Source organism: Archocentrus centrarchus, chromosome 5 (genome assembly GCF_007364275.1).
Source record: "Archocentrus centrarchus isolate MPI-CPG fArcCen1 chromosome 5, fArcCen1, whole genome shotgun sequence".
NCBI classification, from domain to species: Eukaryota; Metazoa; Chordata; class Actinopteri; order Cichliformes; family Cichlidae; genus Archocentrus; species Archocentrus centrarchus.
The window spans coordinates 3,657,097-3,937,812 of NC_044350.1; the positions used below are offsets into that span (position 1 = coordinate 3,657,097).

At 41.3% G+C, this 280,716-nt stretch overlaps 1 protein-coding gene across 1 annotated transcript; it reads right to left on the reverse strand.

Annotated features, from left to right (window-relative positions):
* Window positions 1–12,255: 12,255 nt before the first annotated feature.
* epha8 (eph receptor A8) lies at window positions 12,256–158,735 on the reverse strand. The gene is made up of 20 exons (XM_030728472.1): window positions 158,629–158,735; window positions 129,396–129,460; window positions 98,571–98,624; window positions 96,653–96,796; window positions 94,806–94,955; window positions 91,826–92,141; window positions 54,972–55,127; window positions 54,329–54,757; window positions 44,632–44,756; window positions 41,186–41,348; window positions 37,235–37,331; window positions 32,337–32,404; window positions 31,892–32,017; window positions 31,158–31,343; window positions 25,550–25,611; window positions 23,909–24,118; window positions 17,974–18,123; window positions 17,674–17,864; window positions 16,639–16,797; window positions 12,256–12,711 (listed from the first exon to the last, which is right to left on the reverse strand). The coding sequence occupies exons 1-20, from the start codon at window positions 158,714–158,716 to the stop codon at window positions 12,597–12,599; spliced, it is 3,054 nt and encodes a 1,017-aa protein (XP_030584332.1). The 5' UTR covers window positions 158,717–158,735; the 3' UTR covers window positions 12,256–12,596.
* Between the last annotated feature and the right edge of the window lie 121,981 nt (window positions 158,736–280,716).

The following is a 280,716-nucleotide window of genomic DNA, read 5'->3' on the forward strand; positions in this document are numbered from 1 at the left end:
CCGCCTGCCTCGCCCTGCTGACAAGCCTGAGCCCCGGCCAGTCCTCTGTTGTCACTGCATCTTTAAACATTGCGTGAATAAAAACTTTGGAAACTTTTACTTCCAGTGACTGTGTTTGAGTCCTTTCACCCTCTGGAGCATAATAGAAACAGTCAAGGATGGGCAGGTGATTTCAGAGAAAATGGTTGTGATGCTGCTCCCTTTAAAGGAAAGCAGCAGGGTCCAATTAAAACCTTTATGATTTAATGTGATTCATTATGAGCAAACACATGAATAATTGGACGTGTGCCCCTTTAAATCTGTTACTGTGTGGCAAACATTTACACAGTGATTAGAATTAATTTGTCAGCATACATTCCTTATTTGGTAAACACTCAGGCACTCAGAGCTTTCAGCCCAATGCAGCGACACACAAAGCTCAGGCAACATTTATGGAACAACTGGTTTGTCCTCACAAAAGATACATGTAAAAGAAAATGATATGAAATATTTTGATAACTCATCAAAGTTATGTCTTTAAGTTAGGGGCTGTGCCTGTGCTGACACAGGAAGGTGGAACCAATCTGTGTCAGCTACAGTAGGCCTCTCAGGCTGATTGAAGTCACTGGCCTGGACCTCTCTGCCTGGTTTATGCTGTTTGTGCCTTTTGGAGCATTCGCTGAAAAAAAATAAAAAAATAAAAAAGACTTGCTGTGTGTTACCGACCATCTGAGTACTTGCTGCATGCACACTCACAGTTCCTGGATGCAGCAGGACTCTATCCTCTAACCTACGGTCACTACTTCTGGCTCCAAAAACAAAGTTCAAAATGTGGCTTTCAGAAATCACTGTGTAACACCACAGCCCATCATTACATACAATCTGTATTAAAGAAAAAGTGCATAAGCACACTGCAGGCAACATAGCATTTATAAATTACAGTCCACTTGGAAATGTGTGCACATTTGTATGCTCACATTCAGTTTTCTGAGGTCTAAATGACTTAGGGCTCATTGGTGACCCCTAGCACCTAGCTCCAAGTCAAGACTCACTGATGCTGACTTCACAGGGTTAAACAAGTGCAATCAATGCAAAGCACATCATGTATGCTTTTGAGCAGAAATCTGCTTGCTGATCAGTGCTCCTTCCATTCGTACAGTCCTGTAGTAGTGCCAGTACATCCACTGTGTACATGAGTGTTACTGCAATGTTTATATTTATTGATAGATATGATTGTTTCAAAACTTGCCAAAATGATTGCAATGACCAGTAATGTCACAGTGGTGGCATAGTATATGCACAGTGTTTGTACTAAAAAATATTAACACTCTGTTAATGTTCTGCTCCAGACTTCTTAAACCAGTGATGATCATTTCAGTTAGACTCAAAATCCTCTGAAGTCCAGGCAATGGGGTTGTGAGACATCCCTAATCTATAAGCTATCGAGCTATAATTACAGTAACATGCAACACGATATGCAAAACTGATTTATGAGTACAGGCATCATTATAACGATTCCTCAGTTTTCATTTTTATAGCTTGGCCTCAGTTCACACCAGGTCTCAGGTGTCCCCAATATCCACACATATGAGTCAGAGTTTCTGAAGCTACAGTACCAGTCTGAAGTTTGGACACCCTCAGGTGAGTGTGTCCAGACTTTTGACTGGTACTGTATAGCATGTTCTAATGTCAAGTTTGGGATTGTAGAGCCCACAAATTGCATGAAAAGTGATGTAAACTCCTTTCAGTTATATAACTGAGGCCACTGAGGCTTTTCAGCACAAGGAAGATTCAACAAATTCCTTCCTCTTTTCTGTATTAACACCATGACCTGATCACATGCACAACTGACACAGAATCCAGAGGACTCGGCACTATGTGGAGTGCTACATTTACTTACCTGTATTTCATTTGAATTTATATATGTATATTTATTTTGTTAGTCTGTGTGTACTTTATGCATAATATGTGGCCTGTTTACAGAGTGGCACAATTAAATCATGAATATATGCATATTAAATAATGTTTGGGGAAAACGGTGCGTGGAAAACATATTGTCAAACTCACTGTCTGCTCTGACAATCACTGGGAAATCAACTTCTCATGTTGCTCAGGAGTTGTGACACCAGACAAATTGCATTCATATTTATCATTGGGCAGACTATATTCTTATTAATATTATTCACTATCCACTCTGACACAGTAATTTTTGCTTAATTTATCATTAACACAAATTTATCTGAATTTATTTGCTATATTTCTTCCTTGCTTTTAATTTCAGGTGGCAGCCTGAGCTCTGTAACAAGGGTGCTCAAAACATGAATGGCTTTGAATTTTACAAACAGCTCAATGCTGAACAGTGGAAACAAGCTAATTTTTGCCTTGTAACACAAATCTAATTAGAAACCTGGATATACCTGCTACGCTATTCCTTCCATAGACTGTACATAAAAGATGGATGTAGGCCCTTTGGTGTCATTCATTGGTTAGTGACGTCTCAGTGCAAACCTTTTGAGCTGAGATTTTTCCTGGTGCCGTCTTAGGGTTTTGAAACTAAACTAAGGTCCAGTGTCCATCCATCCATCCATCCATCCATCCATCCATTTTCTTCCGCTTATCCGGGGCCGGGTCGCGGGGGCAGAAGCCTAAGCAGAGAAGCCCAAGCTTCCCTCTCCCCAGCCACCTCCTCCAGCTCATCCGGAGGGACCCCAAGGCGTTCCCAGGCCAGCCGAGATACATAATCTCTCCAGCGTGTCCTGGGTCTACCACGGGGCCTCTTCCCGGTGGGACATGCCCGGAACACCTCACCCAGGAGGCGGCCAGGAGGCATCCTAATCAGATGCCCGAGCCACCTCAACTGGCTCCTTTCGATGTGGAGGAGCAGCGGCTCTACTCTGAGCCCCTCCCGGATGGCCGCACTCCTCACCCTATCTCTAAGGGAGAGGCCAGCCACCCTTCGAAGGAAACTCATTTCTGCCGCTTGTATTCGCGGTGCAATGTGTGTCGGGCGGTGGCCGAGGGCGGAGGCCCTGGCGGACCGATCCCCGGCTATCGAAATGTCCAGTGTCCAGAGCTGAAAAATGAGGCCAAAGCCGAAGTGGCAAAAATTGCAGCTCCTCTCACTGCCACTTGAACCTTGTTCCAAAAAGAGGTCAGTCCCCATAAATGGCCAACTTTACAGGATTAAAAAGCATTCTTGTCTACTTAACATTTACATTTACAATAATGGACTACACAGAAGTGGGTAATCAGTTTCATTACAGTAGATGTCTTTCTCAAAGCGCTGTAACTAAGTTTAAGGGTATAATTCCTCCACTGTTATCTTCTTCAATGCCATGTGCCAACACTATGCTGAGCAGCTACCTAAACTTTACTCCCACAGGGGCCGATTATCTAGTTAATAGTGTTACATCCTTCACTGTATACGACTGTCTGTGTGGAGTTTGCATGTTCTCCCTGTGTCTGTGTGGGTTTTCTGTGGGTACTCCAGTTTCCTCCCACAGTCCAAAGACATGCAGTTAGTGGGGTTAGGTTAACTGGTGATTCTAAATTGCCCATAGGTGTGATTGTGAGTGTGAATGGTTGTCTGTCTCTCTGTGTGACCTGCACAGGGTGTACAGTACCCTGCCTCTTGCCTTATGACAGCTGGGATAGGCTCCAGGAGTGGAGTCATTTTGCCATTGTCTTAAGATAATGGCCTATATAATTTTTTAACGACAACTTTATTTTTGTCCAAACCATCATATTTTCAATATTTGGTTCAGTTTTTTTTTTTGTGCCTTCTGAAAAACCTGAAGAAAAAATTACTTAGGCCATTATTTTAGGAGGATGATATGTAGGACTGCTTTCTTGCATTTACGCAATATCTTTAAGAAACATCATGTCTCATGCTGATGCTGAAAAACTAATTCATTTATTTAGGCTGGACTATTGTAATTCATTACTATCAGGCTGCCCTAAAAGCTCCCTGAAAAGCCTTTAGTTGATCCAGAATGCTGCAGCTAGAGTACTGACAGGGGCTAGAAGGAGAGAGCAGATTTCTCCCACACTGGCTTCTCTTCATTGGCTCCCTGTTAAATTCAGAATTAAATTCAAAATTCTTCTCCTCACATACAAGGTCTTGAATAGTCAGGCTCCATCTTATCTTAAAAATCTCATATTATAATATCACCCCAATAGAGCACTTCGCTCTCAGACTGCTGGCTTACTTGTGGTTCCTAGGTTATTTAAGAGTAGAATGGGAGGCAGAGCCTTCAGCTTTCAGGCGCCTCTTCTGTGGAACCAGCTCCCAGTTTGGATTCAGGAGACAGACACCCTCTCTATTTTTAAGATTAGGCTTAAAACTTTCCTTTATGATAAAGAATGGAGTTAGGGCTGGATCAAGTGACCCTGAACCCTCCCTTTGTTATGCTGCAATAGACCTAGGCTGCTGGGGGCTTTCCATGATGCACTGGGTGTTTCTTCTTCACTCACCTGTTTTCATTCTCTGTGTTTCTACACCACTCTGCATTTTATCATTAGGGCAGCCAACCAGTTGTGGCAGATGGCTGCCCTTCCCCAGGCCTGGTTCAGCTGAAGCTTTCTTCCTGTTAAAAGGAACTTTTTCCTCCCCACTGTCGTCGGGTGCTTGCTCGTGGGGGGGTGTCATCTGATTGTTAGGATTTTCTCTGTAAAATTGCAGGACTTTTACCTTATAATATAAAGCACCTTGAGACAACTGATGTTGTGATTTGACGCTATATATGTAAACAAATATCTATGTAAACTGGATCTGTCCATGATGTGTGTGCTGCTGGAGCCTACTAGAGGATTTTTAATGGACCATCTTGCCAGTATTATGGCTTACTGTGTGGTACAGACCATCCCAGAAGTTTGTGTTTCTGTTTTGGTGAATGAAATTCTAGTATTTTATCAGTCTGTTACTAACGCTGAAGCATGTATGAACCCAAAACCACTGTATGATATCATGGTGGCTACGTTCACCTTTTACACTGTCTATGGATGTGACAAGTGAGGGATAGAGCTCACCTGACAGTAAGTGGATGTGCCCTAAAGCATATCCTGCTTTATTACCCTTTTTGAAAATGAACATCATGTTGTAACAAATAAGACTTATGACTGCTTCCATAAACTCTCAAGGAAAGCACTTGCTAATGTTATAGAGCAAGGGTCATTTTGCCATAGCTTGCTGCACTCACCTGTCAGGTACAACAGTTAAGTACACTGCACATAAACACAAATCACATAGCAACAACTTATTGCATTTAGGCATGTAGACATAGTCAAAAAAACTGCTGAGGTTGAAATTGAGCATCAGAATTGGGAAGAAAGGTAATTTGAGTGACTTTGAACACGGCATGGTTATTGTTGCCAGACACGCTAGTCTGAGCATTTCAGAAACAGCTGATCTACCAGGATTTTCCTGTACATCCAGGACTGAGAACGGTACTTTCCCCAGATGAAATCATGTGGCTCCAATTGGAGCAGAAAGCAAGATGTTAAAAAACAAACTTAAAGGGCCAAATTGTAATATATTTTTGACCTCAATTCATGGGCCGGAAATAGGGGGTGGGACCGGAAGTGTCTCGTGGGCCGGGAGTTTGAGACCCCTGGTTTAGAGGAAAGGGGGGTACACAGCGGAGCAGAAGAACTAAACCATCTATAAAGTGAACTGCTGAGGCTGTCTCCAGTGAGGGCTTCTTTCACTGTTTGCCTGATGAAATATATAGAGGGAATTACAGCAGTGAGTTATACACATGCATTGTTCCAAGGTTGTTCACAAAGACTTCATTATGACTGTGCAGAGATGTACACAGATTTGAGAGTGTGCTAATGAATTTTTATTGTTGAACTTCTTTAACGACAATAAACGCTTAAATCCGTGTGTATTGTGTGCTCCTTCACAGCGTGGACCTGCTGCCAGGCGATAAGAAACGGCAAAACCACTCGCTGTCTTGATCGGCTTTGGGCTGCGATCACAGTCGGCATGACGGGGGACATGTGGACACAAGTGATCTGAGTGTTTGGGACTATAGCAGCTATAACAGCTGCTCAAGAAAAGTCAACAAGGGGACAACGTAGATGGTCGTTAGTGATATGAGGGACTAAGCGTCATCACGGGGACAAGTCAGCAGCTGATAATTGGGCATGGGACTCAATGGCAACAAAGCAACATGGCCTTAGTAATGAGATTAATGATGTTGTGTTAGGTCTCGTTTCACTAAGGAGAGGATTATCTCCTAGCAGCCCTCCTAAGGTGAAGGAAAGGACAATTACTCAGAAACAGATTCAGCAAACCATTCCCTGTTCAGGCTGTGCAGGAAATAATGTTTCAGACCTGGGTCAGGCCTCATTCCCACAGAAAAAAGCTATTTACTCAAAAGCTTCTTCAGTCAGTGTATTAGGGAAGACAGTAGTTTTCAGCTTGAGTGTTGCGGGGTAATCATTATGGCTCTGCCAAGTTCAGATGAGCTCCTGGTCAAGCATCTCGTGGTGATTATAAATATGCTCCTTGTATATGACCAAGCAGAGCACAGAGTAATGATGGCTTACTTTAACAGAGGTGAGTTCTAAATTAATTTTCTTGAGCACTGCCACTGCCGAACTACCAAATGCCATTTGTGTTAGTGAAGATGGAATAAGTGAAAGACGTTTGAATTTAGCACCCAAACTGTTCTCTTCAAATTGCAAATGTGATGATCTTCAGGCCCCTACAGCTTGATCACTTAAGGTGAGTCAAAGAAAGGGCTGAGATCATTTCAATAAATCAATCAGCTGTGGCACTCAAGTATGAATGACCTGGAGATCATAGCAAATGACTAATAACTGACTTCCACAGCTGATTTGTGGAACTACTTTTTAATTTTTTAGTGTTAAGAAATTTTAAGAAACTGTATTGTAGTGTCCTGATCCTTCATTCATCTGCAGCTTGTTATTCCAGGTAATTCTACATATAGTACACTGTATGATCACCCCTCTTATTTTTTTTTCTAGCTTTAAACCCCTAATGAGGAAATGGATTTGTTAAGAAATTTCAACCTTCTACCTGTCATTGTGACCCACTTCCCTCTCCTGTGAGAATCCTGTTTGCCCTCTCTTTCCCTCCTTTAATAACCAACATTATACACTTTCCCCTAATCTCTGGCTTTGTTCCTTTACCTGTAAAAACAGCTGTGATAATTCCAGTTCTTAAGAACCTGAAATAATTATCATCCAATTGTTAATTTACCTTTTCTTTCCAAAGAGTGAATATTTAATTCAGATAAAATTAGCCGTATGTTGTAGATAAGGTAGAAAACCATTCCTTCATATCCGACCTATTAGTCCTTTCCATGTTACAGCAATAACTCTAAAGATTTCTCTCTTGTACGTATCACCACTCCTTCCCATACTCAGAGATCCTCCTCCTCTATTACTCTCATTAGACCACCTGCTCACGGCTTTCAGCCGAGTGGAGCTCTTTGGAGCTCTCTCTCAGCACCACATTTGCAATATTGACTCTCTTCCTATCTTTAAAATCAGCCTTAAAACACTGCTTTTTTTAAGTTTACCTATTCTGTTTGATTTTGTATTGGTGACTTTTAAATTCAGTAATGTATCGACTTTTAATTCTGTGGTGTTTCCTAATTGTCATTTTATGCATACTGTGATTTTGATATGTAATTGCTTGTAGGGTGTCCTTGAGTGCCTTGAAAGGTGTCTGTGACTGAAACAAATCATGTCCATGAGTTTCCATGGCCAAGCAGCTCTTTTTTTGGTGTAATGTGTAGGTGGCTCAGTACTTTTGCCCATATATTGTATGTATTGTGTTACAGTAGCTGCCATGTGTGCAACTTCCGCTAAACAAACAAGTTTGAAGAAAAAAACAAACCAAAACACTTAGCTGAAAGAGGCTAAATGACTGCTAACTGCAAACTAAAGGGTAGAGCTAGAGTAGTTCAGCTATGTGGGCCGCTTTGCTGTGACCGGTTATTATACTGCCAGCAGTATGTGACACATGTAGGCAGAAAGACGGTGAAGAGACTTGAAAACAGCGTCAGTGGTTAAATGAAAATGGTCCAATAAAGAAAGCAAAAATATTTTATCATGCTTGCTTCCTCTACAGCTTCCTCTCCGTAGAGGAAGAGGAGGGTGACTGTTGTTGTGAATTAGCGCTATTGAATTAAACTGAATTGACCATTTTCAAATATATACTCATTTCTTTTAAATTTAATATATTTCACAGTTCTGACTACAAAAATAAAGAGCTAATGAGATGGTGTGTATTAGTGACATGTAGCTGTTTCAGTGTGCAAACTGGCTGCTTGCCCTTTAATCATCTCTTGGCTGAGATGGTGTCATGTTGACACATCTACAAATAATTTCTTTTAGGTTTCTCTGGAAACCTGCTTAAAACCAGTCAGGTTTTCACGTGGGATTGTTAAATAATTATTCAGAGGTTTTTAATACTAACAAAGCAGGTAGAAATTCAACTAGCAACTTTGCTAATCTACAAGATCCCAGATCAGCTGCTCTGTTCAATGCCCAGAGTGTCATCAGTTGCCTGACAGTGATATAACCAATCACAGCTGCATAACAAAACAGCCAATCCCAGCAGGTCTAAGTTGTGCAGACATCCAGAGCTAAGACTAGTGCAGTGACAATTAAAAACAATTAAAAGCAGTCGCAAAATCACAGTTGCAGTCACACACAAACGTTCCTTTATTGTGTATTTATGGACAGTTTTGCACATTAATGATTTATCATTAGCAACAAGGATGATTCATCAACTGTAATAAAACCTCTCTGATTTGTATTATTCGGAAAACAAATGAGCATGAATAAATAATGAAATGTGAATAAATCCGGTTGTTATTATTTTTTCTTCCTTCCAGTGACTGAACTTACTGTATACATTATAAATCAAGTCATCTAGCAAAAACATATCCTAACTTTATAAAATATGGGTTTTCAGTTCAAGTCCAGTGTCTTCAAAAGCATCCTAAAGAAAAAAAGAAACTGAAACCAGTAGTGAAATGCCACTATAATACATATTCATGAAATATCATGAGGTTCTTCTAATAAAAACTGACATCAACCATCTAGAGGAAAAATCCTATCGAGGTGCTCAAGAAAAGACATTCTCTTGATGGCACGGGGGAGGGGGGGTAAGTAGGACCGATTATGTACTTTTTCATAGTGTTTAGAAACAAACATTCTACTTACATGTTGTTTTTAAGCTTTCCCTCAACCACCGAGGTAAACAGTGTAATCACATTTGATCAGAAGTAACACTTTATTTTACAGTCTGCGTAGCTTATGTGTATTATATCCCATCATTCAAACAAAAAACTGTAATCAGATAAGCACTGTGGGGTACAGAGTTATTGCACTGAACTGTATTAGTGCTGACGTCGATCCCAGTAGCAAGTTCCACTGAATTAAACAGGCTTCTGGACAGTTTTGTTCATAAACTGCCACGAGAGTACGAGGGCTTCCAGTTGTAACACACCCATCCCAGGAAAATATTATTGAAAAGATGCTGAAACTGCAATTTCCACCCTAATGTATTTTTAATTTTGATTGCAAGCTACAGTTCCTTATTACTGGATTAATATTTATGGGACTCAAAGTCTTGTTAGTTAAGGGACTGTTTAAGTGTATAATATTAAAATGTATAGTACATTCATTCATTGGCTACTTTGGGATGGATGAATGTGATCAGGATTACAAAGATTTGTTGTGTGTAAAGATGGTCACAGCATGGGCCAGAGTGAGCCAACACTGGGTGCTGCATGGGCCACTGGCAGCCATATTGTAAGCCTTGATGGTCACTGCAAACAGGCAGGACAGAACTTGGCAAATATATGAAATTTGTGCTGCACTGATATATATATATATATATATATTTTTTTTTTACAAATACATGTAACATATTTTGTATTTAGATCTTTTTTAGTTGCAGCAGCAGCTAACAAATAAATATCTGCTTAGCTTTTAAACGCATCTTAAACAATGAGCATAAACTAGTGTTAGCATGTAGTTGAACATTAGCTCATTTATTCAAATTAGCCTGCTGCTCATTACGTAGCTAGCATTAAAACACAAATTTATTTCAAAAGCATAAAAGAAACAGTGGCTCCATGGTGTAGTGCTTTATACATTTGCCTAACAAACAAAAGACCCCCAGTTTGATCCTGGGGGGTTATATCAGAATGGGTTAAAAACATCTGCTGAATAAGGGAGTAACCTAAAATAGCTTTAGCGTGTAGGATTTTATGGTGAGGTAGCAGATTGAAACTGACTTCCTGGCTGAAATGATGGTGGCTGCACTTTAATAGAAAAAAAAAAAAAAACAACAAAAAAATAGTGCTTGGTTTGTCCATTCATGGCCCTGTGGCTTTACAGGCTCTGTGGAAGACAACCCTGCCCCCTGTGTACGAAGAGTCCATCCTAAACTGACAAAAACACAATGCTACTTAATTATAAAGGCAAGCAGCAACCTCTGGGGATTAAAAACGAAGTCACTGTGGAGTTCAAAAAACTGCAGTCCCTCTAATGGCCACTTGAGGCTGGCTCAGAAAGGGCATCAAACCTCATAGACTCTCATGTTAAAATTCAGAAATTTAGGACAATTAAAGCACGTTTACAGGCTTGTAAAAACAAATGTTTGTGGATAGCTTCTACCATCAAAACATCTGTATCTGGATACTGCAGTTAGGGGTGTAGCCACTTTGTTTTACAGAGATCCTGTGAGTACACCTGTAAGTCCTCACCTGTGTCACTGAACTGGACCTCTTGGCCATGTTTGTGCGGTCAGTGTTCTTTGTAGAATTTTAACAGAATTATTTGACAAATAATACGGCCTAATACGGGCTACATCCTGTCCAAGAAGTATGTGCTCCAGTTTTTAAGAGAGAACTTTAGCATTTTGTTAGTCTGTTACTAATTAGCAGATGCTTGTGTCTGCACATTGCACCCTTAGAGTTTATGAATGCAACTTGCTCATCAAGCTTGCTAATCTTGGCCAACAGCACTCACCCCTTTTATGTAAACTTGGCAATCTGTGGTTACAAAAAAAACAAAAAAACATGGCAGTTGCTAAAATGCTAACTTTGAGAAATCAATTGATGCCATCTGTCATTTAATATACAAGCTGTGGTCACAGGCAACTAATAAAAACAGGTTTAAAAACTCTATTTCACATCAACCCCAATAAAGCTAACACACCGATCCAATTAAGCAACATGAAATGTGGTTCTGTCTCAGGAATTAATTCAGGTATCTGCTCTGATATGTTGGAGGAAAAGTCCAATGAGATGAAAACCAGCAGTATGGAAACAGTTTGACAAAGTAATCTTTACTCAAGGTCTGCTTACAAACTTTATCTCACGTTCCTCCCCAGCAAACTTAAAAAGTAAGATCAATTTGTCAAACTGCTGTTCTCAAGGTCAGAAAAAATAAACTGCCTTTATTTTGCATCACATTTACACCTGATATGAAATGCAGTTTAAATGACAGTGCACTTGGAATAAATGTTCCCAAATATACTTAAAATACATCAGCTGCGTTTACCACAATAAAAAAAAAGGGCCAGCATTGTTGAATATTATGCATATGGAATCACATAGTGCATGATATTTAAATATATTTTCTTTCAAGGTTACCGACACAGTAAAGAAAATGTTTGATATAAATCTCATAAGCAATGTAATTACTGTATAACCCCAATGAATGTTAGTTTACCTCCTGGGTTTAATAATATTTTTCTTAATTATTTCATTATTTCCATAATATTTTTAAAACAGCTAACTGACATTGCGGCTCAAGTTGTGGCTGCAAGGAGATCCGTGACACAACTGCAAGACCTCTACAACAAAGACAGATTGTAGAATAAAGTGCACCGTAACTGAATCACACACGTCTTCCAAGTACAGTAGTTGTGCGCCGTGCAGCTTCGGACTGGGCAGAGGGCTCTTGGGCTCTCCTGGGGTCATTCATCAAGGTTGGATGGTGGAGAAATGTGCCTGTTGTTGGTATTAATAGCCCGGGGTGAAATAGGTCCTCTCCGCTGCGGAGACGATCTGGCAACTCGGGTGAGCCCTATCTCGCTTTTCTCCACTTTTTTTCTGGCTCAGGCCTCATTCTGGACCTCATTCTTCTCAAGTTGTTACCGCAAGAGAGGCAGCGAGTATCATCACAACATTTAAAACCCCCTGCTCCCCCACTTACTACACCCCCCCCATCTGCTCTTGCCCTGTTCAGCAAATCATATTTCTCTGATAAATTCATGATTGATAAATTATCTTCTCTTTGTATACAATACAATTAAAATCATTTGTGCTAATTAAGGCAGTCTTTTCATTTACAAACAAGACATTTAAACTCAGAGAATGTAGTTGGGGTGGGGAAAAAAAAAAAGAAAAAAAGAAAGGTTGGACTTGTCCCAAAGAAGTCATGTTTACTTGCTCTGTAAGTAAAACCTTTCACATTTTGTTCTTTAATCTCGTGAAGAAAAGTCTTGGAAAGTTCCCACACGTCTCCCCATTTTTCTGATCCTTCTAATTCCAGTGGAGTCCCTCATGACCTTATGGAAGCTGGGGTTTCTAGATTTCAACAGAGAAACCATGGCACTGGAGTTATACGTGCACTGACGGCACACTCTTGTTGAGGACTTGCGCCCTCATCAGCTGGACGCTGGTCATGATCTTCTTCTGGTGGCCCATCAGTGTCACCCCAAGCCTCTGGATATCCCTACATGACACACACACAAAAACAAATCAGATTTGGTGATCTACAAGGGTTGGATTCTTTTTTCAGACTCATCTTACGCTGTGCCATTATTTGTTTAACAGAAGTGTATAAGTAGTGTGTGAAGAACTAAGCACCCTCTTACTGCTTCCATAGGAATTTAGAGGATAAGTAGCAGTGAGACGCTGCTACTCAAATGCACTTGATTAATTGTCAGCAAGTGTGAGCACCTCTATAAACACAGAGGGTTAGCAGTTTGCAGGTCTGGAGCATTCAGGTGTGTGTAACACAATGCCAAGGAGGAAAGCCATCAGCAGTGATTGTAAAGAAGGAATTGTTGCTGTCCATCAATCTCGGAAGCTTTACAATTTAAAAAAAAAGTCCATCATTTTATGGTGAGAATGATTATTCATGAGTGGAAAACATTCAAGACTTCAATCTTCCCAGGAGTGGACATCCCAGCAAACTCCCGAAGGTCAGATCGTGCAATGCTCAGAGAAACTGGAAAAACCCAAACACCACATCTGAGACTCTACAGGCCTCAGTTAGCATGTTAAATGTTAAAGTTCATGACAGTACAATCAGAAAAAGACTGAACACATATGACGTGGTTGGAAGTGTTGTCAGGAGAAACCCTCTTGTCTCTAAGAAGAACATGACAGCACAGCCTCAGTTTGCAAAGTTGTATCTGAACAAACTACAAGAATCCTGGAACAAAGTGGAGATGTTTGGCCATAATTCACAGCACCATATTTGGTGAAAACCAAACACAGCATATTAGCGCAAACATACCAACTGTCAAGTACAGTAATGGAGGGGTGATGATTTGGCTTATTGTGCAGCAACAGGACCTGGATGCAGTCATTGAGTCGACCACAAACTCCTCTGTATAACAATGTGAGGCCATCTTCACAAAAATTGGTCATACAGCAGGACAATGACTCCCAGCACACCAAAAAAAAATCTACAACAGAATGGATGAAAAAAAGAAGAGAATCAAGGTGTTGCAATGGTCTGAACCTCAATCCGACTGAAACACTGTGGCAGGACCTTAAGAGAGCCGTGCATAAATGAATTCCCACAAACATCAACGCTCTGGAACGCTGTAAAGAAGAGTGAGTCAAAATTCCTCCACAGCAATGTGACAGCCTGATAAAGTCACACAGAAAACAATTACTTGACATCACTGCTGCCAAAGCTGGTGTACGTAGTTTTTACACGCTGCATTTATTTATTTTTTGTTAAATAAAAAAAATGACACTGCAAAACATGTTATGTTTTGTAGTTCATATGAAACTGCATTTACCTACATACATACATACATACCATGCACACACACACACATATATATATATACGTACATACATACACACACACTCACACTACACCTCACAGAACAAACATAAAAACAATAGAGACAAAACAAACTGACTGTTTAATTGAATTGGTAAGTGTGAGGAGCTTACTTCTGACATACAGTAGCTTTCCCTTGTTGGAATTTGAAAACAGCAACAATCAAATTGTTATTGAGCACAGAATCAGTTGAGTTTCAGCAGCAAAGTTTGCAGATGTTAGCTAAATATTTAGCTCTGTGATTTACTGCTGGCTCCATTATATTTATAGCTGTGTGCTCTGTACTGCGCAACAGGTCTAACAAACCCAGGACGTTCTTTCCTAACCTTCTTATCTTACCCTAACACATCATGCTAAGTGGTCACCAGTGTTGGGTCATTACTCAAAAAGAGTGATGTATTACACATTACTTCTTAAAAGTAATGCAGGGGCGCATTGTGTAGGTACTTGTCAGAGAAAATAACTTGTTACTTTCGTGTTACTTTTGTAACATGATGTGAAATGTCACATAGACAGTTGCAAAGGGTTGATGTCATGTTAGGAGTAGTTTATAATGCAGTAGTGTTTTTCTCTGTCCTTGATGCAGTTTCCACTTTACTGTCACTATCTTGTTTTTTCATGCACTAAAAATAAAATGTCCATATCTCCACTGTCCAAAAGTTGTAGACCACTTCTCCTACACATGAACCTGAATCAGTTGTTGTCGCACAAGTTTGCAGGAAGAAAAATGCACGTTTGTAAGAAACGACATAATTGTAACTGTAATGCGATTACTGAATTTAGTACAATAATCTGTTACATTACTGTTACTAAAAAAAATCGAATGTGATTACATTAATGCATTACACTCAACACTGGTGGTCATACAAAAGCACTTATTAACTCAATAAGTCAACCCAGCAATTCCCAATCTAGCACATTCACATAAAAGAACGTGTGATGGCAGCTCAGGGGCAAGTTGACTGGTAGATAATAAATGGTTACAGCAAAGCAATTGCTGCAGCCACAGTAGAGGTTTATGTGTGTGTGTGTGTGTGTGTGTCTGTATGATAGGAAAAGTGTTGAACAGTGTATGGTATTTAACAAAATGCTGTGTGAATATGTGAATGTGGTGTGAAGTACATTAAGTGTTCTGTAATGTGGAAAAGGGCCATAGAAATGGGTCTATTTACAGAGAGGAAGGAAAGAAAATGCTGTGCCAATAAATATCTCACTGGTATCACTGTGCCATTATTAGGATCTGAGCATAATTACAACTGTTCCATTAATTTAATAGTTTAAATGCAGGTATCATTGTAAAAAATGTTTCCCTATCCTTTCAGCTGCATGTGAAATAGTGTGAGAGTAAGCTGGTAAGGAGGCTGACTTGCACATTTTATATATGTTAACAAGTAGAAAGCCTAGGTGTCCTGTTTTAGGAATATATTCCTATATTAGTGGTTATGAAACAATAACATTTCTTTGCTTGCAGGCCAATGGAGCAAAGAAAGCAAACACGTTTCTCCACTGATCTTATTGATGCTTGTTGGTGAAAGACAAAGGCTTTAGAAAAAAAAAAAAAACTGCAGACCTCCTTAATCTTTTTTTAGCAGCATCAATTTATTTAATAACAATTTGTCCCCATTTTCATTTAAAGCTAATATTTCATGTAAATCTTATCGTGGTATCAAGCTGGAATTCTCTGAGCTCCGTGTTTGTAGAAGCAGTCTGCATGCCTAGGTGCTTGGTTTATACACCTGTGGAAGTGTTGGGACACCTGGATTCAGTGATTTATGGGTGAGTGAATACTTTTGGAAATATATTGTAGACTGGAAATAAGAGGACAAAGAAAGGCTTATAGCATTCAAAAAGACATCTCTAAACTGAGGGGGGCTAGGCTTATATTCTTTATATCCTAACAAGATTGCTATTAAACACTTTTCTATCCGAACTCTTCCAATGGTTTGGAGGGTTTTCTCTAACAAGCAATTTAACCTGTTAACATCCATCAGGCCACCATTAGTTAGTGTTATTTTTTGTTTTAGCCACATGCTATAAAGTCAAATATTCAGAAACTGGAAGATGTTACCTTTCAAATTAAATCTCATACACTTGTTTTGGCATCGCAGCTTTTCTGTTAAAAGCTTTTCCAGTCAGGTGTTCAAAAGTGGCAAAAAAAAAAAGAAGAAGACAAAATTGCTGTGAGACAGTGAAAGTGATTTAGTTTTATATTATAGGAGATATGTGGTAATGTGATGATAGCTGAAGGACAGGCTTGAAGGCTGGGTGAAATAAGTTCCTGACCCCCGGCTCAGATTTGAAAAATACTGTGGGAGGTTTTATTGTGTGTACAACTGAGCTCAGAGGCTCCTGGGTCAGAAGAATGGAGACGATAATTAATAAAGAAAACACTTTTCTCTGAAGTTTGCTGAGGCAAACTTTATGTTGTCAAGCAGTTTAAGGCCTGTGCGTGGTGATTTCTCACAGCGCTGAATCCCATATACATCAGCTGGTAGCGCTTGGCAGCTGCAGTACTACTTCTAACAGCTCACTACCACCTCTGAGCTGCTGTGACTCTCCATCTCAGTAAGTGCTTACCCTTGATTCATGCTTATGACATGTCCCAGAGTGTGGTACCCCCCAGCTGCAAAATGTTCCTTGTAGCGGCCCATCTTTATGGTGTCCAGCCACTCATCTACTGAGTTACAGCTGCTGAAGTCGGGGATAGCTCTCTCCATCGGTGTAGGACTGTTTAAACTGCAGCAAATAGAGACAGATGGCAGTAGATCAGCAGCGAAAGAGAAAGGAAGATGTATCGGAAGGCAAAAAGATTAGTTGAAGAGTGCCTGAAAACGAGAGGAGTCAGAAAGGGAGCAAGAGGGAGAATCCTGAGGGAAAAGGGGGGCTTTGAAATGCACGAGTATGGGAGACAGGAAATCAATAGCAGTTAAAATGATTGAGAAGAGGTGGTGGCTGTGGTTGTGGGATGGCTGCTTCGGGTAGATTAATACAGGGAGAAATGCTTAACACTCCTCTGGCTTCTCTGCCTTTTACTCTTCCTACTGTTTCTCTCACCTCACAGTGCCATGCACCATCGACTCCATAGGACCTGAGATCTGAACTGAGCAATTTACACAGGTCTAACTTCAGCCCGGGTGTCCTCTCAAACCTGCTCCCAGATTCACTATGGATCAATGTCAATATCACAGCGAGGCTTTTACTTAATGCACAGCGCGTCTATCAGAGATGAGCTTATTGGAAAACGAACATGACTGCTCGCTTCATCTGCCAGACAACTTTGAGGGAAACTTTAGGCTGCAACTTTATCCCACCGCGCCCATGCTTGATAGCAGCGGGATGAGATTGGATTTACTCTGCTTCCCACACCAGGATAGTTACTTAGTATCTCAACAGTCAGTCACCATATATTGTCCAGAAGATCATCTTCTCAGGCCCTCGCAGGTGGTGTCTTGCTTTGATTTGCAGCTTAATCCGTTAATCACATGAACCAATATTTGATTAAATTTTGGCGAGCTGTCTGGCCAAATTAAATCAAAAAGACTCCTCGGCATGTCACATAATGCACTCATGTTGCGTCGCTGCAAATATGGATTTATTCAGTTGCCCACCCACCTGCAGAGTGTGTCCATAGATTTCAGGTTCTCTGGGTTGCGGATTAGCTTGTCAAGAACAGTGACTATCTGGCAAAAGCGAGGCCTCTCATTGCGATCCTTCTGCCAGCAGTCCAGCATGAGTGTGTGTAGAGCAGCAGGACAGCCCATAGGAGCAGGCAGCCTGTAGCCCTCCTCAACAGATTTGATCACCTGTACACATCCGGTAAAATAGGCATGAGGCCACAGTGTGTAGCATAAAAATAAATAACAGGTTACCTCTGGTCAGTAAATGGTATTTAACTCAGCAAACACCACTCACATCTCTGTTAGTGAGGTTCCAGTATGGTCGCTCTCCATAGGACATCACCTCCCACATGACCACACCGTAGCTCCAAACATCACTGGAGGAGGAGAACTTCCTGTATGCGATGGCTTCTGGGGCTGTCCAGCGGATTGGGATTTTTCCACCCTGTCGGGAATACAGAGAAATTCAAGCATGATACAGATGCACTTTGGAAAAAAAATAGAAGAAAGCTTGAACCAATGTTGTTTTAAACTATTAAAATATATCACTGAGACACACCAGCTGACTTGGTGTGATGGTCCGTCTTTAAGATAAACGTTTTAGTTTATTTTGTGTTACTCTCATATACCCTGAACCATCCTGCTGCTGGAAGTACTTGATAAGCAGGGATTCCCAGCACCAAGTAAAAGTAACCGATGGCCTAAACTAGTTAATGGAGCCTATCTCAGCTGTCATAGGGTGAGGGTACACCCTGGACCGGTCGCCAGCATGTCGCAGTGCTAACAAAGAGAGAGACAACTATTCACACCTATAAGCTGCCACCCCTCTTTTCCTTATATTTTGCTAGGAAGATGGAAAATAGTTGCAGCAATCTTTTTTAAACATGTCCAAACATAAAAACTCACCGAAATACAGAATTTAAAACAAGGACAGAGTTTCTACATTTCTATGGAGCTTGAAAATCAATATTTAGAATAACCACCTTTATTCTTCAACATAGCCTGAATTTTCATTGGCAAGATTTCTTGTAATTTTTTAAAGCAATCATCCAGAATAGTTCTCCAGGCTTCTTTCTTTTCAAAGTTCTTCTTTAAGTGTTGGCTGCCTTTTGTTCCATTCTCTGTCTGGATCCCACACTGCTTTAATATTATTGAGGTCCAGGCTCTGGGGAGGCCAATCCATGACTAAAAGTGTGTTTTTCTATCCACGTATGCTTTTACTGCATTGGCTGTGTGTTTTCATCATTGTCATGGTGAAAAATAAAGCTATTTTTCAATAAAGCTACAATGCTTTCCAGATGGCACTGCATAGTAATAGTAATGCCATCAATTTTGACAAGCTCCCCAGCAACTGACTGAAATGCAGCCCAAAAACTGAGTCTCCCATGTTTTAGATACTCATGTTGTACAGTACTTCTCTCCTGATCTCCTCCAACATATTGACGATGATTTGAACCAAAAATTTTGAACTTGGATTCACTCCATAAGGCCTATTGCCACTGATTTTCAGTCCAGATCTTGTTAATTCGACATACTTCAACCTTTTCCTGTTTCCCTTCCTTAAGAATGGCTTCTTAACAGCCAGCATTTCTGACCAACTGAAGGGCCAGATGCATCTCTCAGCTTGTCAGGTCTTTGCTGGATTTCTTTCTATTGTCTTTCAGATACTGTTCATCTGCTGTAAATAGTTTTCTTTAGGCCTTTAGGACACACTGCCCACCATCCTGAGAGATGACAGCTCGTTCAGAATCACCTTGTTGGTACAAAAATAGATTTGACTAAAGAAGTGAGAACTAAATGTGTGGTTTTGGGACAGGGTGCTAGTAACAAAATGTCTTCTTCATACACAAAAGTTAGTCACAGATTCCACAGGGTTTTGTGCTGGGATCAATACCTTTTTACATTATACATGCTTCCCTTAGGGAGTATTATTAGAAAATACTGTATTTATTTTCATTGCTATGCAGATGAGACCCAGCTTTATTTATCCAAGAAGCCAGAGGGTACAAATCAACTACAAATTACAGGCATGTCTGAAAGACATAAAGACCTGGATGACCTCTAATTTCCTGCTTCTAAATTCAGACAAAACTGAATTTACTGTACTTGACCCTCAACAAACTTAGAAACACAGTGTCTAACCAGATACTCTGGATGGCGTTACCTTGGCCTGCAGTAACACTGTGAGGAATCTTTAGTCATTGTTGATCTGGATATGTCCTTCAGGGTACACATTAAACAAATATGTAGGACTGCCTTGATTCATTTGCACAATGTTGCTAAAATTAGAAAAATCCTGTCTCAGAGCGATGCTGAAAAGCTAGTTCATTCATTTATTATTTCTCAGCTGGACTACTGTAATTCATTATTATCAGGTTGCTCCGAAAGCTCCTTGAAAAGCCTTCAGTTGATACTGAATGCTACAGCAAGAGTACTGACGGGGCCTAGAAAGAGAGAGCAGATTTCTCCAACATTAGCTTCTCTTCATTGGCTCCCTATTAAACCCAGAATTTAATTTAAAATCCTTCTCCTCATATACAAAATGTTGAATAATTAGGCTCTCTCATACCTTAAAGACCTCATAATACCTTATTATTCTAACAGAGCACTTTGCTCTCTGACTGCAGGCTTACTTGGGGTTCCTAGAGGTTTCAGAAGTAGAATGGGAGGCAGAGCCTTCAGCTTTCAGGCCCCTCGACTAAAGAACCAGTTCCCAGTTAGGATTCCAGAGACAGACACCTTCTCTACATGTTATTTATTTATTTTTTATAGTTAGGGCTGGATCAGGTGAATCTGAGCCTTCCCTTAGTTATGCTGCAATAGGCCTAGGCTGCTGGCGGGCTTCCTGTGATGCATCTCTTTTGACTTTCTGTGTTCTTATGCAACACTGGTCGTGGTGGATGACTGCCCGTCCCTGTGCCTGGTTCTGCTGGAAGTTTCTTCCTGTTAAAAGGGAGGTTTTCCCCCTCCCTTACAATATAAAGAGCCTTGTTGTTGTGAATTGTTGCAATATAAATTAAACTGAATTAAGTCTGACTCCTTGGAAGTAAAATAGAAAGAAATGAGGGGTGGCTCAAGAGTTTTGCACAGTTTGGGTTTAAATGGTTAATTAAAAGTAACAGATAAAGTGTATAAATGTCTTGCATGAATTGATAAAATACATCAGAATTTAGTTTTAATTGGTAGATAAATGGATAAATAAATAGATAAATTGGTTACTAACGAATAAATTATTAAATGGGTTAGCTAATAGTAATTTAAAAAGCTCGCAGTGGTTGCTAAATCGTAGCTAAAATTTTATAATGGATAAATTGCTGAAATATAGTTAATTTGATAGATAAGTAGCTAATTATGCCATTAATGGATAAATTATTAGCTTGGTTAGCTAAAATTAACAGATAAATGGTTTAATGTCTTGCAGTAATTGCTGCATTTTTGAAAATAGTTACTAAGCAGACTTATTTAAATAGTTTGCAGTAATTAATTATTTGTTGACACAGAAAATAGATGAAACAGTTGCAATCACAGGCTTATTTCAATGGAAAAGTGGCTGAAAATGAAAGCTTCTGCAGCAACCACAACAGCAAAGCAACTCAAGCCTCAAGACTGAACATCTCTCCCATTCACATCATGTCATTGCAAGTTAAATAATGTTCATTTTAAAATTAAACTAGATTTGTAGGGTTGTATACGCTGGTGGTTTTTATCTGACGAGGCTTTGGGGGTTTTGTCTGAGAAAAAGATTAGAACTGCTGCCCTAGACCATCAATAATGTATATTAAAACACACATGAAAGTTAGTTGGGAGAGCAGTAATGACTTTTGTGACCACGTTGGAGGAAAAAGTGCTGATGATTAGAGATTTTTCAACTGTGGGCTTACAATATATTTTAGAACAAAAAACAAAAAACACACATCCTTTGGGCAAAAGTGGTAATTCTATAACAGATGCTTTAAAATTGAATGAATAATTTATAGGCTTTTATTTAATGTATATATTGCATATTTGCTATTTATCATGACTGATCCTTTAATGGCAGAACAGCATTTAAATGTTAAAGTTGGTCAAAGGGCTTTATTTTAATGATGAATAGTAATGATAGCACTAAAATAAATTCAGCAAAATAAAAAGAGCAAAACATTTTTGTCCCTGAACGAAAACACAAATGAAATGAAATTATGACTAAAGTACATCAGATGTGTAAATGTGTTTGGTGCCTGCTACGTGTTCATGAGAGCAGAAAATAACAACACACACTAAAAGACAACAACGTGTATGTGTTCAGGACAAGAATAGACTTGCAAGTGTTAGCAAGTAAGTGAACTACTTGCATTATACTTGATATTAAACTAGCACTTAATTAAGTTGACAAATGGATACATCACTTCCTAAACAAACAAAGCACTCCCTGCGGGTAATTTTAAGCCTCTGAAGGTTACTCACCAAATATAGCCAATTACAGACACTTGATGTTCTGCTAAACATTTAAAACAGGCCAAACACCCTCAAGTCACGGTCTCAGTACTTTCAGTTCCTTCAAAGTGACTTTGCCGTCACCTGTGAGTCCATATAAGCGCTTTATACTTTTCCACAATTTCCAGGCAGTAATGTTATTAATCTTCAGTCACAATCAATCATTAATTTGATGCATGCAGTAATGATGCTGTAATGTACGTATATCACGATCTGCAATCAGGTTCTCCTTCACATTGGGTGATACTGTACATAATCACCTCGCTCTCTCTAATCTGATTGCTGTGCTTTTAAGGACTAATAGACAAATGTGTCGACACAGATTTGCCCCTGATAGCATCGGAATCTAAAACGTCCTTTACTGTTTTAGTTAACACTCATTATATTTGTTCCCAACAGGTTTAATATGAGATTACGCTTAAATGGAGCACTTTATGTAAGCTTAAATTGCATTTGCACTGCCATGTAAAAGTGTTTTTGCTCCCAAACTTTATTTGTCCTGATTCTTCTTGTTCTTGTGATGATTTTACAAGATATGTGGGTTTTTTTAAAGTTCAAAATTCAAACACAGTCTGGTCAAGTGTTTAATAAAGTGGTCTATGCTGAGGACAAATTTAAAGGACCAATAAAGTTCAAATTACTTGTTATGAGGAGCACTTTGTCAAGCACACATCAATCGGATGAGCTGGATACATACTTAAAAGAATAACTTTCTACATGAGCCTCAAAGCAAAGCAACATTAACATTATTGTATGTTTAGCAATGCTTGATTTAAAGAGCGATTAGCGAGTATGCACCTCTGGTTTGAAGAACAATTACAGGACGAGTTAAAGATATGATGATGGATGATGTGGTTTGCCACAGCTGTGGCATAGACAAAGAACGGACACGCTGTGACACTAATCTCAGAAGCCCAATGTGTTCATAAAAGTGTAGCACAAATATTTATCATTAGATAGTTAAAGGTCAGAATATGGTTATATTTAACTGAAGTTGATGCCTTGAGCAACACAATTAAAGGCTCTCCGTTGATTTAGTCGTGCACTTACAAAAAACCGGGGCCTCAAAGGAATCAGCAGGAACCAAGATATACTAACTTTTGCTGTGCTTCTAGTGTGCACCACACTTCAAAATCTGCAGGATCTTACTCTCATATAATGCAAAACAGTGGCATTTCTGAATAACAGCAAGACAAACTGTATTTATAAACCACAGATATAGTCCCATGTGGTTAAATCTTTAAATATGCAATAAGGTGAATAGAATGATTGAGGTACCAGAACCAGCTGTGCACCGAATTTCACTGCAGTCTCTAAGCTAAATAAACTTTATTAAATTAAATTTAAAAAATGAAATGACACTAGTTACCTGTCATTAGTAATATTATAAATTGTTATGTCATTTATGTGTCATAATTTTTTGCATTTTATGTTGTTTTGTGTGTCATAACAAAGATAATAGGAGATGATGATATCTTAGACAGATAATCTGCATTATCATGTTATACCATGATAATGCAGATAACTATAATTGGATTTATTACGGAAAATGTAGCATGTGCCAGTTTAGAGTTTCACCCCTCAACGAGCTCTAGGTCACGATGTCCTGCTTTAGTTTTTATCATTTGTACTGTTTGTGCATATTTTTTTTCTATGTTCTCAGTCCCATCATGTGATGTCTGACCCTTTATGAAGAGTTGTGTGTGTGTGTGTGTGTGTGTCGCTGCATTAATGCTTGCCTCAATGTGAAAACTCACACTGGTGGTGTATGCAGCGTCGGGGTCATCCTCCAGTACTCTGGATAGCCCGAAGTCAGACACCTTACACACCAGGTTGCTGTTGACTAGGATGTTGCGTGCAGCCAGGTCACGGTGGATGTATCCCAGGTCAGACAGGTAGGTCATACCGGCCGCGATGCCGCGTAACAACCCGACCAGCTGGATGATGGTAAACTGGCCGTCGTGTCTCTGCAAGAAGCGGGAACAGAAAAGGGAAAGATCAGGAAGGGAGTGGCAGGGAGGTAGAGTATTAAGGGTAGATCAAAAAAATAATGTGATGGCATAGCAGCTGAGAAGATAAGCAGAGTGATAATAGAAGAGATTTTAATCAAGATAGAGCAAAGAGTAAAGATAAGAGAATAAAACATGACAGGGATTTGCTTTTAAGTAATAATCTGCGGTATTATCATATGAGCAAATACAGGAGCTGTTTGACATTGTCGATGTAATACAATGTTAAATCAACCTATACATGATGTTAAAGAAAACTTTCACATTTGCTTCTCTACACCATTCTCTGCTCCTGGCAGCAGCTCTCCAACACACAGTAATGTCACTGTACTGTAAAAAAACAAACACACAAAAAAAAATAATAATTAAAAAAAACAAAAAACACTGAACATCTACAAGGTGGGAAATTTTTTACATACGAAGAATCAAATTCTTCTCAAAGTCTCTGGAGATCTATTGTTGTGTCAGTGCTTTTCTTCAAAGATGCTAATAGGTTCACAATAGGTCCACCAGGTTACCAGTCACCTGGTAATGAGTTAGTGCTAGGCTTCCACCTACCCTACGTATGAAATGTTCACCTATATGACACAAATGGAAATCTTATCACAGAGGTGTAAGGCCAAAATGCATATAAGAGAGCTGATTTGAAAGGCCACATGCAGTAGTTTGTCTAAAATACAATCTAACCCTGACCTACAGGTGGTGGTTCTCAGGTAGGTTAGGGAAAATGAAATTGACAAAACATCAGAAAATTAATAGAAGCTGTTTTATTTGTTATGCTTCACAACTAAGTTTCTGCTTGAAGCCTTATTCTAATTTTTAATTTCTGTGAGTTACACTTCTGGTTCTGCCATCAGGCAGTTTACAGCCAGCCACAGACCCATCTGCACACCCACATTGTATGTTAATGGAGACAAGGACAACCTCTCCATTAACACATTAACAGACAATTACTCTGTTTATACCCCACTCTGCATTTAATCATTAGTTATTATTAATCTCTGGCTCTCTTCCACAGCATGTCTTTTGTCCTGTCTTCCTCCCCTCACCCCCAACTGGTCGCAGCAGACGACTGCCCCTCCCTCAGCCTGGTTTTTCTGGAGGCTTCTTCCTGTTAAAAGGGAGTTTTTTCTTCCCACTGTTGCAAAGAGTTTTCTCACAGGGGGTCGTTTTGACTGTTGGGTTTTCTCTGTAATTATTGTAGGGTTCTTACCTTATAATATAAAGCACCTTGAGACGACTGTTGTGATTTGGTGCTATATAAATAAATTCAATTGAATTGAATCACAGGAAGGAAGACATTACATAAAGCTGCACCAAAAGACTTGAAATGAGAGAACATTAAAGGAAAAAGGAACAGAGCTCCTAACTGAGAGCTTAAATACCAACCCGGAGAAAGGAGTCCAGAGAACCGTTCTCCATGTACTCTGTGATGATCATCACCGGTTTGCCTGGAGACACAAACCAAGACCTTTAGAACTGCTTATTCACAGGATCTAAAAACCTTGCACACACTGTAAGTGTTACATGTTACAAATACAATGTCTTAGTTCTAATATTTCATGTGTTTTCACCTCTTTTTCATCACCCAAATTACAAATAAACCATACAGTGTTTTCTCCTCCTCTCTTACCCGTCATGGTGTCTAACCATGCAGGTGGTTTCTTGTCTTTAATGACACTGAATACTAATTCTAATCAAGTTGTGAGTATGTAGTGCATCGACACTAGACAAATGCAATTAGACTCAGAAAGTCTGTATGCAACACTTCACTGGTAGCTGCTCACTGTAGCAAGCTGTTCAAATGAATTGTGAAATGATGCTGACAGTTCCATATACAACTTGGAAAATAAGCAAAAAATGCACACCTTCTTTATAAAGTCAGTGATTGTCTAGAAAATTTAATAATAGTGTTTCAATGACGCACAATGTATGACTTTTTTTCCACAAAGCAGAAAAGTATATTTTATTAACTGCGAATCCTCTACACTTCCAATGGCATACACTATCCAATTATATGTGTTTTAAATGGTATGTGTGTAGTATGGAATTCAAACAATGTGAATCTTCTGCACCCAAAAACATCACAAGTCAAGTAAGCATGTAAATCTCAACAAAAGCATATAAATATCAGAATTAGTATTATCTAATCCACAGATTTCCCACACATGCAGTTTCCATTAAAGGGGCACTATTACACTTCTCTTTATGTCATACACACTGCCTGGCCAAAAAAAAAGTCACCACGTGGATTTAACTAAGCAAATAGATAAGAGCCTTGTATTGAATAATTACTGCAGTGATTAATATGATTCAACGGGTTTTTTAATCCTAACTGATGCAGTGAGAAGCTTCTCATTTCTTAACTCACGGTTGTAAATGGACTGGTAATTATTTTCTACTCAAAGCATTTGTTGCTACAAGCCTCATTCATCCAATCACACACAGATTCGTGCAAACGCTTTTTTTGATGCCTAAGCGCCTTGTCTATCATTTATGCACACATTCACACTCCGATGGATGCATCGGGGGCAATTCAGGGTTCAGTATCTTGCCCAAGGATACTTCGACGTGCAGACTGGAGCAGCCGGGGGAATCAGTCCACCGGCCTTCTGATTGGTAGATGACCTGCTCTACCTCCTGAGCCACAGCCTGTGGAAAAGATGGCACTCTGTTTCAGAAGATTAAAATTACTGGCCTGCATCAAGCAAAGAAAACTAAGGGAGATGGCTGAAGCTATTAAAATTAAGAACTATTCAACACATTATTAAAAACTGGAAGGGTAGTGGTGAACCATCATCTTTGAGGAAGAAAAGAAGAAAAATCTCAAATGATCGGGACGAAGATCACCGAAACATTTGGTGAAATCAAATTGTAAAAAAAATCAGCAATGTTTAATAGTGAAAGTAAGAACACATCCACATGAACAATATTACGAGGACTCCAGGATCTGGGACTGAACAGCTGTGTAGCTTTAAGAAAACCACTTATCAGTGAGGCTAATTTGGAAAAAGGCTTCAATTTGCAAGGGAGCACAAAGATTGGACTCTGGAGCAGTGGAAAAAGGTTATGTGGTCTTATAAGTCCAGATTTGTGCTGTTCCAGAGCGATGAGCGCATCGTGGTATGAAAAGAGGCAGGTTTTTCCATCAGTGGATTTTTTTTCTTCTTTGACGGCATGAGCATATTCCAAGATGACAATGCCAGGGTTCAGTGGGCTCAGATTCTGAAAGAATGGTTCAGGGAGCATGATTGGCAACCACAGAGTTGAGACTTTAACCCTCCTGAGAAACTTTGGGAGTTGCTGGAGAAGAATTTATGCAGAGTTCCAACTCTCCCATCATTAATAGATGATCTTGGCAAACAACTAATGCAACTCTGGACAGAAATAAACGTTGTGAGACTGCATAAGCTCATGCCACAGCGGATGTGTGCTGTCATCACGGCTAAAGGCGATCCAGCGAAATGGTAGAGTATGTGACTTTTCATTTGGCTGGGCAGTGTATATACACTGTTACAAGGGTGGATGCTCATATTAAAAATGAGAAGTTGAAATAACGAGGACACTGTATTTACAAGTAATTCCCTGTGAGCCAAAAGCTCAGGCTTTAAACTGCCCCAAACTGTTTTTCTCTGTATAATGCCAGTGACATAGGATATCCCTAATATGATCAAATCAGGTACACATTCACTGGGTGTGCGCACAGAAGGCCCACCCAAACCTTTTGCTTGGTTTAAAGCATCACCAAACTTTTGCTTAACTTTACCTTATACAGTACTGTGCAAAAGTCTCAGGCCACCCCTCATTTCTTTATATTTTTCTTCCAAGGAGCCAAACTTTCTTATAAATCTTATAAATTTTAAAGTGGTCTTGAGCAGTAATTTTCCAGGCATTCTAAAGCTCTGAAGTTTTACTGGCTGCCAAGAAGCCATTTTTAAGCAGAAAATGCTGAGGTATGCCAAATTACACAAGAACTGAACTGAAAATCAGGTGTTAAAGTTCTTATGGAGTAACTAATTCATATTTGAAATTTCTACTTCAAGTCATCTTCAGTAAGTACAGAGGCGATAAGGAAGGAAGTACAACAGTCAGTGCCTGCAATCATCTATAAAACAAGGTGGAGGCTCTGTCGTGTTTGGGGCTGCGTTTCAGCCAGTACTGCTGGGAATCTTGTCAAACTTGATGGAATTTTGAATGCAGCAAAATACCATCAGATTTTGATCCACCATACAAAGCCATTTGGAAAGCATCGGATTGGCAACGGCTTTATTTTTCAGTGTAACAGTGCAGTGTGTGTCTGGGATCATTTTCTAACCAGGTAGAAAAACACATAACTTCAGTCACAGATTGGCTTCCCCAGAGCCTAGAGCTCAACATTACCCAAACAGTGTGGGATCATCTTGACAGAAAATGGAACAAAAGACAGTCAACGTCCAAAGAAGAGCTTTGGAATGTCCTTCAAGACTGGCCAAAAGCAAGGATGTCTTTCTAATGTTGTTTAAATGATTTTTACTGTCTCTGCCACTGCACTAAAAGCTAGTTGACACAGTAACCATTTAACCTCCTACACACAGACAAAAGTCAGACTAGATGAAGATTGTTTACAGGCTTTTGACTACATATTAAAAATAAATTCCAAATATCTTGTTATATCCTTTAATTACCTCGCAGCATGGATGCAACTACGGATTTAATTCATAGTTTACTCTGCACTTGATACAGTATATCACCAAAAGTATTCATTCACCCATCCAAATAATCAAATTCAAGTGTTCCAATCACTTCCATGGCCACAGGTATATAAAACCAAGCACTGAGGCATTCAGACTGCTTCTAAAGAATGGGTCGCTCTCAGGAGCTCAGTGACTTCCAGCATGGTACCGTGATAGGATGCCACCTGTGCAACAAGTCCAGTCATGAAATTTCCTGGCTGCTAAATACTGCACAGTAAACAGCTGTTGGTACTATAACAACGTGGAATCAGTTAGGAACGACAGCAACTCAGCCAGAGGTCACCAACTTTCTGCAAAGTCAATTGCTAGAGACCTCCAAACTTCCTGCAGCCTTCAGATTAGCTCAAGAACAGTGTGTAGAGAGCTTCATGGAATGGGTTTCCAAGGCCAAGCAGCTCCATCAAAGCCTTACATCACCAAGTGCAATGCAGAGCGTCGGATGCGGTGGTGTCAATCACGCAGCCACTGGACTCTGGAACAGTGGAGACGTGTTCTCTGGAGTGAAGAATCGCGCTTATCCATCTGGCAATCTGATGGATGAGTCTGGGTTCGGTGGTTTCCAGGAGAACGGTACTTGTCTGACTGCACTGTGCCAAGTGTAAAGTTTGGTGGAGGGGGGGATTATGGTGTGGGGTTGTTTTTAAGGAGTTGGGCTCGGCCCCTTAGATCCAGCGAAAGGAACTCTTGATGCTTCAGCATACCAAGACATTTTGGACAATTTCATGCTCCCAACTTTGTGGGAACAGTTTGGGGATGGCCCCTTCCTGTTCCGACATGACTGCACACCAGTGTACAAAGCAGTTCCATAAAGACATGGATGAGAGAGTTTGGTGTGGACGAACTTGACTGGCCTGCACGGAGTCCTGACCTCAACCTGATAGAACACCTTTGGGATGAATTAGAGCGGAGACTGTGAGCCAGGCCTTCTCGCCCAACATCAGTATCTGACCTCACAAATGTGCTTCTGGAAGAATGGCCAAAAATTCCTATAAACACTCCTAAACCTTGTGGAAAGCCTTCCCAGAAGAGTTGAAGCTGCAAAGGGTGAGCCAACATCATATTAAACCCTATGGATTAAGAATGGGATGTCACTCAAGTTCATGTACATGCGAAGGCAGATGAGTGAATACTTTTGCCACTATAGTGTATAACAGTCTCAGCATTTACTGTTGAGAATGAAAACATTTAACAGTTTCTGATTCATGATTTTAAACAGAAAAATGTAAATAAGAGCTGTACACTCTGAACTACAGGATAATCCAAGGCCAAATGTACTCACAGTCAGCTTAAGTCTATCATTAACCCTCCAGAATCTCTGCTGTCATAAACATGCCTATTAAAAATGCATAAGCTCTTATACATATTTAAATTATATTATACTTTCTAATTATTTATATAGCACACATATTCATCTGTTAATACTGAAAAAAATTACATTATTTTTGTTATTGTTTACTTTGGTATTGAAATAATTAAAATATTTAAATAGTATAAAATTTGAGGTACTGGAAATAAAATGAAAATGTTAACCAGAAGTGCAGTTTCAGCCACGCTGCCGTTATCTCTGGAAACTCAGTTTTAACAAACTTTATTAAAACTATCACTGGTCAACACTGACTTTGTGCACATCTGTGTGATCAGACAAGCTGCAGAGTCTTCATCAAACACTTCAGAGGTGTGGCCAGTCTGATATCATTACTTAACCCTTTAATTGCCTGCCTACCATTTGCCAGAGGGATAAATGTTAAAAACAATGTGAGTAAAATGTAAGTTACTGCAAGGTTTTTTTTTTTTTTTTAAACTGATGGTGGTTATTATGGAGCCAATGAGTAAGAAATGCAAAAAAAAAAAAGAAAACATCTTGGTGAAATGGTTAAAAGTAACTATGTTTACATTGCATATTACTAACAAGCAGACCTATCACTTGGTATAGCATAGCTACAAGGTGAAGTTACATTTTTGGAAAAATATGCATCAAGCTAGGAAATAGCCTAGGGTACAGAGATTTAATGCAGTACTGTAAATCAAACATTAGTGTGAGCTAACATATTGCTTTTAATAGTTTATGCCCAGCCGGAAGGGTAACCCAGCCCAGCTAGCATGCTATAGCTGATACTGTAGACAACACGTGTGCTGCCAAGGCTTTCCAGGCAGACCTCCCTCTCTAGAATTTATATATATAGTTATACCTGTCTCTGAAAGCAAATAGTCCTGAACATTATTAATTTTTGTCACACTGATATATAGTATTAGATGCAGCATACTGTGAGTTACCACCCCCTCTAGGCGGATGACATTGGGGTGGTCAAACTGGGCCATTATTGAAGCCTCTGCCAGGAAGTCTCTCTTCTGCTTCTCTGTGTATCCTGCCTTCAGGGTCTTTAGAGCCACTGGGATGTCTCGTTTGCCCGGGAGCCTCATACGTCCGTAGCACACCTCCCCAAACTCCCCTGAACACACGGGAGAGGAACAGCAGCATTTCAAACACTTTCAGCCTTTAAATTGGTTCCACCATAGTAAATATGCACTGTGCTCAGCGGCACCATTTGTGTAAATGAGAAAGTGTCAGTCAATTTGCCAGGTTAGATAAGAGAAAACAATCCACTTACAAACTATCTCTCCACATATATGTGCAAAAGCTGCAGTTAGCCAATTATCCATTCATTCTTATCTTTAGCTCAATAGAACTTTAAATTGGTGGGTGCACTGTTTTAATCTCACTGTGTCATACAATTTATATTTGTCTCTCTGGCTGCAGCAGTCATATGTAGCACGGTGTATTGTGAGGCTGACTAGTGTTAGTATTCTCTTCCTGTCTGAGGAGCTTTGATTGACAGCCCCACGCAACGCTCTGATTCCACTCTGCTATCCTTCTCTCTGCTGCACACCACAGCCTTTACACCGGCCAATGATTTTAAGTTAGCTTAGCCAATGATTCTTACCATGTGTGTGTGTGTTTTCTCTGTGTGTGTGAGCGCACACAAGTTCATGGTTTTACCTGAGCCAATGATTTTCTCTATTTTGATCCTGGAAGCTTCAATTTCTCTGGCAAACTCGTGGACCGCCTGGCAGGGGTCCTCGTACGTGTGTGGGTCGATATAGAACCTCGCATCGGGGAATGACACTAAGATAAACAACATTAGCATTTGGTCACATATCGGAGAATGAGAGCAACATCACATCTGAGCCCCGTCACCAGTGTGTGCCGGGAAAACCTGATGAAAGAGGAAAGAAATGACACGGGGAAAAGAGCAGGCAGAGGGAGTGGAAGAATACACAGCATGCAGGGGAGAAGGAGTTTATTCTCCTGTAATCACTCAGAGCCCGATGAAAATTGTTTGCTCTGAGGATGAACTTTATTACACGCGGATGAAAATGCGACTTCGTCAAAGAATGCCATCTAATCTGTTATTGGTAATAATTGAGAAATGGGCCAAACATACCGTGACCGTTCTGGTAATGCATCTTCTCCTCGTCTGAGTCCTGGAAGGCTTTGCTGTAGCCACAGTGTCTGTACAAACCACACACACACACACACACACAGACACACACGCAAACACACACACATGCCCACAAATAAACATACAGAGGAATGAATACAGGACAATTGCAGAAAACACTTTCAAACTATAAGCATAACTCATAATTAATAAATCACCATTTGCTCATCATTACTAATAACTTCAACAAAGCTATTCGTCACTCTCTGATATTTAGTCATTTATTAGCAACAAGCAGTAAGACTTATCATCCACCAAGTTACTAGCAACCAGTCTAGGGGTAGGATTGGGGTTGGGCTTTGTTTTAGCTGCAGGATAAAAAGGCCCACATTCAGGAAAGAAGAAGATGCTACTTTTCTTGCAATCTCACACGTTCATTTTTTTCTGTTACAAGCTTTTCCACCTGAGGTTCCAATTAGGCAAAAATGAGATGAGAGTGGGTGGATGTTAACCTAACTGAACTTTAGATCGGTTGTTGGTGACCTGGTGGATGTTAAGAGGTTAAAGAGTCGGTCCAGCTAGATAGCAAAGTTCAGCCCAATCCTCTGAGTTAGTTTGGCCATGATGCATTCTTTTTATAACAGTAAATCTATTCTATAGGCATGTTTATATATTTCAAAATAGCAAAAATCAATATTCATTTTGACAGTGCAGAGTAAAAACATCCCTGGAGACATCACATTTAAAAGAGAAAGGGAAAATGACTTATTCACACATAGAGATCTGAATGTTGCCACCTGTAGCTTTAAGGCACGTGTTTTTTGATGTTGCTACTACACTGATGCACTGCAGGGTAGTTCATTTCCTGCTGGTTTTTAAACTTCCGTGCAACAAAGATCCTAGTTTACCAGTTTGATAAAAATGTATAATAAATCAGTGAGTGACAAGCAAGTGTAACAGAGTGCAACAAAGTGCTTATAGCCTCTGTTATTAGCATAGACTGTATATAAAAGATGTAGCCATTGGTACCCATTTTCCAGCATACACTCCCCTCCAAACATATTGGAACAGTGAGGCCAATCCGTTTACGTTTGTTGTAGACTGAAAACATTTGGGTTTGACATCACAGTATCAATCAGTTTGGTTGCACTGACAGACAAAATGTTTCTGTAGACTTCTGAGTGCATTGTACTGCTACCATCATGTGTGACATCATCAGTGCAGATTAATGAGCCCGTCCTAGTAGAAGCCATGCAAGCCCAAGCCATGACATTACCTCCACTGGGTTTCACAGATGTTAGATGTTAGATTCAACTCATTGTCATTGTGCGCACAAGGAACACAATGAAACGATCGTTCCGGATCACTCATCCAGAGATGAGCATCTGCGGTCATGCAGCCAGAGACCGGCGCTACCGATGAGCTCATATGTTTGGGATCATGAGCAGATCCTTTCTTTCTCCAAACTTTTGCCTTTTTTAGCAAGTTCTTCTTTGTCTCATCAGTCCATAAAACTGTGTCTCAGAAAGAGGCTTGTGTCTGTACTTCTTGGCAAATTCCAGCCTGGCCTTCCTGTTCTTGCTAATTAGTAGTTTGCATCTTCTGGTGAAGGCTCTGTACTTTTGTTCACGAAGTCTTCATGAAGAAAAGTAGATTGTGATATCTTCACTGCTTCCCTCTCGAGGTTGTGGCTGATGTCACTAACAGTTGTTTTAGAGTCTTTCTTTACAGCACTTACAATGTTTCTGTCCTCAGCTGTTTTCCTTGGTCTGCCACATCTGTTACTTAAAACACCAGCAACAACTTTCTTCTTTAGGACAAGGGTTGTACTGGCTATGGCCAATATTTGTGCAATGGCTCTGATTGATTTTCCATCTTCTCTCAACTTCACAATTCCTTTTTACCCATAGACAGCTCTCTGGTTTTCATGTTGGTTACTCCTCTAACTATAAATACACAGTCTGCACACGCAAAACCCTAATGTAAAACTGAGCGTATACATCCAGCATTATTTATTGTTTGAATAATCAGTGTAACAAGACACACCTGGACAACAAAACACACCTGTCAGTCACATGTTCTAATACGTTTGCTCACGAGAAAAATGGGTGGGTTCAGACAAAAGGTGCTATCTTGTGAACTGTGTATCAGATCCAGATATAAATACCTGGAAATAAAAGCTGAGATGCTGATCTTTTGTCTCATATTCATTGTTTAATTTCAATCACAAATGTTTTCAGTCTACAGCAAAAATAAAGGGACTGGCCTCACTGCTCCAATACTTTTGGAGAGGAGTGCACATATGCACTCTGATACATGGTTAGGTCTGCCTTGTATGCAGTGTTAGTGAAGTCCCATTTTGGATCCTCGAGCTGAGTTTTCCCTGTCGTCACCTTGGTGTTGTGAAATGGGATGGTAGATCAAATGGTGAAACGGAGAAACACTGCACCTATTTTGAAAGCAAACCCTGGTTTATTCTCCTTTCTGACACAAATGGGGACCATAATTTACAAAATGTTGTATTCAATAGTATGCCAATAGTTATTGAACCCATAAAGGCATCAGGAAAGTGTCGCAGAACAAGAGGGCCTTTTACCTTTGACTTCTCTAGAAGTCTTTTTGAAACCACTGGACTCACCCCATGCTAGCCATTAGAAAAAAAAAAATACAGGTTTTAGGGCCTTAAGCATTGGTTATAGTTTTAAAGCTGCTTCCATCTTTTGTATATGTTTTCTGATTGTGGGGTATGGGTAGTTCTTTTAATGTAGTTAACCTGCAGCAACCTTACATCTTTGTTAAAACTAGCAAGATAGACGACAATCAATTAAGAAAGCAGCTTCATCTAAGTTTATAATTAATTTATTGGTGTGAAATGCAGACAGAGAAAACAAAAATAAAAAAACAAAGCCACTTAGTTTCAGCTTGTTTGAAAGAATCAAAGTGGGCACTACTGGCACATGTCCATGATACTTACTGAGTCTCTGGCAGCTGACAGTAATACACCAGGAATGGGACAATAACTGGCCTGAAGCCACATGAACATATATCCTACATGTCCTTGAAGGTTTCTAAATTCTGAATAAGTTTGTGTGTGTGTGTGTGTGTGTGTGTGTGTGTGTGTGTGTGTATATATATAAAATTGGTTGTTTTGAATTATTTTCTGCTCTATACCTTTCCTACTGTATATAAAATTTTGTCAGTAATATGTTTTTATGATAACCCCAATAAAGGTAACAAGTCGAAATGAGCGCATCAAGCAGTGGATTTTGACCTTGTCAAGCATTCTCATCTTTTCCATGTATCTTGGAAGTAGATGTTGTTTGTTGCTAGAAACCTCTACTCTTCTTCTGCAAAGCACTTTGACCACTTTATTGTAGCAGTTGACTATAGTCTGCCCCAATTACACACAATCATTACTGTTAAAAAATTAAGCTATACATCCCTTCTCAAATTAGTAAGAATTTAAATAAAAATTCCATGAAAGAAGTATGATTACATTATTTATATGTTTAGTGTATGGGGAAGTAACGAAGTTAGTGGGCTGAACTAGCAGAAGTCTCACTGTCTGAAGAAGAACCAGTATGCATTTATGGGTCCACAACAGATAGTTTTGGGGCATTTGCACCCAGGGAAAATATTTTAAAGAAGTAATTGTGCCACCACTTGTGATTTATCTTTAATATTTATATTCAACAGAGAGGTTCAAACCCCCAATGTCTGCACAGAGGTTACTTCTACTTAGGCATCTTTAAACTCTTTGGACTTGGCTCATTGTGACAACGGTCATTGTGTAATTTTTTTTTTCTCATTATCAATGTTCTGTCATTGAAAGGAAAAAAGTGAAGTTCATTTTTAAAAAGGACAATTTTTAGTTCTCTGTATAGTTACTTGACAGCCAAAGGCAGTCCTTATCTCTTTTACACAAAATTATTCCCAGCTATCAGAGACCAGTGTCAGAAATGGTGGTAACAATAAAGTAAAAATTTAAAGGGTGTGTACAGGGAAAGAGACCAGCAGCAATGTGGTGATCGGAAACCATGAAAGGTCAATACATTTCAGCGACTTGGTGTTATACTTGAAATAACTTACGTAACGTTTGAGGCAAACAACTGAAGCAATTCCCAATGACCAAGGATACGTTTGATTGACACTGTTGTAAATACGTGAGAAAGACTTTTACCTAAAGATCTGGAACCTGGAACGTCCACTAGAGACTAACATCAGTTCCAAAGTGCGATTAGCAATGAGCGACATGCATGTTAGCATTAGCTAGAGTGCTGCATTTTATTTCCTTACCTATATAATGTAATAAAATATTGTTTAATCAGTATAGTAAAACCATTTGAGGTGCTCAACAATTAACCATTTATTATTTTTCAAAAGTGTTTAGTGCAGTTTACTTTCTTTGTAAAAACTAAAACTTTCTCTTGTGGTTTATATCAGTTTTTGATATTTTTAATTAGTAAATTGGCCATCTCCTTAAACTCTGACACCAATGAACCCTTTTTCCCCTTTTTCTTCTGTCTTAGTGGAATATTCTGTAAACTCTGCAGTCATGACAACAGGCTCTTGTCTTGAGTCCTCCAACCTATTTTTTTCTACTTTTTCTCTACATATTATCCTTAAGTTTGAAAGAATAGTATGCAGACTACTTGTGTATCCAATATGACAAACATTTCAAAATGATAAGGAGTACTACTGGTATTTCTCAAACACAGGCTTGAACAGGATCCTTTCCCACACTTTTAGGTGACAACAGCTGAGAGAAATACAGTGCACACAGGGGATTTGATCACAAAAAACATTCCTGCTTAGACAAAGAGAGGCATGGTAGTAAGAGTAGTGTAAGAAAGTGTTCCACACACAGCAGAGATGGGTAGTGTGGTAAAGTGTAGCCTTGCCGTTTCCTGCAGATGATGATGGCCAAAAATGTGACCAGACCAGACACCAGGGCCATGCAGATCCAGATGATGGTCATGGTGTTGTAGCGCAAAGGAGCTGCAGAGACACACAAACACAGTGTGTTAGCTAAGGGAACACACAGTTTATCCAAACACACACACTGGCAAACACAGGCGGCAGGTAGAGTGTCATTGATTAAACAAGATAAACAGGAATTTGGAGCTTCATTAAATAACCTCACCATTATATAATCACCTCCTGTTTGTCCGTCACATTATAGATAGGAAATATCCAGCTAATGTGGTCAAATACTTTGAAAGACTGAATGTTGTCATTACAGATTATATCTATATCTTTGAGTACACTGTAATACACAAATACATGCATGTCTAAGGTGCACTGTATAACAAAAATAAATGTTTTGGTTGATTGAACATGGAAGCACACGGTAAGTGTTGGACATGTGTACCTACAGTTAGATGAGCCTAATGGCAGTGCACGTGGGGGCTATAAAGATGGAGGTTTCATAGACTGGCAAAAATTCCAACTAAAACAAAGTTTGACTCTAATGACCAACAGAGTCACCCAGGCGACAACTGCAGATATCTGCAGTATAAAGATCCTTTTGACAGAACACAGCACATTTGGTGTAATTTCACACAGGTGATTTTTGAGAGAAAGAGAGAGAGAGAGAGAGAGAGAGAGAGAGAGAGAGAGAGAGAGAAAGAGAGAGAGAGATAGAGATAATAAACCAGATGTTTTCCACTGAACCATCCAAGTTGTACTCTCAGTGGCAGGGGAATAATATGAGAACCACACTCCCACCTAGACTAGATTGATTACAAGAAAGCCTGACTTGATGCCACACACATGGATCCTGGACTACGGATACCAACTGCGACATGGAGCAAGCATCAGCCACCTCCTCTACATGGACAACATCAAGCTGTATGCCAGGAGTGAACAAGACATCAGTTATCCGATCCACACCACTAGCATCTACAGCAATGACATCGGAATGTCATTCGGACTGAAGAAGTGTAGTCGGATGGTAACAAAGAGAGGGAAGGTAATATTCTCCACTTGTGAATAATCTTTCTCAGTGTGGAATGATGACTTCAGATTGTTTGGAAATGGTCTTGTAACCATTCCCAGACAAATGGGCAGCAACAATTGCATCTCTAAGATCACTGGTGATATGGTTCCTCCTTGACACCAGGTTAACACACACCTGAATGCTCCAGACCACCAAACTTCTAAAACGTCTGCTTTTACAGAGTTACTCACACTTGCTGATAATCAGTTAATCAAGAGCACCGGGCTGCTACTTTCCATTTTACTTCCTGTGGAAGCACTAAGATTTGTACTTAGTCTTTCTCACACTGGTTCTGTATTTTGGCTTAGTTTTTGTTAAATAAATAATGACTTGGTGTAATATGTGTTGTTTTATAGATCACCTGAGGTTATATTTAGCCTAGCTAATTTTAATAGCCACCCAGATTTTTTATTTAGTCCTGATACGTAAAACTTTAGAGTATAAAGAGGGTGTGCTTTTTACCATTACAGTGACTCACCATGAAAGAAGTTATTGGATCATGTACATTGTTTAAACTATGTGCAGTTCTTTACATTGTTATTATATTATGTATTCCACTCCAACAGTAACTGCTGCTATTTATTTTTGGTGTCTACAAAGTCTGATAACAAAACATGTTAATGTTCATTCTGTGCATCTTTAAAATAATTCAGTCATGTAAATTCAAAGCGACACTGGAAGGTGTCCAAATTGAGTCTGAAACTAATTTAGGCATGTCTCCAAAAGGTCTGCTTGAAAATTTTGATGATGGTAGAATTAATTATAGCTTTGTGTGAGAAAATTATTGGCAATTTTCTGTAATTATGTGATATTGACAGCTGACCTAACATTTGAATTCTCACCCATTTCACCCATATCTTTGAGCGGCCACTGGTAGTTGTTTTCTCTGTTTGACAAACAACAGAAAATCAGAGCCTTGTACTTGTCAGGATTAAGAATAGGGATGTCACAATCCTGTGCCAGAGTCAGAATTGATTTCAAACAAGAATGGCAAGACATGTGGATGAAATGAATGCACTGGGCTGTTGTAAGTCAGTTACTAGAAACAGCAATCCTTACTCTCACCCCATGACACACATATGTTAAACTAATTGGTATGAACTAATGTCACAGCCTGTAAGGATGTGTCAGCCACTGCTGATTAGATCAAAAATAACCTCCACTATAAGACACAGAATTTCCAAACTAGATGTTAAAAAAAGCTGAACGGTGTAATAAGAGTAGCAACAGTAGTGGCCTTGTGTAACTGTACTTATAGATGTGTTTTCTAGATAATTGTTAAAATGCTGTTGCTTTGGAGGTAAATTGTTACTAGTACATAATATTAAGTACATTTGAGGCTCACGGCAATGTTTCTTTCAAGTTTATCGGTATTTGGCAGAGGGAACTGCCATGACTCAAGGCTAATGACGGCTAATGAGGGACTGATCTGTGTTTCCAATTAACAAGAAAGCATTGCTCTGCAGGTGAGGGGGCAGTGTGGAAGGTAACACTTTACATAACTAATTTGGAAGATCCTGGCTCTGAAAAAGACAGCACGGTGCCAGCCATACGCTGCAACTGGTCATCAAACTGGTTCCATTACAAACTTATTGGATCTATCATTATATATATACTGTACAATACAGAATTCTGCCAAAAACTCACTTATTAGACAGGTTAAATATTTGACCTGATGTTGAAACTAAATCAATAGAAATGAAGCCATCAAAGCCTGTAAGCATGATCCTAAGTGAAATATGACCAAATTTAAGGCAGTCCACTCTATAATTGTCAAAAAAGTTATCGGACATAAACTCCACACAATATCAGGAGATTCAGGTTGAGACATGACTTTTGCCTATGTAGCACACAAAAAGGAAAAAGTTCAGGGTGAAAACAGCTAAAGACATTGCTTTAAAAAAATGTCAGCTTCAAGGTGGTGAATATTGAGAAGTTAGGGCATCAGCAAAATAAGAATCCTCTGGGAACCATGAATGTGTCCATTGTTCATTAGAATCCGCCCAGTAGTTGTTCACATATTTCAGTGTGGACCAAAGCAGTGCGCTGACCAAGCCACCTAGTCTTAATGTTAAGCCTCACAGACTTGGGCACAATTCAGTTCTTAGAATTTGCATAGCTTGCAGTTGGGCAACACACACAACTCCGGAAAAAGGCAACTCTATCTGTTTATCATAAACTTTGGAACGTGTTGATTACTCAGCATGTTGGCTCGTGGAATGTGTACAGCCCTCTTGCTCGGTCAGGGAGAGTTTGAGTCCAGTGAATAGCCGAATGAAAGGAGGCTATTACTCAGTGAAACAGCACTGGGACTCCAACCGGGCAGGTGGTTGAGCTTTGCAGACCGAGAGCCTTATCTGGACATAATCTGCCAAATCCCCTATTAGGAAAGAATAATATTCGAATAAAAGTTTTCTTTAACAGTCTGTGTTGTTCTTGCTTCAGGTGAAAGACGTGAAACTTCTACCCCACAGCAGCACAGTGCATACTGTAGCTGTTTGAAGCCCGGGTAGGCTGCACTTTTGCTGACACGGGTGACCCTCTAACAAAGCACAGATCAATGGAACAGAGGGGTGGACTTGGGCAGTTATCACCCTCGCTGACACCCAAACCTCTTCAGCCCAGGACCATGCTGTGCTGTTTGGCTAGACTTTGAGATGCTAGTCTTTTAACTGAACAATCTGCTGCTACTGGACTTTTTCCATTTTATCAAAGAACACAGAACTACTGAAGCTTTCCAGTGACTCATGGCGGGCTGGCAGGAGGTTTTACCAAATAATTTAGTGACACACCATTTCCTCTTTCATTTTCTTTTCTTCCTTACAGACAAGTGTACACACACACATACACACACCTGCTTTCCCAGTCTGAATCTCTATGTTCTGGCTGAAGCGTCCGCAGCCTGCTGAGGTTCTGGCTCTGACCTGGAAGATATACTTGGTACCAGGCTTCAGCCCTGATACCCGGGCGCTGGTGTTTTTAGACTTCAGAGTGGAGTAACTGTGCTCTTCGTTATCCTGCAAGTGCGACAAATACATTTAAAGATTAGGGTTGGAAGATTGGTGTGCTGAGTTTATAAACTGTGAACAAGAATTCTAAAAATGAACTAAATCGGCCGGTCGTCATTCTTGGGGTGCCAAATAATGTCACTTTGTTAAACAAGTTATGCTCAAGTTGTCATTTGGCAGTGGCGCGTGACTCATTAAATTATGGTAATAGTCAGACAGATCTGTCACTCACAGACTGTCATTTCTCTCATCTTTCATCTAAACCTAACCAAGAGCCTAAACGGAGCTGTGCTGGTTTTGTGGCTAAATCTAATCAGTGAGTGAAAACCAAAGAGAAGAGTGAGCGAAAATGAAAAAAATCAAGTGGAAAAAAAATTTGAAGAACGTGCAAAACACAAAGTTACAAACCACAGTCTCCTTCCTGACAAACCCTCAATATTTAGGTCACTGTGTTATCTCTCAGCAGCAAATATTACTGCATCTAGTGTTTAGAGGGCCGCCACCAAAAATGTAACAATGAGACACATCTAAAAAACATAGCAATATGTGACTAAATACACCTAATGTACCCAGAGAAAACTCGGTTATTTACTTTAACACACAAGAGTATGAGTGGTTATTTTATTATATTATATTGTTATTATATTAATGAGCATGACTGCTTTATAGCAATACAGGATTTTCCAACAATGGCATTAAATGCAATATTTCACAGAATGTTTAACCTTGTGGATTAGGCAAAAACAGAGTTTCCTGTCTGTTTTTAAAAAAAAAAAAAATAACACAACCCCCCAAAAAGTCGAGACACTGTGAAAATCTAAATAAAACCAGATTGCAATGATTTTCAGATCTCATAAACCCACATTTTATTCACAACGGAACACAGAAAACATATCAAATGTTTAAACTGAGCAATGTACCATTTTAAGAAAAAAATATTAGCTCAGTTTGAATTTGCTGGCAGCAACACATCTCAATCACAGACAGTGATTTGTGGAAGTGTTCCTGAGCCCGTGCAATGATTTCCATAACAGAATCATGCCTCTTTTTAAAGCAGTGCCACTTGAGGGCCTCAAGATCACAGGCATCCGGGACCGATTTTTGCCTTGTCCCTTGTGCACAGATTTCATAGATTCTCAGAATCTTTTGATGATATTATACATTGTAGATGATGAGATATTCAAAGTCTGCACAATTTTAAGTTAGGAAACATCATTCTGAAATTGTTATATAAATTGTAGATGTACTTTGTGCAGATTGGTGAACCTCTGCTCATCTTTACCTCTGAGAACTTTCTTGAAAAACACACTTTTTAAAACACACAGTTACAAAGTGCTTCACAGTTTGGACAAAAATCACATATTAAAGGTAAGTGTACATGTCCCAGTATAAAAACACACCAATCAAACATATAAGTTTTGTAAGCAGCTAAAAATCTTTTTTCTGTGTATTCCATTTTTAACAACAAAAATAAGGAAAAAAAAAACTTAAGCAACAGGCTGATGATATTCTTTAAGCCAGTAACTGAATCTACATTTATCACATGAATGCATGCACACTATAGTTTATTTGACTCCGTACACTATTATTCTTCCATGAAAACTCACTAGAGCACCAAATGTGTATTGATCCATGGCTGAAAACAGACCTCAACAAAATGCACCATTTCCACTCGTTGAGTAATATTTAATAAAAGCGACAGTGCTCCCATTGTTTTAGAAAATAACTGAGCCTTTTTTGGAAATGACACTTTATATTTGAGACCCATTTCTTAAGATGAATGTCTTCGGGTGCAGGCAGAGGATCTGGGGCTGAGTCTTTACAGACACGGGGGAGAAGTTGTAAAGAATTATTAGTTTTTTTTTTTTTTTATGGGATTTGTTGACAATAAGGAATGTGCAGCCCAGTCTTATCCTGTAAGAGACTTTAAAGGCAGTAGAAAAAAATGGAAGATCACACTAAATCTATTCACAAAGAGCTTTCACAACACTGCCTTTATTTCTTACAATCTTCTTTAAACTAGCAGGCTCATTAAAGCCCATGCTGTACATAAATGAGTCTAACCTGATCTGTCAGTCAGACGCTGCTGGCATGTAACTGCTTCAGAAAATCTCTTGATCTGCTTCTGTCAGCCAGAAAAATGACAGGTACTTTGAATAGTGTTTGTCTTATTTTCATGTTTCTTTTCTGATAACAGATTCATTTACGATGCATCATTTGAGTAAAAGTAAACTGTCAAGCTTAATAAGCCAACCCTGCATTATAAAATGTATCTGTTTCATGTGCATATTCATCAGAAAGGTGATGTGCTTTTTCTTTTGAAGGATCATATTCCTTGTTTGAAGTGTTGCTTAACAATAAAGTTCATCATTATCATATCATTATCATTATTTTAGAGATATTTTATATGTGTGTGTGTGTGGGGGGGGGGGATCAGCATAACAATAAAAAGAGTTACACCAAACAGCAGAGTGAGTGAATCATTTGGGTGTCCCAGGGAAGGAAAAACAGCCTAATTATAAAGTGTTCGCTGCAGAAATAAGAGTCTTTTTCGTCTTCATCATCCTCAGCCGCAGCAGCCGCCATCCGCGCTGTGACTCACTGTTGTTCAGTACAGAACTATAAAAACCTTAAGAAAGCACATTGCTGACTTGTCCACTTGAAAATCCCCCACAGGCGTCTCACCCCTCTGAGCTAGGCCAGATTAAGACACCAGCGCAAGAGACGAGCTAATCCTTCAGAACTCCCCGCACTATCCTGCTTGTTTGGCTATGAGACCGCCTGCTCCCAGGCTGCTCCCTCTGCAATTAGCTGATTTCTATCACAGAAACACACACACTCACCAAAACACACACACTGCACATGCACATTCAGGAACACACTCGGGGCAATTAGCTTGTCGAGAGGCCGCGCCCGCCATCCTCTTGCTGTCACTGTCCCTTTTGCTAAGTTGGAATCTAAACCGTCTCATCCTCCTTCTTGCTCTCACTCTCTCAACCCCCATTTCCTTTCAATTAGCTCAACTGCCAGGAGGATCTTTTTCTTGGATTAAGTTATCCAGTCTATCCAACCGTCACTCCTCTGTATTCACAATATTGTGGCTCAGCTTAGTCGCGGCCCTTTGAAGGCAGTGCGCTTACAGGTACAGTTTTTTTGCCTCTCATGAGCTGCCTGATTCATGTAAGTTCTTTTTGGAAAATCAACACAATAGGCTGGCATAAGCCTCAAACAAATGACTACAGCACTGCTTTTTAAGGCTCGACTGGTGCAGAGGCAGCAGTTAGCCGAGTACCTTCTCGTAGTATTTGATGTCATACTCCAGGATTACCCCGTTGGGCTGGTCGGGTTCGTGCCAGAGCAGAGTCACGCTGTTCTGGCTGGTGTTCTCCTGGCGGATCGCTAACACTTCAGACGGGGCTGCACAAGAAACAGGAGAGATAGCGTCAGCTCAAGATGTATTTCTATGGTAACAACACAGTGTAAGGCGATGAGTAAAGACCTACTCGCACAGCAGCTTTTTGTTTGTTTGTTTTAAAATAAAATAGAACAACAATACGACCCCTTTCTGTTTTTACCCCATTATTTGTCAGAGCTTTCCTAAAGAGCTTGACTTTATTATATTTATTATTATTTAAAAAAAAAAAAAAGATTAAAAGAGTCTTGTTTAAATTTAACCTCGGAACCTCGATTCGGTTTAATTCTCTTGCACCAAAAATATTGTAGCGATTCTCTTAGTTAGAGAGCGTGTTGATGTTGTGGGATTTTGGACTGTTCGGGAGGTTCGTGAAGGCAGCATGGAGAGAGAAAAAAGACCGAGAGCTTGCCTGTGTGTGTGTTGCTGTTCCGCTGTTGTAGTTGTGGTTGGCGTGGCTGTGGCCTACAGCAGCCGTTTTTCTGTTAATAAAGACGACCTTTGTTGTGAATATCGCCGACTTTGGAAGTGTGTTTACAACGTTACATTGGTGTCAGAAGTCAAACTGCCAACCGTCGGCTAGCCCTGCTTCGGCTACCTCAGTTGACAGCCTGCGCTAACTATGGCAGCGCAGCGAGATGTGGCCGGGGCCCGCCCGAAGATCAAGAGAGAGGCTATGGACAGTGACTTTGGGGGCACGCTGGGTCCTGAGGGAGCGGACAGTGCCGGAGAGCGTTTAGCCCGCCTCAGACGGACTGCCAGAGGCCTGGCAGCTGACGCTGGCTTTAGCCCGTCGACTGCAGGAATATACACGGGCGCGGAGACGCCCGCCCCGAACAGCACGGGGCCCGTGCTTGGCGATAGTGGCGCCCGGCCCTGCCAGGCAAATGTGAAAACCCCCAAGTACTCCGGTAAGGCTGACTGGGAGGCCTTCCATGCTCAATTTGAACTGTTGGCGCATGCTGCGGCCTGGTCCGAAGACACTAAAGCACTCCAGCTAGCCTTGTGCCTCACTGACGACGCTTTGGCATGCCTGCTGCTGCTTAGCCCAGCTGAGAGGGGTGACTACAGGGCTCTGGTTGGTGCTCTGCAGCGGCGGTTTGGGCAGTGTGGCCAGCCTGCTGTCCTGCGGTCCGAACTGACGAGTAGACGGAGACAACCGCGCGAGCCGCTTCGCGCTTTGGCTAATGACATTGAGATGCTAGCGAAGAAAGCATATGCCCACATGCCCATCGGCGTGCAGAACGAGCTGGCCAGAGACCAGTTCATCCGCGCCATTATCCCTGGTGAGCTGCGCATCCAGACTCAACTTTCCCACCCCCGCAATCTGCACAAGGCCCTGGAGATGGCCTTGGAGAGGGAGGCCGTGGTGGCTTCTGCGGGGTGCGACCATAGCGAGTATGACCCGGTGGTGAGGGCTGCGGTGCCGGAGGCCCCGGGCCAGGGGGTGCCAGCTTGGGCGGCCGAATTGACCGAACTGGTTCGAGGCGTGTCTCTACAATCTTCACGCCGCGGTGCTCGTCCTCGCCGAGACCCTCCTGTTTGCTGGACGTGCGGACAGCTGGGCCACATCAGCGTGCGATGCCCGGACCGTGCTCAGGGAAACGCCTCAGGGCCTGCGTAGGCGGGACGGCGCAGGCCCCCTCTTCTGTGTCCCAATCCGCCGGGGCGCTGGTGGACAGAGCCCAACGGTACAGCCGGGGGTGCGGGGCTCAGCTCCCCCCAGAAGCAGACGACAGCACAGAGTCCGCGAGGGTGGTGGGCTGGACGCGTGCAGGGGATTTTTGTCACATCCCCATCACCCTGGCAGGGGCTCCGTACACAGCTCTGGTCGACACTGGCTCCACTGCGACCTTGATGAGACCTGACGTGGTGCCGGTAGGAACCCAGTTGGAACCAACTACAGTAAAACTGCGTACAGTGACTGGTGAGTTAGCGCCGATGTTGGGAAAAGGGCTGGTCCCTATTCAGGTGGGGGGCCTGGGAGTGAACTTGGAGGTGTGGGTGGCAGCGGTGCAGGATGTTTGCATATTAGGCCTGGACTTTCTGCGGGCCTCACAGAGTGTCTTAGACCTGGGGAATAACACGCTGACCTTTCCAGGGGGCCCCATGGTTGACCTGGTGCGCCCCGCACAGGCCCCGAACCTGCACCCGCCAAAGTCGAGAGCAGCGGGGGTGCACCATGAGGCACACCTTCCGCCCCCGATCTACCCCCCTGCACCCCTGTCCCCTGACCCCGATTTAGCCACCGTAGTGGGTTCTCCTGCCTCAGACCAGCACACTGTAATGGGGGAGGGGGATAGACTGGCAGTAGTGAGGGACATATGGACACATAGCTGCCAAGATTTAGATCATCCACAGCGGGAGGAGCTGTGGCAGGTGCTGCTGGAGTTCAAGGACATTTTTGCTCTGTCAGAAGATGAGGTAGGCTTGACTCACCTCCTGCAGCACGACATTGACACGGGAGATGCACGGCCTGTGAAGTCACGCCCTCGCCGCCTCCCCCTGGCGCATCAGGCTGCGGCTGATAGTGCGATCGGGGAGATGCTCAGGGCTGGCGTCATTGAACCCTCCGACAGCCCCTGGGCCTCGGGGGTTGTGATGGTTAAAAAGAAGAAGAGCCCCAAAATGAGATTCTGTGTCGATTTTAGGCCATTGAACAGTGTGACTAAGAAAGACTCATACCCGCTGCCCCGCATCGATGAGTGCCTGGATTTGGTTTCCGGCTCTTCCTGGTTCTCCTCGCTGGACCTGCGTAGCGGGTATTGGCAAGTGCCCCTCAGCCCCGCAGCCAGACCAAAGACTGCTTTCAGCACAGGCAGGGGGCTGTGGCAATTCCGTGTTCTCTGCTTCGGCCTATGCAATGCGCCGGCCACGTTTGAAAGGTTGATGGAAAAGGTGCTGGCCGATATCCCCCGACAGGAATGTTTGGTCTACTTGGACAACATCCTGGTCCACGGAAGTTCCTTCGAGGCAGCTCTGGCATCCCTGCGGCAGATTCTACAGCGGATAGCGGCAGCGGGCCTGAAACTCCACCCTGATAAGTGCTGCTTTATGAGGAAAGAGCTGGAGTTCCTGGGACACAAAATCGGGGGTGAGGGTATCAGTACGCTGGAGGAGAAAGTGCAGGCGGTGAAGGACTGGCCAACCCCCACAAACTTGAAGGACTTAAAGAGCTTCCTTGGTCTGGCGTCCTACTACAGGCGGTTTGTAAGGGGGTTCTCCTGTATTGCTGCGCCCCTGTTCCGCCTGCAGAAAAAGGATAGTGACTTTGACTGGTCAGCAGGATGTGAACAGGCTTTTGAGCGGCTGAAAAACGCCCGAACAGAATCTCCCACCCTCGCCACCCCGGACCCCAGTCTGCCGTTTATTCTAGACACAGATGCCAGCGATGGCGGAATGGGGGCAGTGTTGAGCCAGGGGGGGCCAGCGGGGGAGAGAGTGGTGGCGTACTTCAGCAGAACCTTTAATAAGGCTGAACGACGCTATTGTGTGACGCGAAGGGAGCTCCTGGCCATAGTACGGGCAATAAGTCACTTCAGGTACTACCTTTGTGGCCTGCCCTTCACTGTCCGGTCAGACCATTCAGCCTTGCAGTGGCTAATGGCGTTTAAGGAGCCAGAGGGGCAGATTGCACGCTGGCTGGAGGAATTAGCGCCATACGTCTTCGAAGTGAAGTACCGAGCGGGGGCTCACCACGCCAACGCAGATGCCATGTCCCGCCGCCCCTGTGCTCCAGCTGGTTGCCGGTACTGCGAAAAGCGGGAAGCCCGGGAGGAGGAGCTCCGGGCTGGGGGAGAGCATGATTCCGGGTGTAGCGGAGGTGAGCTGGCCTGCAGAGTGGCACAGGTGATTGACCCGCTCGAGTGGAGAGCGCAACAGGAGCAGGATGTTGACCTCCGGCCAGTGCTACAATGGGTGGAGTCTGGTCAAAGACCGCAGTGGAGCGGAGTGGCTGGATACTCACCTGCAACTAAAGGACTGTTTGTGAAATTTTCAGCTCTCCGAGTAAAGGATGGAGTGCTGCAGAGAGCCTGGAAGGAGCCAGCTACGGGGGAGGAGAGGTGGCAGGTGGTGGTCCCCAGGGCCCTGAGGGAGGCAGTTTTGAACGGAACCGCCGGGGTGGGGCATTTTGGAGTTTCCAAAACCCTTCGGCGGCTCCGGCAGAGTTTCTACTGGGGGCAGCTCAGGAGGGATGTTGAGGACTTTTGCCGCCGGTGTGACCTCTGTGCAGCGCACAAGGGTCCCTCAGACCAGTCCCGGGCCCAGCTACAGCAGTTAGCAGTGGGAGCCCCGATGGAGAGAGTAGCAGTGGACGTGATGGGGCCTTTTCCACGCACAGACAGAGGAAATCGTTATGTCTTAGTTGCCATGGACTACTTCACAAAATGGCCGGAGGCATATGCCATACCCGACCAGGAGGCGGAGACGGTGGTCGACAGGCTGGTGGAGGGCATGTTTGCCAGGTTCGGGATGGCAGAAACCATTCACAGTGACCAGGGAAGGAACTTTGAGTCGGCTGTTTTCTCTGTCATGTGTGAGCGCTTAGGGATGCGAAAGACCCGGACGACACCGTTACACCCGCAGAGTGATGGGCTCGTCGAGCGCTTCAACAGGACCCTGGCGAAACAGCTGGCCATCCTCACTGCAGAGCACCAGCGTGATTGGGACATGCATTTCCCCCATGTTTTGTTGGCGTATAGGTCCGCTGTGCAGGATTCCACCTTGTGTACGCCTGCCCTGCTCATGCTGGGGCGAGAGCTACGGACGCCAGCGGAGATGGCACTGGGGAGGCCTCCGGACGCTCCGGTAGTCGTACCGGGTCCGGAATACGCCAGGAGACTGCAGGACCGGCTGGAGTCGGCCCATGCTTTTGCCCGTGATCAGCTGGAGAAAGCGGGAATGAGACAGAAAAGGAATTATGACTTGAGGGTAAAAGGGAAAGACTTAAGGGCCGGTGACCTTGTGTGGGTGTACAGCCCGAGGAGGAAGAAAGGCCGGTGCCCTAAGCTGGACTGCCACTGGGTGGGGCCTTGTGTAGTGGTAGAGAAGCTGGGGGAAGTGGTGTACAGGGTTCAGCTGCCGACTAGGGGGAGACGAGTGGCCCTTCATAGAGACAGGCTGGCTCCATATAAGGGTGATGTGCGCCCAGTCCAGTCAACCCCCCTGAGAAATGAAACAGCCACAGCCCCAGACTCACTGACTGTGCCCCCTTCTACTGCCCTACAGCTTCCTCCACTTTTGCACCCCATCCCAGATCAAAAGCAGGGTGCTGCAGGACAGCAGACACAGCCCCAAGTGTCGTCTACAAGGGGGCTGCAGAGGCAGAGAAGACCCCCAGGTCACCTCAGAGACTTTGTACGGGATCCCTCGGGGCGAGGGATTTAGTGAGGGGGGGCAATGTAGCGATTCTCTTAGTTAGAGAGCGTGTTGATGTTGTGGGATTTCGGACTGTTCGGGAGGTTCGTGAAGGCAGCATGGAGAGAGAAAAAAGACCGAGAGCTTGCCTGTGTGTGTGTTGCTGTTCCGCTGTTGTAGTTGTGGTTGGCGTGGCTGTGGCCTACAGCAGCCGTTTTTCTGTTAATAAAGACGACCTTTGTTGTGAATATCGCCGACTTTGGAAGTGGGTTTACAACGTTACAATATTTTAAATTTCTCTTATTAACATCAATGACATTGGTATGACTATTCTTCCACTTGTGAGGTGTACTTCCATTTGGCCTTAAAATTAATTCAAAGTTATATTAAAAATGTCTTAAAAAGTAAAAAAATCTTTATCCTCATGTACACTGTAACCTCCTGTCATTTGTACTAGAGGTTCTTTTGGAAACACAAGTCAGGCCCTTGGAAACCGATGAACTTAAGTGACACTAACAGTTACTGATAACCAGACAGCCGGAGGGTTAATGCAACTAGTAATTGTCACATTAATCAAAACGGAAATGGGCAGTCACATTTGCTCTGTTTATAATGTCAGTATGGAGCATAGAAGTGTCAGGGTTAGCCACAAGCACTGTTTGCTGACAGTAGCAGCTATTCCAACCCGTCCTTACAGAAACAAAGTGCACGTTGCACAACCTGTTCTTCATTATCAGCACAAAATGTCACTGAGATAGCACTTTCTTTTTAAATATTGTTATTTTGGCACTTCTGCACATTTGACAGCGAGAGAGACCACAAAGAGAGAGGAGAGGTATGTCTGATGAAGGGCCAAGGCTGGATTCAAACTCTTAATGATATGACTGCAAGTGAGTCACCAGCAACCCAAGGAGAAGTATCTGCTTGATTTTTAAACATTTATTTGCACGACATTTCTCTTCTTTTGGCTTCAGATTATTATATAGTTCTCACATTGACTGATTTAAGGTTAGAGCGGGGCACAGGATAGTGCAGCTACATGTATGAACATGTACACTGATGAAATCGTATCTGATGCTACTTACCACAATATAAACTCTAGTAAGCCTGTTTTCCATGCTCTTCTGTGGATCTGTAAGGCCTTTGTGCTAGGTTCTGTCATGCATTTCCACTATGCTTTACATGTATAGATTTTTATTTATTCATTTATTTTCAAGGGACCATATAAACAAAAGGTAATAGTGTTGCAATCATGAAGTCATGGGAAACTAGTAGGTAACTACTAAGAGCAACTTATGTATGTTGGCCTCTACAAAATAATCATTTACCTTATCCTGAGTATCCCTTCTTTGAGACTTTGCGCCCTTTAAGCCAACTTTCTTATGATTGGCTCTGGCTCATAAACAGTAGGTTTGAAAGAAGGGGGGTGGAGCTTCTGTGCCTACAGATACAGCTATGGGCCTGAGATGACCATATTCATGATGTCATAAAGATCTGAGAGTGGAAGATCTGTGATCACTTGAATGTTCACCGACCTCATTATTTAAAACTTTGTCCATTATAGGGATCACAATTATCAACATTTTCCAGAGCTTATAAACCATAGGACAGGGGGAAGGGGGTAAACACCCAACGTACGCTTTTAGTCAGAAAATGTCAGTCGGTCTATGTAATTTGAGTACTGCCGCCTGACAGCTAAAGGCTTAGGCATCTACTCTCGTTCACTTGTACACCACTTCATCATTCAATTCAATTCAATTTTATTTGTATAGCGCCAATTCACAACAGTCACCTCAAGGCGCTTTGTATTGTGGTTAAAGACCCTACAATAATACAAAGAAAACCCAACAGTCAAACAACCCCCTATTAGCAAGCACTTGGCGACAGTGGGAAGGAAAAACTCCCTTTTAACAGGCAGAAACCTCCAGCAGAACCAGGCTCAGGGAGGCGCAGTCATCTGCTGCGACCGGTTGGGCCGTGGTCTGCAGTGATATGGCCTCTGGTCGGGCGGATCAATTCAAAGGCCTCATTGAATTCTCTAAATAGACCATCATTGATTCACAAAGTGACTCTACTGACGATATTTGACAAGAACAGCAGGTGTGGAAAGCAGCCAAAGCCAGCAGAGATAAATTCAACAAGGAAGTGGAAGCTTTGTTCCAAAAATGGAAACGTACGCAGTAAACGACAGAAAACAATGATGGATTTTATTCAGAAGGTATGTGCATTAATTCTGTATAAACAAAAAGGCCCTTCCGAGTCAAAGCTACATGTCCCAAATGTCACACAGGCATTTTTATTAACATTCAGCTGTAAATGTACATGAGAAATTGCTCAAAAATAAACTATTGGCATATTTAAATAATAATGCTCCCCAAATAAATTAATACTGTGCTATTAAAATGTAAACAAAAAAGATACAGAGCAAAATAGCAAAAGGCTGACTTATTCTTTAAAAAGCCAGTCTGGTGGAGTCTACTTCACTGGAAAGTGCTTCCTCCTGTGTGTACTCCTGTACATCTAGTACTCTGTGCAAATAAAAAAACATATAAACAGACTGAATGAACAAAATTCCATCCTTCAGTCAGCAGGTTTCTAGCCAGCTCAGTAAATCCATAGACATATGCGCTGACGTATCACAGCAACAAGCCCACCCGCTCAAGGCGGCATCTGCAAGCACACAAAAAAGACCCACTTCCACCATTAGGGTCACGTGAATTATGGTACAAACCAACTTCTGCTATGGAGTTGCGGTATGGCAGCACCCTCTTGCCTGCAGCCAGGGACTCTTGGTGGTCCGGGCGACGCCAAAATGTATGAATGGCAGTACAAAGATTGTATGTATACAAAACATGGCGACAGCGGAGGGTTTCAGGTTTCCAAAACTCTCCAAAAGTCATTGACGTCACAGGAAAAAGTCGCTAAATTTGTCGCTAGTCATTTTTTGGAAAAAAAAGTTACCAGGGGGGTCTGAAAAGCCACTAAATTCAGCAACAAATTCGCTAAGTTGGCAACACTGCCATGCTGTCACTTCCTTCATGATTTACGGGTGAAGCGGTGAGGGAGAGAGGCGGGTCACTGTGAAGTTATCCAGAAACAAACTGGGAGAGAAGAGAACAGTGAACTGGTGGATCTACAAGTATGATTGTAACATGAAATAGACTATATTGATATAAACTATATTGTCTCATCTTATATTGCTTATGAAAATATATCGATATTTCTTAAAAACTTGATATATCGCCCAGCCCTAGGAAAGAGTATATTTGATACCAAGATATACAGAATTTTTCAACACCAGGATGTGCTTAATAAATACCAAACAATTAAAATACCAAAGAACCAGGTGAAATTAAGTGTCATGAAAAAGATCATTTTCTTTGTACGCTTTTGGGGAGGGGGTCTGAAAAAGAGTACTCTTTGTACGCTTTGGAAAATGTTGATAATTGTGAATGACCCCTTAATAAGAAATTAGACTACTGTAACGGAATATAAAAGACAAAAAACAAAGAATCAAGTCACTTTAATGTAGGTTGTATTTACAGACTATTTAAATGTTTACCAACATTCACCAAAAGATTCACTAAAATATCTCCTGGTGAATTCTCTAGTAACTAATCATTATCTACAGTCATTATTTTTGCAGTTTCTGTTTAGTCACTTCCTGTTTTATTTTGAAATCTCTGTAACACACTCCAGTTGATTTAGTTTTTGGTTAGTCACTTCTTTTTAATTGCCAGCAAAAAAGAAAAAGGGGGGGGGGGGTGACTCCTTTGGTTACAAAAAGACTTTGGTAATACAGAAGTCTGTGGGACTGTAGCTGTCAGCATACTAATCACTGAGCTTGAGGCTTCATGCTGGGACTTCGCTTAGCAAGGGGTGGTGTCACAGTAGCTACATCTATCTTCCGGTCTGTGCGAGTTTCTTTGTTTTTCCAGTGAGTTCTCCTTGTGTATTACCTTTGCCTGTTGGGGGATTTTTACCCTTTACAGATACTTTTGTGGATGGTTTGACTTGTGCCTGGATTAAAGATTTGGATTTTGAAATTCTGCTCTAGCTCCTCTGTCATGCACTTGGGATCTTCCCTCTCTGAAACAGTTACATTATATTTTTTATGGATATACATGAACGTTACGTTGTGAGTAACTAAGTTGGAAGAAAGGGCCAGACCTTAAATTCCTCATAATGAGTTCCAATACGTCACCGTTCTGAACCCTACCTGCCTGGTTCGTTGTGATGTTGACCACAGCATACAGTGTTGGCTCATTGCTTAGGTGTGACACTGCATTCATGGCCAAGATGCGAAAGGAGTAGTTGGTGTGGGCCACCAGGTTGAGCACTGTCACCCAAGATTCCTTCAAACCAGTCTGGCGAGGGACGAATCGAACCGCAGCCGTGCCCAAACGCTCCACCATCCCTCCTCCCCCTGCCCCTACACTTCCCCCTCCACCTGCCTTCCCTCCACCGGTGGTGCCTCCAGGGGAGGATGCACAGTCTTCACAGGGCCCTCCTTCGCCTGAGCATTTCAGACACGACACACTGTACTGCAGGTCGCTGCGACCCCCGGTATCCAGAGGGCGGTCCCACTCTAAATTCACAGAGGTCCCATTGACTGAGGAGATGACATTTACTGGAGCAGATGGAGGGCCTGGAGAAAAGAAAGATTTGAGTTCATTCAGAGGTTTGATCATGTCTGAAGAAGAAAATTAGATTTTTGAGGCAAAGATAAGTTCAGGACATCATTTCATGGTTACCGTGTGCTGTTTGAGTGTGTTTATGTGCATGTCTTGGCACTTTTTGGAGGCAATCCCACACCTTGCGTGTGGGATTGGGCTTCCTGGTGCACTGTGTGCTGTACTTACGGGAGCATGGAGCTGCTGGTGGGTCATCTGTTGCCCGATAATAGTTGGTGTCGCAGGGGCAGGAGAGGGCGGCTCTGGTCTCTGAGTGGCTGTGTTGAGGACATTTACCACACAGACCATCGCCTGCCACCGGCTTATAGAAACCCACCTCACAGGCTGCAGGATGAGACAGAGAGAGATAGACAGAGAAAGGGGGGGTGGGGGGAGGAATAAATAGAGTAAATAGAGAGCTTGCAGGGAAGCTGCACTCCCATAATCACTCAGACCATGATAAAATTCAGAGAGAGTGCAGGCAGAAAGGCATGAATCACACTCTTATAGCAAGCTGTGCATATCAACGTGCAGCTTCAACTTTTTCAAAACTGTGTCATCTCCTCTAAAGTATTCATTTTAGGACATAGACCCACCCCAACTCCCCCTTAATCTATGTATAATTACAGGCCTTGTAACCGCAGAGACTGCAGAGCAGGGGAGATGAAAGTCATACTTCTTTCTGTTCAGATTTGGGCTGAAAAGGCGCTGCACTGTTGATACTCCCAGTGAGACCATCAGAATCCAGACCGTGTTTCAACCTTATTCAGCTGCTCTGATACATATTCACTTTTAACTCTGCACTGATTAATAATACAGGGGCTCTGATAAATATATTCTCTTTTCAGGCGGCTAATAGGCTTCTGCTATGGTAAATGGGGCAGGGGTAAAGCTTGCATACACACAGCGAAACAGTGTGCACACAACGATGCACCCGTGTTTGCTCTTCTTCACACACAGTAATTTGTGCTTCCCCCAAAATAGTGCGTGTTTTAGTTTACAGATGCAATGTTTGCCAAACCTTTGCTTGTCAAGAGTATAGCTATAGCTTTAGACATCAAAGACACTGGAAGAAGCATGAAACTGGATAACGAAGATTAAGTTATAACAAAGTGAAGAGCTCTCTGGATTATTGAAGACATTTTTAGATATTTTTGTAAAGGAATGAAACATACCTATACCTGTATATTAACAACGCACATGCAAAATGTTAATCAAATTCCATTCAATGTGTGCCAAGCATGCAATTTCTTTTTCTATAATATTATTTTTTGAGAATTACTCAATCCCTTAGTTATGAATGTGACAATATAAGCATAAGACCCTGAGAAATCTGCCCATCTACAGTGAATAGAGGAGATGATACCACAATAACGTGACCCCATTGGCTTTCCAGCAGCTAAAATTGTAACTTTTATCTTTCCAGAAGTACCAATGGCCGCTGTCTCACACTGGGGTCTGGTGGCAGCAGGAAGTCAGGTCTCCCCTACTCAGTATTTATGCACAGGAAAGCTTTGACTGGCACATGAAAATGAAACAGAAATGGAGAAGAAATACAAACACTGTGAATGACTTTTTTGCCTCCAAAATTAAAATAAATAAAACAATCATCAAGTTCTCTCCCTGTGTCAGGAGACCTCTTTATTTGATGCTTTAGGGTTAACAAAAAATAGAACAAAACAAAGAGAAAAAAAAAATCTAATCTTCTGCCCAAATAGAAGTCAAATCATTTCAAAACAGACACCAGAGACCAACTAGCAACTGCAGCACCAATTGGTTCTTAGACCATATCCACTGTGGAAAATATTCAGTATTTATACACCACATGAGGACACCTCATATTTGGAGATTCAATCACACTTAACATGCAAATGACTGTACAGATACAGCCACTTAAAATGGGTGCTCCCAGCCAGCTGTCAGCCAGTTCTCCGGGGGCAAATCTTCTTTCCACTATAAATGCGCCCCATTGGTTCAATTGCGGATCGTCACCAAGAGATGGCGGTTTCTTCACAAAGATTTTGACTTGGATAGCTTAAAATTGTTTTGACAGCTTTCATGCTTAAATATTTTCACCTGCTTCATTCATTTCAATTTCGTCTAATAAACAGATACAATTTAAAGAAAATGACATCAAGAAAAAAATAATTTTGCACACAAACTTCTCAGATCCAAACAGCTGGAAGAACCTAAATTTTCATTTATTGTTTGCTTTAGTGTTACTTGTTCAGTCCTACATTTTTTCTTTCAGGTTAATATTTTGATTTATGCTATAAATGTTTTAGAACTTTTGTACTGTCCAAAAGTTTTGAGCCACCATCATTTCTTTATATTTTGCACAGGAGAAGCCAGATTTTCCCCTACAGTGATTATTTTTTAAGTGCTCTCCAGGATTTATGAAGCTCTTTCAAAGTAGTTCTTTGGACACTGGCTGCTTTGAAATTCACTTTCAAGCATGAAAATTAATGTTTGTTGTTGTTGTTTGGTTAAGCCACTTAAAAAAAAAGGACACTTAACAATGGGTTGTATGGAGTGATGAATACAAATTGGAATTTTTTGTTCAAATTGTCATCGATATGTATGGATGAGGTAAGAAAAGAGGTACAACAGTGAGCGTCTACAGCCGTCTGTAAAACCTAGCGGAGGTTCTGTTGTGGTTTGGAGCTGCATTTCAGCCTGCGGTGTTTAAGATATTGCCACAGTTGATGGAATTATGAGCTCAGAAAAGTCCAAAATACACTGCCAATGTAGTAAAAGGATATCTGGATAGAGAAACCTAAAATGGAACACTATCATTCATGCATTGGCTTCCCCAGAGCCCCAACCTCAACATTACTGAATAAGTGTGGGATCATCTTGACAAAGAATGGAACAAAAGGCAGCCAACATCCAAGAAGAACTTTGAATGTCCTTCAAGGAGCCTGGAGAACTATTCCTGAAGGCTCCTTAAAGAAATTATAGCAAGCTGCCTCAGAGAGTTGAGGCTGTGTTGAAGAATAAAGGCGGTCATACCAAATACTGACTTTGAAGCTCTGTTTTAACCTTATAAACTGCATTTCCATGTATGTTTGCACATTTCAATAAATAGCTGCAACTATTTCCTGTAAAGTATAAAGAAATTAGAGACTTTCACACAGTACTGTATAATGAAAGAACCCCCAAGTGAAAGTGGAGCAGACCAGTGGATGGATGTGGGTGGGCTGAGTTTTGTGGGGGCAGGGAAAAGGTCTTTGTACTGTAAATGTGAATGCACACTGTACAAAATGCTGTGGTAGCTTTGTAGACACACAAATAATACAATTCAAACTGGCTTCTTAAAAATTACAAAATGTTATGAGTGATTTTTTTTCAAAATATCAAATACAAAATATCAAAACACCTTCACTGATCTTAAATTGGTGAGCTCTACACAAAGAAGTTGTCCAGAGACCATTATCCACATCATCTAAGACTGTGAAAAGAAATTTTTGGTGCCTCATTGTTTTACCCCTCTCCTGATTTTTATGTGACCAAGTATCTATTTTACCATGTCTTGGGTTTTGAACAACATGTGAGACAACTAGAAGCCATTACAATCTTTCAAAACTATAAAATCAGATCCCCCCGGGTCAGATGGACTACAGATGATCTGATTTCATAAACATAATTTATTATTCTGGTCCAAACTGGTCATCTACAGTCATTTTTTTAAATTATGTAAATCTCAATGTAAAAACAGCACTAAATGCACTTAACTGTTAATTTATTAGGAACACACACATAATAATAATAATATTAATGCAGCCAGTTACAATAAACCTTGGCTTTCTGGAGGTTTTAATGTCTAAGAGAATTGCTAATTGAACAATATCGTCCTTCGGACTCTAAATGTGTGGTGCTCTGGGGCTGTACAGCTAATTGCCTTTCTGGTGTTTCTATTATTTTGTTCGTCATACCATAATGCTGAATCAACAGTTCTCTGAGACCCTGCTACAAGTTCTCCAGCTGTATTGTGGATGGCAGCACTCCGTTCTGGGTCATCATTTGGAAGCACAAAGCATCATTATTGGAAGGGTTCAAAGGTTCCAACAGCACAGCACAAATAAGAGTACGTACACAGCAAAATGGTAAACTGACACATTTTCCAATATTTATGGGTGACTTACAGTATATGTGACTCACTAGCTAGTCTAACAAGCTAATGCTACCAAGCTTTTGGAAAAGGGGATGAGCATTGAGGGATTACTTGACATCTGAGTAGCTCACGTCTATCTGAGAAGAAAATCTAACATCACAAACAGCTGGAGCTGATATTAGTTGCAATGCACAATAAAGATTTTAATTACCGTATTTTGCGGACCACAAGGCGCACCGGGTTATAAGGCGCATGATAAAACATTATGTAGCGTGAAACAAAAGCGTCAGGTAAGTCGAACTTTATTCAACTCATTCACAATAACTCAGAATATTCAGTTCAGTTTTAACAGATACAGAAAAATACACTCACATTTTAAATTATTCATCTTCCACAAATCCATCAAATTCCTCATCTTCAGTGTCTGAGTTGAACAGTTGGGCGATTTCGGCATCAAGCATGCCGCTCTTGTGTGAAAATCTGTTCCCCCTGTGTCGGCAGCGCACACTGCAGCCAGAGACGCGGATCCAACTGTCTTCACGGTGCTTTTGATCGATTTCTCGGTAAAACGACACTGTAAGACTTGCTGGTAAATTAATTTGTTCCCATGTTATGGAAGGGGAATAGAATATTTCGGATGGCTGAAATATACGCCTCTCTGGCTGCGCACTGCTGACACAGGGGGAACAGATTTTTGCACAAGACCTGGTTGCCGATCGCCAGATTAGCACAAATAGGCCAAATTCATCATAGTTTTCTGCGGTTTACAGCGTACAGTTTCCATTTTTGGAACAATGCTTCCACTTCTTGTTGAATTTATCTCTGGCGGCTTTGGCTACTTTCCACACCTGCTGCACCGCACTCACAGCTTGTTCCTGTCTAATATCGTCAGTAGAGTCATTTTGTGAATCGATTGTTGAGTATTTTAGAGAATTCAATGAGGCCTTTGAACTGATCTGCCAGACTGGAGGCCATATCGCTGCATACCACGCAATGGTGCAGCGCTCAACTATTTGAAAAGTGTATGCTGGGTGTTACCCCCCTGTTGTACGCTTTGTACGCTCTGGGAAATGTCGATAATTGTTAAGCGTCCCTTACCAAAGTCACACTAAAACATTTTGACAGATTTTTGAGCACAGTGTACCACATAAAATTGGTTCAAGGTCAGTAAGCAAAACAAGAACTCATACATAAGGCGCACCCGATTATAAGGTGAACTGCCTATTTTTAAGAAAATTTAAGGATTTTAAGTGCACCTTATAGTCCGAAAAATACGGTAATTACCTTTCATCTGGGCTGGTGACTAAGACTTTAGACAATAGTGCAAGGCCAGTCTTTTGTTAGTCTTGTCCATAATTCAATCTCTATTATTTATAATTCACCATTTAATGTACCATGACTTGTTCCTTTCTGCCTGTCCTGTCAGCCAACAATATAAGCTTCCATTAGGAGTGAGAGTGAGAGAGGCTCTGCTGTGCTTCTAGCTGTGTTTGTCATATGAAAACTGTCAGGGCTGATAAAATCAAAGGTGCATTAATTAGAGGACCTGGACAATCAATGTTAGAAAAGAGCAACACAAGATTTCTATGAGAAACCCATAACAATTAAAAGCTGAAAAAACTGAAAAGCTCAGCTGAAAAATCTCTCAGGTGCACACATTTTGCTTTCTCCAGAGATACCAGAGAGTAAGTAAGAGAAAGAGAGCAGTAACCCGTGCTTGCATTTATTAGTTTCCATTTTTCCTCTCACAGTTTTTTATGTTACATTTAAACACTGAACGACACACATGGTTTTAATGTCAAAATAAGAAAACATGCAGTCTACTTGCCTTTTCGCTTGTTTTAATGCAGTTCATAGTATGTCTAAATATAAAATAATAATTGTTATATATCAGCAATAATATTTATCAGTTGACATGTGTGCAGTACCAGTCAAAAGTGACTGTGTCCAAACTTCTGGCTGGTACTGTACATGCAGAGAAAGCGTCGTTTTTAGTGGGCTGACACATTTGGCAACACAAACCAGAGCGGGGAGCTCAGGCAGGGTCAACTAGTAAATGTGAGGTCAGGGAGGAGCAGCTTTGAAGAAAAAGACTTAGCAGCTCAGATTCATTCCACTGTTTACAAACAAATCCTGTGCTGAGACAAAAATGCCTGGGTTTTATTTACAGACATCAGGTTGACATTCCTGCAAAACCTAGAGGGATCTGCAGTGTTTACTGCACATACTCCAGCTAAGACAGTTTGAGGGATTTTACTTAGAAGTCCATGGATTCTACCAGAAACCTCATTCTGAAGCTTCAGTGTGCAAGGTATTTATCCTAGGATGTCAGCAGTAAGCGAGTCAGTATGTGAGCAGCGTTCTTTTAAGTGACAAGAATGTATAATTTTAACCATAAGTTAACCACTGAAAATAAAGTGCATATAGTGTATGTTTGAAAGGGCTTCTCTTGTCTAACAGCAAGTCAGTAAAGTAAAACAGTAACATCTATTTTCATTTTGGTACGGCAGTCACTAACTTGGTTCTGGTTCAGCAGTCATGACTTTGAATCATGCTTTTTGCGCTAAGAGCTGATCCACGGACTATTCCATGTGCACCATTAACACATTGAACAACTCTTGTTTGCAGAGCTGTTTAAATTCATGAAGGTTTTTAAGCAGGGACGTCCTGTTTAAGGTCATGCCAAAGCATCTCAGTGGGATTTAAGTCTGCACTTTGACCACTCCAAAGTCCTGAATGATTTTGAGCGATTCACAGGTGGTCTTGCTGGTGTGTTTCGGATCATTGTCCTGCTGCGTAACCCAGGTGCGCTTGAACTTCAGGCTGGACATTCTCCTTCAGGATTTTCTGGTAGAGAGCAGAATTCATGGTTCCAATGATTATGGCAAGTCGTTCAGGTCCTTAAGGAGCAAAGTGGCCCCAGACCATCACACTACCACCACCATGTCTGACTGTTCTATGAAGTGTTTTTTTGTTTTTGTTTTTAATGAAATGCTCTGTTAGTTTTTATTTAGTTAGTTTTATAATATTTTCCTAAAAGTCTTGGGGCTCATCAAGATATATTTTTGGCAAATGTGAGATGAGCATTTTTGACCTTTTTGGTTTTCTCCTTGGAACTCTCCCATAAATACCATTTTTGTCCAGTTTCTCTCTCATTGTTGAATCATGAACTCTGCTCTTAACTGAGGCAAATGAGGCCTGCAGTTCTTTAAATGTTACTCTGGGATCTTTTGATGAGTCACCAGTGTACTCTTAGAGTGATTTTGGTAGGCCGGCCACTCATGGGAGGGTTCACCACTCTTCCAAGTTTTCTCCATTTGTGGATGATGGCTCTCAGTGTGATTCACTGGAGTCCCAAAGCCTTAGAAATGGCCTTTGCAGACTGATACTGTAGATGGCAATGAATTTGTTTCTCATTTGTTTTTGAGTTTCTTCAGGTCATGGCATGATGTGCTGCTTTTTGAGATCTTTTAGCAGACTTTGTCAGACAGGTTCAATTTAAATGATTTCCTGATACAGCAGGTCTGGCAGTAATCAGGCCTGGGTGTGGCAAGTGAAATTAAACTCAGCTCTCCAAAAAATGTGGTTAATCACAGTGATTTAACAAGAGGAGGCAATTATTTTTTCACACAGGGCCAGGTAGGTTTGGGTAGCTTTTAAAAACAACATTTTGTATTTACTCAGGTTATCTTTGTCTAATATTAAATTAGTTTAATAATCTGAAGCACTGAAATGAGACAAATATGGAAAAAAATAAGAAATGGTAAATGGACTAGTTCTTATATAGGGCTTTTCTACTCTGAGCATTCAAAGTGCTTTATACAACACATTTGCCCATTCACACAAGCACTTCCTTCTACAGCTAAGTGCTTTCTAGCTAACATTCATACACAGAATCGAACCGCCAACCTTCCGATTAGTAGATGACCTGCTCTACCTCCTGAGCCACAACCACCCTGAGTAATCAGTAAGGGGTGAAATACTTTTTCGCAGCACTGTAGCTGCAGAAATATGAAGATGTCTAAGAGGAAGGGAAGTGGACTTTTTGACCAGATTATTTAACACAATCTTGGGAATTGAGAAGATGTCTGAGGAATAGAGAAGACGTGCACTGGTACCGATTTTTAAGAACAACGGAGATGTGCAGAGGTGTACTAACTACAGAGGGATAAAGTTGATGAGCCATACCATAAAACTATGGGAGAGAGCTAAGTTAAGAAGAGAGGGGAGGATTAGTGAGCACCAGATGTGATGTTTGCTTTGAGAGTGTTGATGGAGAAGTTTAGAGAAGGTCAGCAGGAGTTGCACTCTTTCTTTGTGGATCTTGAGAAAGTATATTAAGGTGCCAAGAGAGGAGCTGTAGTACTACACAAGGAAGTCAGGAGTGGCAGAGAAGTATGTGAGGCTGGTGTAGGACATGTATGAGGACAATGAGACAGTGGTGAGGTTTGCAGTACAAGTGACACATGGTTCAAGATGGGGGTGGGATTAGGGAATCAGGGATTGGCCCAGAGGCCCTTATTGTTTTTGATGGTGATGGACAAGTTGACAGATGAGGTCAGGCAGGATTCTCCATGAACTATGATGTTTGCAGACACCACTGTTATCTGTAGTGAGAGTAGGGAGCAGGTGGAAGAGAGTCTGGAGAGGTGGAGGTATGCTCTGGTGAGAAGAGGATTGAAAGTCAGTAGAAGCAAGACAGAATATGAGTGCGTGAATAAGAGGGAGACAGGTAGAAAAGAGAAGATGCAGGGAGTAGAGATAGGGAGGGTAGATGAGTTTAAATTCCTGGGGTCGACCATGCAAAGCAGTGGACAGTGCACAAGAGAAGTGAAGAAGAGAGAACAAGCAGGGTGAGTGGAGGTGAGTGTCTGGGTGATTTGTGACAGGATGGATAAGTTTAGAAACTACATCTGAGGGACAGCAAAGGTGGAGCAGTGTGGAGTTAAAGTTTTGGAGGCCAGGTTGAGGTGGTTTGGACATGTGCAAAGGAAGAACTGTGAATATATTGGACAAAGGATGTTAAATATGGAGCTGCCAGGCAGGAGGAAAAGAGGAAGATCACAGAGGAGGTTCATGGATGTAATGCAGGAAGACATGCAGAGGGTTGGTGTGACAGAGACGGATGCTAGGGATAGGGTGGGATGGAGGCAGATGATCTGCTGTGGCGACCCCTAAAAGAAGCAGCCAAAAGAATAATAAGATGAATCTAAATTAACCTACTGTCAAATGTGAGAGCTTGGCAAGAGATTTTATGGGGGTACAACAGATCAATACGTGGGCCACGAACACTAGTAAAGGGGTCTTGACAGTGATGATGGAAACAGAATGATGTGCTGCACATGTTTTAAAGTCTTCTGTTCAGTCTTCAGGGACATGCAATTTTGGCTACTGGGCTAAATGCACCACAAATGGATAAAAACACTTCTGTTCATACACTGTGCCTTTCAGAACAGTGTGTTTGTAGTGACCTCTCTTACAGCCGTAACCATGGCCTGTCAAACAGGAGAAGAAATCTTGCCTCTAAGTACAGTTTTCTGATGAGAAAAGCTGCCGAATAGCAGAGATACCTGCTGGAGAGATAGTGGAGCTAATGTTCTTGGCTAAGGTTGGTTTGTTGACCTGGCATCAACACACTCAGACAGATCAAAAACCTCAAAAACAGTCCCAAACACTTCTACCTTTACCTTTTCAAAATTTCTGTATGTATTAATAATTTAGACTCTTCCAGTTAGTGCTGAAACTCATCCTCAAGTTGAAGAGGGCACTCCACCGTGTTCCAGCTGAGAACCATGCCCTCAGACTAGTGGAAATTAGCTTTCTTCAAAAGGTGCCTGGGCTCAGACTTAGAGATCAGAGGAGGAGCTTGGTCATTTGAGAGGGGCTCAGAGCACAGCCCCTCACATCATGTCAAAAAGCGCGAGCAGAGGTAAATAAGCTCTCTGGCTAGATTTCCCTCTAGATGTCTCTGAGGTGAGGTGTTTTCACACCTCGGAGCGGACTCCAGAAACACCGGAGATATTATGGGAATGTCCCCCTGAAAAAAAAACCAGGAAGTGGTTAAGGAAAGGGTGGTCTGGGCATCTCTGCATAGAATGCTGCCCCTGTGACCTGGACCCTGTTATTAAGTGATAGAAAATGGATGCATGGATAATAATTTAGACCCCAAAATATGATAAAGTAGTTTTCATATTTTTTTTATATAGTTTTAAACTACAGAAATTTCCCTTTAGAACAAAATTTCAAAATCAAAATGAACTTATGTTCACTGAGTGGGGAACACATCACATAAACACAGCGACACATACCTGCAAAACAGAGATGCTCGGATATGTACCCATACACACACACACACACACACACACACACACACACACAGGAGTGCATCACTATAGATAAACAGACTAGGGGGGGCGATAGTGTTCCTCTTTTTCACTCCCCAACAGGAGCCAGAAACTATTTGCATTTACAATATTTATCTCAGACTGTTTTCTCTCCCTCCTTTTTTATCCCGTTAATGCCGCCATCCCTTGATGTTTTTTTTTGTGAAGCCCCCGAGTTGAAAAGCAGGTCACGATAAACATCGGAACAGCTCGTTCATCAATGGGAGAGGCGGCGAGAGCTTTGAAGTCTCTGACAGATTCACCAGGAGTTCTACACACACACAGATACACACACACACACTAACACAGAAAGGTTATGGTAATGCAAAAGACACACAAAAATACACATTAGGGTGATGTCTGATGCAGCCACGGTAACCACGCGCAGTGTGAATTTATCAACGCACAGGTGAGAGAAGGTGGTCTGTGGCAGGATCAGCTGTGATAACCTTTCATTTCACATCTGATGTGCTACTCATTTGATGCTCTGGATGTGGGAAAAATGAAGATATAAATGGGAATTATAAAAACGAATGCCATCATCAAAACACGAGTAACCACTGCAAAAAGAACGTGATCAACAGGAAGGAAAATAACTTGTGAATTCTCTGCTTGCTGCCTGGAACTTTTAACAGTAAGACGATTTTTCACCTGTTATTTATGTTTCGATCAATCCAGTTAAAATCACATCAATGCCAAGCAAAGCTGAGCAGGATCAGCAGCCTGTAGCAGGACCTGCTTAGCTTTTAGTCTGTGTCACAAGGTCTGAATTTGATGGATTGCTTCACAGCACAAAACAGGAACTGAGTCTGTCCCAAAGTTTTGATTGACATGCAGTCTCTGAGTTTATAAAACCAACTTCTGCTCTAGCTAAAAAATAGCAACCCATAGTTTCAGTTGATACTGTCTGATCTCACAGTGAGTTTGAAGCATTATTTCAGTGGAAATTTGCAACTATAAGAACTCCTCTCTCCATATGACATTAAACTCCACTGTGTAATATTACAGCAAAGGAAAATGTGAAAGGGGCACTCTTGTGCAAATTTCAACTCTTATTTCAGGCTTTAAATTTTAATATGAAGTGTGTTTTACTGGGCTCTGAGATAGATAGATGTTAGATACTTTTTGATCCCACAATGGAAATTACTGCATACAGCACCAGCATAAAGAATAAAAGTAGTATAATCTACAATAAAAACAACATTGTTAAAAGTAAAAGTACCAAAGGCCCATAGTGAAATATGAGGGTTTGCAAAGGATAGAGAACAAAATCAAAGGTCCTCCTAATTTTCATTCAGATCCAGGACATAATACATAATATTACATTTCTGGGCTTCCCCCTTTCCAATAAAGTAGTCTAACATGCAGCTGATCTTTACAAAAAAGATCAGCTGCATGCCAGCCTTATCTGCTCCTGATGCTATTTTAGTCATAGTTGCACTCTTCAGTGAATGTGCCAGACTCAGCAAACTTCAAAAAATGTTGCCAGTGATGTTTTTTTATGATCCAGCCTGGTTCTCATGTAGGGAACATCAGGATGAAAGTGGTTATGCACTTATGCACAAATCCTGTGAGGTTTCCTTGAATGAGTCAAACAATTACTCATTAAGGAGGCTGGAGCCACAAATATCATGAAGTATTGCTTACTAAAAATAAAGATTGAATGCCTAAGAACAAATAATAACAAGAATGTATACAGAAAATTACTGAATAGAGGATACATTATTATTATTATTTTACCTACCACTGTGTTCTTAAAGTTGATCATGATTTTGAGCTCCAGAAAATTGATTAACATTAACAACATTAATTAAAAGGTGGATTTCCCAAATAGATCAAGATGACAAAATTTAGGTTTGCTTAGCCAGAAAATTATAATTCTAAATACTGTTTGTTTAATGATGTGTCCATCAAACAATCACATTATTCAGACAGGGATCCTACAAAGGCATCTTACTCAGCAATGCTAGAAAAAACAACAAGAAAAAAAATCTGAGATAAAAAAAAACTTATAGCATATTGAATTAATTATGCTACAAGTCCTTTACACGTTTCAAAAAAATTAAGCTGTGAACAGAACATTGTTCCCAGCTTTGCAGCAGCATGAATGGGAGATGCTAATTTTGTTGATTTTGTTGGAATAACAGTTTAACAAAACAACATGTCTGCACACCCTGGGAGCCAGAAGATTAAGACAGAATCAGTTCAAGCAAAGAACTTTGTTGCGTGCCAGTGACACACAACAAGCACTTTTCTCATAAATCACTCTCAAGTTTAGCCTTTTTTAAAGATTTATGTAGTAAGGATAAGTTGCCTAAGAGCTGGTGACGCCGTTCTCTCTGTGCATTAAACTGTTGGGTTCCAGACTGGTTCCTTAGGTGTGTTCTTCTGAGCTTTACTCCAATACCAGTTACTCTGATGTCTAACTTTAAACACTCTGAGGTCTAAGCTGCTCTCACTGCTCATGACCCCGCCCTCAACCCCAACCCTAACCTTATGTTTTGGATAAAAGCAAAAAGGCCGTTTCTTTTTTTTTGGGGGGGGTGGGGGGGTAGTTTTCAGCCTTTCAAAGATGATCTGGTTCACTTTTCTTGTTTTGTGTAAGCTAAAGTTAATATAGTTTTAGCAGTCTAAAATTTTGCATGCGGTAAATTCCAAATAAAAAAGAAATAATATGGTATCAATAAGGAAAGTCACTCGCAGGAAACAGAGGTTGGGGGAGGTGTGGTGTGGTGTCAAGAAACTCTTCCACTGGTTCAGATCCTTTTGGCAAATTGTTCACAGAACATGTACTTTGGTAACAGTGTGTGTCTTTGCATGTGTGGCTGTTTGCGTATTGCCCACCATGTCAGTGCCTGTCAGTGTAGTGCAATCGCTACAGGAGAATTTGCATTACAATGAATCTTAATAGCCATGTGCAGCACTGTGTGCTGACCTTGATTTATTCCCTGTATAAGTGGGTAAATAAATACATTGGGGGAAAAAAATGGGGAGCTGGAGAAAGCGCATCACTGTCCCATGCGTGAGGAGACTGTGAGGGAGGAGTGCAGAGGAGCGCAGGTGAGTGGGGCCTGGACAGGCTGGTGAGAGCTCACAGTTTTCGTACAGCGCTGCCTCCGAGGCTTCTCTGCTTCATGGGTGCATTTTTATTATAATGGGGAAAATATTTAAACACTCAAGAAATATAAATCAATAAATTATCCATTAAAAACAAACGCATGTGGAGGGAGTTAGAACATGTAAAGAAACATCGCGTCATTGTGGATGTTAAAAGTCCCCTAAAATGATTAAAGGCAGGAAAAAACTGTCGAAGCTGGATGCATTACATTAAAGCATCCTTATAGCACTGAGATGTGCATAACAAGCACTAATGCCAAAATGAAAGCGTACAAGCTAAAATGCATTAGTACACTGATGGTCACACACTATGGCCCTCAATTAATTCTCTGCTGTGCTGACTCCAGTTGTTAGTTCTTAATGGTTTTCTAGTGGATCTTTTTGCTTGGTCCCTGCTTAAGTGAAAGCTGCGTTGTACAAATGTCAAGTTTTCTTCTGGTGCCTGTTGTAAATATAGATGCTAATTTTAAGCTAATTGCTAAGCTAATTTCTTTTCTGTTTCTCCTTTTGCCTGTGTGTGCGCTTCAGTTTCCTCCCATAGTCCTAAAACCTGCTTGTTAGATGAATTGGGGTGGATGTTAAGACTGAACAGCACTTTTATTCTGCGTCCTCCTGTCCCACATATTGAGACAATGTCCCACATTTTGATAGGTTCCAGTTTACAAAGGTCAACATGCTTCTCGAAAGAAACATGTGGCTCAGAAGCAGATCCTCATCCCTGCCACAGCATCCCTGCTGAAACCCAAAGATAAGCAGCAGACAAAACAAACTGTGGAGATTAAAGCTGAAATAACAGCTTTAATCCACGGTGACTCGCTTAGGGTTACGGTTTCCGTACGGGTTTTCTTTGAGAAAATATCCAGCCATGATCTCCTAGACCTTGCAAAGCGCTGACCTTGTAAGGAAACAAGCGTTCTCCAAAATCTAGTGATAAACTTTGCCAAAGGCTTCTAAGCTGGTTCCCAAGGGAGCAAATGAAGCCACTAACAAGCTGCTGAAGCTGTCTGAGTGATGGATGAACATGTTGGTGAGATCAGCTGTGGAAATGGGACACTCACCATCCACACTGTCCCTCCTGCTACATCAGTAGTCCAGATACTCACAGCTGGATAGCGGCACTACCACAACTCGCTACACACTTTAAATGGAGGCGTCACCTTCCAATTTGCAGCAAGCTTGATCTACTTCTAACCTTGAGCGTAAAATGGATGCGGCTGGTTAAGGATCCTTCAAGTAGGATACAGTAGGTATGGATGGGTTCTGCTGATATGCGTTAAGGTCAAAGGTCAGCACAAATTGTTATTGTAGCAGTTTTCACTAAAACAAAAACATTTGAACATCTGATAAGGAAAAAAATAGTTAAGGAAGAGGGGATGTGACAAAAGAAGAAAATCATGTTAAGGGCAAAATATTTTTTTGTAGTTGTAAAAGATCTGAAAACTGACCGTGAGTAGTGAGTGTGAGAAAACATTTAATAGCCTTGAACAAATGAGGCCAAACGCTGTTAAAGCCATGGCCTGTTTTTGAGACACTGCTGGCCATTTAACACCAAAATAAAAGGAAAAACATCAGCTGGAGAAAAAAATGGCTGCATGTAAACCTTCCAAGTGAAAAGTATTTGTTTATCTCACTGAGTGCTTTGGTTTCATCTGACAATATGATCAAAACACACCGTCTGATAACTGTCTGACCTTATTGAGAGACTGTTGCCAAAGAGAAAAAAAGGACTCATCAAAGACAGCTAGCTTCATCGTGTTGGTTTAGATTACCAGCTGAGCAGGCTGGCTTGCAGGGATACAACCTAAATTCGTTACCAGCATCTTTACTGAATAAGCTTGCCAGGACTTTTTAAACCGTACAGTATGCTAATGTTTTGTTTCCTAGCTACTAAATCAACCCTCTGAGGTCTAAGTCATCACTAGCAATACTCCAACCCAACGCCCGACTCTAACCCGAGCCAATCAGAATATGTTTTTATTTGTTCTCCCAAGTCTTGGCAATCAGGGAACAAAGAAGGTAAAGATTTTAAGTGACAGGCATCAAAAACTACTCAGATTTTTTCTGAAAAAGTGACTTTTGCCTTTCTCCAAAATAAAAGGTTAGGCTTTTACAGCCTATGCTGACTGAGACCTCAAACAGTCTAAATTTTTACTAGATAAGTTATCGTCCTCTCCGCCCTGAATTTTTGCCTGTTAGGATAAAGATGTCAGAGTACTCTACAGCCTTTGAGGAGTTACAGTTTTCACCATCAGCATTGTAGTAAATAAGATGCTCAATTCTTTTATATATTTTCCTTTTTCTTTTTTTTTTTCCAGATTTGTGGTCACACAAAAAGTTGAGTGTGCTATTGTCAACTGGCAGTTGCACAGGTGATGTTATGTAACGAGTAATACCACAAATTTCTTGCTAAAGTCAGGAACTCAGTAAAGGGATGCGTTGCTTTTTCAAAAAATAAGCATAATGTGCAATATATAATTTTATTTTTTTGAGTAATGACCCCAACGCCATACATATGTTAAATGATACAACTGATTCCTCCATAGCTGTCAGCACTTCTGTCTAAAAGAACTGATGTTAGAAAAACTAAGACAAATAACGTGTATGGCGTCAATATCTTCAGTCCCTATACATCCCTGCCTCCCCTCACCTCCCTGTTGGCCTCCCTGCTGGGTTCAAATCAATTCCATCAATGAAGCCATCACAAAGGGAACATTACCACAGTGTTTTCCTGTGGAACAGGCCTGGTAATTACAAATCAAACGAGACAAATACATCCCGGTTAATGAGCGTTAAACGGATGTTAATTATCCGATTGAATGGCTGTCACCATTAAACTGTGTCTAATGGAGGGAGTGGGAGGAGGGGAGGTGGGAGGGGTCGAGAAGAAGGGTAGCTTAAAAAAAAAAAAAAGAAAAAGAGAAGCATTCTGAAAGGCATATTAGCAGCAGATTGAGAAGATCAGACAGTGTGAAGCGTGTGTGTCGGAAAAGCAAGCGAGAGGGGAAAGGCGTGGGGAGAGGCAGCAGGGGAGGACGGGAGGGAGGAGGGGAGGGGAGGCTAAACTTTCCTCTTTTTCCGACATTAGCGATTGCTGCGACGCATCAGAGGGGAAATTAATCAACTGTTTTTGATTATTTATATATTTGAAAAGGACAAAGCGTGCAGGGAGGAGGAGAGCTGTGAGGAGGCAGGAGTCACACTGCGCTAATGTGGTCACAGCCGGTCTACCAGGCAGCTCCAGTCAAAACAAATCCGTCACAGAAAGATGGAAAAAGAGGGGGGAAAAAAAGAGAGAGAAATTTCACACACTTAACATTCAAAACAAGGTACGACTCCTCTGTGATTCATCAAGAAGCTCATATAACAAGGGGAGAATATCCATTTGGATTAGTAAGTATACACGGAACAACTCCCAGACTGCTGTTTTAGGATAAATGTGTGTGTCTGTATCAAATCCTCACAGGATAAACAGAATTCCTGTCAGGAACGAAGGATGCAGATCACCCAGCGACGAGCTGGTCGGATCACCTTGACCCTCTAATTAACCTTATCTGTAGTTGTTTCATGCATGTTTGCTAAATTCTCCAAGTTTTTCGCAGCTCTGGGTCTTTTTGTTGCCGGAGGTTAAAAGGACAAGTGAGTTTCATGTTCTTGCATTTGCAGAAGATTGCTCCATCATTAAATGGCTCACTGGGGGTATTATTCAAAATATTTTTTTTAGCATTAAGAGAAGCAATAAAGAGATATTTTATTTTGGTATGTCCAGACATTAACAAGCACTGTTAATGTCCTGGAAACATTCAGGATCCTCGCATTTCCGGATGTCAATTATTGCCTTTTTGTCAAAGCCTCTGATGTGGCTCGTTTAAGTACCTGATGGCCTTTGATGGTGGAGCCTGACACACCAGGTTACGACATTAGTGCGGCAGGCCTGTCACTCCCGACTTGTCATTGTTCAATGAGCAGGGTCACTGTTGTGATTTTATCAAACCACCATTGTTTCTTAAACCTAACCAAGCAGTGTTTAGTGCTGAAACCTAGCCAGAGAAAGCAAAAGGAAAAAAAAAAAAAACAGTGAGAAAACAAACAAACAAAACCCCCCAAAAAACAAACCAAAGTGCAAAAATCAGAATTCTGAGTGGGATGCAAACCACGGTCTCCTGGCTGACAAACCTGCAGATCTAGCCTCCTAATGCGGACTTTGTTAGTTTCTAAAACAGGACCATTATCTCTGCAGCCAGTACAGCTGCAGCTGGTGCATCAAGGCACTGATGGCAAAGGCCATTCTTTACTATACTGTCACTGCAGTCCATATAATGCAGTGTTAAACTGTCATTTCAAATGAAACAGTAAGAAGTCTGTGTCACGTACATGCTGTGCTTTTTCTGTACGACCTCTATGAAATATAAGGGAAGCACAGTTCATTCATGTGTTTATCCATTTATCAATAGTTAATAATTAAACGTTTAAAAAAATTATATGAATAATACCAATTACTAATTTAAGAATCTACAGAAAGCTTAAATAATGTAAAAACAATACTTTTATTCTGACAGCACAAAGGGAAGAGGAGAGTATGGAGGAAGACCTCATTCCATACTTTTCCAAAAAGCATTAACGAGTCACAACGTTGCACATGCTGTGTCATTAATTTTGACTCAACACTGAAATGTGCTCAAAATGTCACCCACTGCTGAACACAGTCCCCACTAAATTTGACTTCCTCCTGTTTGTATTGTTGTGTACTAAAAAATGATTTTTAGTACACAACAAAAGTGATTTCTTCCAGCACCAATATTTCCCACCTACTCACACATTTCCTCAGCAGTTCTTTTGCAGCTCAGTGTAATATTTTAAAGAAAGTCCTATTAATAAATGACATGGAGTAGTAATTCAGCCCATATTATATGTTAGTTTTCATGAAAAAAATGCAAAAGACTCACATAACAGTTAAGTGAAAAATAGTTTAGAAACTGACAAACTTTATTATCAGATGATGGTGTTTTTATTTTTTATTTATTTTTTTAACATGTGGGTATTTAATAACTGTAGCAACAAAGACTTTCTTTATTTCCCTTATAATTAGCACTGAAATGCACAGGCCTGGAAAAATCATTGTAATTTACAGAGAAAACCCTGCTCATTAAAAAAATAAAAAATAGCAAAAAAAGCTTTATATAGTGCAAGCAAAGCCTTTAAAAACATTGTGGGAAAAGAAAAGGAATATAAAATGATGAAAAAAATAAATAAAAGCTCAGATTTACATCCATTTAATGCACCAAAAAAAAAAAAAAATGAAAGCTTTGACCCAACTTTAATCTTCACACATTTGTATGAGCAAAAGCAGACAAAGACAAAAAAGTTTGACTTGGCTCGGAAATGAGAGCCAATTAAGTGGTGAAGTAAGTGCTTTAGAGCCTCTCTGAATAAGAAATGACAGATTACACAACATAAACTTTCTGTATTTCTATAGTCTCACTTTTATTTATCCAAGCAATCAACTGACATTGATGGAGGAGTGAAATTATATCGCAGCTGGTTCCTCTACTTGAAATGCCAACATCATTGCAATTCAGGGCATCTACACACACACACACACACATATATACATTCAAGCATGCACATCCATACAAACTCCCATCCCTCCATGGAGGCCCTGAAAGAGCGAGAAGTAAATGACAGCGCCCCGTGTGCACATCAGTTTAACTCAACAAGAAGTCAGGGCAGAAAATCATTTGAAGAAGTCCCGCAGTCCCTTCAGATGGAGGCTGCCAGCTTCTCAGTGATCTGCTATCATGTTGCCTGTCTCTTTACTGTCAGCACTAATAGCTCTTAGACACTGGACCGGGACATGGGTGGCTACAGCAGGCCAAGGGTGGCACACACTCAATCAATAATGTGGCCAGCAGCTTCTCGGCCTTTTGTGTGTTTTCAGTCCTGAATTAAGCATTCATATGGGCTGCACATAAGAGGATTTGTTTGTGCCAGTGTGTGTCTTTGTGTTGCTGGTAACATGGGTATGCAAGCATGTGCATGAGTGTGTGTGTGTCTGCAGAGTTGCTTTGTGTGCTGACGTGTAGCCCTCTGCACCTGCTGTGGAGATAGGGCTTCGGCCAATCACAACAAAGATTGGAGGGAAGTTTGAGTGACACAACAGTGCTGTGTCTGGCTGAGATATGATTCATTCTGTTATCTCTCTCTCTCTCTCTCTCTCACACACACTCACACACGCACACACACACACACACACACAAAGTCATGATGGCTTAACAGAATTAAATGTTTAATAATGCCGACTTTTCTCTTCCAGTGATTCGGTTCCTCTCTCAGTTTTTTCCTGTCCTCTCTCTTCTTTCCCATTTTTCTCTTCTCTCTGCACATCTCTCCTTTTTCCCCTCTCCTTTCTCCTTCTTTCCTCTTTTCTTCCAACACTTTCTTTTCTTCTTCTCATCCTAGTCATCTTTTCTATTCATTCCTGCTTTGTTACCTCGCCCTCCTCGCCTAGGAGGGATGGAGGGAGATAACGCTGGTCTGTCTGTCTGAGCAGGATAACTTGGAAAATTATGAACGGATTTCAATGCAAATTTCTGGAGTTGTTGGGAGTAAAACAAGGAACAGTTGTTTAAATTTTGGTGGTGATCTGGATCCAGGATTTTGTAAAGGAATGTTTACCATTGTGAGGTTGGGACAATATCACATATTTGTGTCTGACCTAATGAGGATCAGTTACAATCCTCTAAAAACAATAAACATGATTGTGATCTGTCATACAACAAAGTTTGTTTATGATCCAATTTTTAAAATTATTTATGATTGAGTATGGCAACATTGGGTGGTATCTATTGCGGCGTAGTATCAGCACATAGAAAATTTGGGGTGGGTGAGGATGCACTCTACTGAGTGCCCTTCTAGTTTTATTGCATCCTTTATTGTTAATCATTTTTACTTTATCCTTTATCTTTTTTCTCCTCTCCTCTCCTCTCCTCTCCTCTCCTCTCCTCTCCTCTCCTCTCCTCTCCTCTCCTCTCCTCTCCTCTCCTCTCCTCTCCTCTCCTCTCCTCTCCTCTCCTCTCCTCTCCTCACTTCTTTCCTTTTCCTTTCTTTACTCCATCTCCTTCATTCCTTTCCTTCTCCCTCCTTTTCCCTTCCCTCTCCCTTTTCTTCCCTGTGCTCTACACACCTCTGTTCTCTAATTTTTCTTCTCCCTACTTTCCTTTCATTTGCTCCTCAAGTGTCCCAGAGTTCTTCCCTTCTCTCCCATCTGCTCTTTTTCCTTTAATCTTCTTTTAAACTTCTTTTAAACTCTCCTGCCTTCCTTCCTTAAGTCCTCCATCCCTCTGACTCTACTTTTCTTTTGCCTCTCCTGCTCTTTACTTTCTTCTCCCCACCTTTCATCTACTTTTCCCTCTTTACACCCCCACCCCCCACCCTGCTTCACACCATCCAATCAAAATGCTTGGTCATCCACCAGCGAGGACCAACCAGACCAACACAAAAACACTAATTAGTCTTGGCACGGCAACAACAAATCCCTTTCCACTGACGCTCATGCACTCTAACAAACAGATGTAGGCTGCTCACACATTTGGACACATTAATGAGACACACACACACACTTGGACACACACACATTAGTGCATTAACACACACGTTCCCAGTGCCTGGTTTCCCAACGCGCAGCATGCAGCCGCTGCAGCTGTGATAGCTGTTCTGTGCTTTTGTGAAGTGGGTTTTGTTTGGCTCCATCAGTGTGGCTGACGTCGCTCTGTGACATTAATATATTGTGTGTGTGTTTGGAATATGATGAGTATTTAAATGTTGCAGTGTTATTATGAAGTTGAATATCCTAATTTGGCTGATTGAAATGTTTCAGTGTTGCCACTTTCCCCATCACTCGCAGCTCTGTTTGTCTGATTTATTTAGAAATATCAACAAAAAAAAATAGATTTGAAGATCATTCCTGAGACGTCGCTGTAACGTCAGCAAAGAACTTTTAAATACTCAAGAACTTCTGGACTCGTGATGGACAGTAAATGGGATTCTCTGGATCCACAGCATAAAAAAGTACATTGGATGAGGGAAACATTTCATTTTCCTGGCAACTGTCATGTTTTTGTTGGAGGGGGTTGAGACAATAGATAAATAGAGTTGTTCTCAAGATGGCAGCGTGTACAGATGCAGTGGCTCTATGGTCTCCTCACCAATATTACTGGGCACACACACACACACACACACACACACATATATATATATATATATATATATATATATATATATATATATATATATATATATATATATATATATATATATATATAAAATTTTGGCTTCCCTGTAAAAAAAAAAGAAAGTTTTTGATCATTTTCTTTTCATTTGGACATATTATTGATACTGTACTTAAATAAAATAAAAATTTTCAAATAATGCTGATCATGATATGCTCCATATTAAGTGAAAAAAAAAGAAGTTTTGTTTAAGAGATTTTATGTAATCAACATTTTAAAAACAAGTCTTGCCAATATTCATTCTGATTATGTCACTTTCTGTCACCTTTTCTAGGATGTGGCACAGTAAACAGCTACTGTAGCTAACGATGAAATCGTTATTCTTTATCCACCTACAGAGCTCCGGTTTGTCTATTGTTACTGCAACTGCTATGAAAATGACCATTATACAGGAAAATCATTTGAATCACTAAACAGGTCAGAGATGTATTAATTCAGCTGCTGGCAGCAGTATTACTTCTCTGACTGTATATATTTTAGAGTCAGTGGACGACTCTGACTGCAGACAGAAGTCAGACTGTACGGAAATGATGGAAGTCTATGAGAAACTCACTCTATTTCTAACTTGATAAGTCAGTGATTTATTTATTTTTTTTGTCTTTCAAGCTTCAAGTGTTATTTCATACAACAAGCTGTTCTTTTTTAAAAATATGTCTCCATTTAAAATATACTGCAAAATAAAGGAGTCACTACTGCTGCTCCCAAAATGCAAATTTCCATTTTAACCAAAAAAAAAGAAAAGAAAAAAAGAAACAAAAAGGCAGTGGCTGAAAAGCTCAACTTAAGGATGCAGAATACCAGAAAACCAAGCAATGGATTTCTTTCTTTATTCAGTCCAAGGCACAAAGAAAGAAAGATGGAAGCACAGAAAGACAGCACCAGGTTCAGTGTCATGACAGAAAAAGTTACGTACTGTAAATGTTCCTCAGTTTGTTTGTTTGTTTGAGTAATCCTATCATTTTTTTGTAGCTGAGTAGCAAAAGTTCTTCTAAATCACTTTCGTCATTAAAACCAAAAAATGATGGACACGCTGTTTTTTTTTGTTTCCCTTCCAAAGAAACGTGTGCAAAGTTTTTCAGCCGTCTGATATCTCGTGTTGCAGTGTTGCTGCGTTATGTTACACACAACGTAAATTTCATCAATTAACTGTGTGTGTTTGTGAGTCTTTCTTGAGATAAAAACAGTTTTTCCTCTTCAGAGTGCAGCTGAACAGACACAAATCCCTGGAGGAACGGCATTACAGGACTGCGCGTGAGTTAAAGCCATATGTGTGAGTGAGTGGATGTGTGCTCGCACCGGGCAGCTTTCCCACCCCCAGGCTGTGAGTGTGGGTGTTTTTCTGGAGCCTCGGTGTCATTTGCCTCCAAACAGTAACAATGTTGTTGATCAGCAGTTGTTTACAAACCGCCAGGAGGATGGAACTAATTTGTTCACTGTGTATTCTCCCGTCTCTCCCACTCTGGAGACCGTTTCAATTTGAGCTCCTTATATGTTCTCGATAGCAGGCTGCCACAAGTTGATTCTGACAGCAATTATGAATATCGTGTTCCACTCAAGCGGTCGTGAGCCGGAGAATAATGAAGTTCTCACCAAATCATCTGTTCCCCAAATCACTTAACTGCATCTTCATTAAGAACATTGCAGCGTGGAAAAAATCATAAAGATTGTCGGCAGCTCCACACCAGGATTATCTATCTATCTATCTATCTATCTATCTATCTATCTATCTATCTATCTATCTATCTATCTATCTATCTATCTATCTATCTATCTATCTATCTATCTATCTATCTATCTATCTATCTATCTATCTATCTATCTATCTATCTATCTATATTCACCGACTTTCAACTTTTAAACTAGATTTAGTGGTTATTATTGGGGCTGCCAACGAACATTCTGGATTTGATTATATAATTAAATATGTGAAACAAAATTAGACGCTTTATTGTGAAAACATATACTTGGCTGTAGGGGGAAAAAAAACCTGCCGAGTCCTGAGGGGCGCAGAATGCAACGCTGGATTTTCACCAGCAAACGTACAACCACTGTGTTACTGGGGGTTAACAAGGTGCTATCTATACTGTGTTTGTGTCAAGGGCAGAACAGATAAAGAGAGAAGGAGTAATGATTTACAATATTAGACATGATAAGTAGATATCAGCTAAACAAAGGTAAGGTAAACAGCATCATATCATTTGTCTGGTCCTTTGTTTTTCTGAGTTCTTTCGAGCTGTTTTTCTAGGTGTAATAGAATTAATTACACATAATGAGCAAGACTGACTGTTTGTGTCTAAAAAAGAAACCGTCATAGAAATGAACGTACTCAAAGGAAGGCAGATTTAACACAAACTAGACTTCATCCATCCACGCGAGGTCTGAAAAATTTGAATGTTCTGATTAGTACCGTGAGCTCCGACACCTCAGCTGACACACGGACTCAAACTCAAACTGACACTTCAAATGTTAACAGAGCTTCAACTTCAACATTCAGCCATCTCAGTGTTCCCACAAAACATCACCACATCCTGCAAACAAGCACTGCACTTTCTAAGACGCTGCCATCTCTTAGTACATAAAATTGCTGGCATGAGTAAGCGTTTTAAAATTCTTACACAGCTTCTAATTTTTTAAAATTGTTTTTTTTACATTTTTAATGTTTTTCATTCTTTCTGTTGTTTTTGATTCCAGCTCTTTTCATTTGAGTTGTTTTTTTATATTGCTTTTTTGATTTTAGTATTGTCAGCTGTGTGTTATCGCTGTAAAGTATTCTGTGACTCGTGTGTGTGAAGCATACACAGTTAAATATATATTTTGTGTCTCTGCCTTTTTTTCTGAAAAATAAAAAAAACAAAAGCTTTTCCAGTTTTCTGGTTTACTTTGAAATCCATGAACTGTCAAATATTTTCAAACAGATTCAGCAGAGGCCACGCGATCTCTACAAAGTCCTACAAATTGCTTCTTTTTCTCCAAGATTGCTCACGTTCCAATTATACAACAACTGAAGAGCGCAAAATCAAAGTGAAATATTATTAAAGTTGTCTGAACTAATCTTTACCTCAATGGACAAAAGCAATTTTTCACCAATAATTACATGTGAATAATATATAGGGTTGTTTTATATTTACATAAACTCAGTGTTTTTAATGATAACAATATGTAATATGCTGATATTTAATATACAGCATTTTACACTCATTAATCACATGTTAAGTTTCCGCTGATCAGACCTGGACAAACCTCTGGAATCTGGAGTTTTAATGCCCTGTGTGTGTGTGTGTGTGTGTGTGTGTGTGTGTGCATGCGTGTGTGTGTGTTTGTCCACCTCTGGTGGAAAATACCAGCTGTGAGGAAGTGACAGCAGAGAGGAAGGAGGCGCTCACAGACTGAAGCGAGGACAAAGCCCCTCACCTGCTCTGTGTGTGTTTGATGATATAAATATATAAAGAGGAATATTAAATCCTCCGCCCGCTGCTGCTGTCCTCTGATATTTCTCTACGGTGCCACACTGACAGATAACAATCACGTTACTTCTCTTATTGGACTTTGTTTCATAATCTCTGTGACTTGAACAAACTCTTTGTATGTTTGATTCTTTCATTGCGCCTCCTTTATTCTGCTTACCTTTCTCTTTATTCTTTTCTGTCTCTGGTCAAACCCCCGCTTAAGCCCCCTCCCACCCAGCCCTCCACCCTTTAACTCACAGGGAGAAGAGTTTGCTGACACAAGAGTCAAAAAGGCCCTGAGCAATCCCACAATCCCTCAGTGACTGGAGCAGCCAATAATTGTTGTCTGTTTAAGAGGGAGAGGTGAGGAATTTCAAGAGCTGCCAGGGTGGTACGCTGTCACACACACACGCGCACACACACACACACACACACACACACACACACACACACACACACACACACACACACACACACACACACACACACACACACAGAGTTTAATCACATACATCATTTGAAGGCTAAGCAGAGGAACTGAGTCAGGAGGTGTTTTTCTTTCTTAGATCAGCACATTTCTCTGATCATCATCACTCAGGACTAACATATGTCACAATGCTAGAAATGTGGGCATTTTCTAAATGATCTTTGCTCATTTAAGCATGAATACCTGCATGTTTTTTTGTGATTAATACTGTGATGACCCCCCCCCCCCCCCCCCCCCCCCCCCTGTGTTATGTTTGGCCTGTTTGTGTAGCAGGTCCCATTTACAGGCATCAGGGGGGGCGGTGTGGCTCGGTGTCAGTTAGTGACACAGGCATAATTTCCCATGGTTACTTGATAAAATTTTCTTAACAATATCTCTTAATATTAATTAATCTCCAGCTCACCACAGAGTTAAAAAGCAGCACAGAATAATCCTGTCAGATTTAAATGTTATCAGACTCTAGAAATAACCCTTCTTTGGCTCTGCGCGCTCTGACTGACATCGCAATTTCCCAAATCTGATTATTCTTCTGGTCATGATTTTATCTTTCCAAAGAGATCAATTTCACCTGAGTATGGAGGACAAAAAATGATTTAAAGGTACAGTTCACCACAAAATTCAATTTATAGTTTGTTTTTTTTCTCTCTTCTGGCCTGCGGTGCTGTACTTCCCTCTAGATTGTTTTACTGTAGGCTGCACAGTTTAGGCTCAAGAGACATCTGCTTTATCCTCAGTGTGATTCAGCTACATGGCACTTTGATGCTTGCAAATTGCAAAAAAGCAAAACAAAGAAAACCATAAATAAATACATTTGAAAACTTAGCAGCAATGCAGAAATCATCACACATTTACTCCAAAAAAGAAAAGAAAGAAAGAAACAGTTTCACGTATGAACTATTTTCTCTCTACTACACACATCAGCCACCCTGCAGCTAGCTAACATTACAGCTCAGCTCAGGGGAACTCCAGTAATGTCTCCTGCTACACTGCCACCAGTGTGACCCTGTTGTCAGGGGGAGATGTGCGATCTCCTCTGCAGAGTGGTACAGCCAGCAGCTGTCATTCCAGGAAGAAAAAAAAAAAAAAAAGCTCCATCATATTCAAGGAAGACATTTCTGTAGTGCATTTCAGCAAAACTGCACAACTGACATCAAACATAATCTAGATGGAGAGAAAAAATTATTTTGTTGTGAGCTGTAAATAAATAAATACATACATTATGTTAAAGAAAACTGACATAATTAAATTCTTCATTTATTTAAATGTTTCCAACCTTTAGTTATGTTACTTCTTTTATATATATATATATATATATATATATATATATATATATATATATATATATATATATATATATATATATATATTATATATAATTATTTTTATATGCATTTCTGTGCCTGTATGTTAAAGGATTCAAGGTCCCTGCATTCAGGGGAAAGTACCACAACTGTGGAAGACCTCCTGTGTGGTACCGGTACCAAAGACCAAACATCCAAAGGATCTTAGCAGCTACAGGCCGGTAGCCCTGACATCGCATCTAATGAAGACCCTCGAGAGGCTGGTCCTCAACCATCTACGCCTCATGGTGTCGTCTTCGTTGGACCCGCTGCAGTTCGCCTACCGGCCTGGCATCGGGGTGGATGACGCCATCATCTACCTCCTGCACCGAGCTCTGACCCACCTGGAGAAGCCTGGAAGCACTGTGAGGATCATGTTCTTTGATTTCTCCAGTGCTTTTAACACCATCCAGTCAGGACTTCTGAGAGACAAGCTGGAACTGTCAGGAGTGGACCACCACATCTCCGAGTGGATACTGGACTACCTCACTGACCGCCCACAGTACGTGAGGACACAGGGCTGTGTCTCTGACAGGCTGGTCTGCAGTACGGGGGCCCCACAGGGAACTGTGCTGGCACCGTTCCTCTTCACCCTCTACACTGCAGACTTCTCCATCAACTCCCCACGCTGCCATCTGCAGAAGTTCTCTGACGACTCTGCCATAGTTGGCCTCATCACAGGTGAGGATGACTCAGAGTACAGACAGTGGACTCAGGACTTTGTGGACTGGTGCCAGCGGAACCACCTCCTGATCAACGCCGCTAAAACCAAGGAGCTGGTGGTGGATTTCCGCAGGCGCAGACCCACCACACGGACACCGGTGAACATCCAGGGAGTGGACATTGAGATAGTGGACTCTTATAAGTACCTGGGTGTTCACCTAAACAATAAACTGGACTGGACTCATAACACTGATGCGCTCTACAGGAAGGGTCAGAGCAGACTCTACCTGCTGAGAAGGCTGAGGTCTTTTGGAGTGCAGGGGACACTCCTGAAGACCTTCTATGACTCTGTGGTGGCATCAGCCATCTTCTATGCAGCAGTATGTTGGAGCAGCAGCTTGTCTACAGCTGAGAGGAAGAGGATAGACAAGCTCATCAGGAAAGCCAGCTCTGTCCTAGGATGTCCTCTCGACTCAGTGCAGGTGGTGGGAGACAGAAGGACTCTGACCAAAATAACATCACTGATGGACAAGGTCTCCCATCCCATGCATGAAACTGTTGCTGAGCTGGAGAGCTCCTTCAGTGACAGACTGCTGCATCCTAAATGCACAAAGGAGCGTTACCGCAGATCCTTCCTCCCAGCAGCTGTAAGACTTTATAATCATCACTGCTCCCAACAAAAACCACAATAACCTACACAATGTAGGATAATATATAATATACTGTAAATAGTCCGGCCTGTTAAGGTTCAACACACAGGCACATCATGTACATTGTATATAGTGTTATTATTAGTAGTATTAAGGTTAATCTTGTTTGTTGATTTTATATATATTTATATTCTTTTCTTAATAGTGTGAATTATTATATTTTTACTTATATTTATAATAACTGCGGCTGCTGTTACACCCAAATTTCCCCTCTGTGGGACAATAAAGGCTGTTTCTTCTTCTTCTTCTTCTTCTTCTTCTTCAGTCAGCAGAAGGCTTGAAAATAAATTTCTATCATTTAGATTTGATAATCATTCTACATCTGCAAAATATAGATAAAGGCACACAGTAGTGAAATAAATACACAAAGTTCTCAAGAAATACAGAAAATATTCGAAATGAACCAAATCATCACTCTGAAAACGCACTCACGCGTTCATTTCTGGACTTCCCACAATGATCATCAATAGGCTGCAGCAAAGTGCTATTGAAATGATTTTAGGAGACTTAAATGTTCTCGGACCTTCTTATATTTCTGAAAGTGTCACTTTCACACTCTGAGACCCTCCACGGCTAACCTGGTAGATATCCAATTCTCTTCACAGAGAAAAATTGGGGATGCAGCTTTCCCAACTACAGAACAACCTGCCTCAAAATATGTAGTTGCAAACTCTACTGATGATTTCAAGAAACTCTTAAAAACACTAATTTTTAATCTGGCATTTAACTGCCGCTTCAACTAAATAATCATAATAATATCATTGTTAGACCCGTACCTACTGAGCTCAGCCACAGAGATACAGACCATATGCATATCTTCATCATCATCGTCATCATCATCATATTGACCTTGTACTTCTTTTACCTCCAAGATGTTTTTTCATATCTCCTTGTTTGTCTGATTCATTTTCACGTGTGTGTATGAATGTCTGATGGGCTTTAAGCTACAATAAAAACTAAAAGACCAAAATCAGTCTACAAAATGACGTCTCTATCTCAGATATGACATCACTTCTAAATTAGTAAATGTTACTACAGTTTGACTTACAATATGATATTAAAATTGAAAGTGTAGATTATCCAGTGCATTTTATTGGGCAACCTTTAATTCAGGGATTTTTTTATTATTCATTTGTATAATTTAGCATTTTTTTCATAATTTGTTGCATTGGGGATATTTTCTGGTGTATTACTGACAAAGAATCAGGTGCAAACCTGGTTTTACAGTTTCATCTCTGACAAAGACAAAATGACCAAAATAATCAGAGATTTTTTCCACTAATAATGCCAATAAATAAAAGCAGTTTATATACGTTTGAGTCTGTTCGGATGGAAAAGAGTTTGATTTTTAATGGCTTTAGCATTGTTTTTTTTTGTTTTGTTTTGTTTTTGTTTTAAAGTGGCTCCAATTTGGAGGAAAATTATGAAAATAATTTCTGTTTACAGTTCAGTGATTTTCAATAGATGCTGTGCTGGAGAATTTAGAGGGTGGAAAGGAAAGGAAAGGAAAGGAAAGGAAAGGAAAGGAAAGGAAAGGAAAGGAAAGGAAAGGAAAGGAAAGGCTGGAACAACATGAAACATATTTAAAGATGATAAAGCTGAAGGCTGGAAGGGTTAATATGATGCTAAGACTTTAAACATTTGTAAATTGTGCAAATAAAATGTATTATTGTTGTTATGATGATGTACAGTTCACTGTCAGGATATGTGAGGGACATCAGATAAGGAAGGATTTTAAATGTTTTCAGAGGCCTAGAAACATGAAACATGATATTTTTGATGTTATTACACATATAATCTTTTCCACAGGAAGAAATAGTCCATTGCAGACACATTCTCACATTGGAAATGCTGCCTTTAGCTGTGTGTAGGGTGGGCACGAGGTAACACACATGATGGCGACTGGCTAGTGGTGAAAGCATCCAGCTCGTAGCTGCGCTGGTCATACACTGGTGCAATCTGACATCACTTTGGAAAAGGGAGCTGGCAGGTAAACATCTGCTGATTCGTGCATTGGACATTTGCTTTTCCACGTGCACCTCTGTCTGCTAATTCCTAGAGAAGTCTGTGGGTGAAAATGGCTAAATGTATGTGTGTATGAATATGTATCACATTAATGTGCTTCAACAAATGTAGGGTAAACTTATCTGCTCTGCATGTTTGACTCTGTGTTCTTGCAGCTGGAATACCTGCAAACGCAACAATAAATCACCTGAAAGTACGAGAGGTACAGCGGAGTTCGCAGAGTAGGAGGACACGTTGTGGTCCACTGACTGAGCAGAGCTAATCCACATCTGTGAGTGCGAACCCACCCCTTTACTCTGTCTCTCTCTTTCTCCCACTGTGCTTGTGTGTGTGTGTGTGTGTGTGTGTGTGTGTGTGTGTGTGTGTGTGTGTGTCAGGGTTGGATGGACCAGCTGAGCTGAGTAAATGTGACCAGACTAAGTGTGTGTGTCTCATATCAGTGTGTCCTTGATCGCTCTCACTGTATGGGGCACTTTAGCCCATTCTTCACTGGCACCGGGAGGCATGCCTCTCCACACACACACACACACACACACACACACACACACACACACACACACACACACACACACACACACACACACACACACACACACGCACACACACACACAGTACCCACCTGCACACATGTATGCATGTGCAGCTACACCCACAGACTCAGTGTTTTGATGTAAACTCAAGTAGACGAGGGGTCCAGTCAACTGCTCCACCTCCATGTCTCTCCCTCTACCCTCCTCTCTTTTTCCCTTCGTCTTTCATTGCCTCCCTCCCTGTGACATTTTTAACGGCATGTCACGCAACCCTGTGCTCACGCACACACACACCCACAAACACAGACACATGCACACACACACATCATGTCGTGCTCTCTGCCAAAGCTCTGCATCTTTGTCTGGGGAGAGCCACTTAAGCACGCTCATATACACACATATTCAAACACATTCATGTCTGATTTTTTTTCCCCTTCTGCACACACACACACACACACATATATACACACACACATATACAAGCAACTTAAGCCATCTTCCTTTCACCATCTCGTGCCCTCCCTTCTCTCTGGGTCTCGTCTGGTCTTGTGTGTGCGTGACTGTGGCTGGCTGTGGCGAGGGCAAATTAGCACAGCGACCCAGTTTGATAGCAGAAGAGTCGAGACGTCAGCGGAGGATATATTAGAAAACGCTCTTTCCTGCAAATTCACTTTGTACTCTGGCTGTGGTGGTAAATAATATTACAGGGTAAAAAGGAACACCTCCAGCTGAAGATCATCACAAAATAAAAGAATTCTTCTTTCCATTCCTATTTTTTGTTATTTCCGCCCCTTAAATGAGCTCCACAACCTCAGAAAACTTACAGCAGTGTTTTATATTTAAATCAGCCTTAAAATGTGGATAAAATTTCTTTCATGAAAACAAAATATGAACTCATGGCAGGTTTTCCCTGCACCCTTTTCCTCTGCTTTCGTTATTGGGCACTGTTTTGCATTTCTCTGCTGTTGCTAATTGCCTGCAACTAATTATAGAAGGTCTGTATGCGGCCTCTGAACTGGACACGCACACACAAACACAGCCACACCGCTTCCTACGCTTCTAAGCACATTTTGACAAGTGGCTCTCACTGCGTCGTAGTGAGAGGGTGTTTGCCGCCGGCCCCAGACACAGCAGAGATTTGTGAGCGTGTGTACGAGTGTGTGTAGATGACGGGAGGAGGAGCAGGAAGACTGAAAGGGAGGGGGACGCTAGCAAACCGGTGTTGCATGTCTCGTTCGGCTCGTTTAGCTGACAAACTGCTTTTAGCGTTTAATTATCCAGCGCTCTATGATTAATAGATTTTAATTACTGTAACCCAATTGCAACCTGAAATACGCACAGGTCTCTGAATGAGGTCAGCCTATCAAATCCCCAGGGGGAAAAAATAAAAAATCAAAAGGACAAAACAAACAGAATGTGAATGAAAAAAGAAGAGTGAGCTCAGGCAGACAGGTGGTGGTTTTCAGGAGTATTTACCTCCTTGAGGAAAGTGTTAGACCTCTGAAAAGCTTTTGACCAGACCTTGAACTTTTTCACTTCATGTAAAATTTTCTTTCCATGATTTGCAGCCGGAGCTTCAAAGAGACTTTTTGATTCGTTAGAAAGGTTAGAGCCTTTCCAAATTCATGTGTTGCTTCCAAGGCTTTTTGCATTCTACACACACACACACACACACACACACACACACACACACACACACACACACACACACACACACACACACTGTTGCTCAGAGGAAATGTTCACACAGCTAAATTAATGGTCAACTGTAATGCTCGCATGATAATTTTTCTATTCAGAAAGCTGGATGGCACTGATAATTTCAAAAATGACCTGAAATCTATCAGTAGCTACTTTATAACTGAAGCTGCCTTTACACTGTTACTTTGTCTCCATAGCGCTGGTACCCTCAGCCCATTCAGTGCTTAGGGTGTTTAACATTGACCTTGAAACTGGCTTTGTCCCAACTGAGGGGGAAACGGGTGATAATCTCACTTAAATGAGGCAGTGCACAATGAGTTGTTGGTTTATTAGACATGGTGCTGAGAACAGAACCAAGCGCCAGCTCCAGGTCTGAAAAAAAAAAGCCAAAAACTGCAGTTCTCCTAATGACTCCAAAAGCAAGAAAAGTTCTTTTGGAGTTAAAATGCACAACTTATCATCATTAAAAGCACGTTTACACCTGGGTCCAAAAAATGTTGTTTGGTCTCCGTGGATAGTCTCCATCTTCATAAGAACTTTAGGTTAAATTTGATTAAATTGTAGTATATATTTTGGGTAAAGACGCTATATAATTATTTGTTCTGAACTAAATATCCCATAATAACCTGTTAGTGATAAACTAATAGTTCAGTACTCTTTAGTTAATTATCATTTACAGCACCCAATCACTGGAATGATAATTACCAATATTAACCATTAATAATTAGTTTGTAGACTATAACTTGGTACTGCAAAGTTGTAACTAATGTTTATCAAATTATGAATATAGTTAAAAAATCAGACAGTTTATAAAGCTGAAATTGATGCTTATTACAAATGCAATCATTAAAGAGCATGTGCTAAGCAGGCAGGTGGGTTGGAGTAACTCACTTTCACCTTAATTTTAAACTGATGAGATTTAGTTTGAACTACTTACATGTAGGTGCAGTTTAGGAAAAGAGCATTGTTTGGGGAAGGCAGTGTTTGAAACCCCAGGAAATGAGATGGGCTTATTAACTGGTAATGAAACCTTTAATACAGAACCGCACAAACAAGCAACAACTGAAGCCTTTACTCCAGAGAGAAAACACACCATTTGGTGATGTCCATGGATTCAAGACTTCAGGCATTCACAAAATACCATCCTCAAATTAAAACTTTAGTAGTTTGTCAATTAGTTTTGAGGCTCTGAAAATGGGGCCCTATATATAGAAATTGTTGTAAGTCCCAAATTTTTGTTAACCCTTTGAGGTGTAAGTCATCACAGGTGATCGTATTCTTATTGTCCAGGATTGCAGTTAGGGCTTGGCTTGTCATGGATTATGACTTAGAAGTCAGAGGGTAAAACCCCTCAAATTAAAGCTGAAGGTTTGCACATCTAGATTGTTTGAATTAATCTCCACTATGGTGGTGTACAGAGGCGAACTTACAAAAACTGTCATTATCCAAATACACTGCTCAAAATTTAAAGGAACACTTTGAAAACACATCAGATCTCCATGGGAAAAAAAAGTCATGTCGGATATCTATGCTGATATGGATTCCTATGGATTGTGGATTGACAGGTGCTCAGGGTGAACCTGCTCTCATCTGAGAAAAGCACAGGGTGCCAATTCTGGTATTCTATGGCAAATGCCAGTCGAGCTCTGCAGTGCAGGGCAGTGAGCACAAGGCCCACTAGAGGATGTCGGGCCCTCAGGCCACCCTCAGCAGGTACCGGTCTATCTCCTCCATGCTCTAGAGACTGTAATGGGAGACACAGCAAACCTTCTGGCAATGGCACTTATTGATGTGCCATCCTGGAGGAGTACCTGTGCGGCCTCTGTATAGTCCAGGTATCACCTTATGCTACCAGTAGTGATGCTGACCGTAGCCAAATGCAAAACTAGGGCAAAAGAAAAAAAGTCAGAAAAGATGAGGAGAGAAAAAATATCAGTGGCCTCCACCTGTAAAACTATTCCTGTTTGGGGGTCGTCCCATTGTTGCCCCTCTAGTGCTACTTAATTGACCAGGTCAATATCCCAGAAGTTTAAAGGATTTAATGCTGCACTCTGTGTGTGTTTGTTTTTTGTTTTTTATTTTGAGCTGTGCATTTATGGAACTGTATATTGCTTTAGAATGAAATAAAAGCTAATGCAACTTTGTGCTGTATGCTGATAAATCTTCAGTTTATCAACAAGTACTTATGTAAAAATGTTCTCCATAAAATCACATAGCTGTAGTGCTGCAAAACACTTCACACACTACTACACAGACTACTTAGGTCAGTTATGGCTCAACACAATATGATGTGACAACTTATCACAGGCTTTAGAGGTGACAGAGGTGCACTGTTGTGCATCACCATCATTATTTGTTTCGCTGTTTGTTGTAATCATTAAAAAACAAACAAAAACAAAACAAAACAAACAATAGAGCAGCATGCAGCTCTGCACTGTGCAGGCATTATTTGTGACTCTGTTGTCAGTTCTCCTCTGTAATTGGCTCTGCATTTTCAGAGCAAAGATCAACACATCCAAACAGCACGTGTGTTCGATTTAAACCTATTTTTCTCCTGTTTTGTTTGACATCAAATGTGCAAGCAAGAGAAATGATAACAAAATGTAAAAAAAAAAAAAAAAAGAAAGAAAATAGCTGGAAACCAGCAGCAAGGTAAAAACCGTGAGCTAATGGCAAACTGCTATGTTTTATAACCCACTTCATCAGGTTTAAGCCCAGAGCCCCAGTTCAGCAACAGTTCACCTCACTCTGATTACGTTTGTTCACCTCCAGCTCTCTCTGGAGAGTTTACGGTGTGGGGCACCCTCACCTCACCGTCCACCATCTCATCCTAACGTTTCTGCAGCATTTGACCAAACTGTGGTCTGTTGAATAAAGGCCCATTTTTTGTACAGGAGCATTCTAGCAAAGCTAACTATAAGTGGACATCTATTTGACTGATCACACCAATTCACTAAGTCTTTGCTATGGAAGTACAAAAACAGAGAGCACAATGTGGCTCCATGGAAAGTCCTCACCAAGAGCGTGCCATAGATGCTGCACAGTTACACAGCTCACTTTGGAACGTACTTCCTTGTCAGTCAGCACGTATCAAGAAGGCTGACCTATAATTTTTGAATGCACGTTAACTTCGTAACATCCACTAGGTCGCTGCTTAACATTAGAGTTAGGTTCAAACCTACCGCTTTATGTTTAATGTTCACCTGTTTGGCATATCACAGAGAAACTGTATGAGCCAAAATGCATGGAAGAAATGTTATTTCAAGTGTAAAATTTCCACTTTGGAAAACCGTGCTGGTATAGCATGTGGCTAAATGTAGCCTAATTTTACCGTCTGGGGGGTGTGAGTGTGAGTCTGTGTGCACTTGTATGAGTGTTTATATGATTGAAGCTTGTAGTAAGAACATGCTTTGAGTACTCAAATAGAGTAGAAAAGTGCTATAATTACCAGTCCATTTATCTAGGGTTATGGTTGTGTTTTTTGGATTTTGTTAGATATAATCAAATAATCAGAAACTATATGATCTTACCTTTAAAATAAAATCTCATACATTCATTTTATTATTCTATTAAAAGCATTTCAATTTGGGTGTTTCAGCTTTGTAAAACTTTATAAAAGGGCTGAACATTAACTCTGTAAGGCAGGGATCCTCAAATCCAGGCCTCGAGGTCCGGTGTCCTGCAGGTTTTAGATGCGTCCCTGATCCAACACACCTGAATCAAATGGCTGAATGACCTCCTCAGTGTGCAGCCAAGTTCTCCAGAGGCCTGCTAATGACTTCTGTATTTGACTCAGGTGTGTTGAAGCAGAGACGCATCTAAAAGTTACAGGACACCGGCCCTCGAGGCCTGGATTTGAGGATCCCTGTTCTAAGGTTTAAGTTATGACAGGAACTAGCCCTAACCCCAGCTGTGCCCTCACCATGTTTTCTGAAGACAAGAAAAAATGTAACTAGTGTTTGATGTGTTTCATTCAGAACGGTCATTTTCTTTGCTCTCTGATTACAAAGCCTTGGAGAACGATTAAAAACAAAAATGACCCTAATTGCTGGTGACCTGGTGGATGTTAAGAGGTCAACATCATCTTCCATTACAGAATCCTGCAGCCAGCCCAGTTATTGTTATTGTTTGCATCAATATTTTTGACTGATAACTCCAAGCCTAAACACTACCAAACCAAATCTGCAACCACACCAGAGTTCACTGAAAGTGCACAACGAAGAGCACCCCGAGTGGACTTACCTATGCAGGAGTCCCTGTGCTCCTCAAACCCAGCCGAGCACACGCACCTCCCGATGGGCACCAGCCACTCGCCCTCTGCACTGCAGTACATCTTGGGCGTGTCCCTCTCCTCAGCATGATCCACACACTGACCTCTGACCTCTACCAGAGATGATGAGTCAGCCCCTGTGACCACGTCAGTGAACACGGCCAGGTTACGGTTGACGCCCACACAGCGTTTATAGTAGACCCTCACAGTGGTGAGGGCAATGCAGGCACCGATGTCCTGGAAGGCCAGGTAGAAGCCTCGTCTGTTCAGAGGGCCCACGCCTCGCACCTGTCACAACAGAGGAGTAATTGGCACCATCCCCAGCGCTACAAAAGCAATTTGATTTTGTAAGGCAGGGTTCACGTTCCCTTTATTTTATTGCTACTGGCCTGTGCTCAGATTAAAAGCACAAAGTATACATGGGCATGTATGTAGGAATTTGCTAGAGTTTAGAAAGTTCTCTTTTTTTTTTTTCCCCCAAATGGAAACAGTGCTTGATGCAGTGGTTTCTTAACAAAACGGGTGGAACAGTGTGAACGCAGCTGTAATTGAATTTCTGGACTGGTGTTTGGTGTTTTGCTTTGGCAGTAGTCATTAATCAACGGCTCTGCTTCCAACTACAATAAGGAAACATGGATGATTTTACATTTTCATATGCTTGTTTTTCATAAGATATCACATCACAGTTGACTATTGTTAACACCCAGGAAGTAATTCACAACATTATTTTAAAAGTTTGCAGAAGCATCTAAAAATAAGCAAAAAGCTTTTTTTCTTGCAGGTATTAAAACTCCAACAGACTCTCAGATGACTGCAGGAAATAGGTTCGTCTGCAGTTTGCTTTTTAATAACTTCCTGGAGCACATTTGTTTGATAAGTGCTGATTCATGGTTAGCAAGATTGACTGCGTCTCATTCTATGACAATAAATGATGTGATATTGAAGATATTTACAAATAGAAGTTGCAGACAGTATCTAAATTAACTCTGATGTCCAGACCAGAAGCTGGAGTGATTCATGACCCACAAAAATATTTGACCCTAACAGTTAATTAACTACAAAGTACAACTAATGAGTATTTTCAGTAATTAGCAGCAAGTTCTATGATGAGGATTACTCTGATCAAACCCTGCTGTTCCTCAGTTCTGTCTCTATATAAAAGCAAGGTAATAATATACAATTACACAATCATCAGCAATAACACTGATTATCTGCGGTGGCAGGAGAATCCACCACTGTGGGATGATCTTAACACAGCATCGAGCAGATTTTCACCTAAAATAACTATTTCCCACTCGCACAGATGCATATTTGGAGTTCACTATCCAACCCAAGAGCACTATGACACGTGAACTGGAGGAGCTGCCACCGGCCCTCTGACTGGTAGATGACTGGCTCTGCGTCCTAAGCCACAGCCACCCCGTCAGGCTGCCTTCTCTGAAACGAGCCTGTGTGGCACCTTTCCTTTGAAGAGCACGTTCACTTTAAGCCAGTTTTCTTCAGCTCTGCTGCCGCTTGAAGGGAGGAACTGCTTAACATCATCAAGATTCAAGATTAAAAAAAAACTAAAATAGAGACTTTGGAGCAGTGTAAACCCTGAGCTTTGGCTCACAGGGATTACTTGAACATAGAGTCTGATTACATTATTATTTGACATTTTACCCAAGTTTAATATGACACTTACTGTAGCAATACGTATATACATATGTAACAGAAAATAAGTAAAAGCAGAGCAGACCCACTTTAAGCAAAGTACTGTTTCAGTGTTTGCTAGCACTGACATTAAGAAGGAGACACGGCGAATAAGAAATTGTTTCTTTTATTTTAAGATTTATTTTTATACGTGTAACAGAGGCAAGTGCAGTGGTATAAAAAAAAAAAATCACCTTTTGTTACTCTTTAAAAGAGAGTAGAAAAATGTCTACATGCTGAAACACCATTACTGCTGCTTTGTTTGCACACTTAATTGATGGATTAAACAGACATTTCACTGTCAAACAAACTCATCAGGCTCCTGATGCATCAACACTGTTTGCTAATTAGTCGGCTAATTATGAGTTTTGCAGCTCTTTCCAGGTTATCATGGGGATGTTTTTGTAGCTTTTTCGGGTAAGACTGAAGCATATGCTGTGCAATCATGACTCAGCAGTTGTCGTGCGGCAGAAATTTTTCCTGTGTGTTACCCCTCCCCACTTAAACAGACATGCACACTATGATTTTGGCTTAATTTGTGAAAGTCATGCATGTGCTAGAATATGTGTAATTAAATGTAATTGTACATGTAATTATACAATTCATTCATTTTTTTTAAATAAGGATTGTATTGGTGGCTATATGTAATCCTAAAACTTTAATGTCTACATAAAAAAAAAGGTGAAGAAACTGAATCAGATTCCCCAAATTAAACATTTATTTTAAGCTTTTTGGTTTTACCTTCAGCAACTGATGCTGCTGTCAGATTCAGACATGCTTTAGTTTTAATTAATATATTTCTAGCTTTATTAGCACTGATTAGTCTGTATCTCTGTCTTTATTGTGATACAATGATTGTTTTCTGTGTTCCCTGCTTTCCAAGACTGGGACTCCAATTTAATAAAAACAAAAAAAATACATATTCTGATTCAACAGGGTTACAGTTAGAGTTTGGGGTATCAATAATAGTGTATCTCCCCTATTCTGTATCAAATCTGAAGAATCCCAAAACACTGAGCCAAGCCCTGCTATCTGTTTTCTCTCACAGATTTGCAGAAGCAAGTAAAAACCGTTTGAGTGACACGACTGGAGGAGGCTCTCGTGGGCTGTGGGTGCTTCCAACCTATCTTGAACTCATGTGGAGATGTACGTGCGGAGAATTGGAACAAACTTATAATCCAAAGTGAGATATTGCTTCAAAGAGTCTGGACTGACATTTACCTGCGGTATTAATGAGTTGTTCAGTGTTGAAGCTCATACCTCTGTGTTGAGTTTAAGTCTGCGGACTCCCAGGTCTACGCCTGTGAAGCTCTCGTCAGCAGCGATGGTGTCAATCTTAATGAACTGGTTCTCCCGTATGGCCGAGCCCACTGCTCTGTCTGACTCATAGTAGTACAGGTTGAAGGTTTCCTACAGAACAAACAGGGTTTTATTAGTACTGCACGTTTGTTGAAGTACAAAGTGAGTGGTTTGCTGGAACCACATTTACTCTATCCCAAACCCCAAATCCATTCAAAACTTCCAGAGGTATATAATGTAAGCTGCACATACTGTTTATTGTCATTTTCCTTCTCATGGGTGGCATTTGTAAAAACTCTGTTTTTTCAGTTCCTTTAAAATGAGCTGTTTCCTGCCCAAAGAGTCAAGTTGAGAATTTATTGACATAAACAAGTTTACAGGATGGTTCTGCTAGTGTCAGAGCAGTTTTGTGTTAATGCCATGCTATAGCTGAGATTGAAATGTTCACGTTTGACTACCAACATTTGATTCTTCTTTTCTTAACATTTACCAGCTCTCTCTCTCTAAATATATATATATATATATATATATATATATATATATATATATATATATATATATATATATATATTAGGGGTGGGACTCGATTAAAAAAATTAATCGAATTAATTAGGAGCTTTGTAATTAATTAATCGAAATTAATCGCATTTTAATCACATTTAAATATTTGACATGATAAATATTAATTTAAGTTTGGTTGATGAATAAATCAATATACATAAGCTTAAACTTCAAGATTTTGTTTATTTTCCCACCAGTCTGCTACACAGACCAACGAAGGGTGGAAGTGCTCCTGTGATAAGCAAACTCCTGAAATTAAAGTTAAGCATCATAACTGGATAGTTTTATTCAACATTAATGTTTCATTTGTTATAGTTGGAAATTAATCATTAGCTCAGCTGTATTCCTTGATGTTGAAATGTGTCATGCTTGTTTTAACAGCTTATTTTGAATTAAAGATTTAAAATTAAACCACAAAAAGGAGCAAAAGTTCATTCTCCGTTTAACAGCTGCTTTTCCACAGCTGTGCTTCACACTCACGATGCTAGGACACATGAGCAGAGGTGACGGCAGGTGACGCTGATATGAAGGCTAGCCGCTCACTTCCGGCCTTTGCGGTTTTCGTGGGCTGCGAAGGACGTGGGCCGGGTCCTTCGAAGGATGCGGCCGCTGAATTTTTGACATTGTGCGTCGACATAATCTGTATGCCGGGAATTCGTGCACTGAGAAACGTTCCGGTGCAAAGTTCCGGTGCAAAGTTTAACGCGTTAACGCGTTAAAGTCCCTCCCCTAATATATATATATATATATATATATATATATATATATATATATATATATATATATATATATATATATATATATATATATATATATATATAAACTACACAATAATATAAGCTGGTACATTCATATATAAACTGGTACATTAATATATAAACTACACAATAATCATAATGTTCCTTTTGGTCAATTTCCCAGCTATGGCAAAGCTTTCATAAGTCTATATTTGGTCCATTCAAATGAAGTAAGAGCAGAGCCTCAGAGCTGCAGCTGGTTCTCATTTTCTCAGGTTTTGGATGGTGATAATTACTCTGATACAAAGTACTGAAGTGCCAGCATGCACATCAAATCAGGCCACCAGATGGCTAATATTTAATACCGTTACTCTGAGTAGTATGTCAGCAGCAGTTTAGAGAGACTTGCATGAGTGAACACTCTGACTGTGTACATTTTGTTTTGTAACTTTCTTCAACAAATTTTGGACCTTACCCACTGACGCCCCCTTTCCCACCCTCTCCTCTCACCTTGCAGGTGCCCAGTACTCCAGGCATGCTGTTGCAGTCTCTCAGGGTGAACTTGACCTCGATGTAGATCCTCCTGGCTCCTTCCCGGGGGATCCAGCCCGTCACCAACCAGTTGTTCTGGCTGGGGCTCATCACGTTACAGACCTAATTCAGAGGAAGATCTACAATCATTTCCCTGCTGAGTTGAAAAATGTATGAGGAAGTCACTTGCCTTAGTGGTTATTTTCTGATTTTTTTTTTAATAAGAAAGTAAAATGCACTATTTATCTATTTTGTATTGCTGCATAATCCCAAAGCTGGTCATTACCAGGGTTGCTGCTACTGCTGAGGTCATATCTTTTTATTTTTCAGCACTTTGCTGCATTTAGGAACCCACAAGATTAACTCATGAAGGGTTTTCTTCATTATTTTTTTCAAATTGTGTTTTCCTTGCATTCAAATTTGACTGCATTCTGGCATACAAAAGAAAACAGATTGACTATTTCCACACAAGAATTTTACAGTAAGAAAGTCTTCAGACTGTACTAAAATAAATTTTTTAGAATCTCTCTGCAACTAATGATTATTTTTATTACCAGTTCTGGCAAATATCACACATACATCTGCGTTTTGTACTTCATAATTTAAATTAATTAAAAAAGAACTGATCAGTTACACTTAAGTGAAGCCATTCTTTTAAAAACCTTCAATTCCATCAAATTACAATTAGAATCAAGGGTTCCAGATTAGGTGCCAATGATTAGACTCTCCTCGGAGAGCCGGCCGACACATAAGCAAACTAAACAGCTGCTTCGGGCCGCCATGCGAGTGTGTGTGTGTGTGTGTGTGTGTGTGGGGGGGGGGGGGGGGGGGGGGGGGCACAAGAGCACTTGAAAGTCACACACAGGCTGATAAATGCTGTTGTGAGTGTGATGTTTCAGTGGTAATTATAGAATAAATGAATAACCTCGATCATTTACATATTATAATGTAAGATATTGCATTAGCTAGTTAGGCTGTAAAGGCTACTATTTCTGTTCTGAAACACAACCTCAGTTTTCTGCACTAAGACACTGTAGTAGTCACATACTAGTAGGATATCCTTAGATCCTCAGCTTAGCCTAGTGCCAGGCTGAGATATATCTCATGTGAGGAACAATGTGTCATTTCTGACTTGTCTCTGATAACTGTGTTACATTATGCAGATTATCATGTTGGAGTATTTGCAGTTATATTCCAACACGGTTACATCTCAGTTAACTAGTCGTCTTATTTAGAAACACCTGCTTTGGGTGTTATTGTTTTGCGCATTTCCTCTCAGGTTTTAGCGTTTGCTATAAGTCGGGAAAATAAACTCGTCCGGTTCCATCAACTGTTTCCCTGTTGAAATATTTTGGAATAACATCTGCCCGTGACGCCTCCCACAGCGCCTCTGCAGCTGATTACAGGTGAGTTCCCCCCCCCCATCAATACAGACCAGCCTGTGAGACGTTTTTATTCTTGACAGATACAAAAACATTTAACATGGCAGTTTTGACAGCCTACTTACATTTTCCACAACTATCTTTTCTTGAGATTTTGCGGGGCATTTTTGTGAGTTAAAGACTTCAGTGTACTAAAACAAATCAATCTTCTCAAAGTCGCAGCCGTCACAATTATTCAGGTGCAGAAAACGTACCAAATGACATTTTCTCAACTTTCGTACACCATGAGGAACTCTAATTTCTGCAATAATAGTATTAAAGAAAGTCACAACCATATATATAAAACCTAATAAACATTAAGAACTCACTTATAGTTAATTCATTAACACATTGCCTTTTAAAATCAAACTCAATTTAGATTGAAAAATCCCAGCTTTCCCAGGATCAAAGTGAAGTTCTTATAATAGTTGATCCTAATACATTCAACCCCACGGCCCCACGAGAACATTACACACCTGGTATGTGTGAATAGGACTGAAGTACTCGTCCATCTCATTAATGGCATCCCACTGTGCAAAGAGAGAGAGAGAGAGAGAAGCAAACATCCTTAGGTTAGTCACATGTTCATTCACATGTACATTTCTCAGGCTCATATGTCTCTGTTTCTCACAGGATGATTCTTCTGCAATGATTATCAGTGTTGACGTCAAATAAAAGAAGAGGCGACTACTGTCACACACGCAGAAGTCAAGCAGCAGATGTGTCATGCTGTCTACTATAGCTGAATCTCAGAGAATGCAAAGAGCAAGGTCTGAGTTTCCCGATGATTGGTGGTGATTTCAGACCTCATTATCCAGAGTATATGTGCCTGCGTTGGAGCGACATATGTTCAAAACAAGCTGTAGAGTTAAAAACTTGACCTTCACTTTCTTTTTCTCATAAAAGCTTTGTTTTTAAAATGTTGTTAAACTAAAGCTCATGTATTCCGCTCTGGTGTGCTGGTGCATGCGATCATGTCTTCTACATTTCAGCACTGCTGGAATTCACTTAATGTAATTCCAATGGGACACATTTCCTTTAATGAGATGCTCCTCATGTATGTGATTTGATTTACATTGTTTACTGAATATCGCTGGTGGATAATAATAGAATAACGAGAGGAATAGTAAGTGAAGTATGTCGGTATTTCCAAACGTGCTCATGTGTGTTACACCTCCTTTGCACCAGCTACATCCAGCCTTAGAAAGAAAGTCTATCACAGGAAATAGCCTCTTCCACTTCTTTCCTGTATCGAGGAGGGAGATGTACCTGTCAGCTGAACTCCTGAGTTCAACTATCTACAGATGCCCAGAAAATGTTCAGATTTCATGTAGCACAACAGAAAAATATTAAGTTCAAAACTCTGATTTGTCTGAATGCATCAGTGGGCACCGTTCTGCAGTGTAGGACAAGATGACTGAAAATAATCATCTTTCCAAGAAGAGGCCCCTGCTTTGCTGAGCATTGTGCACTCAGTCTATTTTTGCATTCACAAACACAACAAATGTAAACAAGGCGTTTTAATTAGCATCCATTTGCATTTCATTTCGCATGTAGATATGCTTGAAACTGTATAGCTGGTTGTCACCCAACTGTCAGGTCCCAAATTTGTAGTCAGATTAGTCACTGTGATGGACTAGAGTCAGCCTTCAGTCTAGAAATGAAAGTTTGATTCTCTTGATTATGATAATGTTGTGAAGAGTAAAATACCTTTTATAATACTCCTGAAGTACCCAGAGGTGGCCTCTAGCTGGAAACATATCCAGGGTTAGGGTTAGGCTCACATCTACATGGAATTTGAACATCGTGGCTTACCCAAAGCAAAACCTTTAAATTATAGTCATCCCCAAAAAACTGACGAGAAATGGCAGAAATTCCAGCAGCAACACGATGCTCTGTCACAGTCAGTGAACTAACTGCTGTGATAGTAAAAAGCAGCAACATTATAACAACGATCTACGAACCAATGGAAATTCTTTAAAGCTAATATATTTCGTTATGCTCAAAGAAAAGGAAATATGTTTTATTTTCATACTTTACTGTAACAGCAATCAAATTTACTAAAGGACGTGATGCACATGTTTGTGTCCATTCAGTTTCACTTGGATATTGGACATACTGACTCTGAGTCAAATTTGGACTGCAGTACTCGGTCAGCCATCACTTTGTAAAACCTCTAAAAGGATGTAACAGATTTCTGTATTTCCTCAAATGCCAGTGATTGAGATGATTTCTTCTTAATTTTTTTTAGCCATGTAGGAAAAGTGACTGGAGACGGTAATGCCGGTCTTTCTGTGAGAACACAGTGACTGACATAAGTATCTTAAAATCTGTAAAACAGAATGCTGTTGAATTTGGTACTGACATTTATGGTTCCAAGATGGTGAATCCAGTCGAGTCCCACTGATGGGCTAGTTTCTTTATACATCTCAGAGATTATTTCATCATACACTATTTTTGCCAAAAGTGTTTTCTCTCGCCTGCCTTCACGCGCATATGAACTTGAGTGACATCCATTCTTAATCCACAGAGTTTAATATGAGGTCTGCCCACCCTTTGCAGCAATAACAGCTTCAGCTGAGAGTGCCCCATTCTTTCACACATTTGTGGAAGCAGTCTGCATGCCTGTGTGTTTGGTTTTATACACCTGTGGCCATGGAAGTGATTGGAACACCTGGATGCAATGATTTAGATGGGTGAGTGAATACTTTTGGCAACATAGTTCTAATATGTTTCATTGTATTAACTTTATTAAGTAAATGTTTCATATGATGCATCATGGAAAGTCATTTGAGAATAACACATCTCCATTACCAGAACTAAATTGTATGTTCTAATTGACCAAACTTATCTTTTATAGTTTGGACAAATTAAAATATGTCCTTTAATCAATCATCACATATATTTTTCCATCCAACCTCATTCCCTATCTTTCTTGTGTGTGTGTGTGTGTGAGGGGGGGGGGGGGGGGGGGGGGGGGTTAATGTCATCCCACCTGACATAATGCAAGACACAGGGTACATCCCATACTGGCTGCTAGCCTAACACAGAGAGAGACAGCCAACCATTCACACCTGTAGGCAATTTAGAGTGACCAGTTAACCTAACCCATTAACTGTGTGTCTTCAGATACACACAAACACAGAGCGAACATGCAAACTCTGCACAGCAAGAGGCCCGGGCGAAGGTGGAATCGAACCCAGATTATCAGACAGCTAGTCTAGCTGTGAGGCAGCAGTGCTAACCACCACACCACCGTGCTGCCTGTGGCAAAGACATTTTTTACGATGTTGAACTGTGTCTGTTTAAATTTGTAGCTAAACATGATAAGACTCAGCCCTGATGAACACTGGTACATTAACATTTACAAATAACATTTGTCCATTGAACAATGAAAAACTGTACAAGTAGAGAACCAGAGGGGGAACAAAAACACTGAATATTTACTATTTCAAACTCCACACAGCAAGAGTCCTGGGGCCAAGGTGGAATCAAACCCAGACCTTTTAGGTGTCATTCTAGCTGTGAGGCAGCACTGCTAACCACCACACCACCGTGCTGCTGCTCATTAAGCCTGTAAATGGACTAGTTCTTATATAGCGCTAGTTCACTCAAAGCGCTCATACAACATGTTTACATTCACCCATGCACTCCCATTCATACAAGCACTTCCATGTTTACTAAGCTAAGTGCTTTTTAATTATCTGACATTCACACACATTCATACTCCGACGGGATTTTATTAAGTTGTTTGAACTCAAACACATAATTACAATAAGATAGACCATCAAAAAGTACAGTCTACTCAGCATTAATAAGTAATGTTGACAGATATTTAAGTAATATAAACTCAGTTTATGTCAGTAGGAGCTGTTGATTGGACTTAAAAACACAATTACAATAAAAAAAGACACGAAACAGTTCAGTCTACTCAGAATTAACAAGTAATGTTCACATAGTAGGCAATTTTAAGTAATATGGACTCAGTATTTTTAAGTCGAATCAAAATCTGGGTTTACAGTGTAGTCTTAAGGTATCTAGTAAACTGCTGTATAGAAATACTTTATACATTCTTTCTGCTTATGGGTTTCATTGCGTGCATAAATCCGCTTGCCCATAAATATTGTGCATGACGATAACAGGGGAAAATATCATTCTCTGCTCCTGTAATAGAAATAAAAGCATTCCGGGTCTTTCACTGAGGAAATAGGGATGTTCTGTCAACTGGTTTATTCATGGTAACACGGAGCCTCAATTGTGAGGCGTCAAAAGTTCACGCAAACAACTTAACCAGAACTGCAGGGGAACGGGATTTTGAGAGCAGCTTTCTTGATTTTTTATGCTTTCGTTGAAAAAGTGCTTTTGCATAAGACACACTGTACAGCAAATAGAGGTCACCATAAAGGGTGAAATGCTGGATCGGTTTGAAAATGAAACAGAGTAGTTTTATAAATGGGAAAGCAGTTTTAGGTTCTGTGACAGTTTCACTGACTGTAATTTTTATGCAAATTACACTGATGTGAGATTCCAAGCACAAAGACATCTGCACAGGAAAGACTAGCTGAACTGATGGTTAACTATGTAAACTGCTCATGGCATAGATAACTACCATTGTAAAACACAACAATGTCAAAGAAAAAAAAAGAAATAATATTCAAAACCTTACAGGAACTGCAGCTGGAGTATTTATTATTTTGAGTGGGATTTTATCAAATACTCAAATGACTTGCTTTGATTGAGCTCAAGTGGACGTTGAAAGCATGAATATAGATGTTCATGCTTCACCAATAAAGTCGTTCATATTTATACAAAGAGCTCGTGTTGTGGTAAGTGGCTCCATGGTGCAGTGGTCAGCACACTGGTCTTACATGCCCTGGTTTGAGACCAGGAGGAGACACAAACACAGCCTCAACTTGCTGTTGGTCTGAACCCTTTATAAATGGGGGGGTGTAAAATCATTTGGTAATGTCTGTGGGTTGTTCATCTCAGGCAGTCACTGACTGCAAAGTATTTCAGCAAATCAATAATTTTTAAATGTTACCTTTTCCAAATAGTTTTGTGCCTCTGAAAATGAGGCACTAAGTCTACAAATCGCTGTAATTCCTAAACAGTTAATGAAATACAGTACAGATTAAAATTCACTATGATGGTGCACAGAGGCAAAATGTCATAAAAGAAAAATATGTCATTGTCCAAATACTCATAGGCCGGACTGCATGTTGCCCAACCGGCACCCACACTTGCACAGCACTGCTTCTGGGGTATCTCTACAATGAAAGGAATAATTCTTTGATAACCTAATGAATTTGTAAGTTTGCTCACTTACAAAAAAATAGTCTCTAATTATTATGTTACTTTCATTTTAATGGAGACAGAATATGAACCAAATATCCAGAAAAAACATTACTTAGTACTTGCTGGAGAAACCCTCGTTGTCACGCACAGCGGTAAGATGTTTCTTGTAGTTGGTCACCGGGTTTGAACACATCTCAGGAGGGATTTGGGCCACTCCTCATTACAGAAACTCTCTAAATCCTTTAGGTTTCTTGGTTGGCGCTTGGCAACTCAAAGCATCAGCTCCTTACACAGATTTTCTACAGGACTGAGGTCTGGAGGCCACTCCATGACCTTAATGTGCTTCTTCTTTAGCCACAGTTACTGCAAGATTTCAATCCATTATGACACAGTGTGTAACCAATGGTATTCTTTGTTGTGGCTGTGGCTCAGGAGGTAGAGCAGGTAGAGTAGAACTAGTCCATTTACAATTCTTTGTGGTCCCAACATTTTACATTTCTTCCATTTGTGAATAATCACACCAACAGCTGTCACCTCCTCACCGAGCTTCTTGCTGATGGTCTTGTAGGTGTGCAGGGCTACAGCGGGAGCTCGGTTGCAGGAGTTCAAATGCACTCAGTGACGTGCAAATCAATGTATGACTTTATCGAATGTGTGGTTCACATCCTGTCGCTCTCCATTAAAATGAAACTATCATGAAATTAGAGACTGTTCGTTTCTTTTGAAGTGAGCAAACTTACAAATTCAGCAGGGGATCAAATAATTATTTCCCCAACTGTAGGTCACACCAGGCCCTCAAACTGGACTGTAACTACACAGACAAGAACAGCTGCCATACTGTTAGTGGTCAATTGCAAGCTCCTTTGTTCAGCTTTTAAATAATTGTTTTCTCATCTTTGCTAATATCCTATTGGTGCCATTTAGAAGCAATGCTCAACTGCTGTACTACATCAGCATCAACAGAACTAATCCATGTGACAACAAAACCTGCGTCTAAGAAATTATGACATATAGATGATTATGTCATCAAGAACCTTGATTGAAACTTGATTAGATGAGAGGTATGAACTAAAATCTAGCAAAAGAGTAATAATTTCAGGAGAGAAAGGTTTTAAAACTTTACTTTAGTGGAAGCTTTGAAAGTGTTTTTCATTTGATTTGAGTGGTGAACATTGAAATTAAAGTTCACTTAGAAAATACTTAAAAACTGCTCAAATAAATGCCCAAAGGCATTTTAAGACATTTGCAAAGAACTGAGACTTGCATCTAAGGAAACCTGGATACACAATATGTGTTAAAAAGCTGATGAAAACAGGATGCTCTGATACGTAGTCATCATGCACTGGAACTTTATGGCTTCCTCCTCCTCTAACAAGAGAGGAGAAACTCTTCTCTCGATCAGGTTTACCTTAAACTGTTGTGCGTATTTAACACTGGTGTCCATCAGAGCCAGAGGTGATACTTTTAAATCATGATCACAATGTCACCCTGCAGAAGTGTATATACTGTAGGACTGATTATTTCTGAGTATCACAAGCCTGGGCGATGGCAATTTGTATGCATGTTTGAAATAAGTAATACATGTGTGTTTAACCCCAGGGTTACCCATGATCCTCCTGGGCTGAGAATCCTTGCACGAGTGGCAGAGTAATTGAAAGGGAAATTGTCAACCCCAGGAAGCTTTGGGCCGACCCTCAGCTGAACTCAACCTCGGATAAGACGTCTGGGTTTTCCATGGAAGCCCTTCAACTTCTCTCCTTATCCTGAACTCACTCTGTGCACTCCCTCCCTTCCTCAGATCCCCCAACACATGCACTCTCATATCCCCCCAAAACCACTGGATAATTAAGATGTAGGAAGCCTCACACACCCTCACCCTTCCCTCCCTTCCTCATCCTCTCATCTTTATCAGCTAAATTGAAACTGTCCTTGAACTTGTAAAGACCCCAGCTAATTAGCAGGGTGTATACCTCTCTATCTCCCTCATTATTCCTGTCTTGCCATCACTGCGCTCTCAACCTTTTTTTTTTTTTCCTTTTGGTTACACTTTTCTTGGGAAATCTTAGATTTCAGCTCCTGGTAATTTTCCTCTAGCGAGAAAAATCACAGCAGCTGAAGGCAGACTGTCAGGAGGCTGGGAGCAGTTTGGCAAGCAGGGAGGGAACGAGATTGAACCAGATTGGTTGTACTTTAGTTTTGAGAATAATGGAAATCTTTGCAGCTCTTCCTCAGCAAACAGACAGGGAAAAGAAGAAGTGAGTGATTCAGCGGGGCATGTTTATCTTTCTGAGAGCACGATAAGGGAGTTTTCTATCACCACAACAACGGAAATGCAGTGCTTCACAGAGCGGCCAGCTGACAGCGTGGTTTAGGTGTGCACGGCGGTGTGTGTCAGACACAGAGAGGATGAGAGTGAAGTACAACAGAGAAAGAAAATTCAAGGGAGAACAAAATTAATTGGCTGTAAACTGCACATCTGTTTCCTGCCTGTCAAATCATCAGATCTCTCATCAGGAGAAGGCAATATGGCAGACTTAGAGCAAAATGCCACTCACATTTTTTGAGGTTTTAGGTCAAAATGCTTCTCGGCTGCTACTGGTAAGTTTAAAAACTGCGGCATGCATCAAAATGAAAAACACGGTAAAACACCTCTCCAATATACTGTGCTTCATTCCCTAAATCCAGACAGGATTGCACTTGGAGTGCTGGAAACTGTAAGCTTCATGTCATTACTGGCTGGCTTTTTAAACCACATTTATAAATCATAACAAAACATATGAAATTGTCCCCCATGTCAATAGCTGGGACTAAAGGCTAAAACTGTTCCTGCTTATTCAAGTGATAAAGAAACTGTTTCCCTCCGCTGGTGAAAGACACATTTCCATTCTCTGAACCAAATTCTCAGTGTCCTGAACCCATTTGTTCAATAAGTCACTCTTGAGCAAAACCTTGAACAAGTTTCACTTATTAGGACGGTCTTATTTCATCTTTTAGCAGAATTTTAAGCACATTCTCACTCAATTAAAAAAAAAACACACACACGCACACACTTTTTTTTCACAGTGATGCACTTGTGTTGCATAATAGTAATTACAGTTGTTGGCAGTGATTCAATGAAACCAATATAAGCCAGTTCAGAGGGCACTGGCAGCAGGGTCAGTTGAAGGTTAATAACCACAATTAATGAAAACAGTCTGAGAGGCAGAGGAGGAAGACTGGTTGATATGAGAAGGAGGACAAGAACGAGCAAGCCCAGCAACGGTTATTGTAGATGAAACTGAGCTGCTGCAGCCGAACATGTTTTTGTTCATGGGGTGACAACCAATATGGAAAAATCCATCACTTTGATATCTGTGAATTGTGTTTAACTAGGTGACTACAGTAGGTGTGTCAATAAATTAGCTTTGGATGCTGACAGTGCCGTAACAAATTGGGAAAAAAGTTTAAGTTAACAGTGGAATGAATCTGGGATACTGTGGGAATCCAAAGAAGCACAGGGAGGACAAAAGGTCCCAGCCCACCACAAGATTTCAACCAGAGACTTTCTTGTTACAGCGCTAACCACTGCATCACTGTGCAATCTTTGCTAGCTTTTTCCCTCCTAATCTTTATTGGAACAAACACGCACAGGTCAGTTGTGCTGGAGTTAGCATGAACATGGTCCCAGTGGGATGTGCCGGGTGGTGTTTTTTTCCCCATTTGTGTTTAATTTGCTGTTTTACTGTCAGTGCTGAAAAACAACATAAGCTGTTACAGCAGTAAACACGGGAGAATGAAGAAGTGTTGATAAGACAGAGTGGCTGATAAACCAAATGTTTAACACAGGCGCCGACTGTCTGTACTTCAGTCCACTGATCCCCCAGAATGCCTTGAGTGAACAGATATTATAACTGATACATCCCTATCTTCATTAGTAAAAACAACAAGCAAAGACAAAAGTGGCATAATTTCCAGGCTGGTGATAACTTCTCTTTATTTACTGCTAATTGTGTTTCCAATCAGAATGTCGTGGGGTCGCGCAGTCAAACAGCTCAGCCTCTGCTGACTCTTTGTGGCAATTATTTCCTCTCTGATCTGGATTCCTTCATTTATCTAAATCTTCACACTCGCTTTCTCTCTTTAATCTCAATTTCTTTTGTTTTTCTCTGCCCGTTTACTGTTTCCACTCAGACAAAGAAGTTGCCATCTGAGCTGTCGGGAGATCAGAGAAGCTGTTGTTAAGCAGAATAAAAGCGTTTGTTAAAGCAGTCGTTTCTAAGCTGCCGTTTAAATCTTGGGGGTCTGTTCTCGTAGAAGTTGGACGTCCTGTACCATGAAATCTGTATCAGGCTATTCCTGACGTGATATGAAAGAGAAAAAGATAAAAGGGAGAATCAAAGATTGACTGCCTAATACGTAGAGAGGAAAGGAGAGGTTATTGTGTGTTGATGTGTAGTTGTTTATGGCTCTTTCCATCATTGTTGTTTCAGAGGAAGCTGAAGGCAGCCACGGCTACAGTAGAAACACACAGATTGTTGCAGGGAGTCCGGTGTGCTGACAAAAATTACTTCCTGCTCACTTTCAACATCTTATACAAGTTTCTAACGGAATATGCTCCAAGGCTTTCAGAACACACACACACAAAGTGTTGTTGAATTGACCAACTTTTTAATGAAAATAAAAAAAAGACTGAGGCTAAAATGACACAAGTTCTTCTGTTCCTCACTGTTATCTCACTGTACCAGGTGCTATGTCCTGTACAGTATACGACTCCTCTTCTTCTTCTCTATTTGTCTTATCCTCCAAGCAGCAATGCACATTTAAAAAGACACCCATCCATGTGGTTAACACTGGAATAGCCTACTGCCTCTCAAACTTTATGTGTAGATTTATGTTACATTTGTAATTTTGACTGTAAACAGCAAAAACAGAGTAATAATAAAACATGGACAGCTTGATTGGCTTGCTGGGGTAAAGATTTTATACTGATGTGGCAGCTGTGTTGTCTTATGTTGAGTTATTGGCGGAGTGAATTTTTAACGTGGGGGGGGTGGCTAAAAAGGGAAATTGTTTCTTTTGCCATTTTATGAAAAAAATCACATACAAAAAAAAAAATGCTTCACTGTAATTTTAGAAATAAGCAGAAAACAAAATTACATTTTATAAAGGAACTTTTTTAACACCCTACTTTGAGGCTCTAAAATGATAACTCCCTCTTTTGATCCTATCCAGACTTCTTGGCCATCCGATCACAAATCACCTCTGACACTTGTCTCCACCCTGCCTGCACACTCTTCTTCACCTCTCTTGTGCACCGTCCATTGCTTTGGATGGTCGACCCCAGGTTTTTAAACTCATCTACCTTCACTATCTCTAATCTTACATCTTCATTTTTCCACCTGTCACCCTCTCATTCACACATGTATTCTGTCTTGCTTCTACTGACTTTCATTACACTTCTTTCCAACTGTGTTAAGTGAAATGCAAATAACATAACGTAATGTAAAAGTTCCACCTTTTGGTTGCAGTGGTGCGGCACAATGTTTACTCTCGAGGCAATTTTTTTTCCAAATTTCACTACAGCTCGGTGAGTAAATGATGAGTGTTTGGAAGTTGGTGTCATTCATGCAAACTAAGAGGGACTGCAGCAATGTGGTAGCAACCAAAGCAATCACAGTGAGGTTTTTGCTGCAGCACCTTTATGACCCATTTCCCCTGACGACAGCCAGCAACCTCCAACGACGACTGACCAACCTGTTAGGGAAATACACATCTTTCCCTAGCAACCAGAGGTTGCCACAGGGTTGCTGACAGGGTTGCTGACTAGTCTCCAGACCTGTGTGACTAAAGCAAACCACAAATGGAATCCAGGAGGACATCAGAGGGACAGCTCAGGTTGAGCAGTTTGAAGACAAAGTAAGAGAGGCAAGGATGAGATGGTTTGGACATGTGCAGAGGAGGGATAGTGGATAGATTGGACAACGGATTTTGAATATGAAGATCCCAAGCAGGAAAAAAAAACAGGAAAACCACAGAAGATTCATGGATGTGAAGGAGGACATGCAGAGCGTTGGTGTGACAGAAAAGGATGCTAGGGGCAGGATGAGACGGAGGAAGATGATGCTCTGTGGCAGCACCTAAAGGGAACAGCTGAAAGAGGAAGAAGAGGTACACTTTTCACAGTTGCAGTACGGCTTGGCAAGTTGTTGGCAAGTGTTTACAGAAAAGTTGGCATCTTCCATACAACCTACTGGCAGCCCCCAAAATCTGCTAGAGACCAAAGCAATCACAAGGAAGGTTTTTTTTTTTTTTTCAGCACCTTATAGTTATGGTCAGAAGTTTACATAACCTCATTGTGAGCGTGAATTTCATTTTGAGCTTTTAATGATTTCTTTGAAATGTTCTTTTTCCGGGGTGAAATGTCATTCTCTTTCTCCCTAGTTGGTGTCTGACCTTCTTTCCTGTTGATTTCATTAAAGTCCAGTTGGGATATCCACATGTTTTAAGGGCTTTCTTTACATGTGTTCCTTTTGTTTCCCTTCTGCCTTAGAGGGAATGTTTTCTGCCCAGTGTTGCACGGTCCTGATCACCCCAAGCTTGTGTTCCAGTGGGTGTAGAGTAGGTACTGGTCTGCATGTGTGTGTGGTTCCAATAAACTTCAATGTTGAGGCTTCCATCTTTCTCAATGAGCACAGCACAATCCATTAACTGCGACCTATTATCCTCGGTATCCTCCCTGGTGAACCTTTTATTTTTATCCACTGAGTTGATTTGGTCAGTGAAGGTTTCTACTTCTTGGGTTTTGATTTTGACCCAGGTGTCATCAACATGTCTGTACTAGGTGCATCCCTTTGAAGGAGCCAAGAGCTTTACTTTCCACTTCCTCCATTTAAAGGTTGGCTACAATGGGAGACACTGGGGAGCCCGTGGCACATCCATGCCTTTGTCTGTAGAAATCCTTGTTGTATTTGAAATATGTGGTAGTAAAGCAGAGGTCCAACAGTGTGCATGTCTGATCAGTGGTAAAGCTGGTTCTGTTCTGTAAGGATTTGTCTTCCTGTTCCCAAAGTCAAGACTGCCGCGGCCCCCTTTAAAACCAGAAAATTCCATGAGTAAATCTGAGTAAAAACGAAACAAAATAACAAAACAAAAACTGAATTTCTGTTATTACTGCCCCCCCGCAGTATCTTCACGGCTCCCTGACAATTTGGGAACCACTGCTGTAGGTTTTTTCTGACAGTCTCCACTGTATACAAGTGAAAAGTGAAACCACATCAAAGGACACTATGGTTTCATCTGGATTCAGCTTAGGATTACAAACCCTGTTGGTGAAGCCCGTGGAGTTTTTGATGTGATGGAGTGTGTTGCCCACAAGCAGAAGTAAGACGGTGGCGAGGTGCTTGGAAATGTTGTAGGTGACCGAGTTTATAGTAACAATGGGTCTGAGTGGGACTCCTCCCTCCGTCTGTGGCTCTTCAGAAGTCAACATATACACGGTGCAGCTTCTCCAGGGTACAGGTGGTAGCATCTTGGGCAGTCAATGACTTTTCCCTTTGAAATTGTTGTAGGCAACACACACACACACACACACACACACACACACACACACACACACACACACACACACACACACACACACACACACACACACACACACAGACAAGAACTGGGTGCAGAAGTTTGAATTTATTTTGGATTTTCTCTAAACCACGCAGGGTCAAAAGTATACATACAGGCTCAAATATAAATCTGTTAATGAGGGAACATTTGACTGGACATTAAGAAGGGAGTCATTACCAACAAATACAATTTGCACAGTTAGCTATATGAGCTATGTAACTCAAGAAGATCATGTAATGCAGCCAGTGAAAAAGTAAGTGGGTCTGTGTTGTGCCCATTAGGCCATAGTTGCTCAAAAGTGTCAGAAATGTGTTTACATAACAGTTATAAATTGTGTTTTATATTTAGACTTTTTCTATTTTTACTGGACAAGGTAGATAATGGAACAATAAGGCGCGTTGGTGTATCGCACATCTTTGCCCAAAGTGGCAACAAGACATTTTTTTCACATTGAGGCAGCATCGGGTAATGAAGAACAAATGCAAATGTGTCAACATACAGCTGCATTAGCAGAAGAAAAACAATGAAAGAAATGCCCCAAAACTGATACGCCTCATTATACAACTTGAACAACTGCAAAGGAATTATATTTCATACACCTGCAACCTATTTCTGTTTCAGAATGAACTCCAGAAACCTTACGCCAAAGTGGCCCAGAGGTCCTAAAAGAGATGATACTTTTGCATGTCAACAGGTCTGCTGTGTGTCACATATATGTGTGTGATTTATATAAATTCAAAAGCTATATTATCCCAGTCCACAACCTGTATTAAAGCAGGCACCCTACACAAGTTTTAACAGGAGAGGCATCAAAAAAAAAGAAGAAAAAGACAAAGCTGACGAATGGTGTCTTCCTTGAGAGATTTAATTTCAGATTAGTACATTTGATGGAGGTGTGGACAGCGAAAGAACGGCAGAGGGAGGGGAAACAAAAAGGATGAAGACTAAGAATAAGTGGGGTCTGATGGCTGGGTAATATTGTGTGTGTGTGTGTGTGTGTGTGTGTGTGTGTGTGTGTGTGTGTGTGTGTGTGTGTGTGTGTGTGTGTGTGTGTTCGTTGGTGGCATTTGCAGGCTTAATGCTGGGCTCTATGTGAAGTAACAGGTCTGCATATTAACTCAGTGGAAATATCAGGTTCTGCCCAACACCTTTCTGCTTCTCATACTATCAGCCACACAACCATAACAGACTTAATAACTTTGCTCCCGTGTGTGTATGTGTGTGTGTGTGTGTCTGTCTGTGGGCTCTTTGACAGCGATAACCTTTCTGGAATAGGAGTGTTAATTGCACTGGTCTGGGATCAGTGGGGGAGATGGTCTAATTGCTATCTATTCTGAGATGAAATTTCTACAGAATTGCGTGCACAACTGTGCAAAAAGATGAAAACATTCAAACAAACAGGATTTTATTTAATTTTATTTTTTAGAAAAAAGAGCTTTTTTTGGCATTTCCAAAGAATGTATAAAAAATCTACAGTGGCAGCGTTCACGATGGAGAACCCCCGCCTGTCTCTTTAATGGCCTCTGTTCACTGGTGCTGCCCTACAGCACCACCAGCTAGGAGAAGAACAGGACCATATTTGATAATGCCTTGTTTTCATACAGTGCTCTGAACATTTATTTACTCCCTTCCTGATTTTTTTTGCTTTGTTTTTTACACATGTAAAAAACACTTACATGTTTCAGATCAAATTTTAATATTAGACAAAAAATTCCACCTGCTTCGAATGTTATCAGTCCATTAAATGCACGTTATCAACAGTTATCAGACCCATAGTTAAGGTCCAGAAGGGGCCGTCTCCACCTCCTAGCAGGCAAAAAGGTTGTTATTATCATTTTAATTGAGGAACACTGTTCCGGTGTGACGTGGACTGAAGAGGGTCTCTGGAGTGGATCTGGATTCATCGTAGTCCCTCCCAGCAGTCAGCTAATGCTCTAATTCAGCTGATTCGAACGTTATCAGTCCTTAAATGCACTTTATTAACAGTTTTCAGTCCCATAAGTGTAGTTCAGACTGGCCCTCCTGCACTTGCTAGCCGTCTCAGTAGGCCGTTATCACTAATTTCAGTGGAATCCAGTTCCACTCCAGACACCCACTCCAGTCCACGTCACACCGGAACAGTGATCCTCAATTAGAACGATGATAACAACCTTTTTGCCTGCTAGGAGGTGGAGACAGCCCCTACTGGCCCTTAACAATGGGTCTGATAATCGTTGATAACGTGCATTTAATGGACTGATAACATTCGGAAAATTCAAAATGCAGTTGTGAAATGATGGTTAGGGGAAAAAAGCTACCTAAACCTCACTGCCCCTGTGTGAAAAATTACCCCCCCCCCCCCCCCCCCCCCCTCCCAAATCATCCAAATCATGAATTAACATTTTATGGAAAGCTGAATTCAATTTCCATAGCCACACCCAGGCTGATTACTGCCAGCATTTATCAAGAAATCACTAAATCGCTTAAACAGAACCTGTCTGTGAAGTGAAGCAGGCTAAAAGAACTCAAAAACCAACACATCACACCATGATCTAAAGAAACAGCTGAGAAGCAAAGTCATTGACATCTATCACTCTGGAAAGGGTTACAAAGCCATTTCTAAGGCTTTTCGACTCCAGAGAGAGCCATCATCCACAAATGGAGAAAACGTGGAACCTAAACCTTCCCAGGAGTGGCTGGCCTACCAAAATTACTCCAAGAACGCATTGATGAGTCATCAAAATAACCCAGAACAAGAACTGCAGGCCTCACTCGCCTCATTTAAGGTCAGAATTCATGATTCAGCAATAAGAAAGAGACTGGACCAAAATGGCATCCGTGGGACAGTTCCAAGGCAAAAACCACTGCTAACCAAAAAGAACACAAAGGCTCGTCTCACATTTGCCAAAAAACATGTTTCTGATCCCAAAGAATTTTGGGTAAATATTCTGTCGACTGACAAAAAAAAAAAAGTTTTGGGGAGTTATGCTTTCTGTTACATCTGGCATCAAACTAACACAGCATTTCATAAAAAAAGGTCATACCAACAGTCAAACATGGCGGTGGTAGTGTGATGGTCTGGGGCTGCTTTGCTGCTTCAGGAAGACTTGCTGTAATTGATGGAACCATGAATTCTGCTCTCTACCAGAAAATCCTGAAGGAGAACATCCGGCCATCAGTTCATGCCCTGAAGCTCAAGAGCACTTGAGTTATTCAGCAGGATTGAGATGCTTTACAGTGGCAGCCTGCTTAAACAGGCTGTTCATGCTCCAAAACCCTCCAATGTGGCTGCATTAAAATCATTCTGCAATGAAGAGTGGGCCAAAATTCCTCCACAGAGATATGAAAGACTCATTGCCAGTTATCACAAATGCTTGATTGCAGTTCTTGCTGCCAAGCGTGGCACAACCACTGGCATAGGGGCAATTTTTCACACAGGGCCAGGTCGGGTTGGATAGTTTTTTTTCCCTTAACAAATGAAAGCATCATTTTAATAGCTGCATTTTGTATTTACTTGGGTTATCTTTGCATACCATAAAAATTTGTTTGATGATCTGATGCATTTAGGTGTGACAAATATACAACAAAAATAAGAAATCAGGAAGGGGCCAAATACTTTTTCACAGCACCCACGTGAGTGACAAAACTCAGCAGTGAAACAAAACATGAATCACGTCTCCAGGTGCGCTCTCTTGATTTTTCGCCACCCCACACCGACACCGTGCGAGCACTGACCACTACACTGAGTGGATGGCTCAGCATTCACTTTGGGCTGGCTGATGCACTCTGTCTGCATGTGTGTAATTTTTGTGGCCACTCATGATCTTTACACATACTATATGCTCCTGCTCCCTGCCATTCTGTGTTTGTATTGATTGTGTTAATGTATGTCACACTGTGTGCACAAGTGCTTTCTGCCAGTGGAGTGCCATAAGTGCTTCCCGGCCGGCGTGCTTCGCTGCACTTTGCTCAACACAGCGGTCCCATCGTCACAGTGTATGCGAAAGGACCTTAAATCCCAGTGACTTACGGTCCTTTCACAGATCCTAACCCTAATATGTAAAAGCAAAAACAAAAACTAAACAATAAAATAGATGTGAAGATATTAAAACAAGTCTTATAAACATGATTTTCAGCTTAATATAAATGGCAAAATAATGTTTATAGATGTATTACAAAGTGCTTATTAATCAACTACAAAAATTCCAACTTTACAGTAACCATGCAATGTTTATGGATAATTTAATTTAATTTAAAAAACAAACTAAACTAAGTGCATGCTAATGATAATTTAATACTTTCTTTTGGGCTTCAGGTTTTATGAAGTCAAACATATCTAAAATAGCTTCTTAAACAATTAAGGTGGTCTAAATGGATTTGCCAGTCTCTAATTATGAATACTCATGGTGGAGATTATCAAATGTTTTTGTCTTTTGGAGAGTGCATTTGCTTTTTGTTTTGTGTGTGTGTGTGTGTGTGTGTGTGTGTGTGTGTGTGTGCGTATGTTTATAATACCTTGTGGGGACAATTTTCCTGACATATACTACGTTGTGGGGACCAATTGCTCCTTGTGGGGACTGGAACCTTGTCCCCACAAGGGGAAACCCTGTTTTTGGGTCAGGGGTCAGAGTTAGGGCTAAGGTATGAATTGAGTTTAGGTTAGGGTTAGGGTTAGGTATGTGATGGTTAGGGTTAGGAAAAGGGTAAAGGTAAGGTTTAGGCTGTAGAAATGAATGGAAGTCAAAGGAAATTCCCCACAAAGATAGCAAAACACACTTGTGTGTGTGTGTGTGTGTGTGTGTGTGTGTGTGTGTGTGTGTGTGTGTGTGTGTGTGTGTGTGCATGTTTCATTTGCAAAGATATTGGGATGTAGGATGCCCTAAAATGCATTAAATCATTAATCACAATCATTGGTGACTTATTGTGATAGCCTTGTATTTACTCTGTGATATCTACCTCCACTATCTACAGCTGTGAATGTAAACATGAGAGGTCTGATGAAGCAATCAAATCAGAATATGGTCAAAAATGTGGTAATATTTTTTCATTACAGATACTGAAATTCACAGAAAAAAAATGGCTGCAGGATCAGGAGGGTGCTAAATGTGGTCCCCAACTCCCTAAAATAATAATTAAAAAAAATAAAGATACACAAAGGAGGTCGTCTTGCTCTGCTTTTCAAATTATTATTATTTTATGGTTAGCCATTGCCCTAGCCTGCTTCACTAGTCCAAACAGTCAATAATTTTATCACGCAGGCTCTTTCTGACTGTCCAACCAGCCTGAGGATGTTTCTGGATTTGTCTGTAAGAATTTGTCTGAGCATCCATTTTCATGTTTCTGATCCTGTCAACCTCTTTTATTGTCTGCTTAATCTACACCAACAAAAAACAAGTGTTAATAAGGCAAAATTATTCTTCGGTTCAGTTGACCAGAAGCAAAACGTGTCTGAGAATGATTCCAGCAGGCAGTGCCTGAGTAATCAGGGGAATTTATGGGCTAAAGAGGCCGTTAATAAGCAGATTAATAAATTAGATTTTGAAATGGGCTATTACTATTTTGTTTTTTTTTATTATCACAATTATTATAGTTTCCTCAAAGAGTCTTTATTACAAGGTAGAGATGAATCACATTTATTCTGAACTTTGAAAAAGAAAATCACAATGAACAAATTCAGAACACAGCAGCTGCATTTGCTCCTTGTTGTTCTCTCGATTAAAAATCTCTTTGTTAGTTATTTATGCTCAATGCTAGTGGAACTAATACACCGTAGTTCTTTTGTGAAAAAAAAAATAATACCATGATGGCAAACATAAATATCTGTTTTTGAAGAAATCAAACACTTTTGTATGTTTCCTGTTTTCCCAGAACATATTACGCCTCTGAGGTCTAAGTCATCAAAGGTGATAATCCTGAGCTTAGCCCTAAGTCTAACTCTAGGCCTATATTTTAGAATAAGTGAGGTCTGGGTGAAAGCCCAAAATTATTCTGACTGATGACAGGGTTAATCCCACACTAAAAGAGCAGCTTAATGGTTTACAGCTGACAGTAAAGCATCTTCTGTCTGGAAGGAAGGGGAGCGCTTTGACTCTAGAGCATGTCAGATCATTTCTGATCCAGCACCTGTAGGACATCATTGCCTTCACCTGGTATCTTTATTAAGTGAAATATTTCCAAAGAGCTGCTGCAGAGGTGAGTTAGCATCACCACCATCCAGCAGCAGTTTTGCTGAATTGTAAAATGCTGCTGTCTCGTGGGATGTTGTACAGCCAATTACACTGTAGCGGACAGTCATCGAGAGGGTAAGAGAGATAGTTCAAAGACAAGCTGAAGGTGTCTTAAGGAAGTATGTAATCAGACCCAGAGGATAGTGCTGCTGATAGCAGCAGAAAAGCACCCAGAGGGTTCGTTTTCTCATTCAAAAAAGCAATTCAGAACTAATTTAAGTGTAATATCATCAATTAAGTCATAACACAGTATAGTGAAATACATTTTTTATGAGATGCCTTTGCCTGTTTCAATATAAATAAGCATGAGCTTAATAATGTGAATGAACAACTGATTTACTTATTATTATGATTAAAATATGGTTAAATGACTTGCAATCATTAAAAGTTCAATTAACATTTTAAGAATACATTTTCTTTTTATAGTCTAGTTTTTGGGCCAACGAACAGAAATAAAAGATGAAGCTATGTCAATGACACTACTCTGTATGGCAGTGTTTCTTTTTTATTGCTTTGCAACTAACTATTTCAAAACTTTTCTTTTTCACTCTCAGAACTTTAAATTGCATCCTGCCCTGCTTAGGAAACTTCAATTAGACACTTTGTTTTCCTGTGAAATGATAAAAAACAATCAGTGCTGATGGTCGGTGTTCTGCTCTGATTTTATCCAGCGTACTCCAACTTTAGAAAAACATCTGGACCAGCTTGTTTATCATTTGAATTCACATGCCAGTTTACATGTTCATGCTATACTTTTGTTGGGTCTGCTCCCATTCCCTGCTACTTACAGTAAAACAGTGAAAGAACTTGTCCTGTGAGAAATGCAGTGGGGAAACTAATTATTTGATCCCCTGTTGAATTTGTAGGTTTGCTCACTTCCAAAGACAGTCTCTAATTTTTAAGGTGGTTTAATTTTAATGGGGAGAAATACAGAGAGAATATCAACCAAAAATCCAGAAGAAAAAAACACATTAGGACATACACACGGAAGACTGGAATGGGCTACAAGTAAGACTGGGCCATCAGTAGGAAGCTTGATGACAAGGTGAAAACTGTTTGTGCGATTATTTGAAACTGGAAAAAATATAAAATGACCATCAGTTGCCCTCAGTGTGGAACTCCATGCAAGACCTTGCTTCATGGGATGAGGATGATCATGGGAACGATGGTGTATCAGCACAAAACGACATGGGAGGAGCTTGTTAATGATCTGAAGGCAGTTAGGACTACAGTTACCAAGAACACCATTGGTGACACACTAACGCCATTATGGAGTAAAATCTTGCAGATCCTGCAAAGTTCCTGTGTTTAAGAAGACACATGCACAGGCCCATCTTAAGTTTGCCAGTGAACAGCAAAATGATTCAGAGAAGGACTGGGAGAATGCTTTTTTCTGCTAAGGATATAGGACAACGTCACTGCATTGAAGAGCCAATGGACAGAGCTATGTACTGTAAATCTTGGATGAGAACCTCATTCCCTCAGCCAGAACACTAAAGATGGGTTGTGGATGCATCTCCCAGCACGACAACGACCCAAAACATACCCCCAAGGCAACAAAAGAGTGGCTAAAGAAGAAGCACATCAAGGTCGTCGAGTGTCCTAGCCAGATGTGGACCTCAGTCCTGTAGAAAATCTGTGTAAGGAGCTGAAGCTTGAGTTGCCAAGCAGCAGCCAAGAAACCTAAAGTATTTAGAGTTTCTGTCCAGAGGAGTGGACCAAAATCCCTCCTGAGATGTGTGCAAACCTGGTGACCAACTATAAGAACTGTCTTACTGATGTGCACACCAACAAGGATTTCTCCACTATAAAATACTTATTTCACTCAATGACATGCAAATCAATTTATAACTTTTATGCAATGCGTTTGTTTTTCTTTTCTGCATTGTTGGTTGATAGTCTGACTCTCTCCATTAAAATGAAACTATCATAAAAATTAGAGATTGTTCCTTGCTTTGTGAGCAAACTTAGAAATTGAGCAGATGATAAAATAATTATTTTCTCCACTGTGCCTACATAATGAAAAAGCTATAGTGCATATGGTGTATATCCAGAGGTTTAAATGCAAGGAGATTGCAGGGTGTGTCTTGCCAGAGGGGATGTCCCTGACTTGTCTAATTTATTTCATTTCCTCCCTCTGATTTTTAGCGCTGCATCTTAGCAGCAAAATGAGAACTAGATTTTCACCGTCAGCGCGTGCAGTTCTGTATTAGTAGGAATGACAATGCATGAGGAAGGAGGGGCATGATCCATATCCCATTCTGCTCAAACTTTTCATTATACCACATTATACGGCCACCAAGCACCACTCTTTGAACATGAAAAGTACAGCTACGTAAATGAAAGAAAAACGAAACGGATTCAGAGCAACAGATCAGTGAATGTTGCATTTTTTTAATCATTTCTTATTAAATAATGAAGTTAAGTGTTAGCTGTGGATGACTGGCACTAGGTGAAAGAGAAGTAGCATGTAGCATCTGGGATGTTAAAAACCATTTAATCATTTGTATCATTACGTTTGGTTGGATCATCACCGTCTGCAGGAGGAAACCACGAGGCTGAGAATACTGTACATAATAATTTTATTTTAAATAGCTACATAAATATTATTGTAAATGTTTTCTCATTTTAAGATTTTTTATTGGTGTCATTTATGTATAGTGCATGAACTGTGCTAACATCTCTGACCCATTTGAGCATCCTGAAGGGACCTCAGGTGGTGTCTTCGGATCATTTCGAGGCACATCAGCAACGCATGCGTGCATACTTTTTATTGGTTCCTACAAGCTTCCTTCTTGTGCTGGAGAGTACCTGCCCCGGTGTAGGAGCTAAAACAACCCCACAAAAAACAGGGTTTGATCATTTCTAGTTTCTGCACTGCAAACACACAAAAAGGAAAGGCTTCATCCAAGAGTTACAACAACTCTGAAAAGTTCTAAAGTGCCGATTGGGTACACAATAATTATCTAGCCAGGTCCAGTGAGCCAGTCTATGCCAGGGTATGAACACAGAATCTTATTTGTCAAAAAAAAAAAAACTAGTTTGATTTTAGATATTAAACTAGAAACTCCTTACTAAAATAGTAAAAATTATAGTTGGTGGGAAACTGCCCAGCTGCTCGACTGTGTGGCTCAGCTACATGTCATGGAAGGTGTTTTGAAACAGAAATATGTAAATGTATGTGTGTATGTATCTCTCTCTATCTCTGTGTGTGTGTGAGCGGGTGTGTGTGTGAAGAAAACAAAAACAAGGAAAAAGAGAAATATAATAAGTAATGGCAACAGAGTGTTGGTTTTTGACACTTCAGCTCATCACTTGCTCATACACATGATGGCTTCCCTGGCTGAAGTTAATCACACTCTCTCTCTCACACACACACACACACACACACACACACACACACACACACACACACACACACACACACACACACACACACACACACACTGTACTGTCAGCTGTATCGATTGTGGGGTGGCCGGTGGATGAACCTGTCATGGCCAACATAGACCGGAGTGGAGGATAATGAAGTCTTCCTGCCCTATTTGACAAGCTCCAAGAGAGTGTAGTGCAGACTGAACAAATGTGTGTGTGAGAGAGAGAGAGAGAGTGAGTGAGAGAGAGAAAGAGACATAGAGAGAAACAGAGAAAGCCAAACTGCGAAAGATGCTCCTGGGACAGCCCACAGGCGTCCTATCATTGCCTGAATAAATTGGATGGAAAGAAGCCCCTTGAGTTGAAGACGTGATCTGTCATCATGGCATCTAAATGAGACCTGCAATGGGAGCGGTCAGGGTGCTGATAAAGACATAACCCTCCACACACACACACACACACACACATACATCGATTGAACAATAAGTGCAAGCTGACAGTCCCCAGCCATTTTGCTGGGAACATTTTAATCCGGCTATAACAGTGCTAAAATATTTTACCTCCTCTATCTCTGTCCCTCTCCTGCTGTCTCTCTCCATCATTTCCATCCATGTTTCTAGAAACAGAGCTTTGCTCTGTGGTGATGTTTTTATCTCTAGTTAACTAATTTACTGCCCCACCTATATAATAAGGTTATTTGCTATTCATTATAGAGAACTATAAAGTGATTATAAACAAATTTGTGCCAGCCAAGCCAATTCGTAATGAAGGAAACCTCCCCAGATCTCCACCTGATCTAAACCTCAGTGGCATATGTAGGAAAAGCCCAGTGCACAGACGCCATCCTACCACTCACAAGAGCCAAGGAATCGGTTGCCAGACAACAGAGGATGCCCCCAGTCATGTCCCGATGTGTTTACATGAATCTTTCTTTTTTTTTTTTTTTAACATTTTTAAGTTTAATTTTCATTTTCAGTCAGACACCAAAACAAGCCTTAATGTAACTCTATAAATTTATGCTATTTTTTTTTAGCCCCCACTATAATGTTACTGAACACAGTCTATCCCAGATTAAATAAGTATAATCAAACAATTTCTAAATACAATGAATGAAATTGGCTCTATGGAGCGAGTCAAATTTAGATGTGTTAGTAAATTATCTTTCTGTAAGGGTTAGGGGTGTCACCACAAGGCCAGAATCATGCAGGCACCAGCAGCTACATGATAGCGCTCACCTTCAACCACCACAAACTGCTGCTTGTTACAGTATGTGCACATGTAGGTTTCTGTTTTACCTCGCTCCTAACATCTGATGCAGTTACTGTTTGGAAAAAGGTGCCATCAAGAGAGTGTGCATCATTGTGAATCTTTTACTGACCAATAAACATGCAACCGCAGAATGCTAGTATTTTATCCAAAAAAAAGTATCATATACACACAGGTTGTCAGTATATTGGCTGTAACACAATTTGTGTAGTTTTGCCTCTGCCACAGCAGTAAAACCTGATTTACCTCAGTAAATTTACCTCAGTAGATTTACCTCAGTAGATTTAAAATCAAATCATCAAGATATGATTGATGTGCAGCCTTTCAGCTTTAATTCAAGGGATTCAACAAAAAAAAAAAATTGCCTTAACTGTTTGGGAATTGCAGCCATTTTTAAACATTTTCAGAGGTTCAAAAATAGCTGGACAAACATAATTTTAAATATAATGACTTTTTTTTTTAATAGTTTGACAAAAACTCCTTTATAGTCAATGACTGCCTAAGGCTAGAATCCAGAGATATCACCATTTCCTCCCTTGAGATGCTCTGCTATACCTTTTCTGCGTTCAGTTTCGTCTTCAATAGCTTAGGAGCATGCTCTATGGGCTAACATCAGGTGACTGAAATGATAATGAAGAATATCCCATTTCTGTGCTTTGGACCATTATCCATTTGGACTGTAAAGTCCAGTCTGACCAGTTTTGCAGCAATTAGCTGAATCTGAGCAGAGAGTATACGCCGGGAGGAAGGGTTAAAAAGACAGGACCCAAGGGCCCATTTCAGATGGAGCTTGATGTGCCCCCATTTGAATCAGGAGGCAGAGATTGATCGGCAAGTTGAGCTGATGAAAAATCAAAGAATCTGAGTGAATTATGCTCAAAAACACATTTTATAGAAATTATAGGGAAGATTTCATGTGTCAGCAGTTGTACAATTTTAACAGATAACAGGCATAATTTAAGACACCCAATGCAAAAAGAGAATTAATCTGGCTGTTGTGACTGCATACTGTAAATGTTTGTGTCCAGCATCCATCCTTCTGCCTAAAAATGACTCCACATTCAAGAAACCACACAATGACAGTTTTAATCCATCTTCCTCCAACATGGATATGACACGTATTCCTCCTGCGTTCCCTCTGGGCACCCTCTCTATTTCTCCCTCTCACCTTTGCCTTTTTCACTCACTCTTAGTGACGTGTGTCCCCTCCTGAACAATACTTCAGGATAAAAATAACATAATTGAACCTGCAGACTATCAGCACATCCATGCTTAATGTATTTGTTATGTCACAGTACAATCACATAATGCTGCTGAAGCCAAACTTCTCATCTACCGTGACTCAAACACAGTGTGACTGTTCATGTAGGAGTCACACTTGGTGCAATGGCTTTTTGTAACAAAGTCCTTCTGCTGCAGTTGTGTTTTCTCTAAGCATAAGACCGCCAGAGAGCTGCTCTGCCCGGAACCTGATGCTGCTATCATGGCACATTCATAATAATGTAAACTGCCAGGATGGCAAGAAAATGACCTTATATGTGTGTGCGTGAGGAGAGAGAGGGAGTCAGAAAGTGTCAAACATACACCGGGGAAAATAATTATGTGATTCTCTGCTAAATTTGTAAGTTTGCTCACTTACAAAGAAGTGAATAGTTTCTAATTATTATGGTAGTTTCATTTTAATGGAGACAGAATATCAACCGAAAATCCAGAGAAAAAAACACATTACATAAAAGTTATGAATTGATTTGAGCGTCACTGAGTGAAATAAGTATTTGATCCCCAAGCAAAACATGACTTAGTATTTAGTGGCGAGCACAGCAGTAAGATGTTTCCTGTAGTTGGTCACCAGGTTTGCACACATCTCAGCAGGGATTTTGGTCCACTCCTCTTTACAGAAACTCTCTAAATGCTTTAGGTTTCTTGGCTGCTGCTTGTCAACTCAAGCTTCAGCTCCTTACACAGATTTTCTACAGGACTGAGGTCTGGATACTGGTTAGGCCACTCATGACCTTAATGTGCTTCTTCTTTAGCCACTCCTTTGTTGCCTTGGGGGTATCTTTTGGGTGAAGACCCATTCAGGACCATCTTCATTGTTCTAGCTAAGGGAAGGAGGTTCTCGTCCAGGATTTATTGTACATGGCCCCTCATTGTGGTGAAGTCATCCAGTACCCTTAGCAGAAAAACAGCCACAAAACATAATGTTTCCACCTCCGTGCTTGACTGTGGGGATGGTGGTCTTTGGGTCATATCACCATTTCTCTTCCTCCAAACATGGGTGGTTGGTTGATTGATTGATTGATTGTAATCAATAAATAAAATTGAATTGAATTGAATTAATCTGGCTGTGCCACATGGGCACACAGTCAATCTGTGGGAGCAAGGATTCTGGCCGGGTTGAAGGGATCAAATACTTATTTCACTCAATGACACGCAAATCGATTTATAACTTGATGTAATGTGTAATGTGCTTTTTCTGGATTTTTGGTTGATATTACATCTCTCTTCGTTAAAATGAAACTACCAATAAAATTAGAGACTGCTCATCTGAAGTGAGCAAACTTACATATTCAGCACGGGATCAAATAATTATTTCCCCCCATTGTATTTATCAAAGAACCTATGAAGGTCGCACTAATGATTTCCTTTCTTACACAATCACAGAATACTGCCTGAAGTTTATATCACATTATAAGTAGTGTCTCAGTTAAAGTTTAAAAGGAACCCTGACAATGAATACACATATCATTGTTACACTGACGCTATGATCAGATATTAGAGCAAAAACTGTAGATGTTTCAGTTTTTATTAAATTTGAAAGAATGCAACCTACACTGAAACCTGAGAGCCACCTCCCTGGAAATGTAGAAGAAGAAGAAGTGGAAAAACTGGAGGGACAAATATGTTTGTCCCCCAAAAAACTGACCACAACAAAGAGCAGGGACCCAGGAGGGGAAAAAGACCCAGCATTTTATTTGTTTCTGTCGGCTGGCACGGCTTATAAAACACCAGGACACGACCACAAGGTGACTGATGCATCACGCACCAGCACAAGCATAAATGCAGTGAGATCGGCTAGCGATGTAAGCTACATCATAGGCTCTACAAAGATTCACGGCAGAAGTCTCAGTCAGGTCTCACAGTTACAAACATTAAGAGCAAAGTTCTGCATTAACAAAAAAACAGCAACAACAACGCACATGTGACACATGCTTGACATCATCTGGATTTGATCAGCAGAGTTAAACTAAAAGATGTAAAAGCTCAGAAGAAGCTTTGCAAAGGTATTACCCTGCACCTCTGCCCTCATGGTAGTAACGTGTATTCACCATTCTCATAATGTGCAGAAAAAGACGATCACGGCTGATCGAGGGGAAAATCATTGTCTCTGTGTGTCAGTTATAGCCCTATAATATAGTCCTCTTCTGCTTGTTTATCCTAGCCAATATTATGTTCACACGCATAACCATGGCCCATATTTACCAGCTCATGGTGGTACTACTAAACAAAACACTAACTGATAAAAACACTAAAGGTTTTAACAGTCAACTGATTTAAACTGCTGATTATGTGTTTAGTTTTACAATCTCAGCACCACTGGAAGCTCATGTAAGAGACTACTGAGCTCAGAGATTGGCTGCCACTTACTAAAATGCTCTTACTGGGTCTTTCTTCTGAAAATCTTACAAACACAAGCTTGTGCATTCAAGTGTTTGTCTAAGAAATTATATTATGTAGCACACTCACAAATTAGATGTTAGTATTGTTGATCTAATCGAGAGAGTTTTGTACCAAAGCAACCCTGATTCCACGGTTGTGGTTGATATATTAGTCATTGCTCGCCCAAACTGTGACATCAATAAAGCTCCATAATGATTTATACTTGTGCTTAAGTCAGGTCTTCACCTACATCATAGTCGTAGCTGTTCAGAAAAAAAAAAAAATCACTGCTTCCTGCTGGAATAAGAAAAGAAGAAGTTTAAACAGGGAATAAAGTTTTCTGAAGAATGTCTCATCTTTTCTAAATGTTGCAGCAATACCCCCATCTGAGTATCCTAACTGCACAGAATGCTCCTATATTAATATATCATAGAAATACCTATAAAGTCTGACCTGCTTTCACATTTGTGCCGCCACACTGACTGTGCTGCAGAAATTGGGGGTACATGTCTTGCCAAAATCACATCGTGAGCCAGCAATCATTTTTGGCACATCCTGGCATTGTTGGACAACAGTGGGGAGCACCAACTGGTGTTAGAAGCATGTGTCACCTAGCATTGTCTATGCTCCTTCTGCTTTGCAACTCTGTGGAGAGAAGCTATAGTAAAAGAGATACAGCAGAACATATACCATATACCAAATCTGACTACCACACGGACTCGTGCTCATAGTCAGCCCTAGCCCACCTATTGTTAACAGCTATGCATCAGGACCTATAAATTCTTATTATTATTGAAACATCCTGTATATTTATTCTGGTGCAGTGCTAGAGAGGGGGCTCAAACCATTAAACATGGGTAGTTTTCTGGTTTTCGCTCAACATGGCTGAAAAAAAAAAAAGAAAAAAAAGCTGAAAGCAGAAGCTGACCTGCAGCAACAAACCGCTGCTGCTGCTGCTTCAATAGCTTTGCTGAGGATCATTTTGAATGCATCATTATGAAGCTCAAAACATACACAGTCTACTGTAGCACTTACTGCTCCGAGTAAATCAAACCTCCCACATGGAAGGCAGCAGCTCCTTACTTACATTAAACAAGCCCAGCTTTCTAACAACCACTGTGTGCCCAGACAAGCAAACTGACAAAATACAGTTGGAAGCTGTCAGTGGTGAAAATGTAAACAACCTTAATTCTGTGTATGCACAGTAATGTATTGCCAGAGATACCAAATGTTGGATACACTCTTGTCAACACCACGATGGCATTTATCCAGCTATGAACATGTTTTTCTTTTACTATCACAAAATGTCATCAGAACAATTTAGTGCTTCTCTCAAGTGGAAACATAAAAAATTAGCAAAAGCATCTTGAGAATTAAATGTAACATAATTCTTTTTAAAACACTGCACATGATACACACGCCACCCTTTAGAGGATACACAGCATGAGGAAAGAGATGCCATTTTTTTTGTTGTTGGCGCGGCAAAAGCAAAGAGGTAGTTCTGATAACTCTGCGACCTTGACTTTGTTTGGTGGTAACTCCACAGCAACAACAGCAAAAACTGTGGAATTCACATGGAATGACTGAGACCTCTTTGCAGCTATAGCGATATATTACTGCCGTACTATGAGGCTTATTTGCATTTAAAGCAGGATTTTCAGAAACATTGAAGGATAATTAAAAGAAATCATCTGAAGAAATTTTTATCACATATGGAAGTGGGTCGGTACAGTCAGCAGCTGAAGTGGGCCGGAACGATCCAGGACAGAATTCCAACACCGTCAGTTAACGAGTAATTAAATGTGATGGGCACTTTAATACTTAATGACATCAAGCAAGTGGGCTGCAGTCTGGCTTTGTTTCCAGCTGATGCCATGAGGTTCCTCACTCATCAAATCTGAAGATGATGTCATCCCATGGTTCCCTACTGCACACATCCCTTTTTCCTTCTCATCCCTGTCAGGTGGGGAAGGGAAGTGAGCATAAATTTAATTACTTTTTCTTCAGTGGCAAAAAAAAAAAAAAAGAGGCTCAGCAAATATCACCAAATACACAAGATGTTTCTGTGCAAGTTGGCCAAGTGCCTTGCTAGACTGAAGGTGCAGTTACTGTATTTGAAGTTATCACACATATTTTTCCTTCACTCTCAGAGATGGAGAAAGACGTGAGAACGAGAGGGCACGAGAGGCAAGTGAGAGACGATTTCAAAGGTGAGGACTTCTCAGCAAGTGACACTTGATAATCTGGAAATTTAAAGCTAACATGTAAAGTCTTCATTCTGTAGATTTTTTTTAGGCAAACACAGACCTGTACACGATGAGTTGGAGAAACAACAACAAATGTGCAAGAAACACAACAATTATTTCATATTTTTCAAAGGTCATGTCAGAATATAAAATAATAATAAGGATAGTGGGTCATTTCCAGTGTTGCGGTAATGTTTGAAACAGTGATGTCATCTCAGTTTAGGTCAAATGTAGCAGGGTACGAAGCTGTCAGTGTGAACTTAAGCTCCCCGTGCCTCACTCAAAAGTTTGGGTTCCCACTTTAATCCCCGAATACAGTATATTAAAATAACAGCTGGGCAACAGTACAGGATGTAACAAGCATGTTGCAATATTTCGGTTTCTGTGCATCTGTGATTTTTTTTTTTTTCTTACTGTGTTGCTCATATCCACATTTTTTAACGACAATCTGTATAAAGCATTTATATTACCAGAATTTCTCTAGCAAAGTAAAAAAAAAAAATTGGTAATGGTATCATATTCATACACCGTCTGTGACATCATGTTGAATAGATGGCAGTCACAGAGCCACAGTGTTCACACAGGAAGGAGGGCAGGGTGGATAGATAGGTCAACAAAACGATCATTGTTTCAGATCCTTAACCTATATTTCCTTGGCTGATACCTCTTCAGCACAGGGTTTCCTGCATGTAAATGATACACTCAACATTTCTTCTGCAGGAGCACCGCAGAGAAAAAAAAATCTCTCATCAAATTATGAGTGAATATTTCCTGCACATGAACTAATTAAATGAAACACTACAAGATGAGTTTATGTAATCTAGATGTTAGAACACGGAACTGTCGGGATCGAGGAGGCTCACTTCTCACGCTGATTTCAAGCCGAAGGAGTGATTTCGCTCAAAACTCTAATCCAATTCTTCCAGCTCTTTTCTCAGGACTTGAAAGACAATCCATCTGTTCCTCCTGGCCACCGTTCAATCACACCGCCTTCTGTTGAGTGGGCCGGAGGTGAGTTAAATGTTTCTAGCACTTCACTGACAGCCGGGGGAGTCAGGGACACAGTGGCATCTCTCTGCTATAAAGATCATGGCTGGAGTCCTACTTCATCACCCCAGGCATCATCATGTGGCATTACAATATGCTAATGCAGCGACGCCGTGCCCTCGCTGTCACCTCATTCTCTCTTTCATCTTTTTCTCTCCTCCTTCTCCGCCTGGGGGCTGAGCCACCCCCACCCCAAATCCCATTCTGTGATGTGCACCTTGCTGCCAGTATGCGGAGGGGGCTTAAAAGTGATGTCAGAGCTGGTGTTGGAATTAGGTGGCTGCTCTGTGTAGTTGTCTGACTGCAAATGACGAACATGTAATTAGCCTTTGGTGTCAGGGTTACAACTGGATCCCATTTAATAAGCACAGGCTTTCCCCCCAACTGGAAAATCAGCTCACATGCTTTCAGATGGGATAAAAATAGAAATCTCAACAGGTATTTTCTGGTTTAAACATGTGCAGCTGGGATTAAGCAGAGATGCAGTACAATAGCATTAGCCCTGCTAACACGGTCAAGACCTGGAAGTCACCGTTTGGGTGTCAGATGTTTTCAAACATGTTTAAATGTGTAGTTTTCTTTGTGTTGCGTGTAAAGTCATTCTTACCCCATGTGACGGATACGCTAGCCACCCCCAGTCTCCTGTAATAGTCGTCGTGTCCAGTAGATTCACTGCAGAAGAGAGAGAAGAGAGCAACACACCAGAGGAGGTGAGTGGTGAACTTTAAATGATTGTTTTTCCTCATCCTGCCCCATCCATCCTGTCCTTCATAACCATCCTCTGTGTGCACTGGCACCCGACAGAGTACCGCACATACACACATACAGCTGTCTGACAGGTGTGACTGATGAGCCGGGACGGTCGTCACGGCAACTCTAAGCCGGGTGTCACATCCGTGATGTCACCTTGACCTGTTTCACCCATCGTGGCACCTCAGAGCTGAAACCTCAGTGGTATAAGCTCAGAATAGATCAGGACATGAAACACTGTTAAATGTGTGGCGTGAAATTGATTTTACCTGTCCTGCATTAACTTGTTTGTTTATATGGATGAAAACCACCAATCAGAATGCTCCTTTTCAAATGCATTTCAAGTCAGGAAAAGTGGCATATGAGATGAACATGCCAAACACCAGCATGTAACTGGGATAAGTCCACAAAGGACAAACATGCCGAAACTTAACAAAGTCGCAAAATGCTCAGAAAGAATTTGACCAAACATCACAACAAAGTGTCACTCCAAACGGGCAGACACACACACACACACACACACACACACACACACACACACACACACACACACACACACACTGCTCGTCTGGCTCTGGTTTTCATATGTTTGCTTACTGTTGGCTGGATGTTTCAAAGGTGCAGAGGTGCCAAACAGCATGAAGGTTCTGGTTTCAAACCTTCCTAGGGCCTCGTGTTTTCCCTGTGCCTGTGTCGGTTTTCTCCCACAGTCCAAATACATGCACACATGCTGGGTTAACTAACTTCGAAATGGGCTGTAGGTGCAGATGTGAGGTCCATAAATGCATGGGATAAAAAGCTGTGAATTTAGCTTATTGTGCAAACCACTCTGAGTGGTGAGTAAGACTAGAAATCAGTCCAGTACTACTACTAACTGCAATAATATTCAGGTATTTACAATGAATGCAGATTTGTTTTGTTTGAAGCCAAGTCAGTCAGAGATTGCTAACACTTATAAGTCGAACTTTTTTTCATAGTTTGTCCGGGGGTGTGACCTGTACTCCGGAGCAACTTATACTGTATGTGAAATTATTAACACATTAACCAAAATACTCAGACACTTGACATCTCCATGAACCGGAGCTTTAAGGCAGTCTTGCGTAACCTGTGGGAGCAGTGGATGATGGATGGAGAGCAAAGCTTCACGGCAACCGGGAGAATGCGCCACCCAACTTTCCTGAAAGTCATTGGATGGATCAACAAAGCATGGGCTTCAGTGACAACCAAACCATCCTGTCGGGATTCAGAAAGGCCAGAATAATTGGAACTGCAACTGACGACGAGTCTGACGAAAGAGGAAGCGGCGCTTCGTCTACCTACAGAGTGTACGGAGTTTTTTAGAAGTGACACAGAGGATGAAGAATTCAATGGATTGGTTTGGTAAACTTGGTAAACTTACTGGGGTTAGGTTAATTGGCTACTCTAAATTGCCCATAGGTGTGTGAAAGGTTGTTTGTCTCTCTGTGTTGGCCCTGCGACAGGCTGGCGACCTGTAGAGGGTGTACCCTGCCTCTCTCCCTGTGATAGCTGGGATAGGCTCCAGCCCTCCGCGACCCTGAACAGGATGAACGGAAGCAAATGGATGGATGGATGGGTTTGGTAAACTTGTTCGTATGTTCTTTATGCTATGGTTATCTGAATAACTGTTAATGTTACGTTAACATACCAGTACTCAGTTTGTAGTCTATGCGTCATGCAGCTGAATGTGTTACGTTAGCATACTGTAGGCATAACCCTGTTCGACCTGTTCTTTAATCCATTATTATTTTAAATTGACTTTCAAGATGAAATGTCTGTTCTTGGTCTCGGATTTTATCAAATAAATTTCCCCCCAAAAATGTGACTTATAGTCACATGTTTTTTTCTTCTTTATTATGCATTTTTTGGCTGGTGCGACTTATACTCTGGAGCAACTTATAGGCCGAAAAATACGGTATTATTAGCTTTGTTATAGCAAAAATGTTTGTACCACAGGTGTGTTTAGTAAAGGTTTTTTCTTTTACCTGGTAATCATGTGGTGTCATGTTTTTTTTTTTAAGTAATCCTTATTTTATTTGCCCCACCTGAAATAGCTAACACTTAGCTTAATTAGCCTGAGCTTGTTGTTGAAATAAACATTTAAAAAGCAGCATGCAAAGCTCTGTTTAGACAAAGTCATTTCAGTGCTGATTGAGGAAGTCCTAAATGGCTAAAAAATAAAAAAGCTCATCTAATTATTAGCTAATAACGCGTCCTTGTGTTTTTTTATATAAAACTGACTGCTAAACTTTACGGCCCGGTCCGGTTGTGTTCTTCATGTTTACACAGTCATTATGATCTAGTGACGATTGACTTGTTGCAAAGGATGTCCTTCTCCCACTTGATAAATCTTTCCTGCCAACAGAGGACCCCCCCCCCACCCCCCCTCCAAAAGAAAGAAAGAAAGAAAGAAAGAATCATCAGATATTTGAAATGTAGCACATAATTTAGTAACTCTGTATAATGCAGCCCAGGACATATAGTATGTCCATATATCAAATCCAGTTTGTTTTTTTAGTTCATCTTGCTGTTATAAAAATGCAAACATTTAATAATACAGTTTGCTAAATTTTAAAATTAAAACCTCCATTTACTGCGAATGACTGCTAGCGGCCTGTCTTCATGGACCACCAAAGGGGCCGCACATACTTTAAGTCATATTCACTTCAAATTTAATGTAAATAACTTTCAGCTCACATGAACTTGTCTTTCTTCTTATAATGTCTGTCAGCTTGAGTTCCTGTTTCGTGCCTATTTACGACACAGCTGCATCAAAAATTCACAACACATTCTATCAAAACACATCCCAACACCTGAGTGACAGGATGGGATGGACAGGTGAGGAAAAAGCAGATCCTGGTGAACTATTAATTCTACCCACTGGCAGCACCCATACAGTGTGCCCTCGCAGGTGTGGTGTGTGTGTTTGTGTGTGTGTGTATCTCACCCCTTCAGCACTTCCAGCTAATATGATCTCTGCCCCAAGGCTGCTTGTCAAGCAGTGAAGTGATGTTCCTCACATTAGAATGAGTTTAACAAAACACTTCACACTTCTTAGCTTTCGGTCTCTCATCTTCATCTTTCTGTTTGACACTTGCTCTTTTCCTGTCTCTCTTGCTACACTATGCAACCATTTTGCCTGAAAGCAGTAAGCGAACAGCAAAGGCCTGCCCCCCCCTCAGCCCATTTCATGTTTTTTTTTTTTTCTCATTCAAATAATTTTTTCAGAAAACAACTGTGAAATGATCTCTGTTGTTACTTGGAAAATGCTGCAAAGTGAACGTTCAGAAGTGATGAGACTGACTGTTCGGAAGTTGCACTTTTGTGCATTTGCATGTTTTGTAGATGGCGGCCTGCTGGCAAAAAGGAAATGGTCACATTTGCATATCTGCTTTTGTTATAGTTGATAAGTAACTATGATGTCTGAAAACCAGAAAAGCACCACCGACCGAAATGTCTGTCTGTCCACAGACGGAAAAAAAGCCGATGTGCATAATGAGTACTTAAAGCATCTGCACAGCTACCGTACGCTCACACAGGTGTTTTCACTTCTGCCTGATTAGATGTCCTCTCAGAACCGCGTGAGCACTTTGTGCTTGACTGACATCTGACTTTCTCGATAACTTAAAGAACAAATACTGCTGTGGTTCTTTTCAATAATACCGCAATAAATATTTCTGACGTTAAAAACAAAACAAACACAAAAACTACAGAATAAGCTAAGACAAAAAGCCCTATAGAATCATTGCTTTAGAAACGTGGGCTAACGCATTAGCAAGCTATTTCCCTTCACATGCAGCAGACATAAAGAAACATCAAATCCAACATTAGCTCTAACACTAACGTCAAACTGTCTGAGCAAAACTCTGTCTGCAGCATCCTGCTGCGTTTTTGTGTTTATCAGCGCTTCCTCACTGAAACAGTTTTCACGTCGCTGCTGGAAACACAGTTGATGGGAGAGTAGAGACTGACTTATATAGTAAATATGCCATGGAGCAAAAATAAGAGTGAAAACAAAGACTGAAGTTGTCTGCAGAAGTGTCTGTAATCATTAAAGTGCCTCTGTTTGTTTAAGCACAGATAATAACAGCACTTTCTTTTCATTTACCATTTAGTTTAGGTTCAGCCACAAATAATATTTTGTTAGGATAAAAAAAAAACTGTTCTGTCTTCAAACATGTTAGAAAGTTCAATTTCTAAGCTTTAAGGAAAACCTGTCTCTTCCACTTCTAAAGGTGCCAAGATGGGTGCACATTTCACATGAACTTTTAGCTTTAAAGGTGATTTTATTTCATTTTTTGTGGGAGGACAGTCTCAAAAATATTATGGCTCGGTTGCACTGGAGTAAAAATCAGAGAGCAACCTCACTGTGACTAGGAAAAATTGGCAGTTGCCCAGTGATTGCTTTGAATGTATTGGATTCAGTGACCAATTGCAAGTAGTTACGGCAACCAGCACATCGCCCAGAGCATGCAACCACTGTCTGTGCAACCAGTTTCAAAGCAGTTGCACAGGTCGCCTTGTCACATCCTGTCACACTGACTGCAATCAAATCTCTCACAAACTGGCAAAGCTTTGCAAACAATTTCTGGACTCTAAAGTACTTTATGTGAGTTTCTGTGTATGCAGACAGCAACATCTTTGCAACAGATTATCACAGATTTATCACAGTTAATCTTTGTATTATCACAAACTGCATGTAAATTGACTGCATGTAATTGCTGACTTGACCCCACTCAGCTGCAGACTGATAGACTGACAGTATCTTATTGCTGTCTTGACACTTCAAAATCACTCTGAAGATGGCAACTGACTGCAATTAGTTGCAGACCTCATCCCGTGTCTGAAGCAATTATTTTGAAGGCAGTGGAATTGCAAGTTCATCGCACAGTTGCTATAATTTTGATCACATTGCAGTCTTCAGTGTTTTCCCTAGTGGGACTTTAGCATTAGTCATAAATATTGGTCAGACAAAGAAAAATAAACACATCACTGATTGAATTGCAGGAACAACAGTGAGTCAAAGTTGTGTTCTCTTCCCTCCAAGTTTGATGTCAGTAAATGAAATTAAAGTTAAACTGATGTTCTAGCTTTCTATAAAACTCTCTACTATGACACTGCTTCGCAGAGCATCTCCTGGTTTCAGGATCAGGAGAAGAAAAACGTCAGTAATAATATTCACACCAAATTGCACTAATAATTATGGATATTTTTAAATTAATTAAAATCCCTAAAAGATGCTTTTCAAAGAACTTAACGTTTAGAGTCTTCTAGTTCTTCCCAAGTGTAACCTGAAAAAGTGCTAATTAGCCAGAATTATTGAAAACACCTGTGTGGGCTGACAGGCCTTCAACACAAATGAAAACGCACACACACACACACACACACACACACACACACACACACACACACACACACACACACACACACACACACACACACACACAATCACTTATATTGCAGCTCACTTTATTAAAATGATTTGGGGTTGTCTGGCTCTTTGGTGGCTCCAAATAGCAGGAGTCAGCCATTCTCAGAAGTAATGAAGAGATCTAATCTGGGTTAGTCTAACTCTGAACTGGCTGCTGTTTTGGAGAGGGAGTTTTGTGTTTTGCTCTCAAGTGTCAATTTGTGGCTTGCACTGGGTCAAGAACACCCACAATTCATAGAGGCAACTAGGATGAGTGTAAAATGAAGTAATGGGGATGGAGCACTCTTCTCTACTGAAGCTCCACTTCATGATTTAGAGTAATAAGACAGGAGCATTTTTCCATAAAAATCCTGCCAAGTGGAGTCTCGTGATCTTCTAATTTCTCTGTGCAAAGGCTGTTGCTCCTCTCATGTGTTGCAGTTCGCTGGTGTGTCACTCCTCCTAATTTGGGCATCAGGCCACCGTGGAGGGCAGTGGGTCAGAACACATAGACAGATGGCAGTGCCACCATTTGCCATCTATCCCTTCCTCCATCTACCAGGCTTCTCTGTGCCTCTCCCTCCTCAAGGCGCCGACATCCCATTGCATCGTATCGATGATGGCCCTTGCTCTCTAGCCAAGGTCACAAATGATGTCGCCAATTACACTCCCCTGACTGCTCTTCGCCGGCCCGCCAAAGTGACATAATGAAAGCAGCGTACCGGTGCAAGTGGATTTAATAATTCTTCAGTGCACCGAGGGAATTTTGCTCGGCTATCCTGTTATTATTAAAGCACGAAAAAATAAAGACAAATAAATCCACTCCCTGAATCCGAAAACATGTGAGGCGGCGTGTTATCACCACCACAGACCGTGTGAAGATTCACAAGCCGTTCCCAGTGGTATTAATTTAATTTCCACTCAAATGAGAAATCCCTCTGTCTTTGAAGGTGGTGGGAGTCATTTATCTAATTTGCTCTAGCTGCCTGAATTATGACTCGTATACAAGCGATAGGGTTTAGTGCCATGTCTGCTGCTTTGCTTTAATGTGACGGCAACTGTGTGAATAAAACAGAGAACAGGCAGTAATTAGCACTTTGTATACACCCCCCCCCCCCCCCCCCCCCCCCGAACTTCTTCTCATCATGCATGCAGGAAAGCAGAACTAAAGCCCAATCCTCTTTCTATTTCTCCCTTTCTTTCTTTGCATCCCACCTCCACCATCAACACCCATTTTCAGAGAGTTCTAAAAGAAGTGCTTTACAAGGCTTTTAAGGGAACTGGCTGACCTCCAGTAGCAGAGCTCTGTCTCAAAAACTCTGTGGCAACAAAGAGGTTAAAGCCTCTGTTTGAGCCTCTGTTTGGTGGAGCCGGGCGGAGGGACCGAGTGCATCTCCTCGAGGACCCTGGGCTTGAAATTGAGTTTGTTTCTGTTTCACAGCATTCTCTTCATAACAGAAACACAAACCATCACCCCCACCTACACCTCCACCAATTTCTCTCTGTGCTGCTCTCCTCCACATCTCGGGGAGCGCCAAATGAAAAAGCTGTCCGCCAACTTGGAAGCTTGTTCCCACTCACTCAGAGACACAACACATATTTCCCAGGGCGGCGGTCAACTTTCCACTCCGCCATTACTTTTCCCTCTTCTCACCCCCGCGACTCCATCTGACCAGTGGGTTCGCTCGGCGGCTCGCCGTGTGACCGCCTGCGGCCTGGCACTTCGTGTCGCAGGCATGTTTCAAATCAGCCAGGCCTGCCAATGCTTTTGAAAAGGCAGCAGTGGTCATGGCCGGCTGAAAGAGGAAGTGTATGTGACTGGAGTCAACACGGAAGAATTATGGCCTGTCATAGAGCAGTTCGCCCACAGCGTTTGCGATGACTGGATACAGCCAACAGCAACAGTGTCGCCTTTAAAGAAATATAACACAACAAACACAAAGAGGGAAACACAGACAGAGGAAATGACTGAAAAGAGCAGATGCTCAAAACTTCATTTCCACCCCAAAAAACATTTCAGATGGAAAAGTGCAGCCATTACTCTACACAAAGTGTATAAACGCACACATACGCCATCTATACATGCACGCAGCGAGATAGGCGACAACGTATGATGGCAATCAAAAATGTGCATCGGACTAGTATCTGGAAAAGAATGATACATAAATGTACATCCTTTCAAGCAAATGCATACACTCACACGTATATGTACAGACACACTCATTGATGGCACCAGCTCTTGGGCCAGACAGGCACTGTGACAGCTGTGTAATTATCTCATCAACACCTCCCTGCTCTAACAAGCTTCTCCTTCTCTCGTCTCTTTCTAGCCGCCTGTAACGCTCCTCATCGACGCTGCGACCAGAGACGATAAAAGCCTTCACAGAGATGAGAGGAGCTTCACCAGAACACCGAACCCTCGCTCTCGCTCTTATTTTCCCTCACTGGCTCTCACACGCACAGACGCAGAGCCATTGTCTGTCCTTTCTAGTTTTGTTTTTAGATTTGCTTCACAGTCCCAACAGCAATTCCCCGCTCTCCAATTATGAGAACAAGTCCACATAAATGGCTGCCTCTTAAGAAAACTCAGACCAGTATGAAATAATTTACAATCATTCCTTCCATCACCAGTGGTCCCCTCCTCTCCTTTTCACACATGCAAACGTGTGTGTGGTGTGTTTTTTTTCCAACAGTAATTCGGATGATGACTGGTGACAGTTACGAAGACGTGCGCTGGTTTAAGTTAGGCAGATGAAACGAAGAAATGAAAGGTGGAATAGAACTGAGGGCGACTGATTTGATTCCTAAATTGTTCATTTGGTGCTCACGAGCAAAGAGAGAGCACAGAGTTAGTAGATCATGTTACTGCGCTCCACAAGGGCGCTTGAGTGCCCAAGGATGGTGGGTGATTAAAGTAAAGTGGTTTTCAAGCTTTTTCAGATTGAAACTGTTAAGTAAGAACAGGCACGATTGTGACTTCTCAGACACGACTGCTGCGGAGTGAAAAATCAGGAACATGATTTTTATTTGGGATAATAAGCTTGTCACATACTAGGAGAAATGCAAATACATTTATCATGACTGTACATGGGCATGTTTACATTTTTTTTATACCTGCTGGAAGACATTGCCTTAAATCAAAGCGCCCGAAAGCCCTTTTCAGACATGCACTTCGTGCCATTAAACTGATGGGAACTGAATATGCCGGCTTCACGTCTCAGTGAGCGCTTTGGTTACTTTGTGTAAAAGCTGCTGCAGCAACCTTACTGGGTCGAACCTAAACTTTACTCATGACTTCCTCCAAGGCACGACTCTAAATGGATGCAGTCACATTAAGTGACTCTAATGCGGCTATAATGGCTGCTGAGAAATGGTTCAGTTTTAGAGATCTACAAAATCCAGGAGGTGGAGGCAGACTGTGCACTAAAAACTGTTACATTTAGGTGTAGGTGCTGCATGTAGCACTGTGTGGATAGTTTTCAATGATAATAATGATAATAATAGTTGTTAAATTTAGGCACCGAAAACATCTTGAGGAAAGCTCTTCTTCTCAGGAGCTTTAGTAATAGTTTGTGGTTTAAGCTCAAATACACCCCTAACAACTGTAGCTACAAATGCCAAAAAGAATTATAATTTGGAAGTGACACACCCATCTCATTGATGCCATAAACACTTGGGTCAGGGCACAGACATCGATGGACACCTTGCACATAAACTGTTTTATAAAATTGGCATTAAGAGTGAATTAACTGAGAACGGTTAGTTGATTGGACGCTGGTGGTGGAAAGTGCATATATATATATATATATATATATATATATTATATATATATATAATATATATATATAAGCTTATATATAAGCTGTGGGTCAGGAGGTGCAAGGTTAACTTTCCTCAGGGGTGCAACGTGGGCGTACTTCTATGAATTTATTCACGAGGAATGAATACCTGCGCTCACGAAATTATTTATTTTTTTTTTTGCACTGATTGTGTTTTTACTTGCGCGTGACTTTTGACCTAAATATAATTCCATGAGATTCAAGTTTCAAGGTTGTCATGCCAAGACTGAGATTCGCAGGTACAACAGAGAATATTACCTGATCAGAGTTAGCTTGAATCACCAGCACCTTTAAAGTTTTCTTCATTAGAAAGCAGCTTTTATCTCTGCTTATCACCCTGGTTAATCTCCAAAGACTTATCCTAGAGTAAAATAAGTCTGTTGAATGTGCGTTTACATTAGATTCATGGCTTTGTTTGACAAGATTTAAACATTGCATCAGAAGACGAGAAAAACTTCAATAAACTGAGTTGAGTAAAGTTTGCTCAGCCAGTATTGACTTTCATTTTACAGAGAAAGGAACAAAATCATGTGGCTTCCTGGATGACAAATGAGCTGTAAATAACCGCAACACATGGGAGCAGAACTCCAGGCTGGGCTCACACCCAATACATCATGTTTGTGTTGCTGCAACCAACAACATATGCTACTACACTTATGCCAGTCTTCTTACTGGTCATTTTTCTTCTGTTCTTACCTTCTTATTTATTAATACTTTGACAATTACTAAGCAATTTGTAAAATAATTACTAGTATCTGTAAATATTGTGTTTAGTGTATTCTTAATTGCAAACCTGATGGTGAAAATATATATATATATATTATATATATATATATATATATATATATATATATATATATATATATAGTGTGTTGTGTGTGTGTGTGTGTGTGTGTGTGTGTGTGTAGAGAGCAGACAGTTTATTTTACATCTATTTTCTGTTGCTGTAAACACCTCCATCCTGGCTCCTCCCACTGTGTCCTGCAATAAACTCAGGAAAGAGAGTTGGACTTCATGGGTTCGTCTTAGAGTAGCAATTTCTCTCTCTCTCTCTCTCTCTCTCTCTCTCTCACACACACACACACACACACCACACCACACAACACACACCACACGCATGCGCACACACACACCCACACACACACACTATTTGATACTGAATGCTCATCACTGATAAGAAGGTAGTGATCTGTGACAGAGGCGAGCAGCCACTAAGGGAAAGAATGACACTTAATGCAGTGACTGCATCTTTTTTGATGAAGTTTACCTTTAAAATGTGCACTGGATTGGATTACAAACCCGAGTACCTCAGCTTATTCCATATTATAATGACGCATTATTTTTTTTAAATGAATGCAAACATTGTTGGGTTTATTTATTCTGTTTAGTATTGTAAAGGGCTGATGCCTTTCCCTGCATGCATGAAGCCTGGATTAAGGCTGTTTTTGGCCAGGCTGCCAATTTATCGTATATGATTCAGTAATGAACTCATCATGATATATTGAATGGTTGTTACAGGGCTAAGCCAGAGACACACAACTAGTCACACTCATGTTCACACCTATGGCCAACTTAGAAACATCACCTACCTACTTACGTAGTATTGTCACAATAAAGAAACAATGATGTAACAGAAACAGTCTTAAAATTGGCCAGATTGAGAAAATGAATGTTTTATACATTTGTGCCTTCCTCGTCCTTGTCTTTTCTATCTTCACTCACATCATGTTTTTTTTCTATATGTCCTCATATTCCCCTCTGATTAAATACTCATTGTCCTTTACTGCAGTCTCCCATATGTCTAACATGCTGTAAAAACAGTGGTTTGTTCAATGGTGTTACATTTACATTTAGAGGGTTTTCTCTGCTCTTTTTTCCATTTTCTTTCTGTCTTTCTCGCTGTGTCTTCTTAGCATTTGTTGCAGTGGCCCATTTTCCCCACAGGGATCATTAAAGCTTCATCTCGTTACCTCTACACCTACACTAACCTTCCTCCCTCCTCTTCCTCATCTCATCTTTCTTCAGACTCTCCCTGAAGTTTTTCTCCCCAGAGGCTCTTCTTTCCGCTGAATGTCTCCATTGTGGTGTAAGCATTTTGTCCTTGGTACCAAGAAAGCAGTGCAGCCGGTGGAGGGAGAAGAATGCTGAGAGACTCATGACGCTGTGATGCAGATGTTCCCTTCAGAGAAGACTTTGATTCAACTTTTCACCCTCTGCTTCTGAACTTATAAGGTAAAGTGCCACGATACGTTTAAAGAGGTTCAAAGTGGTCGACAGAGCCAACAACTGGAAAGGACAGGAATCAGTGTAAGGCACGCACACACACACACACACGCACACATAGAGTTTAGCATATGTTTAGGTCTTTTGGATATTGATATAATTTTCACAATTGTGGCTTTGTATGCCCCCACAATAAATAATCATAATCAAAAGAAAATAATCAAAATACAGTTGAGCTGTTTTATTCATATTTACTATTCTCAGTGACTCAAATTTGTTCACATAAATAAAAAACAATCATAAATTTTTCATTACTGATCATTTTTCTTCTATTCTTCTTATTTATTACTATTTTGATCATTACGAAGCAAATAGTATTAGTAAATATTGGGTTTAGTGTATTTATGATTGGAAATCTAATTTTAATCTTCATCTTTACTTTACTTTGGACACTTGTAACAAGTAAAATATTTAATAGGAAAGAGAGCCAAAGTTATTCATATCACCCCTGTTGTCAAAGAAATTGTTATTATTATTAGTTCACTGTGGAAATGGAGAGCGGAACTAATGGAAGTGGAACCAACATATTAATGGAAAGATGAGTGGAAGGGAAAAGTGTGGCGGTCATCTCTGCTTCCTTGTCGCCTTCAGGGGACTGTCAACAAAAGTAAATTGAAGAACTTGGGAGGAGGAGCGGGTTGAGGCTGGTGTCAGTGCATCGAGCTCCACCGTGCACGCACAGACGTCTGAAAGAAAGGAACTGCAACTGTCGACTTCCTGATCTCAAACCACTCCCGAACCCGAGACAACAACTGAAGCATCGAACCAGTGCTGGGAAGAATAGCTGGACTGTTGCTCCTCTTTTCAAATGTAAGTAAATTTTGTATTTCATTTGGAAATTAAGGTCCTTCCCCTTCCTGGAGGAAGAGCGGAGCACAAACCCAGTGTGTCTGAAGTCCAGTGTGAAGGCTGTGATGATTTGGGGTGACATGTCTGCTGGTTTTAGACTTGTGTTCTATCAAATCCAAATTTTATCTACCAGGAGATATTAGAGCGCTTCATGCTTCCACCTGCTGAGATGATGATTTTGTTTTCCACCAGTACTTTGCACCTGCCCACAGTGCCAAAACGAACCATTCTGACACTTTGCTGGTAGCAAACCCAAAAAAGAGAAGGTGAAGGCCACCATCAAAGCAAAGTGGGCATCATTATCACCTCAGCAGTGCCACAAGCTGACTGCTTCCATGCAGCGTTGCATCGGTGCTGTAAAGGAACCCCAACCAAGTATTGTACTGTAAAGAGTTTAATAATTTAAGATTTCTGATTTTCATGAGCTATACACAATGATCATCAAAATTTAAACAAGAAAAGGTTGAAATATTTCACTATAATGACCACAGAATATATGAAAGTTTACCTTTTTGAATTTGAAAAAAAGAAACATTTTCATGATATTCAATTTTGTTTTTAGCTGCATATGAAGTATTTCAAGCTAGTCATGGGACAGAGCTTTTACAATACTTTTAAAGGTGTGTCGTAGTTTGAATGACGGACTTCTGCTTACAATATTGTATTTTGCATCATTGCATTTATAGTCAGTTAACGGATCTGACTGTATCATCCATGGCTGTATCTTTTTTTCATTAGTTCTGCCAAAAATGAGAAAAAAAGTATCCATTCAGTGTCGGCATATTGAGAACAGTTTGTTTTCAAAAAAGAATAAATCAAAACTGAGCGGACGATCACTTCGTCAGAAAGTGATGCACAATACAGAGTCCAGAAGCTGTGGGATCATTCTACAGTCAAGCATAAGGTCAATATGCCTAACAAAGCAAAATTTTAACATTTAATATTCATGAAAATGTAAGTAAACAGACCCCCTTCAGAATCTTCAAGGCTACAAACTGGCATCGTGCACCGCCGCAGGGCCCCTCGGGACTCCAGCAGACAGAGAGTGAGGACCGAAAACTCGACCTGTTAGGTGTACTAAAGTGTTTCTCGCATTATCCCAGAGTAATAGGACTCTCCCAAATGCTTGATACTTTTTGATGCAATCGTTACCCAGCTCATGCATTTTTGATTTGTTGATTTTTCTAGCTCAGTGCTATAGGTGGCAACTTTCAGAGCAGAGAATTTTAATGTGTTTCTTTACTTTAAACTAACGTGGGGTAAAAACTGATAATGAAGCACCCTAAAATGAAAACATGTAGTGCAGAGATTTATTTCTGGCTGATTGTTTGTTGTTTTTGATTTTGATTTTCATCACCATACACTTATTACATATAAAGAATGAAATTGTGCATACAGGCTAAAACAAATTTCTGTGCCAGGCAGCAAATGTGTTGTTATGTGCTCCGTAGTTTTTAGGGGCCAGCCTCTAATGGCCACTGCAGGAATTGCAGTTTTTGGAAGTTCCACGCTGACTTTAATTTTAAGCCCTGGAGGTTGCTGGTTGCCTTTGAGACATCTGCCTTCTGATTGGCTGCCCGGTGCAAACAGAAGGCTTCAGCAGCAGGTGATTGGGGATACTGTGTTCACAGTTAGTTGTGCCTTAGATTACCATATTAAAGATATCACCTCTCATTATATTGAGATCCAAGAGTATAAAAAATGTGTGTTCAGAGCTTTTGGCTCACAGGAGTACAAACAATGACCTTATCATTTAAACCTTTAGTCATGCTTAACACGAGCACCCACCATTGTAACAGTATATACATGACAGAAAAAGAGGGGAATAATATGTCCACTTTAAATAAATATACAATATGTTACTCCTGCTGCAACATGGACAGATTGGTTTTCTTTTTCATAACTTGTAAGTATTTGAACACCGGAGACACAAGAGCACACATCATCATCACTGCCAGAGCTTCCGAAATTGTTATGGAAATGAAGCACAGAAGTGTGCACTGCACAACTTTTTCCATAATATCAGCACAAAATGCACTGGAGACAGCGCTTTTTCAACAAGGAAACAGCACAATACACCATAAACACGTCCCAGTTTACCCCTCTCCACAACCACAAGATTAGGTCAGAAAGAGCAGGCAGCGGAGTGCCTGCTCCTCTGCTGGAGAGCTGATGAGTTGATTCGGTTTACACTGGCAAGCTCAACCCAGCACAATCTCTCATATCTTATTTTACCAGGTGCTCCCATGTTTGAGCGTGGGACCCTGCTTTGTATATATATACCTGCAAAGCATCATGCTTGCTGCATGATGAAGGGTGGAGGATGCTCGGGGCCAGCGAGGCTCATCCATTCCCAGAGGAGAGGGGAGTGAATAGCAGGCTATACTGCTGCCTGGGCCTGCCTGGCTTCCCCAGGGAAAACATCCAGAGGGGTGTAGACGCAGCAAAGGAGAGACATACCAAGCTATTTATAGAGAAGGTAAAGAGGAGTGGTGGGGGAAAATGGGAGGAAGGGGTTGAAAACAAGAAGAGAAGAGACAGAAAAGTCTGAAAGAAGATGACAGAGTGTGATATCCATGGCCCACGGTGTCCACAGAGATCTGGGTAGACGTTGTCTGCAGCACCTGCTGAACAGAACAGATCTCCTGACTTGTAGCTCATGCTGCTGCAAAAGCTGACCAAGTATGCTCAACTTATTGATTTATGGCAGAGAGAGTTCATGCAGAGGTTAGCTGTGCTGAACTGAAAAGCAGCGAGACAGAGCAGAGAGAATAGTTAAGTCAAGATGAAGGTGATATTTTATCAATACGGACTCGACTTGCAGCCAAGCCCAGAGATCCCTGTGATGTTTCTATACCAGCTCAGTTCTCACCCTGCCTTTCTCTTTAATAAGTAAAATTACATTTCTTATTTATTTATTTTCCTGCATGCTGGCTGCTCCACCCGTAAGCCCCTGCGCTGTCAGCTCAATTCAGCCCCAGTACAGCATGTATGTCTCTATTTCAAACCGATGCCCTTTAATCATTTTCATCATTTCAGCAAGCTGACATTTTACATAAAGAGCTCTTATCATCCCTGGCTTACATTTAATGATGAATGGTGATAATTACTGTCAGTCAGTGTGTCTAACATGCCATGGTCACTTCACTGTTTCTGCTATGGAGTGTCCATGCTTAAAGAGAGAAAAGAGACTGCAGAATCAGTAGCAAGATAGCATTGAAAAAAAGTGGGGCACACACTTCAGCTTGTGTGTTCATGACTTCATTTCAGGAAAAACTTTGGGTGAGACATAAAGTTCTCTCTCTGGTTTTCCGCCTCCAGGGCGAGAGGCTGAAGAACATGTGGAGCCAGGCAACAAGAACACAACTACATAAAATGAATGACTGTATATGGCACACTTTAGACAACTATTGATTTGGTGTTGCCTTGACTGAAGTCTGTATTTCCTGCCACGTCTTACAGTAGGTTATCTGTACTTGTGGCAACCTGTCCATCAGCACTAGCTTAGCTGCATTCCTGTTAGTTTCCATTAATATAAGGGAATTACTGGACTAAAATTATAGGCTCCAGCACCCCCGCGACCCTGAACAGGATAAGCGGAAGAGATGAATGGATGGATAAATAATGAAGCACTTTTTTCAGTAGAGCTAAAGGCTTTAAAGAAGATGTGGTATGAAGTATAGACATCAGAGATATATAAGAGAATGTGTGGCACTTCTAAAGAAAAAAAAACCCTTTAAAATCCTTATTATAGTGCGTCAGCAAATCATTTTTTTTTATCAGATTTGACAGCTGTTTCTGTACTTGGAGCTGTTTTGTTGTTGTTATGCCCTACTAATAATTTACATAAAATTTTATCAACATACTGCTTCACAAAACTGCCCAAGAAAACTTAAAAGTTTCAAGATGCATTTGAAATAGTAAGACATACACGGCTATTTTTGTAAATGTAGCTTTTTGCCTTTTGGCCACATGTAAATGGTGTTTCAGGTCACTATAGAAACAATAGCAACACCATCATCTGTGTTCGCCACGCTATCAGTTTGAGAATTTTAGTGTAATAAGAAAAAGGCTACTTAAAATCCATGATTAAGGATATTCTGGAAAAATGTGGCTCATTTGGGTAGCAGTAAGCAGAATATTGTGAAACCTTGTGAAAAGATAAAATGCAAATTACAAAACCAAATTCTTTTGCTGTAAATGGGCTCCATCTTTTAAATGTCGCTCTTTTAGCTGAACATTACCGCTAGCACAAGAAATAATAATTTCTGTGTTCCAAGCTATCATTCGCCCAGAGGAGCCTACTATGAGAAAATTAACAGGGAAAGCAAGGTCAAGGGGAAACCATGTTTACATTAACAAAGTAGGACTCATCTTCATAAAATAAATATTTTGCACCTGATCTTTGTTGATAAAATATTTGAAAACAATACTGACAGAAATAAAATGTAAAAATTAACATGTTCATTAAAATTTTTTAATTTTTTTAATGCTTCGCATCTCAATTATTTCATTTGAAATATGTTGTGGCAGCAGAAGCAAACCAGTGAAAACTGTATCACTGCCCAAAAGCTGCTGGACCAAACTGTATGTGCATCCCAGTCGGGAGGGGGGGGGGTAGATTTGAATGAATGCAACACAAAGCAGTGACTCTCTGCGTCATTAGCCATCACTGAAATAAAGCAGTCTGAGCATGGAAACACCAGCAGCAGGAAGTAAGGTGTGTGAATCGGTATCAAAACATAATTTCTAATGCTCGACACAGTGACGTGCTGCTGTGTTAATGTGTTTGTTCCCCCCCCTGGAAGGGTGTCGGAGTGCAGAGAGCTAACTTGAGCTCACAAAAGTCTGCAGCACGCTGTCTGCTCAGGGACTCACAGGGATGCACTAGCTTTGTTGTTAATCTAGTTTGAGTACAACTAGATGAATGAGTTTATGCATTTGAAAAGGGCCATTTGTGAACAGAAGACAGATGTCAGAGAACAGAGAGGGGAATAAAGCAGTGTTTGGACTCCCTGCGTCGCAAGAGTTAGCCGCTGAATCCATTAAACATCACTGAAACAGCTGCCTGTAAGATCGCAGTCCTATCTGAAAGATTTTACATCTTCCTCTTTTCTCTTCCCGCTTGGCCATCGTAGTTTCGATGAATTTGTTTGCGTGTACCTTTCAGAATTTATCTCTGAGTTGTCTACATTCAAAAACACACAGGTAGTTGTGCTGGAAGAAAGTACGTGAAGAAAGTAGTAGGTCTTACAATTTGGGAAGATGGTGGTGCAGAGCTATATTGTTCCTTCCTCTTTTAAAGCTTTTTTTTTTTTTTAACCTTTGTGAGGACTTCTCAGTGTAACAGCCCAGGCTCTAGAAATGCTCCCCATGGCTGCCTCTGTGCTCTTGATGTATCTGAGAGTAATGATGAATTTGCTGTAAAATGTTGATAGTACACTGTAAAGGTCCGGAGGTCAGGATGGGCAAAGGGTCCTTTTAGGCTTCATCTACCACACAAACAGTGCTGTCCTCCAAACCAATGACAGGATGCTATTTTTGATTTTTTTTATACTAAATGCTGAGGTTACTTCAGCAGGAGGTAACTCATAGGCTAGACGCTGATGCAAGACATTGAAATAGACTTTTACAAACCTTTTGCCAAAATACGCTTCATTTAATTTATTCACTTTCTCCTCCTTTTATCTTTCTCCTCGATCTGTGTATAAAAGTAAAATATCTTGAACCCTTTCCTTTAGATTAACACTTCACATTTGCCAGACATTAATATCATCCCCACTGAGATACAGTAACTCACTTAGATGTATTTGCGGGATCATACACATGTACATATGTGTAGTCCCTCATGCAGTGCACATGTGTGTCTGGATTTTCATCATTCCCCTTGCCAGGTATTAATTGAATCAGGGATGTGATATATGGACAGATTAGTGGGTGTAAAACACATTATTTCCTTATGGAAACAGGCCCCGGGAAAGATCCATCAGCCTGCTTCATGGTTGCTTTGGGGCTTACTGCATCATACACGAGTACTTGACTTACCTGCCACTGCCACACCGATAGAATGTGCTTTCAATATGAAATTAAGACAGGATCTTTTTTCAAACTGTATATAAAAGTAGTCACTTCCAGGTTTAAAAAAGGGAAGTGAATGCAGGACTTGACTTTAAACCTGCATTCTTTCTAGCTAAGCCAGTAAAGTAAAGCAATTTACTTTAACACGGTAGCAGTGGCTGAGCAAACTGTTTCCACTTAGGTGGCTGGGCAGTGACCAGGGTAAATAGTCAGTAGGTTTGGGTCACTGACTCTTTCATTTACTCACTCACACAACAGTGACTGCTCATTGAGCTCTAGATCTGGTATTACAAGTAAACATTTAGAAGTCATGTGCTTTTCCTTCATATAACCATTGTTAGCTGAAGCTATTTGCGATAGTGTTATCAAGGTGAGACAATGTAACTTTGATGAAATGGTGGGAAATGTAAAACTATACTATAAGACTGTAAGATACTATATAAGACACTGACTCTTTTTTCCCCTTCAAACTTTCTTTAGTGTCGCTTTAAGGTAATCATCAGCAGGTGAACTAACAGAACAGTTTAAATGGGATAACAAGCAGAAAAAACATTTGGATATACTTCCATCCCACCATTGTCTTAACTGTTTATGAGGTAGTGCAAACAGTTAATGTTAATTGAACTTGCATGACTTTAGACAGTAGGAGGAACAGGAAAAGTGTTAAAGCTTGAACCTTGAACCTTCTTGCTGTGCTTTTAAATTCCAGAAAGAAGAATAACAGAATGTCTTTAATACCACATGTGTATAAAATCAAGCAGCTAGCTACGGAGTCTGCCTTTAGAAATATTTGTGAAAGAATGGCTCGTTCTAACGAACTCACTGAACTTTGTGATAGGATGCCACTGTTGCACCATGTAAGTTTGTGAAATTTCTTCCCTTCCGAGATATTCCTTGATCAACTGTAAGCAGCGTTGTTGCAAAATGGAAGTGCCATGAAATGGCGGGCACTGTAAAGATACAGGGAGAGGTCGTTGAGTTTGAGGCGTATAGTTCGTAGTCGTCAACGCTCTTCTGACTCAGAGTTCCAAACATTCGCTGGCATTAACATCAGCACAAAAACTGTGTGCTGGGAACTTCGTGGCATGAGTTTCCATGGCTGAGAAGCCCCTATAGGTGTAATATGTAGGTGGCCCAGTACTTTTGTCTATATCGTGTACGGTTATATAACTAAATGATCTCATATTATAAATAATGATTAATTTCAGCCAGTTATTACTTTAATAAGACCGAGTTGAGAGTAAAAAATTCACAGTGTAGTGTCTCTGTTAAAATGATTTTTACAGGTTGAATTTTCCCCACACTTTAAACACGAAGGTGGCAAAGCAGAAAGCAATAGCGAAGGTAATTTTAGAAGAGTCCAGTGACAGACAATGTCTTCCTGTCTATAGGGCCATCAGATCTGTAAAAGAAGCGTTTGTATTTCATGGGTCATGCTGAAAGGCATTGATATCAATCTATTTTTCCCTTTACTCAGAGGACATGAATTTACACTCTGTCGGCCTGTTGCAGTTTGAGCTGCTGTGACTCAGAGAAACGCTCTTCACAAAGTGAGCCGTGCACAAACTTTGAGTTTGACCTTATTAGTTGGATGGCTCTTTGTCGCAGCAGCAATTGGAACAGGTTGGCAGGTTTGCCGGCGTTTATCAGAGCATATTAGGCCTTCACTGGGCTTCTATTAAACTTAATGAACATTTAAATCCTTTAATGGATTGAAGGGAATTGAGAGCGGCAAATTATCAGCTAGACGCTCTCCACTGGTGTTGATAAAGACACTCGCCGATGGAACTTGAAGAGACGCATTTTAGACAGCAAGCCTCCCCCTCTTTTCCTTTCTTCATCTCACTTTGTGCTCTCACTGTGACTGTCTCCATCCCTCCTCCTTTCTCTCCTTTCACGCTGTCCCTTCCCCCCTTATCCTTCTATCACACAGCCTCCCTTTTGTTTCTAACATAACCTGTGCTCCTCTTCCAGTCTATAACAGAGGAGACGAGGCTGCTGCTGCAGAGCCAGATCTTTGTCATTCATCAGTCCCCGTGAAGGGAACATCATAGAGGTCTCCCTCCAGGAGGGATGTGCTAACACAATCACAACACCAGCCCATTACAGAGCTGTCAAGCATCACCTACAACTGTCTCTCACTCTTTTGCTTTATCTTCAGCCATCCCAGTGAGGCATCCTCAAGCCCACATGCTAGCAGAGCACAGAAACATGAATTACCCAGCAACACACCTGCGATTATAAAGAGCAGCAGAGCCTGCACAGAGGCTGCTGAACTCTGGCAGGCCCAGCATCAGCCCCTGTTAATGGGTGGAAAGGGCTCTAGAGAGCCCCCTGTTTTGTGAGGCCTGGTTGGCTTCAGCACTAGGAGGGCAGCCACAGCCAGTCATATTGATTTGGTAGCTCCTGTATTTCTGTTGACAGCTGGCTAACAAGGCTGATGTCTCAATAAAGACTGGTGCCTAGGGGAGAAAAGGTATGTGTGTTTGAGGGGGCAGCTGGGTCGGCCAACAGCAACCTGTGTTGAGACAAACCAACAGACAAAGGGATGGAATAGTTCATGCCCTCTGTTTTTTTTTAATGCACTCCTACGGCACTCCTCTTCTCAGGATGACACTGGAAACTCTTACTGTACTGAGCTCAAACTCAGCAGAAAAAGAGGAAAATTTCTTATGCTTGCAAGTACGGATAGATTCTAATGCAATATATCACAGTAAACTGCAGTCATTTGCTGTTAAAGACACAATTAATATAACTGACTTCAAAGCCTATTTTATGTCTTTGTTTCAAGGTAAAATCGTGACTAACTTTAACAAAGCTCTGCTGTATATCTCCTAATACTCTCCACTCCATTATTGATCGGGACCAGACAGCTTTAAGTGATAGAGCAAAACAAACAAAAGAAGAATGTTGGTGAGAAAGAAACACAACATGACAGACTGATTGATTGGCGAGGCCAGGCATGTATTTTTGATGCATGAGACTTCAGGATATAGTTTGGCTGCTCGGTGTGGTTAGGGGTGGAAAGAAATATCAATAAAAGGCTTCCAAGCTAAAATACTGTCTGAGTACTGTCTGCCTCATCAATCAATCAGTCTGTCAGGTTGGGTCCAAGTATGGCTGTTTTATATATGAGGTTTTAAATGGACTTGCAGAACATCCTTTAAATTAATTTAATAATCAAATGATGGACTGAGGGGCTGACATTGAGGCCACCGCTAGAGGGAACTGTGAGGTGCCTCATAGATTTGGAATAGCTTACCAGCAGCAATAAAGGAATGCGCCACATATCCCACATTTAAAGGTCATCTCAATCAATGGCTGATGGTAAACCAGGTTTGTGATATGTTATTTGTGTTTCTTTGTTTTTGTTGTAAGTTTTGTGTGAACTGCTCAGAGTCTACAGATGCAAATTAGCAGTTTTGCTATAACCTGGCATGTTTACACCTTATATTTATACTGATATCCATTAACATTGGCTGTCCTTGTTAAAAAGTAAAGAAAGGAAGGAAGAAAAAGCCAGGTCAAAAACACCCTCTCTTTTTAGCAAGCCTGCAAAAGTGTCCTTAAGTGCTCGGACTTAGCCGCTTAATCCCGTGGGGTCTCAACTGAAATCCTTACCCCAACTCTAAGTCTAAGTTTTTACTGAATTGTTCTCCCCAGGTTTGGCAATCACAAAGAAAGAAAGTAATGATTCTAACAAAAAGAATTTACATTTTTGTTTTTTTTTTTGCCTTTCTCCAAACTGTAGGGTTAGGGTAGGGTTACCAGCTATAGTACTGTGAAAAACTGTTAGCCCCCTAAACCTGAAAACTGGCTGTGCCCCCCTTGGCAACAAAAACTGCAATCAAATGTTTGCAATAATCAACAATGAGTCTTTCACGTTGCTGTGGAGGATTTATTTTATTATTTTAAAACATTCATTTAATTCAGCCACATTGGAGGGTTTTCAAGCATGAGGTCATTCCAAAGGTTTGGCCACTCCAAGCTTTAATTTTTTTCTTTGTTTTGTTTTATTCTATTAGCCATTCAGAGGTCAATTTGCTGTTGTAGGAATCTGCATCATTGTCCATTATCCAAGTGTGATTTAGCTCCAGGACACAATTACAACAAGTCATCCAGGTCTTGAAGCAGGAAAGCAGCCCCAGACCATCACACTACCGCCACCATGTTTGACTGTTGGTTTGATGTTCTTGTTATGAAATGTTGTGTTAGTTTTATGCCAGATTAACGGGAGGCAAAAAGTTCAACTTTTGTCTCGTCAGTCCAAAGAATATTTTCCCAAAAGTCTTGGAGATCACTGAGATGTTATTTTGACAACTGTGAGACAAACCTTTGTGTTCTTTTTGGTCAGCAGCGGATTTTTTTGCCCAGTCTCTTTCTTATTGTTGAATCATGAACTCTGACCTTAACTGAGGCAAGTGAACCTTCAGTTCTTTAGATGGTGTTCTGGGTTCTTTTGTGCCCTCCTGGATGAGTCACTGATGCGCTCTTGGAGTAATTTTGGTAGGACGGCCACTCCTGGAAAGGTTCAACACTGTTTTCTCCATTTGTGGATAACAGCTCTCACTGTGGTTCACTGGAGTCACAAAGCCTTTGAAATGGCTTTGTAAGCCTTTCTAGACTGATAGATGTCAATGACTTTTTTCTCTCAGCTGTTTCTTTAGATGGCGACATGATGTGTTTATTTTGAGATCTTTTAGCCTGCTTCACTTTGGCCTCTTTCCCCACCAACAGAGTTCCGGTGCCGGTGCCTTAATTTGAACCGTTAGGCGGGTTTTCCACCTCGGAAGCACCCGGTGCTCGGCCAAAGAACGGGTTCAATTCCGACCCTGCAAACTAGCTGGTCTCGAACCAAGAACGCGTGACGAAAGCGGCAGAAGGGCACGACTCTGCCATCTCAACATCAAGTTTTCTACCATGTAAAATGTGTATTACATGAGAAAAGCGAAGCGATTTTCACGGCTGTGAATTATGTTGGGCTCTAAGGCTGAACTTGCTGCTTTGTATCAGCTCATATCACAGATAAAAGGACACAAAGTGCGTACTTGTCGTCTTGCTCTAATCGCTGTCTGTGTTTCCCTCTGTGCTGCACACGAGCTGCTGCAGTAGTTTGGTTTGGACCGTAAAACGTATTTGCAGCACAAGAAAGGGGAGCGTGTTCTCCCACGTTTGTGCGCTTCGGCTTCCGTGTCCAGACGAGGACCCGCCCACACATACGTAAAGGAGCAGTTCACAGAAACGCGGTGGGAACGGGGGCCCGTTCTTAAGCGTTTCGCTGGTTCATTGGGAACAGCACGGGCACGGGCACGCGAACCGGCTCCTCGGTGGTGGGAAAGTAGCATCTGTCAGACAGGTTCTACTTCAGGGATTTCTTGATTCAGCAGGTCTGGCAGTAATCAGGCCTTGGGTGTGACTATTGAACTCAGCTTTCCATAAAAAGCAGTTAATTCATGATTTAACAAGGGGAGTATCCCAAATAGTTAAGAATTAATAAATAATATAAATGGGTAAATGTGAACACAACCTTTCCTTAACACTTACCTGGTTGATGTTAAGACTTTAATCAGCTTCAGCACTTGTTATAAAATAAAGATGTTATTTGTAGATCACAGCACATTTAGGGCTAGGGTTGGAGTTACATTTTAGCCACATGCTAAAAACACGGTTTCAGAAACTCTTAGCTGTTACCTTTTATATCAAGTCTCTTCCACGTATTTGGGCTTCTGATACAAAACATCCATTTGGCTATGCCATGTTGGTGACAATTCAAATAAAGGGGTAGATGGGACATTAATCTTAACCCTAGTTTTAAACAGGTCACTGATGGGTGTTAGGAGGTTAAGCAGCTTCTATGCTTAAAATAAAACAAAAATGCTTTTTCTTAACTCTGTAATGTGCTACAGAAAGGTTTCCTCTCCAAGCTTTTAATAATGTCAAGTCCTCCCACATTTTAATTTCATGTGGTGCAAAAAAAAAAAAAAAAGTGAGTAGATTCTCTATTGACTGAGGAGAGATCAATATAAACAGCAGAGCTGACTCTAGCAGCGATCAAATTCAAAAGCGTTTCTTTTTGCACAAGCAAAAATTTTGTCTTTCCCTTCTGTTGCACAAAGAGAGGGAAAAACTGAAACTCCCAACACTCCAGCTGCTTTCAACTTTTCTTCCTTCATTTCCTTTTTAAATTATGTGCTCAAATCTTAAAAATAATGCAAAAATAATCTTGGCTGCGACTCATTGTTTCCCGCCTCTGGGTCTCTTTTCCCCAGTTGGTCTTCCTGCAGCAGAGGTATGTAGTAATAATCATCTACCTACAGTTTGCTCATTAGCAGTGAGTCCCGCTCTCTGCATGGGTCTTTTCATGTTTCTCAGTACTGACAACTACCTGAAGGAACGCTCTGTGTCCTCGATGGGAATGCGACAGTGTGAAGCGGTATGCCAGAGTTGAGTCAGGGACAGTGCTCACAGACAGGATGGGCTGCTCAGGGAAAACCACCACCCCCGTACAAGCAAAACTTGTAATAAAATGTGGGAGCTGCCGCGAGATGTGTTGCTTCCTGTGCGAGTGTGTCTGTTTGGCCTACGATGACTTTTCTGAAGGCAGATATAAATACAGATGATGAGTATTTTGTGCCAATAACTTTGATGCGGCCATTTTTGTCCCTGAAAAGCCTGTCAAAAATAGGTCTGCACGTCCTCTCTGAATGGATTCCTTGAAAACATTATTTCTGCACCAAATAGCTCCTAGTTTGAAGCACACTTGCTGCTGGTGTTGATGTTTACAGCTTACAGCTTCAAGAGACTCTACAGGAAGGAGGTTCTTTCACGTCTGAGACTAAAATCTGAATGCAGGATTCTCAGCTTTGCTCTTCTATTTACAGGAAAGCAGAGTTATATATGGAGACCAAAGAGCATAGAATTAGAATTTAAAAAATAATAATAATAGTAACCCCTACTGAATCAGTAAGCAATGAATAACTTACTGTAAGCAGATTATAAATGAATCCAGAATATTTCTTTGCAAGGCAGATATTTTTCCCGTTATCTGGTTGGCCGTTCCTTCGGCCCGGTGACCAATCACATAACTGGATCTCGCGTGTTTAGCAGAAAAAGCCAGCAGTGAACAGCAGCATGATGAAGCGTTACTCTGAGCCAAAAACAGAATCTGGAAGTAAACATTAAAAAAAAATAAATACATGGAGAAACTAAAAATGACTTTGCGTCGTCCTTCAGAGCGTTTCATCATGAGGGGAGCCTTTAGTTTAAAACATTTCCTGGAATATTTCAAATTACATGTCATTTCAATGTAATGTAAAATAATTACATATTATTAATATTAATAATTAATCAATTGTACTACTTAAAACAGTTTTTTGTTTTGTTTTTACTTCAGCTTCCGTCTGTGCAAATAATAAATTCTCACACGTTAAACTTAAAATATACTGCTGTCAAAACCTCCAACACTTTTTAACAAATCGTGTTGTATCAGTAAAATAGTTTAGCCGATTATCTTATTTTTTTAACTGACTTTTTTGATCGCTCATCTTAAGATTAAAAGGAAAATCTAAATTTAAAAAAGAAGAAAAAAAAAAAGAGGTCACCGGCAAGATTACAGTTTTCATCAAAATCATGAAAATCGGTTACTTAAGTTTGAAGATTTATTTTTACATGAATTACTTTTTAACTGAATCAGTTTAGTGTTTGTCTGCGTACCAAACTCATTCTTAAAATACTATATTAATTTTGTGGGCACATGAAAAGTTTTGGATATGCAAGCTTTTCACATAAACCTTCCTTACTTTATACGCGACATTTAAACAGCAAAGCTTTATGTAAGTTCATGAGGTTCTAAAGTCCATCCCTGCAAATGAAATATGCTGCTGCGCACAGAAGCTGCACATCGTGACAGGTTTGCCTACAGCTCCTCTGTTTTCTGCCTAGAAAAAAGCAGTGATCAGATTCTATAATAATTACTGTGGCTTTCGGGCACACAATGGATTCGGTGCAGGATTCAATATTACGCTTCTCCAATTGAACAACACACAAACACGTTACGAGATGTCAAAATATCATTGTTTTCCCTTTGTCTCTTTGTTCCTCGAGGTCTGACCCCTCCTAATCTCTCACACACACACACACACACACACACACACACGCACACACACACAACACACACACAGTTGCTCCAATGTAAGTAACTAAGACAGTGTTTGAAGGACATCTGAGGTATGATAAAACTGAATATCTACAATTGAAAGTCTGGCTGTGTGTGAAGGCACAGGCAGCCTCACAGAAACACCTCTGGCCATTTGTTTGTATCTACACAGGATGAATACGATGAACAAAAACAAAATGGCTGGCCCTGGCTCCCGCTCTAATATACATACTCCAGTCGGTCTGAGCTCGGCACAACCGCAGTACCTGTTCTTTCAACAATTTCATTTCTAGCGCTTCATTTGGTTCCAAAGGTTCTCTCTTCCGTGTACATGTATATCTGTAATTGCCCTTGGGTCAGACTGCAGTGAAGCAAAGAGGAGAAATTAACATTTTCGCCATTGTAATTTTTTTATTATTATTATTTTTTAAATTCAATGGATAGAACAAAACTGCCAAAAAATAAAGAGTTCCCTTTTCCACATCAGCTTTTTCTTGCTTGAGCTTTGATTTGCAGAAGAACGAAAGCAGCAGCTCCTCTTAAGACGCATTTCAAGAAAACTGATCTGTTTTTCACAATTATCTGATAAATGAGGCAGCGCAGTGCAATCTAAAGGGATGGTTTTATATATATTATCACCTCTCAGGGGGACTTCTGTTCATGGAGTGAGGATTTCTTTAGATGAGCCGGTGTGAACAGAAATCAGTTAACTGCTTTGACTGAGATGTTGAATAGCTGAGTAGGAGCGGCTTTGTTATGAGCTTTCAAACTTTGTCATGACAGAACAAAGACAGTAAGTGTACTAAAGGGAGGGCGGGAAAAAACATTTGCTCCTCTCACATCTGTTGCTGTGTTTTCTGAATGAACCTATAAATACAATTTATTAGAAGCAGTGGAATAACATTTATTTTAAAGCTTTTTTATTGTTTTTTTTTTGTTTTTTTTTTTAAGGGGGATTTTCTGAATCCTGAAAAGCTTTGATTCATTTTAGGAAACTTTTTTTAGGCAAAAATACTAAAATACCATTTCCCATAATTCCTGTATTTACACAGTCAGATATCAAATTAAGAAAAATGTTCTAAAAACTATAATAAATTGCCTCAACTATTTGCATATTTCTGAAGATTAAATTAAATGAAGCAATCATGAATCATGTTGATATAAATGGATTTGCGAATTATCAGTAATTTGAGCTGTTTTTATTGAGTTGTGTTATTGAGTTGTGAACTTAAAGTGATGGATAGTAAAACTTGTGAGAGTTTCTAAACTTGAGTTTTTACTTTTATATTTACAGCCCTTTCATCGATTGTTTGTGGAGCGGATAGATGAGGAAGTTCCTGAATTCAGTGAACATGTAAGACACAAGAAAGATGGGAGCACCTGACATGGATCTGAGCGAACGCTGTGGTCCAATCAGGACCACCGAAGGATGCAGGGCTTTAAATGCGGCATAAAGATAACGCGGGATTTTAAAGGTGGTGGACTGGACTGGTCTCACCACAACCAACCTGACTAATACTGGATACCTCTCCACTGCTGAGGTGATCCCACCTGACCCAAAGTGCTGGTCCCCCCCCCCAAAAAAAAACCTCATCTTCTTTCACTGCTGCTTTTCTTGTCTTCCTGCAGCAGATAAAGCTCAATGTGTTCGTGAAGGGTGAAGAAGAGGCCTAACAGTGAGTCGCTGCTGTCACTCAGCCTCCTGAGATGAGACCTATGTCAAGGACCCCTGCCACACTCGCACACAAAACATAAAGGAAGGTGTCGGGGGACTTTGTGGCGTGCGTGTGCAGCATTAGTTGAACAAGTGACAACAACAGTTTTCCGTCTCATGGCGGAAAGATGAAGGACAGGAGGATGGAGGAAAACAAACCCAGGCTGGGCTTTGGGGAGCAAAGTGTGTGTTACTAGACTATAGGGGACAAGGACACTCTCGCACACGCACGCACACACACACACACACACACACACACACTTTTTCAAGAAGCTCACACAGAATCCAAGGAAAGGTTCAGCTCAGATAACACACAGGAAAACGCGCAGACACATACACTTAAACGTCACCGCCTAACCCTCGGCAGACACATGCGCTCTTACTGCAGCTGACACGCAACCACGGCCAAATATGAGCAATGTCAAGATGAGTTCGTACACACACACACACACACACACAGCATGCAGACATCAGGCGGATTTCCTTGAGTTGCCTCCGCCGAGAAAACTTTGATGTCATGCCCCTGGGTTAAGACGTCCTCTCTGAAGTGCGTGTTTACATTTGTTCATGTGTTTGTGTGTGCGTGTGTGTCACGCATCGGACTAATTGTCAGAGTGTTTTCCACACGGGAGCTCCACATGTATGAAGTTAATCCCCGCTGTCTGACAGTACGTACTATTTAATTCTGTCTGTTCAACAAACACACACACACACACACATACACGCACTCTCTCTCTCTCTTACCTTCATTGCTGTTAGTTCCCGAGGTGCCCACAGCCTGTAGTGATATAGTCCATAGCAGCATCGCAGCCAGCCCCGGATCTGAAGCCATGGTGTTCTCCCTCACAACCCGCCAGTCTCCCTCTGCCTCTCTCTCCCTCTCTCCTCTCTTACTCCCTCGCCCTCACTCTCCCTCTCTGCAACTCACTGCCTCTTCCTCTCTCTCGCTCTTCACTCTCCTCCTTCTTCTTCTTGTGTCCCAGGGTTGAAAGAGAGAGTGAGAGCGGAGCGCTGAGGAGCAATTGTGTGTGCGTATGTGTGTGTGAAGGCTGCGAGCTCATTGGGTTGGTGTTAGAGGCTGCCTCTGTGGCTCGCTTCAGTCTGCCAGCTCCCTCATCCACACACACACGTACATAGATAGAGTTTCGGCAGGCAGAAGGAGGGAGGGAGGGATGATTGTGTCTTTCAAAGTGGCGGCAGCCAATTAGAGCGCGGCGTTGGGAGTAAATGCTCTCTCAGAACGCCACACCCTCCCGTCCTACCTGCCTGGCCAACTCTCACTTTCTGTTTATCTCTCTGGGTCATGAGCTGGCACACTGCTACACCCCAACTCCTCCCTCTCTCCTGCTCTCCCTCTCTCTCTCTATTTACCCTCATTTGTCATTGGCTCGCCTCTCCCCCACAAACACACACTCTCACCTACCCAGTGGCAAATATCTGACTGATGGGATAAACTGAAAACAGCAGCATGTCTGCGAGGCCCAAGGACAATGATCGGTTATCGATCTTCCATATTGCATTCATAAAGCTATTACCTTCACTATGACCAGGCGCAGCAGAGTGCGACTTCACATGTGTGCGTCTGTGTGTGAGAGAGAGACACTGTTATTCAAGCACCGTGATCATGCATTGATTTGTGTGAAGGTGGGAAATGTGCAAGACCACGGCACCCGTCCTGATCAATGATATTTTTCTCCCTCTCTGGACCCACATGCACATCTTCACGCTGCAGTGACCCGAGCCATGCTGAAGTAAAATTGTTAAGCACACATACACGTGTATGCGTGCACACACCGGTTCATGAGGCTGACAGAAAATTAGATTTTATTAGTTAGCAACCTTTTTATTCATGAGGTGCGATCACTGTGAACTGATGTGAAACTAATAAAATACAGCTGACAGAACATCCTTCGCAGTTCTGGGTCTGCTCCGCTGGTGAAGATCGTGTCACATGTTTGAAAACTCGAGACAAGCTGCTAAATAGACCTTGAGGTGAGAGTGTTTGCTCAGCTGTTGTTTCAGTGTCGCCAAGCACCAGCCTCTGGAGCTGAAAAATGAAGCCAACACGGGAAATGCCAAAAAACTGCAGTTCCTGTATGTGCCACTTGAGGCAGGCTCCAAAAGCGAGTCAGTCCCCATCAGCTCTCATGTTAGAACGTTTACAGCATTAAAGGACATGTTTACAAAAAAAGGTTTTGCTCTCAATATATAGTTTCCCCTTTCAAAACAACTGCACTATATTGCTTTATAATTCACCCATATGTATTTTGTTGAGGCTCAGATTTAGAGATGTGGCTGCTCTGACTGCCGGGTGTGCTAAGACAGGTGGCTGTAGCCAGTGGCTGTCTGCCAGGCCTCACCTCCACCAACTGGACCTCTCCACCATATCTGGGCTGTCGGTACCATTTGGAGCCTTTTAATGGACTTACCTTACAAATATTGTAGCCCATCCAAGAGGTTCGTGCTGAGTGAAATTATTTAATAGTCTGTTACATAGCACATATGCATGTTGCACCCGTCCAATTTCTGATACAGCTTTGTAACCAAAGTAGTTATTCTTGGCACCATACTCTCGTCTCCAAATAAGGTTTCTTCTGGCTCCAGAAAAAAAAGAGATGGCAGCAGCCAAAAAGCTAACACCGGCACTGCAGAGTCCAAAAGCAGTAAGTCACGGCGGCTACGTCCATTTTTTATGTACAGTCTTTGGTTAGGATTTCACTTTTATACACTTAGTGTGACAAACAAATATCAGACTTGTTCTCTGTTTTTTACTTATGTGTAGTTATAGTTATTCAGTAACTTTTTCGCATTAAAAATAATCGATGTTAATTAAAACAGAAGACCAAAAAATAAAAAAAGGACCTCTTCACTCCATCCCGGCATGCCAATTATAGCACGTCATACAAACAATTCAAATAAAAAAACATAAACAGCACATATGAAAGTGAAAACTTCAGTTTAAAATAAAGATGAGAGGAAGTGTACAGCAGTCACTGCTGATCCTTTTTTGCTCTTAAAATCCAAAAAGATCTTCATCAAACTCATCTTTCATCTTTCCTTTCAGTCTATTAAGCATAGACTCAAAGATTGCTGTCTTAACCTTATTTTCAGATCTCAGCATGAAGCTGTGATCGAGCCGACCGCAGTGAGAGAATAAAAAAAAAAAAAACAGACCAAACTTTTCATGTTTGGTATTTCGGAGCAGTCGCCTAATAAACAGACGTCAGCAACACCAACAACTCGGGACCTCAGCTATTTTTGCCCAGAATGACATCACGATTATACGTTTCCACTACAGCGTAAAAACATCCTAGCCTCTGTTTTACATTTCAGCCAAACCGTCTGACACCAGCTGTAGTGTTGGACTGTGACAGCAGCTTATACTGTGTCAGCATCCCTCTGGCTTCTTTCACACATTTTATATATGTATATTTTTTAATAAAAATAATAATTAGTTTTACAGTTCAACTGTTATTATTAATATATTTGTACTACTACTACTACTACTACTGCTACTACTGCTACTCCTCCACCTCCTCCTCCTCCTCCTACTACTACTACTACTAATAATAATAATAATAATAATAAGGCATGTGTCAGCTATTATTAATATTAATAATTTGTATTTTCAGTTAATACAGTTTTCTGCTACTATTAAAAAAAAAGTAAAATTAATCTTTTACTTGTAATAAAAATTATAACAGTGTAAACAATATAGATTTGTTTCTACTTGTACTGCTAATACTACTACTACATCTGTAATTTTTATTATTTGTATCAGTAAAAGTAATTCATAACTAATAATGAAAATAATACAGCTGCTTTTATACTATGTCAATACTATTAATGCAAATAACACAACTAATGTTAATAGATTTGTTTGTACTATGTTGCTGCTAATACTGGATCTAATACTGACTAATACTGCAACTAATACTACAACTGACAGATCCAAAATAGATCGTAATAGAAATTATTTTTCTAAGATATAATTTTTATGAGCCCATATAATAATAATAATAATAATAATAATAATAATAATAATAATTAGTAGTAGTAGTAGTATCAATAAATATATTGCAACATTAAAAACATTAAAAAATCACCTTAATGATTTTACAGGAATTACTTCAACATAATTGTAATAATCGGGCATTTTAGTTAAAAATATGTTTATTGATAAATTATTGCATTAATAAAATGGGAGTAAAGAATACGTTTGCCTCCACAGTCCCATGCGCCGGGGCCAGCCGCTCTCTCCTGCTGTAGCTGTTCTGTGTGTCACAGAGGTCTGCTCAGGGGTCTGCCAGCACTGCTGCCGTGCTGAGTTTCCAAACAGAACTGTACGCCCTGTGAGCCCCGGGACATGGCAGCACAACACTGTCACAGCTTGGCTGCCATCACGAGAAGGGCTGCTGCTTCTGCTTCTGCTGCTTGATGGACCTTGCACGCAAGAAAAGAATTAAACTGTTACTCATCCTACAAAATATTTAAGACTTTAAGTGAGGCCTGTCCATGAATGCTGAGCGTCAACATGCAGACAGCTGGCCTGCTAAGCAAAGAAGATGGAGGTTAGTTGACATGAGTGTCAAGGCCAAACTGAGGCAGTGCTGCGCCTGCCAAACGCCTGCCTCCACCCCCTCAGGCCTGGAGACACAGGGGTGTCTGTGTGAGTTTATAATGGTTCTTCCACAGCATGTATAGGGGAGCCTTGTGCCTACTTGCAATGTCTGGGTAAAGGCTGGAGCGAGACGCGCACATAAACACTAACACACAAATGCGGATGGATGTGCATCATATTTCAGATGCTGTTATGCTCTGTAGCTGTTTTGTCCCTCGTCTGCAGTGTGTGTGTGTGTGTGTTCATCTGTGAGGCTCTGTTTCTTTACCACTAGGCTGCACTGTCAGTCTGCCTGTCTAATAGGCTTGCACGCCTGAGACGACAACAACACTGTCATCTTCACCCTGATGCTCCAATCTTCCAAAGCAGAGCAGAGGGTGCTCTCTGAACCTTTAAACACCATCAACATGCCAAAAACACCAAACAAATCACTGATTTCTGTCAGTGTCTCCAGGGATTTGTAGAATAAAAGGCTGCTTTGTAACCAGAGAACTGACCAAAAGAGTTCAGAGATGGAGAAATCTGAATCCATGTTTTTTTTATTACCAGCTTAACAGTAAAAATTCAGTTCTGTGAGAAAGATTTTCTATTATAATGTATAACCAGAAGAAATTTGCCATAAATACTCGTTCTGTGTCTTTACACACACACACACATATTCTGTTATTGGATTTCAATCAGGTCAACTACAGTCAAAACATTTTACAGCAGTATTTTATAGAAGGCTTTAGGGCTCTAATCTGGAACCTCACCATATGTGCATAGGCAGGGCGCACATAGAGCACATCCACCCGAATTTGCATACATACAGGGAGAGCAGCAGCAACAGCACTGACAACAGATATGACATTGATGGAGTGAGAGCCAGCATGACAGCATGAGCGGGGGTCGAGGTGGGCTGCCAAGTGGTTTGCAGACTAAAACAGCTTAAATAGTGCTTCATATATGGTATTTGGGTATCACTTTTATAATAGCCATTTATAATAAATGATAAACTGATAATTAGTTATTTTACTGTTAACAAATAGTTTGATAATAAATGTTTATTAATCAGTAGTGACTTTATAATTTAAGTATATTAATAAGTATAATCTGTTGCAACCCATTGGTGTCTTTCAGACTTCTGTGTCTTTTGTGATCAGTCTGGTGATACACAAGTCACATCAATAGTGAGACAAGTCTCATTCCTAAGTTGTCATATTTTAACCAAAAAAAAACCCATTTGTTTGTTTTCTTAAAACAAACAGAGTAGTTCTGTCACCTAAAAGAACCAAACAGCTGGCAAAAGTTAAAAAAGTTGAAACAAAACTAACCAGTGAGAGAAACAGGACAGAAAGTGTGCGTCTGCTCATATAAATCAAACCAACTGTACAGCAATAAGTAAACATTATTAATCACTTTTATTGTTAACTGTAAATAACTGAAAGTTACTTAACTAACAATTTACCATTTACTGAAGATAGTTAACATAAAGTGTTTACCAGTTGGTTGTGTAGAAGGGTATCAGCTGAGCCATAAGCTGATGTGGGTTGGCACTGAGACCAGCTGATGTGCCAGGTTTGTGGCACTGAGCTTGACTTCATGCCTGGGCCAACACGGAATACGTGTAAGCAGAAACCAGATCCAGAAAATCCCACTAGCTGCTGTCTCGGTCACCTTTTGCATCTTTGGCAGTTGGTTTTCGAGCAGTTCAGGCACCTGTGTGAAGTCTTCTATCACTTCTGGCTAAAGGAGGTGGTAGGAAAAAAAAAGTTCAAGAGTTTGTGAACAACAGCACTCTGAGGCACAGGTACTACTTGTATGAAAGTGTGACTCAGAATATGAATATAAATGTGAACCCAAACAGGAGTAATACTAATGTCGTGGGGTCATTTTGTCCTTTTACCATAACTGAAGCGGCGTGAGAGAGAGAAATGCATGATAGATGTGTTATATACACACACGTACCTGCCACACACACACACACACACACACACACACACACACACACACACACACACACGCAGATCCAAGCTCATTAAAATGGCTCCCCATAGTTCTCTGCTCTCACAGTAAGTCTTTGAAAAGCCTTGTTGTTATATACAGTATATGCATCCACCATAATGAGCAAATTCACTAACAACTCTATTGCGGGAGTCCCCTGTGTGTGTGTGTGTGTGTGTGTGTGTGTGTGTGTGTGTGTGTGTGTGTGTGTGTGTGTGTGTGTGTGTAACAACACCTCATGACGCGAATCTTAATAAGTCCACCTGGGTTTACCTGGGGGGTCTGTGGGCAGCAGTTGGCGGTAAAACCGTAAGGTGTGTGTCTGTATACGTGTGTGTGTGTGTGAGAGAGAGAGTGAGCAGATGGTGGGGGTCAGCGCGTGCTTACTGTTATGGGGCTTGTTGGTGTGTGTTGGCTAAATATAGCGCAGTAGCGACAGAGCGGCTCAGAGCACAGTCACTGACTCTGAGGCTGCTCTCACTTTAATTCTTTGATCAGTTCAGCTCCTTTCATTTCACCTCAGTGTAACCCAGTGGCTTTAAAGCAACAGAGGTCAAGTCTGGTAAATTAGTTTCAGCTATAGATTAAGTAGCCACAGAATGACACTTAAAGCACAATGAACGTTGCCAGTGCACAAGAGCACTACATTTACTTCAGCTGCTTTTTCTCAAATATATATCATATTTTACTCAAATAATTTAGAGTCAGGACTTCCTCCATGGTTAGCTCTTAACAAATTCAGATCAGAATAATATTAATTCTGCAGCATGGTGGCTCAGTGGTTAGCACTGCTGGCTCACAGAAGAGGGTCCCGGGCTCAAAGCCAGATATTCCCTTATATGCGGTGTTTGCATGTTCTCCCCGTGATTGCGTGAGTTTTCTCCAGGAGCTCCAGTTTTTCCTGCACTGAAAAACAAACAAGCTTAATGCTACGTCAGCCCTGGACACTCCGGCAAAAGAGATTCTTAGTCTAAAGAGTTTTATTTCCTGCTTAAATAAAGGCTTTTAAAAATAAACTCACAGTATGTGGATGCAACACCAAAAAAAAAAAAAAAAAATTGTTTCAAAAAGTATTTCTGCTCAAAAAAGTTTTCTTTATAACAACATTGTTCTCATTCACTTGTTATTCACACATTCTACTTAATTGATTCTTTTTAGTGTAAATGAATGTCGACATTTCCTGCACAAACCAGAGCTTATCTGACTTCTTTTCTATTTTTTATTCATATGACTGAATTTTATACTTTTTGGCTCGTCTTCAAATGATATATTTCTGTAGTTGACGTGTTAATGAGAGTGTTGTGCATGAAAGCAAAGCTGTACGTTTACTGGTCCAACTGTGGCTGTGAGCAGTAGGCAGTCATAGGTCATAAATAGAAGAGCGGGAAATTAGCTTCTTCCCAAGGGTGTCTGGGCTCAGCCTCAGAGACAGGGTGAGGAAGTCATTCACTGAGGCAGGCTCAGGGTTAGAGCTGCTGCTTCTCTGCATCAAAAGGAGGCAGTGGAAGTGGTTAAGGCGTCTGCCTCCTACTGTAGGTGAGGTGTTTCAGGCTTGTCCAACCACAAGGCTAATTATGATATAATAATATTAATATAAATTTTAGCATGGGCACAAAACAAATGGGTAAGACAAATGCTTCTTGGTATTTGCTGAAACAACTGATGCTGCAATACAGTAAAAATCTATTTCTGTCTCTACAGGTACAATCTACTTCAATGTACAAGGACTAATTAATGGGCTCCAAGGTAAACATGGTACCTTTTAAAGGGCCAAAAACTCACCACTCACTGTTCACAAACACAAATATCTAATCAGCCTGTTGGCAACAACTCAATTAATTTAAGGCTGTAGACATGGTCGGGACAACTCAGTGAAGTTCAAACTGAGCATCAGAATGGGGATGAAAGGTGATTTAAGTGACTCTGAATGTGGCATGGTTGTTGGTGCCAGACTGGCTGGTCTGTGTATTTCAGCAGCTGCTGATCTACGGAGAATTTCTCACACAACCATCTGTAGGGTTTACAGAGAATGGTCTGAAAAAGAGAAAATGTCCAGTGAGCTGCAGCTCTCTGGGTGAAAATGTCTCAGCTAAGAAAAGGAAACTGAGGTTATAGTTTGCACAGGCTCAATAAAATTGAACAGAAAACCTGATGAGTCTGATGAGTCTTGATTTCTGCGCTGACACCTGGATGATAGTTTCACATTTGAATGTCATGTACATATAACAATGGAGTATCATTACCAGTAAATTCTTGCACTCAGAGTCTTCTCAGATTTTGCACATTAGAATACAATTAACACTTAGTAAAAGTAATATATTAAAAAGTACACCTATAAAATTTCTATAGACTAAAATGTCCATAGACATGTACATGTACATATGTGTTCCAAGATATATGTACAGTTATATACAGTTTCAAATTATCTGTAATTTTTATAGCGAGCATGGGGAGTGAGTGTGCAAGGTGCTCAGTTTTCTCCAGTTCAGTAACCTGATGGCCTGTGGGTAGAAACTGTGGCTGGAATGGCTGGGGTCAAAGAAGATTCACTGTTTTCCTCCTACGGCACTGTTTGTACCGTATTTTTCGGACTATAAGTCGCTCGGGAGTACAAGTCGCACCAGCCAAAAAATGCATAATAAAGAGAAAAAAACATATATAAGTCGCACTGGACTATAAGTCGCATTTTTGGGGGAAAATTTATTTGATAACATCCGAGACAAAGAACAGACATTTCATGTTGAAAGTCAATTTAATATTATAAATGGATTAAAGAACAGGCTGAACAGGGTTACGCCTACGGTATGCTAACATAACACATTCAGCTACATGAAGCATAGACTACAAACTGAGTACATGTCTGGTATGTTAACGTAACATTAACAGTTATTCAGATAATCATAGTATAAAGAACATACTAACAAGTTTACCAAACCAATCCATTGAATTCTTCATCCTCAGTGTCACTTCTAAACAACACTGCACACTCCGTAGGTAGACGAAGCACCGCTTCCTCTTCTGTGTTGCTTTCATCAGACTCGTCGTCAGTTGCAGTTCCAATTATTCTGGCGTTTCTGAGTCCCGACAGGATGGTTTCGGTTGTCACTGAAGCCCATGCTTTGTTGATCCACCCAATGACTTCCAGGAAAGTTGGGTGGCGCATTCTCCTGGTTGCTGTGAAGCTGTGCTCTCCATCCATCATCCACTGCTCCCACAGGTTACGCAAGACTGCCTTAAAGCTCCGGTTCACGGAGATGTCAAGTGTCTGAGTATTTTGGTTAATGTGTTAATAATTTCACATATAAGTCGCTCCGGAGTACAGGTCGCACTTAAGAAGAAAAAGTTTTTCATAGTTTGGTCCTGGTACCAAACTATGAAAAAAGTGCGACTTATAGTCCGGAAAATATGGTAGAGGCTCTGGAACGCTATCAATTCAGTCCTGGTGAAGGGCTGTGCCAATCTGACCACCCTCTGTAAAGCTGCCACACTAGTTTATAAGACATACTCTAGATGGTGCAGCAGCAGAAGTTGTGAGTATTCTGGAGTCCATGCTAAATCTCCTCAACAAGGAAGAAGAGTCGCTGTTCTCCTGCATTTGTGATTTCACTTGTGTGATGTGTCCAGTTCAAATCCTCACTGATGTTTATCCCCAAGAATCTGAAACAGCTGAGTCTCCACTGCAGAGTCCTCTTATGCCGCATTTCCACTAGTGCCTACTCAGCGCGACTCAACTCGACTCGGCAGGGTTTGTAGGGTTTTCCATTAGGTCCTGGTACCAGGTATTTTTTTAGTACCTACTCAGCCGGGGTTCTAAGCGATCCGAGGCGACCTGAAAATGTGACACTGAAGAACAGCAGGTGATTGACTGACCAGGGAGTGTTGTCGCTAGCTGAATCATGAGAGCGACTCCTTCACCAGAATCAAACATGCCATTTTTAAAACCTGACAGCGAGGGAAGTGGAGACACACAAACAACACCGTGGTCCAACGGCGGGGTGCAGATGTTTCTGTGCTTGGTGGCACACGAGAAATGAGAAAGTGTATCAGGAGGTCTCTGAGCTAATGGACACGTTTGAGTCGCATACAGATTACATCAAGTGACTTCTGCTGGCGTTGATATGTCAACTCCACCCACATTGAGGTGGTAACAATTGTAATGGAAACAAAGTTCAGTTGTGTCGAGTCGAGTCACGTCACGCTGAGTAGACACTAGTGGAAACGTGGCATTAGTCCACAATAAGGTCCTTGGTCTTGCTGACACTGAGCAGCATTTGGCATAAACAACACAAAAGCATGGATCCATCCTGTCCTGTCCCAATGTTTCAGGCTGGTGATGGCAGCCGGATCAGCTGAATGACCAGATGCATCTCTTGGGTCTTGTGTCAGATCAGACAAGGACATCATCCTGAGACGTGGGGGATATTTTCTTGTCACGCTCCCCTTAGTACCAACTGAGCATTTTTTTAATGGCACTGTCTACCTGAGTACTGTTGCTGACCGTATCCATCCCTTTCGGATCATAGTGCATCCATCATCTGATGGCTGCTTCCAGCAGGGAAATGCTCCATCTTAATGTCATAAAGCTCATATTACCTCAAACTGGTTTCTTGAACATGACCGTGAGTTCATTGTTCTAAATGGCTTCCACAGTCACCAGAACTCAATCCAATAGAAATAGAACACTGTTGAGATGTGAGATGGCAAATCTGCAGTAACTGTGTGATGTCAATCTATGATGTCAATATAGCATTACACAGTGGACCAAAATCTCTGAGGAATGTTTCCAGCACCTTGTTGAATCTGGACCATGAAGAATTGAGGCAGTTCTGAAGGCAAAAGGGGGTCCAACCCCCTTTTGCTAGATGTAACTAAAGGAGTGGCCAATGAGAGTATGTTTCCAAGCAGAACTTACTACATCTTTGCAAGTTTCTTCTAGAAATCCAGGTGCAATGTCTGAAAACAATCTGCATTCAGAAAACTACAAAAGAAATGAGGTAAAACAATGATCTTGGTTTTGGATTTTAAGGTTTTACTGTTTCTGTATTCACTTAAGAAGCAAAAGTTTAATTTAGTGGCTGTTTTGTATATTATTGGCATGGTGGTGCAGTGGTGAGCACTCTTGCCTCACAGTAAGGTTCTGGTTCCACCTCTCTTGAGGCCTAATAAAAATAATTTTACAGGGATGAGTGGGTGTGTAATAATATATACTGCTCAAAAAATTTAAAGAACACTTTTAAAAAACATCAGAAATCAATGAGAAAAAAAACTGGATGGATATGGCCTGAGTAATGTGTTAGGAATGAAAGGATGCCACATCGTTTGATGGGAATGAAAATGATCAACCTACAGAGGGCTGAATTCAAGATACCCTGAAAATCACAACTCAATAAAATTGTTGGTGTGCGTAACATGCTTTGTTAGTTTTGTTTTTCACACACAAATTTATTTTTGCAAGTATTGATAGTATTTTTTTATATGTTAAAGTGATGAAGTATCTGATTAATAGACTTGTGCTCTTTCCCTTTTTTTTTGCTCCCTTTCTCTCTCCCTTTTTCTTCTCTTTATTTTCCTCTTCTTCAGCCTGTCAGCTCTGGCTGTTAAAAAGTATGTGGAAAAATAATTCAGATAAATAAAATAAAGGGTTAAAACATCAACAAGAAGAGCCTATTGAGAACCTATAGAGCTCATCTTGAAATAGCAAATATGTTTGGCACAACAACGCATTCAGATCACAGTTCTGCTTGCAAGATCTACCAGACATGACAGGCTTAAAATAAAAAAAAAAAATAAAAAAAATAAAAAAACAGATACCCTGAAAATCAAAGTTCATTTTGACAAAATCTCATTGTTAACAACTCAAAATGGTACTCAGTAGTTTGTATGGCCCCCATGTGCTTGTATGCATGCCTGACAACATAAGAGCATACTCCTAATGAGACACTCTGAGGGCAACCTAGTGGTGTCAGATGGACCAAAATATAATGTCCCAGAGGTGTTCTGTTGGAATTAGGTCAGGCGACTGTATCAATTCCTTCATCCTCCAGAAACATCCTGCATGCTCTTGCCACATAAAGCTGGGCGTTGTCGTGCACCAGGAGGAACTCAGGACCCCACTGCACCAGTATAGGGACTGACAATGGGTCCTTGGATTTCATCTCGATACCTAATGGCAACCAATGTGCCATTGCCTAGCCTGTAGAGGTCTGCACGTCCCTCCATGGATATGCCTCCCCAGACCATCAAACCAGTCATGCTGAATGATGTTACAGGCAGCATAACATTCACCATGGCTTCTCCAAACCCTTTCACATCTGTCACATGTGCTCAGGGTGAACCTGCTCTCATCCATGAAAAGCACAGGGCACCAGTGGTGGACCTGCCAATTCTGGTATTCTGTGGCGAATGCCAATCCACGGTGCCGGGCAGTGAGCACAAGGCCCACAAGAGGATATCGGGCCCTCAGGCCACCCTTATAAAGTCTGTTTCTGGTTGTTTGGTCAGCGACATTCACACCAGTGGCCTGCTGGAGATCATTTTGTTCCTCCTTGCACAAAGGAGCAGATGCCGGTTCTGCAGATGGGTTAAAGACTGTCCAGCTCTCCTAGAGTAGCTTTTTTCAAGCACTTGAGATTGCCTGTCTCCTGGAGTCTCCTTCATGCTCTTGAGACTGTGCCCAAAAGAGTGAAAACAGTATTTGTATTTTTAAAAAGTTACCGTGCCATTATGGTACACACAGCTCCTCTAAACCCTCCTCATTTTTTCAACCAGGACCAGACCTTTTTTTGTATATGCTTCTAACGTCTCTGGGTATTATGTAAACACCAGTTTTTATTTAAGAATTTATGGCACTGGGTTAAAGGCAGCGCCCACTGTCGCTACAGAAAAGTATTTAAATCGAGTTGAGATGGGCCCTGACTCCACTATATCCTTAGACAAAAGTAACCGTACTAGATGTTTGCAATCACACAGTCAGCCAGCTGAATCAGCCGAGACTTTCATCTCATCTAATCTTCCTCTCATCTGGATAGCTTGTTTGATCAAACTCAGCACTAGTGAAACTCTGCTACCCTGCAGTCCACTCCAATGTCCTGACACATTCAGCTTCTTTGAGATAATCGTTTTCAATTCTCCTCTCCCCTCTATAGCAACAGCTAGCATCTGAAACTACTAGATCACCTGCAAAGACACTGTTTCCTTTTTTTTTTGCATCTCCTAGTCTGTTTTGCTTGTCATCCTCCAATTCTCTGCTTCCAACTCCAAACAGAGGTCAGTGAACTCTTATCAGAGTGCTGTGGCTTACACAGTTGAAGGGCAGAGGTGCTGCACTTAACAGGTAGGCTCATAGAGGCAAATTTTGGAAGTAAGGTTGAGTCATAATATACTGAAAAAACTGATTCTGCATATGATACATACACTCAAATATAAGAAACTAAAAGCACTGTAAACAAAATAAAAATGTTCTACTTAATATTACAAGATTTTTGAACGGTTCATTTTACCAGTCTGCTACAGTAACACATACTGTATGTCAATGTGGTTATTTCATTTCCATCCCATGCTTTGTGGCATATGTATGAGGTGTCATCTAGGCGTTCCTGGAATGGGCCTATAAAAATATTTAAATTTATCTGATCTCATCTTCCAGGTCCATCTCACGCACCTCCGAACCAAGGGACAACCTTAGCCAACCATCTCTCACAACCAACTTTCACACAGAAGCATTTGGCTCAACTTACTTTGTTATTTCATTTTTTAGTAGATTTAAAATAACAGAGGCAAATGGGCAATCCTTTATAGACTACACAACAAATTCAAATACATTTCAATTTGCTTTGCATGCCACTGCATTATAACTTAATGCAGTGGCATGTGATGACTTTTACAGAAAGGCAAGCAGAGACGATGTATGACCACAATGCTTATAATCAGTTCAGAAATGACATATATAAAAATGTATATTAAATATATTTATTCAAAAAAAAAAATCACAGCTGAAGTAAAAGGTTTGAGCTTGAGGCTGGCTTGAGAATGATTGACTGCCAACATCTACAGCGGGATTAAAAATTAATTTAAAAAAATGAAAAATGAAGGTGGTGCATTAGCAAAACAGCTGGTTAAACTTTGTAGATTTAGTGAACAAGTGATTTCTCAGAGATGCTAATTTGAATGTGTTAGTGGAGCCTGCACCTGTTTAACTTTCCTGTTTCATTAAACCAGACATGGCAGGAGTTTCCCTCTCCATCATTCAAGCTTTTACTGGTAGAACAAGTTATTAAAAGTTTTATATATCACATGTTGGCCTCTCAGCTTTGCAAGCTGCAGCCATTGTTAACGGGACACGGACACACCCATGAGAACAGAGAACAGATTTTAGTTGCTCCATTGTCAGGCAGTGTTAATTCTACTTCCAGAGACAATAGCCACCTGCAGCCACAAGATGGCAGTGATGTGAGGGAAGGATGCAAACAGTCATGAGAGAAGATTTATGACAGAATGCTGTGTACAATGAAAGGAGAGAGATTGCTTTTGTTTAAAATGTTTTGATTTATGTCTATTTTTAGATTTCGTTAGAGGCGCCCTGCTTGCCTTCTTGCCCTGACAGATAGCCACTGCCTTAAAGCTAGCCTCATGAGCTAGCAAATGACCCCTTTTAGTTCCAGAGAAACATATGAAGAGTACTTCCCAAAACCTGACATGCATAGGTTCATTCATGCTGCTGTGATTGCTGTAAATGCATTGCTTGGTTGGTCCTGCAAAAACTTATCAGTGATATGATTGTTTAACGTGTTCATTACCAAACTATATTTACTTATATTTGTTAAAATAAGTTACTAGAATTCAGCTAAGTGGGCACAGTGATCTCTTTGCCTAGGCCTGGACTATCAGGATAGTAGATAATATTCAGCAGAGGTCCCGTTCTGCCATTTTGCTGTAGAACTGTATTTGTTCCACCTGCAATGATTTTTAAGTTAACGGGTGAGCTTTATCAAAACTTGTGGAATTCCTAGCCTCAGTGTGTTTAATATGATCAGTGGTGTCATGACAAGGCAGTGTTAGTACGCAGCAAACAGCTCTGTATTACTGTAGTAATATTATTAAAGCAAAAACCAGAATCAGTCTGGAAAACTTTGTATCTTTGCTGGAGTCTCTGTATATACAGTCAAAATATAATGAAACTGACTCACATGACGGACACTCCTGAAAGGACTACTTTGAGCACAGTTCCATGTAGTTTACTATGTATGCTAGCTGGCATTTGCAACTTGTTGAGCCTCTGACCACATATGAGCTACACTTTATACAACATGCCTCATTCACCCATTGATACTAGCATTTTTCTTCTACAACTAAGTGTCTAACATTCATACTCCAATGCACACATCAGAGAGCAACTTGGGGTTCAATATCGTGCTTAAGCATACCAGGAATCAAACCACCGACCTTTCGAATAATAGATGACCTGCTTTTCCTCCTGAGCTCCAGCCAGCCAGACTGTCCCAGTAATCTCCTTGGGCAGACGCAAAGTAGCTCACTTAATCAGAGTCAGTCAATAAATGCCAGCAGTAATAGAAGACTGCTTATTTTGTTGCGTTTCAGGTGACAGCAGTACACTTAAAATATATTTATGTCGATTCTTAGTTAATGTCATGATCCTGGGCCGGTGGCCCAGTGTTTTGAGTTTCTTTTGTGTAGCTTTCTTTTGTTGTACTTTTCAGGTTGTTTCTTAGTGTTTCTTTTGGTTTCTCTGTTTGTTGTTTGAGTGTGCGGTTTGGTTTCCTTTGTTGTTTCATTGTGTATATTTGCCTTTGTCAAGTTTTCTGTGTTAGGTCTGCATCTGTTATGTCTAGTACTTCCTGCTTTAATTTGGTAGTCCAGTGTTCCCTGTGTTTTGTGTTATGTTTTACTTCCTGTTATTAGTCTTATTCATTTCACCTGTTGTGCTCAGCTGTTTTCCCACTCCCCCCCTCATTCCATCTGTATTTAAGTCTCAGTGTTGTTTAGTTCAGTGTTCGGGTCCTCGTCAGTTTTTTGTCTGTGTGCTTTGTCTTCTAGTTTTTCTAGTTTCAAGTTCCTGCTGTCGAGTTTGCTGTTTTTGTATTAATTGAAAATATTATCAATAAATCTTCTCTCTAACCCTGCTCTCGCCGTGTCCTGCACTGGGGTCCTCCCTGCCTTGCCAGCACCTAGCCGTGACAGTTAAAGTAGCATGTTTAGAGTTTGAGTCGTGTTTATAACATGTTTAATGTAACCAAGTAAGAAAGATAACTCAAGCTAGCTGCTAACATGGGCACGCTAGCTTTGTGACGTTACTCATGTTCCTGATTTTTTTTAAAAAGTGCTGCTAGTGATGTCACAGTTCAGAAAAAGTGAAGTCCACAAAGTGCAAATGTCCATCAAAGAAAAGAAACTAGAATCCAAGAAAATCCCAATATGTATGGTGAAAACAGGAGAGGGGTTCCACAGAAACTCTGATGTGAAGGGTGAAGGCAGACTGAGGCCACACACACACACACACACACACACACAGAGCACACAAAGTCATCAGAGAGAGTGGAAACACCTTGGGAACTAGAAACAGCAGAGACCAATCTAATATCAAAACTAAAGGCAAGGAACAACAGACAACTGACTATCAAAATAAAACAGGAAGTAACATAACAGGCAAATACCTAATTTGTGTCATTCTAAAAAGCACACTGAATTTGACTGTGGTGTTGTAATACGATGCCAGTGTCGCAACAAGTCAGTCTGGGGAACTTCTTCCCTTCTAGATATTCCAGTATCAATTGTAAGTGGTATTATTGCAAAGTGGAAGTGTTTAAGAATCACAGCAACACAGCCAAGATGTGGCGGACCACATAAAGTTGCAGTTAAAGAGTGGGGTCACCAAATACTGAGGCACATAAGTCACCAATGCTCTGCCTTCTCAGTACCTGCAGTTCCAAATCTCCTCTGCCATTAACAGCAGCAGGAGCTTCCTGGCATGGCCTCGCAGCTCCTGTAGGTGTAATGTGCTGGTGGCCCAGTACTTTTGTTCATATAGTGTATCTCTGTCTCACTTCAAGATGTTTCTCCTTTATGTACTATGACTATATCAAGTTTGATTTTTAAAATTTCATTTTAATTTAATTTAATTTATATAGTGTCAATTCACAACATGAGTTATTTCAAGGCTATTATGATATTTAGATCCTACAGTATTAGAGAGAACCCCAGCAATCACACAATCTCCTATGAGCAGCACTTGGCAACAGTGAGAAGGAAAAAAGTTAGAGAGAGCACAAAAAGTGATCCCTGCATTGTGGGAAGCATAACCAAGGCGCAGTGCAGGGTCATGTGATCCAGCCCACATAAGCCCATTTTAAAATTCCCAGAATTTACTGAGGTTATGCAAAAGCACAAAGGTTCATTAAAAAAGGAACCATTAGCTACAGGTATGTGACAGGATGTGAACTCTGATGTACTGCATTAAAAGGTCATCATCTGACCTCTACACCCGCAACATACATCTATGGATGTAAATTGGTAAGTATACAGTAGTTTGCTAAAAATGCCAATTTTAAGCATCCCTGGCTGAATAATTAAATAGCCCAGTAATTTTAAGATATTGTTTGCAGTGGTTTGCTTTGTTTCACTTCATTACCCTAATGCAGGGCTTTTCAAACTGCGAGTGTCCCCAGAGAGGTGGACATGCTGTGTGAGGTGAAATTATACTTGTTCTTAGTAACACGATTCTGTTATGTTATGAATGTAAAGGCATAAGCCACACACTTGGAAGAATTATGACTTACAATTTTAAACGATATAATTATCTCAGGCCCATAAATCACAGAAAAATTCTCTCTCTAAAGTGAGGATTCTGCCCATTTCATCAAATTCAGAGCTCATCCTAAATGTCATAGGGCAAAACAATGTTTCTGCACATTAAAAGAAAACACTCCTGTTCTTACAATTTAGGATGTAATGTCGTACTGTTATGCGATCATGTGTTACCAGTGCTGGGACCATTATTCAAAAAAGTAGTCACATTGCTCATTACTTTTTAAAAACAAAAAATCATTATGTTGATGATTTTTTTTCTACTCATCCATCATGCACATAATTAAAGGAACCTTGTAGCACAAATAACATAATTGTACCTGCAATGTGATTAGTGAACTTAAAGCAGTGATGTGCCCCCCTCTTTACTGTGTTCAGGCAAAGACTACAAGTGACCCAGATTGTACATCCAGAAGAAAGTGCTTTAGAAATGTCTGTGTGGAGATACTGAGCTGGCCAATAAAGCCTTTCACCAGCTTTCATTAGAGGTAATGCTAATCACAAAACTCATTGTTGGATTTAAATTGTCTCTACAAATTTGCTTCCTTCAAGCAAATCTTTTTATGGGCAGCTACTGCAACTTCATGTAACCCTGAAAAAAGCATTCAGGTCTGCTGGAGCTAATGAGCCAACACTGCAGCTACAACTGTTCTGCAGTCTTCTTCTGCTAATCTGTGACACTTCCTTTGAGCAGCGAAACAGAATCCAGCTGTCAGACATGTCTGTAGAACCAAGCTTGATGTGCAGAGAGAGTGCGTTTCTCTGAGGTGATGTAATCTGCTCTGAAATCAGTTCAATCGGACAAGACTACTGACGTCTCAGTCTAATTAGTATGTTATACTTTGAGTAATGAGCTGTGATTATTCACACTAATTTACCTGCATATGTTTCTAATTGCTGCTTCACTCTTTTTGTCAATTTCTTCTTGTGGAGCTTCTACTACCTATATGCTAAAAGTGTAAAATATTTCTTTTTATGCATTTTAAGCCTCGTGATATGATTGATTGATTTATTTATGGCCCCATTTTGAGTTTTCCAATCCAAATGTATGTGAGATAAATGTAAAGAAGGCCTCTTTCATGAGTAACTCATACGTTTTACTGGTTTACTGGAATTATGAAAGAAAACCTTTTACTATTACTTGTGTGTGTGTGTGTTTTCTATTCTAATCCAGTAACGATACTGAGATATTGGGTGTGCTTAAGACTGTGCTGCTGCTGGCTGCACCACGTAACAGATTCTAAATTAATTAGTTTTAAATTAAATGAATAAAAGGAAGGGGCAGAAAAGAAAGAAAACGGAGAGAGGAGAAGAGAGGAGAGAGAGAGAGAGAGAGAGAGAGAGAGAGAGAGAGAGAGAGAGAGAGAGAGAGAGAGAGAAAGAGAGAGAGAGAAAGAAAGAGAGAGAGAAAGAAAGAGAAAGAAGAGAGAGAAAGAAAGAGAGAGAGAGAAAGAGAGAGAGAGAGAAAGAAAGAGAGAGAGAGAGAAAGAGAGAGAGAGAATAGAGAGAGAGAGAGAAAGAGAGAGAGAAGAAAGAAGAGGAGAGAGAAAGAAAGAAAGAGAGAGAAGAAAGAGATAGAGATGATAGACGAGAGAAAGAAAGAGAGAGAGAGAGAGAAAGAAAGAAGAAAGAAAGAAAGAGAGAGAAAGAAAGAGAGAAGAGAGAGAGAGAGAGAGCGAAAGAAGAGATAGAGAGAGAGAAAGAAAGAGGAGAGAGAGAGAAAGAAATAGAGCAAGAAAGTAACGAGAGAGAAAGAAAGAGGAGAGAGAGAAGAAAGAAGATAAGATAGAATAGAGATAGAATAAAGAGATAGCTAGTAGAAAGAAAAGATATCGAAAGAAATGAAGATATATAAAAATAGAGAGAAATGAAATAAAGATTATTAATGAAATAGAAGCATAGAATAAATAAATATATATAAATAATATATAATATAAATAAATATATATAAATAAATATAGAATAAAAATATAAATAAATAAATATAAATAAATATAAATAAATATATATATATATAAATAATATAGTTTTCTTAATTAACAATAAATAGGAATATTCCTATTTATTGTTGGAATATTCCAACAACTGCTCAAAAAAAATAAAGGGAAATTCAAATAAGACATTCCTAGATCTGAGTGAATGAAATATTCTCATTGAATACTTTGTTCTGTACAAAGTTGAATGTGCTGACAACAAAATCACACAAAAATCATCAATGGAAATCAAATTTATTAACCAATGGAGGCCTGGATTTGGAGTCACACACAAAATTAAAGTGGAAAAACACACTACAGGCTGATCCAACTTTGATGTAATGTCCTTAAAACAAGTCAAAATGAGGCTCAGTATTGTGTGTGGCCTCCACGTGCCTGTATGACCTCCCTATAACGCCTGGGCATGCTCCTGATGAGGTGGCGGATGGTCTCCTGAGGGATCTCCTCCCAGACCTGGACTAAAGCATCCTCCAACTCCTGGACAGTCTGTGGTGCAACGTGACGTTGGTGGTTGGAGCGAGACATGATGTCCCAGATGTGCTCAATGGGATTCAGGTCTGGGGAACGGGCGGGCCAGTCCATAGCTTCAATGCCTTCATCTTGCAGGAACTGCTGACACATTCCAGCCACATGAGGTCTAGCATTGTCCTGCATTAGGAGGAACCCAGGGCCAACCGCACCAGCATATGGTCTCACAAGGGGTCTGAGGATCTCATCTCGGTACCTAATGCAGTCATGCTACCTCTGGCGAGCACATGGAGGGCTGTGCGGCCCTCCAAAGAAATGCCACCCCACACCATTACTGACCCACTCCCAAACCGATCATGCTGAAGGATGTTACAGGCAGCAGATCGCTCTCCACGGCGTTTCCAGACTCTGTCACGTCTGTCACATGTGCTCAGTGTGAACCTGCTTTCATCTGTGAAGAGCACAGGGCGCCAGTGTCTAATTTGCCAATCCTGGTGTTCTCTGGCAAATGACAAGCGTCCTGCACGGTGTTGGGCTGTGAGCACAACCTCCTTGCACAAAGGCGGAGGTAGCGGTCCTGCTGCTGGGTTGTTGCCCTCCTACGGCCTCCTGGTGTACTGGCCTGTCTCCTGGTAGCGCATCCAGCCTCTGGACACTACGCTAACAAACACAGCAAACCTTCTTGCCACAGCTCGCATTGATGTGCCATCCTGGATGAGCTGCACTACCTGAGCCACTTGTGTGGGTTGTAGAGTCCGTCTCATGCTACTACGAGTGTGAAAGCACCACCAACATTCAAAAGTGACCAAAAAACCAGCCAGAAAGCATAGGTACTGAGAAGTGGTCTGTGGTCCCCACCTGCAGAACCACTCCTTTATTGAGTGTGTCTTGCTAATTGCCAATAATTTCCACCTGCTGTCTATTCCATTTGCACAACAGCATGTGAAATTGATTGTCAATCAGTGTACAGTTTGATTTCACAGAAGTTTGATTTACTTGGAGTTACATTGTGTTGTTTAAGTGTTCCCTTTATTTTTTTGAGCAGTATATATATATTTTTTTCTTTTTTTTTTAATGTCAAATTAAATTCAAACTTTTGCACTCAATTCTTGTTTTTTAAAGTCATTGCAGATGTATGCTGTGCAGTCATTCCACTGTGGAAAATGAAGAGTTCAAAGAAATCATTAAAAGGATGGACAGGGGTTTGTACAAGCTCAACAAATGCAATGCACCATGATCAAAAATCATAAATTGTAAGATAAAACTAGCAAGAAAGACCAAATGACTCAATCATGATAGCTTGGGCCATACACTCTGTGTAAAGGATGGATGTAGCCACCATGACATCACCCATGGTTTGCTTGGTTTGAAGCCAAGGTGACTGCATTTGGAAGACAGGAGGGGGTGCTAAGTCATGAGTAAGTTTGGTTAGCAAGCTGTATCTCTAACTGTGCAAATAAAATACTACAATTTCACTCACCAACACTGAAGCATAAACCTCTTGGACAATCTGTAACACACAGCAAGCCAAATTAAAAATGCCTCCAAAAGGCACCAAAAGCATAAACACAGTCAAGAAGTCCAGTTCAGTGACTAGAATAAGTGGAACCGACAGCCACACCTGCAACTTTGATCCTTAACAGTTTCTAAATAGATGAGTTATTAAAAAATGAGTGAATAACCTCACCACACTGTTACTATGAAGCTATGTTGCTATGTCTCACCAACATGTGCATTTATTTGTCAGATCTTCTTCTGCTTCTTTCAGCTGCTACCACAGTGGATCAACTGCCTCCATCTCACCCCACCTCTAACACCCTCTCCTGCCACACCAACCCTCTGCATGTCGTCCTTCACCGTGAATCTTCTATTCATTTGTCAAATGATGAACTGAGTGATAATTTAGTTAACATGCAGGTTAATCCTTAAATGATGACCTGCATGTGTTATGTGTATATACTGGCAAATGTATCAATAATGTAATCCAGTACAGAGTGTTACAGTGGCTATGGTGAGAACACTGAAGGTTCAAATAAAAACAAGACGCACAGTTGAAGCAGAGGGAACTGTCAAGGTGACAGGAAGTTATTTAGTCTTTTTTCCTGGCTTCTTTTCAGTGATTCAAAACTATACAGAGAGCACATTGCAATCCCAGCATCTCACTCTGTGATGCCTCTTATTCAACTGAATGACACACACAAAAGATTGCGAGCTAGTTCACAAACTTTTATCTTGTGTACCTTCATCATACGTCTAGAACAGTATGCTGAGATTTTTCTCTTCATAGCATAATTGTGAGTCAGCAGTAATCAGATTGCTAGCATGCAAAAAATCATTGAGGGTGATCAAATAATTGTAATGCAAACCTGCTCAAGATTATATTCATCATTTCATACTGTACTCCTATAGCACTGTAATTATCCGATAATCACAACACTATCACGTTATCATGTTTACTAACCCACCGCTGATTTTGTCCCTCTGAGAGACACATACAGTTATTAATTATTACACTTCATTCATGCTTTGATATTTTTTATTTCCAGTTAGTTTTCTTTTGCTATATTTTTATTTCCTCACGTCTTCGGTCTCAATTTGCTCTACTTCTTACATTTGATCCATGTTGTTTGCATCCTTTGAATTGCTCTAGCTGTACTAAAGCTGCTATGTGAATGCAGTTTAAATGATGGAGGTGCTTCAAACTTATGAATAGAAAACTACTGGAAGGCCTTTAATGGGAAACATCTTTACAGGTTGTTGTGAAATAAATTTAGATTTAATCTAATTGTGTTAAAAAGAGAAACCTGCTTTCCAGTATTTTCTGTCATATATGCACAAAATGTACAAAAGTATTGGGCCACCTACACAATGCAAATACAGGAACTGCTCAGCCATAGAAGCTCCCAGCACACAGTTTCTGTGCTGATGTTAATGCCAGAAGAGGTTTAAACTCTGTCGTTATTGAGTCAGCAGAGTGTTGTTGAATTTGACCCTCGATGCACCTCAGCATTCAGCAACACTGCTCCAGTATGTGATCTGCCACTTCCACTTTGTAACAATACCACCTAAAGTTGATTGTGGGATATCTAGGAGGCAAGAAAATTCCCAAACCGACGCCTTGCAAATGTGGCGTCATATTACAGTAGAATGAACCACCGCTTCACATGTTTGTAACGACAGACTGCATCACTAGGTGCTTGATTTTACATCCCTGTGGCAAAGGGAAAACACCTGAACTGAAATATTAAGTTGTGGCCTAATACTTTTATCCATATAGTGTGTATACTCATGTTTACTTACAATGATGGTTTGCTGAGTGCACATTTATGGGAAAGTTTCCCACTTCTACCCATTTTAAATGAAATTTAAAGCAAGTACCATTTTTCAAGTGACTACATTGACCAGCTTCATGTGTGAGTTAAATAATTAGCACAGACAGTAATTTATCATTTAAGGAACCGACTCTCACAGTATGTAGAACTTTCTGCTGGTTATACATTGTTGGGATTCTTAAATACCCATCTTTAGAGAATCACTATATTTCATACCATCAAAACAGCAGTAATTAGTGTCAGCCAAAAAAATCAACATGACTGCCCATGATTACTGAGCCCTTGAAGCAGAAATAACAGCGTGTTGAGTTTTTAACAGTAATTGGTCACTTTATCTGTGTTGGGTTTTTTTATTCAGGGAAGTCAGGAGCAGCAGAGACCGTGAGAGGGTCTTAACCAAGAAGAGCATCAATAATGAGGTCACACTGTGTGTGTGTGTGTGTGTGTGTGTGTGTGTGTGTGTGTGTGTGTGTGTGTGTGTGTGTTTGTGTGTGTGCATGTTTGTATTGGACGTGTGTACATGGGAACTTTATTTTTTATTTGTGTATGTGTGTGTGTTTTTTTATGTGTGCCCACATTTAAGAGCAAGGCTCAGCGGGGGGGTCATGGTTGTTGTTGTGTTAGTACAGTTTAGTCCTAATTAGCTGGCTGTGTGTAAGCCTCAAGTGTAGTCTCACAATACACACCAATTCCTAACAATCAGTTTTCATGAAAACATGAATTAGGCCTGAGACAACACGATGACCCACACTTTATTTGTTTGTTTTCAGCTTTGCGTTCTTTCTGAACACGACATTTCTGCACAAGACTGACATCCCAAAAGACGAATAGCCAAAAGTGATGAGCTGTCTTGTATCTTGTCTTCAAGAAAGCTTGTCTTGACTTGTTTGGAAACCCCGAGAGTTGACAGACTGACAGTGATGTCTCCACTGAGACCCTGTCAGACACTGCGAGTGTGTGTCTGTTCTGTCCTTCCCATGTGTGTGTGTGCTCGTGAGGGTCAGAGAGATTGTGCATGTGACACATGGCTTGTTGTAGCTTAAATCAGAAAGAGAGAAAATATAGACACAGAAAGAGATCGAAGACTATGAGGGCAAAATCCCCCAAACTGGGGATTGATTAAACAAGTAAATTTTAGAATGCAGTCAGTGGGGTTTGGTTAACTGGGGATTCTGAATTAGCTGTAGTTTTGAATGTGAGTGTGAATGGTTGTCTGTGTGTTAGCCCTACAACAGGGCTGGCGACCTATCCAGGGTGTGCCCTGCCTCTTGCCCTATGGGAGCTGGGGTAGGCAGTTTGTGTCTGGTCTGACTGATTCATTGCAGGTTGGTGCTTGAATTCAGCCCTCTGTCTGTTAATAATTTTCATTTCCATCAAACCATGTGGCATCCTTTTATTCCTAACACATTACCCAGTCCATATCAGTACAGATATCCAGCAGGATTTTTTTTCCCCCATTGAGATCTGATGTTTTTTCAAAGTGCTCCTTTAATTTTCGGAGTGGTGTACATTTCATAGGTCCTGTTACATTCTGGTAATGGCATTTACTCATCTGATATTCGATTAGTAGCCACCAGCCTGCACCCACCTGGTCTGCACTTCTGATGCATCAAACCTCGTGATCCACAAAACACTAAAATAAATAAAGTTAAAGATGATTTTGGCTGAAAACTTTTAAAAATAATTTTCTATTGATAGCAAAATATTGTTGTCACTGTTAAATATTTTATACATTATGATAGTGTGAAACGTTCATATCTACTAGGTCGTCTCCTTCCAGCCTGTCCTGTTACGACAACTGGTTCATTTGCAATGCATTCTGGATCTCCTCCACTGTGTCACAAATGTAAACCTTCAGTTTGGATTTCTTTTTGGGGAAGTGGATGAAATTGTAGAGAGCCAAACCTGGCAAGCAGTGCAGGTGGTAAGCAAAGATTGTGCTGGTGTGGCCAAAAATAATGAGCATAATAATCTGAATAAGAATATGGAATTTAAAAGTACAATCCCACAGCTATTAAAAGCCACTGTTTAAGTATAAAGGGCTACAGACTGCCAAAAATCGATTCTAAGATGTTTTATATCCATCTCTGAGAGTGAACACCATGTCACAATCCATAGCTCATTGTTTCCTGCCAAAGCTCCACGAGAGCAGCAAATTCATCAAGGCGTCCCACGCTTAATAGTCTTTCCCTCCTGCTTGTGCAGCCTGATTGCTGACTAAAATGGTTTGGGTTTTTACTGACTAAAATTAATCCACATTTTTTGAAAGATTAAATTTGAATGAACATCATGAGCCAAAATTAACCCTACTTTCCTCTTCTGTTTTCTCTCAGTCAGTCCCCAACCATCATCAAGACCACTTAACTGGCATTTATGCTTTGGCGACATCTGCACCTCATCGTTCTCCCTCACTACTCACCTTTTCTCCATCATCTCATCGGCCTGCCTCCATAGCTGCTGCACCGCTTCTCCGCTGCCACTGAGGTAAAAATTAGAGTCCATCTTCCACAAGCATAAACTTTATCATTACTCTACCGAACAATCAGTATTGACCACCTTAATTACATTGAGTTGCCTGCAAAGAAATAACAATAATGAAATAAGCTTTCTGTAATTAGCCTCAGAGCTTTGTTCATTCTCTTGCAGACTTTGCAGAAATTGCCTATCTGCCTCCACAGTTGAGTTGGTCAGGGATGGATTAGAACGAGTAAAGTTCACTTTAAAAAAATAACAGCAACACCTGGACTACAGTTAAAACAACCTGTTCAAAACTATTATTGTTATTTTACATTAAGTCACCTCACGAGCTCTACAGGTGCAGCAAAAACTCCACCATCTGTCTAAAACCCATAACCAGCTTCACAGACAGCAAACAATAAAGGTGACTTGGAGCTCTAATCTGGTAGGACTGAAAGCAGGCGTGTTTTTGCACTTTATTCTCTATTTGTGTCATTTAATCCCTCATATGTTTGTGGATTTAATTTTGTCCTACAGATGGACTGTAGCTCAGGTCACCTACTAATTGAAAGGTTGACGGTTCGACTCCTGGCTTCTCCAGGCTGCATGCCAAAGTATCCTTGGTCAAGATGCTGAACCCCAAGTCGCTCTCTCTGACACAAGTGTTGGAGTGTGAATGTGTGTGAATGTTAGACAATAAAAGCACTTAGCTTAGTTACACATGGAAGTGCTTGTATGAATGGGTGAATGCAAACGTGTTGCATAAGTGCTTTGAGTGCTCAGATAGAGTAGAAGAGCGCTATATAAGAACTAGTCCATTTACCATCTAAAATACAAATCTATAGTAGATATTGAAAAATGACTACCTCAATAACCGACTTGTACTGCACTGAATTGGTGCAAACATATGCATGCAGGGATAAATAACCCACCCAGCAAGTCGCCAAGGGGCATGAACTTTAACAAAGTCCTTCTGGAGCCATGTCTGGTCACCTGGCTTCCATTTTTGAAACTCCTCTGGGCAGTTACTACGAAGGGGCAGAGAGCCTCAATATTACATCACTATAATCACTGCATCCATGGAAACACTAGTCAAATCTGTTAAAAAAAAAAAAGCTTCTCTGCTCATCCCATGAGCGCACTAAACAAAAATCCTGCTAATTTATGGTATGGATTTAAAATTTACCCACATCTTCAGCAGGATAAGAAGCAGAGAGGTGTGCCTGCTGTATCCCATTTCAGCTGCTGATTATCAATTTGGAAGCAGGAGCAGGACAACCACCAACTACAGCATGTGAAAATTCATCCAGTGAGTGCCAGGTCTCTTTCTTATAATAATCCAGGTTTTAACAAACCCTTACTTTCTGCTAAAGAACCTGATGGCAGATTAAAGATTTGTCTTACATGCTATATTGTAACACTGGCTTTATTTGGGTCATGTACGTACAATTGCTTTCTAAACACTGGAGGCTGAATTTTCCATTTTTTCTGTCTGAGTAATTTTTTGGGACAGGCTGTATAAACTGAACCTCTCGATTTTGGGACTGGAGCTGTTGTGTCCATGATTCCCACCTGTCTTTACAGAAACTTTGAAAAAAAGTGACCGCTTAGGCTAAAATCTTACTTATGTACCTTGCTTTTACTTTCGTACCCAGAGGTGCAACACAGACACAACAAAACTGTGTAAGTCTCCCACCTACTGCCACAACAGCTGTGACCCACCACAGCCTGGAAACAACAGCTGACGGTGTCTTTGGGCTCTTTGTCCTGTTCCTCACACAAGCCTGTGTAGAGCTAATATTGTCCCAAATGCCAATAAAAAATAGTCAAACTATGCCTATAAATAAATAAATAAGCAATAAAAACTTAGGAAATTATTAACTGTTGCCCATTAAGCATGTATTCTTGTTTCTGCAATGAAAGCAGCAATGACTGACCCTCCATGCTCCCTCAGAAAACCTGTGTTGACTCACCCTAACAACCAAATGTGACAAGGTGACACAAGAATAACGGAAACACTGATATACAATCTCTCATCTATATCCTAGAGTCCGCAGAGTGCTTTCATTATCACTATTCCTGTCTGTTTCCGCGCCCTTTGTTCTCTATAAATCACATTGTGACAAAAATGCTAGTTTAAGGAGCACTATAAATAAAATTGACCTACACAGTACAATGATACGGGGACATATAATGCAGAGAAATGGAAAGGGCTATATTTTGACAGGAAATTGTGCTCATACTGCATGAAAACTATATTATATTTAAATGAAAATGCAGTAGTCCTGGCAGCAGCACCGATGTTGGCGAGAAGCAGGCAGAGGATTGTCCTTGTACTGAGAGAAACAGCAAGAATTTAAACCTGAAGTCACATGTTCAATTATTTAGCCCTTCCACTGACTGTTTAACAGGTTCGTTAGAGAGGATCAAAGCCAGGGTCAGATGTTACACAATACATTATAATGAAGCGAGACTTTTTTCTCTCCTAAAAATTACTTGCTACACTGTAGCAGCAGGTAGTCGGGCACCAGATGTGCTCCTGATACAATTATGCTCTTTTCTATTTTTATTCCTTCAATTTTATTTGTCTCTTCATAGTTTTTCTTCTGTGGTGCATATTTTACATATTTTAAAACAGATAGAAACAGATTGCAGCTCTCTGTATATTTTAAGTGATTAGACAAGAAGTGGTGCCGGGCACAACAAGCCCCGCCCCCGGCAGACATTTTAGCTGATTTGAACATCGTCCGTCTCACAGATGCGTCACTCTCCAAACACTGAATCACTGAGATAACGCACAGGTCCTATTGTCCATGTCCATAATGTTCCAAGGTTTAAAAAGTTGAAGTAAAATAACTTTCATTTTATGGTCATTTTCATTTTTGTAAAAGTTTTATCTCTTCTAATGAGACAAGGGGCGATAACAGGGGTGATTGTATTGACAAAGAGTCAAAAGTTGTGGCATATATTTGAGTATCCAGATTATATCCCTAACAAATGTTACACGTCCATGGACAAAAGTGATATGTTTCTCACTGCAACAAATAAGGATGATGTGTCTTTTTTCAGCTAAGATATGGCCAGAAATATCTGTTGAACTGATTTTCCCATGTTAAATTCAAGTAACCTGCAAATCCAGAATCTGGATCGGATCCAGATGGCATTCAGTTTGACACCGAATATTTACAGAACAAACAGGTGTCACAATAACGTGCACGCAAATTATTTGTGCCACTCCAAAAAAACAGGTCCTGTTCACCACAAGGCAGAAGGGCACATCACAGGCCACTCCTCCTGTTGTACACCTGGAGACCTAACATCTTCCTTGTCTACACAACAACACACTAAACACACTACATGTCTTTCATGCAAATTCGGTATGAATCCGATGGGTGTTTTTGCTGCAATTTTGTTAACAGACAGACATACCAGGTTACCAAAACAGCCCTGACCCATCGAGGCGTGGACTCCACTAGACCCCTGAAGGTGCGCTGTGGTATCTGCACCAAGATTTTAGCAACAAATCCTTTAAGTCCTGTAAGTTGTGAAGTTGTAAGTTGTGGGGCCTCAATGGATCAGACATATTTGCCATGCACGTTCCACAGATGCAGATTGGATTGAGATCTGGTGAATTTGGAGGCCAAGTTAACACCTCAGGCTCGTTGTTGTGCTCCTCAAACCATTCCTGAACAATTTTTGCTTTGTGGCAGGGCGCATTATCATGCTGAAAGAGGCCACACCCATCAGGGAATTTTGTTTCCATCAAAGGGTGTACATGGTCTGCAACGATGCTTCGGTAGGTTGTATGTATAAAAGTAACATCCACATGGATGGCAGGACCTAAGGCGTCCCATCACAGAATTACCCAAAACATCTCACTGCCTCCGCTGGCTTGCCTTCTTCTCATAGTGCAACTTGGTGCCAGGTGTTCCCCAACCTGATGGTCTGCAGCTATGTAGTCCCATGCAACAAGGACCAGGACCAGCTTTAAATTTTTCAGCGGTTTGACCTACAGTACCTCGTCTGTTGGATCAGACCACACGGGCCAGCCTTTGCTCCCCTTGTGCATCAGTGAACCTTGGCCACTCATGAAACTGTCACTAGTTCACCACTGTTCCTTCCTTGGATCACTTTTGATAGATACTGACCCCTTGCAGACCGGGAACACCCCACAAGAACTGCAGTTTCCAACATGCTCTGACCCAGTCGTCTAGCCATCACAATTTGGCCCTTGTCAAACTCACTCAAAACTTTACGCTTGTCCATTTTTTCTGATTCTAATACATCGGCTTTGAGGACAAAATGTTCCCTTGCTCCCTGATATATCCCACCCACTAACAGGTGCTATGATGAAGATATAATCAGTGTTATTCACTTCACCTCTCAGTGGTCACAATGTTATGCTTGATCGGTGTACATGTAGCGTTAAGTGAACCAAGTCCTAACAAATAAATCCATCTTCTAATACAACACATTCTCTCAGGAGCACTAAGGAGCTGTAAAATCTAAGAATTCAAAGTCTTGCTGCATTTGTGGTTCAACAGAAGCATTTGTGTTTGCTTGATGTGAATCAGCTGAAGCAGCAAGCTTTTCCACTTTCTTCAAGATGTTGAAGACTAAGAAGAACATTAACAAAGCATGTTTACTTGAGCACATCTTTAGGTGTATCACATGTGAAACTGTGACATCCAGGGCAGTTTCACTGAAACAGATTGTCCCTGCTCTACTGTTCAAATGGGCAACAAACTTCTGGTACTGCTCTCTATGTGAACCAAAGCACAATAAAATTAAATACCTACTAATCAAAAATGTGACCATTTATAGCAAACACGGATTGGAATCATTTAATCTTCAATTAAATAATATACCTATAATGATTAATGTTATCATAACTGTGAAAAACACTTTTTTCCCCACAGTATAACACACCATTTAGCTTCTGTTTAATTTCTGTTACATAACAAAAATTGATTCTGTAAAACTGAAGCATCAAAACAGATTTTTCAGTTTTGTTAGCCTGGAAAATGTGGGTAAATTGGGAAATGCTAAATCCATCTTACCGGTATCTTCAGCTGTATTAAGTAAAGAAGTGAAGAAGTGAATTTCATTCTTCAGGGATTGTTGACAGCTGCCACTCTAGAGCCAAAATGCTACCTGGACACAGTATGCCCATCACCTCCTTTGGAAAACAGGAATTTTATTATTTTTGCACCCTAAAAAAACTCACTTATTCTGCTCTCAGTGTAGATTTACTTGTGGTATTTTGAGTTTTGGCAAGCAGTCTCACCTCTTTTGGAGCCAGCTTCAAGTTCAGGAGGCAGAGACTCTCAGTACTGATTAGGCTTCAAAGCTTATGCAAAAAGAATAGGGCTTATAGTCAGGTGACCTTCATCCATCTTGTACTTAAATTGCTTCAGGCTGAGGCTGCTGGGTGATACCCCATGATGCCCTTTACCCTCTTTCACGCTCCCTGCATTTATTTACCAGCATTAACTAACATAAAGTGTGTGCTTTCTCTCTGCCTTATTTGGACTTTGTCCTCTGAGGACTCTCCTTCCCTCTGTGCCTTTCTGTATCTCTTGTTCCAGAACTGTATGTTCTTGATCTTCCACTGACCTCGCCAACCTGCCGAGCGTTTATTTTTTCACATTTTCTGTCTGTTGGCAGAACTACAAAAAAAGCTATCAGGCAAATTTTCTTCAAAACAGATATTTATAAATGATCTTGATCACTTAAAAAAAAAAAGACACAGATCATTTTATTTTTTATATTTGACCCTGGTCACCTGCTTTATAATTTGCATTATTTTTATATTCACATTTATATCTTTTTATCTATTTATTTATCTGTCCAGATAGATCGAGTTTGGGGGTTACAGCCCCAAGTGATCCAATAACCAAGGGGACCGCTGTTGCCTTCACCTTCCACATACTCTCTACTCTTCTCTCAGCCCTTGGTATTTCTTGACCTTCTTGTATCCTTCTTCCTGATGTTGCTATCGCTTGGTATCACTCCATCTATCACTACAGCTGTCTTCCTCTGCTTTTCCACCATTACTATGTAAGTTAGCCATCACCAGTTTGTCCATTTGTATCTGGAAGTCCAACAGGGTCTTAGCTTGGTCATTCTCAACCACCCGTGTGGGCATACCCAATTTTGACCTCAGGACTTCCAGGTCATACTCAGCACAGATGTTCCTGTATACTATGCCAACGACTTGGTTATGGAGTTCCATGTATGCCCTGCCTGCTAGCATCTTGCACCCTGCTGTTATGTGCTGGTTTGTCTCAGGGGCATCTCTGCACAGCCTGCATCTGGGGTCTTGCTTTATGTGGTAGACCCCAGTCTCTATCGATTTTGTACTTAGAATTTGTTCCTGTGCTGTCACGATTAGTTTCTCTTTGCTGTCTTTCAGTCCAGCTTTGTCCAGGCATTGGTAGGACTGTTTTAAAGGATTTTTTTGGTAGCCACTTCTTCTATCTGCTGGTGGCACATGCTGTGCAGAGGCCTGTCCTTCTATGATGGTTCCCTTTCTTTCTCCTATTATTTCTCGGGTTTTGGCTGCCTGAAGAATTCACTAAGCACATGATCAGTTGTGGCCATCTTACTGACCAAATCATGGATCTTTGTTGTTTCATCCTGGATAGTGGTACTGACACTCACTAATCCTCGGCCTCCTTCCTTCCACTTAGCATACAGTCTTAGTGACCTGGATTTGGGGTGAAACCCTCCATGCACGGTAAGGAGCTTTCTTGTCTTGATGCCAGTGGCTTCTGTCACTTCCTTTGGCCAGCTAATTATCCCAGCAGGGTATCTGATGACCGGCATGGCCTGAGTGTTGATTGCCTGGGTCTTGTTCTTCCCATTCAGCTGATTCTTCAGGACTTGCCTTACTCTCTGCAGGTATTTGGTGGTTGCAGATTTCCTAGCGGCCTCTTTATGGTTCCCATTTGCCTTTGGGATTCCAAGGTACTCGTAGCTATCCTTGGTGTCTGCAATGTTGCCTTCTGGTGTGTAATCCCCCTCAGTTCTGACTACCTTCCCTCTCTTTGTTACCATTTGACTACGTTTATCCAGTTCAAATGACATTCCAATGTTGTTACTGTAGATTGTAGAGGAGGTGGCAAATGTTTGCTGCATTCTGTAGTCCGTATCTGTAGCCAGTCTTGTTAATGATCTGGCTGAGGGGGTTCAGGCCTACGCAGAGCAGCAGTGGGGACAGAGCATCTCTTTGGTGAATCCCGCACTTGATGGTGACTTGTGCAATTGGCTTGATGTTGGCCTGTAGTGTTGTACTCCATATCCCCACTGAATGCCCAATAAATGCTCTTTGGTTCCTGTTGATCTTGTATCGTTCTAGGCATTCCAGAATCCACGGTTGAGGCATTGAATCATAGGCTTTCTTGTAATCAATCCAAGCATGCACAGGTTGGTCAGTCTGGTCTTACAGTCTCAAGTGACTGCTCTATCTACCAGTAGCTGGTATTTTGTTCTTCTGGGATTGCTGCCAATTTCTTTCTGGGCCCCGCTCAGAAATGATTTGCAAAAGGCACATGGCTCATCTATTGAGCCATGTGCCTGTTCATCTTAGCTGCTATGATGCCTGACGGGAGCTTCTATGTTCTGCATGAGGCAGATTATTGGCCAGTAGTTGGCCCCTTCTGGAGATCCTTGGGGATCAGGGCTGTCTGTTCAACTATTCTGGGTGTGTCTTATCCATTAGCAGCTGGTTCATTTGTGCAGGCGGCAGAGCTGGCGTTTTGGAGAGGCTACGTAAACGGCCTCATAGACCTCCGTTACCCAGTGTTTTCCTCGCCAATGTAAGATCACTCCCGAATAAAATGGATGAGTTGAGACTGCTGGTGGCTACAAACAGGACCGTGAAGGACTGCTGCGTTTTGCTCTTCACTGAGACCTGGCTTCATTCATCCATTCCTGATGCAGCCATCGAGCTAGCCGGCAGGACAACGCACCGGCATGACAGAATGCGGACCTCCGGTAAGAGCAGAGGAGGGGGTGTGTGCTTGTATGTAAACAACAGCTGGTGTACAGACAGTATGACTGTGAACAGCCACTGCTCTCCGGACCTGGAGTACATGACTGTTAAATGCAGGCCCATCTATCTGCCCCGTGAGTTTACAGCTGTTTTGATCACTGTTGTTTATCTTCCCCCTGATGCTAATGCTAACTCGGCTGTTAGTCTCTTACATGACACGGTTTGCAGTCAACAGAGCAGATATCCTGAGGCTGTACACATCATTGCAGGAGACTTTAACCATGTCGATTTAAAGACTGTTCTACCCAAGTTCCATCAGCATGTTAAATGCCCTACAAGAGGGAACAACACACTGGATAAAGTCTACTCTAACATCAAGCTGGGTTTCAGGGCTGTGCCACTGCCACATCTGGGCCAGTCAGACCATCTGTCCCTGCTTATGATTCCAGCATACACCCCCCTCAGCAAAACTGCTCTTTCTACATCTAAGACTGTTCAGACCTGGCCTGAAGGTGCCTCTCAACAGCTGCAGGACTGCTTTGAAACAACTGACTGGGACGTATTCAAGCACCAGGACCTGGAGCAGTATACCTCGGCTGTTCTGGACTACATCAAGTTCTGCACCGACACTGTAACTGTGGACAAGAATATCCGGGTTTTTCCAAATAGAAAGCCATGGATGAATGGAAAGGTGCAGAGCTTACTCAGAGAAAGGAACATCGCCTTCAGAGCTGGTGATGGGGCGCTTTACAGCGCTGCCAGAGCCAACCTGAAGAGGGGCATCAGGGAGGCCAAGGCTGTGTATAAGAGGAGGATTGAGGACTGTTTCCAGAGCCACGACTTCAGGCAGGTGTGGCAAGGGGTTCGGCATATTTTGAACTACAAACCCAGCCTGTTAGTTGATCAGCGTAACATCAATCTGGCAGAGGAGCTGAACAGCTTCTTTGCACGCTTTGAGGTACAGCAATCAGAGACAGCCATCCAACATCCCTCAGCAGGCAGCAGCAGCATCCTCAGGCTGCAAGAGCAAGAGGTGAGGCGTATGCTGGAAACTGTGAACCCCAGGAAAGCTGTGGGGCCCGATGGTGTCTCTGGACGGATACTGAAGGTCTGTGCGGCTCAGCTGGCTGGTATTTTTACCAGCATTTTTAACCAGTCCCTGAGCCAGGCTGCTGTCCCTTCCTGCCTGAAGTCCTCCATTATCGTCCCCATCCCCAAGAAGAACACTATCAGAGGTTTGAATGACTACAGGCCAGTAGCACTAACACCAATTGTTATGAAGTGCTTTGAAAAGCTTGTCCGGGCTCACGTCATCTCCAGTCTCTCTCCCAGACTAGACCCCCACCAGTTTGCCTACAGAGCCAACCGGTCCACAGAGGACGCCATTGCCACGGCCCTCCACTCTGCCTTCTCTCACCTGGAGCAGGGGGGGAACTACGCTCGGCTGCTCTTTGTGGACTTCAGCTCGGCGTTTAACACCATCCTTCCTGGCAGACTGGTGACTAAACTGTCAGATCTGGGGATACCACGCTCCACCTGTCTTTGGATCAAGGACTTCCTGACAGACCGTTCCCAGAGGGTAAGAGTAGGTCCCCACCTCTCTTCAGCCATCAGCCTCAGCACCGGCTCTCCACAGGGCTGTGTGCTGAGTCCCCTACTCTTCACCCTCTACACACATGACTGCACCTCCATACATGCCAGTAACTGCATCATTAAGTTTGCGGATGACACCACTGTGGTGGGGCTCATATCAGGCGGGGATGAGTCAGCATACCGGGACGAGGTGCAGCGGCTGTCAAGGTGGTGCAGTGAGAATAACTTGATCCTGAACACCACTAAGACAAAGGAGATGGTAGTAGACTTTAGGAGGACAACACATGTCATTCAACCTCTGTTCATTGAGGGGGATGAAGTGGAGCTGGTTTCAGATTTTAGGTTCCTGGGAGTACATCTGCAGGATGATTTGACCTGGAGTATCAATACGACCAGCATTTACAGGAAGGCCCAACAGAGACTGCATTTCCTGAGGGTTCTTAGGAGCAACTATCTGACCCAGAATCTGCTGGTGTCCTTCTACCGTTGCTGTGTAGAGAGCATCCTGACCTACTGTCTGTGCGTGTGGTTCAACAGCTGCACAGCAGCAGACAGGAAAACACTCCAGCGAATCATCAACACGGCTCAAAAGATCATAGGCTGTCCCCTGCCCTCCCTCCAGGAACTGTTCAATGCCCGCTGCCAGAGGAGGGCACAGAACATCCTCCAGGACCCCTCACACCCTGGACACTCCTTGTTTCAGCTACTGCCATCAGGCAGACGTTTCAGGACAATGAAGGCCAGAACAAACAGACTGAGGAACAGCTTTTATGCCAGGGCTATCATTGAACTGAACTCTGTGTGGTTTGGACAGTGATGTGGGGTGGTAGTGCTGACTGTGTGCGTGCGTTGGTGTGTGTATTGGGGCTAGATTCATCTTAATTTACTATTGTGCACTGTATTTTAGTAATCATTTTTATCACTCATATTTTTATTATTTTATTATTTATTGTCTGAGGCACCTAAAAGGAATGCATTTTAAATTTCGTTGTGCAACTTCTGTGTACAATGACAATAAAGATTCTGATTCTGATTGATTCTGTCAGGTACTCATGAAGTACAGTTAGCTTCTTTTGCCTTGATCTTAGCCTCTACTCTTCTCCATGGAGGGTACTGCTTCTTGTGGCTGTCATTCATCTTATAGCCAAGCATCTCAAGAATCACCGTTGCTGTGGTATAGATTAGCTGGTTGGTTTCAGTGATGGTCACAGTAGAGATTGTCCATAGTGCTGCGTTTACATCTTTTAATAGACTTTCAGAGGGTACTTCATGTAGTCTTGGTAATCAGGGGTCCAGGTTTCCAGCTTAGCCATGGTCTTTTCTTTCAAGTCAGTTGCTCTCACATTCAACGTTCCAGTTGTTTTTGGGTCTTGGTACACAACACACTTGGAGTGTGGGGATGATGGCATCTCCCCAAACCTGACGTCCTGGCTGCCCCTTGCCGTAGCATTTGTGTTGTACTTCATCCATTGTGATAGCAGTTGCTTCTTGTAGATGTTGGAACACTGAGCTATTAGTTGTTTCAATGTTAGTCTGGATGTTGGGTGTCTAATAATCCATAGGTCCCACATCCTCTTTATGTAACCCTTTTAACTGGGGTTGTATCCACAGTATTCCTGACTTCGCGCCATTACCCATAATTCATAGCAGAAGCCGGTACTTTACTTCCGTTTGTGCAGTTGTTTACGGTTGCGGGCTTACACACTTGCCATTCATTTAAACATTTTGACACTGCAGTTTCTTTTACCTGGCCTAAATGGTACCACATCGGAGGTGGATACAGTGGAAGGATGTTTTAAAAAGCAGCGAGGACAATTCGGTAACAGTGCCTCACTCGTCACTTGTGGCCCGAAGTCAGCTACATCGACATTATCAATTACCTTGTTTTTTCCGAAGGTGTTGATGGTGAGGAATCACGTAATTATAAGAGCACCAGATTACCTTCAAAGCAATAAAATCAATAAAGTAATGCTGAACAAACAAGGCAACGTTGTTTTCCTTAAAGCAGCTGTAGAGCCAAGCCAGAGCATTGGCCAAGCTAAGCACTTAGCATGGGAGTGGTGGAGACAGTCAGCTGTTCCTGTATCGCTGATTAGGGAAATCATGTAGTGATGCAGCAGCTATTCTGTGGAAGGTATATCACTTATCTGGACGTCGGAATGTTCAGATCACTGAAACAGAAACACTGGACTGGCCAAAGGCTGTGATCGAGGAGACACGCAGCTGTCATCTTGCTAACTGCTACGTGTTTACATGTGGAAAGCACGCATTGTTAAAGCTTTGTGTACGCTGTATGCTGTAGTGTCACACTATAAATAAAATAACGTAAAAAAAATAAGAGGCTGTACATTAAAGGAAAACTTAAAACATGAGGAAAAAAAACGGTAATAGGATGTGCAACTGGGTAGTATAATTTTGGGGAAAAAGAGCAAATTTACAGAATAAAATAATTTGAAAAAATGTACAGACTGATGTAGTGACAACCGACAACAGCACAAGTTGAATCAGAGCTCAAATTACAACTAATAAAGCCGCCTGTTACAGCACAAAGTTACCGAATTTTGTCATTAAATCTGGCTCTGACTTTGGGTAACTGGAAATATAAAACCGTACAGCGGAAGTAGCAGTCTGTCATGGGAGCCTATGTATGAGCTTCCAGAAACCCGTGGATATGTAGTAGTATTCAAACAGTACCCTATTTTCATCACTTGTCCACTTATGCCAAAGCCTTGTTCCAGTAGCCCACTTCTCATCAGTCTGTGCTGTTTTCCTCAACACCAGATGCAGACCTTGTTAATCCAGGCAACATTCAAGCTGGTGTGGCTTCAGTTATATCTCTTGCTCATATTCCGAGGTAGGCTTGGGTAGCATGAGGACCATGACTGGATGTGGCCAAGCTGGTGACCAGCATGAGGAGGAGGTGCCAGGCTGTTGTGGCTGTGTATGGTTCTTCCACATGCTACCGAGGCCCTCATTTGTTAAATGAATAAATTACTAATGTTAATTAGTTAGTAATTTAGTTATTTAATCTTTTCTTCAATTTTAATCATCCAGTCCAATAAATGACACCAAACAAGAGTGTAGCAGAATAAGCTGTTTGACAACAGCAGAGAAGATCTGGTACATTTTTCATGGGCACAACCAGCCGCCCTTGACACTGAATTGGATAAGTGGAAAAAATGGATGGATGGAATATGGGATTTATTGCCAAGAAGTATTGTTACAACAAGAAATAATCAACTAAATACAAATTTCCTTACTTTTTTTGCTAAGTTTAGATCCAGATAATTTTGTTTAAAAGCTCTTGAGGGTCTGTTTAGTTATTTGTTGTTTCTCAGCACTCGTCTTTTCTCCCCCTCAGCTTTCTTTTCACCCTAACCCATCGAGGCAGACCATCAAAATGTAAAGCTCCCTGAGAAGATGTGTTATGAATAAAACTGAACTTAACTGAAATACTCATGACCTGCCATGTGCACATTTAAATTTAAAGACCTTCACATATAATCCCCTTGCGTTTTCAAGCTGCACCCCCTGTTTGTCACATATGTAAGAACAAAACAAATGTGGAGATTTCCATATGGAACATGAGGATTTTGAGCATTGAATCACTTCTGGATGCTAATTAGTTAGGAATTAACTTGCCACCTAGTGTCAGCCCCAGCAATTTAAGGGTAAGATTTTGCCTTGCTTTCTTCTTGGTGTAGTTTGTGTGTTTATCTGAAACAGCTGTTGCTGTCATCATAGATCCAAAGCTTACTACATCCTGCATTTAAAGCTAACTTTTCCCTGGAAACATATTATGTCATCTCGATCAAGAATAAAGAGGAAAGGAACAAACACTCTTTAGATGAAAATATCTCCCAATAATAAAAGAGCCATTTGTTTATTATGTGTAATGTTACTGAGGGAATAGTTGTGAGAGGGAGCATAATGATGAAGAAAGCCTTTAAAAATCCACTGATCTGACTGCAGGCACCTCCTCCTGTCATCTCCAAAGATATCCCCTTGCTCATTTCCACTTCTAAAGAAGGCCTGCCTGCCTCACCGATGCACTCCTTCTATGTATAGGTAAGTATAGGCATAATTAGAGGGAGCTATCCATCTATGCACCCTTGAGGTTTATTTTACAAGCTGGAAACAGTGATGTCAATTCATTTTGTGACGTTTTATGATTCTCTCTGCTCCCATTTACATTTTAGGTATCAGAATCAATATGGGACATATTTTGCAGCTGATAAACTGTGACAGCCCTCCTCTGTGTGTGTGTGTGTGTGTGTGTGTGTGTGTGTGTGTGTGTGTGTGTGTGTGTGTGTGTGTCTGTGTGTGTGTGTGTGTGTGTGTGTGTGTGTGCGTATGTTTATAATACCTTGTGGGGACAATTTTCCTGACATATACTACGTTGTGGGGACCAATTGCTCCTTGTGGGGACAAGGTTCCAGTCCCCACAAGGGGAAACCCTGTTTTTGGGTCAGGGGTCAGAGTTAGGGCTAAGGTATGAATTGAGTTTAGGTTAGGGGTAGGGTTAGGTATGTGATGGTTAGGGTTAGGAAAAGGGTAAAGGTAAGGTTTAGGCTGTAGAAATGAATGGAAGTCAATGGAAATTCCCCACAAAGATAGCAAAACACACTTGTGTGTGTGTGTGTGTGTGTGTGCGTAAGCAGGGAAACATACACACACCTTTACTTGAATGACAGAAATAGATCTTCATGTATTGTGCAGCTCGCAGCAGAGACAACAGGGTCGTCCTCACTCAATCCTGGTCTGCGTCTAAGGAGCTCTTTATCCACGACAGACTCTCTCAGAGGGGTGGTTTATAAAAAAAATGAGCAACAAATAGGGAGGGGAAGAAGAGGAGGACGAGTGCAGGAAGGTAAACAAGGACTGTCACCAAACAGCCTGAGAGCTCTTTGTCACTTTGAAAAACAGAGCAAACAGCTCAGGCAGAAAGACGACTGAGGTGCATGTTTGTGTCAGCATCTCTGCATTAAGTGTGCGTGTATGTATATGTGTGTGTATATCTTTGTGCTCATGTTTGGGTAGGAATTATGGGAAGTCATGGTAGGTTTCTAAGAGCATTGGGAGGTTGGGGTCAAATAGAGTTCAGAGCTGAGAGAGCTGACCCAGAAGCTTTGTCAGGATAACACAGAGGATAATGAATGAGTCCAAAATTTAGCATCTTGGGGGTTTAATTCCCGCTGTGCTTTAAAGTACTGGGTAAAGCTCGCTCTCTCTCTCTCTCTCTCTCTCTCTCTCTCACTCACACACACACACACACACACACACACACACACACACTGAATGTAGGCTATTCATTTGTTTACTAAGAGCGCAGATAATGCAGAGGGATGAAGAACACCAGATACTGTAAATCCATTTATGTGTGAGAGAACGTCTGTGTGTGTGTGTGTGTGTGTGTGCAGTGCCCAAGCATGTGTTTAAGTTACCAACAGTCTTGCTGAATTTATCGATGGTATATAAAAGAAGGGCACAGCTTCCAGTTCTGAAAAGTGATGCGATTATGGAGGTACCTTAAATCCACAGTCTTTCTATTGGCCTGCAGGGGAAGACTCCTCTGCTTGTAAAAAGAAGTTTGATTATATAAAAGTCCATGGGGAAACAGCCGTAACAGTTGTAAGTTTCCAGACTTACTGAACATAACATAATGCTCATTTTGTATATTTGGCTCTTATTAATACCAAAAGTAGGGTATACTTTTGGGCAGGCTTACCGCCCAATTCATGCCCAATTTGAAAACATCAAGATCAGTACACTTAAGGCTCCAAGATCAGACTTCAGAAGTCAGTAGGTGAAGTTTCGGTGGCTACATTGATTTTACACAGAGCCTGTGTGTCATGGTACTTGGGTTTCATGTTGTTTTGGAGTTTTGAATTTTGAATTTGGGTTTCTGCTTTAATTTTATCATTATTCTTGGGTTTAAAGATTTGATTGTTTTGTATTAATGTTTAGATGCTTATATTCTATTAAATGAATATATGGGCATCAAGTGAGCTTTACTGTATTTCTTGTGACATCATTAAGTCTCTGATTACTGCTTTTACTTTATGGTTCTTCTAGTGATGTGTTTCAGTTTTGTGACCCTCTGTTTTGGTTCAGTTCTTGATTCCTGTTAGTAGTTCTCTTTATAGTTCCCTGTCTGCCTATCTCCCTTTGTGTTCCTATTAGCACCGATTTCACTCTATCTGTTTGAGTTTCTAGTGTGAGTCGTCTTCTCTCTGTGTTTAGTATTTGTCATTTCGTTCATTCCTGTTTTACTTTAAAAGTTGTTTTTCTTTCATGCCTTGAATTACGTTCCCTTCCTCTGTTGTGGTTGCCCTGATTGTTTTGACCTGTTTCTCATTCTGTCATCGGCTCTCTGTGCACAGGCATGATATTACGTGCTATTCTAAAGTTTTATGATAAAAATAGTCTAGTCCTTAGCAGGTCTTCAAATCAATCAATCAAATGCAACCTCAGATGAACTATAAAACATGATGTTACACTGTATCACTATTGAACAAAAACTACCACCAGCAACGATCTTAGAGAAGCACTTGTTGCTACAATGCTCAGAAAACCTGCAAAAACTCCAAGAGCAACATCTTAGACTCTACAGACCTCAGTTAGCATGTTAAATGTTAAAGTTCAGAATTAGAAGAACAATAAACAAGTGTATCTTCTTTGGAGAGGCAGCCAGCAGAAAGCCTCTTCACTGAAAAGAACGTGGCAGCACAAAGTAACTTTGCAGAACTGCATCTGAACACAGCACAAGAATTCTGAAGACTGGCTGGCCATAATCCACAGCGCCACATTTGGTGTATTCTTGAGTCAAATGTGAGGCCATCTGTTTGATCGCTAAAGCTTGGCCCAAACTGTGTCATGCATCAGGACAATGATCACAAACATACCAGCAAATCTACAACAGAATGACTGCAAAAAGAGAAAAGAATTGAGGTGTTGCAGTGGTCAAAGATCAGACTTCATTCTGACTGAAATGGGACCTTAAGAGAACTTAAATGCCTGCAAACCTCAATGACCTGAAGCTGCATTGTGAAGAAGAGTGGATCAAAAATCCTCCAGGTCCCTGGGGATTATTTGTCCTACGGTCAGGATTGAGTTTTATTCTACCCACATGTTAAATATACACATTTTCAGAAACTAGAACATATTACATTTCAAATTCAGTCTCATACGATTTGGGCTTTGCATGTTTTTTTCTGCTGAAAGCTTTTCTATGTTGGTGGCCAAATACATGAACATTCTGCAAAAGGGGGTTGGCATTGACCTACGTCTACCCCGACCCCTAAAGCTACATGGTCACCAATGACATGGTGGTTGTTAAGAGATTAACACATACATATTTTTGATATATTTTTTTATTATGTGGAGTTGTTTTTAATTTGTTGCAATGAATGCATGTGTTCTGTCTTCTGTTCTAAGTCTGGCAACATGTGGCCCAAAGCAAATTTCCTCATAGGGAAATTGGATATTATATCTTTATCATTTATTTCTCATTAAAGTCCGTTCTTCAGTATTAATAAAATACCACAGGTAATACATCTACCACGTTGCTTCCCCTAACCTGGGACCACACCATATTTGTTGTCAAGATATCAGCCTGCTATGCAAACTGTGATTAGATCAAAGCGAGATCATAAGAACATTTTAATAACAGGTGCAAATGCAAAAAAGTGATAGCGATCAAATGTTAACACCAACTGTAACATTTACTAGTATAATGCATTAAAGTCATAAACAGTCCATAATACACACAACCACAAAATTGTCTAATCCTCAACTATAGGATGATTTTCAGTGCTTTAAACCTAATTTCCAGAGAGCAAAATGGTGCTGCTCCTCACGTCCTGAGCTTTCAGAGCTTGTGCCTCTTAAGATCCACTGTAGATGAAAATGCTGCACAAATCTGCTGTGCGGCTGAATAAATGTTGTTTCAGGGGCAGTTTTGAGATTGGGGACGAATCATCAATGTCTTGTTTCTAGAAGAGAAAGAACTTATCAGTGCAAATGTGTGGTCAAGGGTAGTGCGTTGTCACCCTGGTGGTCTAATTGATCTATTCTGACAGCAGTGGAATTGTATTGCCATCAGTTTTAGGTCCAGTGCTCCCGAGACGAAGAGTCTGATGTAATCATACAAACGTGACAGAATTTCCACTTGTCCAACATTTGAGTTTGTGACAGGCTGAATCTAATAGTGTCAGTATCAGTAGTCTACCTCTCCCTGTGGATACTCATGAAACCCGGACATTGCACTCACTTGGAGTTACTGAGTCTGTATATGTAACCATCTTCATGGCCACAGGCTGTACTGCAGCATAACTACAGACTAAAATAACAGTCTTGGCCAACACCATCTTTAGTTTACATACCATGTACTGGCATTAAGGGAAGATATTAATTGAGTTGTTTTTGTTACTTTAACACCCAAAGGACATTTCCCAACTAGAAGCACTCTTCCCCTAACAAAATAATGAGCCCCTAAGTGATTGACACGTCCCTGTTGTGTGGACTATCCTTGATCTCAGAATCTCCAAACACATAACTGACATTCTAAAGGTTACATGCTCAACGTTTGCATGCTACTGTGCAAAGTAGGCTGTTACTTATGGCACACAAACTAATGGCCTAAAATAGCCACTGTAAAGCTTCTGATTTAGTGACACCCCACACCCCTATTGGCTAAACATCCAGTTTTTGCCTAATAGCAGTAACAATGGAAAACACATCGCGCCTTTTTTTGTTTTTATCTATGTAGCATCCTCTAATGTGCACCAAGCATTAGAGTATTACAGGGTGAGTCATGGCTTCATGTGATTAAGCCACTCAGCCAAAGAAAATAATGCTGATTATTTTAACTATATTGCATGTCAACATCTGGGATCCATTACTAAACTGATCGATTAGCTGATTTCAACCAATTCTACATGTTGGTTGGGGGAGAAATGGGAATGTGTAAAAACCTGAGTGAATTTGGCAAGAGCCAAATTGTTATGACCGGTTGGTAGTGAACACCTGTTGACAGCCGTCTAAGTAGAAGAAAAAATCATCTTGGTGAACTGGGTGCTTGAGTTTGTGTTGGAAAAAGTCTGATCCACAGTGCTGTAACTCACAGTTTTTATGGGACTTAAACAATGCAATGTTCACCTCTTGGTGCTGATACCAAAAGGCATCTTCAAGGTCTTTTAGGGTCAAGGCAGATGGGAGCTGTCAGTTTCAACCACCAGCATATGAAATGATAATGTTTTTGGTCATCCATCCATTTTCTTCCACTTATCCAATTCAGGACCATTGGGGGCTGGAGCCTATCCCAGCTGTCATAGGGCAAGAGGTGGCATACACTCTGGATAGAGTGCCAGGCCATCACAGAATCATCACAGAATGGCCAGATCAAAACCTGACAGTACTTTTTCTGCATTCATTTTAACAAGATGCCAAACACCACTGCCTGAAATGCATGTGTGTACCTCCTCCGTACATACCGACAGCAATTTGAACCAAAAAATTCAAATTTGGATTTATCATTCCATGAGACCTGTTCTCACTGATTTTCCATCCAGTTTTTGAGTAATTTGGGATACCCCAGGCTTCCCTCCCTGTTTCCCTTCCTTATAAATGGCTTCTTGACAGCCCCCCCTTCCAATGAGACCATTTCTGAGGAGGTTTTTGGCAAACAGTAGATGGATCAACTGAATGAGCAGATTTCTCAGGTCTTTGCTGGATTTTTTCCTATTTCTTAAGGAAGTGACTTAGATACTGTTCATCTGCTGTAGATAGTTTTTAGGACCGCCCCTTCTTCTTTTGTCCTCCACTTGTCCAGTTTCCTCAAATATTTAGACACACTGCACACTATGCTGAGAAAATATAATTTCATGGCTGTCAAACTGTTATTTTTGGCTTTTTTTTAAAGATTCAGATAAAAAAATTTGAATGACTTTTGTGTTTTTGCAACAGGCTACAATTAAATAATTACCTAAAGATACAATTTAGAACTGGTTCTTTGCTGTTTTGCCTGTTATGTGAGCACTCCTTTGAGTTAGGTGCTTTTTTCCTGCTTGAATGATTTACAGGTCAGAGTTAAGTGGCTTAATGAACAAACAAACAAATATCCCTCTGAAAATGGGCAGGTACAAGGAGTACCAAAAAACAGGTGAAAAATGAAAACCTCTATTGCTCTTGACCACTTTAAAAATTACAAGAAAGTCTGGAAGCAAAATATACAGAAATGAGGGGTAGCTCAAGACTTTTGCCCAGTACTTTTTGTCTGTGAGATATTAACTAGAGAGTGGATTTAAAAGTAGGTACTGTATATGTAAAAAAGTTATAGAGACCATGTTTCCCCATATACTGCTTTACAGTAACACTTCTTATTTCAAGCAAAAGAATCTCTCCCTGCTGGACATTAGAAAGAATTCAAGTTTAAGGCACTTCCATGCTGACTTTGCTTTTCACACCCAGGAGCTAAATTCATCTTTTCTATCACAGTGCTGATACAACAAGACAGAAAACTATTCACACCTGCAGCCAATTTGCAGTCATCGGCTATCCTAAAATGCATTTAGTTTTTCGACTGTGAAACAGCACCACACAAAACATGTCAGCTAACTAGAAAGTTCCAAACGAGAAAATTTTCTATGTATGGCAGCTGTATTGTTAACCATTGCAGCACCATACTGCCCCCTGCTGTTCCTATCACATGAAAAGAAATCAAGCTTAGATGGGTTCGTTTTTATTCTAGTGGCTTGTACGAAATGGATACGTTGCCTCTGCTAGGATGCAGGTTTTCAGAGAATGAAAGAGATTGGCTATTTTAACCATATTTCTACGTGCCCGCAAGCGGCTATATTGGAATTAAACACAGTGCATGGAGAATTGACTTGTTAAAATAGGCTTTACCAGACAAAGCAACAACAACCAGTGGTATGGGGCATGAGGCTGCATCCACAATCGCCCCTCAACGTGTGTGTGGCTTTGCGAGATAGTTTGGAGTAGCAGGAAAAATTTTTGAAATTGCATATTGTCTAACACTTCAAATGTCAATTTATGCGTAACCGTGATAATGTGTATTCAAAAGTAATGGCCATGTTACATGGTCATTATCCACAGTTTTTCTCCACTTGTTTTGGTGAGTGAACGTCTCAAATGGTAATGAGGCTGACAACATCCACATGTAATTCCTATTATTATTACAGGCTGCTGCTTACTTCAGAATCCCATAAGAAATGAAAAATAGATCAGTTGTAAAAGTATTTTATTCAGACTGATACTCTGTAAAGGCAATCATTTTATTCCAGGTCTTTGTTTTTCTTCAAATCTCAACTTTGAGGAGCAGTTTGACACTAAGCTACTTGGTGAATCCATCCTCTTATCCTTTTCAGGGTCCCAGCTGTCATAGGGCATACACCCTGTACAGGTCAACAGCCTGTTGCAGGGCTAACACACAGAGACAAACCCTCACACCTATGAGCAATTTAGAATCACCAATTAACCTAACCTCACAATCTGCATGCCTTTGGACTGTGAAAAGACCCACGCAAACAGGGAGAACATGAAAATGCCACACAGAAAGGCCCCAGTGGGTTTGAACCCAGACCTTCTTGCTGTGAGGCAGCAGGGCTAACCACCACCCCACCATGTTGCCTGTTTTCTGACTTTCTATAAGTTTTCATTTTCAAAGATATGGAAGTGTACGCACTAGAAGTAGTAGTTATGCTACCAGTACCATTTCTACTAGTGAGCTACACTTCTGTGCTGCAGTGTCTGGCCTCCACTCTTTTTCCCTTATGCTAGTAGAGTTTTATGTTTCGAAGTTGAGAAATTCAGGGCTACATTCTATACATTCTATAAATAGTGTATACCTTCCATCATGGTACAAACAAGTCTACTTTAGACATTAGAGAGAATAAGGTTATCTGTTCCAACAGCCTATGGCGATGACCCTTATTAGAAGGAAAAATTGCCACTTTTGCCCCAAAATAATTTTTTAAAAGTTACTTTTCATACACATGTGCAAAGTTGCATGATGGTATAGATTCAATCTATCAGAAGTTTTCATACACTTATCATGGTAGTTTTGGGCTTTTAATGATATTTATGAACTGTTCTTTTTCCAGGGTGGAAGGATTGTAAGGCATACATCTTTAATGACTTTAAAAAACAAGAATTGGGTGCACAAGTTTGAATTTATTTTGGATTTTCTCTAATGCACACAGGGTCAAAAGTACACATAGCTCAACTATATACATACACTCTCTTAAATATTTTAATAAGTGGTTCTACAGTCTTTTAACTGGACAAGACCAAGGCCTGTAAACTTCTTGTTAGTGATCATGATTGACTGCAGCTGGTAGTTTCTCTTTGCCAGCACAAAAAGGATTTGTTTGATAGCACTCATTAGATTGACCAGTACTAAGAACAATGGGAAAGTGCAAGGACCTCAACATGTGTTGCAAACAGACTGAGCACTCCATGAATTCTGTATGACTTATAGATTCTATCATTCTATCATAGTGGAAAAACGATTGGGGTGCCTGTTCCAACAGTCTGACCTATGAAGGTGATCCCAAAGTGGTTTGGTTCTTTTTTATGTCCACCCTGGCTGGTTCTTGGACTTTAGTATGTTCTTGGTTACATAAATGAAATCAAACTGGCTAGAACTAAACTATATCATCATGATGTACTCTAAAGTGAACTGAAACCTTTGCTGGGTGAATGTAGGAAACTTTGACACTGTTTGGGCACGGGAGCATGTCATTGCAGAGAAGCACAAGCTTGTCGTGCCCAAACTATGTCAAGCAGTGCTGCAAACTTTAATGAGGCAGCTATTAAGTGTTTAAATTCAAATTTGGCTACATTTTGGATTGTGTCATGTATAACTTTTGATAACATACACTTGATTTTTAACTATGATCATTTTAAATAAGCCGGCAGAGTCAGGAGCCCAACACGGTACTAAAATGGTAGTCCATAGAAGTGTTGCAGACACACATCACATGTTGTAGGTGTCTACAGCTACTTGATGTAACCTACACATAGCATCATCACCACCCTTGGACCATACACGGATGCTTTGCAGCAAGGCCGCAAACTGCTTTCGTTGAATTCCTGCATACATTCTGTATCAGTCTAACTCTAAAGCCATGTGGATTGTTATTTGGCTTGATTTAGTTTTGTGTTTTTTTGCTTTGTACATCATTCAACACTTGTTACTTATCAGTGCACACCATTCCACACTGACACTGCTGATTTACATACTTAAATATGGTGAAGAAGTAAATCCTTGGATAAAACTCATCTGTGGTTGTCTCTTATTTAACTTACCCTTGAGCCAGATTTTGACACTTTCCCAAAATATTATAAATTTAATCTTCAAGGAATGATTTTTTTTTTTTCGAATAGAGTTGCCTTGATGATAGCTGAAATATTCTGAGCAGACAAGGAACTATTTGTAGCAAGATAACAATTATCTTTGTGGGTTCACACAAGGTCAAAAACAGCTCCTACATGGTCCCACATGTACATGCAATTGTGGTGTGTAGTGCTTGTAATCAGGAACAGTAATGTTCTCCAGCATACAGCTGCTAAGTGACAACAAAAGGCCTGTCACTGTGATTAATGACAAGGGAAGTGTCCCAGCGTGCTTCCTGTGTGCAGCGCTGTAGCAAGCAGCTCTGAATGGAGAGTGAATGGTGCATGTGCACCTCTGCTGGTCTCTTTCCATCTCATTCCACAAGTTAACACCTCCACTTATCTCTGACCTTGCAAGTCTTTCTATCTCTCTCTTGTAGGGCTCGCCCATCATGAAGCCTGATTTATTTTGTCTTAGGGATCAAAAGAAGTTGATTAAAAGAGGAAAACAGTGTCAAATCTGAAGAAAAGACAAAGAAGGAGCCAAAATCCACTGTGACAACATGACATTTTCACCAAAGTGCTGCAGGGGTGTATTTAAACCTACCTCCATGTCAGGGATACAGGGGGAATCAAGAAGAGGGAGACTCTATTGATTAACGTTTCTGATTCTCCTATCGTGACACAGGCACCAAAACCAGTTGGGGTAAAATCACATCAGCCATGGGTGCTAAATTGACGGCTCAACTCTTTGGAAAAATCTATATCTTAAGGTTTATTTCAGCTATCTGGATGCACTGCACAGCAGTGCACCACATGAAGCCAAGAAGAAAACAAAAAGAAAAGAAAGAGTAATGCTGAAGTGCTGTAGTGGAATACTTCTCTTTAACTTCTTGTAAAAGTTAATTCATTCTTTTTTTTAATTCATATTTGTTTTGAGATTTTTACTTAAATTGCACTATGTTGCAGCAACATGAGTGAAGTTGGGGTTAGGTTCACAAATACCCCTTTAACTGTTATGTATGCTCATGTACAAATATAACGTCTTCTGTAACACGTACTTAGTACTGGTCCTAAGTGGTTCACCAACAAGCTGGTGGACATCAAGTGGTTATGAGATAATCGAGGTTCACTTTCACATTTGCTTCTGTTCGAGGTACACCCTGCACAGGGCGCCAGTCACATAGAGACCAACAACCATTTAAGCTCACATTCGCACCTACAGCCGATTTAGGATCACCAGTTAACCTAACAAGCATGTTTTTGGACTGCGGGAGGGAGTCGGAGTACCTAGAGAGAACCCACACAGCCAGCCAGTTCATTTGAACCCTGGACCTTCTTGCTGTGAGGTGACAGTACTAACCACTGCACCACTGTGCTGCCCATACTGTATCTGATACCATGTTTGAAAAAGGCGTAGCTTTTGAATTAGAGTTATGCTTAAGTGCCTGAAGTGGAATGGTCCAGCTTTATTCAGTTGAGATAAATCATTCTATTTGTTTACATATCTACAAAAGGTGGTCATTGTTATGGATACTATACAATACAAAGTTGTAGATGATGCAGCCATGACACAGAAATCCTTGCTGCCCCTCAGTCATTATACACTGATTTGTAATATACTCACTTAATGTTGAAGATGGTTGAAGCGAAGCAAATGCTGGTAGCTTATTGTACTATTTAGTAGTTGAATCAATAACAATGCATCTATATTATGTTATTATGTAAAAGTCCAACCACAGAGGTATTTCATACTTATGGCCCTGACATTTCTATTGATTTTTGTAGTGTTTGCTAGATGGCCGACTTCCTTACTGTTCTTATTGTTATATGAAAAGTGTATATGAAACTTAAACCAGTCTGAACTGAGAAACATCTACTGAGAGTCAAATTGCTTTTTGTTTGCAGCCACAAAGCTCAATAAATATGCTTCAGCAAGTGATAGTCGTGGTGGTGGTATAACTTACATAAAGGATACCCAGGAGATTGTGTTTGCCTTGTCTTCTTCTTCTTCTTACCCACCACAGAAGATCATCTGCCTCCATCTCACCCTATCCCAGCATCCTCCTCTGTTACATCAACCCTCTGCATGTCCTCCTTCACTACATCCATGAGTCTTCTCTGTGGTCTTCTTTTCCTCCTGCCTGGCAGCTCCATGTTCAACATCCTCTGTCCAATATGTCTACTGTCCCTCCTCTGCACATATCCTAACCACCTCAACACCACATCTCTGACTTTGTCTCCCAACCGCTCAACCTGAGCTGTCCCTCTGATGTGTTCATTTCTAATCTTGTCCATCCTGGTCACTCCCAATGAAAACCTTAATGTCTTGAGCTCTGCCTCCTCTTTTTGTTAGTGCTACCTCTCCAAACCATAAATCATAGCAGGTCTCACTACCATCTTAGAAACCTTCCATTTCACTTTTGCTGCTATTCTTCTGTCACAAATCATCCCTGACACTCATCTCCACCCACTCCACCCTGCCTGCACCTCAACCATCCAAAGCAACAGACAGTGTTATCCACTGTCTGTTGCTTTGGATGGTTGACCCCAGGTATTTAAACTCATCTACCTTCACTGCCTCTACTTCTTACATGTTCACTGTTACACCTGTCTCCCACTCATTCACACACATGATTTTCATCTTGCTTCGACTGACTTTCATCCCTCTCATCTCCAATGCATACCTCCATCTCTCCAGGCTCTCTTCCAGTTGCTCCCAACTCTCACTATAGATAACAGTGGTGTCTGCGACTATCATACTTCATGGAGACTCCTGCCTGACCTCATCAGTCAACCTGTCCATCACCATTGAAAACAACAAGGGGCTCAGGGCCCCCACCCCCATCTTGAACCCATCTGTAACTCCTACTGCACAACTCACCACTATCTTGCTGTCCTCATACATGTCCTGCGCCAGCCTCACATACTTCTCTGCCACTCCTGACTTCTTCATGCAGTACCAAAGTTCCTCTCTTAGCACCCTATCATCTCTAGCTCCACGACAGAGTGCAACTCCTTCTGACCTTCCCTATACTTCAACACTCTCAAAGCAAATATCACATCTGTAGTCCATGAACCTATACTGCTGCTCACTGACATCCCCTCTCTTCTTAACCTAGCATCAACGGTTCTTTCCCATATTTTATGATATGGCTCATCAGGTTTATCCCGCTGTAGTTACTACAGCTCTTGTGCACTTCTCATTCCTCAGACGTCCTCTAACTCTCCAAAATTGTGTTAAACAGTCTGGTTATCTCTTGCTTCCAGACCAAATAATTAAATAATTTACATGCTGGTTGGCCCTGCGACAGACTGGCGACCTGTTCAGGGTGTACCCTGCCTTTCGCCCTATGACAGCTGGGATAGGCTCCAGCCCCCCCGCTCCACCCTGAACAGGATGAGCGGAAGCGAATGGATGGATGGATGGAATTTACATGCTGCAGAGAATGTACTTCCATCTAGATAGCTTCGACATGAGGATCACCTTTTTGATTTCTCAAGTGCATTTAATATATTTTAGCCAGTGCTCCTGAGAGAAGCTACAAGAAATGTCAATAAACACATCCACTGTCTCATGGATTACTGACTGCCCACAGTACATGAGACTGGACAGTGATATCTAATTTTGTGATGTGCAGTACAGGAACTTCCCAAAGGGATTGTGCTGCCTCCATTCCTGTTCAACTTGTGCAACTCAGAGTTTCAGTAAAACTCCAGGTCATGCCACCTTTAGAAATACCCTGAGGTTTCTGCAGTAAGTAATATGAATGTGAATAAGAGATGATGATCAACTTCAGAAAACAGGATGCTGATGTGGTAGAGAAACACATGTACCTGAGAATCCACACTTGATGAACTGAAAGAAAAAAGCACATGATGATGGCCAAAATGTTAACAAGCCAGGCTTCAAACTGCAGAGCCCAGAAGCCAAAGGGTGTATATAGTTTCTCCCTTTTATGCTTCTCCCTCACTTTCTCTCTGTCTCTCTCTCCCCCTTCTCTGTTTGTGTGGGCTCATGGGCATGGCTTCATTCTTGGTCCTGCTGAAACCCCCAATGGCATACTTCTAATCATCTACCTGCAGTATATACACACCGGCTCTTCCACCCACTCCGTGCCAGATTGTTCTGTCAGCAGAACTGGTAGACTGCGCTCAGGATTTTCTAAGTAACAAACAGCAGTGATTCGACTGTTGTCTTCAAGTTGCTCGCCTACCTGCCCAGTCTCCACAGGCATGTCCAGTGTCCTTAGACACACCAGCCTATCTACTGACCTTCACACTTTCCCTCTGTGTACCCACCGCTCTTTGTTGGATTGCAATATTATCTGTTCGAGCTATTATATCTCAACTCTGCATCTGAGTCCATATATTCTTCCCTTGCATCAGTTCCGGTAGAGTTGAAGCTGGAGTTAAGTAATATCATAATCTGCTAACTATTGTACTTTAGTATTTTGAACCTTGATTGAACACGTTTTGTTTATACTTATTGGCACATATATTTTATACAACAGCTCAATAATGCTGCGTGGCTTTCGATAAAAGGCAGGATTTGTCACTTCTTGTCTTTGCTGTGGACCAAAAAAAAGTGCACAGTGCACGCCTTAACTGGAGGACAACAGTCCTGCAGATAAAGAAAGTCTCCAGAAGACATGCACTTGATGGTGCTCTTTAACACAACTCTGCATGGCAGCAGCAGTGGCGACCATTGGCGGGGAGGCACGATAACGAGGCTGCAGCGCTGCTCCACTCCGAGCTGGAAAAATGTCCTCTCCCAGAATGCTGGAGATGACCACAGGGGGAGTGAACTGTCTCATATTGTCCCATATGGACTCATTATCTGAATAATGAATCTTTCCCTCATGCACGCACACGTTCTTTCTCTCTGTGTGTTGTCTCTCTCGTGAGCACATCAAACAAAAGACGGGTGAGGGGGAAAAAGTGCAGCGAGACCAGACGAGACTAAAGTTTTTCCTTGACACACTTCTCTCCTCTTGATTAAAGATGGTGGGGGTTTTTCTCCACCAGGTTGATTGCAGTTTGCTCCCTTTGAACGCCACAACCTTGGTCAACTTCACAGGCGCAATTGCATAAAGACCGCCTCAGATTAAAATTCAGCAAGGGCCAATTTCTCTTTCTTTATGGAAATTAGCTAAATTAAAGATTTTGCTGAATGCTTTGCTGCTGCTCTGCAGAGGGTGCTTGGCCTGTATCGCCTCTGGCCACTGACTTTCCTTTGGCAGAGGCGCCTTTGGACAGCAAGTTCTGAAGATCCAAAGAACGCATGCTCCTAAACATCCTGTGCGCACACACTGCTGGAAGAAGCCGCGCAGGGGGGCAGCGGTACGTCTGCACATAATGGCTGCCATTGTTGAGATTGTTGACAGCTTGGCTGCTGTAGAAAACGCTGTGTGCGCATCAGTCATTGTGGCTTCACTGTTTATGTGTATTATTGCGACAGAGCAAAAAAGAGCATGCTGATCAACACAACAGCGCCTCAGTCTCTCTGCTGGCCCCTGCAAACACCAGGGATTCTGGGCACAATTAAAACAAGCCAGCTGCAATTATTAGCTGCCCTCCCTCCTCCTCCTCATCCTTCTCCTCTTTGCTGCTTCTCTCCCCTCCCCCTCCTTTCCCTTTTAAAACAGAGAGATAAAGCCAGGCCTCCTATGACTGTAATCTTGGGCCTTACTATACTTTCCCAACTGGAAACACTGTAGTCAGTAGGAAGGGAGGGAGGGACAACCTTATATATCAAATTTAGAGCAAACCAAAATAGCCTCTGTGTGTTTCTTAAGCTTGTGTAGTAGATAAAAGTGAGGCTTGTGTATGTGCTGGGAACAAAAATCCTGAATAAAACTACCACAATTTAGAATGCACAAACAATGGAGCAAATAATGACCCATGGATATTTAGCAGCCACGGTTTTCACTGTAATGTGGTTTACAAGAATGGAAATCTTTACAGATATAGCAAGAAAGGGATGCAGGACATAGAGACATATTCCCCTAACCAAGCAAGAAGGCACAAAGCAAAATCCATCCATCCATCCATCCATCAATCAGTTCTCTTTAGCTTATCCAGATTTGGGGTAGCAGAAGGGCTACAGCCTATCTCAGCTGTCATGGGGTGAAAGGCAGGGCACACCCTGCTAGGTTACCAGTCTGTTGCAAGGCTAACACAGACAGACAACAATTCATGCTCACATATGTATCTATGAACAATTTAGAACTGACACTGAACTGAATGCGTGTATGTATGTATGCTCAGAGGGTGGGTCTTCCTAAGCTAAGCTGGAGGCCTGCAGGTTTGTCACCTCAAACTGTTTGGGAGAAGCTTATCAAGAACTCCAGCTCTGCCAGGCACTTCAAATACACATCCACACCTTAAGTTCCCACCATGCCTCCATGAATACAGCAGAAGAAGCAGACAATGGAATGAGGGCAGGGCACCGATGCATGGACACCACCAGGCGAAGATGTCACGAGAGAAATGAAGTGAGATTTCAGACATGAGGCTTTGAAGAAAGCAGAAAAAGGAACAGCAGGGGTGAAGTCAACCCCCCCATGGAGGAACCCTGACTCACTGCTCTCCCTTCCTGACTTCCTTGCTCCCCTCCTTTCTCTGCCTTTTGCTCATTTCTCCTTTCCTCTCTTTGACATGTTGTGTCTCTGTCCTAGCCTCACCCAGCTTAACCCTGTCTCCTTCTTCTCCAGCCCCCTCAGCCTCCTCGATCCTCCTCCACCATGCACTCCTCGACCCGTCCCTCACCCTCTGCAATTTTCCTTTTTTACCACCCCTCTCAAACTGTCACCCTGGAAAGCATTCAGGATGGCTTATGCTATGCTGCCTCGCTATCTTCGCACCCTAATGTAAGTATTCAGAGGATTAAAGGGAGAATGTCTTGACTGCGCCATAAACCATTTCCATGGCTCTTGATCACAAAGTCGAGCTGACTTCTGACAAAAAAGGCTGACAAAAAAAAAACAACAAAAATTATAACATGACAACCTCATCACTAATTCAGCTGGTATTGATGAACTACTCATACACATATAAATATGCACACCCAAAATATGCCATGGTTCTTGTCCTGGCTCAGGAATTGAGCCCAGTTCATTAGTTCAGCTTACATAAGTATGCTAATGAGGCACTGATTTTATTGGCCTCATTACACCATAGGGAACTGGCCCGATAACACAGGAGTTATGCAAGAAAGAAAAGGACCACTGTTTAACATCTGCCCCTTTAATGGCACTGAGCCCACTGGTCACCAGCACCAGTCTGTCCATAAACTGATAGAAATGTAAAGAGATGGACAGATCCCTGGCCAAATCCAAATTTGTCAAGCCTACACGTAGGAGGGTGCATGAGAGTCTGTGAGTGTGCATGGGCGGTTTGCTTTTGTCTTCATCTTTTTTGTGCCTGCGTCTTTTGCCAAAGCTGAAATTTCATGGTTAGGGACTATCAGAGGTGATTCTCAGTGCAAGGCTGAATTATTTCTTTTTGTGTCTGATATAAGCGCCTTGGGATGTACGAGTGTGTGTGTGTGTGTGTGTGTGTGTCTGTGTGTGCGTCTGCACTCCCAGCTGAAGCATTTTGTCAGCCGTTTGTTCTCATTCTAGTGCATCAGCAAACACAAACAAGTGCATGCTATGAGCCACCTGATTCTTTGCCGCCTGTGCCGATTCCACGCTTCATCCGGGCAGGTTGATGCAGCATCTAGCTGAGTGCTGCTACCTTTTGTGCTGTGATGGTGATTGCCACTAGATATTATCCCAGACTTTTTGAAAAACTTTGGATAACGGAGAGATTGGAGTAAATAACAGTAAGTGACTCTGACGCCAGCATTGCAGCGAGCCGAATTTCATCAGAAACCTACCCTGCAGCTGAGAATGTAATTACAAGATACGATGAAGCGGTGGCACATTTGTCTCTACATGTGATAAGCAATAAACCTCTCCACACATTCTCAGTCAGGTATAAAGAGAAACAGTGAGGTCATATAGAGCTGTAAAAGGTTATTTAACAGAAAAAAGAAGGAGAACACTCTTGTGAATTATTTAAATTAATAAAAGCTCACCCCTATGGGTGGTCTTTTGCCCTCCAAGCTCGGGTCCTCTACCAGAGGTCTGGGAGCTTGAGGGTCCTGCACAGTATCTTAGCTGTTTCCAGGACTGTGCTCTTCTGGACAGAGATCTTGGATGTTGCTCCAGGAATCTGCTGGAGCCACTCTCCGATTACCACGGGGACCACTGTTACCTTCAGCTTCCACATCCTTTCCAGCTCCTCTCTGAGCCCTTGGTACTGTATTTATATATATATATATATATATATATATATATATATATATATATATATATATATATATATATATATATATATATATATGTATATACTCCTGATCAAAATCTTAAGACCAGTTAAAAAATTGCAAGAATTTGCATTTTGCACTATTGGCTCTTAAGAAGGTTCTAAGTAGAGCTTCACAATGCTAAAAGAAGAGACACAAGAGACAAAAACTTTTGAGCAGGGAATTTATTGAAAACTGCATTTACACTCAAACATGATATATGTACTGCTTTCATCTGTGAAAACTACAGGGCACCAGTGGTGGACCTGCCAATTCTGGTAATCTATGGCGAATACAATCAAGCTCTGTGGGTCTGGGCAGTGAGCACAGGGCCCACTAGAGAATGTCGGGCCCTCAGGCCACCCTCATGAAGTCTTCTAATTGTTTGGTCAGAGACATTCACACCAGTGGCCTGCTGGAGGTCATTTTGTAGCTCTGGCAGTGCTCATTGTTTCCTCCTTACACAAAGTAGCAGATATTGGTTCTGCTGATGAGTTAAGGACCTTTTACAGCCCTGTCAAGCTCTCCTAAAGTAACTGCCTGTCTCCTGGAATCTTCTCCATGCTTGTGAGACTGTGCTGGGAGACACAGCAAACATTCTGACAATGGAGGAGCGGGACTCTCTGAGGAACCTCTATAGGGTCCTGGTATTGCCTCATGCTACCAATAGTGACAATGACCCTAGTCAAATGCAAAACTGGTGCACTAGCTGTTAATTTCATTAACACCAAAGCAGGTGAAACTGATTAACAACCCCCTCTGCTGACCAATATCCTAGACGTTTAACTGACTTGATGCTGCACTCTGATTAAAATGTGTTCCTTTGATTTTTTTTTTTTTTTTTTGAGTAGACCCCAGGCTCTGCAGAGACAATCCTGAGACAATCCAGCACATAGCAGCAGAGTGCAAGATGCTAGCAGGCAGGGCATACATGGAACACCATAACCAAGTGGCTGGCATAGTATACAGGAACATATGTGCCGAGTATGGCCTGAAAGTCACGAGGTCAACATGGTATATTGAGAATGACAGAGAAAAGATCCTGTGGGACTTCCAGATACAGACGTGGTGGACAAGCCATAGTGATAGGTTTAGCAATGCCAAGTGATAGCAACATCAGGAAGAAGAAACACGAGAAGCTCGAGAGGGAGTTGATGGAATTATGAATGCAGGAAATCACTGTCAGATTTTGATCCGCCATGCAAAGCCATCTGGAAAGCAGCTGATTTACAATGGCTTCATTGTTTTAGCATGACAGTGATCCCTAACACATTGCCAATACAGTAAAAGCCCAGATCTCAACATTACCTTGACAGAGAAATGAACAACTGGCAAACTATGGAATGTCCTTCAAATGCCTGAAGAACTATTTGCGAAGACTATTTAAAGAAATTACAAGAAAGTTTCCCTCTTGCAAATCTGCAGTGGCTCTGTTTGCAATAAAAAGCCAGTCTTTAATAATGTTTTTTTCTTTTCTTTTTTTTTTTAATCTTTCTAATTATTTAACTCATGGGATTATTGTTGTAGTCACTTGTTCAAGTCCACAAAAACTGGAAGGTAAAATTGGGAGTAATAAAAAAATTATATATTTCCATTGTGGTTTTAACATTGCTTTTTAGACAGGAGAATTAGCAGCACCAGCTCTTTATCAACTGTCAAAAGAAATGTGCACATTAGTCAAAATGTACACTACGTTTACCTTTTGATTTACTACAAACTGTACTCAGTATTGGAGCAATGGGTTTATTGTGGGAGCGTGATGGAGTTGCAGTATCAAATGATCAAACTGCGGCATACTGCAGTAGGACTACTGATGGTGACTAACATCAGAGTCCATGTGAGCAGATATATAGTTTTTGCTTCCCCCTTAAAGCTTTTTGTCAAAATTCCTCTCTCAGCTGTTCCACATTTTTTGATTTGTTACTCTCTGCTCGCTCTTCAGTCACAATCCCCCTCGTGTCTGCTCTGAAGCAAATGTGGTAAAAGCTGCCTGTCAGATGCATTATATGATGTGAAGCCAGAATGATGACAGAAAGACCAGAACATGCGTCATTTATTTTACACATCGAAGAGTAAAAGATGTGCCACATTTAACAGTGTTTGAACTCATAATTATATATTAAAATAAATATCACCTTATTAAATACAAACAAGTAGAAAAGAAAGGCCACAGACAGAAAATCGGTTTGTGTGATGTGTCACGCTGAAATCGACATCTGTGCTGTCAGTGGGATAATGTGTTCATTAGCTGTTTGGAGCCAGAACACACAAAGCATGGGTTAGAGTTACTGCAGAAATCTCAGAAAGCCACGGCACACTCCACAGGAAGTCATGCCTTTTACTTCCCACTCTGGAACACATACAAGCAATCAAAGCATCTGCAGGACTAATGCACTATTTAAGAAGTCAAAAACTGTCAATTCTTTTGTAAACACTAAATATAAATGCAGATGTGTATTTAATTTGCTCTGTAGCCATCGTAAACACATCCCTGTAAATCAAAGGAAATAGGAATTTACTGCAACATTTTACACTACAGTAGTTGTGCCAGTTAACAAGTTAACTTATGAATCCTGAATGGCCGCCAATAATAAGTTTTAGCTTAACAGTGCTCATCCTGCTCATGCTAGCTACTAAACTGGCTAAACAGCCAGCATGAAGTAAGAATAACACTCCAATTTCTTAGGTAATTTATCGTTTGCAAAATCACAATACATTTATTGCTTTTTGTACAACATTCATATTGTGTAGTATCAACTAAGGACTGTAGCCTTGGCGTTACCCCATACCTAGCTATATTCCATGTCAATTATCTCCCCCCCAAAGCAATAGCCATTTATAAGTAATTCCATGGTATTTTGGAAGGCTGAACACCTTTCTTGTGTTTGGGGCAAATACTAAGCACCAAGGTCAAGAACTACAGTTACCCGTATTACCCAAGTCGTGCTGGCTTGAGTGAAGATAGAGAAAAACAATGAAAATAAAATACCACTGTCCTTTAAGAGAGGTTGAAGGTTTGAAATTAGCTGAAAGGTGACAGTGCTGTGACAACTCCATAGTGAAATAAAGTGACATTTTGAAACAAAACTTGATATTAAAAATACAAGCCAAACAATGATGGAAAAAGGCACATAGACATAAAAATGTCTAATATAAAATAACTGGCATACTCAGTTTGATTTTTTTCTTTACATGAAATAACTTTAAAAAGATTCACTTATGAAATGTTTAACACTTTGCAAAAATTAAAAAGGCTCCAAGCATTTGCAGAGATAATATTTCCCAACGGTAAACATTAAATTTGATTTAATTCTTTAAAAAAAATGAGGCCATATTACTCTGTTTTGAAATGTGTACACTGAGTTATTGCTGTAACATAACATATGGTGTCCATTAAGTTTTTAAAATGTATTTTCCTCTCAATCTGATCCAGTTCAGTATTTTCCGTTTATCCATATCTGGCTGTTTAATTTCATAATACAAAGTCCTTTCTGTTAAGGTGCGATTGAAAATAACTCTTTAAGATTGCATGAACAAGTGCCGTGACCCCTCTGTCATGCAATATAAATCAAGCTGTAAATACATTTAGTCTGTGACCTGCACCTAAAGCCTCCTCCTAAAAGACAATTATATATATATATATAATATATATATATAATTAAAATTCTGTCATATTAAAAGTGTTTCTATTGCAGTTTCATCTGCTAAATTAAACAGCTAGCACCAGTTTATACTCTCAAATAATCCAACTTTGTATCTAGGAAAAAATAACTGTTTAAGATTGAGAGGACTGTAGAGCGATGCTTCTTTTTTTTTGTCCAGTTAGATTCTGACTTCCCATCACTGATTTGAAGGACTTGCAATCAATGGGTAAAACTGGGATTTTAGTGACCATTGAAGCTCTTGGCAAATAGTCATTGATGAACAAGACGGCGGGTGCTTCACAAGGGTATCAACTGAGTCCTACTCAAAAGTAGCATAATTACAAGTACCCCTCTGAAGTATCCACAGCTGTTCTTCTGTGTGCTCACACTGTGATTCTGGCCTCGGCCTGTGATACAGAGGTAAAAGTTATTAGCCTGAATTCAATTCAATTCAATTCAATTTTATTTATATAGTGCCAAATCACAACAAACAGTCGCCTCAAGGCGCTTTAATTGTGGGTAAAGACCCTACAATAATACAGAGAACTCATCTGAAGTAATCACTGGACAAGTTCAAATGTTTTTCCTTTATATTTAATATTGAGAAGTCATTACTTGATAACCGATCTGGTTTTACATCAGGTTGTTAAATGCCCACTGCATTTTGTTAAGCTGTTTTGAATGCACAAACACCTTCTATTTATTCGGTGAAAGGTAGTTGCAGCTAAACACTCGTGGCCTGGCATTTGCTGACGGATACAGTATGGCAGAGCTCCGGGGAACTGCCTCTTATTACAGAATAACACTGACCTTTAAAACATCCCATCAGGCGTCTTAGGTGTTCTTTGCAAAACATCTGTTACTGTAGCTCAAAGCCACACACCGCCACCAGCACCACAACTTGTGTCCCGTTCTGCTCTAAAAACCTCACGCAACTTTTCAGGAAACTGCAGGACTTTGAAGAGTAAGCATTATAGTGACCTTACTCCTTTTTACTGTCTGCGGGACTTGGATTGTTTGTTTTTTCAACAATCAGAGTTTATGCCATTTCCAAGCACAATTTTTTATTAATATTCAGCTACAGCCAATAAGCTTGATATTTCAGTATCAGAGCTCCATCTAAACAGAATAGAGCAGTTTGTTTACAGTGTAAAATCAGGATTATGGACCATGAGTCTTTCAGCCCACTGGCCTTGCTGTGACTCTGTCCACATTTAGGGCTGAACAAAAACAGGCTTTGTCCCAGAAACACAATTTGCAATGGTACTGTTGGGCTTTCCCACCCTTTAGCCACTGTGAGAAACATCAAAACAACTGCAGTGAGGCTTAGCATCCAATACTGCAAGAAGTTTCCTGTGTAAATATACAAAAGCGCTGTATTTGGAGAGTTCAGAAAAGTGTAACATTTTGTAGAGTTTCTTTTTAAAGATTAATTATGATTAATTAAAGCTTGCGTCTTATTATAAGGTCTGATATTATTGTAGTCACGTTGGCATTAGCTCAGATTCTTACTTCACTCAGTGATTGATGAGTTGATTAAGAATGTGACTTGGATTTGGGGACCAAGTTGACATAAAGGAGCCCATTAATGTCTGAGTAAGTTGGGGTCAAAAGCTTTCAGAAAAAAATCATGTAGTGTGTGATATGTAAAGATTTTAATCTTGGCTCTTCAGATTACATCATTGGCAGCAGTTTCAGTAAAACATAATTGAAAGCATGTTTGTAGTTTGTGACTGGCTCTTGTGTGTCAGCTGACAGAGCTATACCAACAAACCAAGAAAATGTGAAGTTCTGTCAGTTTGCGGTGCAATCAACTCAAATGCTTAATATTGTATATTTATATATTATACAACATGTCTGCATCAGTGAATGGATAAAATAAGCATTCAAAGATGCAAATTATGATTATCATTATAGTATATGAATATGAACTAAATCATTTTCAGCTCTGTTCTGACTTGAGTGAGTCTATTTTCACTTGTGTCACTAGATCAAATGTTAATACAATCACAGCTCAGACCTGCCTCATTAAGCTAGTATTCATTATTCATAACACATTATATATATATATATATATATATATATATATATATATATATATATATATAATGTATGCAGTGTTTCCCACATATATCATAAACATGGGGGTACCTCCCCACTATATTATGGGCCACTAAGTATATTTTCCAATTTTTTATTTTCTTTTTTCAGTCTGAGACAATGACACAATAAACTACTGGGCAATCCCCATGCTGTTATTTTGACAGTTCAGTTACAACTGACCTGTTAGCACCGGCCCTTCCTGTCTCATATTTAAGGGGGATGAAGGAATGAAGGCATTTTGTGACTAGCAGCCTTTCACCACAACATTTGATTTGTTCCCATTTCTTTAGCTAAATCTACAAAAAAAAGCAGGCATAAAATAATGTGTCCTTAAAAAGAAATTGAGGAAACTAGACAAGTGGCACACAAAAGAAGAAGTGATATACTGGAAAAAAAAAGATAGTATCCAGTGTCTGTTTACAGTGGTAGATAGTAAAAAGAGAAAAAAGGCTGTAGTATACCAAATTACACAAGGACTGGACTGAAAATCATTTGTAAGAGGTCTTATGGAGTTTGTAATTTTTTAGTTCAAATCATTGTCAATATGTATGGAAGAGGTCAGTGAGTGTCTGCAGTTATTGATTAAAAAATGGTGGAGGCTCTGTCATGGTTTGGGGCTGCAGTTCAGCAGTGATGTTGGGAATCTTGGCAAATTTAATGGAATTATGAATGGCAAGAAGTACCATCAGATTTTGATCCACCATGCAATACCATCTAGAAAGTATTTGATTGGCAATGGCTTCATTTATCAGCATAATGATGATCCCAAACACTTCCAATGCAGTAAAAAAAAAAAAAAAAAACAGTTATGGATTGGTCTCCCTAGAGCCTAGACCTCAACATTATTGAAGCAGTGTGGGGATCATTGTGACAGAGAACAGAACAAAATGGATCCAACATCCAAAAATGAGTTCTTTCAAGAAGCCTGGATAACTATCCTTAAAGACTACTTTTCAAAAAACATACAAGAAAGCTTGCCTAAGAGAGTTCAGGCTGTGTTGAAGCATTCTTCAATACCTGGCCTCATGTGGCAAAGGTATGCAGGCAGTTCCTGGAGGATGAAGGAATTGATACTGTTGATTGATCCCATCCTCACCTTATCAAAAAGAACACCTCTGGGCATTACATTTCAGTCTATCCGATGCTGGCAGGTTGTATCTTAGACTGTCCAGGTGCTCAGTGATGCCCTGGTCCAGATCTGGGAGGAGATTTCCCAGGACACCATATAGTATGTCGTCTCATTAGGAGCATGCCTCGACATTTTCAGGCATGCATACAAGCATGTGGGGGCCATTTAAACTACTTTGTACCATTTTGAGTTGCTGCAATTAAATTTTGACAAAAAATTTTCACATAATTTTTGGGGTGTTTTTGAATTCAGCCCACTGTAGATTGATAATTTCCATTTCCATCTAATGATGTGGCATCCTTTTGTTCTTAATACATTACCAAGGTCATATCAATATAGATATCCAGCATTTTTTTTTTTTTCCATTGAGATCTGATGTGTTTTCAAAGTGTTCCTTCATCCTCTAGGAACTGCCTGCATACTCTCGCTATGAGTCTGGGCATTGTCGTGCAAGGACGTCTGTGCGTGCCTTTGTGGATGCGCCTCCCTATACCATCGCTGACGCTCAACCAAACCCATCATGCTGAATTTTGTTACAGGTAGCATAACATTCTCCACAACTTCATCAGACCATTTCACATCTGTCACATGTGCACAGGGTGAACCTGCTCTCATTTGTGAAATGCACAGGGCACCAGTGGTGGACCTGCCAATTCTGGTGTTCTATGGCAAATGTCAGTCAGCTTCCGCAGTACCAGGCAGTGAGCACAGGGCCCAGTAGAGGATTCCCACCCCCATGAAGTCTGTTTCTGATTGTTTGGTCAGAGACATTCACACCGATGGCCTGCTGGAGGTCATTTTGTAGGGCTCTGGCAGTGCTCCATCCCAGCTGCCTTAGCTAATTATAGGCTAATCTCCAATCTTCCTTTTATCTCAAAAATTCTTGAAAGAGTAGTTGTGAAACTGTCACGGCTGTGTGCGGGCAAGGCAGGGAGGACCCCAGTGCAGGACACGGCGAGAGCAGGTTCGGATGGAGGTTTATTTGATAACTCAAACAATTATAAAACAGAAAACTCAAAAGCAGATACTAGGAACTTGAAGACAAAACACACAGGCCAAAACTGACGAGGACCCGAACAAGGAACAGAGGGAAAACAAAGGGCTTAAATATACAGAAGGGGATTAGGGCAAGTGGAAACAGCAGGGGACGACAGGTGAACCAAATGAACCTAATGACAAGGGGAAGCAAAACTAAACACAAAGCACAGGAAACAGACCGTCAAAATAAAACAGGAACTGAGTACACATAACAGACGCAGACCTAACACTGAAAACTTAAGGGAACATACACAAAAACAAGGGAGACTAAACAGCATACTCAAAACAATATATAAGAAACACAACCTGAAAAATACAACAAAAGAAAGCTACACAAAAGAAAACTCAAAACGCTGGGCCACCGGCCCAGGATCATGACAGTACCCCCCCCTCAAGGGCCGGCTCCAGACGGCCCAAAACCCGAAAACAAAAAGCCACACCAGGGCGGGCGGCAGGGGACCAGGACGGAGGGCTCGAGACAAAAACAAAACAAAATCCCCAGGAGCAACAATGTCCAAAAAACAAACCAGGAATGAAACAGAAGGCGGCAGCACACGGCTGGAAAAAAGTCCAAACAAAAGAAAACACAAGTCTGGAGGCCGACCGCGCTCCCAGCGGCGGCGACGAGGACGAAGACGAGCAGGAGGCCGACCGCGCTCCCAGCGGCGGCGACGAGGACGAAGACGAGCAGGAGGCCGACCGCGCTCCCAGCGGCGGCGACGAGGACGAAGATGAGCAGGAGGCCGACCGCGCTCCCAGCGGCGGCGACAAGGACGAAGACGAGCAGGAGGCCGACCGAGCTCCCAGCGGCGGCGACGAGGACGAAGACGAGCAGGAGGCCGACCGCGCCCCCAGCGGCGGCGACGAGGACGAAGACGAGCAGGAGGCCGACCGTGCTCCCAGCGGCGGCGAGACAGGACAGGAGGCTCGGACAGAGCGTGACTTTCCAGCACGGGTTCTGGCTGAGCAGCACACACAGGCTCTGGTGCAGGACCCTCTGGCTCATGGCGCTCGGGCTGAGCGGAACCCTCCGGACGCTCGGACTGAGCGGGACGCACGGGCTCTGGCGCAGGACCCTCAGGACTCTCAGGACGCTCGGACTGAGCGGGACGCACGGGCTCTGGCGCAGGACCCTCAGGACTCTCAGGACGCTCGGACTGAGCGGGACGCACGGGCTCTGGCGCAGGACCCTCAGGACTCAGGACGCTCGGACTGAGCGGGACGCACGGGCTCTGGCGCAGGACCCGCAGGACTCTCAGGACGCTCGGACTGAGCGGGATCCCCTGGCGGCTCGGACTGAGCGGGATCCCCTGGCGGCTCGGACTGAGCGGAACACTCCGAAGACTCCGGAGGCTCGGACTGAGCGGGACCCCCTGGCGGCTCGGACTGAGCGGAACACTCTGAGGACTCTGGCGGCTCGGACTGAGCAGGACTCTCCGGATGCTCGAACACTGGATGCGCAGGCTGGGGCTGCTTTGCAAGGCATAGTGCGGGTGAGTCTGATGGTGAGGATGATGGCGACATGGGAGTTAACTGGGACTCTGACTCAGAGACCAGAGACTCAACAGCAGTCGACGGGAGAGACCGGGGCTGAGACAAAGAAGCTGAGTGCGTGGGAGCTGACCCTGGGGAAGCTGAGTGCGTGGGAGCTGACCCTGGGGAAGCTGAGTGCGTGGGAGCTGACCCTGGGGAAGCTGAGTGCGTGGGAGCTGACCCTGGGGAAGCTGAGGGCGTGGGAGCTGACCCTGGGGAAGCTGAGTGCGTGGGAGCTGACCCTGGGGAAGCTGAGTGCGTGGAAGCAGGCCGGGAGACGACTGGCTGCGTGGAAGCAGGCCGGGAGACGACTGGCTGCGTGGAAGCAGGCCGGGAGACGACTGGCTGCGTGGAAGCAGGCCGGGAGACGACTGGCTGCGTGGAAGCAGGCCGGGAGACGACTGGCTGCGTGGAAGCAGGCCGGGAGACGGAAAGAGCAGACTGCGAGCTAGAGAGGGCAGACTGCGTGGGAGCAGGCTGCGAGCTAGAGAGGGCAGGAGCTGAGGGAACTGACTGAGAGGGCACTGAAACTGCTGACACTGGGGACCAAGGAAGAGCGACTGGAGCTAGAGCTGACTGAGGGCGAGGGAGAGCGACTGGAGCTAGAGCTGACTGAGGGCGAGGGAGAGCGGAGGCTGGAGCTACAGCTGACTGGGATAGAGCGGAGGCTGGAGCTACAGCTGACTGGGATAGAGCAGAGGCTGGAGCTACAGCTGACTGGGATAGAGCAGAGGCTGGAGCTACAGCTGACTGGGATAGAGGGAGAGCCACAGAGGCTGACTGAGTCCCTGCTGCTGCAGCTAACGCTGAAAAATGATACAAAGGCTTGGACCTAGCTGCCCCCACCCGAGGAACAGGAACGGGTGCAGAGGTCAGCCCGTCCGTGGCTGCCCCCACCCGCGGAACAGGAACGGGTGCAGAGGTCAGCCCGTCCGTGGCTGCCCCCACCCGCGGAACAGGAACGGGTGCAGAGGTCAGCCCGTCCGTGGCTGCCCCCACCCGCGGAACAGGAACGGGTGCAGAGGTCAGCCCGTCCGTGGCTGCCCCCACCCGCGGAACAGGTACGGGTGCAGGGGAAGCTGGAGCTAAGGGAGCAGGGCGAGCAGAGGGAGCTGGAGCTAGGGGAGCAGAGGGAGCTGGAGCTAGGGGAGCAGGGCGAGCAGAGGGAGCTGGAGCTAGGGGAGCAGGGCGAGCAGAGGGAGCTGAAGGCTCTGAGGCGGCTGATGCAGGAGCTGAAGGCTCTGATGCAAGGTGAGCGGAGGGAGCTGGGGCTAAAGGAGCTGGGGCTAAGGGAGCTGGAGCTAGGTGAGCGGAGGGAGCTGGAGCTAAGGGAGCTGGGGCTAAGGGAGCTGAGTGAGCGGAGGGAGCTAAGGGAGCTGAGTGAGCGGAGGGAGCGGAGGGAGCTAAGGGAGCTGAGTGAGCGGAGGGAGCTAAGGGAGCTGAGTGAGCGGAGGGAGCTAAGGGAGCTGAGTGAGCGGAGGGAGCTAAGGGAGCTGAGTGAGCGGAGGGAGCTAAGGGAGCTGAGTGAGCGGAGGGAGCTAAGGGAGCTGAGTGAGCAGAGGGAGCTAAGGGAGCTGAGTGAGCAGAGGGAGCTAAGGGAGCTGAGTGAGCAGAGGGAGCTGGGTCAGAAGGAGCTGTCAAGGCTGGTGTGGGCATAAAGGAGCGTGGTCGTGGCTTGGGGGCTGCTGCAGCTAACAGCTGTGACGGCTGAAGAGGAGGCTCTGAAGCTGGTGGCTGTGACTGCTGAACCAAAACTGCCCCCACCCGAGGAACATGAACGGGTGCAGAAGCGGGCCTGGCCTTGGCAGCTTCCACCCGCGGAAACAAAACGGGTGCGGGTACAGAATATCTCTCAGGGAGACTGCTCACAGTCTTGTCACTGGCCAGTTCATTAAGAACATTGTCAGCCACAGTCTTCATGCCTCGAGTCTTACCATGAAATGTTGGTGCATCCACCGACTGCACAATGTCCATAACAAAGTCCTTAACCATGGCAGGCAAAGAGTCCAAAAGCATCGGAAAACTCGATACCAAGCCATGTAAACTGTGTGAAATGGCTCTCTTATTCCCTTCCTTAGGCAGTCTTTGCCATTCTTCACATAGTTCATACATATAGTCCAAAATGTCCTGCAACATCTCATTGTCCGAATTATCAGTCTTAGAATATGAAATGTCTTTATCTCTAGCTGGCACTGAAGCTGAAGTGGAGAGACCAGTGTTTACTGCAAAGAGCCCGGTGCTGCCACACACGGGCGAGTGAGCAGAATCGTCCTGATGCTGCACAGACCGCACAGTGACGCCGAGCTGGTGCTGTGCAGTGCTTACGGGTGCGGCAGGCAAAGGCTGCTGATTCCCTCGTCAAGAGCCATGCTTCTTTCTCCCAGAAGCGAGCGGAGGCTGCAACGAGGTGATGGGCGGCATTCTCTGCGGTGGCGGCGAAGAGAGGTAGCCACCCACTGTGATCGCCGTCGGAAAGAGCGGAGGGGTTGCAGCTGGCGGAGCGAACAGCTGCCGTGGCGAGGCTTGGGCTTGAGGCTGAGGTGGAGCGCGACGTTGCTGGGACCTTTGCCAGCTTGCTGGCCCGCCCAGGGCCAGGCGAGTGCCATAAAACTCAGACCTGCACCCCAGGGCAAGCCAGGGCTTCCACCTAATCTTCTCATCCCGGTAATACTCCATTACTGCTTGACGCTCCTGTAGAGCGCTGTCCGCGAGGTCCATTTCTGGGTTCGGGTCCTACTGTCACGGCTGTGTGCGGGCAAGGCAGGGAGGACCCCAGTGCAGGACACGGCGAGAGCAGGTTCGGATGGAGGTTTATTTGATAACTCAAACAATTATAAAACAGAAAACTCAAAAGCAGATACTAGGAACTTGAAGACAAAACACACAGGCCAAAACTGACGAGGACCCGAACAAGGAACAGAGGGAAAACAAAGGGCTTAAATATACAGAAGGGGATTAGGGCAAGTGGAAACAGCAGGGGACGACAGGTGAACCAAATGAACCTAATGACAAGGGGAAGCAAAACTAAACACAAAGCACAGGAAACAGACCGTCAAAATAAAACAGGAACTGAGTACACATAACAGACGCAGACCTAACACTGAAAACTTAAGGGAACATACACAAAAACAAGGGAGACTAAACAGCATACTCAAAACAATATATAAGAAACACAACCTGAAAAATACAACAAAAGAAAGCTACACAAAAGAAAACTCAAAACGCTGGGCCACCGGCCCAGGATCATGACAGAAACAGCTAACTGATCATCTGCAGATTATTGGTGTATTTGAAGAGTTTCAGTCAGGATTCAGAATTCATCACAGTACAGAAACCGTGTTAGTGAAGGTACAAACTCTCTTCTTATGGCCTCTGACAGTTGACTCTGGAGCCTATCCCAGCTGTCATAGGGCGAGAGGCAGGGCCAACACAGAGAGAAAGACAACATTCATACTCACATTCACACCTATGGGCAATTTAGAATCACCAATTAACCTAACCCCAGTAACTGCATGTCTTTGGACTGTGGGAGGAAACCCACACAGAGGGGAGAACATTCAAACTCCACCCAGAGAGGCCCGGGCCAAGATGGATTCAAACCCAGAGCTTCTAGATGTCATTCTAGCTGTGAGGCAACAGTGCTATCACCACCGTGCCGCCCCAAATGACTCATATTTGTGTTTATCCTCCTAGACATTACCTTGTGGACATTGTGGTAAATGCTATGCTTGGGGACATAACAACAGCATTCAATGCTATTGACCATAATATTTTATTACAGAGACTAGAGCATGCCGTAGGTATTAAAGGTACTGTGCTGCAGTGGTTCGAATTATATGTGTATCTATTTAATAGTCTCCAATTTGTTCATGTCAGTGGGGAGTCTTCTTCACAAACTAAAGTTAATCATGGTGTTCCACAGGGTTCTGTGTTTGGACCAGTTTTATTTACACTATACATGTTTCCCCTAAGCAGTATTATTAGAAAGCATTGCATACATTTTCATTCCTATGAAGATGATACCCAACTTTATCTATCCATGAATGACACACATCGATTAGTTAAACTGCAGCAGTGACTTAAAGAATTAAAGTTCTTGTATTCGGCCCTACCTGCCCCCCCGCCCCGAGTTTATATTTCTTGGCTGGGTGTTCTGTTAACTGTAATTTCCCCATTGTGGGACTAATAAAAGTATTCATTCATTCATTCATTCATTCATTCATTCATTCATTCATCCATTCATTCATTCAAACCTTAGAAACATGGTTTTTAACCAGGTACTTACTCTGGATGGCATTACATTGGCCTGCAGTAACACTGTGAGGAATCTTGGAGTCATTTTTGACCAGCATATGTCCTACATATTTGCTTAATATGTAGGACTGCTTCCCTGTGTTTCCACATATCTCTAAAATTAGCTGATGCCGAAAAGCTAATTCATGCATTTATTACTTCTAGGCTGGACTATTGTATTTCATTACTTCATCCTGAAGAAGTTGGACTAACTGTGCAACCTCTGTAGGGTCCAGGTATTGCCTCATGCTACCAGAAGTGAAACTGACCCTAGTCAAATTCAAAACTAGTGAAAAAACTTTCAAAAAAGATGAAGAAGTGGCCTCTACCTGTAGTAATACATATTTCTCTGGTTCAAAAGTCCAGCTGAGTGAACATATTTGTAACTCCATGAAAAAAAGGTTCATAAACCAAATTTCAATTACATTGTCTTTTTTTTTTTTCATGTTTAAAGAGGAATTAAACTGCACAGGAAAAAAATCATCACTGGCATCCTCGTAATTCCTGCATGAAAGGGTTAGGGTATATGGACGCGTAATCTTTACGTTTCAACTTGAAACAGATTTAGTTTCATTATGTTTTCTTGATCAGAAGGCAGTTTATTAATGCCCAAAATGTTCCATTGTCAAACCCAGAGTCCATTGTTTGGTGGCCGAGAGACCAGAAAGATTCATTGGCTGTAACTTCATTATTTGGGGCAAATTTAATCTTTTTCCATGACCTTTCTATCTGCACAGGTTTCTGATATAATTGGAAATAATTGCATTTTTTGTAACATACGACACAAAACAACTGGCTTCTGATAAGATTAAAATTGTGATAAATCCATGATCTTTCAACCAATTGTGACAATCTTGGTGTCATTTTGTTTCTTTTTCAAGCTGTATCTGATAATGCAAGTTATTTGATTTTAATCAAGTTGGGTTTTTTTACCACATACTTAACCAAATGAGATGAAACTGATGAACAACCCCCTCTGCCACTTAATTAACCAGATCAATATCCCAGAAGCTTAATTGACTTGTTGCTATACTCTGATAAAAAAATTTTTAAAAAGGCGTTCCTTTATCTTTTTTAGCAGTGTATATACACATTAAATCCCAGGGCTGTATTTCCTTCGGTGCTAAATTAACTATTATTTTATTATTTTCTCTTAGTTGTTCCATATTTGGCAGATGCAGCTTTTGTAGAGGTTTCATTTCTCTTCTTAATCAGAAGTTCATCCATATTATTTTAGGTAAGATAACAAACTTCTTTTTTCTTGTATTTCTAATCAGGTTTCTTTTTAAGTGAGTTTGAAACTTTGTTGTAAACAGCATCAGTATTGTTCAAAGAGCCACTTTCCTTGCCCCTGCATTTGGTGTTGTGTCTCTACTAGCACAGTACAACCATTTCAAACGCATTTGCTTGCAGGGGACAAGACTGGACTTTTGCCAGTTAGTCAAATACACTGAAGGCCAGAGTGAGCAGAAGCTTGCCAAGTGTTTAATCTGTGGCTAAAGGGGGCCGGAAGGATCCGTGATGGTAATTAAAGAGTAAGTAAGTAAATCTGATAAGCAGTTTAATACAAAATAATATAAAGCCAGATAATTTTTTGTGTGCTGCAGCCTGGTGTTGCTTCCAGCTGAGGCCACTGAGATACTTCTTCAAAAAGTCTTTTTTTTTTCTTTCTTATTCTTGTCATGTGTTCCTGCATGTAGGTGTCAATAAAGTTGTGGTCATAGTTCTTCAACCTGAAGCTAGCGCTGTAGAAAGGAGGCAAGTATAAATTGAATAACTTTTTTTTTAAGTGGCAGATTATTATATAACAGCTAAACAAATATTTTTAATATTAATAACTGTTTCTGGGCAGTTTTGTTCACAGTGTGTCTGCTAACTAAAGGTACAGTTGGCATATTTTTCAAGGACAAAAACTTTGATGTGTGATAAGTTCACTCTCAGCGATGAAGATGTAAGGCGCAAAGGACAGGAGGACGCTGACAGACTCAAAGCTTTGATGTCATTTTAATTTAAATTTTCTGCAGACACTGAATCAGTGCATGATGTGTCTCAAACAAACGATCCATCCAGCCTTTGTCTTCCACTTGTCCAATTCAGGATTATAGTTGGGCTGGAGCCTATCCCAGCTGTCACTGGGCAAGAGGGAGAGTACAGCCTGGACAGGTCGACAATCCATCTCGGGACTAACACAAAGAGACGGACAACCATTCACACTCACAACTACGGCCAATTTAGAATCACTAGTTAACCTAACATGCATAGCCTTGGAGTGCAGACACAGGGAGAGCATGCAAACTCAATTCAAACCATAGACCTGTGAGGTAACAGTGCTAATCACTGCACCACCATGCAGCATCTGGAAAACCAAATTGAATTGTAATTATTTTGTTATTAATTATAATTATTATTGTTTTAGGTTTTACAAAACTATTAGGGAGTTTAATCGTCTTAGTACAGTACAATTTACAATAGCACAGATCAGGCTGAGGTGTTATGGTCACCATTAGGTTAGATTATTGTTAGATTATTATTATTGTAGGGTCTTTACCCACAATACAAAGCACCTTGAGGCGACTGTTTGTTGTGATTTGGTGCTATATAAATAAAATTGAATTGAATTGAATAAAATTGAATTAAGGTTTGGAGTTTTTAATTTAAATTTACATTAATGATGTTATTTTGTTTCACCTGTCAGATTCTACCTTCTGTACTAACTTTATTCTGGCTAGAGGCTGGAGAGCAGACACAATGGCACGTGTATATATATATATTCTATATTAATATAGTTGGCTAAATCCAAAAACTGCAGTAAACCAATAGCTTGCACAGATTAGCTGATCACAGTCTGTTCACAAAAAAAAATAAAATAAATCTACTGGAACACAAAATACAAAATAATCATCTCTTAATGATTCTTTTCCCCATAATGTACCACTGCACTGGATCTTAGGGTTCCCCACGTTTAATGTTTAATGGCTGACTAGTAGCAGCATCACCCAGAGAGACGTGACAAAAACAGCTGTTTGACTGGACAGCTGTTAGAATGTGCAAATATAGGCTGCATAAAAATAAAAGACATATTTGAGTGTGTTTGAATGGACATTTCCTTTCTGTTGCTTTAACTCCATGAGGAGCCCTGATGCTTTGGACATCTTGAACAATCACTGCTCTCTGTCCAGTTCAGTGAAGACTGAGGAGAGGACTTGTGGGCAAGCAGGCATCAACTGAAAACAACCCTTTTATTGAAGGTGAAGTAGTAATCCAACCAGATGCAGGTGGCTGTAGCTCACAAGGTAGAGCAGGTCATCTAGTAATCAGAAGTTCAGTGATTCGATTCCTGGCTTCTCCAGTCTGCAGGCCAAAGTACTGTATGCTTGGGCAAAATACTGAACCCCAAGTTACTCTCTGATGTCTCCACTGGAGTGTGAATGTGTGTGAATGTCAGATAGAAAGTACTCAGGTGGAGACAAAAGTGCTTGTATGAAGGGATGTGAATGGGTGAATGAGGTTTGTTGTATGAGGCGCATTGAGTGCTTAAGTAGGGCAGAAAAGCACTATATAAGAACCAGTCCATTTACCAATACTAAACACACGAGACAAAGATTACAAAGAGGAAGGTCACATGAGGTTTAAGGAAACATGAGGGAAGCAGAGAAATATAACTAAGAAAACCTAAAGACTAAACTAGTAAAAATCAGTATTAAGAGGGGATAAATACAAGGAGATACACAAAGGTGAAGACTAAATAGTGAGGAAACTGAATTTAATCAATGGTAAACAGAACTTAAGAGTCCAAAAACCAAAACGCTGGCTCAGAAACCCAGGATCATAACACTTGCTCTCTCTCTTGCCTGAAAATACTCCTCATGCTGACCAGGTATTTTTAAGCTGCCCCTGCGTTCTCACAATTATTGATCTAATCCAAAAAGCTAAAGCCAGCAGGGAGTACACACGCCAGCAGATAGATTTATCAAACGCTGGCTGTTAATGAAGTCAACACTATTGCAGGCAGAATGAAAAGAATGTCAGCGACATGCAGGGATTGCAGGGATTTGAACGAAATGACTCGAAATCTGGTGAAATTAATTGATCCCTTTGTGATTTGCTTTGATAATCGTTTCCGTATTGCCACAATCCCTCTTTGGGCACTGCTTAGAGATCATTTACGCCACATCTTTTTATTCAAATTTTACAGTTTGGAAAAAAACGTTTGCGCACTGAAAGCGAGTGTTCGAGATTCAGTCGGCTTGATGAAAGGACCAAAAGACCTTGTGAGATCAGGACAGCCTCTGGCAGAGTTTCCTGACTAGCACTGGTAGCCTGGTAAACGTGTATTCGTCCTCCCAGTCACGGAATTTCGATGACTTCTACATTCCACTTCGATCCTGCGATGGGATAACACACTAGTCAGCAAGTGTGCTTTATTGGTGTATTGTGATTTTATGTGGTCTGTGTTTTGCTTTGGGCTTCCATGTATGTATATACTGCATCACTGTGTGTGTGTGTGTGTGTGTGTGTGTGTGTGTGTGTGTGTGTGTGTGTGTGTGTGTGTGTGTGTGTGTGTGTGTGTGCTTTCAGTGGTAGCGTGAGCAGCAGTGTATGTTTTCAGAGCTTCCGTGACTTGCCAGAAAGCCCCCCTGCTGTGCTGCTGAGTGCCTCCCCTTCAGACGCATTAAAATAAGATGAGTGTGTCTGTGCGCTGCAGAGGGTGTGTGTGGGTGGGTGGGTGTGTGTGTGAAGTTGAGAGTTGGGAAGGAGATAGCAAAAGAACAGAGAGAGTTAAAGGAGAGATTAAAGAATTGGAAACGCACATCATGAGGAAGATCTTGTGCGCAGTCACACTGCACACATGCAAACATGCTTGTGTGTGCGTGTGCAAAGGAATGCGTGTGCTGGACTCCCTGTGGGCCATTAAACTAAGATGAGTGCCATGTTGGATGGCAGAGAGGGAGAGATAGCAGGAGGAAGTGGGAGGAGGAGTAGGAGATGTGTACATGGTTGGTAATTGGCTCTTAAGTGCAGCACGCGCCTTTACCCAGGAGCCTCTCCTCTGCGCTCCTCTCATGGCTGCTGTTTGTTGGGCTGAAAACTCCGTCCACTTATCTCCACAGCCAGCAATCGCTACAACCTTAAATACACACACACACAATCTCTTTATCACTGACTTACATGATTTCTTTTGCGTCTCCATTCTGTCTGCCTCTCCATTCTTACTTCCTGCTCCGTGTCTCCTTCTCAACTACAAATAGATACAACAGGAAGAGCGGCAGAGCACATGAAAACAATGATTTGTTTTCATGTGCTCTGCTTATTGCAAACTGTGCAGAAATTATATGAATATTTATGTGTTTAGCTTTCACATTCTTCACGTTTGTCCTTTATTTAAAATGTGTTTTCCAGTGTGTTCATTAAAGGGTTATTTGCTGTTTTCAGACTGATCCATCGAGAGCAGCTACAGCAATCATAAACACCAGTCAGAGCAAATCAGAACTCTCAAAAACACATATGGGATTATGGAGCAAGCAAAAGTGTAAATTAAATGTTTTAAATTTCAGCTTCTTCAAAGTAGCCGCCTTTTGTTTTAAGAGCTTTTTCTTGTATATACCTTTAATATTATCAAATACAGTCCGATGGATTATCTTTGTTTAATGAAGAGGTTTTTAGAACTGTTGATATTGTACTTACTGACCATTTACTGTAAGCAGGACAATTGTCAGCTCAAATTTTGTTTTGTGTTGTTTTGTTTTGTTTTGTTTTGTTTTTTTTGGAGTGATCATATCTAAAAGAGTGGTTGGAGTGCTAAGTTATCAGCTAACGTTAGCAAGCTTGGTTGATGAGCCACATTCACAGAGACTTATAAAAATGGTCCAAAACACAGGGCGCCTGGGTGGTTCAGTGGTGGAGCAGGTGACCACATGCATATGCCGCGTTGCGGTGTGAGCAGCGCAGGTTCAAGTCCTGGCCTGTCGCCAGATTGCCCGCGTGTCCTCTCCTGTTTCCCGTCTCCCTCCACTGGCAATAAAAGCCACTGTGGCAAAAAAAAAAAAAAAAAAAGGTCCAAAATGTAGCAACACACAGTTAAGAGGTCAGCTGAGTGAGTCACATTAGCTGAGGAAATGACTGTGTTGGCTGATCTGACTGTCAGTCAATCAGACTTGTCCATAATAATGCAAAGTTTAGGGGTTGAAATGCTTTTTTTGGGCATTTTTCCATAAACCAGTATAATAAAAGGTCTAAAAGGTTGATGGGACACTTTCAACTGCAATAAGGCCTCTTTTGCTCTTTATATTATGAACTGTTAATCCGTGGCGGTTACACATTTGTAAAAAATCTTTGATTCACTGGTCCAGTGCATATTAGTCCAAAAGGCCTTGTCTTTGCTTTTATCCTCTTTTGTGACTGTTTTCTTCTTCTTCTTTTTGAATATCAAAGACCTTTTCTTGACCTGTGGGTCAAATGAGAGCGATTTCTTTCTATATGCAATCAAATTATTTCAGAAGTCAACTGCAGTTCCCGTGATGAGATTTTTGGGTTTTTTGGAAACTTTACATAAGTGTCCTCCTCTTGGTTTGAATTTGCTGGGGAAGCCAGTCCTGGTCACTTTGGTCTTCTACTCCACTCACTGACAGACACAGAGAAATGTGGAATTAAGAGCTTATTAGATCTTGGCAAGCTGACACCATCACTTCTTTAGCAAAGACAAGAGCAGACCCTCGATGAGTCTGAGGCAACAGAAAAATCCCTGACATATATCCTTTAATTATTCTTTCTGTTGGCTCCAACTAAAGGTGTGAGAGGCACTTGTTGGTCAGGGCCACGCATGTGTGTCTCTAACTCTACACCTGGCTGTGAGGAATTATGGAAAGGAATCTGGTGCATAACCTGTCATGCATTTTTTCCCTCCTTGTTTCCATCTTTTCTGTGTAAGCTGCTGCTTAGAGAGGTGTTAAAGATAATCTAGTGCACCTCTTCTCAGAAATAAACATGTCAGATGCAGACACACACATACAGAAACACACCAAAACCTTTCCTGCGTCATTCCTATTTCTGAATCTGTGGCTCACCTGAGTACAGTATGTTACAAAGTTTGCTTGAAGGCCTGAACTTTACTTTTTTCTTTTGCAGAGTGGTGGCAAACACGTTAAAGTTTGTCCCCCAGGTGCCCTTAAATAACATCTGGTTAGTGCTGTTAGCATTTGTTCCAAAAACCAAGGGACCTCGCGAGCACAAAACCATTTTCTCCTTGTGCTGTGGAGAGCATCTGGTGAATAAAACTAACCAATTAAAATCTAAAATATCAGCCTATTTCTTGTAAAAATCCTGCACCCCCGTGTCAGATCATCCTTCCAAGCATGCAGCGATGGCTTTCGTGTCTCATGGTTGTCAGGCCTTTACATTATCATGACACATCAGAGGCATGAATGATTGAAGAGAAAAGCCAACGGCACATGCGAGGCCGATCTAACCCATCTGAAAGTCCCGCTGTCCCTCCCCGTTTCCCCCGTTCGTAACAAGAGTAGCAGACTCCCAACTTAAAGTATTCACAGCGGAGAGATAAGCCCCTCTGCTCAGGGAGAAAGAAAGAGAGAGAGAGAGACAGAAAAAAACCTCCTGCAATGATAAACAGCTGCTGGAGAAAAAATAATATTCCTCCATTGAGTGAGAGAAAAGGCTTATGTTTATGATTTCTCGAAACAACTTTATTTCTGACCTCTCCATAATCCCCAGAAAGTCTTTCAATTAGAGAATGGCTGAGATTCCCCCTATTTTTGAGCACCCTGTTCCCAGACAGACTGGGGAGAGAGGGAGATAATTGGCCAATAAAAATGTAAATAGGGTGGTGGAGCACACCAGCATGTGATGTGGAAAAGTGTGTGTGTGTGCGTGTGTGTGTGTCAGGGTGGGGGTGTTGGAGAGAGGAGGGAGAGGAGGTTTTGGGATAATCCACTGTGACAGGTTGTGTTGGTTTTTGTTGGTTGCTAATTGGAGTTCTTTTCTACGCAAATACCATAATATAACACAGCCGTGATTACTGATGGGAGCTGAAGGAAATGAGATGAGGGAGGTCGAACGACAGAGCAGATTGCTCTGGGACACCCCCCCGCCTCCTCTTCCCCACTTGACCTGCACAGGTGATGGCTTTAGGTAACAGGTGAAAGTGACATGGTCTGAAATGTTTGGGTAAAAGTTCAAACTGTAGTCAGACCTCCAATTGGATTTGACAGCGAGCGATATGAGACTTTAATTAGCACTCAGATATGATCTTGTGAAGCCTGGCTCCCATAAGATGTATATGGATTCACACAGTGTTGTACAATTACATGTTTGTTGTAAATTAGATCACTAGGCAGCTTCAGAGCTGTTTAAAATTGGTTTAATTAAATCTCAGTTTTAGGAAGCTGTCAGTGACGGTGTCTGTGCCATCTTCAGATCTTTGAGGAAGAAGTTCTTTCAGACATTTTCAGCCTTTCACAGAGGAATTACCCACACTTACACAGGTCCACCATAGGAAAGTGTTACAAAACAATGTTAAATGGGAATGGGAGGAGGAACCAACCATAAAGAGAAAAGGAAGTTGACGTGAAATCAGAGGAATGCAGCAGGTATTAGTACATATTCAGTTTATTCATCAACCATTTCTCTTCTATTTTGCCATTTAATTGATGCCATGTTGAGGTTAAATTAGTTTTTAACAATTACTTCTTCTCTATTAACAAGAGTCTGGAAGACATTCAGATCAGGCAGTCTGCCTCTTAAGTTCTTTGGCTGTGAAGATATTAAAAAGCCAAGCTGAAAATGTTGTGCCATCATCAAGATAATATCGCCTGGTATGTTTCAGGCCATTTTAAGCCCTTGTGAACTCACATTTCAGTCTTGTGGGGCCTTAAGGTGGAGATTAGATCTGATCCTGTCAGGTAAGGGTTGTAGAGGAGAGAGGACCAAAATTATTTTTCTTCTTCTTTCAGCTGCTCCCTTCAGGGGTCGCCACAGTGGATCATCTGCCTCCATGTCAGCCTATCCCTAGCATCCACCTCTGCATGTCGTCTTTCACTAAATCCACGAACCTTCTCTGTAACCTTCCTCTTTTCCTTCTGCCTGGTAGCTCCATCTTCAGCATCCTTTGACTAATGTGTCCACTACCTCTTCTCTGCGCATGTCCAAACCATCCCAACCTTGCCTCTCTAACTTAGACTCCAAAGCACTCATCCTGAGCTGATCTTCTGAAATACTCATTTCTAATCCTTTCCATCTGGGTCACTCCCAACATCTTCATTTCTGTCACCTCCAGCTCCACTTCCTGTCTTTTTGTTAGCCCCACTGTCTCCAAACCATAAATCATAACAGGTCTTGCTCCTGTCTTGGAAACCTTCCCTTTCACTCTTGCTGCTATCCATCTCCACCCACTCCACCATGCCTGCACTCTCTTTTTCACCTCTCTGTTGCTTTAGATGGTTGAACCCAGATATTTAAACGTGCATCTTCACCGTTCCACCTGTCCTCCTCTCATTCACACACACTTATTCTTTCTTGCTTCAACTGACTTTCATTCCTCTTCTCTCCAGAGCATACCTCCACCTCTCCAGGCTTTCTTCCACTTGCTCCCTGCTCTCACTGCAGATCACAGTCTTATCTGTGAGCATCATTTGACCCTGCCTGGATTGGAGAAAAATAAATTACAACTTGTTCACCCAATTCTTGTTTTTTAAAATCATTAAAAATGTATGCTCTACAGTCATTCTACAGTCAGCCCCAAATTCCTATGACATTTATGCCCATGATGAGTGTATCAGCCTTTGAACACAACTGTATACACAACAAGACACAGGTGGTGATGACTTCAAACCGAATATTCTTCAATAGCAGCTGTGAACAGGCGCCCATTTACTTAGTTATGAAAGAGGAGTGATTACAGCAGCTGTCAAGCAAACATTTAAGATGCAAATGAACCCATTTGTGTTCTCGCATAAGGTCAGAGAAAAAAAGTTGTTACAAATAAGTCTATGTTTTAAGTACAGAGCGAGAGCTGGGTGGCAATTAGTGTAGTGACTGGAAGCAGGAGCGCAGCTATCTTTGCCAGATCCTAAGTTAAACTAAGCCTAACAACACTAATGACATTTAAAAGTGGCAGTTTTAAATTATAGGTTGTGTAGATGTAAATTGGTGACCTTTAGAGGAAGGTGGATTTTTTTAACCTTTGGACAGATCAATTGTCCCCTGCTATGCTAACCTAAGCTAACTAACTCCTGGCAGTCTGGAATAATTGTGTTCCCAGTGAGATGAATATAATAAAAATGTGACTTTGAGGATGCATTTATCTGTGTTTTCAGTTATTTATTGCGCCTGCATGGTTAACACGTTACATCTGTCAAAAGTTGGTTGCATTTGGAACGGCAGTCCACAAAGACCATTAAAAAGCATATTTACAGTCTGACACAGAAACATTGTTAGCCTCTGTGGTTAATTTCTCCCTTTATAGCAACTCTAAGTGGGGTGAATTTTTTTTTTATTAATCTTCTACCTGGATATCAGAGTTAGGGGTGGGGCAGATTTGACCTGACAGGTGTCCTGATACAGGCAGTTGGACACGCTGGAGTTTTTTTATTCACAAACCTTTAAGACGGATACATGTGCACAACACCACGCCTGTAAGATTTGTAAATAGGGGAAAATCCCAAGAAGCTGCTTTAGCTTATACAGGGATTCATGAAACGTATGTTCAGGCCAGTTTATAGTTCTTATGACTGTTGATCAAGGAAGCACATTAAGTTTGACATTGATTATGGAAAAAAATTATAATGTTCTAAATAAAGATATTGTAAGGTAAAGATCATACAGTAATTATAAAGAAAACCCAACAGTCAAAATAACCCCCTATGAGCAGCACTTGGTGACAGTGAGAAGGAAAAACTCCCTTTTTAACAGGAAGAATCCTCCAGCAGAACCAGGCTCAGGGAGGGGCAGCCATCTGCTGCAACCGGCTGTGAGTGAGGGGAGGGAGACAGGACAAAACACACACTGTGGAATAGAGCCAGAGATTAATAATAACTAATTAGAAATCTTGGCTTGATTTGGCCTTCAATAACCAAGGTGGTGAATGTTGTATCCCCTGGGACATGGACTGTGATGCAGGTAAAAAAAAAAAAAGAAAAAAAGAAAGAAAAAACAAAAAGTTTCAATCCAAAATAAACAAAAGCAGATCAGAAGACAAAGGACGAAGGAGCGCACAGCAGAAGGAGCACGTGACCAGAATGAGAACATTGGTACAAATGCTGAGCATCCATAACTGAGATACTGTCAAGAAATCAGATTGAAAGTGACATCCAGCAGGAATTTGTTTCCTGGCTGGAAATGGGATTGATGATTTGAAATAAGAGACCCAGACTCTGAACTAACCAGTAATGCTGGAGCTAATAAAGTCAACAAGTTAAAAGGCCACAATATACTGTAAAGCGCCCTGAGGCGACTGTTGTGATTTGGTGCTATATAAATAAAATTGAACTGAATTGAATTGGAGCTGCTGTGTTGGATGATAAAAGTAATAGAATTTGAAAACACTTTCTGGCACTTAAATGCATATACCTGCTTTAAAATAGTCAAATTATGAACAGCTTTTGGATTGGTTTTGGAAACGCAAACAGCCAAATGCCCATTAAATGGTAGAAAGAAGAACCAAGACGATCTTAAAAAAAACTGGAAAAAAAGGTGACACACAAATTAATTCCAATTCCATTGTTTTGTTTGTTTGTTTGTTTGTTACACAATGTATAATTTCTCCATCTCATAGGGCAAAATGGACAAATATAAAATAGAAAAACCTTTCAGACAGACTGGAGCAAATTAGTTTTTTTTCCCTCTCTGTTTGTGAACTGACATCTTTCTGTCACCTCATTGCTGCGGAATAACAAGCTGTTTGTGCTTGTTTTGTGTGTCTGGCTTGATTGTGTGCCCACATACAAATGCGTGTGTGTGTGTGTGTGTGTGTGTTGAGGTCTTTGTCAGTTGGGAAGAGCTCTTCATTAAGGTGGTTCACTGAAGGAGAGCCTTTCCTTTCACATTCCAGCCTCTTCGGTCCTGATGAGAATTTGCTCCCAAACTCACTCGCTCGCGGCAGGAACTGACTTTAATCACTGATTGTGTCATTGTATTTACTCACACCTCAAAGTCTCGCAGATCTCCCAGCATGCCACTTTGATGTGTTTCGTTACTCCGGAGAGATGTTGAAGTGTGTGCATTTTATAATAAAAGAAAAAGGCAGAGAAACATGTTTGGGAATATTTAGAAGCAAAGCAAGTTCCACTCCTTCACATATTTCTTTACAAAGGCACTGCAATCTTTTATACCTTCTCTGAATCAAAGGATCTTTTAAAAAATAAAATAAATCACATAAAATAAAGTAAAAAAACAAGACTTACCCCTCACTCTTGTTCTATTCTGATTCCTTTATGGTCTCTTGTGTAGTTCAACCTGCTGATTTTACAATTACGATCACAGCAACAACAGCTCCAACTTAATGAGAAAATACGTGTTTAAATAACTTGCAAAACAAGTCACACCATTTACAAGTTAGGTTTAGTGAGGTTTCTGTCCTCCCCCAGTTCACCTCAGGACACCTGCATTACAGTTTGACAGGTGTACTGCCCCCGGTCAAACTCCCAAGTTGCCACTGTCCCCAGAGCAGATCACGCCCGCGGGTGCTGGGCATTTGTCACCAGAAGCAAGCCCTGAGCGAGAGCCTGCTCAGGGCTCACCTTCCTGCCTCACCTGTTAAGTGAAAAAATGTTTTCTCAGTCTGAGAGAACACAAGCTCATTTGCCACTCTGACAACACAAAGTATGTCCCAAAAATGTTGCAGAAATAGAAAAAGAAACAACTAAATGCTGCAATTCAGTTCTAACAAGATTCAAATGGCAGTTAAAGAGCTTAAAGGGAGACTTTAAGCTCTAGAGTGCAGCGATCTGGGTGTGGAGTAACTGTTCACCTTTCTGCATTACAACGGCCTCAAGCTTAGAGCCAGAGAGTCAGAAATGAGGCAGTCACAGTTATCTACAGGTGCTGGTCATAAAATTAGAATATCACGAAATATTTCATTTATTTCAGTAATTCCATTCAAAAAGTGAAACTTGTATATTATAGTCATTCAGTACAGACAGACCGATATATTTCAAATGTTTATTTCTTTTAATTTTGATGATTTTTAAGTCACAACTAATGAAAAGCCCAAATTCAGTATCTCAGAAAATTTGAATATTACTTAAGACCAAAACAAAAAAAGGATTTTTTAGCAATGTTGGCCAACTGAAAAGTATGAGCATGTACAGCACTCAATACTTAGTTGGGGCTCCTTTTGCCTGGATTACTGCAGCAGTGCAGCGTGGCATGGAGTCGATCAGTCTGTGGCACTGCTCAGGTGTTACGAGAGTCCAGGTTGCTCTGATAGTGGCCTTCAGCTCTTCTGAATTGTTGGGTCTGGTGTATCGCATCTTCCTCTTCACAATAGCCCACAGATCTTCTATGGGGTTAAGGTCAGGAGAGTTTGCTGGCCAACACAGTGGACCAACGCCAGCAGATGACATGGCACCGCAAACCATCACTGACTGTGGAAACTTTATGCTGGACCTCAAGCAGCGTGGATTCTGTGCCTCTCCTCTCTTCCTCCAGACTCTGGGACCTTGATTTCCAAAGGAAATGCAAAATTGACTTTGATCAGAGAACATAACTTTGGAGCACTCAGCAGCAGTCCAGTCCTTTTTGTCTTTAGTCCAGGCGAGACGCTTCTGACGCCGTCTCTTGTTCAAGAGTGGCTTTACACAAGGACTACGACAGCTAAAACTCATGTCTTGCACACGTCTGTGCTTCTTGAAGCACTGACTCCAGCTGCAGTCCACTCTTTGTGAATCTCCCCCACATTTTCACTTTTCCTTCCCTTAACCTCTCTATTAATGTGCTTGGACACAGAGCTCTGTGAACAGCCAGCCTCTTTAGCAATGACCTTTTGTGTCTTGCACTCCTTGTGCAAGGTGTCAGTGGTCATCTTTTGGACAACTGTCAAGTCAGCAGTCTTCCCCATGATTGTGTAGCCTACAGAACTAGACTGAGAGACCATTTAAAGGCCTTTGCAGGTGTTTGGAGTTAATTAGCTGATTAGAGTGTGGCAGCAGGTGTCTTCAATATTGAACCTTTTCACAATATTCTAATTTTCTGAGATACTGAATTTGGGGTTTTCATTAGTTGTCAGTTATAATCATCAAAATTAAAAGAAACAAACATTTGAAATATATCAGTCTGTGTGTAATGAATGAATATAATATACAAGTTTCACTTTTTGAATGGAATTACTAAAATAAATCAACTTTTTCATGGTATTCTAATTTTATGACCAGCACTTGTATGTAGACTGTCGAGTACAAACCTTTAACATATCTGCTAACAAGGAGCCTCATGTCAAATTTTTCTCTGGTCATTTCACATGTTTCACAGAACAGCCAAGACTTTTATCACATGAGAAGGGGGTGGCTGTGTCTCAGGAGCCGGAGCAGGTCACCTAAGAAGGTTGATGGTTCGATCGCTGGCTGCTCCGGTCTGCATGCCAAAGGATCCTTTGGCAAGATACTGAATCCCAAGTTATGCCTGATGTTTTCACTGGAGTGGGATTGTGTGTGTGAATGTTAGCTAGAAAGCTCTTAGATGTAGAAAGTGCTTGTGTGAAGGAGACATGCTGTATAAAGTGTGCTCTGTGGTATAGACAGCTATTGAAATCCATTCTAATAGCTTCAGCAATCTTTCTCCAGGAATTTACTGATATTTGTGAGCCCTCATGTTGATGTTATTATTATTATTATTTCTTGTATTGAGATGGTTATTGTTATGCACAGAGGCATCGGCCGTACTGAACATGTCAAACACAATTGGTGTGGGCTGCATCGATATGATGTGTAGTTACATTTCTAGGGAGGTGAGCATCAGGTTATGCGATAAGTTACGGGGTAGGGTTTAGTAGGCAGGGTTTCAAAGGGGTTTGCAGTATGTCACTGGTATCCTGCTATCATAAAAGTATGTGCTGTGTTTATAAAATGAAGCACGATGTGAAAGTGTTAGAGTTGTTTTTCTCTCTGAATCTGTCCAGAAACTGGATTGGATGATGAATGGAAGCCTAATGAGGGTTGTGTTTGTTTAAGTAAATAAATCCTTTTGAAAGACAGACACATTTGTCATCTTGTATAACAAGCAGAAAACTTCTCCAAACTAGATCACAATGAAATGAAGCAGAAACACATTTATTAACCGGAGAGTTTTACAGGTTGGTGCTTTCATGGCTTTGCTAGGTAGTGGATACCCTGCATGAATTCAGCTTTGATTGTGAGAACATACACACACAGATGAATGAAGCCATACACAGAGCCTACAGGGAGGGTTAGTTGGTAGGATGCCAGCATGTGGACAGTGTTAATCTCTCCATCTTCTCCTCTCTTTACAATTTTTAGATCTCTCATTCAGCTGGTTCACCAGACCCCTGAGAAAAGTCTAACCTCACCATGAACCCGCATCTCACCTCAAATATGACAGCTTACACTTCCCTCTCATCTCCCTGTTCTCCTCTCACTCTTACACACATACTTACACACACACACACACACACACACACACACAGAGTCTCATCTCAGTTTCCCTCTCATCTCAACACACACACAGCACTGGAAAGTTTGCAACTTCTCCCTTGCTTTCTCACTCTTTCTCGCTCCATCACACACACACACACACACACACACACACACACACACACACACACACACACACACACACACACACACACACACACACACACACACACACAGGGGAACTCAGCTTTGAGACAAGACGGTGAGAGAGAAGAAGAGGCGGTACAGGGAAGAAAGAGCCAGAGAAATGTAAGATGTGTCACTGTGACCTTTGATGGTGACAAGTGTGAGAGCGCTGCCATACAACTGCTGTCTTTACCCCATGTCCCTGCCTCTCTACCTACCTCTCTGAAATATTCGAATGAAGAGCAAGCCGTGTTTGTTTCAAGATGTGAGAAGAGTCGTGTTTTGAAGTCTTGCCAACTAAAACAATTCAAAATTTATTCCAGCTTGTTGTGTACCTGGATTAGCTCAGTTTGCCAGTTAAGCCCGTTTTCAGGCACAGGATACATAACATCATAATTTAAAGTGACTGCATTCTGTCATACAGACAGGTCATGTTTATATTAATGTTCCTCGTAGCTTAGTTCAAGACGAGTTAAGCCAAACTAAAGATAGCTCCCTTTGTAATTTCTATAATTGTTGACTGAAAACTTTGAAACTGGTTTATTATATCCTATTTTTGTGAATAATTACAATTGAATCAGCTTAACTTTAAAAAAAAAAAAATCCTACTTTGGGCCTAAATTCTGACATGACTCCATAACAAGCCTCCAAAACCCCATTCCATCAAACATGTCCAAACTGAGGAGGCTGCGTTCAACAGTTTCTATTTCTATACTGACTTGCACGCCTTTCATAAGAAACTCCCATCTTAACCCTCTCTATGACAGTCAGACTTTATTACTGCCTTCAGCTGTAGCCATTCAGAAGCATTATGAAACTTTTGCCTTTTGAAGTGTTCGGACCACATGTCATACAAAGCAGTTCTTTTCTGGCATTTTTTTTTTGCAGGTATTTGGAATAAACAAAATGTTTTGCCTGAAAGTAAGGCAGATGAAATGTTTCCAGATAATAAATGTCATTTGAAATCATCCTGACGGGGGAGTAAATATCTGTAACAGCTTTCGTGGCAATGCAAGCAGAGAATGGCAAATTCATGTTGCTGCTACAGGTGAAGCCAGTGTATCATCAAAGTCATGAGATTCTTCCTCTGGGGATGAATGTCTGTACAAAAAGTTCATGGAAATCCAGCTCACAGTTGTTGAGATATTTCCTTCAAGACCAATAGCAGCTTATTGTCAGAAGTGCTGTGTACCATTTTGGATTAGGGCCTTTGAATGCTCTCTTTAAAGGACTTTTCCTCGTATCTGTGCATTTGTGCTTGTGCGACCGCAGATGGAGAGCTCAACATAGTCGTAACACAAGGCAGTTAATTACTGGCTTTCCCGGTTTAATCTGCTGTGATGTCTCGTGCTATTTTAGGAATAATGCCTCACTAATAGACACACCACACATTCACAGACATTGATGTTTAGTAATTGATGCTGAACTGTGTCACCAATTAGTGTTTTCTCCCACTTATTTCTAATTCTGGACTGTGCAGTCTTTGTAGATCTGTTCTCTTCTAATTCCCGCTGATGTTTTGTCTTCCTCCAGTGGCTTCGAAAACCTGCAAATGAGTCATCCATACAGAACTATTTCAGGTAAGTGCAGTTACTTATTTTATCACATTGGCAGTGAGGCATGATAGGCAGAGACCATGCTCACCAGAAGTATTTACAAGAATAAAGAGCGCAGCTACAGAGCTGAAGGTTGTGACTGACCCTGCTGACCCACTGATTGAATGACTCCCTCCGTCCGTCCGTCCATCCATCCATCAATCCATCCATCCATCCATCCATCTTCTCAAACATTTATCCAATTTAGGTTCACCAGGGAGCTGAAGCCTCTCCCAGCAGTCACTGGCTGAAATGCTGGGGTACACCCTGAGCATATCTCTGCCTTTAGTTTTGTCCCCACTAACTGAAAAGCGTGCTCTGTTGGGCTGATCAGGTGAGTGATTCGGTCATCCTATTTCTTGCCTTGAGAATCTTTTGGGTTATTTTGGCAGTATGCGTTGGGTCAGTATCCATTTGCACTGTGAAGCTCCATCTGATCAGTTTTTCAGCATGTAGCTGAATCTGAGCCTGTCACAATGCATTTTGCTACGTCTATCAGCAGTCATATTGCCAATAAACATACATGCCCATGCTATAAGACTGCATCCACCATGGCATGGTATGCTTCGGATCATGAGCTGTTTCTCTCCTTTTCCTGTTATTCTGGTACCAGTTATTCCTGGTTTCATCCATCCAAAGAATTTATCTCCTGCACTGTGCAGGCTGGCAAACTTCATTCAGACCTTTCTGTTTTTAACCTCGTTGTTAACTCTCTACGTTCGTGAAGGTGCCTCTTGATTGTAGCCTCTGACAATAATACCCCGACTGCATGAGATTGTTCTTGACTTGGATAGATGTTGTGAAGGGGTTTTTCTTAACCAGGGAAAGAGTTCTGGTGTTGCTGAGCTGGCCAGAACATCCATTGTGTTTAAGAACGATTGTTTATTTGGTCATTCCTAAAGTTTTTGTGTCTCTCAGATCATTTTTTTTTTTCAGCCTAATCATGGCCTGCTTCACTTTCATCAACATCTCTTTGGACCTTAAATTGAGTTCCAGCTACCAAATGGAAGCTCAACGCTTAGAATCAAGTCAGTATCAGTTATCTTCTTAATTTGTCATAGAATAATGATGGAACTGGTCTCATTTGGCCATAATACTGTTCATCAGTCAATTCTCAAGTTACTTTTGAGCCTCTGACTATGAGTAAAAAACAGTCAATGCAATACTTTGGTAAACTGCTTGAATTAAAGAGGTTTAACAAGTCTGCACTTCAGTCACATCTTGATTGTTTGACTTAAAACCCGCTAAGGAGGTTTACAGAGGCAAAATCATTGAATCATTTCTCCCGTTCTTTCAGAGCAGTGAAACTGAAGTTGCTTCATTCTGAGTATTTGAATCCATTTTTGAAACTCTACACATGCTTCCATGATCCTTTGCACTCTTTCCCTCTGCCTTCTATACGCCCACTGACATACACATCTCCATCTCTGCCTTCACCTCCAAATGCACCTGCACTTTCTTCCCCCACCTCCAAACTGGACCCTCTGCACAATGCAAAGCTGTGGCCTGGCCATAATGCCCCTGTTGTTGCTTGTCTGCAGGCTCCAGAGCCTGGGAATAGATTAGATGCCACCATTCCCACTCTGTGACCCCCATCCAGGCATACCTGCATGCAAGACAATCTTCTAAGAATGTCCAGACTTGTGTGAGGGACTGTTGTTGCTGCTTTGTCTCATGCCATTCCCAGATTTCTGCAATGCCCAAGGCCAGACCTAAGGGAGTATTGGTTGGTGGTAGAGAAAAGCAGAAATACATTTTTCTTTGTTTGTAAGGGAATTTCACCTGCTCGGCTTACTTCTCTCCCCCTCTCTTTTTTCACGCATAGAAATGCATGAGAGTGATCCATCAAAAAGAGTAGACAGAGAGGCAGGGAAGCAAATACGATGGATGCTGAAATCTTGTGAGAGCAAGGGGAAGTGGAAAAACCACAGCAAGAGGTGGTGGAGGGGTGAGGATGTGGAAAAGGTGCTCAGAGGTGGAAAAGCAGTCGGGGTGGAGAGAAGAAGGAAGAGCGGGGAAAAGACAGAGCAGCTAGTTTTTGTGTCCTCATCAGGGTGCTGTCAGGTTTATAAATAACAGTAATCAATGGCTCAGCTGGCTCCATCCTCTGCACTAATTGCTTTAAGTGCTTAAAAACCAGCTCATGCACTTTTTTTCCCAGGACAGCGTGGTTATAGAGCTGCCACGGTGCTTTTGTCTTGCCTGCTCCTGTTTCATTTGGGCTCGTGTGTTTTTGGACACAGTGGTCATGTGATTGGTTTTGTTTGTTGCACTGTTGAGGTCTTGCGTATGATACTGTTCCTGTGAACAGCGGTCTACGGAGGACGATAGAAACAGCAAAGCTTGTTCTTTTTTTTACAAGTTGGTGGAGTTAAAGTATTTGTCTTAAACTCTGAAAATAATCTAAACAAAGCAGTATATAAATGTTTTGTTCAAATTTAAGGGTCATATTGTTTTTGGAAGCAGGGGCATTTACAGTGGGGGGGGGGGGGGGTAGCTGGATGGCACAGCTGGAACGGGGGCATCCAAAACACACTGGAGTAGAGGTATAAAGCATTATGGCATCGAAATACTTAAATAAAATATATAGAATACAACCACTGGACACTGTAAGACTGACAGTACTCTAGTCTAATGTCTCTGGCTGAGACTGCACAACTTTGTCTTATTTATCATAGAAAAATGTGGAATTTATTTCCCATTGTTATCCCAAATGTAATACTTTGCTGGATTCTGTTCAGAGGCTTGATATTTATTCGGCTACTCAGTGAGTAGGCTATTTTGTTTGTTTGCTACACAGTGAACTAATTAGCCAATTAATTAGTTAGATGGTTAGAGAAATGTGTATGTGTGACACACTGGGAGTCACTGGGAAGTTGCCAGGGTGCGTGTCAGTCCCAGAGTGCGTGATACAAGAATCCAGGGGTTCAAATCCAAATTTCCAAACATGAACTAACATTCAGTCTGATCTGCATTATGTTCCTGCGTTGTTTCTGCTGCTGATGATGATTAGTCTTACATCAATCATTTGTAAAAAAAAAAAAAAAAAAAAAGGAGTTCCCTCTGTTAACTGTGGTTATGCACAGTTTGTTAATTAGGTCATATGTAGTTCTGCCTCTGTCTGGACAACTCCACAACATAAAGTTTGTAGTCAAACACTTTCCCAATGAACCCTCTTCCAAGAAAACTGAGTGTGAACTCAGATTCAGTTCATCTTCACACCTGCCTTCCAACACCATTTGGACCAGGGACTTGTTCTGTATTCCAGCTCTTCCTGGCAGGTATCCACTGTCTTTGGACTAGCAGGCACCAGGCGCCAAGGCTGCTACTGCAGTGAAACCCATTTTCTATCCTTTGTATCTCTTCCTGAAAAATGTTCATGGACCTGTGTGTTTTCATTACTGCTAAAACGTTTTAAAATATGAAGAGCTGGGAAATAAATGTTGTAGCATAGGCACCGTTAGGGCATTAATAGAAGAACAGGTAGTTGTAAGTTGTTGGTAGTGTGAACAACAGCCAACTGTGGAAGTATTTTTTCCAACTGGAAAAGAATATTTCTAAATAATTTTGACATAAAGTATGGTGTATGATCATTTTTTGTATATCATGCAATTAATACATTTATTATCCTTTGTTGCAGAGAAGTTAAGAGCCATGGGTGCATGTCAGGACTGAGACCTGACCAAAACTCAACATCTGACTTCATCGGGCCATTAATAGTGCAGCCATCCAAATTTCAAGGTCAGTGATTGGTTGTTTTCTTACTGCAGTGCTCTTTAAGATTTGTAGATGACCTCTCTGCAGCACTTCAGATTTTTCATTAATTTTTAACCCAGTTGTTCATTGTTTCGGGAGAGTTTATCCAAGCCTGACTACCTCCAGCTACAATCACCTCACAGAAAAACAGGGCCCTGATGCACTGTGCCTTCAAACAGTGCATTTATCTAGTGGCAGCATTTGTAGATTCAATAGTGTTACAAAGTCATGGAGCCAAAAAGACATTATATTGTCACTATATGAACTAAGTTTTCTGGTGCTTTAGCACTGAACTGTCATTTAGTAAAAATTTATCTTGCACTGTTTTCCTTGTAATGACAATAAAAAAATGTGGGGTATGAACTAGTTTTGGCTTCTGAAGTGCGGTATGCTAGAAAAGGTTTGAGAAACAGTGGTTTCACCAAAAGTGAGATATGAAATAATATATATTTAATATTTTTGACAGTGTGCTGGATGAAAATCACATGAGGAAAATATAGTTCTGAGGACTAACTAGGGATAAATACCCAATGAGGGAGGCTGCTAATAGTAACTCTGAGATAATCTCTCATTATGGACCTTGATTTTCTTGACTTATAGTTATTGTCCATCAATGAAGAGTTTAGGTAGTAGGTCAGATAAACAAAAGAATAACATGTAACTTAAATCTTATGGCTTTATTTTTAGTTGACCTTATTTTTTAAATACAAATGTTTAATCGTAAATGTTTCATTTATTTTCAGAGTTATTAACAATTTTGAAAATAATAAACTTTTTTTTTTTTTTATTACTGTGGAAGACCTCCTGCCAACCTGCAGCTTGTTCACAGTCCTCCAGGGTGTCATGGACCTCATTTTGCAAATCTTTAAATTTAACCTGGTGGTCACTTCTGGTATTACACTCCATTGCACTAAACATCGATTTTGTGTCTACGTGCCACCGAGAAGGCTGTTTCCCAACAACTGATTGTGCCCAGTCAAGCCAATGCTTTTGGGTTTCTAAGCATCTGAAAAGCAGCTTTCCACTCCGCATTGCTAAAAATACACCGCACTTTCCATACATGCATTTTTATTTGGGTCCAGGTCGTGGGGGCAGCACTCTAAACAGAAATAAAACAAATACAGCAAAAAACACACAGAGAGCTCATTATTGATGGAAACTGCATGAAGCTGGACAAAGTAGATAAGGAGGGCAGGAAGTCAGAAACTGAAATGCCATGAAACAGTTGATCAACTTTCAAAATAAAAGACTTGCTGCAGACTAAATGTTGCACTTTCTGGTGTGCTTTGACCCCACGCGAAGGATGGAACAACTGTGTAGTTCAGTTGTTTATCTTTGTCGTGTCACAGAAAGTCACAGACATTTAAAGTTGCTACCTGAGCAGATGTGAAGCGTGTCCTGACGTGCGGACAGCGAACTGCTTTTGTTTTCCCTCTCATTGATCGCCTTGGAAAGCTGTGCTTGTAAGTAACAGCACGGCATGTCTGTTTGAATGTATCTTTTACAGAAATACCAACCTGTGTTTCGCTTGAAATCTATACCCTAAACACAACAGCAGTTTTGATATTTCTCTGAGCTCAAGGGTTATCACACAAATGAGTGCTTTGCAATGTTGGAGTGTTGATTGATTTTTTTCAGGCATGTGAAGGTAAGCGCTTAGTTCCACAGCAAGCGCCCGGCAGTGCAGTGGCTGCCTTTGAACTGATCTGTCCTGCTGTCATGGATCAAATCAAAATGAAAAGAACTAAATCCGTGGGACATCCCAGCGGCTTAGCACGCTAGACAACATCTCTTGTCTCCTTTGTCTTTTGTTCCTCTTCTTTATTTTCTTTTCCTTGCAGCTTCTTCTTTTTTCTTTTCTTTTTTTTTGCTCTCCTTGTTGTTCCTCGTATCCCCTCTCTGTCGACCCCTCCTAACCGTCTTTCCTCCCCATCCCTGATCTCTCAAAGGGAAGCTCAGCGAAAAAGAGTTTGGTTTTCAGTGCCCCTGGCAAAAGTTTGTCACTTTCAAGACTGAACTATAAAGTCATCTGTGTAACTGCAACGACATTAGCATAGCTGCACTGAATTACAGCCCTGCTTCCAAAAAAACTCCCTCTTGTCTTTTGATGTCATTCTTTGCTGGGTCAAAGTGGGGACACTTGGAGTTTAAAAAAAAGTCAGATTGTCAATATGAGACCATCCAAGAACTGCACACTGCTTGAAGCTGGCAGAAATCCTACAATCAGCTCCTGTGCTGTTGACCAAATCACACACTGTAATGCTGGTAAGAAATGATGCTTTAGCTTTGCCGCAATGAGAGCTCAGCCATGCATGATTGTTTCCAGAGCCTGTTTAACATTTGAAGTGCTATCTCCAATGAAGCTTGCCAGTTTGGCACATTTCAGAGTGTGTTTTCAGTGTATGTGTGTGTTTATGTGTGTGTGTGTGTGTTCATGCTGGTGTAACACTAAAATGAAGTGAAACCGACTGTGAAGAGATGACGGGCCATGGCAGGTAAGTGTGGATTTTTTTGGTTTGTGTGTGCTTGGTCGGTTGGTGGTTTGATAAGATGCATGGTAACCTGAAGTGTTGCAGAGCAACTTCTCGTGTGTTTGACAAGAGTTGAGTCCTGATGTCTCTTCACTGCTAAGAAACTTACCTGCAGCCTTCTTAATCTCTGAAAATCCAGCCTGCTGTCAGTGACGTGTTTAGGGACAGGTTTGGGGTTACTGTTAGGTTCACATCCACTCTTTGATATGGAATTTCCACATCTTTGGCACTCAAAGAGGAATGTGATAAGATGAAGATAAAGCTAACATCTTATAGTTGTTAAACTATGCTTAGACATTTCATTAATTTTCAGATTACAGCAATTGCTCATATGACATAATCTCCTCATTGTTCATGGCTCTGTAAATCAGTAGCAGCAATGAAGACCAGATGTTCCTGATTTACCCTCAGAAGGCACAGGTAAGGGAACTGTGGTCCAGAGCCTTGATTTGACTTTAAAGTCATATTTGAAAACACAGCAGCAAAGTGACTTAGAAAAAGAAACACAGAAAATGCCCCCTATTAGACCGAAACAAGGCAAAACTTTGAGGAAAGACAAAATAACTGTAAAGCAATATTTCCCACAGAACGAGGTATTTGTGTTTGTGGGGACACATGTTGTGTGTAGTTGTGCCCTGAAGAAATGGCATTCAGATTACTCTTGCATAATATATGGATTTCAGGTGTTCACAGCTGTTTGTGTGCTATATAAATTAAACCACTTCAGCTAAAAATGCTCCATATTTAGTCACAGATCTTTATTGAAATTGGGTCTAGTGCTCAGTGGGGGGGGTTCATAACATAAAACACTAAACATTATTATCCTACAGAAAAATAACAGTTATTTACTGAACATAAATAAGCAGCGAGGGCCCACATACTGACCCCCACCACCACCGGGACAACAGTGTCAACTGCTTGTAGAATTTATTTGAATCCATTTTCAACAACCATCTTAACATTAACTGAAATATAAAATTTGAAACAGCTATAAGCGAAAATCAATACAACAAAAGGAAATCAAAAAGGAATCACAAATTCATTACGCTATGGGCAGCATAGCTAAAAGTGCAGGACAGTGCTGCTGTGTGAGTATGCATGTCATCCATAAACCCTTATGTTGCAGTTATTATTGTACTGCATGTCTGAGGCTAAATCCTCACTGCTGTGGCTAAAAACAATGCTGCTCCTTTACTCTGAAACTTCAACTGTATGTAAGTATTTCTTTTTTTTTTTTTTTTTTTTTTTTTTTAAAGCCTGTCATGTCTGGTAGATCTTGCAAGCAGAACTGTGATCTGAATGCGTTGTTGTGCCAAACATATTTGCTATTTCAAGATGAGCTCTATAGGTTCTCAATAGGCTCTTCTTGTTGATGTTTTAACCCTTTATTTTATTTATCTGAGTTATTTTTCCACATACTATGTAACAGCCAGAGCTGACAGGCTGAAGAAGAGGAAATAAAGAGAAGAAAAAGGGAGAGAGAAAGGGAGCAAAAAAAAAGGGGAAAGAGCACAAGTCTATTAATCAGATACTTCATCACTTTAACATATAAAAAAATACTATCAATACTTGCAAAAATAAATTTGTGTGTGAAAAACAAAACTAACAAAGCATGTTACGCACACCAACAATTTTGTTGAGTTGTGATTGAGTGGGCGTTTGTGTCTGTGTCATGTTTGTGTCTGTGTCATGGAACGTACTTACCAATGAGGGCAAAACGCTGCAGCTCCACCCATCAGAAGCTAGAGGCAGGTACGGAACGCCCCCGGAACCCCAGGCCACCAGCAGCCCACCAAGAGCCAGGAAGACCCCCGGCCACTCAGTCCAAAGACAACCGCACACCTACCCCAGCAGACGGGAGAGGGTGGTCTCAGACGGAGCCCCCCCAGTCGAGGAGCGAGGGCTCCAGGGAACCCAAGGCGATGAGAAGCCAGCCCCCCCCAGCGGCCAGCCCCCTGCACTGGCCGGCGGCAGGGCTCCCGGGCCCACGGCACCCAAGGACCACCCGACCCTCCACAGAGCCCCCCCCCCACGCCGAAGAAGCCAACGCAGCCCCGCACCGCACCCCCAAGGGGGGCAGGCCAGCACCCACGCCAGAACACCCAGCCCCACCCAGGAACCCCGAGGCACCCCCATCCCAGGGGGGTAGGGGGTATGTAAGTATTTCTAATGTTAGGCTGCTTTCTACTTTGACTCCACTATAATTTGGATGCAAACGTTGTGATTTCATTTCTTATTTTGCAGATAATGAAATATAAGACTACTAATAATGATACTCTATTATAGAAAACGCTAACAACCTTATCTTCTCTAGCTATAACCTCAAAGTGATGAATTAATGAAGCAGTAATTCTGATGCAGTAGTATTATAATACATATGATTCAAAATATACTTTAAGTACAAAGTAAACATACTCTAAGCATAGTGTGAAAACTATGCTAAAACTTTTGTTTGATTAGGCTGCTTAAGTATGAATATGACTTGTGAAGTCTGATTTTTAATTATGCTGATTTCTTATGGGCCCCCCCCCCAAACCTGTCCGGTCACCGGTGCTCCCCCATTTAAAAAAATCCTGAAAGTGCCCCGCACATTTACACTCACTGATAAACTCATCTAAAGTTAGTGAGAAGGAGGCGTCTGACTGTTGAAGAACCTGACTGTCATTAAATGCCATCTGGCCAATCCAGTGTGATCTGCATCCCAATTCCCACTGAATTCCACAGAAATACAAACCTTGCATTATCAATTTCCATATCCAGATAACATATCCAGCCAGCTGTATATTGGGTATGACACACACAGGCCAAAAGTTGTTCAGTGCAGACTGGGGGGATCGTTAAAAGATAAATTCAAAATACGTACAAGCTGGATGCTGGAATGAGAGAGCCCTGAGGCCTGGGAAACCGAGGTCCATGGATGACCAACAAAATGACCAAAACCATTCTAAAAAAAAAAGAAAGTGTTTTATGAAAAGTCACCTGCTGTTTACTGTTATCTAACAGGCAATGAATATTTGTGTTAATTAGAGGGCAACGAGCTCATGTAGCAGACAGTGAGTCCTCAACAAGAAATTACTCTTGAAGGATCTAGATTCCCAGCCAGCTTGTTCTGTAAAGCCATCCTTAGAGGCACAAACAGGGATTCAGGGGAGTTCAAATCAAAACCGAACTGTGTGGCCAAATGGTCGATGAACCATGAGCCAAAACAGATTTTGCCGGGATAAAAACAATTATGTGTGATAATATTAGAGAGGACAATTAGCGGTGAAATAGCACTTTTATTCAGTGACATTAGACTAACAAAGAAGTCCTGTAGCTGTTTAGTTAGCATAACAAAGGCTGTGTAGAGTGAGCCAAATAATGTGGGCTAGCCAGACAAAAGCAGTCTATCAAAACTCATTAAAGCCCAGAATAAGACATATCAGGAATTTACGATGCTGAAGAAAAGAGAAAGCGAAGCCCTGAAAATAAAGGATGTGTTCATTGTTCTAAATTTCAAATGTTTACTTTCAGCAATATGGTGAGATGGTAAAAGGCCCACTTTATATTCTAAAGAGGGAGGCATGGCAGCTGATCCCAGGCGTTATTATTTATGGCCTTAACCTCAGCACAATCTGCACGGTGATTCCTCAAAATGCAAAAAAAAAAAAAAAGTGATGCCACCACCTGTAGACAGATACAAGGGGTCAAGAGGATAATATCAGCGAGAGGTTCACAGGTCAACACGGTAAATCTTGTCAAAAGGGATAAACACTACCTCTGAGCACACTGACAAGCTCTCTCTGTCTCCGAGAACGTGGAAGTCTCATGAAAACTTTATTATTTATCTTCTCCTCTGCTGCTTGTGCCTAAAATGGAGAGGAGAGGAAAGATTGAGCAACACAGGAAAAAAAGAAAGAGGGTTAGGGCCGAACCACTGCAATAAAAGTGATGTATGAGACGTCACACAGTGATTGGCTCGATACATCACCCTCAAAACGCGAGCCCGTGTGCACGCACGCACACACTCCCTCTGCAGTGCGCTGAAGTCCTGAATGCCCGCAGGCTAATAGATGCAAGATAAAATAAGAACTTTGCAAATATGGGATGGAGCGATCTTTTATTGGACTGTATTAGCTCCACCCGAACATCTACACACGCGCTCACCTGCTCTCATGCATGCACGTTTATTGTTTAAATGGAACTGCTCTAAAGCTGGAAGCGCAGGGGCACCAAGGCTGAAAATAAGCAGATGGTAACTAAGTGGGATAACAGAAATGGCAACTGGTCTGATTGATGCGTCTATTGGTGCTCGCTGATGCTCGGTGCTTCCAGCGACACTTATGAAGCTCTCTGAGTATGGAGGTGTAAAATCAGGATGGTGGAAGTTAAGATGACTTTTTTTCTTCTTTGTTCCCTCTGTGTTCACTGTGAAATCAAATCAGATCAGTCACTCCAGCACAAAGACGCCAGTGCTCATTGGGTGGATTTAGTTCCCTTACAAATAGAATCACTGTATAAATGTTTGTGATTTGCTGATATCTTCAGTTATTTATAAAAATTTCCAAATTTCTGAAAATTTCATCTAAATTTAGATCAAAGTGATCTCACAGTTGCCTTTAAAATCCATCAGACGCAGCACACCGAAAACAGCACAACTCACACCAACACCTGCATTTTGCATATTTCTCTGAGGCAAATCGTTGCAATTAGTAAGATATGCAGGTTGGCATGTTTTAGGAAGATGAGCTTCTCACTATAAGAATAATTGCATTGAATCATGAAGTTCTCCATTCACAATATTACTTAAAATACAGAAGTATGATCAACATTTAAATCATAAGATTCAGCAGAAGGTGTTTAAGTTACCTATAAAGCATTAGTGGATGAACATGTTCATCAATCACCTGAAGTAAATAAAGTAATTCATATTAATCACTTTTTTTAAAATGAATGCATTATGTTACTTATTCACTTCCTATAGAAAGTAATCCATTACATTCATTTCACATTACTCCATAACATGTCCCGAAATGCCCTGTCACATAATTGCCAGTTAATATAAACCTATATATTCCCACACACCACAACACCAATCCTAATGAAGACATAATTATGGCACAAACCTGACAGCACAGCTGAAAACCAAACCAAAGAGATGTCACTGTTCCACTGCAGACACATGCACAGGTACAAACAACAAAACTAGAAGCTACAAGCCTGACTGCTCATCACAGCTTTTGTAACCTGTGGAAGATCAGGCTACAAACAAAAAGGGAAGTGAGCATAATCAGAGCAACATTTTTGAAGTAACAGGTAATTTCAAATTCAACATTTCAAACAGCTCTATACATGATACACAAACCGCTGCTGTGCAGTTCGGCACACAAACTGTCTGCTAGATAAGAGTGCAGCGGCTGCATTTCCCAGGGAAGGAAATACATGTAAACGCATCATAAAGTTACTCTCCTGGAGGGAGAACAATGTAAGGAAGAGAGGACACAAGAGGAAGATTTTTCTAAGATAAAGACTGGTCAACCAAGTGTTACTTGATAAAATAGAAACTTAAAACATACATGTAATATTCCATCTGCCAAATCCCACTTTAACTCCTGGGTGTTAATAATGGTCAAAGACTGCACTCCATGCAAAATGTTGCAGGGGAGAAGAGAACATGCAAGTTCATAATTTATGAAGATTAAATAAAGGAATGTGAATATATATATATATATATATATATATATATATATATATATATATATATATATATAAGTCTATTTTAATGCAAACTCTTGTTGAGATATTAAAATGTGAAAGTAGTGTTTGGTTTACATACATAAAAACATAAAAACATTTAACACAAATAATTGTGATCAAAACATTGAACAAAATAATTGATTTTGGCCACAATCATGGCTAAAACTCACCATGTTCAAGTTAACATTACTGTACCTGCTGTACAGTCAAAGTTCACATACTACACAAGTGACTGTAGTGTACTACATTAACATACTAACTTGAGTATCTGAACTGAGACACTGAAAACGTTTGCATGCAGAGGAACTTTAATCTTTGATTTTGGTGAGACACTGAAAGAACACCTGCCCTCACGGTTTAGATGGAGAAAATGTTATTGAATATTTTTTGGGTGCTTTGTAGCTGCTCTCCAGGATGAGTTAAACCCAGTGAGCATTACAAAATCTCCAGCTTATATAAGGCACTGGCTCTGCCTGCCGGGAAGCGGGGATGGCGAGTGTAGTCGGGGTTTGGGCCGACGGTGGGGTGGTGAACTGGTGACTCAGGGAAGACACTTGAAGTCGCCCATCCTGCTGGCCCTGCTCTTGACGCTGACAGCGCCATTGCCCTTGCACTTGAAGATGTCAGCACCTTGTGTGTCTGGGTGTGTGCGCGAGCAGCAGTGCCTGGATGCAGACACTTAGATGGCAGTCACCATGACAGGGTCAACAAGGAGGGAGAGCACTGACACTGACATCACTCGACCTCTTATGACCGCTCTGTACACACATACACGTACATGTGCTTCTTGTTCAAACCCACTGAGGAAAAGTTACACCGAATTAAAAATGAGTGTGAAAACTTATCACACCGTAACAATCTTCATTTTACTCACATATGTAAACCCCATGAGTGTGTCGCTAACAAAGTAAGCGCAGACTGGAAACTCATTCACACCTAAACTGATAATATGCTGTCACTACATATAGCTTTTAGTGATTTTAGATAAACAGAACATTTCTGGCTTTGGCGATAATTATAAACTTATCTGAAAAGCTGCAGTTCATTCCCAGAGAAGCTTTGTTTGATGCAGTTACAGCAGAACACTTTCATTCAGCCAAATTCAAGCTGTGGATAAAAGGAAGTGGTAAGAATTACAGTTCCAGGATTTCTTTTTAATCGTGCTGAAGAACTTAGATATGTGTTGCACCAGCTGCAGAGGCAATAAACTGCATCATCACTGAGCTGATTTGCAAGAGAGCAGGTTTGTGTTAAGGGTCCTACTTACTTTACATAATTTAATTCAAGACATTTAAATTCTATTTAAGGTTATTTGTCCAAGCTTTCCACTTGGTTGCACCAGAGACTCCTGGAGGCTAAGGAGGCTAAAAAGGGGTTGTCACGGGTCAGTTAACTGCAGTCAGTCGGCATACCTGAAAGAGCTGAGGCGTTCAGAAGAAGAGTTTTATCTGCCACACTAGACTGTGTCCAAGTCTCATAGAGAAGAAGGCAACCAAAATAGCAGATAGAACCAAGTGCGGTATGACGAGTTTGATTTGTAGGAGATTTGTGCTCATCCCTGGATTCCTCAACAGATTTCGCCAACGGATCAACTTTCCCAAACATCGGTGTGTTCTTAATTATAGATCTTATTTTAATAATAAAGACTGGAACAACAATAATACCATGAATTTTCCTGTTGTAAGTTATCCGGTTATTCCATATTGTGAAAAGTCGAATTATAATTTCATGTTATTCAAACATTATAAATCACTGCTAGGTTGGGCTCAGGGTAGCAGCACATTCTGAGTAAGAGCTGAAACTGAAGGAATCTGAACTGAATTTTGCAACAGCAAAGATAGCAGAGGATTGCAGAGATTGCAGAGAAAGACTGCAGAGGAAAAGGCTTTTAAAATATTTTAAAATATTAATTTTAAAATATTATTTGTGAACAAAGTCAGCACAGCCTTAAGCAGATTAGACTGCATAATCTGTGCATGCAGTTTTTGATCCCTGACATTAAAGTTAACTTAGATAACGCTTTGAAATAACTGCCCAAAAAAGTGCCCAGATGAGTTTCAGTATGGCTGCTGATGAACAGGACTCACTTGACAAATTTTAACTTTATACTAGCTTCACACAGACTAAAAGCAGCTTATTACAGCTGATTTAACATCTGCTTTTATGTTGTAGGATGTAGTTAGTGGAATGAGAGATTCCCATCAAGGATGTGCACCTGACAAATCTGCAGCAACTGTGTGATGCCATCATGCCAATACGGAGCACCTTGGTGAATCCATGCCATGAAGAATTAAGGCAGTTCTGAAGGCAAAATGGGGTCCAAACAATTACAAGCAAAGTGTACCTAATAAAGTGTCCACTCAGTCCACATTTGATGCACTTTAATTTTCAACAACAAAAAACCATAAATGAAACCTATTACTATGAACTAATCAGCCACAATTTTATAAAGTTTTCTCATGTGACATCATACACGCTGCAGCTAGCACGTTTCAAAAAGCAAAACTTTTATTTTGAAAGCAAATAGTCTCCATTTCCGGGTTGCATTGCATTTCTTACAGTTTTACTACAGCTTGGAGAGGAATGGTGTTTGTAGACAAGTCTGTCATTTCTATTCAAACTACAACCGCAGCACTTTGCTAGCAACCACAGCACTCACAAGGAGGTTTTTGCCAACTGGTTGGGGAATGCACATTTTTCCCTAGCAATGCTAGGGACCGGGACTTTAGCAGTCATTTTACCTGCAACTGTCTTCAAACTCCAGTAACGACTCACAACCGATCTCACAGACCAGTTTCTAGGCCCATGTGCCTGCGACCTTATTCACTTGATCCTATATTCTCACATCCAAAATGGCGGACAAGTTAATGCCATGTGGTTAGTGGTCACATGTCTGCAAAACCTCAAGGACGGCTGACAGGGGAAGTGATTAACACTAGTCATGCTGGTGCTGGGAAATCCTGGCTCCTGGCTTTCATGTAGATGTTGTTTTAGAACACGTCACCCACCTAATATTGTTGCAGATTCAGCACAACCAGCAACAGCATTCCTCAATGGCAAAAACCTCCCCAAGCAGGCCACTGCTGGAGAATCCAACATACATCCCAAAGCATCAACGAAGCCCTCAAATACAAAAAAGGCCTCAGTTACCTAATTCATAAAAAGAGCACATAGAGCCCATACTAAAGAAGAAATAAAGCTATACAGTAATTGATCTGTACATCCTCATATCCCACCCTGTGAACACCCGTATTCAGCCGTAAAGACAGAATTACTGAAATCCTGCCTCATCCTGTCATAGTCTTACATTTCAACTCCACAAATGACAACAAGTATGAGGAGCATCTCCTCTGCAGTGAGAGGATATTGAGGGGAATTTAATGTGATTTTTCAATGGTGTCGTAGCTCAGTGGCGCACAAGTAACACTGCTGATTTGAATGATCTGGATTTGAAGAAAGTGAAATTAAATTAAATGTGTGAGTTGGGGTACCATGTATGATTAATGATTTCTCACATTTATATTCCTCAAAATCTGTATCGCCTGTTTTTCCTGTCTCAAAAATGTTCATACACGCTGGTCACGCTTTGTGCAAATTCTTTAAGATTTGTTTTTCAGAAAATCCAACTTTTGGAAGTGGCACAAGCCTCTTTCAGGCATTATTTTTGCGTGCATGACGTGTTTAAAAATGAGGGCCCAGACCCCAATTCAATCGGACATCCAAGCCAAATTCAAGGAGAGTCCCAAAGCACCAAACCTGTTATTTACACTAATGCCGGTGTTGTACCAGACACAGTGGAACGCCAGAGGTCCTGTGTCCACACACCAACAGGTCAGAGCGATTTTGGCAGCACAAAGGAGGTACCATTATTTGACAGTGGGTCTTTCCATTGTTAGTTTTGGGCTTTTTAACTGGATTTGTTGTAAATATGAAAACTACAAAATACCATCATCCTTTAATCTCTAATAATGATTTTTCTTATTGTTCCTTGCTTAGTCTGTGTAAAACACAAAGACAATGAAAAAGTAAAGTCAAATAAGTAAAGAGAATATGCAATATCATTATCACTGGGGATCATAAAACATAAACACTCAATGAGCATTTTAATGCTGTCACTGTAAGTAAGGTGGGAAAGGAAACAATAGAGGTTCAAATCCCTGCTCTTGAGAGCACCAAAAGTCCTCCTTAACATATTGTCACATCAAAGATGCTGAGTTACTTGGTCAAATATATCATTATACTTGACTTTGTCAGTATCGCCGGCCTTAACGCCTCACATTTATTACTCTGCGTGTCCTTGCTGTCGCACTCTGACTGACTGAGCTCATGAAGAGCTTTTGAGTACACCTGCTGTAACATTACAGTGAAGAATAGGAATGGGCCAGATTTAAGAGGTGATAGATTGTCCTCAATAAGAAGTTGCACCCAAAAGCAGGAACTCTGAAGCGGGGACGGTCACCATTATGGGTTGCAGTGTGAAGTAGCCATCATGGTTATCATTCTAGATGTTAATGGACTTTTTATGGAGCGAGAGACAGATGGAGAGTGACTGTAAAGACATATTAATGTCCTCCTCTTCATTTTTTAACCTTGACCCACCTATCGTGCTCCTGGGGTAACCGCAGACACCATAATGCACACACACACTGAAAGGAATTCTGCAGAGGTCATTTATAATTAGTTACACAGCATGAATGTAGTGCTGCAGTGCCACACACACAATTACAGACAACTCGCAGCAAACAGCATCCACTGCATGCAAAAAATAATCAGCATTCAAGGCAATCAAGTAATCACATTTTTAATAATGCATATCCCACTGGGGGACAGTGTACTACAGTGTAGGTTGAATATTAGATAATAAGCAAAAAAAAAAGAATGAAAAGCAACCCATTATGCTTCCATTTTACTGTTGTATTGTACTTTTAACTGCAGTTTTTAACTGAACACCGGTGCATTCAGCAGTATGTGTGGCTGTCAGAGTGACAGCTCTATACCACAACTCCAGCAGTGAGACAGGTTGCCACAGGAACCCTGGAGAGAGCTGCGGGCTAATACTCAACCACAGCAGTTGACACTGGAACTACAGACCTCTGTGGCTCAATCTAAGTCAGGTTTTCCATTTTGTGGATTAGTGCAAGCTCAGGTGTCTGTCTCAGAAAGAAACCTCACACCTGCTCCACTGTTTCACTGCATGTCCCAGTATGTCAAACCTGTACACCTGGACTTGTGTTATTTTAGTACACTAGATAAGCCCCAAACTGGACTTTGACTGTTGTGCGCTTTGCTCGGCTCAGCAACATATAACCTATTTAAAATAGTGTGTTTCAAGGCAGATTTAGCTTTCTATGTCTTCTGCGTTGCGCACAGCTGTTAGGTGGCCACAAAAATTGTAATAAATAAATAGATGCATAAAGCAAGCAAGCGTTTTTATCTTGACTGTGTTTCTTGATGATGCTGCCAGGGACGAGGGAAAGACGAAGACCGCTGAGACAATTCATGGATTTAGTGAAGGAGGACATGCGGAGGGTTGGCGTGACAGGAGAGGATGCTGTGGATGTGAGACGGAGGCAGATGATCTACTAAAGTCTGCTAAAATCCCCACAGTGACGATGCTGACATGCTGGTGTTTTAACAGGTAAAGAGAGCGCACCTCCAACATGTCTCTGTGGATGTCTCTCTAAAAGCTGAACAAAACCTCAAACAGCCAATTACAGACAAGGTCCCAGTAAACTGTGTTCTTATGCCTGCTAATCTTGTTTGTAGTGTCAGTTGCTGCCCGTCTGTGTGTGCCTTCCTCCAACCTTTTTGATTCATTTTGCTAAATGCACCATCTGGTGCTCACTAACTTCTAGTCCTTGGCTTTACCAGAGGTCTGGCATTCCTTGAAGACCTCTTCATTTGAATAGCTGATGACCTCTACTTCAATGACATTCTATAATATTAGCTGGTTTAGGTCATGTACATTTCATGTGCTAAGATTGGCAATTGCAGCTGAAATCCTCTGACATGGCCAAGAAATGATTTTTAAAATGTAACCCATCTAGGGCATGACCAGAACAAGTGTGTCAGAGCTCCAGAGGACCGAGGACATCAGTCGAAGCACCGACTTGTCTCTGGGTAAATCTAGGTCATTAAACTTTGTTAAAGTTTCCCTAGGTGAGGTCTGGGATCGTTCTCAGGAGTCCTGCCGTGGTTTCTGGAGCACTGCAAAAGGCACAAAAAGTTGGATGATTTCTTTTGTTAGAACAAGAAAATAAGAATAATAGTACTCCTATAAAATGACCCAAGCTGTTTCTTTAAGGATCTTAATATGACACATGGTTGCATTTTATTGTGGCAATGCACTCGAGATGCATAGTTATTCAGACTTCTGACAGGGCCTAGAAAGAAACATATATAACTCCCAGCATATTAGCCTGTCTGCATTGGCTCCTCGTTAAATCCAGAATTGAATTTAAGAATCCAGTTGATTACTGCGGTCTCAGACTGCTGGCTTACTTGTGGTTCCCGGAGTTTCTAAAAGTAGAGTGGGAGGCAGAGCTTTCAGCTGTCAGGCCCCTCTCCTGTGGAGGCAGCTCCCATTTGGGTTTATGAGACAGACACCCTCTCTGCTTTTAGGCTTAAAAAGCTTCCCTTCTAAAAAAAAAAAAAACAACTATATATTTTTTTTCTTTTTACAACAACCAGCTTGTCAAATGCATATAAAAAGAAAAAAAAAAAAAACACTGAAAGATTAAACACCAGACAATTTTCTGATAATAATAGAAATCTATACATATTCAAAGAGAAAATTACATAACGATGCATTAAAAAAAAAAAGAGCTGGTGGCAGGACTATGACAAAAAAGCATATTTTACAAATATAGCAGAAGGCAAGGAAAAAGCAAAAAAAGGTGCAGGGAGGGGTGGGGTTAGCAGATAAATGCAGCAGAACTCCCTCAGAATTTCCCCTTTTTGAATGTTTGAAACATCTTAGCTGATTAAATCTCTTTATTAAAGTAATCAATAAAAGGTAATAAATTTTATTACATTTCTCTTTTTAGAGAGAGTCTAATTTTTTTTTTTTTTTCCAAATCCAGATGTTTCATCACATCATTCACAAGATTAAAATGTGTTAGTGGAGATTTCCATTCCCATGTGAGTGCAATCAGTCTGTGTGCCAAAAGGCTGGCAAATGCCACCACACAATGTTCAGAACAGTTCTCAGGTATGGTCAGCAACCAAGAGAGTGTAAAACTTTAGATAAGGTCAGAGAAATGCTGGACCAGTAAGATGAAATTCTAAGACAGCTCCAAAACACGTCCTAAAGAAGCCAGAGTCAGTCCACAGGAATCACATAAAGGATCTATATTTGGAAGGACCTTATTTAGTTTCTGTTTGGACCAATCTAAACAAAGTTTGTTTGTTTCATCTTAAAAGGCCTTGTCTTGCACAGACTGATGCTTTGTGTGTTTGTTCTAAAGTCCCTTACCATTCCCCACATTCTGCCATGCTGACGATCAAGGATCTCCTCAAGTCAACTGGCACACCTTCCGCAGTGGAGGTCACTGAGGTACTCATAAAGCTTTCTGGTGACCAGGTCCTCGAGATGGATGAGGTCCACCCTGAGCTCCTGAAGGTTCTGGATGCTGTGGGGCTGTCTTGGTTGACATGCCTCTACAAAATTGCATGGAAGTCGGGGACAGTGCCTCTGAATTTGCAGTACCCGAATGGTGGAACCCATTTTCAAGAAGGGGCACCGGAGGATACGCAGGAGAGGAGAGTCCATCCGTTAGTCAAACCTCAGATTCAGGAGGATCAATGTGGTTTCCATCATGGTCATGGAACACTGGGCCAGCTCTTTATCTTCTCAAGATTGTGTGAGCGAGCACGAGAGGTTGCCCAACCAGTTTACATGTGTTTTGTGGAGGTGGACAAGGCACAATCTCTCTGTCCCTCAGAAGATCCTGTGGGAAGTGCTCTGGGAGTACAGGGTAACAAGCCCACTGCTACAGGCCAAAAAAAAAATTGAAATTTTGAGTAAAGGATGGCAATTTTTCTTTTTTTTTTTTTAGTGGTGGAAACAAGCTTCCATAGAAGAGAGTCTCCACTTTGGTGGCTTTAGGATTGTATCCCTGCTCTTTGCAGATGATGTGGATCTCTCAGTCAGGCAGTGACCTTCAACTTGCATTAAGGCAGTTTGCAGCTGTGATCAACACCTCCAGCTTAACTTTTGTCTACTGTCTTCTGTCATTTGCTGCCTGCTGTTTGTGTTCTCTCATTGCTCTTCTTTTCTCTGGTTGCCCCTCCATCACGTCCCAGCTATTCATGTTAAAAGGGAGTTCTTATTCCCCACTTTTGCCACATGCTAGGTTATCTGTGATCCTCTGATTGTTGGGACTTTCTCACTAATATTGTACAGTCTTCAGCTTACAATATAACATGCCTTGAGATGACTGCTGTGGTGCACTGGCGCTATATAAGTATAATTTAATGAAAATTAATTATAAAGTGAGGCGACATTAGGAATCACAAATTTGTAGGAAGGAGGTGTGGGAGGATAGATTGGTCAAGAAAAACTTTAACATGTAAATCTCTGTAACTAGTGCCTACGCTCTGCTTTTGACAAATCTGAGCAAAAAGGTGACTGATGTCTTTTTAGACTGCTACACCTTGTCCAACTTTGATATTTGTGCATTTGAACATCTCCAGTGGAATATTTTCACTTTCACGTCCTGATGAAGGCATGCATGCCAAAACACAATACTGTTTTTTGGTTTTTTTTAGGTTAAACATGACCATGTCGTGATGATAAAAGCATTTAAATTTTCATTTAACTTTGATTTTGAGCTTTTACATTTTTTAATCAATATACAGCACCAGTCAAATGTTTAGACACATTGTACATCCAAACAAAAACATTTTGAATCCAGAAAATGTTGTTACTCAAATATTTTTTTCACCTCATTATTTTATTTTTTTATTTTTTTTAAATCCCATGAGGTTTCTGGGTCAAAATAATAACAGTTACAGTGCTGGGTCTCTAATGTGAATCATTTTATGACATTAAAAATCTATATTTACAGCAAACCACTGGTGAATTGAATCTCACACCACCTTCACTACATCCATGCATTTTTCAGCACAGCCACACAGATAAACCACTGCCTGTTACTATATTTTAAATTGGTATTACCCCAATATGATTAACCATTTGCAGTATAGCATGAGGTGATTTACTGGGTCAAATGTGCAGGAGCCTGTAATTTAACAGTCGTTGGTCAGATCATCCAACGCTGTCACCTTGTGGCAGAAAGAAAATACTGCACTATACGTGTAAGTGGATTCATATGAAAATATTATCACATGCCTCAGATCTGTAACGACAGCAGCTTCTCAAAGAACACCAGCCATGTGGATTTAACCTTTCTCACAGGATCAGACTAGGTGACAGATCTGTGCCTTATTAAGTAATTTGTATTGTATGGAAGGCTGTGGTATTACTATTCAGCTCTACATTTAATCATCATGAATATGCGTTAGCTTTTTTTTCCCATTCATGGTTGTGCCCTTTCAGCAGCAGCCTGAATCTCTGCACTCCGTATAGCAGCATATTTTGGTGGGGCTTTGCATGTGTGTCACAGAGCAACCCTGTCCTCTCTTTCACCCCGAAAAAAACCCCAGAAATATTCCGTCTTCATCCTGCTCCTTCTCTCTCTCTAACACCCCCCACCCATATCTCCCTCCGCCTCCACCCAGCTTTGATCCGCCCCTGCAGCCACGCTGGAAAGATGACAGAGTGAGGAAAGAGTGAGTGGAGAGGGAGGGAAAGGGAAGAGAAAGATGTGACAGCTCCTCAACAAGTGTGGCGCACCGGGGGAAGAGAGAGCGAGGGAGAGAAAGAGAGAGAGAGAAAAAAAGGGAGTGCTATTCTGATGATGAGCTTCTCGCCATGGGAGGAGGAGGAGACATATGCGGCATCAAGAGGTGCTGGAGCTTGGTTAAGCATGCACACGCTCGCTGCTCTCGTTTTACGCACACACACTGTGTTAACTGACTCTGTTTAGCCTCAATCTGGATTGTCAAGAGTCTCAGTTGCTATCTGGCATGGCTGACACAGATGCTGATTTATAATGCATCCAGTAATAGTCAATCATCCAAAAGTAGACTTTTTAGCAGCCGTCTTCACACAAACACACAAACTGATGGAGCACAAACAAATAAACACCCAATACCACCAAAAGCCAGTCAGTCCAAATAGGCTCCCATGTTAAAATGCTCAGCTCTACAGCAGAAATAAATGTGTTGATAGTCTGGTTAAAATAAATAAATGTTTTTGTTATTTCTTATCTCTGTGTAGCCAATAGCTCTCTGCAAGGATTCATTTCTGCTAATTTGAGTCACTGAACTCGACCTCTCCACCCTGTTTACAGTACTGGTACCTGTTGGAGAATTTTTAATGCAATTATCTGACAAATACCATTAATGGCTGGTTAACAGCCATTGTCCATCTAAGACGTCTGATTGGACTCATGCAGTCCGTGGATGTTGCCTGCTAAACTTAACACTTCACAGCCTTGTCCAAACATGGTTACTTGAGACAACCAACATAGTGGCAACACCAAAAATGCAAATGTTAGAGAGATGTTTTTAGTAAAGAAGAAATGAGGGCAGCTATGAAAATTATGAATGGTGGAAAAATTGTTGGTCCAGATGTGGTGGTATGGTGATGTCTAGGAGAGAGGGAAATGGAGTTTTTGACCTGTGTTTAAGACAATCTTGGAAAATGATAGCATGTCTGAGGAATGGAGAAGAAGTGCTCTAGTACCAATTTTCAAGAACAAGGGTGAAGTGCAGAGCTGTAGTAACTACAGAGGGATAAAGTTGATGAGCATATGTCTGTGTAGGTTCTCAGTCATCCAGGTCATAGTAGTCTTGAAGACGTTTCACCTCTCATTTGAAAGGCATCTTCAGTTCTGAAACCAAAATGTGGAGAGACCCAGGTATTTAAACCCCAGTGGGCGTGGTTGGAAGTGTGTTCATGTGCATAATCACATGCGCCAAGGTGTGAAAGGAGGTGTGGGTCATTACAGTCAGTGGTTTTCGAGTGAAACCAATTTGGGACTTTGCTCCATTGTGGCCTATTGAGGTCACGGGAACAAAGGTGTCAATGGGGGTTGAGGTGCCTGGGAAGGGAGCTCAGGATCAGACTGTAAACCGGGGAAATTTGGTGGTGTAATCCACCTCCTCTGTTCAGTGATGGTTGTTCACAGTGGACATAGATGGCTTCTTTTACTCCTCTTTCAAACCATCTGTCTTCCCGGTCCAAAATGTGAACATTGGCATCCTCAAAGAGTGCCCTTTCTCCTTCAGATGCAGATGCACAGCTGAGTCTTGTCCTGTCAAGGTGGCTCTTTTATGTTGTGCCATTCGTTTGTGAAGAGGCTGTTTGGTTTCTCCACTCTTCACTGCACTGGACGGCATACACTACATTGCTTATCTTGTGTTTGGGGGTTTTGTCCTTGGGATGAACCAGTTTTTGCCTCAGAGTGTGACTTGGTTTGAAGTATACTGGGATGTCATGCTTGGAGAAAATTCTTCTGAGTTTCGCTGACAAGCCTGACACATAAGGGATGACAATGTTTTTCCGCTTGTTCCACTCCCTAGTTTGAGTTTGACCTTCTTTCCTGTGCATCTTGGCTGATTTGATGAAAGCCCAGTTGGGATAACTACATGTTTTAAGGGTTTTCTTTACGTGTTCCTTTTGTTTCCCTTCTGCCTTAGAAGGAACGCTTTCTGCCCAGTGTTGCAGGGTCCTGATCACCCCAAGTTTGTGTTCCAGTGGGTGGTGGGAGTCAAAGAGTAGGTACTGGTCTGTGTGTGTGGGCTTCCAGTTAACCTATTATCCCTGATGTCCACCCTGGTAAAATTTAGGTATTTATCCACTGAGTTGATATGGCAAAGTGAAGGCTTCTACTTCTTGGGTTATGATTTTGACCCTGGTGTCATCCACATATCTGTACCAGTGGCTAGGTACCATCCTTTTGAAAGAGCCAAGACCTTTACTTTCCACTTACTCCATGTAAATATTGGCTACAATCGGTGACACTGAGGAGCCATGCTTTTGTCTGAAGAAACCATATTTAAAATATATTGTGGTAAGACAGAGGTCTAAAAGTGTTCAAATCTGATCTGGGGTAAAGCTCGTTCTGTTTTGTAAGGAGTTGTCTTCCGGTAGTGGTTTTCTGACAGTCCCCACTGCCTCGGTTGTGGGTATGCAAGTGAAAAGTGAAACCATATCAAAGGACACTATGGTTTCAATTAGATTCAGTGTAAGATTATCCACCTTGTTGGTAAAGTCTGTGGAGTTTTCAGTGTGACGGGTGTGTGGCCTATAAGTGGAGATAAGATGGTGGCGAGGTGCTTGGAAATGTTATAGGTGACTGAGTTTATACTGCTGATAATGGGCCTGAGTGGGATTCCTTCTTTGTGGATCTTCAGAAGTCCATAAATACATGGAGTAGTTTCTCCAGGGTAAAGACGGTAGTAAGTAGGGCAGTCAATGGCTTTTTCCTTTTCGAGCTGTTGTAGGCAACAGATGAGCCATAGCATAAAGATATGGTAAAGAGTTGTCGAAGCTAGGTTAAAGAGAGAGGTGATGATCAGTGAGCAGTGGTATAGGACTAGAGATGCAATATTTGATGGAGTAGTATAGAGAAGGCTAGAATCAGTTCCACTGTGTCCTTGTGGATCTAGAGAAAGTATATGATAGGGTGCCAAGACAGGAACTGTGGTACTGTTTGAGGGAGTCAGGAGTTGCAGAAAAGTGCAGGACATGTATGAGGACAGGAAGACAGTGGTCAGGTGTGCGGTAGGAATGACAGGTGGGTTCAAGGTGGGGCTGGGATTACTGCAGGGATTGGCTCTGAGCCCCTTCTTGTTTGCATTGGTGATGGACTGGTTGACACATGAGTTCAGGCAGGGGTCACTGTTGATTTTTGCAGACAACCATCCAAAGCAACGGACAGTGGCCAGAAAAGTTGAAGCAGGGGTGGAGACGACTGTCAGGGGTGATCTGTGACAGAAGGATAGCTCCAAAGGTGAAAGGGAAGATTTACAAGATGGTGGTGAAACCTGCTATGATTTATGGCTTGGAGACGGTGGCACTAACAAAAAGACAGGAAGCTTAATTTTAGCTGGCAGAGTTGAAGATGTTTAAGATTTTCATTAGAAGTTACCAGGATGGACAAAAGTACATCAGAGGGACAGCTCAAGTTTCGATACAATGTTAGAGAGGCAAGGTTGAGATGGTTCGGACATGTGCAATTGAGAGATAGTGGATATACTGGACAAAGGATGTTGAAGATGGAGCTGCCAGACAGAAGGAAAAGAGGAAGATCACAGTAGAGGTTCATGGATGTAGGGATGGAAGAAATGCAGAGGGTTGGTGTGACAGATGCTAGAGATAGGGTGGGATGGAGGCAGATGATCTGTTGTGGTGACCCCTAAAGAGAGCAGCCCAAAGAAGAAGAGACCCTTCTATGTAACCAAGAACCCACACACTCTTCCAGTATCATAGGGGACTCTTGATGCTTGTCTCATCTCTGCCTGCATATTATTACTGCTATCATTGTCACAAACTAGAATTTCACACTCAATGCTGATACCCAGGAAAGCCCAGTATTCAACACAATTTTTAATACCGTGGGGGAAAGGTAAGGTAAGGCTGCCTTTTTCAACTTCAATCTGGGACTTTAAGAGAAAAACAAATAACATTATCCTGTTAAATTTTACACTGTCTATTAATGTTACTGATGGCCAGAACTGATAACGTTTGCAACCTGGCTCCCACATTAATGTTATCATTTTATTACTGGTTGCTATCCACTACCTTAATAATAGCATATGGCTAATGAGGCTATCAGGTGCTTGCTAACAGTTAAACGGCAAACGTTAGCATGCGCATCAGCGGCCACATTCAAATTTATGGTAACTGTTCAATATATCAGTGTTGTTGAAACATGCGCTTTACTGACCTCACAAAATTCCTCATAAAGTCAGGGTGTCAGTCTTTAAGATTGTTTGCCAAGTTTGTTGTGCCACTGTTCATGTGTTCAGCTGCTAGTGATGGAGGGACCATGTTTCCTGTCTGTCTGCAATGGTGCTTGTGTGTTAGCTGTAGGAAGCAAAGACAGCACTGTTGGTACTGATACTGTTACTAATGAGTATCCAATACAAGAGTAATTTTTAGTAGCAATTAGTTTTGTGTTTTTGGTTTGGTTTGGTTTGGGGGGTTTTGAAGAACCCAGTTACTACCCTGAGGAAAGTGGTTAAATGCCAACAACACGGTTTACTAGCTACAGCTTAGCCAGTTCGGATTCCGTTTTCTACATGTCATGTACATGTCAATGCCGCTGGAATTGTAGCTGCAATCAAGCCTCATAAGCATGTTGTTTACCTCCTTTTAAGGAAATTCAAAGGAAAATATAAAATAACACCAGCTAAGCTGCAGACACACCCTGTTAACGACCCACGTCACCCAAGTCATCCACATACAGGACGTCTTGTAGAAAAATCCCTGCATCCTTACATTTCATGTATTCATTTCATTGATCTTGGCCTTTAAAAAGACTTTTTACTGTGAAAAGAGATATGTACTGGCTGATAATGCATTCACATTCCATAACAAAATGACAACTAAGGAAAACTCATTATATCAAGTGGTGCCCATAGGGAATCTTAATGCATTTTATACTCATTACTATACATTAGAGCACAGAAAAGTACACACAACATTTTTACATGGTAATTATTTTTGAAAGGCAATATTACAGTTAGTGCTGGAGAGCCAAAAAAGGATCTGCAGCTATGTGAACAATCATGATGATGCTAATGAATGGCTAGATTGTTCAAATGTGTCAATATGTGCATGATGGCAATGTGCTTAAACTCATGTTATTGAATTTGGAAAACATTTCAAGCTAAGTTTTTCCACCGTTAAGACAAAAAACTTTCACAGCTGCAGACGTATTTTTTCAAATTGTAATTGATTTGCTGTGTAGCATTTTGTTCTGTTAGTGTAGCTGTGTGGACTGTAGAGTGTGAATGAAGATAAGGCAACATGCTGGAACCCTGATAACAGTCAGAAGTTAAAAAAAGAGAGATGATGCCGGCGCCTGAAGCATGTCTGTTGTTGTGGAAAGCACTTTCTGGCATACAGACATTGTATGGGAAATTTGTGGAAATTCAGCTTCATCATGTTCAGCCCAGTCATCTTCTCTCTTATGCAGGAGACATATCTGATAGCATTAACAGCATTGCAGTATCCAAAAATGCTTGTCTGTGTGACCAAGGTTTTATGTGCATAACTGCATTTCACAATTAGTTAATAATAACTGATTATAATCTGAATGTTAATTAGGAAAAACTCAAAAACAGGTTCCTGGAAGAATACTATATATTATAATCTTCACATCGTATTAACATTTATCACGCATCACAAAAGCTCATTAAAATCATCCCTGTTACACACGTCTAAATTGGATTTCTCTTAACCTTAGAAAATACAAAATTCTGCACTGCGCTGCTCGGAATATTTACGTCTTTCAAAATTAGTAATCACCAAGAAATGGTGGGCTCGGTGTAGTACAGCATGGAGACACATTTATTCATATAAGAACTTGCTGAAGTAAACTTTTAAATGTAGGATTTTCATGTCTACATTACATTCCCCTTGGATATGATTCCTGCTACAGTTCAAATACACATATGTTAGGATAAGTCGTGGTTCTAAGAGCTGAGATAAGTAAAGCTTTGAGTGGTCAGCAAACAAGTTAATTTCTAAATGTATGAAAGAAGAATAATAAACAAATTCAGCCACACTGGAGGGTTTTCAAGCATGAACGACCTGTTTAAGGACATGCCAAAATATCTCAGCCGGATTTAAGTCCAGACTTTCATCTTTGTTTTGCCTTTTTTAAACCATTCAGAGGTGGACCTGCTGGTGTCATGGCAGGCGGTGTGTCGGGCAAAGCTGGACCCAGACGCAGGACTCCAGGTAACATCATGACTAAAAGGTGTTTATTGGAAGACGTAAAGAAACAAAAATACAAAATCCTTCTGGGGGCAAACGAAGAGCAAAATACAAGGCAGGCAGGAACACACTGGGCACAACAACATCAACAATGCAACAACAGGCAGAGAAAACACAGGACTTAAATACACAGAGGGGCTGATGAGGGAAGAGGAAACAGGTGGGAACACAGGTGACGCTGATTACCAAGATGAGACCAGGAGGAACAACACTGGATACAACAGACAGGGACCGGACGACTATCAAAATAAAACAGGAAGAACGACGAGGGAACAGAGACGCAAACCTGACACAGAACACTGGGAGACACAAGGAACTAGAAATAACCAACTTAGGACAAATACAAAAGATAACAAAACATTATCCGAGAATAAAACTGAAATAGGACCAAAAGAACATAAAACACTGGGCCACCGGCCCAGGACATGACAACTGGTGTGTTTTGGATCATTATCCTGCTGCATAACTCGAGTGCACTTGAGCTTCAACGCACCAACTGATGGCTCAACATTTTCTTTCAGGATTTTTTTGTAGAGAGCAGAATTCATGGTTCCAACATTTACAGCAAGTCGTCCTGAGGCGGCAAAGCAGCTCCAGACATTCACACTACCACCACTATGTTTGACTGTTGGTATGATGTTTTTTTAATAAAGTGCTGTGTCATCAGTCCACAGAATATTTTCCCAAACGTCCTTGGGAATCACCAAGATGTTCTGTTTTTTGTTTTTTAGGCAAATGTGAGACGAACCTTTGTGCTCTTTATGGTGAGCAGTGGTTTTTTTCCTTGGAACTCACCCATGAATGCCATTTTTACTCAGTCTCTTTCTTGTTGTTGAATCAATATTTAATTTTAAACCTGTTTTTTACATAAAATTTCATCATGTTGTTGATCGAAAGCATTGAGACAAAGTTCCATTTTCAGATTTTCTCAGCTTTCACTTGTAGTGAAAGACCATTCTGTGAGTATTAGAGACATCTCAGCACTATGAGTCACTTTCTGCCAGTTTGATGTCAGCGTTTCTAGCAGCAGCCTCCTGATAGCACCAAAACCAGCTACTTTTATAAACAACCAAGCTTCAGTTGTGGTTTGTTTATAACATCTAGTTTTCATTTGGGAATGGGTCCCGTCTCCCGAGTGAGTAAATCTTTAGCAGGCATGGCAGAAAACTTGCACTTTATGGGCAAAATCAGTTTCCCTGTGAGAAAATACATTGTCAATAATGTATTTGTGAAAACTAAAATAATGTGTGTGCTTTTTATGTCCAGAAGCTGGTCTAAATAACAAGTTTAACAGTTTAGCCCAGTTCACACCTATTCATTAAGGGCTATCTTGCTGGCACCTCCTACTGCATCTCAGAGTGAACTGCAGCCAATGTCTATACAGTGGGATTAATAGGAAGTGCTCGCCTAGATCAATGCTGATAAACTGCAATAACTCCCATTTTTTACAAATTGAGGCAAAAGCATTTTTAAAAAAATAAACAAACAAAAAAAAAGGAAACTGCCAAAATGCTGAACTCAGGGTTTAAAGCAGTAGTCCGCTGTGCTGCCCGCACTGAATGAAAAACCAAATTTTCAGCCCTGATTCCCAGGAGTTAACAGCCGTTTACAGACTGTGGAGCTGCTTTCTGTCTAAAGAAGAAGAATGAAGGTAGTCAGCTCTTTTACGTCACATCAGCAAATATTGCAGACTTTGAATTACTGATGTGATTTGTGTTCATTTGTAACGTTTTAAAGGATTATAGACCTTTAACAAATCACACCTAGCCTTGAATTACTGGGGGAAAAACTCCTTCTCTTGGTTCTGCTGCAGTCCCCTGCCAACCCACATAAAAGGTGCCAGATTAACACACCGGCACGCATAGATTGGTGAAGTTGGTGCACGCACAGTATCTACTGGTGTGTGTGTGTGTGTGTGTGTGTGTGTGTGTGTGTGTGTGTGTGTGTGTGTGTGTGTGTGTGTGTGTGTGTGTGTGTGTGTGTGTGTGTGTCAGGATAATTGCCTGGATTTGGGTGACAGGAACAGTCTACTGTGTCATTTGGATTTTCAGGGACAAGGGTTCACTTACCGGTGAATGTGGCAGACAAAGACGCCCGTAAGGATAGGCACACACACACACACACACACACACACACACAACACACACACACACACACACAACACACACACCACACACACACACACAAGCTGCGTAGGAGTTTCGCAGCTTAGAGTTTGCATGTTGCAGCGATATCGTGTGTATTGAATGTGTAGGATGGAGGAGCGTTGCATGTAAAGAGACAGACGCTGACACTCCCAGTGACACACAATCACACACACAAAAACAAGCCCCCACAGTTTCACACACACACGATTCACAAAATGAGACAAACACTGCAATGAAGCTGATGTGCTCAGCGTTACTGAGTGTCCCACAGATGAACTCCTGCTACTGAGATTCACACTAAACCGAGGGGAGCCTGATCAAATACTCCAATTCCCTACTGTTACCCCAGCACTGCCGCCCCCTGCCTTGATACACAGACACACACATGCCTGCGCAGCCACAAAAACAGAGTATGGGGATGTTGGTTGAATACTAATGTTGGACCTATTTACATTTCAAGCCATACGACTGTCAGCGCGTCTCTGTTTCGGGGAGAGAGTGGGGAATTGTCAAGAACACACAGTTCTCGTCTGGCTCTTAGTTTTACTCCAACCTTTAAACCCACAACATAATGCTGGGATACTCTTGAATCAAGGGCTGATATTAAAACTTCAAATTGTTTTCATCTTTCATTTTGTGTACAAATCTCGTGTTTACACTAGTTTTGGCCTCTGAGAACCAGCACAAGTTTAAGATGTGAGATGTGTCTCTCACACACATACTCTCTCTTTCTCCCCCTCTCTCTCTTTTCAGTCTGTTTATCTACATCACTTCACACTGACCTCCTGAAAGCAGTCAAATGCTGCTGTGTGAATGGCGGTGCTTTTCAAAGTCTAGACCTATTCAGATATTCTCATTAGGCATCCTTTTACCCTGTAAGAAAAGCTCAATCGGTGCTGCGCTCAGAGGTTTTGCAGAAAATGGTAAGAACTGATTTAAAGCAGAAAGCAAACATTGCTGAATAGTTGATTCCTTTGCAGGAATCAGTCCAAACTCCCAACAGCATCAAGGCCAGCGTGGTCAAAAGGATGCTAGATTAAAATGTTTTGGAAACTGGCAAGCATGCCTCTATCAAATCTAGACACTGACAGCCATGAGGAAAGGAAGACCTGGATGCCCCAAAGATGGGTCCCAAAAAAGTTTGAGATGTATAGATTAGATATGACGTATGATCAAGAAGTTATGGGAATGGGTGCTTAAAATTCGAAAACCTTTCCTGATTTAAACTTGGCTGATCTCTTCCTCAGGGTTATCTTCTGGTGCATGACCAGAGCAGCACAGTGCTTATTTTTAAATTACTTCCTGGAAGTCTCTTTCTGGCCACTTGCACTGTGATCTCTGCAGTTTTTAACCACCTACCTCAAACCTGAGCAGAGATCTGGTATCCACTTCTGTTTGAAAATTAGTCATTGCAGTTGATGAGAGATGGGTCTCCGGCTACACCCACGTGGTTTTCATCACTTTCCACTGCACAGTTTCCAAACCCGAAGGTGGCCAGCCAGTCAGTAGCAACTCTGGGAGCATCATTTTTTTCAAACTCATAGGGTTGTGCCCCGGTGAATTTGTCCCGCTTGAGTTCTACCATAAAAGTCTGAAGAATTGCAATCAGCAAAGACCTTCTCAACTGTGGTACGTGTGAGTACCACTGACAACACTGGAGTTTTTTGGCCACGCCAACACAATTTTGTCTTGCCCCCTGTCCTATTTGTTAGATGTGTCTCCCTGTGCCCACTTCCTGAAAATGAAACTCAAGGATCACCATTTTGACAAACTAGAAGACATCCATCACACGTCACAGAGGCAGGTACAAGGAGTCATAGCAGAACTTGAGAGATCTAACACTAGCAGCTGCACTGAAAACAGCTGCACATGAAGATGATTGTTGGGGGTCAGCCAAAACATAACTCTAGTAAGGTTTTGGATTTTTAGGGGCCCTTTACAGTAACTTTTTGGCTGCAAGTCATGCATCACATGTCACGTTCAACCACTGAAAGGTGAGGTGAGCAACACATTATCACACTGCAATGCAATGTGCTACTGGGGACCCATTGGTCCAGGTATGTTGATGTTACTTAAATATTGTTGCACTTCCCAGTGGCAGCAGCTTCCCTCAGCAACGCAATACAGCACATCCAGCCAACTGCTCAGAAATGACTCAAGGAACACAGCAGAGGTTTGGACCAAACCTCCTAATTCCCCAGATCCCAATCAAATCAAGCATTCATGGTAACTCACCACCCAAAACCCTAAGGATCCAAAAGATCTCCTGCCAAGGCGGTCCCACAGAGGTCCCATGTCTATGCCTATCAAATAACACACTGGTCAGGTCAACACCAGCACTTGTTCAAAATAAATAAGCTAAATCAGAGAGATGGAAATGAAAATATGTAAAATTGTTATGAGTCCTCCAACTGTTAATTTGATCCAAAGCCAAAGGAGGCACATGGAAACAAATCCCAGAGGAATAAAAGCAGCGCACCTTGGCTGCCTGTGGGTAATATCATTTGCATGCATCAGACTTGATGTCCTGCCCACATTTATTAGACTGATGGCATACAGTGTGACTTGCAGTCAGCTTATAAGACTGCTAAAACTGTGTTAGGTAATGTTCTATGGGCCATGCAAAACTATTGTGTTGGAGTCCAGAAGTAACAATATAGAGGACATATTGGACATCCAAAGTTGTAATAGTATAGAGATGAACAGAAATAGAATTAAAGAAAAGCATAATCAGTCCACTTTAAGTGGCCTTTCTTTTTGGATAAATGGGAGGAGGAACCTCCCCACAGCTTGCTCCAACTAATGGCGATACATTTAATATAATAATGTGTACAGGGGTTGGACAATGAAACTGAAACACCTGGTTTTAAACCACAATAATTTATTAGTATGGTGTAGGGCCTCCTTTTGCGGCCAATACAGCGTCAGTTCATCTTGGGAATGACATATACAAGTCCTGCACAGTGGTCAGAGGGATTTTATGCCATTCTTCTTGCAGGATAGTGGCCAGGTCACGACGTGATGCTGGTGGAGGAAAACGTTTCCTGACTCGCTCCTCCAAAACACCCCAAAGTGGCTCAATAATATTTAGATCTGGTGACTGTGCAGGCCATGGGAGATGTTCAACTTCACTCTCATGTTCATCAAACCAATCTTTCACCAGTCTTGCTGTGTGTATTGGTGCATTGTCATCCTGATACACGGCACCGCCTTCAGGATACAATGTTTGAACCATTGGATGCACATGGTCCTCCAGAATGGTTCGGTAGTCCTTGGCAGTGACGCGCCCATCTAGCACAAGTATTGGGAAAGCCACGATATGGCAGCCCAAACCATCGCTGATCCACCCCCATGCTTCACTCTGGGCATGCAACAGTCTGGGTGGTACGCTTCTTTGGGGCTTCTCCACACCATAACTCTCCCGGATGTGGGGAAAACAGTAAAGGTGGACTCATCAGAGAACAATACATGTTTCACATTGTCCACAGCCCAAG

Bases quoted from the DNA above. Each gene is read 5' to 3' on its own strand.
- epha8 (XM_030728472.1), bottom strand. From the start codon at position 158,716: ATGGCTTCAGATCCGGGGCTGGCTGCGATGCTGCTATGGACTATATCA. The intron at 98,625-129,395 runs GTAAGAATGACT...CTCTTTGCACAG, and splicing joins TAGCGTATCCGTCACATGGG to TGGGATGCCATTAATGAGAT. The intron at 41,349-44,631 runs GTACTCGGCTAA...TCGCACTTGCAG, and splicing joins ACATCAAATACTACGAGAAG to GATAACGAAGAGCACAGTTA.